Source organism: Oryctolagus cuniculus, chromosome 2 (genome assembly GCF_051225735.1).
Source record: "Oryctolagus cuniculus isolate XC-2025 breed Fujian yellow rabbit chromosome 2, ASM5122573v1, whole genome shotgun sequence".
Classification (NCBI taxonomy): Eukaryota; Metazoa; Chordata; class Mammalia; order Lagomorpha; family Leporidae; genus Oryctolagus; species Oryctolagus cuniculus.
In genome coordinates, this window is record NC_142868.1 from 197,989,525 (window position 1) to 198,264,540 (window position 275,016).

Consider the following 275,016-nt stretch of genomic DNA (forward strand, 5'->3'; position numbering starts at 1 on the left):
ACTCCCCAGATGGTCACAATGGCCAGAGCTGGGCTGATCCAAAGCCAGGAGCCAGAAGCTTCCTCCAGGTCTCCCATGAGAGTGCAGGGATCCAAGCACTTAGGTCATCTTCCACTGCTTTCCCAGGCTCATTAGCAGGGAGCTGGATCAGAAGTGGAGCAGCAGGGACTCGAACCGACGCCCATGTGGGATGCTGCACTGCAGGCAGCAGCTTTACCCGCTGTGCTACAGCAGCAGCCCTGGGTGCTCCCTTCTCCCTACCTGCCATGCAATTCCCATCTACCCCATAGAAAACGACTCTTGTTAGTTTGTAGGTTTGCATCTATATCTGTATCTGGTGTCAACACCTGTGTATCTCCCATGCACAGAGATGACAACAGTAAATGTACTCTTTGTCTTTGGGGCTTTTTAAGGACGTGTCCTAGAAATGACTCTATCACGTGTCGATATCTTCCTTAGAGCTGTGTAGCACTCTGTATGTGGATATACCACCAGTTAAACGGTTTCACATCTCTCAAGGGTCCTTGCAGCAGCTCTGTGAGGCAGGCAAGATGTGTGTTTAGTCCCCGAATATTCTAGTTTGGAGTGGTGACAAAGATGAGCAGTGACAGCGTGGGGTCTACGCTCGGTCTTCCAAGCCGGGGGTCAGAAGGCCCCTGGCAGCTGGGCAGGTCTGTGTGTCTGCTCGTCCTCCACGGTGCGGAGCGGCTCTGTGTTCCTGGGCTGCCCTGGGCAGTGGCCGCTCTGGTTCTGTGTCTCTAGGCTTAATGATAATAACAATGAGAACGCTCTGGGCTCCAAACAACGACTTTAAAACAAAATTTTGTAAAATGATACAGCAGAATCCTGGCCAATGCACACTTGTCATTTGAGGGTTAGTGGAAGACTTGGCTGTCCTTTTTATTAGGGGAATGGAAACTCACACAATCATGAACACTCTTGTGGTCACCAGATTGTCAGAATTGAGAGCCCGACCATACCACGTGCTGGAGAATCCATAAAGGGGCAGCACGCGGGGCCGGCGCCGTGGTGTAGCGGGCAAAGCCACTGCCTGCAGTGCCGGCATCCCATGTGGGTGCCAGTTCAAGTCCTGACTGCCCCACTTCCAATCCAGCTCTCTGCTATGGCCTGGGAAAGCAGCAGAGGCTGGCCCAAGTACTTGGGCCCCTGCACCCATGTGGGAGACCCGGAAGAAGCTCCTGGCTCCTGGGTTTGGATCAGCACAGCTTTGACCCTTGCAGCCAACTGGGGAGTGAACCAGCAGATGGAAGACCTTTCTCTCTCTCTCTCTGCCTCTCCTCTCTCTCTGTAACTCTGACTTCCAAATAAATAAATACATCTTTAAAAAAAAAAAAAACGAAGCAGCACTGCTTCTTCTCTGCTGTTGATGAAGGGATGCATTCAGCCAGTCACTCTGGAGAATAAGTTGATGATTGGCATCTTGCACATATAAAGCTGTGCATAGCTTTACTGTAATGGGGTCACAATTTATCTTTAAATGAGCAAATTAATAAGGAGTTTTAAGTTTCTCAGTCTTAATCTCTAGCATGATATATGTGATTATATCAATAGCTATAATGTGGTGTGGACCCCTCCCCTTAGGTAGAAAAAAAAAAAAAACAGATAAAGGCAGACATGGTAGGGCTGCAGGGGCTTCCTGGAGTGGGGAAGGGGTGCAGGGGCTTCCGGAGGACTACTGCAATGCAGCTAGCTCAACTACAGCGTGCGGCTGGGTCAGCCCCTGCGATCCGGGTGCACGCAGGTGTCACCGTGTGGCGGTTGTGAAGTGGTGCTGTAGCTCTGAGCCAATCAGAACTTGTATGACTGACTGTGCATCAGAAAACCTACAGTTGTGTGTGCCAGGGTGTAGAAGACAATGCCCTGCTTTGTTCAGAGTCCAGAACTTGGAGACCAAACTCTCCCCTGCGCCTGCCAGCAAGGATGAAGGCTGTTTTCCTGTCGGGAGCCTCGGTGTAGGGGCAGAGCTGCGGCCTCCGCTTGTGGCACCGGCATCCCATGTGGGCATCGGCTGGAGTCCCAGCCGCTCCATTTCCAATCCAGTTCCCTGGTAACGCACCTGGGAAAGCAACAGAAGGTGGCCCAAGTGCTTGGGCCCCTTCACCCATGTGGGAGACCCAGAAGAAGCTCCTGGCTCCTGGCTTCAGATCAGAACCAGCAGATGGAAAATTCTGTAGGTGTGTGTGTGTGCGTGTGTGTGTGTCTCCCTTTCTCTGTGACTCTGCCTAGCTCAGCCCTGGCTGTTGTGAGCCTTTGGGGGGTGGACCAGTAGATGGGAGATATCTCTCTATATATAGGTCTCTTTGCTTGCCTTTCAAATAAAATGAAAATATATAATAATTCTAAAAAATTATTAATTGCAATGTGCAGAATATAATTCTGTTTTTCTTTTGTGCAACAAAATAATGTGCCTTTTGGCGAAGTGTGTTTTGGAATCATGATTCACTGAGCACATAAGGAACAGGAGGACGTTCGTCAACATTTTCCTTGCGCCGGGCCAGGTGCTTCCTTGCGCATGACCTCACCCAACCCCATGGCCATTGTTGGAGGGTTCATCGTCCCCATTCTGCAGGTGGAACAATGAAGGCTCTGACTGAGCCGGACCCGAAGCAACACAGCAAGGGTGGCCAGTGCTGTTTCCGTGTTTCCGGCTGGGGTGGCTGGTTCTTTCCTGCTGTGCTTTTGAACAATCACCCGCTGACCCTCCTCGGGAGGAGACCCTGACTCTGCCCTACATCTGAATTCCTGCGGGCTGCAAAGACCCCTTTGGTGAGGAGGCGAGAGCTTCCCCGGCAGCTCGCTGCTGGCGTGGCTCTGCTGCACACGCCGCTGCCTGCTGGCCAAGCAGTCCTGAATGAGTAATGTGACGACGGTTAGAATGTCAATGAGCATGAGTTAAAAATGTTTACGTTCATCAAAATAATCCAGACGCCTCTCTCGAAAGGTTCCCGAAAGTCGCTCAAGTTTCATAACCAAGAGGGCTCTGTCACCGTCTTCCCCACGCCTGTTCTTCAGCTCCTTCCTCCACGATACACCTCCGCATTTCAAAGCGCTTTGCAAATCAGCGTCCTTTCGTCCCACAGATTATGGCCCTAATGTTTGCTACCCAAGGCTTTGTCTGCTGTCGTCCCTCCGCTCCTTCATCTTCTCTCTGCTTTGGAACGTCTTCAGCGTCACCCCGACAGGAGTGTCGCACCGGGCCCCTTCCCGGCCCAGCCGTCATTCTTCCTCGTTCTGTCTCCAGGGATCTGCCTGTGTGGACGTTCCAGACAAATGCAATCATACAATCTGGGATACGCTGCGTCTTTTTCTTTTTTAAGATGAGAGAGAGAGAGAGAGAGAGAGAGAGAGAGAGAGAGAGAGAGAGAGAAATCCTCCATTAGCTGGTCCACTCCCCAAATGGCAGCACTGACCAGGGCTAGGACAGGCAAGGGCAGGAGCCCGGTGTTTCTTCCGAGTGGGTGCGGGAGCCCAAGCACCCGGGCCGTCCTCTGCAGCTTCCCCAGGTGCATTAGCAGGGAGCTGGGGGGAAGTGGAGCAGCCGGGACTCAAACCTGTGCCGGTTTGGGATGCTGGAGTCGCGGGGGCGGCTTTACCTCCAGCAGGCCATTTCCAAATTCTCTCAGGCGTCTTCCTCACTCCCCTCTGCTGCGGACCTGCTGCCCAAACACTGGACTATGTACTGCCTCACACTTCTCTCCTCTCTTTGTTTAACCTCCAGAGTCTGTCTTCAACTTTATCTTTTAATCTTCCTACTGAGCTTTAAAAAAATTTCTTCCTATTTTTAGTTTCTAATACATCAGGTCTTTCCTGTTCTCTCACTACACTTTTTAAGAAAATTATATTCTTGTTTCATGCATTCAATATCTTTACTAAGTTATTAACATCAACGCATGTTAGCATGTGTCTCATGTCTCATTTCCTCTGAATTATTTTTATAATAAGATACTCTATTATTATTAGACAATAATCATAAAACAGGTTCATTTCAGCTCCATGGCTTCATGTTGAAACATTTCCTTCAATGTTCAGAAATCCTTAACTCACTGTTTCAGAAAGCTTTCATTTAATAAATACAAATTTCATAGGTACAGCTTTTGGATTATAGCAGTCCTTCCCCCCATACTCGCCATCCCACCTCCACTCCCCTCCCACCTTCTACTCCCTCTCCCATCCCATTCTTCATCAAGATTCACTTTTAATTATCTTTATATACAGAAGATCAACTTAGTATATACTAGATTTCAACAGTCTGCACCCACAGACACACGATATAAAGCACTGTTTGAAGATAGTTTTACTGTTAATTCTCATAGTGCAACTCACTAAGGACAGAGGTCCTACATGGGGAGCACGTGCACAGTGACTCCTGTGGTTGATTTAACAATTGACATGTTAACTCACATGTAAGAGTGGAACACGGAGCAGCTGCATAGAAGCTGTGTGTGTGCACGTGTGTAAGAGTGCACGCACGTGTGTGCCAGTATGTGTGCACACACATACATGTGTGTGCACATACATGTGTATACACGTGCATACATGTGCGTGGCATGGGCTGTGGTAGGACTGGGAAGAGATCTGTATGCCGCTGAGCCTCACCACAGGGTCACCGGGTATGGGCCATTTTTCTGTGTGAGCAAAACACCAGTACCTCCACGTTAGGGGCTGGTGGTTCAACTTCCCAGAAAACAGCCCGCAGAGCCCTGAGGGCAGTGTGGGTGGCTGGGAGGGGCTGCCGCGGAGGCAAGCAGCGGAGCAGGAAGTTTGGAAGGGGGACTAAGGGGTGGGCATTTGACCTAGCGGGAAGACAAAGGCGCCCACGCCCCACAGGAGCCCTGACCCCAGCTCCTGCTAACGCACACCCTGTGAGGCACCGGCAGTGGATCCGGTGTTTGGGCCCCTGCCACCCGACGTGGGAGACCTGGGTTGGCTTTCTGGCCGTGGCCATTGTGTGTGCATGTGGAGTGAACCGGTGGGTGGGATCTCTGTCTCTCTGCCTCTCAAATCAATCAATGAATAAGTACATAAAAGAGAAGAGGCAGGCAGGTCTCAGGTGGCCAGCCTGGACTCTGGGGTACAGGCACAGCGGCCGGCGGGAGGACCTGCCTCGGACCTGCAGCGCAGGGGTAACCCACCTCCCCTACGTGCACAGCCTCCCCTGGGGCTTTCATAGCCTGCGGGGCCGTGGGGCCACGTCCTGTCCTTGTCCCCTTCCAGCCTCACCCTCCTCCTGCCGCCGCAGGAGCCTCCACTCCAGGAGCCCCCTCCACTGTCCGTCTTCTCAGAGATCTGGGGCGTGGAAAGTCTCCTGCCTGGGCAAAGAGGGAATTTGGGTTCCCAGTCTCTACCTTCCTGTTTGTTTTGTTTCCAAATGATTTTCCCCGGGGAAAAGGAAGTAGGTGCATCTCCCACTTACCATCTGCAATGGAAGCCCTGGTTTAGTTTTGTTCTGGTGTTTTGTTTTTTTTTTTTTTTTCCCAAAGTAAAGAGACTGGCAGAAGAGAATGGGGAGGGGCTGGCGCCGTGGCACAGCGGGTAAAGCTGCTGCTGGGGATGTTGGCATCCCATATGGGTGCCGGTTCTAGTCCCGGCTGCTCCACCTCTGCTCCAGCTCCCTGCTGTGGCCTGGGAAAGCAGGGAGGATGGCCCAGGTCCTTGGGCCCTTGCACCTGCCAGAGGACGCTCCTGGCTCCTGGCTTCAGCCTGGCCCAGCCCTTGGTCATTGTGATCATCTGAGGAATGAACCAGCAGGTGGAAGATCTATTTCTCCTCTAACTTTGACTTTCAAATAAATAAATCTGAAAACAAAACAGAGAGAGAGAGCACGTGCGCGCGAGCGAGAGAGAATAGAATGGAGGTCCCGTGGAAGACGGATTCAAGGAGCTTTGTGAATTCCTGCTGTGGGTGTTTCAAGACTACTGCTGCTGGGGCTCAGAAAGACACACCCCCAGGGATGGGGCTTTGTTGTTCTGAGCACCGTGGAGAGGGGCATTGGAGGACCTCAGGAGCAGACTCCAAGTCCAGGCCTCTCTGGCCTCCGGCCCTCCTGTCTCTGTCCCTTACTCTCCCTTGAAGTAAGGCATAGATGCCAGGAACCCCCGTTCCCCAAGACTGTGGGCACTATACCCCTCCCCTGCAAATCCACTCCACGCTTCCCCCTTCTGTACGGGAACTGGCCATAAAGACGCTCCCTGCTCCGCCCTGTCTGGTAGGGGTCAGAAGACCCTCATTCCGGAAGGGGCTCTGTCTTCCTGGGAGGGGAAGGAATGCCTCACAGAGGGGCCTGGAGGGAGCGCCCTGCCAAGGTTCACTCTCCCACTCACACACACACACACTCCTGCCACGCGCACCCTGGGCCGCCAGGGCTGTGACCACCTGAGCCGCGGGCTGCTCTTGGCCATGATGGAAATGCCACTGAGTGTTCGGTTACCCTGGACAGAGCTCCAGTTCGTAACAGCAGACTTAGCCAGTGTCAGACAACCCCCTAACGATGTTTGAAACTCAGAGTGTAGACATTCGTGGAAGGCGGGGAGTGTGACCAACAGGGAAACCTCAGGAACTGGAGTCCCCGATGGCTGTCCCCATAATCAGTAAAACTTGCCAAGCAAACGAGCTGGCAAGGAGAAGGAGGTCACATCATTCAACAAAGAGCACTTGGTTCTGCAGTCTGAGTCGCTGCCTGGAGTGCAGGTGCGCCCGAATGCCAACTTTCTGAGTGTGCTTGGAATTGTTTTACTTAGACTAGTTTGAGTTCTCAAAATATTCCAGGAGGCAGCATAATGTGCCTCCAAATGCTACAGTTTAAAACCAGGGATTAGAGCCACTCAGTTTATTTAGGGGCTGGAGTTGTGGCATAGCAGGTTAAGCTGCTGCCTGTGATGCTGGCATCCCGTAGAGGCGCTGGTTCGAGTCCCAGCTGCTCCACTTCTGCTATGGCCTGGAGAAGCAGCAGAAGATGGCCCAAGGGCTTGGGAGAGAAACAGAGAGAGAGCTCCTTCCTTCGCTGATTCACACCCCAGATGGCCCCAACAGCCAGGCAGGGCCACGCCCAAGCCAGGGCCAGAAGCTGCTTCTGGGTCTCCCACGCGGGTGCAGGGGCCCAAGGCCTTGGCCATCCTCCACTGCTTTCCCAGGCCTTAGCAGAGAGCTGGATCGGAAGTGGAGCAGCTGGGACTCGAACCGGCACCCATGTGGGATGCCGGCACTGCAGGTGGCGACTTTAGCCGCTGTGCCACAGTGCTGGCCCTGAGGTTTTCCTTTTTATGTCTCTGTACATCCATCAATTATATAACATCTATTTCTTTAATAGTTGCATTAGGAATAATGAATTACCCTTGAATCCTTTGTAATCCATTGATAGAAATGAGTTTGTGGGAATTTACAACAGTTAATATTTCTGATGGCCACAGGTAGGAAAACAAATTATTATCTTCTAGTTAAATAAGAGCAAAAAGTTCTGACATTTAACCTAATTATTATATTATCCATTACATGATAAGCTCCTGAAGGTAAATATTAGAATCTTATCTCTTCGCATACTTGCAAGCGGGAAAACCAAGGTTCTCACTAGCAGATCCGAGGAGACTTCCCCGCCTCAAAGCAGAAGGGGCGCCCCTCTTTCTATCACCATCTTTTATCACTCAGAGCGGGCTTTGAGGGTCAAATCCTGAATCGCCCCTTGGACTCCCCCCGCCCGCCTCTTTTCCTAACTGGCAGAAAGGACTTGGCTGGTGAACCAGCGAGTACTGATTGCATCACAGGGCTCATGACAGAGAGAGCGTCTGTTACCTCCACCTGCAAGGGTACGCCTTCCAGAAAGAGCAGAGCTCGTGACACAAGGGGTAGACAAGCCCAAGACACACCTGACTTGGATTTGGCCACAGCACAGAAGCCTTGCGATATTAGACTTTCCGACTGCACTGCCTAGCAGAGCAAGGCTGGCCAAGGGCGGAGGGGCCAGCGGGTTCTGGGGGTGTGGGGATGGCAGTCTGGGCAGTCCCTTGCAGGACACTCAGGTCCTGGACTGGCTGCTGTGGACTGTGTCCCCAGGAGTGCCCCTTCTTAGGTGTGGCTTCATTTTCCAAGGTTTCAACCACCTAGGGCCAACTGTGGTCTGAACATTGAAATATGGAAAAATCCAGAAAAAAACAATGCAGAGGTCTTAACTTCAGTTACAATACGTGGTCAGAATCATTGTATTTCACTTTTTGTTGGTGTTAATCTCCTACTATGCCTCGTTTCCAAGCTGAACTTCATTGCAGAGATGTAGCGATTGGAAAAAACAGTATTCTAGGTCTGATGTTCCCTGCCACTTCAGGCACCCACTGGGGTCCCAGAATGGGTGCCCCCCGGATAAGGGGGGTCCTCTGTGCTCCTGGATAAAGCCCTAAACTAGAGCTCTGTGCCTCAGTTTTCCTTGGCATGACTTTATCAGCTTGTGCCCTCTTGGTAGATAATCCTGGGGAAAGAGCAGCGGTTACGCCCTGTCCTCTCTCTGCCTGGCTGTGTGGCAAGGTGTGCTGGAGCTTCAGCTGCAGCAGCTGTAACACAGATAATAACCTCCGGCTGCTTAGTAAGTTCAGTGACCACGAGATGAGGTGTGAAAAAGTCCCCACAAGTTACAAAATGCCATCAAGCTGGAAGGAATCATTACTGGTAACCTGAGTGTGTGGAAAGGGGTTTTCAATTGGGTGAAAATCTTAGGCGCCCTCTGTAGTTATGGGGTCCAGGTCTGAGAATGCACAGAGCTCCTGCCCGCTAAGCCTTCTGGACAGAGTGCGGTCCCTGGGGACAGGGCCCTGTGGTGGTCAGAATGGTCAGGCAGCCAGGAGTCAGGCGGAGAGAGCGGCTGACTTGGAGTGTGGAGCCAGCTCTTGTAAAACTCTCAGGGAGTGGCCCAACCTTGGTTTCTTTGGAACGTGAGGAGTTGAACTAGATAACCCAGAAGTCCCATGCAGTTACAAAATCCTATTGTTTTGCAAATCCACTGCAGTGACTTGGTGTCCTCGTGCCAAGCTAGATGGAGGGGTCAAGCCCAGGCGCACAGGGGCACCGAGTTTCTCCATGCAGTGTTGGGCGGGGGAACCGCTGTCCTGCCCAGAGTGGGCTCTGCACAGCTGGTGCCCCCCAGCTGCAGTGCACAGCATCCAGAGCCACCGTGAAGCTAGGAAGCACCTGTGTCTCACCCGCAGGGTGGCTGGGGCTGGATCTGTGATCCTGGCTTAGCGATCTAGACCCTCCCTGGCTTCTACAGTGATCTCCCCTACAGGGAGTCCTGAGCCCTAGTCCCCAGGGAATTGGTGGATTAACTCGAGCACCTTTGAAAACTAGATTTTGCTTTGAACCTGCTCACACACCAGAGGCGTTCAGCACGAGGAAAACCATGCTTTTGCCTTAGGTGGACGCTGGTTTGAATCCTGACGGTTCGCTCACGGGAGACTGTAGGTGATTTGTTTGATCTCTCTGCGTCTCAGTTCCTTCCCATGGCAATGGCCACACTGCAGTCTTGTTGTCCAGGGAATGCAGGAAGCCATCTGCTGCACCAGGGACTCAGTGAGCGGCCATCTGATGGGTGAAATGTAGAGCACGAATTCTGTGATTAACTGCACGACTTGCAGAAGAACGAGCCTGAAGGATTCAGAATGAAAATGAGATACTCTCAAAGTGCTTCTCCATCTAAAATCGCGAGATGCAAGGTGACAGCGCCCTTACAGTCTCCGCCTTCCTGGTGCAGCTCGTGGCTGCTACCTGGATTTCAGCATTCTTTCCTCTGGCTAATGCTACAAGGAGAGACCTACCTACCTTGCACATTATTGGATGTCTTGTAGGGCTTTTGTATATTTCAGTTTTTTGTTTTCTTTAAGCTTTCATTTCCCCACCGAGCTGTCTGAAAATGCGGACTACAACGGAGTTGACAGGCCCACTGGTGGTGCTGGAGTCGGCTTGCACCACTTCCTTATTCCCGAAAGACCATTTGAACAAACGAATTACAGGCATCGTTTGGCAGTGTCTGTCTGAATGCCAGCCAGGTAGTCTTGGTGTTGAGGTAGCTAACAGTACGCTGTTTTTAGGGAGAACTAGGGGTATAAGCAGCTTCTGGAAGCCGATCCTGAGTTCTAAGGAGTCCCTGACACCAACAGGTCAGATGGAGCTGTCTCCTGATTGTATGCTCAGCAAATGACCACCGATCTGGTCTGGGCTGGGCTGACACAGGGAAATGGTGAAGGAGAAACCGTTTGTTAAAGAGGTAAGGTGTGGTGGAAAAATTGGCAAATAAAATTGCCAATCGGTTGTAGAATCTGGAATGTGCTATCAAAAAATTGTTGGCATAAAAGGTTTCCTGATGAGCGTTAAAACAGGGGCTCCGGAGTTTCCTGTCCTGGTGGAAGGCGAGGGGGATGCACCTGGCTTTGCGCGTCAGGGGCCAGGGAGGCATCAGATGCAGAAGCTGGGAGAGCCGGGATGTGATGGACACGGGCGCTCCCTACTCCGTCTCCTCTGCTGCTATCAACCACCCCCTAAGTTTCGAAGGAAGGTAAATTGCATCAAAGACCCACGTCTTCGAGCTTCTCTTTCCTGTGCCCACCACGGTCCTGCTCAAGCAGTGTGTTAAAAATGCACCTGCAGGCCAGCGCCGCGGCTCACTAGGCTAATCCTCCGCCTAGCGGCGCCGGCACACCGGGTTCTAGTCCCGGTCGGGGCGCCGGATTCTGTCCCGGTTGCCCCTCTTCCAGGCCAGCCCTCTGCTGTGGCCAGGGAGTGCAGAGGAGGATGGCCCAGGTGCTTGGGCCCTGCACCCCATGGGAGACCAGGAAAAGCACCTGGCTCCTGGCTCCTGCCACCGGATCAGCGCGGTGCGCCGGCCGCAGCGCGCTGGCCGCGGCGGCCATTGGAGGGTGAACCAACGGCAAAGGAAGACCTTTCTCTCTGTCTCTCTCTCTCACTGTCCACTCTGCCTGTCCAAAAAAAAAAAAAAAAAAAAAAAAAAAAAGCACCTGCAGAAAAGGAGACAACGCTAAACATTTGGTGCTTCCACGGGACACGTTCCACGGGACACGTTCCACGGGACACGTTCCACGGGACACGTTCCATGGGACACGGCGGGATGGAGTCAAAGGCTCAGGCTTGGAAGGGGATCTTTGAGTCCAAGCTCCACACTTACTGGAGGCGTGAGCATGGACAAGTTACTTCCTCTTGCTGATCCTCACGTTTCTTTGAAAAATGGATGTACTAAAAACTCCCTAGAGTGCTTTTGTGAGGGTTAGACAGGATGCGAATGACGAGTGCTCAGCCCAGTTCCCAGCGCAGACGGAACATCCAGTGAATGGAGACAAGTTCTGTTACAGCAGGCCCGCCTGAGCCACCTGGAGCCTGGGGCGTGTCCCAGGGAGAGGGATCTCTTAGCAGATCAGCGCAGAAGAGACTGGGATCAGCATCCTGTGTTCCCTGCCAAGATGAGTTCGGCTCATTGTGTATCGGCAGATGCTCTTTTGTTCTCTTCGAACAAAGCCACGCTTGGGAGGCTCCGGGCGCCTGCAGCTGCTCTTCCCACCCTGGGGTCCTCTGCCCAGGCCGCTGTGGGCCCCCTCAAGCTGCTGCAGGGCTCCGCCCCTCCTGGTGGCCTGCTCTTCCTCCACCTCTGCCCTCTCCCCCCTGCTCCCCCTCCTCGGTGTACGGTGTGCTTTCTGATGGCCAGCTCGAAACGCGTCCCTGTCACTGTCGCAGTGTCTGCAGTGCTGCCACTTGTGTGGGCACCATGCGTGGGCAGATAGGTTCAGCTGAGCCTGGCGTGCTGGCAGGAGAGAGAGGGGAGCACCTGCCACGCCAAGGAAGCATCGCTGGCTGGCAGAGGTCCAGGGGGCCTGTGCACTTATAAGGAGTCACACAGGGGCAACGAGGCACAGCTCGGGCTCCTTGTACTTCCCACGAGGGCTCTCTGCTACTTACCCATGCGGCAGCCGGGCACTTGCAGCTCCCTGCAGCTTACCACATTGGTTATCCGTCCTTCTGCACAAATTGTTAGAGCTCTGATTAGAAATTGTCTGAACAGTGGCCAGTGCTGCCTGAGATGCCAGCATCCCATATGGGAGCACCAATCCTTGGCTGCTCCGCTTCCCATCCAGCTCCTTGCTAATGTGCCTGGGAGGGCAGTGGAAGATGGCCCAAGTGCTTGGGCTCCTGCACCCGCATGGGAGATCCAGATGGAGTTTCAGGCTCCTGGCTTCAACGTTCCCAAGCATTGTGGCCATTTGGGAATGAACTAGTGAGTGGAAGCTCTCCGTCTGTCTGTCTGTCTGTCTCTCTCTCTCTGCTTTTCAAATAACTAAATACAATACTTCTTTAAAGGAAAGAAAGAAAGGAGAAAGGGAGAGGAAGGGAGAGGAAAGAGTGAAGGAAGGAAAAAGGAGGGAAGGGAGGGAGGGAAGAAGGACAGTGAAAGAAAGGAGCAAAAGAAGGAAAATAAACTGCTGGAACACAGTGCGTGTCAAAAGCCCAGCGGAGACACCTGCTATCTGCCAAGGAACTTCCTCCTCCCTGTGGACTCCCTGTAGGAAGTCGGTTCTACAGAAAGCGTGGGCTCAGTGTGGTCCCCTTGGCACCTCCGTCACGAAAGGACGGCTGCCCAGAGCCTCAGCTGACTGCGCGACAGGCCACCAGAGGGACAGCAGGAGGAGGGCTGGTGCCTGCTCAGTGACTCCGCCAGGAGCGCATCGCCCAGCGAGCAGCGCATTCCGTCGGCCCCTGGAGGAGTTGCTGGGAGATGGAGTCAGAGAAAGCTTGTTGTCCAGAAGCGGAATGTTCCTCTTCCCAGACAGGGAGAACAGTGCAAGCGCTTCGCTTCTCTCTTGGGCTCCACCCCAACAAACTCAGACCCAGTTACTTGCTTTTGGCCCAAGAGTTCTGATTTTCCCTTATTTGCCCCCACCAATACTTGGTCGGCTTATTTTTGTTGTTAAATTTATGATCATCACAACTTTTGTGGTATTCTGCATCAAATTCATGGGAAAGAGGACAGAATGTGAACATGAATTCAGATACAGGATTCATTCTCCTTTTCTCCCCTCGAAAGTTAGCACACCTTCTCAGTGTCATTATTCTCAAACTCTGGGCTCAGAGTCCTGTTCAGAATTTAAGACCTGGCTGGCGCCGCGGCTCAATAGGCTAATCCTCCGCCTGTGGAGCCGGCACCCAGGGTTCTAGTCCTGGTTGGGGCGCCGGTTCTGTCCCGGTTGCCCCTCTTCCAAGCCAGCTCTCTGCTGTGGCCCGGGAGTGCAGTGGAGGATGGCCCAAGTCCTTGGGCCCTGCCCCCGCATGGGAGACCAGGAGGAAGTACCTGGCTCCTGCCATCGGATCAGCGCAGCGTGCTGGCCATAGCGGTCATTTGGGGGGTAAACCAATGAAAGGAAGACCTTTCTCTCTGTCTCTCTCTCTCTCTGTCTAACTCTGCCTGTCAAAAAAAAAAAAAAATAAAAAAGAATTTAAGACCTGGTCCTCATACTTTTTTTCCCTGGAAAGTATTCCTTAACCAGCCGACAGGTTCGTCTTTTTTAAATTATTATTATTTATTTTATTTTTAAGAACTGGGTGGGGGGGGAGAGATATCTCCCATCTGCTAGTGCATTTGCTACCACAATCTGTGGCAGTGCCAGGAGCCAGGAACTCCATCTGGGTCTCCCCTGTGGGTGGCAGGGGCTCAATTACTTGAGCCATCACCGCTGGCTCCCAGGGTCTGCATCAGTAGGAAGCTGGAATTGGGCGCAGAGCTGGGACTCGAACCCATTCACTCCAGTGTGGGATGTGGGCGTCCTAACAGCTATGTCCACCCCCACCCCCGTGCAATGTTGTTGTGGGTTACGAATCACCGCAGGACAAGCTTCATCAGGCATCACTTCTGTCCCGTGTCCCGTTTCACTCCATCGCTCAGAACCTGGACTCACGGCTCAGCTTTTCAAGCCCTTCTGTTCCCCCGTGTTGCTCCCCACCATCAGCCAACACCCCCTTCACACAGAACGCCTTAGGCAGCACTGCTGTTTTCAGCAAATATTCTCTCTTCCAAGCCCATTTCAGAAGAAAACCCTCCCGGGTTTGCTGAAGGCATATTTTGCTAGATGCGGTGGAAGACAAACTCCAACTACCACCACTCTGCTTCCTTTAATGCATAGTAACTGCAAACTTTCCAAAAGAATTCCTTACATAGTTAGGAGCAAACGGGTCTTAGGTCTGAGAGGGTTCACGAGTGAATCCAGCTTTTTCTTCCGGAGCCTCCACTTCTGTCTTAACCCCTTCCCAGCTGGTCTCTGATCAGAACTTAGCAGGATCGTGATCTGCCTTCTAGATGATAAAAAGACGGGAAGTTCTCAGCTGAAGGGTTTGACATTTCAGAGCATCTAGAGTCGCAAAATGATCCCAAGGGCTGTGGTGCCGGCTCCCCGGGGACCCTTCTCCCTGGCACCCAAGGGCACTCCGGCAGGATGCTTTATTTTCTTGTGATTGTACTTATTTCGCAGAGAGAGAGCAAGCGAGGGGGCACCAGGGAGGTGGACAGAGCTCTTCCATTTGCTAATTCACTGCACAACGCCTGCAACAGCCGGGACAGCGCCAGGCTGAAGCCAGGAGCCTGGAACTCCATCTGGGTCTCGTGCGTGGGTGGTAGGGGACCATCGCCTGCTGCCTCCTAGCCTTTTGTTTTGTTTTGTTATGAGTTTTTATGCTCAGTATTAAAACCTCAGCCCTCCTTAGATGGGAGAAATCAAGCTCCCTCTCCTATGACTGCACTTGTTCGGTTTTTCTTTGAACTGGAAGCCATGCCTCAGTTTGTCTTGCCTGATTGATCGGATGGTGCTGTGAGTTATCTGATGTATATACAAGGATTATAAGCATGTTTGCATTCTAAGTCATGTTCATATAAAGTAAATAAAGTGAATGCCCTGTTTACATTTCCAGAACTGTCCCATGTCAAAGCGCCTGGCATAGCGCCCCGCTTCTCCACTTCCCATCCGGCTTCCTGCTAATGCACGCCTGGCTGAGAGACGCAGATGACAGTCCCTGCCGCCCACAGGGGACACCCCGGGAAGTTCTGGGCTCCTGGCTTTAGCCTGGCCCAGCCCTGGCTATTGCAATCATTTGGGGAGTGACTCAACAGATGGAAAACCTGTCTCTCTGTCTCTTCCTCTCTCTCCCTCTGTCACTTTGCCTTTCAACTAACTAACTAACTAACTAAATAAATAAACCTTCAAAAGAAAATAGGCCATATAGAGGTAGGCTTTGAAGTAAAGTGAGTGTCTTAGCAGAAAGCTAAGGTGTTTGAAGGTGGTAATGGCACTGTAGTTATCATCAGGCAGAAAATCAGAATTAGCTAATAAATTTCTCTCTGACCAAGTACTCCTTTTTGATTTGCTCTGTTCTGTTTGAATCTCAAAACCAGGGCCGGGAGTATTTGCCCCAGTGGTGAAGACACCAGTTGGGTGCCATATCCTGTGTCGGCGTGTTTGGACTGGATGCCCGCCCGGGCCGACTCCAGCGTCCGGCTAAAGCAGACCCTGGGAGGCACAGTGAGGGCTCAAGGCCTTGTGCTCCTGGTTTTGGCCTGGCCCAGCCTGGTCACTGCAGGCTCTGGGGAATGAACCAGTGGGTGGGCACTCACTGTCTGTCCGCATCTCTGCTTCGCAAATAAATTTTAGAAAAAATCGGAAATCTCTAAAAGTCCTAACTCGCATGTCAAATATCGTTCCACACCCCAACCAGAGAGCCGGGCTGACTGGCGGCCTGGCCTGGCCCAGCCCTGCAGGCTCTACCGCTCAGACCCGCCCCGCCGGCCATTCCTGTGGCCTCAGCAGTGACAAGGTGGAAGTTTTCCTCACGGGTCAGCAGCAGCAAGAAAAACTCACTCCAGGTTCCTGTCCCTGGGATCGTCTAAGGTGCCGGTGGCACCCACGTGGGCAAGAGCAGGGGCCACACGTTGCTTCACTGTGCAGGCCCCGGGGACTCGCAGCCACACAGCTCAGCTCCCTCCACCCCAGGGGAGCGCCCAGAGCAAGCGCTGGGGGACTCGGCCGCGGCGCCACCCATGGTCACTTAGCACCTAGCACCGGGGCCTTTTGAGAAGGGAGTCGGGCGGCGACCTCGACCTCGCATCACAGAGCGCGCTAACCCGGCACGCCGGACCCTCCTCGGCTGCAAGCCTTCGCAGCCTGATGCTGCGCTTGCGCAGTGGGGACAGAAAAGGGTGCGTCCGTCTGTCCCGGCCAGGCTGGGGGTTGCTCGGGGCAGCCAGCGAGTGCGCCGGCCACGCTCAGCTGGTGGCACAGCTTGGCCTTCTTCAGCAGAGAGTCTTTAAAACTTTTGGACCTTGTAATAACAGCCGGCTTAAAAGGCACATTGTACAGGAAGTTTCTTCCCCGCTATCCTTATTCTGCAAACTTTTTTCTATTTAATTGTTGAAAAGCATTTTCATCTTTTCTGTTAAAAGCTAAAACATAAACGCCCAGACGGCCCGCATCGCCGACTTCTCTGTGTCCCACCTCCAGGCCTGGGCTGTGGGGGGTGTGTGTGTGTGTGTGTGTGTAGGGGAGATCACGCGCCACAACCCGGCCACACCACCCTGGGAGCAGCGTCTGCCCTAACTGAAGCACTCTTACATAGCTCCTGACTCTGTGTGTCTGGGCACAATTTAGCTTTTTTTTTTTTTTTTTTTTAAGAAAGAAAAGCTTTATTTACTTTTTATTTATTTATTTATTTATTAACTTTTATTTAATGAATATAAATTTCCAAAGTACAACTTATGGATTACAATGGCTTCCCCCCCATAACGTCCCTCCCACCCGCAACCCTCCCCTTTCCCAATCCCTCTCCCCTTCCATTCACATCTAGATTCATTTTCGATTCTCTTTATATACAGAAGATCAGTTTAGCATACATTAAGTAAAGTATTTATTTTATTTTTTTGACAGGCAGAGTGGACAGTGAGAGAGAGAGACAGAGAGAAAGGCCTTCCTTTGCCGTTGGTTCACCCTCCAATGGCCGCTGCGGCCAGCGCACCGCACTGATCCGATGGCAGGAGCCAGGTGCTTCTCCTGGTCTCCCATGGGGTGCAGGGCCCAAGCACCTGGGCCATCCTCCACTGCACTCCCTGGCCACAGCAGAGAGCTGGCCTGGAAGAGGGACAACCAGGACAGAATCCGGCGCCCCGACCGGGACTAGAACCCGGTGTGCCGGCGCCGCAAGGTGGAGGATTAGCCTAGTGAGCCGCGGCGCCGGCCGGTTTATTTACTTTTTGAAAGAGCTACAGAGGGAGATGGAGAGATCTCCCATCCACTGATTCACTCCCCAGATGGCAGGCAGCAGCAATGGCCAGGGTTGACCCAGGCCGAAGCCAGGAGCCAGAAGCTTCCTCCTGGCCTCGCACGTGGGTGCAGGGGCCCAGACACTGGGCCATCTTCCACTGCTTTTCGCAAGCCATCAGCAGGGATCTGGATCAGAAGTGGAGCAGCTGGCACAGGGACTGGAGCTTCCTATACGAGATGCCGGCGGCACAGGTGGTAACCTTGCCTGCTGCGCCACAACACTGGCCCAAACGCAATTTAGCTGTCGTAGGGAACATGAACAGAGGCGCACATCTGGTGTGCACACATCTGCAAAGCGTCACATGGATCACTCACAGCTGTGGAAACCCTGCTTCACAGGCTGCAGGGGAGCCAGCCGTTCACGCCCGAGTGCCTGCACCGTCGCCCTCAGCGAGGAGAGGCATGCGGGTCCTGTCTCCTGGTGCACTGCGGTAGAAAGTACACCCTAAGGCCGGCGCCGCGGCTCAATAGGCTAATCCTCCGCCTAGCGGCGCCGGCACACCGGGTTCTAGTCCCGGTCAGGGCGCCGGATTCTGTCCCGGTTGCCCCTCTTCCAGGCCAGCCCTCTGCTGTGGCCAGGGAGTGCAGTGGAGGATGGCCCAGGTGCTTGGGCCCTGCACCCCATGGGAGACCAGGAAAAGCACCTGGCTCCTGGCTCCTGCCATCGGATCAGCGCGGTGCGCCGGCCGCAGCGCGCTGGCCGCGGCAGCCATTGGAGGGTGAACCAACGGCAAAGGAAGACCTTTCTCTCTGTCTCTCTCTCTCACTGTCCACTCTGCCTGTCAAAAATAAAAAATAAAAAAAAAAAAGAAAGAAAGTACACCCTAGACAGGAGTCCTTCAGAGTGATTTATTTAGGGGCTGGTGCCGTGGCGCAGTAGGTTACCCCTCCGCCTGCAGCGCCGGCATCCCATATGGGCACCAGTTCCAGACCGGCTGCTCCTCTTCCCATCCAGCTCTCTGCTGTGTCCTGGGAAAGCAGTAGAAGATGGGCCAAGTGCCTGAGCCCCTGCACCCATATGGGAGGCCGGGAAGAAGCACCTGGGTCCTGGCTTCAGATTGGCACAGCTCCGGCCTTTGCAGCCATCTGGGGAGTGAACAAATGGATGGAAGACTTTTCTCTGTCTCTCCCTCTCTCTGTCTGTAACTCTGCCTCTCAAATAAATAAAATATTTAAAAGTATACATTAAAATGATTTATTTATTTGCGAGGCAGAGTTACAGAGAGAGCTCTTCCTTCGTTGGTTCACACCCCAAATGATTGCAATGGCCAGGAGCTTCATCTGGGTCTCCCACGTGGGTGCAGGAGTCCAAACACTTGGGCCATCCTCTGCTGCTTTGCCCAGCCCATTAGCAGGGATCTGGATTGGAAGTGAAGCAGCCAGGACTGGAGGCAATGTCCACGTGGGATGCTGGCGTCGCAGGCCTGACCTGCTGCACCACACCACTCACTGGCCCCTTACAAAGGATTCTTGCCCAAGGAAGACGTCCACCCGAATCTGACTGAGGCTCTAGAGCCAACCGCTGATGGGAGGAGACAAAGAAGACAGAGAAGCGTGTCAAACAATACCACAGGGACTGGAAAGTTCTATGGGATGAATGACCCGGTTTCCTTGGCAACAACGATGAATATGGAGAAAGAGAGAAATCAGCAAAGTGAAAAGATGTCACTCAGAGGCAGCACACGGGTCTTTACTCTCTTGAGTCAAACAAGCCAAGTGCCAACACGACTTTTTGGGACAATGAAGGGGATTTGAGCACTGGCTCATATCAGACGGTACTGCATCTCCATCCCTCATGTGTTTAGACGCGTACCTTTCAATGACAAAGAGAAGTGCTGCAGATGAAAGAATATAATGCCTGAAAGCTTGTCTAGCTAGGGCCAGGGGAGCGGGAGGCACAGAGGAAAGACTGACCCGTGTTCTCCGTTATTGAAGCTACCGGTGGAATGACCAGGCAATGAAGGTGATCAAAGTGACCACGACCTACCAACGACGACTGGGTGTCCTGTGCCTCCAGATGTGACGCCCTGCAGAGAATGCAGCGTTTTAACAGGCCCTGGGCCGAGAAAGATGCCCTGAGACGATGCCTAAGCACCGGTGGGTCCCCTGACAAGATCGAAATACGGATTGCAGACTGGTGGGTTAGGTGAGCGCTTTTTGTGCCAATATAATTTGAGTTTGATAACTGTATTGTGCTTATTTAAGAAAAACATCCCTAATCTTGAAAAATACATATGGCAGTATTTGGAAGTAATGGACATAATATGTATTGATTTTTAAATGATTCAGAAAAATATGTGTATAATATAAATAGTACAAATGTCAAAGCAAATGTGCTAAACTGATAAGAATAAAGGATATGGGCCAGTGCTGCGGCTCAATAGGCTAATCCTCTGCCTTGCGGCGCCTGCACACCAGGTTCTAGTCCCAGTTGGGGCGTTGGATTCTGTCCCGGTTGCCCCTCTTCCAGGCCAGCTCTCTGCTGTGGCCCGGGAGTGCAGTGGAGGATGGCCCAAGTGCTTGGGCCCTGCACCCCATGGGAGACCAGGAGAAGCACCTGGCTCCTGACTGCAGATCAGCGCGGCAGCCATTGGAGGGTGAACCAACGGCAAAAGGAAGACCTTTCTCTCTGTCTCTCTCTCTCACTGTCCACTCTGCCTGTCAAAAATAAATAAATAAATAAATAAATAAATAAAGGATATACCCATGTCCTTGTACTGTTTTTATCTGTAAAGTTATTTGAAAGTTTTGAATTATCTTTAACATTTTTTTGACTTGAGAGACAGAGACAGAGACAGAGAGAGCTCCCTCCTAGAGAGAGAAAGAGCGACAGATCCCATCTGCTGGTTCGCTCCCCACATGCCTGCAGAAGCGGAAGCCGGGAGCCAGGAGCTCAGCCCTTCCACGGAGGCGTCACTGCTCCTTCCCCGGCTGCACAGCAGCAGGAAGCTGGCAGGAGGAGCAGGAGCCAGGTGTCCACCCCCAGCACTCCGAGGTGGGAGGGGCCAAGCACCTGCCCTGGTTTATAATTACTTCCAGGCTGAATGGGTTTCCAGCATTCTAAGACCCAGGCGGGGGAGCTCCGCCCTTCTCTGAATGCTCACAGAAGTTCCTATTTGTTTTGGTTTAGGTGTGCCTGCCCAGCCTTGTGCTTGTGCTGCTGTTTCTTTGGGGTCGTCTCTGGGAGTCTGCTGGACCACTCCCTTGCTCTGTGAACTGGCAACCTAACTCACACCCTGTGCCTCTTTCTGCTCATGTTAAATTGGAGGGCAGAGATGGCTTTTCCTGCTCAAAGACCGATGGCTTGGTTATGTTGAAGTAGTTTTAGGTTGTAGACGCAGCACGCAGAGACTGTGAAGGTAGGCTATGAGGGCGTACAGAGGGTGCTTGAGAATGCCCATGGAAAGAGTGCGTTGTCTTTGAATTCCATTTCCCGTGAACTTTTTGCAGTCTCCCCATTTAACATGTGTGCCTCGTAGCTTGTCAGGCTGCAGCTGGTAGACACAAGTCAACAGCATGGGGACGAGGCAGGTGTCGCCCGAAAGTCCTAGGAAGGACGTTGCGCACAAATTCGTTCTACTTGGGACGCTTCATCTATAGTACAGATACCACGATGGCGGCTTTGGGCTGCGACCCTGAGCGGCTGAGTCCACCGGCCTGCACAGTGCGTTGTCCTCTGCAGCAGCTGAGTTGGTTTCTTATCAACCTGTCCACACCCCACTAGCTTCCCTTCTGGCTCGCGAAGTGCGCCTGGGAGATGCTGGGTTAAGGTGATTGGCGCTGTGTTGTTTGTTACACAATTCTTCACTTCTTATCTTTTTGCCACTGATGATCTTGAGCAAAGCCCAGAAAATTTCAGACTTCTTTTTGCCTCCTTCTCAGGATTAAAATTGCTGAAATATATGAGAAAGTAGTCAAATGACCAGTGCTCAGACAGCAGCTGGAAGAAGTCTGTTCAAATACATATTTTCTTACTGAAAGAATCAAATAATGAACATAAAATTTATTAAAAATAAATTCTCCTTTAAATTGATCTTTATTTAATAATATACTATCATGTTAACAATTTAAAATGTATCAGCTCTTTTTGAAAACATTGAATCCACTGATAGAGTAATAACATGTACATTAAATTCCATTTTAGGGGCCAGGGCTGTGGCATAGCAGGTAAAGTTGCCACCAGCGGCACTGACATCCCGTACGGTCACCGGTTCGAGTCCTGACTGCTCCACTTCTGATCCAGCTCTCTGCTATGGCCTGGGAAAGCAGTAGAAGATGGCCTAAATCCTTGGGCCCTTGCACCCACATGGGAGACCCAGAGGCAGCTCCTGGCTCCTGGCTTCGGATCTGTGTAGTTCCGGCTGTTGAGGCCATTTGGGAGTGAACCAGTGGATGGAAGACCCCTCTCTTTCTCTCTCTCTCTCTCTCTGCCTCTGCCTCTCTATAAATATGCCTTTCAAATAAATAAATAAATCTTTCTTAAAAATACCATTTTATAATTAGAAACAAAATTCAGATTATAAGAGCATGTGTTTGAGCCCCATGCTTGCCAACTGCCACAGCCGGAGGACTGGTTCAAGTCCCAGCTCCTCTGCTTCTGATCCTGCTCTCTGCTGGCGCTCCAGGGAAGGCAGTGGGAGATGCCCAAGTATTTGGGTCCCTGGCATTTGGAAGGAGTTCCTGGCTCTTGGCCTTCAGTCTGGACTAGATCTGACTGTTGTGGCCATTTGGGGAATGAACATGCAGATGAAAGATTCGTATTCTCTCTCTTTCTCTCTCTCCACACATAAGTTTTTTTAAAGACAATGCACAGGGCAAGTGTTTGCCACAGAAGGTTAGAGGCTGCTTGGGACTTTCACATCTGATACTGGGAATGCCCAGGTTCAAATCCCAGCTCTGCTCCTGTTTCCAGCCTCCTGCTACTGTAGACCTGGGGAGGCAGCAGCTGATGGCCCAGGTAGTTGATTGGTCCCTGACACCCACATGGGAGACTGGATTAGGTTCTCAGCTCTCTGCTTTGGTTTGACCAGTCCTGGTAGTAGTGGCCATTTGGGGAGTAAACCAGCAGATGGAAGATTTCTCTCTTTCTCTCTGTGTGTGTGTGTGTGTGTGTACGTGTGTGTTTCTGTGTCTCTGTGTCTCTTCCTCCAAAGAAAGAAAGAGAGAAAGGAAGGAAAAAGGAAAGAACCGATGCATATTTCCACAATGGTTTTGAAGACCCTTGTACTGGAATGAAGTAACAGAGGCAGGTGCTCTGAGGTTAGACACATGGTCAAGGCAGCTTTCACTTCACAGCGACTCTTGGAGACGGTGACCCCAGGGGTTTTCCACTCCCAAGGGGGCGGGGTGCTGTCTTGCTTACTCTGCTATTTCCAGTGATCAGCACAGTGCCTGACAACTCCAGGAACTTAATACATTTTGTGAATGAAAGAACCAACCAACAACAACCAAAACCTTGATAAACCTTAATTTCATGAATCTTATACACTTTTAAAAGTATTCTAGAACACCTCAGTGAGCTGTCCAGTTATACTGGTGAGTTGATTTTGTGTTGCTTGTTGTCTCCTGCGGAAGTTTTAAAAGCAAAGGTGATGTTCACTAAGTCTCTAGCACTGGGACAATTAAAGCCAACTCTGGTGCCAGGAGCCAGGAGCCTCTTCCACGTGGGTGCAGGGGCCCAAGGACTTGGACCATCTTCTACTGCTTTCCCATGCAGAGAGCTGGATCAGAAGAGGAGCAGCTGGGACTCGAACCAGCGCCCATATGGCTTTACCCACTGAGCCACAGCACCAGCCCCAGAAGGAATGTTCTTTTACGGCATAATTCCGTCACTTTGGGCCCGAGCATGTCTTGCTGTGTCGTTCGCACGTGCTTCACGTTGGCTCTAGATTGAAACACAGATGGCAGGGACCCAAGCACCTGAGCCCCCACCCGCTGCCCCCAGCTGGACTGGAAGTGGAGGAACCAAGACGGGAGCTGGCACGTGGACATGGGGTGCGAGTGTCCCAGGACGCGGCCTAAGCCATCGCACACAGCGCCGATCCCCGTGCTCTATGCGAGAAGCCCGTTTTGCAGCTCCCTTGAGCACGCACGCAGGTCTCAGCTCGCAGCGGAAGGCAAGGCTGTGGGGCCCCTGCCAGCGCAGTCTGCGGTGCGGCTGGGCGTCGGTCCTGGCTGGGCAGTGTTCAGGTGGTCCAGTGCGGGAGCAGAGTGAGAGGAAGCCTTCCATGACGGCAAAGGGCTGAAGGTTTGCGCTAGGGCTCCAGGACACCCAGGGAAACACAGCCCTGGCCCGCTCACCCACGCCCATGACCCTGGGGACGGGTGCTTTAGGGCCTTCTCTGGCAGGGTCTGGAGACGAGTTTGCGTCAGTAAGAGTTCCATAAAAATCAGAGGAAGAAGAAGAAATGGCAATTGTTAACTGCAGAAACGCAAAGTTACAGAGCGAGGGTCAGGTGATCACAGCGTACTGTGTGGCTCATCTTTGAGCAACCTGTGAGATGGCAATCATGGAGACTTGGGGTGTCTGCTCACCAAAGTGGTGCTCAGTGCTACTGGGGAGACAGGGATAGAGGACGAGAAAGGCCTGTATCCCATCGTCCGTGCTAACGTTGTCAGTGTACAGTGTTTAAGTGTGTCGTGAAAAATCGTGAAATGCCACCATATGTCTGTCTATTTTTATTCAATGTGGAGGCCAATACCAATAGAAATAATTATAAACCCTGACAGAGTTTACCATGGTAAACAGAAATCAGGATTGGGAAGTTTCTCCTTTTCATTAAAATCTTACAGTACCATTTGCTTTTTAAAACTGAACACCTATTTACTTTAACACAAATAAAAACAGGGGGTGGGCTGGTTAAGAGGTCCCACACTGGAGCCTGTGGGCTCAGCTGCCAGCTCTGGCTCCTGCCTCCAGCTTCCCGCCAGTGGGGGTGATTCGGGGGGGGGGTAGTGGGGGGGATTCGGGTAACCGGGAGACCTAGGTTGAGCTCCTGGGTCCCAGTTCCAGCCCAACTTTTTGCCAGCCTTTGCAGGCATTTGGGCAGTCAACAAGCAGATAGGAGCCGTCTGTCTGCCTCTCAAATAAATAAATGAAAATTTAAAAACTAATATCTGTAAAATTATCCCTTACATTAAAAAAAAGGAAATGAACTGAAATTCACAAGATAAAAGCAGAAGAGAAGAAATGCTTACCGTGTTTCTGGAGCCCAACTGCGTTTCTTTCTCTGCCTTGACAACTGAATTTTTGTCGTCTATTACCTTTTCTTCATAGAAGCCCTGAGCTGCAGGTCTTTGGCAAAGACTCGGCCATGCATATTACTTATGAGTCTTAATTAAGATGAGCCTCTTAAACTGAATGCTGTGTGCACGAATTTCTTGTATGCCCCCTGCCTGCTCCCAGGGCTCGCAGACTCAGGGTCTCAAAGCTGTCATAACACACTTAGACATTAAACACCGTCATAGATATTCAGAAATATAAAGGAATATTTGTGTCTTTATTTTTACTACAGATGCACAGCCAACAAGAATTAGCAATTGGTTTTTATTTTCTGTAAATAGTAAAATGGGACTAGTAATGTTGGTTGCCATAATTATTAGCATCAACTTAACATTATTGAATTTAATTAACATTTTAACACAGGCAAAGGGTTATGGATTTATTTACTTTTTAAAAAGAGTTATTTATTTGTTTGAAAGGCAGAGTTACAGAGAGGGAAAGGCAGAGGCAGAGAGAAAGAGAAAGATCTTTGATCTGCTGGTTTATTCCCCAAATAGCTGCAATGGCTGGAGCTGGGCCTATTGGAGCCAGGAGCTTCTGCTGGGTCTCCCACGCAGGTGCAGGGGGCCAAGCACTTGGGCCATCTTCCACTGCTTTCCCAGGCCATAGCAGAGAGCTGGATCCGAAGCAGAGCAGTCAGGACTCTAACCAGTGCCCATATGGGATGTCGGCGGTGGCGGTGGCGGCGGCGGCTTAACCCGCTTTGCCACGGTGCCAGCCTCAGGAATCTGGGTTTTAAATAAGCATCTTGAATGATTCTGACAGAGGAGGCCCTGGGCCCCCAGAGACACACGGGCTTGTTGATTTTGTCTTTTAATTTATTTCTCAATGACACTCAGCTCCAAAGGGAACAATTGTAAGTGCTTTCTCAGAGAGGTGTCTAGGGACCAGCGGCTGAATATATTTTACATAAAGAGGAACGGAGTAGCATTATGCACTAAGGCCAAGTTCCTGGCTCCCGTCCTGGAGTGAAGGAGGATCATTTCATTGGTTATCAGTGGGATGCTAACAAAGAGAGAGAGAGAGAGAGAGAGAGAGAGAGAGAGAGAGAGAAATGTCTGTGGATCCAGGGATGGGATTTAGAGAAATGCTATACAGGAGGATGAAACCTAATGGTGCCTGGAGTTTTCAAAATCATCAGTCACAGGAATAATTTAAAATGTGTCACACAAAATAATACTGCAAATTATAAATCACGCCTTCATTTGCTTAGCCCTTACCCATGGAATCCTTATATAGTTACTGTTTGTCTTCTTTCCTGCTGGGTAGGTTGTAAATACTCTACAGATACTGCCAACTTAAGACAAAGCCATGGAACACCAGAGAACATTCCAGCGCGGAAGACAAGGTTTGAAACCAGTTAGCGCCTTGTTTACGTCTGCCAGTGGAAGCTCCAGTCATGCTTTCAGGGGAGAGGGAGCGACTACTCAAACATTTCCCGTCCTCTTTTTACTCCCAATCTTAGCCATTTCTGGGGCTTCTTCCTGTCAATTTGGAGGGATCAATTAAGGCAACCAACTGTTAATTTACACCTCTACCTGACGTGGTAGACCTCTGATGTGACAAATCTGCAGCATAAGACCTACAGCACCCACAGGGATGAGGGAGGTGATGACAGCTAATGATTAGCAAGGGCTTCCAGTGTGACGAGCGTTAAGTACCTTACGTGTACTGTTATTACGTTATTTGAATGGCACACAAATCACTATTGTTCCCATTTTATAGATGAAAATACTGAGGCCTGCGGAGGTTAGGCAGTGTGCTGCAAATCAGGTTCAGACCGGGCAATCTGGATGCAGGGATGCGTTCCGTACCCTGCTCTCGCAGGGCCTCAGCAGCCAGGTGCACTATTCCGAATGAGGACCGGAGCGGAGCACCTTCCCTCGCTGCGTCCTCCTACCTGGTCTGCGGCCTGCCTTGGGACGCTGCCGCTCAGTCCTTACAGAAAACACAGTTTGCTTAAGCTTCCTGGGGGAGCATTTGGTACCTCCTTTGTGATGTAGTTCCCTTGAACATTTTTCATGGTTTTAATAACAACTATTTCACTGTAGACAGAACTTTAAGCCTAGCTCAGAATTTAAATACAAAAGCCCACACATCTCTCTGCACAGGGAACGTAAATCCAAAGCTAATTTGATGAAACTGACACCAGGCCTTTATCTGATTACGCGGCCCTTCCTCAGTGTGCGCCTCCGGTTTGGCCTGCAGAGTCACCTGCGCTGGAGAGCAGGCCTTCTGGTGAGAACTGGGTTAGATGCCGCAACCACAGGCCCTACGGGCACAGGTGACCTCCTTGCCTGCGCGTCACTGGTCAGGACTCCGATCTTGGCGTTGCAAGCCCAGGACCGAAACCCAGCACCTAAAAGACAACAGTCATAGAGGAAAGGTTAACACTGAAAAGAAATACCATCGAATGCGCTGCTTGTCACATCTGCCTGCAAGGAGGCGGCTTTGTTGAGTAGTTTGTCCAGGCTTCTGGGGACACCTAGTATAGAGTGTGACAGCCCAGTGTCACGGGGCTGGTGACAGCAGAGGGGAAGTGCAATTCCTCGCCCAGAGTGTTTGCAAGAGCGGGGAGCTGTCGGCGTATTTCAGGGAGGGGACCAGAACGGCAGCGACAACCCTACATATTAGGCAGAGCTGAGAAAACGGGGCCTTTCACCCAGCGCAGTGCCCTGGTTAGATACGGTAATCGGCGCTAGTGGCAATGGTGACGATGATGAAAGTTGGGGTGGATACAACTAAGATGTTTCATAATTTGGACGCAAACACTATTATGCAAGTGTATGGAGGCATCAGAGAGCTCGCACCTGTTTTTCCACGCCTGGGAACCAGGGGTCGCAAGTCGTTATCTTCCAAGAAGCAAGCGCAAAGGTGGTGTTCTCAGGAGCTTAGACTCAGAGGTGAGAAGCCAAATAATTCACAAGGAAAATGGAATATTTCCCCAAGATGTGGGCAGGATAGAGGCAAGACACTGCACAGAAATGTCTGCAGGTCGCTGAGAAACAGCGATGTTTCGAAGAAGGAATTGTGACTAGAGATCTAGTAAAGGCAGTTTTGACCATCGGGAGCAGCTGGAAGGCAACGCTTTTCCCAGGTTGATGAGTAAGAGTTTTGTTTGCATCTGTTCCCCATAACCCGAGATGGAATGTGGGTCTAGGAAGACATAGCAGGTCCCAGCACTGCTTGGGAGTCACCCAATTTTCAAGGAAGAGGGTACCAAGGAAATCATTTCGTTTTAAATCTCCTAACACATGGACAGTGGGACGGAAAGCAAGCGGTGCGCTGACGGCTAGGAGACTCCGCAGCGCCGGGGCCGGGCGTCCACCGAGCTTGCTATCTGTTCTCGTTTCCATCTACTTCGTGACTTCCTGATTGAAGCGTGCTAAGTCTTAAAGGGTGACTTTCTCAATTCCAGTTTTTGGTCTTAGGGTCGAGTTAGTGTGCAAATGCTCACGATGACTGGGGTAATCATTTAAAGGGTATGGTTCAGTGCCCGTCAGCATCAGTCATTCGGTGTATAAGGGCATTGAAAAGGCAAGAGTTGTCCGGAAGCGCGAATTTTGTGACACACACCACTTTTATGAAACAAAAGCAGCTTGGCAGATTCTACGTTTCTTCTGAGTGGTTTGTTCAAAGTTAAAAATAAGTTGAGGAGGGAAGATTTCAATACAGCAGTGCTTAATTATCACAGCCATTTTCAGAGGCGAGAGCAGTGGCGCCAGCCAACCCTGCTTCACGGCCACCTTGTCACCCGCGAACACTGCTCAGGGCTCTGTGCTTTGGCTGGAGTTAGTAACTCTCGCTAACAGGGTGGTTGCTACATGGAAATCCCTGTACTGCTAATTTTTACTTCTAATAGTAACAATCACTAGTAGCTTAATAGTAATTAATTTTCTTATTAATTTCATACGTGTAGACACAACACTCCTACCAGCATGAAGTAGGACAAGGAATTGCTATTATGCATATTTAACAATGGGAAACAAGGCACAAAGGAGTTAGGCAGGCATATTTCTAAAATTCAGATATGTGGTAGAAATGTCTGGATTAAAACTCAGGCCTTTTTATTTCCAACCACATTTCTTTCTTCTCTAGAAGTTGTTCTTTGGATTTTAACATTTTAAAAAATGACCTTATTGACTATTTTCTTGTAACATTTCATTGTTTTGTTTTCACACTTGCTTCTTCTGATTATAAACATTTATGCTTGGACACAGCAAGCACTCAGTGGTTAACAATTAAAAACGAGAGAACCGCTTCTACAGGACGGCTGCTCTCTGGCAGAACAGGGAGACGTTATACGTCATTAGTTCCCTTTAATCTCCACTGAAGACTTTCTGGTCTACTTAGCAGATGCTGGTAAGGAGGCCTCTCTCCGACTTGTGCTCTCTTCACTGTGTTGTTAACCTAAACGTGGGCCCGTTTCTTCATTAGAAACACGGAGATGTACTTTTTTTTGAAGATACAGCTAGCAAATAAAAAGAGTATCTTTGCAGAGTACAATAGCATGTTCTGATGCATGGGTCTGTATGTACGCACACATGGTGCAGTGGTTAAACAGCCACGCAGTATTTTTAACACAAGAAACTTAAGTTTCCATTTTTAGAATTCCACTGACTTTCTTGGATGGTTGATTTTCTGTGTCAACTTGCCTGCATAAGCCCGGGGTCGGTCTGTGTTTCTGGGTGGTTTCCACAAGGGATTAGCCTTTGAATGGAGTCTGATGATATGAAGGGACTCTTCTGGTCCACTGAGGGCCCAGACAGAAGCAAGGCAGGAGCTGGTTCATCTGTGTCCCTGGTCCGCCCAGGGAGGCGGTGTCCGGGGCTTCCGATCCCAGCTGTGCTGCCCAGCGGCTCGCCTGGCTCTCCGGACCGTGGCTACACATCGGCTAATACATTCTCTCTCAAGTTGGTATGCGCCAAGCATATTTGAGCTCTTCATATAACCTCAAAACCCACGGATTTGGCGCTATTACAATGCTCGTTTTCACGCAGGAGGGATCCGAGGCTTGGAAAGGTGAAACAACTCGCCCAAGAACTCACAGCTAATAAATGGCAGAGACAGCTGAAAATCTAGGTCTGACTCCAAAATCTAAGCTATTAATTGCTACTCTATTTTTGTGTCACTGACACAACCAAGTTTCCCCAAATGGTTAAAACCTTTCCCATTCTAGGTACTAAATAACGTCTCCTAGTCCTGTCCTACTAAAACAAAGATGCCGCTGAAGGCGGCGCCTCTTGGTAGAGTGCTTGTTCCTCCTGCTGCCTTGTTTGCAACACCCAGCTTTCCAGTGTTTAGGTGGTATTTCCATTTTTCCACCAGTGTGTACGTCAGCCACCTGTACTTTTCCTCTACCTGCCCCGAAGCGCAGAAAAGGGGATAAAGGTTATTTTAAACGGAACACTTTCAGAGTATTAGGATAACATTCTTCATAGGTGGCTGATCGAACAGGTTTGCTGATTCCCGCGGCCATCGGAACCGCTCTGCAGGGAGAAAGCGGGTCCTGGGTTTGGCCTTCTTCCTCCTACCCTCCGCTGGGTGTGGGTTCAGAAACCACCGGGTTGGGGTTAAACTAGCCAACGTAAGAACGCTGGGCAGGAAGGGACTATACAGATTTTTCAACCTCGGCTTTTATTCAGAGGACGTGCACTGATTCCTCGGGCCGGGCGCGTGTGTCCCCAGCCACGCAGTCTCACTACTCGAGTGGACGGTGCACCTGTTGACAGGTGCGACTTCCAGGGCCGGGTGAGGTGTGACAGGGCGAGGCCTCCTTGTCGGAGCGGCGCCCTCCGGGATGCTGCCCAGTCTCTGGGCAAACCCCGAACCCTTCCCGGGCCTCAGTTGCTTTTAACGACTGAGGGCAGCCCGCGTGTGCCCGCTGTGTAGACGGAGGCTCCACCTGCCTTCGGAGCTTCACGGAGCAGGCTGAACGCGCAGCACCTCGCCTGCGGGCAGACAGGGCCAAGCGCCAGATGCCCGAGGCGGGAGCCCCCGACGGCCTCCCTGGGCAGCAGCTCCTCGGGCCGAGCTCCGGGCGCGCCGCAGAGGTCCGCGCCCTCGAAGCCCACCGACCCCGGGCCGGAGGCGCGCGGGGGCCAGCGCGCAGGTCCGGCCGAGGTGCTCTCCGAGCCTCTGCCCGGGTGACACCTGTTCCCGCGAGCGCGCCCCACCGCGGGAGGCCCGGACCCCCGCCGCCGCTCTCAAGCTCCGGCCTCCACGCGGCCCCTCCGCGAAGCCACGCTCCCGCCGGCCGCTGGACCCGGCTCCGTGCCCAGCGTGCCCCGGCGCGCCCCCCACGGCCGCCCTTTGTGCGGCCGCCGTCCCGGGGGTGGGCGGAGGCGCAGGCATGCCCGCGCCAGCAGCGGCGGAACCAGCGGGCGGCGCGGCGGGGCGCACTCCGCCGCCCGCCCCGCCGCTCCACCGCCCCTCGCGCGGGTCCTCGGCTCGGGGGCGGGGCGAGCCGCGGCCAGCGCCCTCTGATTGGCTGCGGGCGTGGGTCGCCGCGCCGCGATTGGGCCGCGGGGCTGTCTGGCGCGCGAGCGCGCGAGGTGGGGAGGGGGCGCTGGAAGCTGCTGGAAGTCGGGGGGCGGGCGGGGCGGGGCCGGCGCGGGCGCGCGGAGGGGGCGTGGCGAGCCGGCGCCGCCCCCGGCCCCTCCCCGACCCTCCCAGCTCGGCGCTCCGACCGCGGGCGGCCCAGGGGCGGGCGCGCCGCTGCATCCCCATCCTCGGCGTCGCCCGGCTCCGCGGCGGGCGCAAGGCGAGGCCTGGCCATGGCGGCCACCAGCACCACGGGCTCCACCCTGCTGCAGCCGCTCAGCAACGCCGTGCAGCTGCCCATCGACCAGGTACCGCGGCGCCGTGCCGGCCGCGCGCCCCCCGCCCGGCGTCTGGCGGGTGGGGGCGGGGAGGGGCTCCCGAGCCCGCCGTGGTCCCCGGCGCGCGGCGCGGGTGGGCCCGGGCGCGTGGCCGGCGCGGCCCGCGGGGAGGGGACGCGCGCCGACGTGCGGGTGGACGCGCGGGTGCCGTGCACGTGGACGGGGCGCGAAGGCGGGGATGGCGGCGGCCTCCGGGGGACACCGCGCCGAGTGCGGTGCGGGGCGGCCCGGGGCCGAGGGGCCGGCCCGGGATTGGCGTCGCGGACGCGAGCAGCCCCCGCAGCCGCTCCCGGGGCCGTGCGACTCCGGCTGTTGGAAGGGCTGGAGGCTCCCGAGGCGCCGGCACGCGAGGAGCAGCGCCATTTTTGTTCGGCAGAGAAAGTTTGCTGCGAGCCTCGTGCGGCGGGGCTTCGCGCGCGCGGTGTGCGTGTGCGTGTGCGTGGCCCCGGCCCCGCGCGCGCGGTGGCGCGCTCAGGTGTGCTCGGGCCGCCCGCGTCGCCGTGCTCCCTCCCGGGGGTGGGTGCGTGGCTGTCGGTGATGTGCGGGGGCACGGGAGGCTTCCGAGCCGGGCCCTGGGAGCCGGGCCCCGCGCGGCGTTTGCGGAGGGCCGGGCCGCAGCGCAGGCCTCCCCGCGACGGGCGCGCGGCGCGTCCCGCAGCAGCTGGGCGGGCGTGTGCGCACGGCGGCCTGCCGCGTGTCGCGGGCTCGGAGGGTGACCCCGGCCCCGGGGCGGCTCCTCCGCTTTCCCTCCTGAGGGCGGGGCGCGACCTTCCGTGGGTTGAGCCCCTACCTCCTAGGCCGCTGAGCGGGGTCCGCGCGCGGATGTCCTTGCTGCGGGGGGCGGGGGCCGGGCGGCGAGGAGCCGGGGAGTCCGGAGCGGGGAGCCGGGGGCCGAGGAGTCGGGAGTGAGGAACCGGGGAGCCCAGGAGCTGGGTGCGGGGAGCCGGGGGCCGGGCAGCGAGGAGCCGGGGAGTCAGGAGCTGGGGGCGGGGAGCCGGGAGCGGGCAGCGGGGAGCCGGGAGAACAGGCAGCCGAGGAGCGGGGAGCCGGGAGAGAGGAACCGGGAGCTGAGAGCGGGGAGCGGGCAGCGGGGAGCCGAGAGCGGGCAGCCGAGGAGCGGGGAGCCGGGAGAACAGGCAGCCGAGGAGCGGGGAGCCGGGAGCGGGGAGCCGGGAGCGGGCAGCGGGGAGCCGAGAGCGGGGAACCGGGAGCTGAGAGCGGGCGAGCGGGCAGCCCCTCCGTGTCTCGGCCGCGGCGCTCGCGCCGAGGGAGGCGTCTCCTCTCTGGGCTGCTGCCCTGGGACTTAGCGCCTGAGACCTGTCGGAGGCCGAAGGCAGCCCTGGGGCGGCCGCTCTCCGACCTGGAGCGAGCTGGCGAGGCCCCGGCGGCTTCGCCTCGCGCTGTGGGAAAGGCGTGACCGCGCGTGGGCGCAGCGGCCGAGTCGCCGTGCCTTGCACTGACCCCTGGGAGTCCCGGGACCTGGGCTTGCTTTGTGACTGACGCTCGCGGGGTAGCTGCAACTCGCGTCGTGAAGCCGCAGGAGTAAAAGCCATTAGCCGATATTTTCAAACTGAACAAAAGAGGAGTTCATTTTTTTAAACCTGTAAATAATCAAGGGCAAGTGGAGAGAAGGCGTGAGAATTGGTTGTAATCAAGTAGTGTGATTCAACAGGAAGAGTGTAAAAATATAACTTGTTAGTGTGTTAATTTGGTACGTGCTAATGAGCACTGAAAACCTCCGGAATCTAAAGGCAGCTCTGGTGTCACAGGAAGAGGGTTGGGGTCGCAGCGTGGCAGGTGTCCGCAGCTGTCTGGGTTCCTGAGAGCACTGGCAGGTGTGGAGTTGAGTGCCCTGTGCAGGTTAGGGAGGTAGGGCTGAGGCCGCGGAGGGAGGGAGCCCAAGATCTTACCCTAGATTCCTGGGTGGTTCAGCCTTCAGTGAGTCCACAGTGACCTTGAGGTAGCCGTAGCGGTTATTCAGGGCCTCGCGTTTAAGTGAAGTGTGACCTCCACCGCGGAGGTTGCTGGTGCCCCAGGCCGCGCGGGTGCCTTCCCGGGTGAGGTTTCCTGGGCGGCTGGGACGCAGGGAAGGCCAGAGTGAGCGTCCAGGCAGAGCTGAGTGCCGGACGCACCACTTAGCAGGCCCCGCTACTTGCTGCGGTGGGTTTTTAAGACCCCGCAGTGCGTTCCAAAATGAAATGAGACAAGATTAATTAAATGTCCCAGATCAACTTTTAGAGTTTTTGTTTTGTCTTTAATCTCGACAGACCGTATTATCTGGTACATGGGTTTACGCGCTCTGAGTTGCCAGATAAGGTTACTGTGTGGCCTTCCTTCCATCCCTCTCCTCCTCAACTGTTTTCTTTCCCATGGAGCTCTGAGCGCTGCTGAGAGGAGGGGGTGTCCCTGCGGAGGGGGTGGCCAGGATGGCACCCTTGGCAGAGGGCCGGTTGCGGGTGAGTCACTGAATGGCCCTGGCCCGGGACGGGTCGGTGCGGAGATGCCGGGCTGAGCTGCCGGGCAGAGGAAGGCCCGAGGGAGGCTGCAGAGATTCTGAATGGTTAGGAGCAGAGAAACAGGGCGCGCGGGAGGCAGAACGCTACACCTTACACAGTCTGCAGTCAGGTAATAACCCTGATGCCTTACAGCGTATGGCTCTTTCACTTGCTTGGTATTTTTTTAAATAAAGATTTATTTATTTTATCTGAAAGGCAGAGTTACAAAGAGAGGTAGAGACAGAGATGGAGAGAGAGGTCTTCCATCCGCTGGTTCACTCCACAGAGGCCACAACGGCCCGAGCTGCGCTGATCCTGATCCGAAGCCAGGAGCCAGGAAATTCTTCCGGGTCTCCCACGTGGGTGCAGGGGCCCAAGGACTTGGGCCATCTTCCACTGCTTTCCCGGGCCACAGCAGAGAGCTGGATGGGAAGTGGAGCAGCCCATCTGGGATGCTGGCACTGCAGGCAGCAGCCTTACCCGCTGTGCCACAGTGCCGGCCCCAGACTTTGTGTTATTGAAAGGAATCCTCACAAGGCTGCGCCATGGGTTCAAGGCTGGAGGAGTGAGCCTCAGGGCTGCGTGCAGACTTCTGAGATCCCTGTCCCCTCTCTGGGCGGTTGGTTGGTTGACTTTTCTTTTGCCCCCCCCCCCCCCCCCCCCGTGAAGTGAATGATACGTTAGGGAACAGAGCAGTTTAAAGCATTATTTTTTTCATGCTCCAGGTCTGAGCTGTGATGAACCCCACTCTGTAGATGAAGAAGCAAGTGAACTTAGAGACGATGGCTTTCGGGAGGTGGCAGGAGGAGTGCAGGGGTGTGCTTAGGTGCCCTGCGTGTGCTGAGGTTAGGGCGGGAACGCCTCGCTCGCTCCCTCTCTCCCGTGTGCTTGGACAGCGACGCGAGCAGGAATGCTGACGCTCCCTGGACGTCAGGGAGGCGCCCGGGCCTGGCCGCCCCGAGGCTGGGTTCTGGGCCCTCTGAGTGGACAGTCCCTTCACATCCGTGACTCTCCTGTGTGAATGGGTGTGGGGCTGGGTTTTAAAAGTCTGTGATGCTGTGTGTGTGTTACCGGTTGCGGAAGCGTTCCTAATTTCCTTTTTGGGTAGGGTGAGTTGGAAGGAACATAAATAAAAACACAGGGGAGGAAGGCAGACCGACGCGTACTGCGACGCTGCGGGCGGCAGAGCGCCGAGCCCTCATCCCTGCTTAACCGGAGCAGCTGAGCGAGCCCGGCTACCATAGGTTTCCCTGCGCGCGCTGCTCTGGCTCGCAGAGGACTGTCGTGGGGCAGTGGGGCGGCGTGCTCAGGCTTGGAGCGGGACCGCTAGACCTGAGCGCCTTGCCGAAGCGCTGTGTTTTCCTCTAAGCCCATTTCCCTCATCTGTGGAATGAGGACAGTAATACATGGTACCTGCAGTAGGTTGGGCCAGCTTGTGGTGCAGTGGGTTAAGATGCTGCTTGCGACACTAGCGTCCCATATCGGAGCGCGGGTTCGAGTCCCGCTGTTGCACTTCTGGTCCAGCTCCCCGCTAATGCGCCTGGGAATGCGGCAGAAGACGGCCCGAGTGCTTGGGCTCCTGCACCCACGTGGAGACTGGGATAGAGTTCTGGGTCCTGGCTTTGGCCTGGTCCAGGCCCCGTGGATGCGTGACCTTTTGGGGAGTAAAATAGCTGATGGAAGATCTCTGTCTTTCCCTCGCTCCCTCTTTGTGCTCTACTTGTCAAGTAAATAAATAAACAAACAACCCTTAAAAACGGTCTGTAAAATGTCTGGCTCTTAGTAGATGTTCGCACCATCCCTTCCTCTTGGAAATGATGAGCTATTTGGAACTGACTTTTTATTTTGAGCTGTTAACATCTGTCCCCATATACCATCTTTAATCTGTAGGACTTCCTTTTTAGGATGGGAAATAGACGGCTCAGGTTCAGTCATCTGCCTACACAGCGATTAAACTCAGATTAAAATCTGGTTTTGAATTTGGAGTTGAAAGTTGTTTTTCTGCCTCCTGACTGCTGCTCAAGTGTTCCTGGTCTCCCTGCTTATGGAGCACCTGCTGCTGTGGTCACGGCACGTGCACTCCCCCTGGGGGGTCCGGCAGGGCCAGCTCTCCGGACAGAAGAGCACGTGGACTCACAGCCTCTGCCTTCCGTCGGCGTCACAGCTGGGTTCTGCCGGCTGTCAGTGAGGCCCTCAGGAGTGTGATCATTGTGTAATTTTAAGAATGACGTGAGTGAAACATGAAATCTTGCTTTAGTGGATGTGTAGGTTGTGGAGAAGGGGGCATGGGGCTGATGTGTGGGGAGAGAGAATCAGGGTTTGGGAGACCTGAACAGGCACTCGTAATGGGCCCTTATGCTCCAAGCCCATGACCAGTGCACCTGCACACAGCTTCAGTCTGCCGGTTCGCTCACCAAATGTCTGCAACAGCCTGGGCCGTCCAGGCCAAAGCCAGGAACTCGTCTGGGTCTCCCAGGCAGGTGACAGGGGCCCAAGCACCTGGGCCATGCTTCCTTGCTCTCCCGGGCACATTAATTATCAGGAAGCTGGATCTGAAGCGGGGGCTGCAGACACAGGATTCTGTCCTCACAGGCAGCAGCCTGGCTCAGCGCGCCACCACCATTGCCGTCGACTTCCGTCTCTGACACTAGTGACCAAATCCAGCGGCAGACTTTGAGAAAGGCAGTGCAGTCAGTCTTGCTTGCTCAGAACTCCTCGTAACTCCCGTGTGGCCTGCTGCAGCACTTTTTAAAGTTTGCCCCGAAATCACTTGGGATTGCCATTAAAAATACCTATTTCCAGGCTCAGCTGAGACGTCAGTGGGTGCCAGGGAATCTGCATTTTAAGGGGCTCCTACTCCCCGCTGGCAGCACCCTCAGAGGTAGAGAAAGACCCGAGCCATGTTTATAGGCTCTCCGTATTTGTAAAAGGTTATATGAATGTGATTTTTAAAAAATTTTTTTTAAAATTTTTATTTTTTGACAGGCAGAGTGGACAGTGAGAGAGAGAGACAGAGAGAAAGGTCTTCCTTTTGCCGTTGGTTCACCCCCCAACGGCCGCTGCAGCCAGCGCACCGCGCTGATCCGATGGCAGGAGCCAGGAGCCAGGTGCTTCTCCTGGTCTCCCATGGGGTGCAGGGCCCAAGCACTTGGGCCATCCTCCACTGCACTCCCTGGCCATAGCAGAGAGCTGGCCTGGAAGAGGGGCAACCGGGACAGAATCCGGCGCCCCGACCGGGACTAGAACCCGGTGTGCCGGTGCCACAAGGCGGAGGATTAGCCTAGTGAGCCGCGGCGCCGGCCTGAATGTGATGTTTTAAATGTTTGCATTTCACAAATGAATATGTCACCTCTAAAATATAATGCTGTGTAACCGTGCTACTGATTATGTAATCGCAAGATTTAGGAACAATGAAATTCAGAGTGTACTCTGCCCTAGGCAGGGCGGCCCTGAAGTGGGACCGGTTTTTGGGTGTAAGGGGTTTGCGTCCCCTTGTACGTGTAACCTGTACATACTGAACACCGTGCGCCCTGCTGGCTGCCCCGTGGGACGGAGGCCTGGGCCCCCTCGCTCCTGCCGTGCTGGGCCTTGAGCTCCGCTGGCCTCGGGCAGACAGAGTGCCGGAAGGATGCTTGTCCCACCTCACCCACATGTTGCTGCCACTGTGCGCTGGCCGAGTGTGGACGTGGTAGCTGTAGATGGGAGCCTGGCCTGCTGCCACCTGAAGTGCATGAGGTCCTCCTGTCCAGCAGCCCCGGGCCTTGGCCGAAGTGGTTTCCTCGCCTGGGATCCCCTGTGCCCTTGTGGCCTGCACGTTCGTACTTGTCCGCGCTCACCTACGCCGGTGCCTTGGTGATGCAGCTTCCCCCGCTGTGTCCCCGCCTTCCCAGTCACTGGGCTCCCTTTTTGGGCCCCTAGCCTGTGTGGCACGCTTGTGCCTAGCACACGTGCGTCGGCCTCTGCCTCTGAGCTTCCCGGGTGGGCTGTCTCCTAGGTCCCACGCAGCGCATCTGTAACAGCTGGCGCGTGGACTAGCTGAGGGCAGGGCGACAGCTGGTGAGTCCGGCTCCGCCCCTCCGTGTTCCGCACTCTCCCCAGCCTGTCCTGTCTCACACAGCAGAGGTGGCCTCTTCCACTCTGTCTTAGGAGCCTCCCTGGGGGCCTCCCTGTGGTGTAGATGGAGAGCAGGAAGCAGTGGCACAGGAGGCCTGCCCACGCTTCCCTGGGAGTTGGCCGCCCTTGTGGGCCAGGCCCTCCTGGCCCTGGCTCTGTGTACCCCTCCCACCTCACCACCTGCCAGGCTGAGCGGTCCTCCCAGACAGGCCCCACCCCTGCATCGCTGCACCCCTTCTGTTCAGGATGCTGTAGTGGCGGCACGTTTGGAGCAGGTGGACCAGTGTGGTGAGGGGCACAGACTGGCATTCTGATTGTCACCTGTCGGCTGCGTGCCTGGGTAGGTGATGGCTCTGCTCAGCCTCGGTTTCCTCGTCTGTAAGGTGAGGCGCACAGCAGGCCCCTCCCATGCTGCTGTCAGCGTTGAGGAGCTGGCGTGGCAGAGGGCAGAGCACAGCGCGCTGCGTGCTGGCCACCGTGAAGGTGCTGCCTGGGGTCAGAGGCCCCAGCCCATCCCCCAAGCTCTCCAGATTCTTTAGGGCATTGTTGGTCATCCAGGCTGCAAGTACTTGAGTGTCTAGCCCATGCCAGACTGTACTGGACGGGGCACCGCGGAGGGAGTGACCGCCGGCCTTGGAACAGCGCGGCTCCCCCTGGGGAGTCAGCCAGGAGCAGAAAGGCAGTGGCCTGGGGCCTGAGGTCTGGCGGGGCTGGGCTGGCTGCTTCCAGGGGTCTTTTCTGTGTGCCTGCCCCTTCCTTTGGCACCTGTGTCCTCTGGACTAGGAGGCAGAGCAGAGCTGAGCAGCGCCTGTGCTCCCACAGGGTTTAGGGCCGTGTGCAAGCCCAGGGTCTCTGCGGCTGCTCCGTGTGTCTCAGCAGCTGTGCAGCCAGGACAGGTCTGATGCCCTTGGTCCGCGTGGCTCGTGGGCATCTCAGCAGAGCTCCGCGAGGTAGGAAGAAGCCTCTGCGGCCGACTTTATTCAAGTGGGCTACTTAGGAGAAGGGTGCTGAAGACGTGCAAAACATTGAAGAATGTCGGGGGGGGGGTGGGACGGATGATCCAAGATGAATGAAAAGAGCAGCTGGTGGGGGACAGGGTGGGGGACGGGGAAGCTTCGCCAGCATCTGCATCCTGAACTTCAGAGGAAAGAAACCTTGGGGTCTCCTTGTCCTTATTTGTGAAGAACAGAGGGCTGCCACTTTCAGTGTCCCCTCTAGTGAGGCCCTCCGGGAGGACCCCGCCGGCACCCAGGCTCTCCAAGCAGCCCGTCCAATCCTGCGGAAGCCTGGCTTTGGGTCAGTAGCAGGTGCATGCTCAGGTAACACTCCCGGGGTAGCTCACCAGGAGCGGGTGAGCTCGCTCTGAGGAGTGAGGAGACCAGCCAGCGCCAGTCCGGCCAGCCAGAAGGCTGCTCTCTCCTGGAAGGCCCAGGCCTCTGGTGGGCTTGCCTTGCTCCTGCCCAGGCCTTGGACACAGATGTAACGTGCTTCCTGTCTTAATCCATAATCCCATAGGAACTCAGTTTGGGGTTTGGTTTGTTTTGTACCAGACTAGGTGTTTGTGGAAAGTCAGAGTTACAGATAATATATAATTTTAGGTATGTTTAAGTTGTTCAGTTCCATGTATGTTAAATAACTCACTGCTCATACAATCAAAATTCTGGCCCTTCTTTTTGAAACTAAATGATAGGTAGAACTACAGGCCTCATCAAGGCTGTGTATGGGGAGTGAAGTAAGCTTTGGGTGGTCTTGACTGTTACACAAGCCCTGTCCCGTTCTCAGCTTTCCGAGAGTGGGTGTTGGTTTGGGGCCAGAGCGCTGTGTCTGGGGGTGAGCCGTCAGGCGTGGAGTTCAGGTGACTGCCCAGTGTGCCCTGCTGTGCTGGCGTGCCTGTTCTAATCCTAGGACTGGAGCAGCTGCTGTCATACTAGCCACATTCCAAGAATAGAAGTGACGGAGGCGCTTGGTGTACGTGCAGAGCCATGAGGCTGAGGGTTGAGGGCAGAGCGGGGGCACCGTTACTGTCTGGGGAGGTAGTTAAGGGGTCCCTAGCGCAAGACGCTGATCCTGTGTCCTGCGGGTGTGGTGGTCTCTGCACACTTCCTGCGCGCTCAGGCCAGCTGTTCTCCTTTTGTTCTTGGAAAATACGTTAAAGCCACATAGTAAAGGAAAATGTTGGCCTCAGAATGTTGAGTTTCAGCCCCTGTTGGTTTCAATGGAGATTCCAAGGTACTGATCAGAACCGAAGAGGGGGCCTCTTTTTTTTTTTTTTTTAAACATTTATATATTTATTTGAAAGAGTTACAGTGAGAGAGGAGAAGCAGAGAGAGAGGTCCTCCATCCGCTGGTTCACTCCCCAATTGGCTGCAATGGCTGGAGCTGTGCTGATCTGAAGCCAGGAGCCAGGAGCTTCTTCTGGGTCTCCCACGCAGGTGCAAGGGCCCAAGGACTTGGGCCATCTCCTACTGCTTTCCCAGGCCATAGCAGAGAGCTGGATCAGAAGAGGAGCAGCTGGGACTTGAACTAGTGCCCATATGGGATGCCCGCACTACAGGTGGGGGCCTTACCCACCATGCCACAGCGCCAGCCCCATGAAGAGGGGGATTCTGATGGTTGTGGAACTGGGAGTTACAATTTGTGGTGTGAATTAGGGGGACTCATTTCTAAAGACTCATTTTTTTAAGGTGTAGAAAATACAGAGAAACATGTTCTGAGACAGTTTGGGCATAGACTTAGAGTTTATAGCACGAGACTAATCTGTGCAGTTTTTTTCAGGGATGTGGTGTAGGGCAAAAAATGACTTGATGGGATTAAAAAATTCCTCCTTGGAATATTAAAGATGAAAGCACATTGGGACCATTTCTAGAAGGCTCTTGACTGGTGTTTCGTTTTTATTGAAAGCAGGGACCTCCAGGAAGTAATGAAAATATCCAACTACTTTTCCCTAATTTGTGCCTAACTCTGGATTGGCAAATGTATAATGATGGAATTTATGGATTTTATTTTTATAAATTTACCTTTTAGTTCCATTTTTCTATGATTTTTAGTTTCCATTTTTCTATGACATTTATTTGAAAGAGTTATGGGGAGGAGAGGAGAGGGGAGGGGAGGGGAGGGGGGAGAGAGAGAGAGAGAGAGAGGTCTTTCATCTGGTGGTTCATTCCCCTAATGGCCACAACAGCCAGAGCTGTGCTGATCCAAAGCCAGGAGCGTCTTCTGGGTCTCCCACAAGGGTGCAGGGGCCCAAGCACTTGGGCCATCTTCTACTGCTTTCCCAGGCCACAGCAGAGAGCTGGACCGGAAGTGGAGTTGGGTCTCAAACCGGTGCCCACAGAGGACACTGGCACTTTAGGCGGTGGCTTCACCCACTGTGCCACAGTGCCAACCGCAATAATGGAGTTTTAGCTCTTGAGAAGTGAATGAGAAATGTGCAAGCTGGTTGCCTTGGCTGGGTTGGTCCCATGGCTTAGCAAGTACATTAGCTATCTGTGGTTTAGAGCAAGCAGCGTTAAAGGGCTGGTACAGAAAAGGAAGGCCAAATGCTTTCTGTATTCAGGAAAGAGGGACTTGATCAAAATCCACACTGTTCTCTGAAGCTGTGAACCAGTGCGGCGTAGCTGCGCGGCGTAGCTGTTGTGTAGAGAAAAACAACCTTTGCATCTTTCTGGGAGTTGTGTAATTGCAGTTTTTATCTATAATCAATGTTGGTGACTGTAGAACTTAACTTTTAAGATTTATTTATTTATTTGAAATGCAGAGTTACAGAGAGAGGAGAATTGGGAGAGACAGAGGAGAGAGAAGGAACTTCCATCCATTGGTTAACTTCCCAAATGGCCATAATGGCTGGAGCTGGGCCAGACCAAAGCCAGGAGCTTCTTCCGGGTCTCCCACGTGGGTGCAGGGGCCCAAGCACTTGGGCCATCTTCCACTGCTTTCCTGGGTGCATTAGCAGGGGGCTGGATGGGAAGTGTAGCAGCCGGGACCTGAACCAGTGCCCGTATGGGATGCTGACACTGCAGACGGTGGATTAGCCCACTGCACCACAGCGCTGGCCACAGTAAATAGTCTTTTTTTTTTTTTTTTTTTAATAAAAAGATGATAGAAGCTTCTATTTCTTACTTAATAGTTTTGTTGTGAGTGGTTCACATCTGTGGGTAGTGCTGCGCTCCCTGCTCATACCTTTGTTCTTCTTGGCCGGTGGGCGTCAGCTGCCGGAGGTTGGTTCACCTAGGGCCGTGCTCCTCCAGCTCTGGCCTGAGGATGAATCTCTGGCAGCGTCTGTTCAAACAGATTGCTGGTCTCTTGGGGTCGGGCAGCTTTGGGGTCCGGTGTGGCTTGCTGCTCCCCAAATTCCCCAGATCAGAGGCTGGAGAACTCACAGCCTAGTCTTCGGCGGACAAAGCAAGCGTCTGTAGTTGGCCCGAGGTGGCACGCGTGCAGCTGTTCCGCACACGTCACTTTTGCGAGGGCTTTGTCACATGGCACAGGTCTCCATGAGATGGCTCAGGGCAGGCTGGAGGGCAGCTGGGAGCTGTGCCCAGCCATGGCTCTGTTTAAGTGGAAGAGCCGGGCAGGCCCCAGCACGCTCCGGAGTTACCTGGGGAGAAAGGACCACAGCTCTGGGTTGGGTTGCCTGGGGCGAGGCGTTGTTTGAGCCAGACCCTTGAAGGAGGCCCCTCCCTGGACGGCAGAGCAGTGGGCAGCTTCCAGTTGAGGAAACGCTGTGCAAGGAGGGGCAGACTTGCTCGTGGGTAAATATGTACTGATTGCTGGGCTTTGCATCCTGGCAGGCGGAGCGCAGCGCTCGCGGATTAAAAACCAAACGTGTGTCTCGTTAGATTCTGGTGACTCAGCGTGGGTTCCTGATCGGCCCAGGTTCACAGTGGTTCAGCCGCGTGGTGTCACTTTCACGCTCTGTGAGTCACTCGGGCTTCTCCTCTGTCTGTGGGCACCTGGTGCCTAAGGAGCAGAGCCGTTTCTGTCCACTCTGCCGAGGTCTCTGGTGGCTGCCATCCGAGCTTGCTGCCTTGGCCAGGGCCTCTGCTTCCACGTCTGGGGAGTTCTGGCTGGGGATTTCAGCACCTCTGTGCTTGCAGACGTCTGGAACAATCCGGGCAGCACGGTTCCCTTCCAGGGAACGGAGGCATCTCACTGCTTTCCATGTGGCTGCCACACAAGCCTGCGCGAGGATGCTGGGTGTCAGGCTCCAGCGCTCCAGTGAGGAGTGGGTGGTGTGGGGTGGTGTTTCTGGGTCTCCCGGGGCCGCGTGGCCCCACATCTGAAAGTTGGCTTTCCAGGTTGTCCTCATTCAGGTTTGCGTTTACCTCTGTTGTTTACAGAAACACACTAAAAGTTAGAAAAGCTTGTTGATTAGATAATAGGCACATTCTCATAAGTCATGCCGATGAGAAAGTGATAGAAACCCTCAAGTATACCCCAGATTCCACTTTTTTTTTTTTAAGATTTATTTATTTATTTGGAAGTCAGAAGGAGAAGCAGAGAGAGAGAGAGAGAGAGAGAGGTCTTGCATCCGCTGGTTCATTCCACAATTGACTGCAATGGCTGGAGCTGCGACGATCAGGAGCTTCCTCGCGGTCTCCCACGCAGGTGCAGGGCCATCTTCTGCTTTCCCAGGCCACCGCAGAGAGCTGAATCAGAAGTGGAGCAGCCGGGACTTGCACCAGTGCCCGTATGGGATGCCGGCACTGCAGACGGCAGCTTTACCTGCTACGGCAGAGCGCCAGCCCCCAGATGCCACTTCTGTAGACCCTGTGGGCTTGTTCTACTTGAGCTGGTCGACTGTGTGTTCAGTGAGATAACACCATACAACCAAAGCGTGTATGAAATGCAGCAAAAGTGTTGTCGAGGATCCTATTTTTAGAGGATCAGCAGATCATGGTTTTGAGCACGTGTGTGATGGCTGGTGTTGCAGTGCACACCGAGTTAGGGCTGCACGTCATCCGGAGTGCGGAGGCTTCTGGTTGGTAGCTCCTGACAGTGCTCAGCAGTGTCTTCTAATCATTTCTGCAAAGACTTGTTTCCCACCATAGATTTAAAACAGCAGGAGCTACCTCTTAAAACCTTCCCACCAAGACTGCTGATTTCACATTTAATGAATGAGAACACTACATATTTTGGACACTCAGTTCATTAACATTTTCCTTCTTTGTTCCTATGCTTTATATATCTTTGTTCTGTGTGATTCATTATGGTTATTGTTTGAGTGAATGAGTTTAGGGTTTTTTTTTCCCTTGGTGAAATAGAGATGGTAGAGCTAATTGCTGTGCTTTTCATTGTTCTCACAAGACGTGCCTAGAATTCACAAATAGAGCCTTTTCATTTAAAAGAAACCAAGTAACTAAAAATCAAATACAGTTCTAGAAAGGTTACTTTGCTGAGTGTCAGCACACTACCCAGTTTTTTAAAAAAAGATTGTTTTAGGGCGGGCATTTAGACTTAGCCCCTAAGCTGCTGCACGGCACGGCCGCAGCCCGTGTCCGTGTGCTGGGGTTCCCGTTCCCTCTCTCCTTCGCTCCGGCTGACTGTCTGCGTGCACCCTGGGAAGCAGCAGTGGTGGTGCAGGTGGCTGGGCCCCTGCTGCCCGAGTGGGAGACCTGGGTTGGGTTCCAAGCTCCTGGCTCATCCTGGCCCGGCCCGGCCCTGGCAGTTGTAGTCGTTCAGGGGTGAACTAGTGGATTGGAGATGGATCTCTCTCTCTCTCTCCCTCCCTGCCCCCTCCCCCCGCCCACCTTTGCCTTTTAAATAAAAGAAAATAAAAGTTAACCTTTGCTTTTAACAAAGAGCCTATTAGTTTTTCATTATCACATTGAAGCACCTGCGGTGACTTTATAGCGGAAAGTGGTTTACTCAGCTCAGACTTCTGGACAGGATGAGGTGGCCCGATGCCTGGGCCTCTGTGAGCAGAGTGGGCCGGTGGAGGAAGCTCCGCATGGCAAACCGAAGAAGAGCGAGCATGGCTGGGTCTGTCCTCAGGCTCTCGTAACCCACCCTCTTGGGAGAGCCAGCCTCCCCCAGTGACCTGTGGACCACCACAGGCCCACCACCTCCCAGCAGCACCGCCTGGGGACGAAGCCTTTCGCACTTGTGCCCTGTGGGGGACAGTGGACATCTGAGCTGACACCCACACCGTAGCAAAGAGCGTTGCAGAATAATGCAGTCCTTCTCACTTAAAATTTGGCTCCTAAAAATCATATAAACAGACTCATTCTCTATGCTCTTATTGACTCTGTGTCCCTATTAACAGTTCATACTCATCACGTACAGTATTTGCTACTGTAATAATAAGCGTGTCTACATTTTAACTGATAGTGTGTTAACATTTAAGGGTCTTTTCATTCTAAATTAAAGGTAGAATGGAATGCTTGTTTATATTTGAAAATCAGTACTCAGATGCTAACAGTAAATGTGCATGAATGCATTATTTGTATCATCGCTGTTCTGCTGAATAGGTTATTAAACGATCCCTGATCCCCACCAACTTAGGGACGCTGCAGATGACCAGGACGTAGGCCTCAGGCCACGTGGCTTCTGAGGGCTGGAACCCGATCAAAGCAGGAAAGTAGGTTTGGGCTGAGTCACTGAGGGTGAGTAACTTCAAGGGAGGTGAGGGTAGGGACCCCAGAGTGTTCTTGCTGTGTGGGGCTGGTTCCTTTATCATATGTAAAAATGTTGACTTTTTGCACTTCTGCAGTTCCATTTGTGTTTTCGCTGATATATTATGTATCCTAACAGGGAACTGAGTTTGTGTATTTTTAATCCGACTTAGAGAATACATCTCGTATAAAATTTATAAGGTTCAAAAAAGTATAAATGTGGATGTTTTAAAGTCATCCATTAGTCTCCCACCCAGAAATGACTTTTGTTACCTCTTTTCAAGGCTGTGTGTCTGTATATATTTAAATAAAATTGGGCTCATATTGCAGTTTTTATTACCTGTTGTTTTTATCTAGGATTTTGAATCATTTGTGATTTTATTAAATTACTTTTTAAAACTTACAATGTTCTTATTTGTGTGTGTCATGGTTTAATTATTCCTCCGTTGTTTGAAGTGTTTTGCTGTCTTGATTTTGTAGTACATTTCCGTATAAATGGATTGGGTGCATAGACCTATTTGTTTCTGTTGGGAAAAATATTTTTTGGGTCTGAAACAATAGAAAATTACTGTTTTAAGAAATTAAAATTTAAAATTTTTCTTTTAAGTTACTATGATTATATTTTCTCCCTTGATATCTTTCTTATGCTTCGTACTTGTCTTGTCTCTTCGCAATTCTGCCTTTCAGAATTTGAATGCTTTGTGCAGGAAGGGTCTTGGGGTCATGGGCAGTGGGTGTGTGTCCTCCACTCTGCTGACTTCATGGTCCAGGTGGAAGTATTGAGAATTTGTCCATCCCTCTGCCTTTGGCAGATCTTGCAAGTGTTGGTGACTAGAGCGTCACCGTGTGACAGCTGCCTTTGATGTAAGAACTGGGTTTCACTCACCTGTGTCTCCTGCCTACCTTGGCAGGCATTTAATAGATGCTTGCATTGCCTGTAAGTTTATGATAATATTGTCTTTGTTTTTTTTTTTTTAAATTATTATTTATGAGACTGAGGAATCTACTCCATCTGCTGGTTTACTTCCTGGTACAATGGCTGAGGTGGAAGCTGGGAGCCAGCAACAAAGCCCAGGTCTCCCACATGGGTGGCACCGATCCAACTGCGTGAGCCTTCACCCTCTTGCCTCTGAGGGTCTGCATAAGCAGGACGCTGGCATGGGCAGCTGGAGCTTGGACTCAGACCCAGCAGTTCTGATACGGGTTGTGAGCATCTCAACTGGTACCCTAACTCTAGGCCAAGTGCCTGCCCCGATGATAGCGTTTTTATTTTTAGAAAAATGATACTAAATTAATTTTTAAGCTTCCAGACCATTTGGAATTCCATTTGAAGCTTTTTTTTTTAAAGCAAATCCAGCGGTTACTTAAAAGCACTTCTAGAATATCACCTTCATTCAAGATATTCTTAGTGTTTGCTTACAAGTTCTCATTCTGGGCTTGTTTAGTGTGGAGAGAAATTTAACACGAAAAGGAGCCACTTGTAGAGTTTCTGCACCAAAATGAACGTGTCTTTCAATTCCACTTTCCCTGGGCTTTGTGAAGGCGAAGGTGACATTCAGTGCAGATGCCGTTCCCCTGCCCAGAGCTCCCGGAAATCCCTGCCCATTTGGCCCTGGCTCCTCCCCAGCCTCGCTCCTGCAGCTCCGCCCTCCTCCCTGGGCCCTGGCTCCCTGGTATGCAGAGCACACTCCCCTGCCACCCAGACCCTTGCATGGCCGGCGCTGCAGTCTGCAGAGGGCACAGCCCTGTGCTCTCGGCCTCCTCAGCCGCCTCTGCCTCCTGGCATTTCACTCTCACCCGACAGCAGCTTGGGTGTCTGGTATTTCACGTTCATTGGTTGTTAGTGGTCATTTCGATGTAAGCGCCGTGGAAGCAGGGCCGATTTCCCTGCACTGATTATGCCTGGTGCCTGGCAGAGAGCAGGTGCTCAGTCAGAATTTGTGGAATTGATGGACTGTGAGCCTGAGGGTGTTATTCATTTTAGATGGTACTTTTAAAAATTTTATTTGAAAAGCAGTGATCTTCCATCCACTGGTTTATTCCCCAAATGCCTAAACTGTAGTGCCAAATCTCCACCCTTTTTCTTTTTAAAAAATTATTTTAGAGGAAGAAAAAGATCAATCTCTGGTTGTAGTGGCTGGTACTGGGCTGATCCGAAGCCAGAAGCTGGGAGCTTCTAGGTTTCCCATGTGGGTGCAGGGGCCCAAGCACTTGGACCATCTTCCATTGCTTTCCTAGGTGCATTAGCTGGGAGCTGGATCAGAAGTGGAGCAGCTGGGACTCCAACAGTTCCCTCAGCTGCTACACGACAGTGCCCCTCCCGTTTCATTTCTTTAAGTGATCAGCAAATGATAATAAATGACTTGTTTTAGCATTAACTTCTTTTTTTTTTTTTGACAGGCAGAGTTAGAGAGAGACAGAGAGAAAGGTCTTCATTCCACTGGGTCACCCCTCAAATGGCTGCTACAGCCAGCGCGCTGCGCCGATCTGAAGCCAGGAGCCAGGTGCTTCCTCCTGGTCTCCCACACGGGTGCAGGGGCCCAAGAACCTGGGCCATCCTGCACTGCCCTCCGGGGCCACAGCAGAGAGCTGGACTGGAAGAGGGGCAACCGGGACTAGAACCTGGAGTGCCGGTGCCACGGGCGGAGGATTAGCCTAGTGAGCCGCGGCGCTGGCCTTAGCATTAACTTCTATTTCCTTTTATTGACACCTTGGGTTTCACTTGGGAACTCAGTTTGCCTTGTGCATTTGTGCGGTGGTTTCGGATGGTGGCAGGTGTGTCTTTGTTAGGTCAGCAGTGGCAGCAGGTCACCTGACCTCTGAGATGTGGAAGCCTCAGTTCCTTGTGTAAATGCAGATAATGGTAGTGCTGAGGTTTGGGGTCTAGGTGATAGTCTTTCTTGGCGGGTTTGGACCCAGCTGAGAGGACTGTGAGAGTCAGGTGGACGTGGGTCAGACCGCCGCCCTTGCGAATAAGAGCTGGGTGTCATGGCGCGGCTCCTGTGTGCGGTCCTAGGACCTCACTCCTGGGTTAGTGTAACTCAGCCAACAGGCAGAACTGGGCGTCTGCAGGCTTCCCCAGGGACGGAGCAGGGCTTCCCGGAAGCTTCCCAGCTAGGGAGGAAAACTTTCTCTTCAGGCTGCTGTTCTCAGTGAGCTAGAAGGTGAGGGCGCCGGGCGCTGTGGCAGGAAGCGCCTGGTACCCCGGGAGTGGAGGGCGCCCCCGATCAAAGGGTCCCCAGTGTGCAGGGAGTTCACAAGACACTCCAGGTGGGGAGGTGGGGAGCGCCTGTCACCCTGGCTCCTGTGTGCGACCCAGGGGTCATACTGACGGGAGCAGTCGTTTTCCTGCTGGCTTGTTAGACTCGGTGGGCTCCTGGTGGAGGGACTGTGGAGCATCTCCCGAGTCTCCGGCACTGGGTCGTTGAGAAGAGAAATGGCAGAATGCAAAAAAGTGACTGGGAGTCAGAAAAGTCCGTTTTTAGTTCTTGTTAGAACAAGGAGGGGATGTGAAGTAGGAAGCAGGCTCATGCGCACGTGTGTAAGATTGCTGACAATAGCAGTTAAGCTACTTCCTGCCGGAGCACGGGTCCAGCTGGACAGGGGGCGTGCACCCTGACGCTTCATGCTGTCTGGTGTACTGTTTCGTGTCATTCACAGGTGGTGGTACAGAAGTCAGGCTCCTGTGAGTGGTGGACACTTGACAGATGCTACTGCTGGGATCCATTTTCTAATTAAAAGCTAGCGAAGTAGGAGAAGTTCAAAGTGAGGTCTTTCGGGGTATGTCTCATTATGAACAGTAAGTGAACTTTTTATGGAAAAATGAATGTAAGTCTGTATACTTGCATACAAAGAATTTAAGGCTAAATTCTTCTTTAAGAAAGATTTATTTATTTGAAAGAGAGAAAGAGATCTTCCATCTGCTGCAACAGCGTCGTCTGGGCCAGGCCAAAGCCAGGAGCCTGGAACTCCATTCTGGTCTCCCACGTGGGAGGCAGGGGTCCAAATACTTGGGGGCCGTTTTCTGCTGCTTTTCCAGGTGCGTTGGTTGGGAGCTGGATCGGAAGTGGGAATTGGAGCAGCTGGGGTCCAGCCAGCTCTTGGACGCGCGATGCCAGTGTTGAAGCAGCCGCGTAACCCTCTGCGCCGCAGCGCTGGCCCCGGAAGACTAGACTGAGTTCAGCGGCGCCGTGCAGAGAAAGCCGCCGCCTGCTTCTCTCCGTCAGGCTCCCTGAATGCCAAGTCCTCGGCGTCCTCGCTGCTGCAGGTCACAGTTGGAGTCCTCCCTGCGCTTGGGGACAGATGTTGGTGCGTGCCGTTTCCCACGTGCGCCTCCTGTGACTGTTCTGCACCACGAGGCGTCCGAGCGACAGGGCCAGGCTGCTGAGCCCTGATCCAGAGCACTCGCAGATGGGAACACGGGGTGTTCCTCCCGGTGGGCTGAGCCTGCCCTCAGATCTGCCTCAGCTGCTCTGGACTCTGGCAGGTCACTTCATTTCCCTCATGTTTACAGTATAGCCCTTGGTGTAGAAGGTGTTCCTGGTTATGGAGACTTACCAGGCTGACGGTGCAGACGCCGCCGTGGGAACTGCTCAGCGGCCGTTCCTGTTTATCCTTGTGGAAAGCACACGGAGAAGAAATGACTTTACCCAGTCACTCCACTCCGCTGCTGGACACATGCCAGGCACTTCTCTCTTCACTTTACCCTGTTCCTTGCTGTACACAGGACGGAGTTCTTGTTGTAGGTGAGGCAGTGATGGCACGGCTGTCCCATGTACCTGCCTGCAGTCAGGGAGCAGGTGAGTGGCAGGACTGGACTACAACAGAGAGAGAGAGAACATGAAAGAGTGCATGAGAATGTCTTCCATCAGTTGGTTCCCTTCCCAGGTGGTGGGAACAGCTGCAGCTGGTCCAGGCCAAAGCCAGGAGCCCAGCACTTGGCCATCTTGCACTGCTTTCCCAGGTGCGTTAGCAGGGAGCTGCATTGGATGGAACAGCTGGGTCTCGAACAGGAAGGAACCATCGATTTTAATGGTCATTGTTGCTTAGCCCAGTGGCTAAGTTTTGCGTGTCCCACATTGCAGTGCCTGGGTTCAAGTCCTGGTTCTGCTCCCTACTCAAACTTCTCGCTGACGTACGCTCTTGGAGGTGGCAGGTTGTGGGGAGCAACTCGGACTAGACTAAGTTACTGGAATTAAGACTTATTCTGTGCATCTGCTCTCCCACAATATGGCGCTGGGAGAGGAGTGAACAGCTTCTACGCAGCTGCCTCCAGTTCAACCAATAAACTGTAGGACCTACTCCTGATTGGAGGAGAGCAGCGTACTCGGCGTGTGGGTAGCAGAGTTGGGATTGGCGAAAGAGGACTATAAAGGAGGAGAGAGACAACATGCACCAGGAACATCTATCTGAAGGAACACCTGAGCAGCCCCCGAGAGAGCCGGCCGGCGGTGTGCCGCTCCCCCGCGGAAGTGGGGAATGTGGCAGGGGGAACCGCCCTTCCACGGAGGTGGAAGGGACGGTAGCCAACCCGGGAAGAACCAGCAGCAAACCCGGGGAGGGCCGAGCAGACAAAAGAACAGTGCAGAGTCCTGTGTCGTTCCTCCACAAAGAGGGGGAGCGACATAATGGTGCCGTGACTCGGATATGAAGCCTAGGCAGGGCTTAGTGTCGTTCCTCCACGAAGAGGGGGAGCGACAGCAGGTGACAGCTCAAGTGGTTGGGTTCCTGCCACCCGTGTGGGAGACCTGGATTGAGTTCCCAGCTTGCTTGCTTACTCTCTATAAACATACACACACACACATACATACATACATACATACCAGGGAATATAAAGAAGGACTTTGTGAGTCTTTGAGCCAGAACTTCAGATTGAAAACAGTTTTCCCTTCTGTGGGGAGCAACTTGGACTAGACTAAGTTACTGGAATTAAGACTTATTCTATGCATCTGCTCTCCCACAATATGGCGCTGGGAGAGGAGTGAACAGCTTCTACGCAGCTGCCTCCAGTTCGACCAGTAACCTGCAGGAGCTGATCCTGCTCCTGATTGGAGGAGAGCAGCGTACTCGGCGTGTGGGTAGCAGAGTTGGGATTGGTGGAAGAGGACTATAAAGGAGGAGAGAGACAACATGCACCAGGAATATCTATCTGAAGGAACACCTGTGCAGCCCCCTAGAGGGCTGGCCGGTGGTGTGCCGCTCCCCCGAGGAAGTGGGGGAAGTGGCAGGGGGCACCGCCCTTCCACGGAGGTGGAAGGGTCGGTAGCCAACCCGGGAAGAACCAGCAGCAAACCCGGGGAGGGCCGAGCAGACAGAAGAACAGCGCAGGGTCCTGTGTCGTTCCTCCACGAAGAGGGGGAGCGACATAATGGTGCCGTGACTCGGATAGGAAACCTAGGCAGGGTTTAGTGTCGTTCCTCCACAAAGAGGGGGAGCGACACCCTTCTAACAATAGGTGTGTTCTATTATTTTTCATCATACAGCGTTGCTCATGTCTAGTTCTCTTGATAGTTTGCAGATTTTCTTTCCTGAAGATTGTTAGGATCTTCTGTTTATCTTTTTGATGTTAAACTTTGCATTATTGTGTCTATGTAAATACTTGCTAAATTCCTTCAATTCCAGGGCTTGTGTTCTTTTTATTTTATTTTTTTTTATTTATTTTTATTTGAAGAGTTACAGACAGTGAGAGAGAGAGAGAGAAAGGTCTTCTTTTTCCATTGGCTCACTCCCGTAATGGCTGCTATGGCCAGTACTGCACCGATCTGAAGCCAGGATCAGGCGCTTCTCCTGGTCTCCCATGGGGTGCAGGGCCCAAGCACTTGGGCCATCCTCCACTGCACTCCCGGGCCACAGCAGAGAGCTGGTCTGGAAGAGGAGCAACTGGGACAGAACCGGTGCCCCAACAGGGACTAGAACCCGGTGTGCCGGCGCCGCAAGGCGGAGGATTAGCCTAGTGAGCCACAGCACCGGCCCGGGGCTTGTGTTCTTTAGCTCTGGGACGGAGTTCAGGTCATTTCTCTGGAAGTTTCTTCCCGCTGTTGTGTTTTGTGTTCTTTGTGGAACTGTCAGACTGGCCGTTCTACATGAATTCTGTCGCAGACGATCTCTCTTGCCACCCATGTTTTTGGGAGACCTCCCTCAAATTCACATTCACATTCCAGCCTATCGCAGCTGTGTTTTCCTAAAACGTCCTAGCAGCATTCCCGTTGCATTTGCCTTCTTAGAACCCTGTGGTTTCCTGTCCAGACTGGATTCATTTCCCTTGCCCTTGAACCTGGATGGGTTTGTGACTGCTCCAGCTGACAGTGGAATGGTGGAAGCGGTGCTACGTGATTCTGAAGTCCGATCTTTAAACGGGGTGGCTGGGGCCGGCGCTGTGGTGTAGTGATTAAAGCTGCTGCCAGCCCATGCAGGCGGTGGTTTGCATCCCAGCCGCTCCACTTCCTGTCCACCTCCCTGCTGTGGCCTGGGAAAGCAGTGGAAGATGCCCAGTCCTTGGGCCCCTGCACCCGTGTGGGAGACCCAGATGAAGCTCCTGGCCGTTGCGGCCAACTGGGAGTCAACCAGCGATGGAAGATCTTTCCCTTTCTCTCTGCAACTCTTTCAAAATAAATAATCTTAAAAAAAAAAAATACAGCTTTCATCTGTTCGTGGCTCTGTTTCTCTCTCATCCTCGGAGTGTTTGTCCTTGGAATACAGCTGCCTCGTGTGAGGAAGCCTGGGGCACAGAGAGGCCGTGTGCAGCCATCTGACCTGGGGGCCCGGCATCATTTCTGACGTGGGAGCCAGTGTGTGCTTTTGGCTAATTCCAGTCCCTTGCTGAGAGCAGATGGGGTACCAGTGAGCTGACCCTGCTGAACTTTATCCAGTTGGCAGATTTTTATTTTTATTTATTTATTTTTTTGACAGAGTGGACAGTGAGACAGAAAGGGCTTCCTTTTCTGTTGGTTCACCCTCCAATGGCAGCGAAGCCAGGAGCCAGGTGCTTCTCCTGGTCTCCCATGCGGGTGCAGGGCCCAAGGACCTGGGCCATCCTCCACTGCCTTCCCAGGCCACAGCAGAGAGCTGGACTGGAAGAGGGGCAACCAGGACAGAATCCGGTGCCCCGACCGGGACTAGAACCTGGTGTGCCGGCGCCACAGGCAGAGGATTAGCCTAATGAGCCGCAGCGCCGGCCTCTCATTGGCTTTTGATGACCTTGACAGCCTGGAGGACCTTTTTTTTTTTTTTTTTTAAGAGTTGCACAAAGAGAGCAGAGGGAGAGGTAGAGAGAGAGGTCTTCCATCTGATGGTTCACTCCCCAATTGGCCGCAACAGCCGGAGCTGCACCTGTCCGAAGCCAGGAGCTTCCTTCAGGTCTCCCACGCGGGGGCAGGGGCCCAAGGACCTGGGCCATCTTCCATTGCTTTCCCAGGCCACAGCAGAGAGCTGGATAGGAAGAGGAGCAGCCGGGGCTAGAACCCGCTTCCATATGGGATGCTGGTGCTTCAGGCCAGGGCGTTAACCCGCTGCGCCACAGCGCCAGCCCCAGTCAGGGATTTTTGCGGAATGTTCTTCAAGTGGGGTTTGTCTGATGCTTTTCTCATGATTAGTCGGGCTGGGCTGTTCGCGAGGGAGACCGGAGATGATGCGTCACCTTCCTCCTGTGTCAGAGGCAAAGGCCTTGGCTGTGACTGAGCACTGCGGGGGAGACCTCTGGTCGGGGCTGAGGTGTCTCGGGGTCTCCACCGCAGCCTCCCTTCTCACCCCACACTCCACTCTGCACTAGCCATCGGGCTAGCCCGCGCGTAGGGTAGCTGGCAGGTGTTGTGCGCAGAGCAGTTGGCTGGTGGCGAGAGCAGCTGGGGTGAGGCTGCTGCGGCCCTGGCAGGTGCCGGTCTCTCTGGGGCACGCTCTCGGAGCCGAGGGGACTTCGGGGGGCTGGAATACGCGGAGGGAAAGAGGGGTCCAGGGGACGCAGCTCCCGAGCAGCCGGGCAGACGCCGGGGCGGAACTGGGGCAGGAGGCTGTGGGGCTGTGGGGCTGCGGTGTTCCTGCCGCCACGCGAGTTCAGGTGGCGGTGGACTTCGAGGCAGAAACGCGCTCCGGATTCAGTCCTGTCTTTGAAGAGTTTGTACTTGAGACTTGTTGTGATGGGGTAGAGACGGCCGTTTGGTCGCGGTGGTGGGCGAGGTTAAGCTGCACGGACACTCGCCTTCCGCAGAGCACGTGGATAAAGTGCGGGTCTTGAGCCTCCCCGAGTCTGACTTCATCCCCGGCCAGCGCGGCTTAGAGTGGGCTTAGCTGCGTGAAAGCCGCCCGGGAGCCTGCAGCAGCCAGCGGACCAGTCCTGCCGCCTCCCTCCCAGAGGGACACAGGGCCAGCTGACTGGTCCCCGCCTGCAGGCCCGCCGCTCACCCTGCCCTCCGCCGGCTCCGAGCGGTCCGGTCCGGCTGCTGATGCGCTCGCGAGGCCGGCAGGGGACGGGCCGCCCGTGTACGTAAGGTTGCTCCACTACTGCTAGAAAATGCAGTTTTAAGTCAGCACCGGGAAATTTTACGGTTTTCTCTCCCTCCCTCCGCACAGTGCCGGGTTTCCAGTTTCTTGTGCTGCTGCGTCCCCCGTTTCCTGGGGAACGGCGTGAAAGTCAGATTCTGGGAGAGTGAACGCAGCCACGCTGCGCTGGGTGTGTGTGTGTGTGTGCGCGCGCGCGAAGGCCGATCTAGGCTCCCCGCAGGCCCCCTTCCCATCTCTCCCCGGGGAGGGGTGAGTCCCCCTGAAATCACTGCCTTGCATCTCTTCAGCGCGGTATACCCACGTCTTAAATAACCTCGGGGCAAGACCTGTGAGGTCCGCCATCTTGGTCGCCGGGCTGGGCTCAAGCTTGCCGCGCACGCGCACTTGCACACGCACGTGCGGGCAGGCGCAGGCGTGGATTGGCGTTGGCGCATGCGCAGAGCCCGAGTTCTCGGCTCTCCGCGTGTTCCGCCGCCTCGCGGGAGTGGAAGCCCGCGCGTGGGGCTGCCTGTGCCTGGCTCATTTCACTCCCGCGATGTCCTCACGTGTGCCAGGGTTTCCTTGTTTAGAGGCTGGATGGCAGCCCATCGTGTGGCGTTGTTAACGTACACGGGACCTGACAGCGCGGTCAGGGTTGGTCTCCGTGTTCAGGAGGTTCTTCAGGCGGAGATCATGACGACACGGCCTGCCGTCGTAAACGGTGAACGCTGCGTCCAGGCCGTCTTGGCGCCAGGTGGTCGCGCGCGTGGGTCCGAGAGCGCGGAGAGACTCGCGGGCGCGAAGTTTACACACAGGCCGGAGTCACTTCTGTTTCCTGGAAGAAATTGCGTGAATTCTGTGTGACATCCTCTTGGAAACGAATGGCTGGCTGCCCGCGCCTCGCCCGGGGATCGCCAGGTCGTGAGTCGCCGTGGGCGGCCGTGCAGTCCGTGGGTTCCAGGCTTCCTCGTGTGAGTGTGTGTGTGCCGGAGAAGGTCGCGGTGAAGGCGCGCTGTGCCCCGCGTGGTGCGGACGGAGCCTGCGCGGGGCCGGTTGTGTGGGCCCTGGCCTCGGCCCTGCCGCGCAGACAGGCCTCCTTCCTCCGGCAGTGCGTTAGGAGGCGAGGCGAGTTCGGAGCTGTCCGCCCGCCCGGTGCACGGCGTCCTCCCGCGGGGTTCGGAAGCCGGCGGGGCGCCTTTCCTGTCGTCTTCGCGGCTGCAGCTCCTGTGCTCGCCTGAGCGCGGCGGCGTCTCGGCCGGTCCTCACCGCCGGGTGGACAGACCCGGAGCTGGGAGCCCGGGGGTCGCCGAGGCTCTGGGGGGAGAGGCCCGGCCGAGCCTGCGTGGCTGAGGTGGGGCGGTCTCCCACGCGCTGCCAGCCTCAGCAGTGGCCTGGCGCTGGCCAGCGCAGTGAGGAGTGGTTTCCCAGAGCGGTGCAGACTCAGGCTGAAAGGGGGTGGCCGTGACCAAACTGCTGCGAGGTTGGCCGGAACCTCGAAGGCTCTATGAATGAACGTCCGGCTCTGGCTCGTGTTTACCCTCTGACATCTTAGGGATGAGCTTTGCAAACGAAGGAGAGACGTTTTTTATGAAGCCGGGTGCACTTTCTCTAAGCCTGGCCTGTAGTCTCCTCAGCGACCTTTGCTCTAAACCCGAGCTTCCCTGCGCTCTGCTGCGTTTGTGGAGGTAGAACACGCTGCGCTCTGCTGCGTTTGTGGAGGTAGAACACGCACCTGGGAACCGTAGGCTGTGCTTCAGTGTTGCCATGTGACGGAACCGTGTGGGGAATTTTCCCTGGGTTGTCTCATTAATCCTTACCTTACCCTCCCTTCAAGGCAGGGTAGGGAACCTTGCCTCTGCCAGGGGCCATTTGGATATGTATACCGTTGTTCAGGCCGTGTAAAATTATGAACTTAAAAATTAGCTTGCTGTAGATTGATGGAATTTTTGTCCTGGTCGTGGTTGCCTTGGCAAGGCTGGACCGAATGATTTCACAGGCTTTATACGGTCCATGAGCCAAGTGCTTCCCCACCACTGCTTTAAGGAATCTAAACTCTGAACTCGCATTTTGTGGAAGTGATAACAAGATTGGAGAGGTTGAAGAGTGCCCCCAAGGTCACTTAGGTCAACCATGGACTCAGATTTGAACATAAGTCCATCTGACTTCTTTAACCATTGCTGTGTGTGCTCTCTCCGGTGTTTACTTTCTTTTTATTGGGCATGAGAGACTAAGGGTTTAGTTTTCTTTTGTTTGGATCCTTAGGAAGTTTACCAGTCACACAGAGCCGGAGCTGGCCGGGAGGTGAGGTATTAGCAGTCTCCTGGAGGTGAGTCGCACAGACCCACTTCACACAGATGCCCCTGCAGTACTGTCCGTGCTCTGTCCCTCCCCGCTGCTCCTGTCCGCGCTCTGCTACTCTTGGCGGGGTGGCCCCTTCTCCCTGTCTGCCGCAGGGGAGGCTCCAGATGCAGCCAGCTCCTCCGTGCTCCCGGGAAGAGAGCTGTGTTCGGCAGCTTCGGCTGAAACGCCCCAGGGAGGGCCAGGGACTGGGACAGCGCCTCGTGCGCTGCCTGGGGCGGGGGTGCTTGTCCTCTTCCGGATGACAGGTGCTGTTTGGTGGCTGGAAGGTGTAGATAGCATTTAAAGGTGATGCACACTGTATTCTAACAGCTTTACAAGTTATGATTTATGTGCTGTGCAGCTCATTGGACGGTGCAGCCATCGTCCTGCCTCATGGAGCATTTTCATCACAAAAGGAAATCTCTCACTCATTTTTCCCAGCTCCCTCAGCCCTAAGCGACCACTGATACTTTCCATCTGCACAGATGTGCCTTTCTGGACATCTCATGAAAGTGGAATCATACAGTACGTGGGCTTCTTTCACTTAGCATATATGCCTTTTAAAATTTTTTTAAAGATTTATTTATTTATTTGAAAGAGCTACACAGAGAGAGAGGAGAGGCAGAGAGTGAGAGAGTGAGAGAGAGAGAGAGAGAGAGAGGTCTCCCATCCGATGGTTCACTCCCCAGGTGGCTGCGATAGCTGGAACTGCACCGATTCGAAGCCAGGAGCCAGGAGCTTCTTCCGGGTCTCCCACGTGGGTGCAGGGGCCCAAGGACTTGGGCCATCTTCTACTGTTTTCCCAGGCCACAGCAGAGAGCTGGATCGGAAGTGGAGCTGCCGGGTCTTGAACTGGTGCCCATATGGGATGCCAGCGCTTCAGGCCAAGGCGTTAACCTGCTGCACCACAGCGCTGGTCCCATGTCTTTTAAAATTTTAAAATTTGTTTTCATCTTGTTTGAAGACAGAGAGCCAGATAAACATTTCCCATCTACTGTATGTTTCTCAAATACCTGCAAACAACCAGAGCTGAACCAGGCCCAAACCCAAAAGCCTTGAACCCTGTCTTGATCTCCCCTGTGAGAGGCAGGGACCCACCTACTTGGGTTATCATCTTCTGCCTGCCGTGGCACTCATTTGCAGAACTGGGAGTGGACCCAGGACTTGAACCCAGGCCCTTGGATACGGAGTGCGGGCATCCTAAGCGGCAGCTTAACTGTTGTGGCAAAGCCCACCCGGGTTTCTTTGGTTATGGCTGTCTTGGTGCGTGTGAACTGGAATGTTGTCTTGTTGTTTCAATAAAAGTTCCCTTTCTTGTCGTCTTGTATTGTCCTGGAGCTCTGCCTGTGGGGTCTGCACACGTCAGCACAGCTGGCCGGGGAGCAGAGCATATGTTTGTTTTTCTACATAGAGTTTGTAAGTCTCAGAGGTTGTAAGTGCTGGAGTTGATTGGTCAGGGCTGGAGCAAGGATTTGTGTCTCTGGTTGCTGGGTGATATCAGCCCTTTGTGATATGACAGGTGACATTCACATGAGACTCATTCTCACGAGTGTCCATGGTGTTGGGTGTATTTCCCAGCAAAGGGGTCTTAGACATATGAGGGTGAGGGCACTGTTTTGAGGGTCATCTTTATTAATTTGTTCACAGACTTGACTCTCTCCTTTCCTTAGTACGACTGACCTGCACCACCCTCAGAACCCGGCCATTTCTTGGTTCGTAATTGTTGTCTGTGACCCCCTGATTATCACGATGATCTATATGAACTGCGCAAGGCTGGGCAGCACTCACTCACCTTGGAGTGGTGTAAATATTTGGTCAGCTGGCAGTCTCTGGCTGGGGCGGTCCAGATGGTCTTCCATCTGCAGCCCTCTCGCTAGCCCTGGGGCAGACAGCACTGTTGGGAGCTGGTTGTAGATTGGCGTGCATACCTCTGAGTTGAGCTTTGCTTCCCCAGCACACCTTAAGTGAGATCACTTCTTAGGTGAGAATCTTGCTGATCTCTTGCCATCGGTGTAGCACGTGTAGCACATGACATTGTAGGAGGGTCTTTCAAAAAAGTTCATGGAAAATGTGTATTGGGAATAAAATATGTGTGGATTTCAAAATATTTGCTCCAGAATAAACTCATCTTTTCATTCCATCTCCCATGAACTTCTTGAGGTGCTCAGGCATAGTTCAGAGGCCTACTTGTGGTTGGGAATTACTGTCCAGATGGTGCTTGGTGTCACGATGGCTTTGAGCAACAGCAGGGAGAGAACGTGTGCCAGTGACCGTGTGCCTTACGTTTCCAGTGACACGGCAGCCTACATAAGATCACACAGAATGGAGCTTGCACGTGTTTAACCGCACGCTTATAAAGGTGAGGGCATGCCAGGAAGAGGCGTGGGGTGCAATGAACTACACCAGTAACAGCCCCTGTTCTGCTGAAATGACATTCCAGGGAGCCTGATGACTCACTGTGAGGTCATTGACATGTGTGACAGCAAGAGGCAGAATAGTTGGAGCTTTCTGGTAGCAGTGTCTGAAAACTTTGAAACTCCAGAAAATAGAAATTAAACATGTTTACCTGGCTCTTGGCCAAAGGCAGGGCATCTCAGATCCCAAGCCAATCATTAGAAGTTAATACTTTTTATATCGACTTGGTCCTTTTTGAGACGTATGCTGTGTTAGTGGGAGGCAGTGCAATTTCACAGTCAAAGCAACATGTCTGTGAGTTGTTGTATTGAAAAATCTGATGAGCAGGAGGCAGCTGAGTTCTTCTGTCCCGGTTGCCCCTCTTCCAGGCCAGCTCTCTGCTGTGGCCCGGGAGTGCAGTGGAGGATGGCCCAAGGGCTTGGGCCCTGCACCCGCATGGGAGACCAGGAGAAGCATCTGGCTCCTGCCTTCGGATCAGCGCGGTGCGCCGGCCGCAGTGGCCATTGGAGGGTGAACCAACGGCAAAGGAAGGCCTTTCTCTCTCTCTCTCTCTCTCTCTCACTGTCCACTCTGCCTGTCAAAAAAAAAAAAAAAAAAAAAAAAAAGAAAAGAAAAAAGAAAAGAAATTGATAGGACAGTTGAAATTGGCCGCTGTCAGCAGAGAGGAGTGCCTGGGCCCCTGAGACGAGCACTGCCCAGGGGATCAGGAAAGGGTCACTTTATTTTTGGGCTCTTCCTGAGAGTCCAGCAGGAATTCAGAGAGAATTTCCCAGCAAGGATAAACAGGTAAGGAGACCTACAGGATCATGGTAGGTGGCGGTTAAGTGCTGCACGTTGGTGACACGGGGTCTGTGATAAGCAGCTGGGGGTGTGCTTTTGAGTTGCGGCCTGAGTGGTGGAGCACCTGTGTGCGGAGGGGAAGTTGGTGGTTGAGGTGGTCAGTGAGCTGCGCTTACTGAAAGTGTGGACTTTGACGTTTTGGCCTAGGAGTCCACCCATGTCACAGTGAAGACAGTGGACGTGTCCGTGGCTCCCCAAAGCCTCACCCTGCCCTGCACAGCGCTCCCCTCCTGCCCCCAGGCCCCAGGCAGCCACTGATAAAGTTTGGGTCACTCAAGACTGGTTTGCACTTTCTAGAAATTTTTATAGCTAGAGTCACACAGGTTGCACTATTCTGTTTCCTGGCATCTTAGTTATTTTGAGATTCCCCTGTGCTGTGGTGTGTCCTGGTTCGTACCTTTGTATTGCTAAGGAACACCTGCTTTGTAGCTGCTGAGATCTTCGTATGGGGTCATGGATTTAGACTCCTTCCCTCTCCCCTCAGCAGGACCTGTGATTTGCTAGGACTGTTTGCAGTGGTCTAAGGGACAAACGCTGGAAGACACACGGACTCACCTGCCTCACTTAGTGAAGGGGTTCCGTGTTCACCCCTCCTTCTGCCCAGGGCTGACTGAGCGTCTCGTAGCCACTGGCGAGGGCAGTGTGATGGTGTTGTGGGCAGGCGGGGGCCCAGCTCCTCTGTGTTCTGTGGTTTTTTGGGATGTATGTTGAGCTGTATTTGTTAATTTTCAGTCTGTGTTGTGCCTGTTTCACTGGATGCCTGTATTGGCGCTGTAACGTTTAGCAGCTGTGTATCCAATTAATCTAGTACCTCTTAATTCCACAGGGGAGTGTAAATAACTACCTTCTGGTTCATGGGAGTATAATGCAGTTGGTTAAGACTGAGATCCAATTGATACAGCTCTCGTTACCTGGTGGGTAGAAGATACCTCCTCTAATCTCTGCGAGGTCTTGATTAAATCACCTCTGCTTCTGTTCTGAGTGCTAGAAGAGCTTCCTGCTTTCGGTTTCTGTGACGATCTGAGAATACACTCGGGATTTGTCAGTTAATCAGCCTCTGGGATTCTGGCTGTTTTTAATGACATTGCTTTGGCAGGAGGACTTAGGGCTGTAGCCCTGCAGTTTTCTGTGCCGCTGTCTGGGAGGCGAGAATGTTGTGGGTAAGGTGCAGGCCTGGCCTGGTAGAGCAGGGTTCTTCCCTGGCTACACCCAGTGTGTTTGGTGTGAGATCAGGATAGGCAGTGGCCGTATAATTGAGAAGGTAGGAGAGAGCCCCCAGAGAGCCTGCCAGGTGCAGACAGCATCGGCCCCTGGGTTTTCTCTGTGCTGGTCTCTGCCCAAGTCCTGAGCCAGCAGCCGAGTGCATCTCTGTGGGGTCGCAGGGTCCTGGGCGCCCGCCTGTCCCAAGACGTAGGAGTCACTGTTACTGTTATCTGTGCTTCTGCGGTCTTGTGAGCTCAGGAGCAAGTGAGTCCACGCTGCTCATCCATCAAGTATATACAGTAAGTGCTGCCCGCCTAGTGGATAGAATACATTGCTACGCTTCTTGTGTTTATTTAAAATTACAATTATTTTAAAAGCTTTAAGCCATTAGGGAAGAGGGAAGATAGATATTAACTGCTATATTCTTTAAAATTAAAAAGATTGTTTTTCAAGACCAGAGAAACAGATGGGAGAGAGGAAGAGAGGGTGAGGGAGAAGGAGTGGAAAAGGAGAGATACAGAGGCTGAGGGACAGACAGGGAGAGTTCCTGTCTGTTGATTCATTCTCCAGATACCCAAAGTGACCAGGACTGGGCCTGGGGAACACAGTCCAGATCCTCCACGTGGTGGTAGGGACCCTGCATCCCAGGAGCAGGAAGCTGGAGCGAGGACCCGGAAACCGGAATTGAAGCAGGCACTGCGGTGTTGGTTTTTAAGTCTTTGGGTTTTGCGTTCTTGTTTATTCCCCTGCGGCTGCTCCCTAGGTGCCTTTCTGTTCAGTTGCGCAGTCTGCAGGTGAAATCCACAGTGCTCATTGTTCGTTGCGTCCGTCTTTGACAGAGACTCTAGCGCCAGCTTCGTTTCTCCCTGACGAGTCGCAGCACAGGCGTGTTCCCTGAACGAGCTGTAGACCGTGATTGGTTGAGTTCTGTCACTGGTCACCCCACTGGGACTTGGAGAGGGTCTCGTTTCTCTTGAAGCAGATGGCAGCCTCGTTGCTGGACAGAGTCAGGGTTTCGCTACAAGGATGTCGTCTGCTGCCCTGGGCCGTCTGGAAGCTCACTGCATCCTAGTGCTGGCAGGGCCGCCTCGGCCTTGGCGGGGGCTGTAGAGCCTTCTGCCGGCTTTACCGCTTCCTGTCTCTTCCCACTTCCCGTGGGTGCTGCAGCACATACACAGCGTGAGAGCATGCGGCTCCCGCACGTCCACGCTGCCCCTTCAGCCCAGCCAGTCTGCACGTCTGCTCCAATGCCAGGGTGCCTGTTCCCTTGATGCTACGGTGAGCTCTGACGGGCTGCAGCTGTACCAGTGTGGTGGGGGAAAATGTTATTTTATGCTGATTTTAGTTTCCATTTCTCACTGTATTGAGTTTGAGCATCTTTAAGTAAGGGTGAATCAGTTGTAATTCTTTTTCTGAAAACTGGCCATGCCTGTCTGCACTCTGCTTATTTTGCTGTCCTGTTATAGTTTTTTGGTCTGTAGGCACTCTGTGTGTGTGTGCACACATGCATACACGTACATGGAGCAGTTAATTTTTATTTCATGTGTCTCCTGATCATGTGAAGATTGTAGGTTGGTATGTTAAGTTGATGAATGTGATATTTTTGCGTCTGAGTCTACAGTGAATCCTTCCCTCCTCTTGTCTGTTTCTATAGTCATATATTTTGGTAAGTGACGTTGGCTCTGATGCTTACTTGCTATATAAAAAACCATCAAGTTTTGTTTTTATGGTTTTTGGTAGATTATTTCAATTAATAATTGGGAAAACTGGGAGAATTTTGGAAGCTACTTCAGTACTGAATTTTGCATTGTTGAATTCAAGTGCAGTGTTTAAAATCTACACTCATCAGTTAGGGGTCATGATTATGACTGTTAGTTGCAGGTACTGTTACATGGATTTTTAAAAAGACTTATTTATTTTTTGAAAGGGAGAGTTGGGAGGGAGGGAAGGAAGGAGAAAGAGAGAGAGAGATCTTCCATCCACTGGTTCACTTCCCAAATGGCTGAACCACCAGGGCTAAGTCAGGCTGAAGCCAGGAGCCAGGAGCTTCAGCTAGGTGTCCCACATGGGTGGCAGGGGCTCAAGTACTTGGGCCACCTTCTGCTGCTTTTCCCAGGCCAGCAATAGCCAAGACATGAACCTGTGCCCATATGTGATGCTGGCATTGCAAGCAGCAGATTTTTCTGCTGTGCCACAATACCGGCCCCCTCCCTAATACTTTTTAATGGATTTCAGCATCTCTGGAGAGATATTTTGTTTTCTTTTTTTTAATTAATTAATTAATTTTTATTTATTTATTTGACAGACAGTTATAGACAGTTACAGACAGGTAGTTATAGAGAGAGACAGAGAGAAAGGTCTTCCTTCCATTGGTTCACTCCCCAATGGCCGCTACGGCCAGCGCTGCGCTGATCCGAAGCCAGGGGCCAGATGCTTCTTCTCCTGGTCTCCCTTGCGGGTGCAGGGCCCAAGCACTTGGGCCATCCTCCACTGCCCTCCCGGGCCACAGCAGAGAGCTGGACTGGAAGAGGAGCAACCGGGACAGAATCCGGTGCCCATATGGGATGCCAGCACCGCAGGTGGAGGATGAACCAAGTGAGCCACGGTGCCGGCCAAGATATTTTGTTTTCTAAAATATATTAATATTTTAGGACTCAGAAATTGTTCTGTCAAAAGTGGAGGGGAACCTGTTTTCCTTACTTGATGGGTTTGGGCCGAGTTGACAAGGAGCTCAGAAAGTGCCCTGCAGGAGGACGTGGGAGAAGCTGGAGCAGCGCTGAGGTGCGAGGGCTGTGCGCCCTGCAGACCTTTGAGGTGTTGTCCTCTGGAGGTGATCAGGCTTCCAGAAGTCACAGGTAGGGACGGTTGGCTTAAAACATGGAGCGCTTCTCGGGTAGCGGATTATTGACTGTGCGTGAGAAATCCCATGGCTCTACTTGGAAGCCCACGCCTGGTATTGTCAGACCTGAAAAGCTTAGCAAGTGTTAGGTGTGGATGGCGAACACTGTTCTCACCGACTTAAGGACTGGTTACTTTGCTCGCCTGTGGGCCTCATCATTTCTGCATGACTTTTGCAGTTGCTGCAGATGAGCGTGGCTGGCTAATGAGGATAATTTTCCAGACTTAGCTGCACATCAGTTTTGGCTTGGGAAGTCAAACAAGCAAAAATTCAAGGTCTCAGTTCAGACTTGGGGAATAAAACACTAAGGGGTGGTGTCTGAGAGTCTAATCCGAGCTGTGTGTGCATGTGATTGCTATGTAGCTGTCCCTCACAGACGCAGCCTGCAGCGCCCGCCCGTGGAGCTGAGGGTGGGGCCCTGCGTAGTGTCTGTCTCTTCCTCCCTCCCTTCCCATAGGGGCAAGGTCTCAAAGTCTGCTCTTGACTGTGAGGGGGAACTTACCGAGATGCACTTGTCCTTAGATGTAACTTGTCACTTGTCACGTTACAACACACTGTGTACTCCCTCAGTGGAGAAGTGGATGTAGTTACAGTCGATTTTTTGGGCTGCCTTTGTAGATTTGGAGTGGTCTTGAAATTTAAGGGTTGTCTTGTTCTGTTTTTTTTTTTTTTTTTTTTTTACTGTAAGTTTATTATATAAATTATTGGCTTATTGTAGATGCTTAATTCTGATGTAGACGTAATTAACAAATTTTTGCTTGGCATGTGTGGCAGTTTAATGTATAGCTTTTTCATAAAAGGAAAGAAGAAAATTTAAAATTTTCAGAATAAAGTAGGTCGGATGTGTAAGTACTGTCTAAAAGGAGTGTAATGGGAGTCACATGCTGAATGCATGTAGAATTTCAAAGACGCGAAGAGTAACGAGACTAGGAGAGCTGGGTCAGGTGAGGAATGTTTATGATGTATTTTATTTAACCAATATATTTAAAATGTTTATGTGATCAATATGAAAATTATTAATAAGATGTTTTATATATTTTTAATTTTCCTCTATATCTTTGACGCCTGGTATGTATTTAGCATTTAAAACACAGCACAGTTGGTATAGCCACATCTGAGGGGGGTCTTCATAAAGTTCATGGGGATACTTAAAACGTAAATGTAAGAGACTAAAGTTCAGGCAAATTGTGGGAGAAAAAAGTTGATGGAAAATGTGAATTGTGAAAACTGTGTGGATTTCAAAAAATTATCATTATTTTTTTTTGACAGGCAGAGTTAGACAGTGAGAGAGAGAGAAAAAGGTCTTCCGTTGGTTCACCCCCCAAATGGCTGCTACGGCTGGTGTGCTGCGCCGATCTGAAGCCAGGGGCCAGGTACTTCCTCCTGGTCTCCCATGCGGGTGCAGGGCCCAAGCCCTTGGGCCATCCTCCACTGCCTTCCCGGGCCACAGCAGAGAGCTGGACTGGAAGAGGAGCAACCGGAACAGAACCAGCGCCCCAACTGGGACTAGAACCCGGGGTGCCGGCACTGCAGGCGGAGGATTAGCCTAGTGAGCCACGGCGCCAGCCAAAACATTATTTTTTTTAAAAAAGATTTTATTTATTTGAAAGGCAGAGAGGGAGAGAGAATATCTTGCATCCTTTGGTTCACTCCCCAGTGGCCTCAACGGCCAGGGCTAGGCAAGACCAAAGCATCATCTGGATTTCCCATGTGAGTGCAGGGGCCCAAGCACTTGGGCTATCTTCTGCTACTTTCCCAGGCACATTAGCAGGAAGCTGGATAGGAAGTGGAGCAGCCAGGACTCAAACTGGCACCTATATGAGAAGCCGGTGTTGCAGGCGGCCGCTTAACCCACTACACTGCAACATTGCCCCCCAAAACTTCTTTTTAAGGATTTATTTATTTGAAAAGCAGAGTTGCAGAGAGTAGGGAGAGACGATGGGGGTGGGGGGGATTTCCCATCCACAGGCTCAATCCCCTCATGGCCAGACCAAAGCCAGAAGCCTGGAATTCCATCTGGGTCTGCCACATGGTTGGCAGGGGCCCAAGCACTTGGGCCATCTTGCTCTGCTCTACCAGGTGCGTTAGTAGGCAGCTGGACCAGAAGTGGAGCAGCTGGGACTGGAACCAGTGCTCATTATGGGATGCTGGTGACGCAGATGGCCACTTAAACTGCTGCACTGCATCATTGACTCCAAAGATTTCTGAAACATTTTGTAGCAAAATAAGTTCACCTTTTCATTCCATTTTCCAAGAAGTTTTTGAAGTTGTCTCATAAGAGTGCTCATAGGCACAAGTGGCTGGTGGCCATCACCCTGAAAGGTTCAGATCTGTGCGGTGGTGCGGTGTGCTGTGTGATGCCCATTTAAACACCACCGGGACTCCCTCTCCACGTCCCGTGAGAGGGAGGGATGTGATGCTTCCAAGAGAACAGGCCAGTCTGGTGTGGAAATGGTGTGGATTTGTAAGTAACGTTTTTACATTTTCTTGGCCACATTTTTTTTTTTTTTTTTTGACAGGCAGAGTGGACAGTGAGAGAGAGAAAGACAGAGAGAAAGGTCTTCCTTTGCCGTTGGTTCACCCTCCAATGGCCGCCGCAGCCAGCGCGCTGCGACCGGTGCACCGCGCTGATCTGATGGCAGGAGCCACGTGCTTCTCCTGGTCTCCCATGGGGTGCAGGGCCCAAGCACTTGGGCCATCCTCCACTGCACTCCCGGGCCACAGCAGAGAGCGGGCCTGGAAGAGGGGCAACCGGGACAGAATCCGGCGCCCTGACCAGGACTAGAACCCGGTGTGCCGGCGCCGCAAGGCGGAGGATTAGCCTAGTGAGCCGCGGCGCCTGCCATCCACATTTTAATTAAAGTCCAGGCACCCTTAGTGAAAATGAGAAATGGTAAAGATCAGGTTCAACTTGGGTCCTGCGGGAAGTGCAGGAGAAAGAGCCTGGAGGCTGAGCCATCTTCCACTGCTTTCCCAGGCCACAGCAGAGAGCTGGATCAGAGGTGGAACAGCCGGGACACGAACCGGCACCCATATGGGATGCCAACACCAGGCAGTGGCTTAACCTGCTGTGCCACAGCGTCGGCCCCCCCGCCTGTCACTTTAAACCGAGACAACATGCATCTCATGTGCAGTGAGGATAACCTAGGTTTAAATGTAATAGACTTCAGCACTCAGAATTGGAAAATGTTAGCACTGAGATATTTTGTTTAAGTAGAAAATAGATAAGGTCTATAAGGTTTTGTTGTCATAAGTAGAAAATTCATAGTCTGACTTTTTTGAGTCCATGATATAAGCACACTTGAACTATTTTGTTAAAAAAATCACAAAAAAATATCTAGGTGCTGGTGCTGTAGTGTAGAAGGTTGAGCCTCTGCCTGTGGTGTTGGCATCCCATATGGGCGCCAGTTCAAGTCCTGGCTGCTCCACTTCCAATCCAGTTCCTTGGTAGCATGCCTGGGAGAGCGGTGGAAGATGGCTCAAGTACTTGGTCCCCCTGCACCCACGTGGGATACCTGGAGGAGGCTCCTGGCTTCAGCTTGGTCCATCGCTGGCCATTTTGATAATTTGGGGAGTGAACTAGCTAATGACACATTCTCTCTCTCTCTCTCTCTCTCTCTCTCTCTGTGTGTGTGTGTGTGTGTGTGTCTCTCTCCTCCTTCTCTCTGTATTTCTGGCTTTCAAATAAATAAATCTTAAAAAAAAAACTAGCCCAAGAACAGCCCAGTCACTGTTCATATTATATAGTTGCATGTGTATGCATAAAGCAAAAGCTGAGGCTACACACAGACCTTAAAAGAAATTGCCATTGGCAAAGACACCATGAACAAAAGTTGAAAGGCAGACAAGCCATGCACTGAGAAAAGCTACTCGCAGAAGGTCAGTCTCAAGTATAGAAAGAATTCTCTTAAAAAATCACCAAGAAAAAGACAACCCAGTAGAAAAATGGACAAAGGATGGAAGGAAGCTGAATGTCTAATAAACATGAAAAACGCTCAGCCTGGCTTAGTAGTCAGGGGAATGCAAATGAAATAACATTTTATATTCATTAACTTGGCGAAAATGTGAAGTCTGACAGCACCAACTGTTGTCAAGAATGCAGAGTAGGGGACTCACCCCCCTCTTGGGTGTGAAGAAACGCAGATGTGCAGCAGGGCTCTTCAGGGTTGTCTGTTCGAGGGGAACCTGCCCCGCCCAGAGCCGTATCTGGATGTGGAACAGTGGGGTCTGGACAGCGGTCAGCGAGTGAGATGGGTGCAAGTCAGCAGTAGCGTTAAGTGGAACACCGCAGGCGTGTATGAAGAGTTGGCATTCAGAGCGATGCGGTGTAAGACCACACAGCGGTGATCAGTGTGGAAACGTGCAGCCTGCTCTCTCCTGGTGGGAGGAGTGGGGGCAGTGGACTGGAAGGGAGGACGTGCACAGCAGGCTCCCTGTGTGTGCAGCACAGGAAACACCGCAGAGTCTCCGGTCCTCTGTCTTGGTCCATCCCCGCCCTCGTGGAGGTGCCCGCGCTGGTGGGTAGGTGTGTCCAGGTCTCTGTGTGGCAGCAGCCCACATCTACAGTGATCTGCCTGGTCACGCAGGATGGTTATGAGGATTTCGTGGGCCACCCTCGTCAATAAAGCACAGTGCCCTGCCCTGTGCTTGGCCCCCCTCTGAGGCTCCCTGAACACCTGCGGTTAGCAGAGGATGGGATGGACAGTGTCTGGAGACTGTGTGGCTGTCTAGCTAATCCTGAGTGACAGCTGGCTCCTACTGAGTGGGGTGTGCATACACAGTGTCTCTTTCTGTCTGTAAGGTGCACTTCTCTGTAAGATTTATTTATTTATTTGAAAGGCAGAGTTAACAGAGGCAGAGACTGAGAAAGAGGTCCTCCATCTGCTGGTTCACTCCCCCATGGCTGCAACAGCCGGAGCTGGGCTGATCCAAATCCAGGAGCCAGGAGCTTCTTCCAGGTCTCCCACGTGGGTACAGGAGCCCAAGGGCTTGGACCATAGGAATTTTAATTTTTTTATTTAGATTTATTTTATTTATTTGAAAGGCAGAGTTATAGAGAGGCAGAGACTGAGAGAGAGGTCCTCCATCTGCTGGTTCACTCCCCAGATGGCCACAACTGCCAGAGCTGCACCAATCTGAAGCTAGGAACCTCTTCTGGGTCTCCCACATGGGTGCATCCTTGGGCCATCTTCCACTGCTTTCCCAGGCCATAGCAGAGAGCTGGATAGGAAGAGGAGCAGCCGGGACTAGAACCAGCGCCCATATGGGATGCTGGCGCCTCCGTCCAGGGCTTTAACCGCTGTACCACAGGGCCGGCCCCGCAGTTTTAAATTTGTATGTAGTGAGTGATTGATAGATAAAATTTATATCCTTGAGCCATTGGTGCTTATCTTAGACTATGTGGTCTGCTGCATTCTTGCCTGGAGCGCGTTGTATCAGCTGAAGGTGCGCGTGTGGTGGGCAGCCCATGAGATGCAGGAGGTTCCTGGCGCTGCTGCTCTTCCCATCCCCACCTGACCATGCATTTGCTCCTTCTCATTTCTGGAACGTCACAGGCAGAAGGACAGCTCCAAGGAGTTTCATCCTGGCCTGGAGGTGACACACATAACCTCAGCTGACATCTACGAGGTACCTGGAGGCAGGGAGGCCGGTCAGCACCAGGGACCACCGCAGTTGTGTGTGGACTGTTACTCTACCTGGCGTCTGTTTTTAAATGGAGGAGACAGTGTCGTATAGTGGTTAGGGTCTGAGGCTCTGGATCCCGACTGCTGGACTGGAGATGAGTTGTGTCTCTAAGCCCTGTCTGTCTGGGTTTCTTCGTCTTTGAAATGGATTTGATGGTGGAGCTGAGTGAGTAGGGTGGCTGTGCAGGTTAACTTGGTTGTCACTGTGCAGTGCTTCTGTCTGGGTCCTCGCAGGAGCAGATATCGGGGCCGTTCAGTGAGCAACAGATGTGCTGGGCGCACGTGCCAGGGAGCTGGAGGGAGTGGGGGCGCTGGGGACCTCTGACCTCCAGGCTGGCCGGGCCCCTCTGGGGAGGCAGAGGCCCCGCCTGGGTAGATCTGTCAAAGGAGGACTCTCGTGGGTCCAGGACAGGCCTGCCCTGGTTCCCTCTTTCTGTGTGCACAGCCCTCTTGTGCCCAGGGACGCTTTGCTGGGGCCACGCTGTCCGTGTGGAGTTCCTTGGAAAAGATGACATTTTGATGGCGGTTCTTAGTGACGCCTGACGAGCAGTGCAGGCTGCCAGCTGCTCAGAGCGGGGCAGCGCTGGGAGGGAGAGCCACGTCTCGCTCAGTTTCATTCGTCCTTCACCGCGGTCGGTTGGGAGGGATTTTTATGGGACATGACACTGTGCAGTGTTGGTGCCTTGTGCCCGGTTTTCCCATGGATGGCTCGTGTTTCCCCGTGTCCCTGTGAGAGTTCTGTGTGCACACGAGTGGCTCTTGGTCAAGTCTTACCTCCCCCACTTCTCATGATTCTGACTTTTTTCATCTTGCCATGAGTAGCTTTGCAGTCTTTACATGGTAAACATCTGGCAATCTTTATGTCTGTGTTTTTCTCTTTGAAAAGGCTTTTAAGTTACTTAAATGCTTTTATAAGTTTATTTTGTGACGTTAGTAATTTCTTTGTTCTTAAACATAAGTTAGTTTTGGTGCTATGACTTCAAAGTGATGTAGGTTACTTCGCGACCAGCAGGCTTCCAGACCTTGCTGCTCCACAGTAACTGAGCCCAGTCACCTGGTGTTGCAAAGACTTCTTGCTCTTGCCCCTTCTCTCCTGTCTCCTGCTCTCTCTCAGTTCCTCTCTCTAGCCTCCTCCTCTGGTCTCTTGGCTCTGCTCTCCTCTTCTCTGTTCTCTCTTCTCTCCTTGCTAGCTCCTCTCCTCTGTTTCTCTCTCTTATATTCTCTTTCCCCTTCTTTCCTTCGCCGCCCCTTCACTCCGGTCTGTAGGTTGTTCCCCAATAAACCCTTTTCCTTGCTCCGGTGTCCGGTGTGCTTTGCGACTGCTAACATTGAGATATAACATTGGTGTCGTGACTCAGATAGCCTCATATTGGTAATCCAGCGTCCCCCAGTGCTCTGGGGTCCTGGATTTTTGCCGGTCGTGAAGCACATCTCCGGAACTCTTTCCAAGCCACCGAACGCTCCGCAACCTCCATCCACACATCGGCTTTCCAAATTTTGAGCTGTCCTCCTATAGGTTCTGATGAAATTTTTCCAGCCACATGTATTGTATTCAGTACTTTGGGATGACTCTGTAACCAGATGAAGCCAATAATATATTAGAGGTACCAACTGTGAGAAAGTTCTTTTTGCCTCTCAATCAGAAAACTGCCCACCCAAGATCATTAGCATCGGTCAATGCTGTGGAGTGAAGACGGCACAAGGTGCTCAGCCCCAGTTGCTGTCCCGCAGGACGGGACAACTGTAATGCTGATTCCTGACGGAAATTACCAGACAGTGTACTGGAGGAGGTGTAGGAGCTCTTTGTGTGGAAAGGCGCCAAGAGATGTCCCCTGGGTTTATAGGAAGGAGGGTAGCAGTTTCGTCTGATGGATATGAAATGAAGGCAACAGTGACCACCTCTCAAGACTTTCATAGATTATCCAGCTCTCTGCTGTGACCCGGGAGGGCAGTGGAGGATGGCCCAAGTGTTTGGGCCCCTGCACCTGCGTGGGAGACCAGGAAGAAGCAGCACCTGGCTCTTGGCTTCGGATCGCACAGCGCCGGCCATAGTGGCCATTTGAGGAGTGAACCAACGGAAGCAAGACCTTTCTCTCTGTCTCTCTCTCTCACTGTCTAACTCTATCAATAATAATAATTAAAAAAGAATAGTTACATAAAAAAAAAGAAGACTTTTCACCACCTCAAGTAAAACACACGTCTTAGAGAGCACTGTCTCTGTTCATGTAAAGCTGTGCTTCTCCACAGAAAATCTTCTCGTAGAAAGCAGAGGATGTTGTAAGTCTTGAATTAGCTAAGATTTTCCCCCCTCCTCCTTCCTCTGCGGCAGGCTGCCCTCCCGTCCACTCTCAAGTTGCTGGAGGCAGCTTCTCTGAAGCACGTTCTCTGGAATGTTCTGTCATTTGAAGGGCAGGCACTTGTCCCTCAGGCTACTTGGAGGGTGGTCCCAGGACCCCCATGGATGCCTAAGTCCCTTGTCCAGAATGGCACAGGATTGCCCACGGCCTCTGCATGCCTCCTAGAGACCTCATACAAGGTAAAAAAGCTGTGCGAATAGAGGATAGATGGTATTGTTTAGGGAGCAATGACGAGAGGTCTGTACCTGCTACTACAGACGCACTGTGGTGTGTGTGTTTATTTTGGGGAACAGTTTTGATCTGTGGTTGCTTGAATCCGCACATGTGGAACCTGCAGATTGCGAGGGTTGTGTTTTCGCCGGAGTGGTTCCGAGAGAACACACAGAAGAGAGCTAGTATAAAAAGTTGGTCTGTAAAAGGCCAAAGCAGAGAGACAGACGCTCACTGCACGCTGGGTGTTTTGCTCGTGCTTATTGGCTGTGAGAAGTGGCCGTGTGCTGATGCTTCGTGAAGTAGCGAGGCAGTGTCCGTCACAGCTGGCAGCGCGTGCGTCTGGTGCTCTGATGTGTCTCCTGAAGTTAGGGGCTGGCCCAGCAGAGTGGCGACCGTGGCGCGCTGGGCTCAGGCAGGCAGGGCTGGGCTCCGGGCACCACCTCTTTGTGTGAGCTTGCTCCCTAAGTTGGTTGAGTAGAACAGCAGCCTAGCACCTTGTTCTGAGAGACCCTTGAGGCAGCCTTGGGACCACCGGGCACATGGTCGGGGTCTACGGGCTGTAGCCAAGTCAGACCTCAGCAGAACCTCCTCTTGGACTCCGGGAGGCATAGTCCTAAGTCCTTCCTCTCCCTCTCCAGGATCCGTTTGCCTCCCTGACCCCTCCCCACCCACATCATGGTTTGGACCCTCACGACAATTATCTGGGTGTCTGGGGAGATGCCTCTATTGGGACGTCTTTCTTGTATAAGTCCTGCTGCCCCTCTCCTAAAGCTCCTCCCCTCCCCAGACTCCCCAGCCGTCTTACCCTCCTAGCCCAGTTGCAAGGTCCAAGTCCTGGGCGGGCCTTCTGGACACTTACCCCAGTCTGGGGACTTGACTGCTCCTTCCTCGGGCTCTCCAAGGGCTGTGCCCAGTACGTGATACACTGTGTTCTGGATGCGTGTCTGCCACTCACCCGGGAGCGGAGTGCACAGCTCTCCTAGCTGTGAGTGGTTAATGTGGGAATTACTCTTACGCCGTGTGGTTGCAGACTGGTCACTTAGCATCCTCGCCTGTATTGTGGCTCTGAACCGTCTCAGTAAATCTCACCAGGGTCACCAGTATGCTAGATTAGGTGCCTGGCTTGGACTCGGTGCCCTAAAACAGTTGACAGTGACCGTGGCTTCTTGAGTGCCCTGCTCAAAAGACTGCTCTCCAGCTGCTCCTGGGGCAGTGGCCTTGGTCATGGCCATTGCCAGCCTTTAGGATTCAGCCCAAGGTGCCCAGACAGACACCCACCCTCCTGCACTGCAGACTCCGGCGTGTGCACACGCATCTTGGGGCCTTCTCAAACCAAGTGTGCACGAGGCAGGATTTGTTTCTCCCTCCAAACTGCTAGCCTTCCCCATGTTTCTGGGTCATGACTGCCATCCTCATCCTACGTGGACTTACAGTCTTTCCCTCACCCCTGCATCTAGTGGCCGGTCCCCACGGCTCTGGCACTGGTCGTGGTCATCTCCCATGACCCCTGCCCACACGAGCTCATGGGCACTTACAGGCCCTGCTGCTGCCTCCTTCATGTCAGGGTGTTCCCCTTGGAATGCCCTCTCCCGCCCTGTCCAGCATGCTGATTTTGTGTCCTGGGTGGGTAAGAACCTGCAACTTTAATTTTTAAAAATGTAGACTTTCGGGCCTGTCTACCAAAGATTCTGATTTGGTGCCTGGAGGGAGACCAATTCCCATTTTATTTGTTTGAAAGTTGACAGTGTTGAAAATAGGTAGCTACAAGGATTTGGTAAAGGGCCGGCTCTGTGGCAGAGTGGGTAAAGCCGCCACCTGCAGTGCCGGGATCCCATATGGGCCCCGGTTTGCACCCCGGCTGCTCCACCTCCAATCCAGCTCCCTGCTAACGGCTTGGGAAAGCAGGGGAATGGCCCAAGTGATTAGACCCCTGCTACCCATGTGGGAGACCCAGAAGAAGCTCCTGGCTCTTGGCTTCAGCCTGGCCCAGCCCTGGCTATTGTGGCTTTGGGGAGTGAACTAGCAGATGGAAGCTCTGTCTCTCCCCTCTCTCTGTAACTCTAACTTTCAAATCAATCAATCTTTTTTTTTTTTTTTTTTTTTTTTTTTTTTTTTTTTTAAGATTCTGAAAATTTCTGTGTGCTGGTGGTGCTAGAATGCTGTTGTGCTAGCCGAGCTCTGTTACGGAAGGAGAGGTAGTGGGCAGGGTCGTTCCCAGTAGATTGGTGGGATTTGGACCCCTACATGTTCCTCCATGCTGTTCTTTTTATTTTATGTTAAATATTTATTTTATTTATGTGAAGGAGTTAGAGAGGGGATATGGGGGGAGGGGGACAGAGAGATCTTAACATCTACTGGTCCACTCCCCAAATGGCCACAGAGGCTGGGGCCAGGGCAGGCTGGAGCCAGGAGCTTCTTCCAGGTCTCTCACGTGGGTGTGGGGGTCTGATTACTTGGGCCATCTTGCACTGCTTTCCCAGGCGTATTAGCAGGGAGCTGGATCAGAAGTAGAGCAGCTAGGGCTCAAACAAGCACCCATATGGGATGCCAGCCCTGCAGGCCAAGGCTCGACCTGCTTTGCCACAGTGCCGGCCCCTCTCCGTGGTGGTCTTAAGGCACTTCATGGGGTAACTAGACCTCAGTGTGCAGGGGGTGCTCCTGCTGTCTGTGTTTGCTCCCCTCAGGTTCTAGAGTCCTCCAGGTTAGCACAGGACTTGGCATGTTTATGTTTCCCGTGCTTGCCCACTGTGGATGCTCTAGGAATTTTTGTTAATTAAAAGATACTTGAAAAAAAGAAGAAATATTTGAAGATTTTTTACTGCAAGAAGCTGCACAGGTGTAGTGGTTAATATCAGGGTTTCTGACTTCCTGATGTGTTCAGAAAATTAGTGTATTTTTTCCAAACAGGCTTTTGCTCATACTGTTTCAGGGAACAGTGGACACTGAGGCCGTGCCCAGCAGTGTCGCTCTGTTTTCTCCTCATAATGCAAGAAAGAGAACATACTGGGCTGTCTTCTGTGGAGATGTCTTTTATTTGCAGATTTTAAAGACATATTTCCTTAGCGTTCTGTGGGAAGACGCTGCCTGGGAGAAACACGCGTTCTCGCAGCGTCTCAGCCTCCCAGGGCTGCTCTCCTGCCCTTCTGGAGCACTTCCTGCCAGCCGCTGAGGGTGGGGTCCTGACCTTCCCCCTCCCGGTGCCAGGAGCCCAGCACTGGCCTGTCGCTCTGGACTAGGCTCATCCCTGGGAAGGTCTGGGTTTTTGTCCTTGATTATTGTAAGTTAGAAGATCTTAACTTTTGTAAAACTGTTTTTATTGTTAATTTTGTAAAACTGCCAGGTTGGTGTTTTTGTCCTGAGAGTTTAAATGTAACACTGAATGAAAAACCCAAGAATGTGTCACTAATGCAGACTCCTGATTTTCCGTCACAGGTCAACTTCGTAGTGTGCCAACTCTTTGCCTTGCTGGCAGCCATCTGGTTTCGAACTTACCTGCACGCAAGCAGAACCAGCTCCTTTATAAGACATGGAATCGCTACCCTTTTGGGTCTTTATCTTGCACTGTTTTGCTTTGGATGGTAAGTCTCTTGATTGTATTTACATGATGACTGTTTGGATACATTTGAGACTTGAGTGTGTAGGAAGACATAGTCAGGATCAAATTTTTTTTTTTTTTTTTTTTTTTTGACAGGCAGAGTAAGACAGTGAGAGAGAGAGACAGAGAGAAAGGTCTTCCTTTCCATTGGTTCACCCCACAAATGGCTGGTCTCCCATGCGGGTGCAGGGCCCAAGCACTTGGGCCATCCTCCACTGCCTTCCCAGGCCACAACAGAGAGCTGGACTGGAAGAGGAGCAACTTGGGACAGAATCCGGCGTCCTGACCAGGACTAGAACCCGGGGTGCCGGCGCCACAGGCGGAGGATTAGTCTAGTGAGCCGCAGCGCCAGCAGGATCAACTTTTAAAACTTTTTCTTATTTTTAAGATTTGTTTATTTATTTGAGTGACAAAGTGACAGAGAAGAAGAAAGAGAGACAAAGAGATCTTGTGTCTTCTGGTTCACTCCCCAGTGGCTGCAACAGACAAACCAGGCCTGCGCCTCCCACGTGGGTGCAGGGCCCAGCACTTGGGCCAGCGTTGCTGCTTCCCAGGCGTGCTAGCAGGGAGCTGCTTCGGAAGTGGAGCAGATAGGGACTTGGACTGGCTCCCTGATGTGGGACGCTGGCGTCACGTGAGCAGAGGCCTGACCCGCAGCTCTACAAAGCTGGCCCTCAATTTTGACTTTTACAGCAAAAAATAAAAGAATGGAGATGGACTCTTTTTAGTCTTAGAGGGAATCTTCCATTTATAATTTGTGAAAAAAGATGAAAGAGGATATAAAGGAATTTTACTCTGTCATGAATGGTTCTTCCCACCTAGCTTGCTGATCTTCTGTGCCAGGACAAGGCGTGTTTTTCTCTGTACAAGTGGCTTTCGGGGCTGGTGCCGCCCATGCTGGAACTCTGAAGTCTGCCATCAGTGAAAGGAAGCCTTTTGTTTGCTTGTTCCCTGTGGGGAAGAAAAGACTCCTGACCCTGGGGGCGGGCTGTGTGCTTCCCCAGTTAGTGCCCCCTCGGGCCATGGCTGCCCTGGGAGCTGGGAGCCTCTCCCCACTGCCGCGGGTGGCCGTGGGTGTGCTGGCGGAACAAGCCAGTGCACAGAGAGGCCTCTGTGGTTTGCTCCTGAGTTTCCTGGAATCACCTCGTGCTGCTCGCCAGCTGCTGGGGACCAAAGTCCCACCCTGGACAGTGCCTCAGGCCTCCAATTGGCAGGGAAGCTGTGGGACTCCGGCCCACCTCTCTGTGTCTCCTGGGGTGCCGTTGGCTTCTGGATTGGGACACGCCGGGGTTTCCTCAGTGAATGTCTGTCCTGGTGGGCGCTGTGTTTCCTAGAAGCTCATGAAGCCTCAGCCAGGGACAGTTCGTTCAGTCTGTGCCGTGCTGCCCGGTGCAGTGTGGGAGCAGGTCCAGGTACCATCTCTCCGTGAGACCTGACGGGGCCTTCTGGTTCCCTCCGCAGTGTCAGCTTTGTTATCAGAGTTTTCCTGGTTCCTCAGATGATGCTGTTTAATCTTCTTGGTCACGTTCCAGGGCGGGGTGTGTACTCTGTGTGTGTGTGTTTATCACGTACACAGAAGTAGAGAGTAGAATATAATGGACCCTCAGGCCTGTTGCCCAGCGTCAGCGGTATTCCAGCGTTCCTGTTTTGTTCTCTCCTGGACTGGCTTCTCTAGAGTATTTTAGGTCTGTTCCAGCCTGTGGCTCAGCCCCGGGTATTCAGTGTATGTCCATGAGGGGCTGGGGAGGCCTTTGTGGCTCAGCTTGGCCAGCTCCAGGAGGCACCTTTCTCCTTGCAGTCTGTGGGGGTGGAGATGAAGGTGATGAAGGTGCAAAGTGGAGGTGCTGCCAGGGGCGGAGACTTCTGCCCCGGGGGTCCCCCCCAACAGTGTCCTCCTGCTGAGAGGCCTCACTGGGTGCTGTGTGCCAGCCCCACAAGTGATCTGGCTGAGATTTACTCAAAATTGAATTCTTTGTTCTTTTCTTAAAGGGGAAACCCTTTGTTTTCCTTTCTTTGAGAAGAGAGATTGTTCCTGCGCTGGAGCAGTGTGAGCTCACTGTGCCAGCTGGGCTTAGCTACCGGGAGTAGATCCTCTTGGTCTGGATTTTCACGCTGTGTTTTGCGGGGAGGGGCTCAAAGGCAGTCCTGGCTGCCACGGTTTGGGACAGTCTCCTTGTGAATGACGTCTGTCATACTCTAAATACAGCTGATCATTTGACCTATTTCTGCTTGTTTTGGGTCTCAGCTATTTTATTTTTAAACTACCATCTATAGATTCCCTTGACTCAGTTCGTATTTTTATTTATTTAAATTTCTTTGATAACAGAATAAGACTTGGACCCTGGGTCAGACAGGCCTGGAGGCCCATGCGTGACTTGAAATGTGTCACTCAGCCCCCCTATGAGATGGGGCCTGTGAGTGTCTTAGGACAAAGAGCCGTGCAGTACACTGGCCACTTGCGGGGATAGGGAGAGATGCGCAGGGTCACCAGTCTGTCCAGGCTGAGCATTGTGTACCCAGAAGGCCTTGGAACCGGAAGTGTTTGAGATTTCAGGGTTTTTCAGATCTGGAAATATTTGTGGGGTTTTTTTTTTTCAGACTTATTTATTTACTTATTTATTTGAAAGGCATAGTTACACACAGAGAGAGAGAGAGAGAGAGAGGGGGGTCCTCCATCTGCCAGTTCACTTCTGAAATAGCCACAACGGCTGGAGCTGCACTGATCTGAAGCCAGGAGCTTCTTCTGGGTCTCCCACGTGGGTGCAGGGGCCCAAGGACTTGGGCCACTTTCTACTGCTTTCCCAGGCCACAGTGGAGAGCTGGATTGGAAGAGCAGCAGCTGGGACTTGAACTAGCGCCCATGTGGGATGCTGGTACTGCAGGCAGCGGCTTTACCCACTGCGCCATGGTGCTGGCCCCAGCCTGCAAATATCTGAATGGAATTCCCTGAAATCCACCATCATTGGTGTTTTGGCATTCATGGATTAGGGGTGTTCGGCCCATTCTACAGCCTGCAGCCGGGGATCCAGTAGGTCTTTCCCAGGCTCTGCTTCCGTGTGTGCAGCACCAGTACTACCTGTTTAATCCAGTGTCTTCCTCTCTAGACCAGGATCTTCAGGAACAAGCTTTGGCTAGTCAACTGTGATATTCCCAGTGTGCACAACAGTGCCTTTCAGAAGGTCAGCAAAGATTAGTTGAACAATTGAAGAACTATTTTCAGTCTTTTTAAAAACTTAGATGCCCTCTCCTCTCCTCTCCTCTCTCCTCTCCTCTCCTCCCCTTCCCTCCCCTCCCCTCCCCTCCCCTCCCCTGTCCTCTCTCCTCTCCACCTTTCTGTCTTTCTTTCTGTCTTTCTTTCTGTCTTCCTTCCTTCTTTCCCTCCCTTCTTCCCTCCTTCCTTCCTTCCTTCGCTAAAAGTAAATTTTAACAATTTATTTCAGGGCAGGAGACTAACTCCCACCCATAGGGTGTTCACCCCACAGGTGTCTGCACTGACTGGAGTTGGTCCAGGCTGGAGCCAGGAGCCTGGAGCCCCCGCAGTCTGGACTTCCCGCATGGGTGCTGGGGTGGGGGTGGGGGGCTCCAGCGCCTGAGCCATCACCTGTTGCTTCCCAGAGTGCGCATCAACAGGAAGCTGGACTCGGGACCATAGTCGGGGTTCGAACCCAGCCACTCTCAAATGCCAGAGTCCCAAGTGGTGTCTTGACAGCTAGGACAGCTTCCCGCCTCTAAAAATATATTTTATGCATGCTTTTAGTGTTATTTGAATTCAAAATAAGTAAAATATATTTTCTAAAAACAAGTTTTGGGATAAAGTGCTTTTTATCTTCAAAGTGCTGAAGCAGCGTGAAAGATCACGCTGGTGGTGTGTGGGCTTCCCTGTCCTCTGCCCAGCCCTTGAAGAGTCAGCCAGGGGATTAGTTGTGCAGGACCGCTGCGTTCCAAGGTCAGTTAGGGCACTCACCACGCTTACGAGCTTGGTCCCTCAGCCCTGGGCGAGGAGAGGCAAGGAGAGGTGTGTTGGAAGGTAGCTTCTGTCTGGAGTCTGCTCTGGAGCCGCACGCAGCAGGGGGGCGCCTGCTGTGCCAGTAGTGCAGTCAGCAGTGGCGTGGGTCAGCGTGGGTCAGCGTCGGAGCGGCTGCCGTGTGCTCGGGAGCGTTAAATGTTAATCTGAGCTCTCCAGTGCAGGCAGGTGGAGGAACATTCCTGGGTGCAGTCGCGGTGCCACGCCCGCCGGGGAGGCCAGTGCAGCCGGGAATGAGTGTGTCTGTCACCGGGCTGTGTGCCGGCCCGGAGGTCGCCGAGCTGTGTTCTCAGTGGCCAGGGGAGCAGGTGCTTTAAGGCAACAGGAGGCACTGAGCGCTGTTTGAGAAAAAGAGCCCTGAGCCCCGCATCCCTCGTGTTCCAAGGAAATTGACTCACAGAAAAGAAACTGTCGCCGAGAGTCCCCACAGCATTTTCTCTTATTTAGATGAGTGCTGTCATGTGCTTTGCTCGCAGGAACACCTAGCTGTCCCGTCAGCTTTTGGCTTTTAGTCACAGGGGCCAGGCTGCACCTGCCAAGCGTGGATTCTGACTGTGGGCTTCAGTTTGCTGCTGTTTGTACTCACAGGCAGCCATTTCAGAAAGTTTGTGCAGGAAGGGAATCACAGTTTATCCTGGTGCAGGGAAGTTTTATTATTTTTTTCATAATTATTTTCCATGGACTTTTAAAAAACTTTAAAAAATTTTTTTAAAGATTTTATTATTTATTTGAGAGGTAGAGTTACAGACAGTGAGAGGGAGAGACAGAACTAGGTCTTCCTTCCGTTGGTTCACTCTCCAGATGGCTGCAATGGCCGGAATTGCAACGATCTGAAGCCAGGAGCCAGGTGCCTCTTCTCAGTCTCCCATGTGGGTATAGGGGCCCAGGCACTTGGGCCATCCTCCACTGCTTTCCCAGGCCATAGCAGAGAGCTGGACTGGAAGAGGAGCAACCAGGACAGAACCGGCGCCCATGTGGGATGCCGGCACTGCAGGCAGAGGATTAACCTACTGCACCACGGCACTGGCCCTTTCCATGAACTTTTTAAAAAAGGTTTACTTATTTGAATGGCAGAGTTACAGAGAGAAAGCGAGAGAGAGATTGTCCATCCACTGGTTCACTCCCCAAATGGCCACAATGGCCAGCGCTGGGCCAGGCTGAAGCCAGGAACTTGAGCTTCATCCTGGTCTCCCAACTGGGTGCAGGGGCCCAAGGACTTGGGCTATTTTCCACTGCTTTCCCAGGTGCATTAGCAGGGAGTGGGTCGGAAGTGGAGCAGCTGGAACTCAAACTGGAGTCCGTATGGGATGCCGGCGTCACAGGCGTTGGCTGTACCTGCTGTGCTGCAGTGCCAGCCCCTCCATGACCTTCTTGAAGTCCACTTGTGCAGGTTTTTCTGCTTCCCTTGGCCCTCGGATGATAGCAGCACTTCAGGCCGACCTTGTTTTCTAATTGTGTGTGTGGTGTGCAGGAGGGCAGAGGAGAGGGGGCACAGTTGGACGGAGACCGACCTACTCTGCACAAAGAGTAACATAGGCTGCTTTTATGGGCCTGCCTTGGTGCCTGCTCCTTATTTATGACCCTTATGTGGAAAAATACATTCAGACTTTTTAGTAATTTTCCCATATTGACGATATCTATCATTCTACCATGATTGAGTTAAACAGTAATTTCAGTCTTGGGTTAAGATCCTTACTAAGATTTTAAGCTGCGAGGCCAGTGCTGTGGCATAGAGGGAAAGCTGCTGCCTGCAGTGCCAGCATCCATATGGGTGCCAGTTCGAGTCTCAGCTGCTCCACTTCTGATCCACTCTCTGCTGTGGCCTGAGAAGGCAGTGGAGGAGGTCCCGAGTCCCAAGTCCTTGGGCCCCTGCCCCTGCATGGGAGGCCCAGAAGAAGCTCCTGGCTCCTGGCTCCTCACTTTGGACCAGCACAGTTGTGGCTGACTGGGGAGTGAACCAGCGGATGGAAGACCTCTTTCTCTCTCTCTCTGCCTCTCCTTCTCTCTCTGTATAACTCTGACTTTCAAATAAACAAATCTTAAAAAAAAAGAGAGAGAGATTTAAGTTGTGCATGATGATCTAAAGATTCTGTTCTAAGTTGTTCATGCTACGAAAGCAAAAGAAATTTGAAAGCGAGCGTGTGTCCGTGTACACTAAGCACCCCCTCAGGGGCAGTTTGGATCAATTGTAATCCTAGGAAGTCTACTACGGTTGTGCCTGCGTTTTGTGGAATGTGTGGGTAAATTGGTTTTCTTATCCAGTGGTATGAGGATAAGAGAATAGAATACTAGAAAATACTGCACCGTGCTAGCCAGAATGTTTGCGGATATGCCACAGCAGATTGGCGAATGACCAGGTTTTACTTGAGCCATAGTGTTTTGAGAATAAATACATGTGGATGTATCCAGACTTTTGTTTTGTAAGAAATATTGTTGACAAGATACAGGCAGAGCATGGAGCTGGTATTGGAGAAGTTAGTTGGGGAAGACAGCCGATGTTCTGTTAGGACTGTTCTGAAATCCCTGGTGGCTACTCCTCGTAAAGTCATTACAAAGAAAGCTGTAGTCCTTGAGCCACACACCCCTGCTGCTTTCACGTAGCTAGGAGACCTGGAATGCTGGGGCACTGAGTGTGACTTTGGGGGTTTTATTTTTCCTGCACTCCTGGGTCCCGTGGTGCAGGGCTCCCTCACCAGGGTGTTCTCAGAATTTTAGGCTTTGAAAGTTTCATTCTTTGGTATTATTTTTATTATTTTACTTAGGAATCTTCTGGGTTCTCCAGAAGTATTTTGTAGCCTCAGTTAGGTCGCCTCTGTGTTCGGGGTGTCCCTGTCTAACGGGCTCCTTCTTCTTTCAGGTATGCCTTACATTTCCTTGTGCAAAGTGGAGTCTCCTACTGCATCATGGTCATCATAGGAGTGGAGCGCATGCACAAGTGAGTTGTCACTCGTTCACGCGGAAACAACGCGCTTCCCCTTAGCAGCAGAGTCTCGCACACCCAGCGTCATTCTAGTTCTGGTCATTCTAAGAGAGTTGTCATAAATGTTTGCTGTACGCAGAGTTTCTTAGCCTCAGTTTTTCGATGTTCAGAATTGACTGTGGTCTAGGCTGTTCAGAGCATCCCTGGCCTCTGCCCGTTAGATGCTGGTGGCACCTCCTGAGCTGGAACAGCCATCAGCATTTCCGAATCTTTTCAGGTCCCCTGGGCAGGCGAACTTCCTCCAGTTAAGAACCACTGGCTGAGTCTGCAGGGGACAGCATGGGGATACGGAGTGACAGAGTTTTGGGGGGTTGGAAGATGAGTTTAGGAGGACAGAGTGATGGGCGAAAGGTGCAGTACCATTCCTGCCTGAACGACAGGAAGGTGGGAGCAGTGTGTGGGGAGCCCGGATGTGGGGGGCAGTGTGTGGGGAGCCCGGAAGGTGGGAGCAGTGTGTGGGGAGCCCGGATGTGGGGGGCAGTGTGTGGGGAGCCCGGAAGTGGGGGGCAGTGTGTGGGGAGCCCGGAAGGTGGGAGCAGTGTGTGGGGAGCCCGGATGTGGGGGGCAGTGTGTGGGGAGCCCGGATGTGGGGGGCATGTTGTGGGGAGCCCGGAAGTGAGGGGCAGTGTGTGGGGAGCCCGGATGTGGGGGGCAGTGTGTGGGGAGCCCCAGAAGTGGGGAGCAGTGTGTGGGGAGCCCGGAAGTGGGGGGCAGTGTGTGGGGAGCCCGGAAGTGGGGGGCAGTGTGTGGGGAGCCCGGAAGTAGGGGGCAGTGTGTGGGGAGCCCGGATGTGGGGGGCAGTGTGTGGGGAGCCCGGAAGTGGGGGGCAGTGTGTGGGGAGCCCGGATGTGGGGGGCATGTTGTGGGTTGGAGCGTTTTGAGCAGGTGGCTAGGAAAGCCCCAAAGCGGGGCTTGAACAGTGGATATTTGCTGAGTAAATGAATGTCCACTCTGAGATGACCGTGAGGCGTTTAGTGGGGCCGCTGCACTGGGAGGGAAGCGTGTAATTGGAAGATTTCAAAACCATAAATCTGTCGTAATCAAGACCATGTCTGCTGGTACAGAAATCGAGGTGTCGGTCAGCTGAGTAAGAAACCGCCCGGTACAGCTGGCTGAAGTGCTGGGCGCTTCACCAGGGGACGGGCTGGCCTCTCCTCAGGGGCCAGGACAACGGGATATGCAAATGCAAGCAATGGACAAATCTTAACTCAACCTCAGGCCATGCACCAACGTTTACCCAGAGCAGAGGTGTACATGTGGGAGCAAAAGCTTTAGACTGTGGAAGGAAACGAGAGAAAGTAAGTTTGACAGCAGATTAGGCAAAGATACGACATTAAACAGACGACAACAGGAAACCGATAGCTTGGACTTCACAAAAACAAAACAGATGTCACTGTGCAGGCTAAGACCCCATTAAGAAGACGAGAAGACCAGCCACGGTGAGGGTGGAGTACGTGCACAGTGTCTAGGATGATGGGTTATGTTCAGAGGGCAGAGCGCTTTCCGCTCCTTGTCAAGAGAACAAACCCGTTGAAGAAAGGGGCAAGAGACTTACACTGGCAAAAGCAGTGTGAACGAATGTGAGTCATTAGGGAGATGCACGTGTGCACATGCACACGGAGACACAGCGAGACTCCACTCCTCGTCACACCCCCCGGAACCCCCCGGAGAGCGGCTGTGCCGGGCGGGGATGAGGGGCAGCAGGCGGGGCTGCACACACTGCTGGGGGAAGCAGGCGGGATGAGGGGCAGCAGGCGGGGCTGCACACACTGCTGGGGGAAGCAGGGGGGATGAGGGGCAGCAGGCGGGGCTGCACACACTGCCGGGGGAAGCAGGGAGGCTACTGAGGAGTAGGACGTGGCCAGCACGGAACCCAGTAGTTCCAGAGAAGGGAAACCGCTGTGCGCTGGATGGTTTCCTGTCATCAGCTGCTGAATGCCTTGTGGCACATCCATGCAGTGCCACTGAGCACGGGAAAAGAGCGGACCTGTGCCTGTCAGAAACTGCATGTGAGTGAAGGACCTGGTGTGAGACTGCAGTTCAAGGTAGTCCCATTGTAGTGCTGTCAAGGGCTGAGGGTGAGGAATGACTGACAAATAGGAATTAGAGAGCTTAAAAAACTGGGGGAAAAAAGTCTTGTTTAGCTGTAGTCCTGGAGGTCAGTGTCATGGTGGTGGCATCAGCTGGGCTCTGGTGAGGGCTTCATGGCAGAGACCAATCACCAGCCAGGGAGCCAGAGTGTGGGCCCACAGTCCCTTCTGAGCACAGCTCCAGGCGGGGGGACCCACGGGCCTTCCGGAAGAACGCTCTCCTAGCTCCACGCCACCTGCCAGCACTGCCACTCTGGGGACCGTGCTTCTCACACGTGACCGGGGGAACCGCCACGTCCCAGCCGTGACCTCTGCCCCTGGCCCGCCAGCCCGTGTCCATCTCAGAAGGCAAGGTGCATTCAGTGCACTCGAGATCGTCCCAGGGTCGTAACTCGTGGCGGCGTCACTCAGAAGTCCAGGTGCAGTCTCAGCGGAGACTTCAGATGGACTCTTAGAGCTGCGAACCTGTGAAAAATCAGAGTCCAGTTCCATACTTCCAGGATGCAGTGGTGGGACAGGCACAGGGTACAGATTCCTGTTCCAAAAGGGGGCAGAAGGCAAGGAGAAAGGAGGAAATTGGCCAGGTCAGAAACCCAGCAGGACAGACGCCAGTCTACGGCTGAGTCCAGCGTCTGTTCGCCCTGTGAGCAGGAGCCCTGCCCCCCGGCCCTGCACTGCAGGCGGGGTTGGCACGAGCCCCGCCCCTCAGCCCTGCACTGCAGGCGGGGTTGGCACGAGCCCCGCCCGTCAGCCCTGCACTGCAGGCGGGGTTGGCACGAGCCCCGCCCCTCAGCCCTGCACTGCAGGCGGGGTTGGCACGAGCCCCGCCCCTCAGCCCTGCACTGCAGGCGGGGTTGGCACGAGCCCCGCCCCTCAGCCCTGCACTGCAGGCGGGGTTGGCACGAAGCCCACAGCTTTCCCTGGCAGGTGTCGCACATTCCTGGTAGCTGAGCCTTTTCAGCCCCAACCCCGTGGCTCCACCCATCATCACCCCATTAGGTCCCGGAATAAGGGAACTTTCTGGAGTGATGGAAAATGTCTGAAATTGTTCTGTGGTGTAAATACAGTGAAGCTCATTGAATTGTACATTTAGATTAGGTGAGTGTGGCTGGTGTTTGGCCTAATGGTTAAGGCACAGTTGGGATGTCCGCATCTCAGGTCAGTGCCTGGATTTTAGTCTGACATCTGCTTCCTGCCAAAGTGCATGTACCCTGGGAGGCAACAGGTGATGGCTCCAGTGGCTGAGTCCCTGCCACGCACATGAGAGACCTGGGTTGGGTTCCTGGCTTTGGTCCTAGAAGGGTTTTGGGCATTTGGGAGGAGAACCAGAGGGTAGGAGCTCTTATCTGCCTCTGTTTCACTTTCTCTCTGTGTTTATACTTCTCAAATATTTTAAAAAATAGGTATGTTTCATGTTTTGTACATTTTACCTCCATGAAGTTGTCAGGAGGGAGAAACAGGAAGTGTAGGAGGGCAGGTGCATATTCAGCTAAAATTGAGGCACAGTTCTGCAAGTTGGCTCACAGGTTTTCCGTTTTCTCATTTAAGCAAATTCGTAGGTGTTCACATGCACCTCATCTTTCTGTGTTTATTAGCAGAACGAAATGTCGAAAGGAGTGCTGACCCTCAAGGCCAGTGCCCACGGAGGAGCAGACGTTGAAGGGAAGGTGTGACAGCTGTCTCCAGGCTGTGGGGAGCATTGGGGTGCTGGGGTGGAGTGGGTGGCGTAGGTGAGGGCGGATTTGCGGCCTGAGGAAGGGCGAGCTCAGTACTCGGCAGTGTTTGCCAGTGTGACTTAGGTAACCGTGTGTCTGTCCCTGGAGATGTCTCAGTAGTGCTTAGGGACTGTTTCCGTTTGAATGCTGGAGGCTGCCGTCCAGGTTCTCTGATGGCAGCTGCTGACCAGCCGCGGCTGGAGCTGCTGGGACCACAGAACGTGGACATTGACAAGTACCTGTTTTTTGTGTTTTGAAAATCCATCAAGAGCCCTAAATAAAACTGAGAAGTTCTTCGATTTCAGCGCCTCTGTCTTGTATTCCTCAGTGGCCATCTAGTCTTTCTTACGGACACCCAAATTCCTTCTTGGTTTTTATCCATCAGAACATGTAGACAGGGAGCAAGGAGCTGCCGAATGCCTCAGTTTGCAAGCAGGCCAGTGGGGCAGCCACGGAGCTAAAAACCGGTAGATTTGAACCCACATGCTGGGTTTTTGCTTGTTTGTTTTAAGATTTATGTTTTGGCTGGCGCCGCGGCTCACTAGGCTAATCCTCCGCCTAGCGGCGCCGGCACACCGGGTTCTAGTCCCGGTCGGGGCGCCGGATTCTGTCCCGGTTGCCCCTCTTCCAGGCCAGCTCTCTGCTGTGGCCCGGGAGTGCAGTGGAGGATGGCCCAAGTGCTTGGGCCCTGCACCCCATGGGAGACCAGGAAAAGCACCTGGCTCCTGGCTCCTGCCATCGGATCAGCGCGTTGCGCCGGCCGCGGCAGCCATTGGAGGGTGAACCAACGGCAAAAGGAAGACCTTTCTCTCTGTTTCTCTCTCTCACTGTCCACTCTGCCTGTCAAAAAAAAAAAAAAAAAAAAAAGATTTATGTTTTAATTACTTGAAAAGCAGAGTTACAAAGAGAGAAGGAGAGACAAAGAGAGAGAGAGATCTTCTCATCTGCTGGTTCACTCCCCAGATGGCTGCAGCAGCTGGAGCTGAAGCCAGAAGCCAGGAACCTGGAGCCTCTTCCAGGTCTCCCACGTGGATGCAGGGGCCCAAGCACTTGTGCCATCCGCTGCTGCTTTCCCAGGTGTGTTAGCAGGGAGCTGGATGGGAAGTGGAGCAGCCAGATCTTGAACCAGCACCCATATGGGATGCTGGCATCACAGGCGGCTTAACTTGCTGCTCCACGGGGCTGGCCCCTGAGTGTGCTGTTTTAAGTCATTTAATTTTGTTTGAAATTAACAGTGTCACACACTGTCAGAAGAGTTTAAGCTGTATCTCACTTCATGAAATGAAAAGCTGTTGCTGTTAAAGGTGTTGCAGATCTCAGCAGAGGTGGGATAAAGCGGTCTAAGTCAGCTTCTCTCACTTGGTTTTCACATTGTGCTTTGTTTCATAACCGTCTCCAGTGTTTTACGGCTGTTTCCAAAGTTGACTGTGCACCTGTGTTTTGAGATCGCTCAGGGAGGGCGGTTGGCCGTGTGTCTTCCATATTCTGAGGACGGCTATGTCTCCTTCCTGACCTTAGATGCCCTCCTGTTCCCCAGGGACGATGTGTTTTGGAAAGCTGCTGCCGAGGCCTGCTTCCAGGGACCTGTGCCGCGTGGAGGTCCCAGCGTGTCTGACACGATGGTTGCTCAGTGGTTGAGGCACAGAGACCTGGAGCTTGCACTTTTAGCACAGGTTCTGAGGTTACGCCCGGCCTCAGTCCCCCGTCCTTGAACCTCCTGTTCCTCGGCTGCCACAGGCGCCTTTCTCCTGTGCTGTCCCGGTGTTGATTTCTTCCCACTCTGTCTTGTCAGTTTCTTTTGTCTTCAGCATTCCTAACAGCCCACTGGGGGTGGGGGAGCATATTAGAGAGTGTCAGTGCTGTGTGTTGTCCTCAGAGCCTGCAGGTTCTGTGACAGCAGTCATGCCGTGCGCATCTGCATACCAGGAGATGGTGTGTTCTTGCCCAGTGCTGATCGAATGACGCGTGGTGACATGGGTTGGCTGATGCCATCCAGATAGCGTTCTAGAGCTGTTGCTCCTGAATGGCCGCAGCTGTGGCTTCCTGCGATCCGCCGAGCGCCATCTCAGGCCCACCCCCTGAGAGACCTGTCCTTACTTCTCACCAGAAGCCTCTGCTGGGCTGAGCTGCCCTCCGTGCCCGGGGAAGGGCTGTGCGTACGGAGCCGCTCCACCTGGCCACAGGGGAAGGGATCAGGAGTGCGTTTCCGGTCGAGCCAGCTGGAGTGAGGACGCCGTTTTCCCTGGAGAAGGTGGCGCAGCGGGACTGCCCTGTGGTGTTCTTGCGTGCTGAATAGGCTTTTGTGAGGACGTGGGAGCCCAAGTGCCCTTCAGTGGCTGGGTTTTGTCTTCTGACTTCTCTGTGGGAAAAATTCCTTTTGAGCTCCAAAGAACAGTTTCAGATTTTTGGAACATGGCAGAAGGGAACTGCCCCTATGTCAACACGAGCAGCAGAAATGTGGGGCAGTGGGAATGGCAGTGTGGGAAAGCCCGCTGACCTGGGGATGTTCAGCAGGAGTATTTTCTTCCTAACGTGGCACGCCGTTCTCCGTAGAGTAAATTACCTAGAGAAAAACTGGAAGACGTGGATAGACACAGTAAGGCTGTGTGTGTCTCACGGTTGCTGAACTGTGCCTGAGGTTGTTATGAGAACTACGGGATGGTGATTTTAGAGTTGCTGTCCGCTGGTTTGAACAGACAGTGTGTGCCACAGCATTTTTGCAAGCCCAAAGAACGGAGCCGTGGCCCTGCCCTCCGAGGGGTGGTTGGGCTAGGAGCATGCGACATCTGCTCGTGCGTCCAGTCTTTGTTGCACCTGTGAATAGAAAGACATGCTCGTCACCCCGCGGGGCCCATCACGGTGGGATACTGTCACAGAGAAGGCCGAGGAGCAGGGAGCGGGGAGAGAACGGCATGCGAGACGGAAAGTGCGCACTGGCTGTGCATCGTCAGGTACAGCACCCGGAACCAGGTGTTTGGTGTGAAATAGAATGATGCCCCAGGATAATTATTTTGTGATGTTAGGAAATAGTGAAAGGGTACTTCATCAGAAGCTTGCATTATTGGTGATAAACAGCAGATTAGGTTGAGAAAAGGTCAGAATCAAACTCCAGGCTGCACTGGGTGGCCTCAGGACTGGTTTTATTGTGAGCATTGGTTTGGAGTTGGATCTGTGAGGATAGTTTTAAAAGTTCCTTGAAAATGGAATTTTTGGTGCAAAAATTGTTAAAATCGACGCACACAAGGATTCTTCATAAGGTTCATGGAAAATGCATAGTATGAAAAAACTATGCATGAATTTCAAGGTGAATTTCTGTTTTTGTTTTTGTTTTTGTTTTTTTGTCAGCAGAATAAGCTTTTCTTTTAATTCCATTTTCCATGAACATTGTGAAGTCCTATCTCACACGGATTCGAATTCAAACTGCTGAATTGTCATTAGCTTCAGCATCTCCGCCAAGCGACTTCCTTTCTGGGCCTGAACTGAGCTGAACCCTGACTGCTGAGGCGCCCAAGGGCTTCATACCGTGGGGATGTCTGTCCAGGGGAACCTTGGAGGGGTGAGCTTGGCACTCACAAGAGGTGCTCAGGCCTGGGAGTGAAATGCCTGCAAAGGTTCTTAGTTCCAAAGAATTTGATGGGCTTATTTTGTGTTTTGCCTCTCAGAGGGTGTCCTGCCAGAGCTGTTGCAAGTACTCACGCTGCCACGTTAACTCCGTGGGCTGCAGCTCTCCCCAGAACATGAGCTCCTTGCGGGGGCGCTGTGCTCACTTGGTGCCCCGCTGTTGACCTTCCAGATGGTGGAAGCTCACCTGGCCAGGTGTTCTGTCCTGTCCTGTTGAATGGGTGTTTGGGGGCTCCTGCTTTTGAATCTGTTCAGTTGGGTTGGGTTGGGTGCTGGTTCCTGATTCTGTGAGATTTCCCAGCAGATGCGTGCTTCCCTGCTACTGCCCTTGAATGACCTCTGTTGGGGGTCGCTTGCAGTGGCCTGAGGGGTTCTGTGGTGCTCTGCCCACTCTATTTTTCTTCTAGGTTCACCGTGGAACAGCGGTCGTGGTGGTTGGGGAAAGTGGGGTGGAGTTGGAGACAGTTCTAGCTGATGTGGCCTCGATCTCACACGTAGTGCTGGGGTCCACCTTCACCTCTCTGTCTGCTGGCACCCCTCACAGGAAGCTGTAGTGTGGATTCCCGGCAGAAATGTCACCCGGAGCTGCCGTCGCTGGGCTGCACCAGAGGGTGCCATCTGGTGTGCGGAAGCCTCAGTAGCGTTCGTCCTCGTGCAGCTGTTAGCAGTGTGGTGCCCGACAGGACCTCTGTGGGGGATACTGACTTCTCTGAGGGTGGCCCTGCGATCCGCGGTAGACAGGCAGTGAAGAGGAAGCAAGTGCACTTGGGGCTTTTCCTTGATGGTCTCCGTGCGCTGCTTTTACGAGCCCTTTAGTGATGTGGGATAAAGGCCCTTATGGTGTTGCTGCACTATACTAAGCTAAAAGACTTCAGTTAGCAAATTGATTTGTATGTGATCTTAGCCTCATAACGACTAATGTTCCAACAGTTACCACCTACCAGCCACTGTGCTAAGCACACACATTGCTGCTGTATCCCAACCACAAACCTTGGTGGACTGCGTGGAATACTTAGGTCCAGAAACAGGGTAGCAAGTGCTGGGCCTGGGATTTGGACTCGGGGTGCCTGATTCCAGCCAGGGGCTCACCATGCTAATTACTTCAAAGCATTAGCCATTAGGATTATGAGAATGTGTCATGTAAAAAAAATCCTCACTGTTTTGAGGCGAGGTCCTGGGAGTCAGCAGGGTCCCTGGACAAGGCAGGGGTTTGTATGTGGTGGTCGTTCTTCCTGGAGCAGACGCACCGTTAGCTACGTCCTGAAGAATGCATACAGCACTCTGCAACTACGTAAGGCTTCAGAAAACCGCCGTGGCCGGAGGGTCACCTGGCGCTCAGGATGGCCGGGTCCTGCTGGGTGTGTGGACACTTGTAGCCTCATCCATCAAGTTCCAGACAGGACAGGATGTGACTCGGATGCCTGTCCGTTGGTAGGTCAGTGGCACGGCTCGTGGCGATGCTTGAACTTGAATCTGTGCTTCCAACTGTAAACCGAATCTCTGTTTCTCTGTTGAGGGGGTTTCAGTTATTCTTGAGCAAGTTGGGGAAGCAGCCCCCCGCTCTTGGGTGGGTTTTTATATGAAGTGGGAGGATCACACAGATGAGGAGGGGCCGCTGTGGCTACCACAGTCCACTGGTGACGAAGGCATGGCTGTGGGCGCTGTTCCATTGCAGTGTCCTAGCGTAGGCAGAAGTCGGCGCACATCAGCTTGGGGGGGTGGGGGCTGGGTCAGGAGTATCTGAAATGCCGGTTTGCTGGCTAACGTTCCAAACTAATCTGAAAACAAAGAGGATTTTGAAAACACTGTCCGATTAGATGATGTATCTTCCTTGTCTTGACAATAATAATAGCGTAATTAAAAGATGGCGGGTGAGTGTTGTGGCTCAGCAGGTTAAGTGGCTGCTCACCGTGCCCTGTGTGAAGAGGCTGGTCCTTGCCAGACACCGCAGGAAAGCGCAGGAGCCCTGCAGCCCTGATGAGCGGTGAGGGCCCTCAGGGCCTGTCCTAACGCCACGCCATTTGCATAAATGCCTGTGAGCGGAAGGCGCAGTGAGGAGACTGGCTCTTTCAGCTGTTAGGTAAGAAACAGAGAACTTGCTTGGAAAATTAGGGCTTACCAGATGATGACCTCTCCGTGTTGCCTGCTATGTTTTTATGAGCTGTAGATCTCTGTGCTAGAAACAGTGTGCGTCTTGGACTTGGACCTGGGACTTTTTGCAAACCCATGACTCTGTTGAGTACTTGCCCCGAGTATCCCATTAACCATTCAGTATCTGGTGTCGGAAGCACCGGATTGGACAGGTGTGGAGACAGAGGTTCCAGAAGGCGGAGTCTTTTGAACAGGTCACAAAACCAGCGGCTGGCTGGAAGTCGGAGAGATTCGTGCATGCTGTTGTGGGTTGTTGGATTCTGAGGAGGGGTGCTTTATTTAAGTTGGAGAAGCAACGAGACATTCACTCGGCAGACAGCATAAACACCCTGGTTTATTTGCTCGACAGACTGATAGGCACTGTCGATGAGAGGTGGGAGTGGCCTCTCTGTAGATCAGAACAAAGAACTGGGGGCTGGCGCTGTGGTGTAGCGGTAAAGCCGCCTGCAGTGCAGGCATCCTATGTGGGCGCTGGTTTGAGACCCGGCTGCTCCACTTCTGATCCAGCTCTCTGCTGTGGCCTGGGAAAGCAGTGGAGGATGGCCCAAGTGCTTGGACCCCTGCACCCACGTGGGAGATGTGGAAGAGGCTCCTGGCTTCCATAGCTCCGGCCGTTTCAGCCATTTGGGGAGTGAAGCAGCGGATGGACGACCTCTCTCTGTCTCTGTCTCTCTCTCTCTCTCTGCCTCTGCCTCTCTGTAAATCTGCCTTTCAAATAAATATAATTTTTTTTTAAGAACGTAGTATTAGGATGCTGTCAGGAAGATTCAGCCTCTCAGTAAGTGTCTGGGTAGTAATGATTTTAATCTCTAGAGTCTCTGCCTTTATTTAAAACGTTCCAGACTTCCATAAGTGCTTTGTGTGAGATTATTAAAATTTTGTTAGAGTTCAGTATCTTAATATCAGTGGGCTAAAAATGTAATTATCAAGTAACTCATATAAATTAAGTTGATGTAAAAAAATACTTCCTCTTGTTGCTGGCTTGCTCAGCAATCCTTCTTTAGAGTGTTATGGAAAGAAAGACAGAAGTATTAGAGCAAATTCTCTGAGAACTGGCCAGGCCCTGTGGGGCGGGGCATCCAGACAGAGCGGAACGTGGGTGTCCGCTGCTCCCGGGCACCTGAGCACCACAGAGGAGGTGGGGACTGGGCTGTCAGAGAGCCGCGTGTGTGGTGGTCCTGTGTTAGAAGACCACAGACTGCCCCACGGTGGGTTAGGCACCGTTCGCCTTTCAAAGAATTTTAAGAATCTGGTATAGAATTGATGTATCATTGGGACAGTTTCTTTCTGAGACTTGGAGGGGTTAGAGAGCTGGTATATAGCACTGTGCAAGGCTTTACCTGTGTCCCAGTTTTTCCTAGATGCCAGAGCTCTAAACTATTCAGAAGACAGACTGTAGGTACCTTTCTTAGCAGCTTAAATGCTAAAATGTTTGATACGGAATTCACATGATTACAGTGTTCCTTGATAGGCATATGTAATGCAGTAATTGATTTTATTTCCTTAGTAAACAGAAGGGAAAAGGGAGAAAATTGATCTAAAAATGGTGTATAGGGGCAGGTGTTTGGTGCATTGGTAAAGTTGTGCTGGATCCAGCTTCCTGCTAATACGTGTTCTGGGAAGAAGCAGGTAATGGTTCCAGTGTTTGGGTCCTTGGACCCATGTGGGAGGCCTGGATTGAGTCCCGGGCTCCTGGCTTTGGCTTGGCCCTGTCCTTGCTGTTGTAGCCACTTGGAGATTGAGCAGTAGATGGCAGATCTGTCTTTTCTTTGAAATTAATTAATTAAAAACTATACAAAGATGGAAGCATCTCATCCTGTGTTTCCTGCTTCTTTGAAATGTGAAGCCTTTTGCAGCCCGTCTCTGATGTTTGAGTTTCTGTTGAAACTCACTGCATTTACATTCGCATTTCATGTCAGAGTCTCTGCTTCTTTTATACCCAAGAGATTTATCTCTTCTGTTGCGTTTTTTGGCACCTTCCTAGATCCCTGTTTACTGCAGTTTTATCTTTACATGTGCTACATAAAAAACTCAGGCATGGTCTCACTGACCTGGGAGACAGCGAGGCCTCCAGGAGAGGCAGTGCTGTCCATGGGGATGGCGAGAGGCAGCCGTGTGGGGGCCTCTGCTCGCCTCCCTTGGGTGTCGGCGCTGGCCTCAGAGTCAGGGTCTAGTTGGTCTTTGGGAAACCCTGACGGCTTCAGACACATGGTGGTTTCCCTGCACTCCAGCCGCTTTGTCCCTGGTGAAAGTGTGCCTCTGTCCCCTGCTCCCTTCAAGACCGTCTGCTGGAAGTCACTTGTTCTCCTTGATGGCCAGGCCTCGGTGCCTGTGTGCAGGGGCTGGCCTGACACTGCAGTGCTGGGCACAGAGGAGCACGGGGAGTGTGTGCGGTGCCCAGTGCTGTGCTGTCTGCGCCATGCACTTGGTAAATGTCTGGCAGTGTCTGCAGCCAAGGAGGTGGAGCTGGATGCACCGGGCTGAGTGTGACTGCAAAATGGGGGTGTGAGCGGTAGTCCTCTTCCTTCGTGAGCAGGGGGCAGCGTGCCGTGGGGACTCCAGGGCTCCCCCCTCATGAGCAGGGGGCAGCATGCCGTGGGGACTCCAGGGCTCCCCCCTCGTGAGCGCGGGCAGCGTGCCATCGGGACTCCAGGGCTCCCCCCTCGTGAGCGCGGGGCAGCGTGCCGTGGGGACTCCAGGGCTCCCCCCTCGTGAGCACGGGCAGCGTGCCGTCGGGACTCCAGGGCTCTCCGCCTGTCTTGTCAGCGTGCGCTTCTCTGCCTCTTCGGCATTTCCGTGTTTGCCAACAAGTAGTGGAACTGAGAACTGCAGGTGAAACCCACTGAAAAGGAGTGCGAGCTGAAGTTTCCAGATGGCTAAGGTGACAACAGACAGCTGCAGCATGGATAGATTACTGCTAGTAGATAACTTTTCATTAACGCTGATACTTGTTAAACGCCGCCCTGTGTGGGTGTGGTGTCAGCTGCCAAAAGGCATTCCTGCTTGATGCGGCCCGGCCCGGGTTGCGGCGCTGTTACCCCAGCTGACAGCTGGGCTCACGGAGACTCAGAGAGCTGCGCAGGAGAGACCGAAAGAGGGAGAGATCTTCTATCTGCTGGTTTATTCCCCAGGTGGCTGTAATGGCCAAGGCTGGGCCAGCCCAAAGCCAGGAGCCAGGAGCTTCATCCAGGTCACCCATGTACGTAGCAGGGGCCCAAATACTTGGGCCATCCTCCACCGGTTTTCTCAGGCCTTTAGCAGGGAGCTGGATCAGAAGTGGAGCAGCTGGGACTCAAACCAGCGCCCGTGTGGGATGCTCACATTGCAAATGGCAGCTTTACCTGCTGTGTCACAACGCCAGCCCCCTGGCTGTCTTCTAATAAGTCAGACATTACAGAGATTTGTAAAGCATGTCAACAGGTGTCACTCTTCCCACCAGTCTTTTTCTTTTTGTAAAAATGTGTTTTAAATTGGCATGATCATGCTTGAATGAGCAATGATTTTAAATCTGAATTTTAAGAGTTCTCAGTTTTAATTTCTAATATGGTGATTTCCAACGACTAGCTCACTGTGGATTACACTTTCGTTTCCTCAGTAAGTTCTGATGGTGTAAAGTATCTCCCAAAGACTTTGGGTTGCGCTGCCTCGTGGCCCGTGGCCTTCCCACTGGCGTCTGCACAGAGGCTCTGCAGTGTCCTTCGTGTCCCTCGGCGCACTCCGCGTCTGTGCCGTGTGCGTCAGGATCAGTGGCTCCTGTTGCTCTGAGGCCCCGCCTCTGTGCTTCCTCCCCTGCCCCTACTGGGTCCACTCGGGACTGGGTTTTGGATGAGCTGAGAGTCTGGGAGGGCATGGAAGGGGACATGCTTCCCACTTGCCCACGTGTTCTTCCGTTGCACGTCATCTGTGTGGCTGTGGGTGTGGGCACATGCTCGGGTGGGCGCAGGGCTGTTGTACACGGCAGAGGGGCCACCGCAGACGCGTGGTTTCTCAGGGCGCTCCCGGCTTTCATGCTCTTGGCCTTTACTTTTGATGATGTTTTCCAGCTCCTTTTCTCATTCTTTTCAAAGATCGGTCTAAATCTTAGCCCCTTCTTACATTCACTCACCTGGCTTAGTCCTGTACACTTAGCAGACAGTAGGCACTCATAACTAGAAGTTTGTAAGTGGAGATGAAGTTAAATTTTAGGAGATAATCCTTAAAGATGTGTGATCAAGAGTTAAAAAATAGCAGAAAGGAAGGCAGAGGAGGTGGGAGCAGGGGGCCTGAGGCTCCCTCCTGGGCAAGATGGTCCTGCCCTGTGGGTACTGCTCTCCCGACACCCAGCCGCTGGTCGGCCAGCCGGGTCCTTGGAGTAAAGTCCTCATGTCTTCCTCCTTCCCGCCTCCACTGCCAGCCAACACCCCGTGCGTGCACCTCTCTTCCTCCGAGGACTCAGCATGTTTAAAACAGTGCCCAGCATTTTTTTTTTAAAGATTTATTTATTTATTTGAAAGAGTTACACACAGAGAGAAGGAGAGAGAGAGAGAGGTCTTCCATCTGCTGGTTCACTCCCCAGTTGGCTACAATGGCTAGCCAGGAGCTTCTTCTGAGTCTCCCACACGGGTGCAGGGGCCCAAGGACTTGGGCCATCTTCTGCTTTCCCAGGCTGTAGCAGAGAGCTGGATCTACGCCACAGCACCAGCACCCCCAGCATTTTTAAAACAGTACCCAGACGTGTGGCGATCATTGCTTCCTGGTGCCTCCAGCCTATGATTGCTCCCTGGCCCCATCTATTTCATTCGCTGTCTCTTCCCTGGACTCTCAGGTCACTCTGCTCCCTGGCCTGCTCTGTCCTGTGCTCTGCTCCTCACGTGATGCAGATGTCTGTGACCGGATGCACTCCTGTCTGCAGGCAGCCTAACAGCACCCTGTGCCTCCCGTCCTGTGCTTGCTGTACACCTGGCTCAGCCAGAGCAAACTATTGTCCCTTCTGCACGCTCTGCTGTTCACGCCTGGAGCCTTTGTGTCTGCAGAGACCTCCTGCCTGCTCACCATGCGTCCTGCTGGCCTTCAGAGCCCTGTTGACCCATGACCTCTGGGTGCAGGCCTTCCCCCTTTTCCTAACAGAGTGAGTCCCCTTCAGCGTGTACCACTGGCCACTTCACATAGCCCTTGGCACGATGGGATAACCGTGGGCCTAAGATCCAAGCTCTAGGGGTTGGCTCTGTGGTGCAGCAGGTTAACTGATAATGTGACTCCAGAATCCGACATTGGAGTGTTTGTTCAGATCCTGGCTCCTCCACTCTGACAGCTCCCTGTCGCTGTGCATCCTAAGAGCTGGCCTGCTACCCACATGAAAGACCCGGATGGAGTTCCTGACTCCTGGCTCAAGCCTGGCCCGACCCTGGCTATTGTGGTCATTTGGGTAGTGAACCAGTGGGTAGAAGATTGATTGTCTCCCCTCCCCCAGCCTCCCCATACCTTACTCTGCCTTTCCTATGAATGAATGAATAAACAAAGAAAGAAATCTCAAACAGGTCCAGGTTCCAGTGCCATAGCCTTGTCACACTGTCTGGGTTATCTAGCCTTTCTACCTTCAGTTTCCTCTTTTATCAACTATGAGTAGTAATAGGTATGTCCTAAGATTGTAGGGCAGGTTAAAAGAGATACTTCATTCCTCAGCTGTGACAAGCCATGACTGGAAGAGTTATCATAGGCCATCGTCTGGGGCCGGGTTCTTGTTTCCGGAGGTTAGGATGTGAAAATGCATGTCTCAGACTTGGATCCAGGGTGGGCAGGGCTGCAGCTGTGGAGCCTGGGGAGGCCCCTGCATGCAGTGCCCAGTGTGTGTTGGCCTGTGGTCCTGTCCGTGTTGTGTCCCCAGACCCTCACCACCCTCGGGAGATTAAAATGCATGTCCCAGGGCAGGTGTTTAGCCCAGCAGTTAGATGATGGTGAAGACACTCAGTTCCCTCCTCAGAGGACCTGGGTTTGATACCCAGCTCCAGCTTCCTGCCGTGTGCACCATGGGAGGCAGCAGGTGACGCATCAGGTAATAGGGTTCCCACCATCCATGAGGGAGACCTGAATTGAGTCCCCGGCTCTGGCCCAGCCCAGCCCTAGCCACTGCAAGCATTTGGGGATTTTCTGTAAACATTTTAAGTGTGTGTATGTGAGTGCGCCTGAGGGGCCTGTTCTCACAGGCCGCAGTGTGGGTCTCCTCCAGCTCCCCTCTCGGAGCTCTGGCGGCTCTGCTTGTGCCCTGCGTGCTGCAGTCTGCTCTCTGCTCCCGCTTCTGGGATCTTTTGCATTTGTGAGCCCGAATCTCCAGGTGAAGAACGGCAAATTGGTTTTTTTCTTTTCCTGTTTTCCACCTAAGTATTCCTTCTGAAGTATGAGAAGAAAGATTAGTGGTGTTTTGTGCAGGTGGGGTGGGACACGCAGCCCCTGAGGGCGGACAGTGAGAGGTTCCTTCTCTTCAGATTGTAGACGCCCCAAGATTGTGTATGGCAGATAGAGGAAGCTTTCTCGCTCTCTCTCTCTTTTTTTTTTTTAAAAAAGGGATTTCCAGAGTCCTGGTCTTGGTAGCAACTGGGTTAAACTGGAATTTGGGTGCATTTTTGTGGGTAATTGTTCTTAATTTCTCCAAGACTCTTATTATGTTGTCAGGTATAGTTTTTGATGTTATTAATAATGTTCTTGTGTATTTATCGAGGTAATGGGAGAGACTGAGTTGGGAACTATTACTCCAGTGTTATTTTGAACTAGAGTACAAAGGTCTCAAATCTTAATGCAGTCTGTGTTATTGTTTGTATTTTGAAAGGCAAAATAATCTTGCTTAATACATACAGCCAAACTCCAATTTTGCTTGTATATGTGAGTCAGCTTTGAGAATTTTCTTTGTAAAGAACAAGTAAGTGACTTCATTATGTTACTGAGCCAGATGAGGGAAGGAAAGTTGGATTTTTAAAAAGCTTGAACAAGATTTGGTGGTTTGGTTCATGTTAAACACAGAGCAGGAAAGACTCGAGTGGTTCATGTGTCACTGTCACTGTTTATGTCTGATACAGTGAGCATGGCTCGGCTCCTCTTCTTTCTCTCACAAATAGGGTTTCGTTCCTCCACCTAGCAGCGCCGGCACACCGGGTTCTAGTCCCGGTTGGGGCGCCAGATTCTGTCCCGGTTGCCCCTCTTCCAGGCCAGCTCTCTGCTGTGGCCAGGGAGTGCAGTGGAGGATGGCCCAGGTCCTTGGGCCCTGCACCCCATGGGAGACCAGGAAAAGCACCTGGCTCCTGGCTCCTGCCATCGGATCAGCGCGGCGCGCCGGCCGCAGCGCGCCGGCCGCGGCGGCCATTGGAGGGTGAACCAACGGCAAAAGGAAGACCTTTCTCTCTGTTTCTCTCTCTCACTGTCCACTCTGCCTGTCAAAAAATAAAAACAAAACAAAACAAAAAAAACCAAATAGGGTTTCGTAAAATAACAAGCAAAATCTGTCTTGACTTTTATTACATTGGTAATCATTGGATCTCTGCTCCGAGAGAGCACCTGGTCAGAAACGCAAGGCAGGTAGGTAACAGGCAGAGGTGTGTTGAGAGCCGAGGCGGTCTGCAGGTTTGTAGGAAGGAGTTCAGAGTGTGGCTTATGGCTGGCAGTCACCCACCCTCATTCGGGGAAGAGCCTAGTGAGATCTGTTCAGTGATGACGCGAGACCCTGGCAACCCTGCAGAATCCACTCTCAAATGAGCAGCCTGGATCTTGTGTGAAGACAGCATGGGTGTCTTATGCTGGAGGGCAGGTGTTTTCTAAGACCCTTCTGTTGGAGGAGCAGGTCCACAACACTCATTTTCACTGGCAGAGTTTCCAGCTGTTGTACTGAAGAGGTCAGCAGATATCCCCACCCCACCCCAGAAAACCGCGAAACTGGATGAACTTGAGAAAGCTATTTTTGGAATCTGGAAGCTGATAAAAGCAAATAATTTGAGACTCTTTTTATTCATGAGAAACTTCAGGCTTTTGGATAAGCATAGTGGGAATATGTGGTGTTCTTGCCTGAGGGTCACCTAGTTCCCATCTCCTGACCCAGTGATTCTGCAGAGCAAGACTGGCCGTGGGAACTGCTGACACGAAGTGGGGGTGTAAAGTCTCATGCAGCGTCTTAACACAGCTCCTCCAGCTCTCCTGTCCTGGATGGGATCTAGGAGGTTGGCAGGGAGACCTTGGAAACGAGAGCTGTAAAAAGCCTGGATAAGATCTGTACCGAATGCTGGGTGGCTGGAGCCTAGTGTCTGCACGTGGACAGGAGGAAGTTTTCCAGCGAGGCTCTGGGACCCGCCTGGGGTCCAGCAGCAGCAGCTTGGAACCCTGCTGGCTGAAGGGATGTGAGCACCAGCTCTGACCACACAGATGTGCAGACACAGGAGCGGCCTCCACAGTGAGGTTAGAGAAGAAAATCAACCCTGGGAAAGAGACAGTGGAGACCTCAGCTGCTGCGGACAAGGAGGGGAGAGCTCAGCAGATCAAGTCAGAGAGCAGAGCTGGAAGAAAAGGAGCATTAGAGTCCAGAGGTAAGTGTGTTATCCAGTCGCCTCCCATTGTGCCAGACTTAACGAGAAATAAGGAAAGACTCAGTCAGTTGGAACTCTCTAATGGATCCAGGTGTCAAAGCCGCTGTTGTGAATACACAGCAAGATAATGACGACCGCGACTGAGCAGATACGCGGAACCCATACAGAAGCAGGAAGCCCTAGAGCTGAAAAGAACCAGAATTAGAAATTCACTGCATGTGCTTCAGAGTGATTTGTGATGGCCAAAGGAAGAATCGGTCAGCTTAATGATGTGTCCAAGATACTAGCCACCATGAAGAAATGACGTAAAACAGAGCCCTGGAGACCTGAGGAGTGATGTGAAGCGTGCTAGCTGTGAGCGATGGGAGCTCTCAGAGGAGAGGGATCGAGAGAGGGAAGAGTGTTGGAAGGAATGGTGGCTGGGGGCGTCCCATGTTTGATGTCAACCTGCAGATTCAAGCTCAACAAACCTCAGATAGGATAAACACAAACAGGTCTTCACTGAGATACATCGAAGTGGGCAGAGGGTCAGCACAATGCTGATCAGAAGTGGTGGCGGCCCTAGGAAAGTAGGATGACATTCGGAATGCAGAAGGGAAGGTTTTCGACCATGAGTTTTATCCCCACCAAAACTGTCTGTCAAAAACAGTGAAAAGAAAACCTGCTAGAGGACGCCCCTCACGTGGTAACTTGGTTCTGCAGGCGGGAGTGGTAAACACGAAAGACTGTGCATACGTTCTCTGTTCTGAATTCCTGAAGGAATATGTGGCTGTGTAAAGCAGTCGTCGTAGCACTGTGTTGCTGGGATTGGGACATATGTGGACGTCATCATGTGACAGTCATAGCACGGGGGCTGAGGGGAAGACGGAGCTGTGCTGCAGCAGACTTGCTGTGCCTTATGAGAATGAAGTCAGCAATCTGAAGTGGAGTGTGATAAAATAAGGCACATAATAATCAGGAAGGAAGAATGAACAGGAATCAAATAGTACCAAATATCTGTCTGAAATGAAAGAAGGCAATAGAGGAGGAACAGAACCAACCTGAGACATAACCCAAGCAAATAGCAAAATGGCAGGTATAAATCTAACCATATAAATAAACACATTACATGTCAGTCAAAAGAGATTGATAGACTGAATAAAAAAAGATTGAACCATATGTTGCGTCCAAGGGACACTTTTTAGATTGAAAGAAATAACTTAGGTTGAAAGTGAAAGAATGGGAAATACATACACACAGAGAGAGAAAGAGAGAGGGAGGAAGAGAGAGCACTGCTATAGTGGCTACCAAAAAAAAACAAAAACAATAAAACCTGGGATGGGCCAGCACCGGGGTGTAGCGTGTTAAGCTGCTACCTGCAGCACCAGCGTTCCACAGCAGAGCGCTGGCTCCCAGCTCAGCTGCTCTGCTTCCGATCCTGCGCCCTGCTGCTGTGGCTGGGATAGCAGCAGAAGGTGCTCCAAGTCTGGGCCCCTGCACCCACAGGGGAGGCCTGGATGGAGTTCCAGGCTTCAGGCTGGTCCAGCCCCACCCAGTTGACATAGTTATTAATGAAGTGAGCCAGAGGATGCAAGATCTGTCTCTCCCTCTTTTCTCTGTCGCTCTGCCTTTCAGTAAATTAATTTTAAAAATTACCAAAACGAATAAATGAGGTTGTCAAGGCCTCAGGACATAGAGCAGTGTACAGAATGGTTAGGTTGCTCTCTAGTACAAAAATGAAAGTATAAAACAGTTTCATTCACAGTGGCATCTAAAACATGAAGGTACTTAGGAATAAACTGAGTAACAGAATGGCAGGTACGAAACCTAGCTGAGAGACGTTAAAGATGATTGAATGGAGAGGTGTTCTGTATTCATGGTTGAAGGACCTTACATTGTGGAGCTGGTGATGTTCACAAATTGATCTGATTGCATGTAGTAAAACAGAGATTCTAGGAGGATTTTTGGCTAGAGATTGGCAAAGTTTGGCTTGGGTTCTGCTGTAGCTGCACAGCTCTGTCACTGCAGAGTATAGTCAGGGGACAGACGTGCTGTGCTCCAGTAAACTTCTATTGATGTAGGAGCCCTAACAGTCACTGAACCAGACTTGACCCCAGGAAGTAGTTGACCAATCTCTGCATTAGGGTTTTTGGTTTTTTAAAAATTATATCCCCTAAACACAGCTCTGAGTGCTTTCCCTGATCTCAGCTTAAAGCCCAGGCAAGGTGAAAGGCTCATTCTTTTATCTGACTTTTAGCACCTGCAAGTTCCTGGTACTGAAAATGCAGCATTTCTCCTGACTTGAAATAATTCCTGTTAGCAAGATCGTGTGGGGCTCTTGTCTTTGCACAAGACAGACTTCAGGCATGAGACAGAGAGCAGTGGTCAGCAAGGTTGCAAGGTTTATTGGGGACAGGGCGTCCGGCAGACTGGCTGGGGCAGAATCTGGGAGAGTGCCCGGTCACTCAGGGTACATGGTTAAAAGGAGAGAAGTAACACCTGGCAGGCCAGGTGTGCGGCTCAGCAGAGAGCTGAGTGCCGAACTGCACTTGGTCCAGACTGGGGCTTATAAGGGAAAAGGGGCCCAGTTCTCCCATTTCTCTTTTCCCTCCTTGTCCTCCTCCTCCAGGACAAAGGGTTTGCCATGTGTCAATCAGGGAAACTCCCCAGGGGTGGACTGCCCAGTGCTGTCCAGCTGTGGAGCCGCCTGGCCAGGCAGAGGAGCGTCCTGGGTGCAGGGTTCCTGCCTTGGAGGAAGGCTATCAGGGCTTTGCTGCTCCATGTTGTCAGACCACGTAGCCCTTTGTGCTGAGCGGAGGGAGGGCACTCTGCTGGGGCGGGGCAGGCTGAGACACCTGGAGAACTCTCAGGGTTTGAATGCTGGGCTGCTTCTGCGGCTGTGGCAGTCCTGAGACCCCTCTCTCACACACATAGGCTAATTTCTGACTTCCCACCTGACAGTTCCCATGTATTTTAAACATAGGAGTAGATTTCTAATATCCGCCTGAGTTTTCAGTCTGTCTCTTGCGTGCCATGGTAAGAAGATTCTGAAAAAGTGCTTCATTCGCAGTGTTCCAGCTCATCCGTGGTCAGGCGACAGACAGGTTTCAGGAAGTGAGAGGCCACCGCCCGGTGTCCCTGCGTACGTGCAGAGAATGAGTAGCTTCGGCCCACAGGAGACTGCGTGCATGTCTGCCCGTGGAGTGGAAAGGTCGCTGGCAAGGCTCGTCTGAGCTGAAGATGCACGGACACCACGCAGGTGCTCTTAGCAGTCCTGCATCCGTGCGCTGTCTGTACCTGGGGTGCCCCACACTTGGCTCCTGTCTGGCCCTGGCAGCCCCTTTGCCTGCTCTGTGTCTCGTCTTTCACTGGGCTGCAGGGATGCGCATCAAGTCAGTGGAGCTGTCCCCCTTCCCTGAGCAGTGCTGGTGGTGACCAGCCTGTCCCCTCGCTGTCGCTGGAGTCCCAGGGCCCCACCCGCGCACCCACGTGGTGAGAACATGCAGTGTCGCCACACTCCTGAGAGCCAGTGAGTGTCTTACTTTACCAGTCTTCAGGAATTCCACACTCATTGTTGAATGAAAACAAAAGCCGTGTAAATGAGGTCATGCATCCATGAGAACCAAAGAACAGACTTGGGGATTGAGGGAGGGCTTTATTCTTAGAATTGTACCTGTGAAATACATGAAATCTATCTTCTCTGTATTAGTACAAATTTTAAAGAAAAAAAGGAATTAAATCCTGGGACATTCTGAACGAAACCCGTGTTTTGTTCTGAGTATGGTGAGCAGCCACACTTAGTGCTGAGCGCCCTGGCTGTGGCCAGCAGACTAGGGGTGAGGGAGGGTGGAGGGAGAGACACCAGTGGGCTCTGACCGCGAGCCTGCTAGGACGTGCTCCCCGTGGGGATTGTTCAGTCAGGGTGTGTCTTGAAGACTGGGGGTGGCTGTGAGGAATCTGTGAGGGATGAAGATAGATTTGAAGATTCAGTAGGAAAAGAGAATCATCAGTGGATGTTAAAGATGACTTGAGGTGTTTTTGGGCAGAGCAACTGGGTAAAAGCTGGTACTGTTTACCAAGACAGAGGAGACTAGGAAAGGGGTTGTGGGAGGGGTGGGGAAGATCGGGACTTCTCTTCTGGAGAATGGGAAGTTTGAGATGCTCCCTAGGCAACCAAGCAGAGGTGCCGGGTAGTTTGTTGGATTGAGTTTGGACATCAAGAGACAGGTCCAGGCTAGAGAGAGAATACCTAGGAACTGATTTGTAGAGGTGGGTGTTTGCAGTCATGGTACGGGATGAGATCCTCTTGGAAATAAGTGTAAATGGAGAAGAGAAGCTGATTGAACTCCAACCCTTTAGGATGAGAAAGAATCTATTTATAAAAACTTGTTTCCTGGAGCCAGTGCTGTGGCATAGCAGGTAAAGCCGCTGCCTGCAGTGCGGCATCCCATATGGGCACCAATTCAAGACGCGGCTGCTCCACTTCGGATCCAGCTCTCTGCTGTGGCCTGGGAAAGCAGTGGAAGATGGCCCAAGCCATTGAGCCCCTGCACCCCATGGGAGACCTGGAAGAAGCTCCTGGCTCCTGGCTTCAGCCTGGCACAGCGCTAGCCATTACAGCCATTTGAGGAGTAAACCAATGAATGGAAGATCTTTCTGTCTGTCTCTGTACTGTACCTTTCAAATAAATAAAAATAAATCTTAAAAATAAAAAGCACCTCAAAGGCTCTCCCCAGCCACCTTCCATGCAGTCCAACTTGAAAGATACAGATGTTTGTGCTTTTGTATCAGGTGTGCGTTCATTTGCAGATAATAGAGAAAAAAAACCTTCCTAAGAGTCTTGCTGGAGTCAGGTGTGCAGACCCCAGGGGCAGCTCAGCAGCTCCCCAAGGACGAGGTTTCTTCTCTCTCCTGAGCGGTCTTGGCCTGTTTCTAGGGCTGTGCAGTAGAAAAATAATGCAAGCAATAGATACATTCTTAAATGCTCTAATGGTCATAATTTAAAAACCTAAAAAGAAATGTTAATTTCAGTAATATATGTTTAGTCATTGTATTAAAGTATTTCAGATTGTTATCAATAAAAATTATTGAGGTTTTTTTCCCTAAAAAACCTTTTATTTAAGGAATAAAAACTTCATACATTTCATAATTACAACTTTAGGGCCTTGATTCTAACCACTGTACCTGCCCTCCCACCCCTCTTCCTCCTCCCTCTCCTTTTCCCATTCTTATTTTTTAGTAGGATCTATTTCCGGTTAACTTTATATACGTGTGATTAACAATGTTAAGTAAATAGTTTAAAAATAGTATTAAAAAAAAACATTTCTCAGCAGTCGAGAAAAGGGCTATTCAAAGTCTTTGCTTCTTGAAGGGTCAATTTCGCTTCTATAGATTACCTTTCAGGTGCTCTATTAGTTATCACAGGTCAGGGAGAACATATGGTATTTGTCCTTTTGGAACTTGCTTATTTCACTCAGTATTATGTTTTCAATTTTCATCCATTTTGTTGCAATCGACTAGATTCCATTTTTTTTACTACTGTGTGGTATTCCATGGTGTACATATCACATAATTTCTTTGTCTAGTCTTCAGTTGATGGGCATTTATGTTGATTCCATATCTTAGATATTGTGAATAAGTTTGCTTCAGCTATTCGGGGTGTTTCCATATGAATTTCAGCATTTTTTCTATATCTGAGAAGAATGTCCTTGGTATTTTGATTAGTATTTCATTGAATCTGTAATTGAATAGTATTTCATTGAATCTGGTGGTATGGGCATTTTGATGATACTAATTCTTCCAATCCATGAACACGGAAGATTTTTCCATATTTTTATATCTTCTATTTTTTTTTAATGTTTTGTAATTCTCATTGTGTAGAGATCTTTGACATCCTTGTTCAAATTTATTCCAAGGTGTGTGATTTTTTGGTAGCTATTGTGAATGGGATTGATCTTAGCAGTTCTTTCTCAGCTGTGGTGTTGTCTGTGTATACAAAGGCTGTGGATTTTTGTGTGTTGATTTTCTCTCCTGCCACTTTACCAAACTCTTCTATGAGTTCCAGTAGTCTCTTAGTGGAGACTCTAGTTTTTGGTTCCCCTGTATATAGAATCATGTCATCTGCAAATAGGGATAATTTTACTTCCTCCTTCCCAATTTGTATCCTTTTGATTTCTTTTTCTTACCTAAAGCTGTGGCTAAAATGTCCAGGACTGTATTGAATAGCAGTGGTGAGAGTGGGCATCCCTGTCTGGTTCCAGATCTCAGTGGGAATGCTCCCAACTTGCCCTCATCGAGTAGGACGCTGGCCGTGGGTTTGATGTAAATTGCCTTGTGTTGAGGAATGTTCCTTTTATACCTAATTTGCTTAGATTTTTCATCATGAAATGCATTCTCTGTATCTATTGAGATATTCATGTGTTTTTTGTTCTTCAGTTTGTTAGTGTGATGTACTGTGTTGATTGATTTGTGAATGTTGAACCATCTCTGCATACCAAGGATAAATTCAGTCTTGTCCAGGTGAATGATCTGACGCATTGTTGGATCTGATAGGCTAGTATTTTGTTGAGGATTTTTGTGTCTGTGTTCATCAGGGAAATTGGTCTGTAGTTCTCTTCTCTGTTGTGTCTTTTTCAGGTTTAGGAATTAAGGTGATACTGGCTTTGCTGAAAGAATTTGGGAGGATTCCCTCCCTTTCAGTTGTTTTGAATAGCTTGAGAAGAATTGGAGTTAGTTCTTTGAATGTTTGGTAGAATTCAGCAGTGAAGCCATCCAGTCCTGCGTTTTTCTTTGTTGGGAGGGTCTTTATTACTGATGCAATTTCTGTCTTGGTTATGGGTCTGTGTGGGGAGCAACTCGGACTAGACTGTTACTGGAATTAAGACTTATTCTATACATCTGCTCTCCCACAATATGGCGCTGGGAGAGGAGTAAACAGCTTCTACACAGCTGCCTCCAGTTCAACCAATAAACTGTAGGAGTTGATCCTGCTCCTGATTGGAGGAGAGCAGCGTACTCGGCGTGTGGGTAGCAGAGTTGGGATTGGTGGAAGAGGACTATAAAGGAGGAGAGAGACAACATGCACCAGGAACATCTATCTGAAGGAACACCTGTGCAGCCCCCGAGAGAGCCAGCCGGCGGTGTGCCGCTCCCCTGCGGAAGTGGGGAAAGTGGCAGGGGGCCCGCCCCTCCACGGAGGTGGAGGGACGGTAGCCAACCCGGGAAGAACCAGCAGCAAACCCGGGGAGGGCCGAGCAGACAAAAGAACAGCGCAAGGTCTTGTGTCGTTCCTCCACGAAGAGGGGGAGCGACAGGTCTGTTTAGGTTTTCTGTGTCTTCATGGCTCAATTTGGATAGGTTGAATGAGTCCAGGAATCTGTCCATTTCTTCCAGGTTTCCCAATTTGTTTTGGTATACAACTCTTTGTGGTAATTTCTGATGATTCTTTTTATTTCTGTGGTGTCTGTTGTTACATTTCCTTTTTCATCTCTGATTTTACTGATTTGGATCTAAATCCTTTTTTTTGGTAGTTGGGCCAATGGTGTGTCAATTTTGTGGGTTTTTTCCCCCCAAAAAAAACAGCTCTTCATTTTGCTGGTGTTTTGTATAGTTTTTTTGTTTGAGTTTTGTTCACAGGTGCTCTAATTTAGTGTATGTGTTGCAGAAGCGAGCACAATAGGTTCTCTAATTTTAATTATTCCTTTTTTCCTACTAGTTTTGGGTTTGGTTTGCTGTTGTTTTTCTAGGTCTTTGAGATCATTGATAATTTATTTGGTGCCTTTCCAGTTTCTTGATGTAGGTACCAATTGCTATAAACTTTTCTTCTTAACACTGCTTTTGCTGTTCCAGTAAGTTTTCAAACGTTATGTTGTCATCTTCATTCGTTTCCAGAAATTTTTTGATTTCTCTTTCAATTTCAGGAGCGTGTTGTTCAGTCTCCGTGTGTTTGCGTGTGTTCTAGAGATTCCTGAGTTGCTGATTCCCAGCTTCGTTCCGTTGTGATTAGAGAAGATGCATGGCATGATTTTGATGTTTTTGAATTTGCTGACTTGCTTTATGGTCTAGCCATGTGGTCAGTCCTAGAGAACGTTCCATGCAGTGATGAGAAGAATGTGTATTCTGCAACTGTAGGATGGGAAGTTCTCTAGATATCCTTTAGGTCCGTTTGGTCTACAGTGTCAATTAACTGTAGTTTAAAAGCTCTTTGTTTTGATGCTTAGTCTCTTCACTCTGAGATGCATTGTACAGTGTAGCACATCTCTGTTTAGCCACGTTTCAAGAGCTCAGTGAACACATGTGGCAGTCGGGGGTAAGGTGGTAAGTTTAACAGCTGACTAGCTTTTAGGGGAAAAATGTCTGCAGGAACATACAGGCAGCCCTGTGTATCTGTGTTGTATGCTGGACAGATATTATCCTTCTGCTATGCGCTTCCTCATTATTCCTAATTTTCCTGATCTCAAGGTTCATTTATTTTTCTAACTGGCTATCATAATTTTTTTCTTCTATAATTTACTCAGTTTGTCATCCATTTTACCACTTATATTCTTTATCTGTTTCTTATTGATTTGTGGAATTTCTTTATTAGGGATATTAGCCTGATTATATGTTATAAATAGTTTCTGTTACATATTTAATTTTTGTCACATAGAAATTTCTAATGTTCGGTAATGAATGTTAAGAATTCATAATTTTCATCATGCTTCTGAAGATGTCACCACTCCAGATTTTTAGGGCATTCTTGTCTCTCTTACTGTGTGGCCGGTAAAAATACTTTTTTACCTCTGACGTGTGCATAGTTTCATTGGGTTTCTGTACGTGTATGCAGTGTGGATGGGAGACCGGGATGGGAGCTAGTGTTTCCTGAGCCTCACTTCCCTCGTCTGCTTTCCCCCGATTGTGAGTGCCAGCTTTTTAACAACATTTCCCATTGCACAGTGAACTTTTTTTTAACTTTCTTCTGTTCGGTTAGCCTTTTGATCTATTTCTGAAACAAGCTGCATTACTCTGTCATCCGCTGGAGATAAAAGCAAGGCAGGTCTTCCTGGTCATGCGTTTATTTAGTTTCCTAAGACCTTGACCAGCGGCCAGCCAGCTGCCCTTGGGATTTTGGTTGGGATTGTGATGCTAGGTTTAGAAACTATGTTCAGGGCTGGCGCTGCGGCTCACTAGGCTAATCCTCCGCCTTGCAGCGCCGGCACACCGGGTTCTAGTCCCGGTTGCCCCTCTTCCAGGCCAGCTCTCTGCTGTGGCCCGGGAGTGCAGTGGAGGATGGCCCAAGTACTTAGGCCCTGCACCCCATGGGAGACCAGGAGAGGCACCTGGCTCCTGGCTTCAGATCAGCGCGGTGCACCGGCCGCAGCGCGGCAGCCACTGGAGGGTAAACCAATGGCAAAGGAAGACCTTTCTCTCTGTCTCTCTCTCTCACTGTCCACTCTGCCTGTAAAAAAACAAACAAACAAAAAAAACGAAAACTATGTTCAGGATAGAAATGACCGTCAGACTCACTTGGAGCCTCACGTGAGTGCCTGTGAACACTACATGTGTGATGCCACAGCTGCCTGTGAACACTACACATGTGATGCCACAGCTGTCCCCTGCCCCAGCATCGCCGCTTCAGTGCTGAGAAGATCCTGAAGCTTTCAACAAGCTTTGTTCGTTTTAAGGAAGCATCCTTTTTACTGAGAGTTTTATTTGTTAGGTTGAAACATTACTGAGCGTTATTAAATGTCCTTCTGTGGGCCCATTACAGTTGTTTTTTTCCTCTGGTTCATCACTGTGATGGCACATGTTACTAGTCTTCTAAATAGAATCTCACATGTGTCGAACAGAGCCTGCTTGATGGAGGTGTCTTATTCTTTTGAGCTAACATTAGCGTGCTCCTCTTTGCTAAGGGACTGTCCCAGCTGTTGCAAGGTGGCGGAGCGCCTCAAACTCAGTGACGAGACAACAGTTTGTTGTTTTCCGTGGCTCTGTGTGTAGAGGGCTCGGCTGACCCGCTTTGCTTGGGATCTTACGTGAATGCTGTTGAGTGCTGGCGTGGCAGCAGTCGTTTGAGAGGCTGGCCTCCTCACGCAGCTGGCAGTGGGGTTGGCTGCTGGTGGTGAGGTCAGCCAGTGCTGTTGACTGCAGTTTCACTGTGGCCGTGGGGTTCCCACGCACGGTGGTAAGGCTCTGAGGAGGAAAGCCTTCCAAGAGAACCAGGAGGAAGCTGCAAGACGTCTTATGGTCTGGTCTCCAAGTTTCAGGGAGCCATTTCCTGTCGGGGAACTGAGGCTTAGGTCCAGCACAGACTTGAAGGGAGGAGGTTGGATCCCAGCTCCCGGTGTAAACCGCACCGTGTGCAGCAGTGGTGGTTCGTGATGGCCGGGGGCTGTGGGCCCTTCAGCTCGCTCACGTCCTACACAAGAGTGAACTCACTCCTCCCCGAGATCCCCACAGCCTCATCCCATTAGGACAGCGAGCTCGAGCCCATCTTTCCATCCGAGTGACGTCTGGAGTGGACGGTCCTTCCCGGTCTGAGGAACTGGAGAGGCAGGACCTGCCCCTCGCACCTGCAGCATACCTTGGTGAACGGAACAGGAGAGTGAGCAGATGCTTCTGTCCTAAGAGGGCTGGAGCGCAAGGCTCCTGGCAGCCCCTTGCATCAGCCCAGCCCCGTGCCTTGGGTGTCCTCTGTGGCTGTCGCGCCTGCGCTCTCCGAGCTGCCGCCGTCTTCCACGAGAGGTAACGTTGTTGTTGAACAGTGTGCCTCCTGCCGGTGGAAAACTGGGAAATGGGGTAGCTCTTCATCTCCAGCTGAGTCTCCCTTCGTGCCCAGCTGCTGTAACTCCGTTTAAGAGCTGTGTGGGCCGCCCGTGTGTCTAATTATAATTCCCTACACCAGACAGAAACCACCCCCGCAGATCTCTTCAGGTGTCTCTTTCCTCCTTGGCCTGAAATTCAGCGTGTGCTGGGGCGGCTTTCTTGTTTCCAGAGAAAGTGCACGAGACAGAACTCGGGGATGCAGGAAGCTGTGTTCTGCCTGTGAGGCCCCGTCAGGGATGGCCCTGCAGTCTCCCGGAGGCCGTCGGGGCTGCCCTGACTTGTCTGGACCTCGGTTACCTCCAGGACGTGTGCTTGCTTTTTCTGTCTCAAAGTGGGAACACTTTTTACTTTAGCTCATCCCTCTCCACCCAGCCTTGTACCTGTCTGTCTTTTAAGAAACCAGCTGTATTTATCCCCGTTACCGTGGCAGTGCTGCTGCCACTCGGCCCAGGCTGCCTTTCCTCTCACGCTGCTGTCCTGCTGGCCCTGGGTAGTGGCCACCGCCTGCTACCCAGAGTCCTGAATTACAGAGTCGGAGAACAGGCGTTTATTGAGGAAGCAGGTGTGCTCCCTCAGGGGACTGGCCTGGGCTCTGTGCTGTGTCTGGCAGCATTTGGGTTGTTAAATGAAGCACAGGGAATACACGTGATGTCCTGGAATCCAGCGCCACCCTTTCTCACTCCTTATGTGGCCTGGCGTTTCGTCAGGGCGCCCGGCAGGTGTGTTGTTGAGCGTGCTGACGTGTGCCGGTGAATGTCGAATGAGCAGTAGGTCGATCTGGGTCAGCCCTGGCCCACTGCACAGAGAGAGCCTGCTGCAGGCATGAGATCTGTTTACTTGCAGAGCAACAGGAGCCAAGCCCGTGTTCTGCAGGCCTTGAGGTAATGCGAGTGTCCCCAAGAGGCTCAGCTGCTGCTTCTGCCTCTGTCTCATTTCCAGAGACTTCTGGGGCTGCTGCTGTGGCATAGCGGGTTAAGCCACCGCCTGCATTGCTGGCGTCTCACATGGGCTCCGGTTTGAGTCCCAGCTCACTTCCAATCCAACTCCCTGCTCAAGGCCTGGGAGAAGCAGTGAAAGGTGGCCTCAGTGCTTGGCCCCTGCATTCATGCGGGAGACCCAGATCAAGCTCCTGACTCCTGGCTATGGCCTGGCTCAGCCCTGGTTGTTGTTGATCTCTGGGCAGTGAGCCAGCAGATGGGAGATCATTCTCTTTGTAACTCTGACTTTCAAATAAAAAAGTGATTTAGGCCGGCGCTGTGGCTCCCTAGGCTAATCCTCCGCCTGCGGCGCCAGCACACCGCGTTCTAGTCCCAGTTGGGGTGCCGGATTCTGTCCCAATTGCTCCTCTTCCAGTCCAGCTCTGTGCTGTGGCCCGGGAGTGCAGTGGAGGATGGCCCAAGTGCTTGGGCCCTGCACTCCACGGGAGACCAAGAGAAGCACCTGGCTCCTGGCTTCAGATCAGCGCAGTGCGCCGGCCATAGTGGCCATTTGGGGGGGTGAACCAACGGAAAAAGGAAGACCTTTCTCTCTCTCTCTCTCTCTCTCTCTCACTCACTCTCTCACTCACTCTCACTGTCTAACTCTGCCTGTCCAAAAAAAAAAAGTGATTTATTTATTTTCAAATTTATTTATTTGAGAGGTAGAGTTATAGACAGTGAGAGGGAGAGACAGAGAGAAAGGTCTTCTGTCCATTGGTTCACTCCCCAGTTGGCTGCAACGGCTGGAGCTGCGCCAGTCCGAAGCCAGGAGCCAGGAGCTTCCTCCTGGACTCCCATGTGGGTGCAGGGGCCCAGGGACTTGGGCCATCTTCTGCTGCCTTCCCAGGCCAGAGAGCCGGATTGGAAGAGCAGCAGCCAGGACATGAACTGGCGCCCACATGGGATGCCGGCACTGCAGGCAGAGGATTAACCCACTGTGCCACGGTGCCTGATATTTATCTATTTTTTATAAAGACCCCTTCTGCTTCTGCATCCACCTGCTCCCAGGGCTCTGTTTAGGTGGTTATTACAGGAACACCTCATTTTGAGTAACAGTTCTGTACATCAAAATCTAGTGGTCTAAAAGAAATATTAATGCTATTTTGCTCATGATCTTGTGGGTCGGGAGCTCAGGAGGGGTTCCACGCATGGGCCTCTCTTCATTATGGTGTCAGCCTCTTCCGCCACACATCCAAGGGGCTCCCCTTGGCTTTTTCCTTAAATTTCTTCCCTAATTGGAGAAGATAATGAATATTCAGCCACAACTTCTGTTTGTTTTGGTTTTGTATTTTATTCATCCCTCTGGAATTGTTTTAGGGTGAGGGGAAGGCGTAGTCCTCTCTGCCACTGGAATTGTTAACTGCATCCATGCCATAACCTGCACTGCAGCCTTTGCCCTACGCAGTCGCTGGGATCTAGACTCGCCTGTTCCTGTGTGAAGCATTTCCCCTGTGCTGCGTGTTTAATTGTTGTAACTGTGTCCCACGCTTCTCAGTTACGTGAAACTCACCAAGTCTTCCTTCCCATAGCGTGTGAGTGCCCCCCAACCCCGCCAAAGATGTGTGGTTTAGATGTTGAGGACAAGCTCTTAAAGTTCTTTCAAGAATGTGCTTTAATTTCTATCTTGGCCAAATATTTTTGAGCTAAGTTTGTTCTCTGGAAAAGAGCAGTAAGTGAAGAACGACACGGCCGTCCCGGCTGTGTGGTCGTGGCCCCTTGTGAATGGGTGCGAGGGTGTCCTTCAGAAGGAGGGCGGCGACGTTGGTGACTCAGCGCGTTTCCCCCCGAACGTGGCATCCAGGAGAGCGAGGCAGGTCCCGGCAGAGTTTTCACATCTGGTCCCTAACGGCCGCTGGGGAGTGGACAGAGTAGCGCTTGATTTCTGAACCATACCAGTTTGTTAATAAATTACCTTGAAATGTACTCTAGCAAATGAAGCTTTTATTTTCACTAATCTAGTTTATTTTTGTTTTACAGATATTGTTTTGTGTTTGCTTTGGGATACCTCACAGTGTGCCAAATTACTAGAGTCTATATCTTTGATTATGGACAATATTCGGCTGATTTTTCAGGGTAAGATTCAAACCTTGCTTCAGTAGCCGTTTTTATCTTTCCTAATGTGGTGGTTGAAGGACAAGCTACAGCTGCATTTAGTAGCTCCAGTGAAAAGCTGTTACTGAACACTTTAGCTGCAAAGTCCTGTATGAATCTAGAACTTTTCTTCTTGTGCGTAGTCTTCAGTAATACTCTGTGTCACAAGAATACGCTGTGCTTGAACGTTGTCTTACATGAAATGTCAGATACACAGCATGAGCCTTTCCCCGGGCATCCTGGCACTGACACCTGGGGAGGGGCTGGCCCGCGGAGCTTGCATCCTTCCTCTCTTGTTCTCTGTTCCTTTGTCAGTCATTCGCCAGCTTCCACGTGCAGGATCTGCCCGCTGTGCTGCTGCCTAGCACCCAGGGGCCGTGCCGGGGTCCAGAGGCCCTCAGGCTGCTTTCTCTGGATTTCCTGGGGAAGAGTCTCCCACCTGGGTTTTACTTACTTCTGTGGATCTGTGCACTTCCTTAACTTCAGCATCAGTGAAAATAGCTTCTGGCGTTTGTTCCTTTAAAGGTGGTTTATTGCCTCCCTGGCCCTGGGGGGTTCTCATTGTCTTGTAACAAAACTAATTAAATGTCTATTAAAACAAAAAGTGCAGGGTAAGCCTTTGTGGACCAGGCCGCTCCCATCCTCATCAGGGACATCTGGCAGCACCTGGGGACCAGGCAGGGAAGGGGAAGAAGCTACTGTTTGCCTCCTTGTGGCGGACCCGGCACACCGCCACTAAACAGGGTGCGGAAGAGCTGCTTTTGTGTCAGTTCTGAGTCAGCGGGGCGGCACAAGTGAGCAGTAAATCCAACTTAAGGAGAAGTAAAGTGGGAAAAGGTGAATCCGTCAATCATGATATCTCAGGAACAGGTATTCCACGGTAGGAACAGAACAGAGTTGCATAAGCTCCGAAGACACACTCCCAAGAAATGAGATGTAGAAGATGAAATCTTTTTCTCCCTAATGAGATGAAAGTGGATTTTATCACACAGATTACAACAGTAGAGTTGGATGAAGGAAGATTCCATTCAGAACAAGCGACCAGGCCAAACAAAACAAATTCAGTCCACTTGAAAAATACAGACCAGTCGATCATGTTAGCAGTGAGTTCAGGGTTGAGCAGTGCACCTGGGATGTGGAAGACCTGATGCCAGCCGGCCCACTTGCGGATGGCGTTCTTGACTGTGGAGTGAGCAGACCCCGCATGTGTCCGCCCCCGCGAATGTCTGCATGAAGGTGAGGGGTAGCCCAGGTCTCGTGTCGTCGTCGTAGTTGTAGGGAAGTTGGGAACTGGTTATGCAGACCTGGGGGAGTTGTGTTGGCGAAGCTGACCCTCCTCAAGCAGCAGCCATAGCGGTCTTGTTTGTCCTGCACCCTTAGTGCTCACCTAGCACACAGCGGCACTGAGCACCGCGGAGTCAGTGATGACACTGCAGCACAGAAGGTGAAAACAGTGAGGAGCGCTGGCGGCAGGCAGTGGGCAGTGCAGGCAGAGGTGCTGTGTAGGAGAAGGCCTGGGGCCAGCGCTGTGGGGTAGCGGGTAAAGCCACCGCCTGCAGTGCCGGCATCCCATGTGGGCGCAGGTTCGAGTCTTGGCTGCTCCACTTCCGATCCAGCTCTCTGCTGTGGCCTGGGAAAGCATTGGAAGCTGGCCCAAGTGCTTGGGCTCCTGCACCTGTGTGGAAGACCCAGAAGAAGCTCCTGGCTTCTCCTTGGAACAGCTCTGGCCATTGTAGCTGGTTGGGGAGTGAACCAGGAGATGGAAGACCTCTCCCTCTCTCTCCCTCTCTCTCCCTCTCTCTCCCTCTCTCTCCCTCTCTCTCCCTCTCTCTCCCTCTCTCTCCCTCTCTCTCCCTCTCTCTCCCTCTCCTCTCTCTGTGTAACTCTGACTTTCAAGTAAATAAATAAACCTTAAAAAAAAAGGAGGCCTTCATCAGGGACCTGGTAACGAGTAGACGCAGAGTTGCGTGAGCTTGAGGGACTGGTGTGGCAGGACGAGGGTGAAGGCTCGCTCTTCGTGCAGTGGGCACAGCGGAGGGGAGAGCTGTCTTCCTCAGTTTTTGGGCAGCGGCCCTGGAGCGCAGCCCCTACTTGATGCTGGCATCAGTGCACAACGTCTGGTGTGAAGGGACTCACCTGTGCTGAGCTGCCCCAGTGCTGGCCACAGCTGGGAGCATGATGTGCTCTTGCCAGCGAGTCGACACGCAGCCTCTTTGGTGTGGGATACGTTTGCTTGCCCATGACATTGAAAGCATTCGTAGATTGTCTGGTTCCAGATAACTGTCATGTTTTCCCTGGTTGTGGTATATGAACAACATTGACATTTTGAAGTTTGATTATCTTTACAGCCCTTGTCTCTCCTGTTGAGAAACAGTGTCTTTTTCTTCTATTTGTTGAATTCTTAGTGTAGGGTTAAGCTTATGATCATGAAGTAAACGGAAAGTATGTCACTAAAAATTAAAAACTAAGAAAGGGAGGAGGAGGGAGGTGGGTATGTGGGCAGGAAGGAGGGGAGGGTGGGAAGTGTCACTGTGCCCCTGAATCTTACATATGAAATACATGAAATTTGTTCACCTTCTATAAATTTTTAAAAATGTAGGAAAAGTTCATAGAAAATGGACTAAAAACAGACACAAGCTGACTGGATGAAAGGGGCTATCCTCTCCGTAGAAGTTTCTGTCTGTGGAAAGGTTGAACAGCTGCTGGAGTTGTTAGCACCCAGAATAGCCTCAGCAAATCCATGCAAGAGGTGGAGGTTCCTGTGTTCCAGCAGTCTCCGTTGGAGAATGCGTTAGAAAAGGAATGCTGGTTTCGAGAGCAATCGAAACTACGAAACTATGAGATGCTAGGGACGCGCATGAAAGAAAGGCAGGCCGGGCTCTGGGACGCGGAGCAGCCAGGGTGAGGGGGGAGTGGGACGCGGAGCAGCCAGGGTGAGTGGGGAGTGGGACGCGGAGCAGCCAGGGTGAGGGGGGAGTGGGACGCGGAGCAGCCAGGGTGAGGGGGGAGTGGGACGCGGAGCAGCCAGGGTGAGGGGGGAGTGGGACGCGGAGCAGCCAGGGTGAGGGGGGAGCAAGCCCAGCGCTGTGAAGATGCCGATTTCCAGCGAGTCAACCTTCAGCGTGACGTCGACAGGGTGGGGTCTTGGAGGACATTGATAACCTCATTGGAGGTGGGGTCTTGGAGGACATTGATAACCTCATTGGAGGTGGGGTCTTGGAGGACATTGATAACCTCATTGGAAAACCTGCCAGAGACTGATGCTTGAGGGCTGTGAACATGATGCGGACGGGCACTGCTGCTATAAGGCAGGAGTCACGAAGTGTTGTGAGACTGAGATAGGAACGCGCCTGGAGAGCACCTTGGGTGTCCAGGTGACAGACGGCTGCAGAAAGCCTGGCTCATTCCTCAATAAATGTCCTGGGTTGGGGCCGGCACTGTGGCGTAGCAGGTAAAGCCACCACCTGTGATGCCGGCGTTCCTTATGGATGCCAGTTCTAGTCCTGGCGGCTCCCCTTCTAATCCAGCTCTCTGCTGTGGCCTGGGAAAGCAGTAGGAGGTGGCCCAAGTCCTTGGGCCCCTGCACCCACATGGGAGACCTGGAAGAAGCTCCTGGTTCCTGGCTTCGGATCAGCCCAGCTCCGGCCATGACAGCCATTTGGGAAGTGAACCAGTGGATAGAAGACCTATTCCCCTCCCACCTCTGCTGTAACTCTACCTTTCAAATAAATAAATCTTAAAATAAAAAATGCCCTGGGCCGTTTGGAAAGGAAAAAGAAGGTGGGCCCTGGCCTTGGGTGTAGATGAGGAGGTGGTAGTTGGGCGTGAGGACGGATTTTCTGGCAGAATACCCCGGTAATCCGTGCAGACTGAAATATGCTGAAGGGATCGCTTAGTGGGTCACCAAAGAAAGATACATGTGATATAGTCTTGTATTCAAATTAGTGTTGTGGGGCTAACTAGACAGTGTGGGGCTAACTAGACAGTGTCAGTGCTCAGTGGATCTGTCACTGCCATAACTCACCTGGTCCTTAGCTGAGGTGGTTGAGCACGGGCTGTGCACCCTGCTGGGTGCTCAGGGGCCGTGGGTGGCCGTTGTTCAGGCCTGAGAAGGCATGGACCACTTGGTCCCAAAGCCGCAGGTGTGGTGGTGGTTTCCCTCTCTCCTCCCTGGGAAGGCTCACTGAAGCGCAGAGTCTAAATTTGGAAACCTTTTGTGTTCTGTGCTTTGAGTCAGGAGCGCCCCTTGCTGCTCTCTACAATCCTGCACTTCCATTGTGCCCAGAGTGTGCTAGGAACTGGCCGATGCCAGTTACACAGCTGCCTGCAAGCCTGCTCCTTCCCTTTATCGCTGGCCGCCCCGTGGGAGTGTCTCCCAGCCCCTGACCTACATGTGGTTACAGGAAACATTCTCTCTGGCCAGTGCCGGTGTGGTTCAGGTTACCATGAGTAAACAGAGCCGGATCTGTTGGATCTGTTCGTGACTTGTCCGTTCCCCGCCCTGCTGGCCCCTCCCCTGAGGTTATGTGTGTCCAGAAAGCAGGGTGGTGGGAGGCTGATCCCTCACAGGCTGCACAGTTGGTGGCAGCCTGGGGAGCCCCCTGCCCAGCTGCCGTCCTCAGTGCTGGGAACTCCTCCCAGCTGTGTGTCTAGGTCCCAGGCCTTTGAGGGTTTCCCCCAGCTCTGTCAGTTTGAAGCTGTCCTTGTCTCTGTCCAAGTGCCTCTCAATACCTCACTGGGCACGTACTCTTTCTTTTTTTATTTTTATTTTTATTTATTTATTTATTTATTTATTTATTTATTTATTGGACAGGCAGAGTGGACAGTGAGAGAGAGAGACAGAGAGAAAGGTCTTCCTTTGCTGTTGGTTCACCCTCCAATGGCCGCCGCGGCCGGTGCACTGCGGCCAGCGCACCGCGCTGATCTGATGGCAGGAGCCAGGTACTTATCCTGGTCTCCCATGGGGTGCAGGGCCCAAGCACTTGGGCCATCCTCCACTGCACTCCCTGGCCTGGAAGAGGGACAACCGGGACGGAGCCCGGCGCCCCGACCGGGACTAGAACCTGGTGTGCCGGCGCCGCTAGGCGGAGGATTAGCCTACTGAGCCGCGGCGCCAGCCCACATACTGTTTCTTAGCCTCCTTTGCATGCCCCAGGACCCCCAGCACACGCCTGAAACCAGGGACAGGCTGAGCCCCGCGTGCACTGTGGTTTTTGCTGTATACACACACGTGGCAGATGCTCACTGTAGCTGTAAGGGCCCTGTCCCAGCTGTTGCAGCCATTTGGGGAGTGGTCCTCCGGATGGAAGACCTTTCTCTCTATCTCTCCCTCTCTCTGTCTGTAACTCTTGCCTCTCAAATAAATAAAATCTTTAAAAAAAAAAAAAAAAGGCTTCCGGCATGAAGGGCAGCGGTGCGGGGGGGAGGGGAGTTGTGCTGAGTCTTCAGCGTGGAAGCAATAGGATTAGGCAGTGCACACAGCCTGGAGTCCTTCAAGGTCCTTGGCTCCTTGCCAGCCCATAGCTACCTGAGAGCTGTGTCAAGCTCTTTGCTGCAATCCCCTTGAAGCTCCTGCGTCAGCCAGCTCCCAGCCAGACCTCACTACTCCCTGCAGAGGCCTCCGGCCCCAGCCTCCCGTTCCCTGTCCGCAGCTTCTGCTCCGTCCCCTCCCTGGCTGCTGTGAGAGCTCAGGGATCCACTCATCTGTCACTGAGAGTTTGACGTGTTCCCTCAGGGTCTCTGTGTGACATCTTTGTCTTCTGTCCTGTTCTGTGTTCACCGCTCCCTGGCGACAGCGGGGACCAGAGGCACAAGAACTGCCCCCCATTCAAAACCAGAGGGCAAGGGCCAGCACTGTGGCATCCCTTGTAAAGCCACCTGTGATGCCAACATCCCATGTGGGCGTCAGTTCGAATCCCAGCTGCTCCACTTCCAATCCAGCTCCTTGCTAATGTGCCTAGGAAAGCGGTGGAGAGTGGCCCAAGTGCTTGGACCCCTGCACCCATGAGGGAGACCTGGGAAGAGCTTCTAGCTCCTGGCTTTGACCTGGCCCAGTACTGACTGTTGTGACCATTTGGAGAGTAAACCAGCAGATGGAAGATCTCTGGTCTCCCTCTCTGTCTGTAACTCTGCCTTTCAAATAAATAGATAAATAAATATTTTTTTAAAAGGAACTGAAAGGCATGCATGGGGGCTGAAGATCGGCAGTAAAAGAACCAGAAAGCGAAGACCGTTGTCAATCAGCCGGCCCTAGAAAGCTGCCCGGGAGGCAGGTTCCGAAGGCTCAGACGTGGGTACGGCATGCCCGTGCTCAGAGCAGCTGAGGTTTCTTGTGACCAGAGGATCTGATGGTAGTGGAGGGCGGCAGCTGCTCGCACGCGTGGGCCAGGGTGGACAGAGGACAGAGGGAGGAAGACCTTGCGAGCAGAGTAGCTGGTCCTGGCGGCAGGCTCAGAGGTTCCCTGTGTTTAGTATCTTACTGAGCTCCTATCTCGTGCGCGTCACTAGGCACGGGGCGGCAGTGCTGGCGAGACTGTTAGGCTGCCGGCCTCCCTCAGTTGTTGAGACCCCTGCAAATGAGGAAGCAAACAGGAAGCGGGTGAAGAGGAGGATGTGGAAGCCAGAGATGGAGTTGTCCGGTGCCTCTGGTGCACGGCACTGAAGAGGGAGCCAGCACTGGCAGGGAGCTTGGTCTGCACGGGGACCTCTCTGACGCCGGGCGTGCTCGGCCTGTTGCCACCTGGCTTCCATTCCCTCAGGGAGCGGGCGCGGGCGGTGGACAGCTGCCGCCACCCTCCTGCAGCCTGCTCACTGTCCCAGGTCCTGCACCCGTCCCACCGGGAGAGTTGCCAGGGTGCGAGGGCGCGGGCTGCACTCTGAAGGGGCACACGTCCGTGATTCTGTGTGGCCCTGAACCACTTAATGTGGCACTAAGTTCAGTTCACAGCTGTTTCATCCGCTGTGGCTTTAAGAATTGTGTTTTACAGTGACCTGAGAGTTAGACTTCAGAACTGAGGGGGGCTTCGTTAGTGCTGGGCTAACCTGTGAAGGGGTAGGCAAGGTGAGGGCAGGGCCTGGGCTCCCTGAGAAACGGGCATTCCTGGGCATTTTACAGCGCTCGGCTTGCCGCGCCAGCCAGCGAGTGCCCGGGCTTGGTTGCCTGAGGAGGCGTTTCCTGGCAGCGAGGGCAGTGTGAGAAGTGACTTTGGGAGTCCCTGGTTTGAGTTGCCTCCCTGGCAGCTGCACAGCCCGACCTTCTGGTGCCTACCCCCCTCCCCACCCCAGTTCTGAGGGCCCCTGGGATGTGTGATGCCCTGAGCTGTCTGACCTGATGCTCGTGCTTGACTTGCTGGTTTGGTGAATGAGTGACTTAGGAGTAAACTACTAACGGATAAAAAATGACCCGGTGGTCTTTCCTGTCCGAGTTTCCTATTCAGTTCAGTAATTCTAAAATACAGGGAAATGGTGACATTTTCTTCCTCCTTAAAGTAGGCGTGACTGTGCTGCAGGTGGCTGCCTGAGGGTCCTGAACCCTGGAGCTCTCAGATGCGTTGGTTGCTTTTCTTCCTCCCCTGTTTCCCTCACTGTCTGTTCTCCGCCTCTCACATTTGTCATGCAAATGCCTTACTTTTCTGCTGGGTCCTGTTTCCCAGGCAACTTGCTTTTCCCCTTCACTTTCGGCCCTGAGGCCAAAGGCAGTGAGCCCTGTGGTCCCTGTCTGGCCCCAGAGAGCCCGCCCTGTGCTTCCAGCCTCTGGGCCTTGTTAGAGGATGCGTGAGAAGAAGGGGTGGGGCTGGCTCGCTGCTGCACAGGAGATGTAGTTAGGGGTTAGAGTGCTTTTTCTTTGGCTGTTTTTGTTTTTTCAAAGCAAGGCAAGGGCGCAGTATCCGCAGCATTGAGCTACTCTTTGCCAGACATCTTAGGATTTGGGGCGTGTGTCTGGTGCGGTGCTTGGGTTGCAGCTTGGAAATACGTGCATATCGGGTGCCTTGGGTTCCAGTCCTGGCTCCGTCCTCCGCTCCAGCTTCCTGCTCATGCAGGAGACAGCGCAGGGTGACTCAAGTACCTGGTTCCCCGCCGTCCGTGTGGGAGACCTGGATGGAGGCTGGAGTTCTGGCTTCAGCCTGACCCAGCCCTGCCTGGTGTGGGCTTCTGGAAGGGAGTGAACCAGCAGGTGGAAGCTCACTCTCTCTCTCTCTCTCTGTCTCCCTCTCCCTCTGCCTTTCAAACAAAGTTAATGGAGAAAGATGTTAGGCCGTGTGGTTGGTTAGCAGAGCACGCTCCCCCATGCGTCCTGAACTTGTCACCCCAGCGCCCTCTCTGGTTTGTCTCCTCACAGCCCCATGATGATCATCACCCAGAAGATCACCAGCCTGGCCTACGAAATCCACGATGGTAAGAGTTTGGAAATGGACCTTCCACCGCCACTGAGAAGCATGCGAGTCCAGCAGGCTTGTGCTTGTGAGGCACTGAGTCCGCGCTGTCGGGAAGGGAGGAGGGAGGTGGGCGGTGCTTAGCTGGGCTCGGGTGAGGGTGTGCTTGTCCCCACTGCAGTGAGGTCAGAGTGCGACAGTGTGATTGTGTCACGTTACCCACGTTAGTGGCGTTTTAACATAGAAAGGAAATGGGCAAAATGAGCCCCTTAGAGCTGGGGAGAGGGAGAGGGAAAGGCAGGTTCACTTGTCTCAAAGTCTCTGCCTGGCATAGCAGGCGCTGTGTGCAGCTCTGCTTCTGTGTAGAGGAGGCCGGGGGTGGAGGATGGGGGCACACGTGGACTCGGCCCCGCCTGCTCCTTCCCACTCCAGGTTTCTCACTTGGAAACAGAAAGTACGATACACTGGGGAGGTTTCTGGTGGATCATAATTTGTACACAGGGTCTCATGGTCCTCACAGCCTGATGCGTGGAGTGAGTGGGACTCTGCAGGCCCTAGCACTGTCGCGAAACCCGCACTGTGGAAGGCTGTCAGAAGTGTGCGTTTATCCTCGGCTGACGCTTCTGCGCCGTGGCCAGGACACGTTACTTGGGGCCTCTGGAAGCACAGTGCAGGCAGGTCCTGGGGCAGGGGTGCCACTGCACCTGTAGGTCTCGAAGCATTCGATGACAGTGTGTCTTCAGCTCAGAGAATCAGTCGTGAGGTGCTAGCCAGGCTCAGCAGTGTTTAGAGAATTCACACCCCCTAGGTTTTCAGAGCGTCTCCTCCTGCAGCTCAGTTCAGTCCAACCTGCAGGACTGTCTGCTGTGCACCTGCCTCGCCCCACAGCACCTGCCGCTCTGTGCCTGAGGACGGAGCAAACCCCACCTAGCCCAGGTCTCCTAGCAGGTCTTACAAAGGGGGCCCTCATGGTGTTGGGGACCCCAAGACCGTGCCCAGTTTGGTGATTCCCGGGGTTCAGCATGTGGTTGGTTGTACTCATGGCTAAATTCATTGCTGTGAGAAGATTCCCGACAGGATCAGACAAGGACAGAGGTGCCTGGCGAGGAGGCCACCAGGAATGCTTGCCCTGTGGAGTCCCAGAAAGTACGCTTGGTTCCCAGCAGCACCAGGGAGGTTGTCCACCAGGCAAGCTCAAGAGACAGCACCTGAGGCTCTCACTGGGGCTGCTCACGTGGGGACACTGCCCAGCACCTGCCAAGAGGCCAGGCTTCCAGGAGGAAAGCAGGGGTTGGCCCACACGAACTGGGTACAGGGGACGTCTTCGTCCATTTAGGGGACTGCTTATGGCCAAGTTCCGGACACCGCCATGGGCCAGCCTTCCAGGCAGACTGTTCTGGGCGACACAGGCTCAGGCCTCGGTGGCCTCTGCTCTGCACGGCCGTTAGGTTCTGGACCCCTGCTGGAAGAAGCAGGCAGACTTGTGCATCTGTAACTGGCCCCTGCCAGCTCAGCTGCGGGCCCAGTAGCACAGTTCCAGAAGCAGGCACTCATTCATCTTGGGAAATCCCTGGCTCGGGTTGGAGACAGCCCATCACCTCACGTGACAGCACCTCCCTGCACTTCTGGTTGTGAGTGGTGCACAGGGGGTTGCCAGGGCGTCCGTGGGTGCCAGAAGCGGTGGTAGTGTGTGTGGCTCTGAGGGTGGCCTGGTAGCTCAGCTTGTGGGAACAGAGCGTGCTTCCTCGCTGGCAGCTTCCTGGGTGTTGCGTCGCAGTGGGAGCCTTCGGCCTGGCTTGGTGCTTGGGGAGTATGAAAAGTGTCCTTGTTCCCATGGTACCCTGGGCTGTGCACTTGTGCGTGGCCTACTTCTAGCTTTGAAAAATGCAGTCTTGTTTTTCATTGATGTTCGATTGTTTTGTTGAAAGTAGCCCAGTTTTGAACTGGGAGGAAAGGCTGGGCTTGTAGGTGCACACGTGCGACACAGATTTGTCCTGTCTCCGCCCCTTGGGTGGAGTGCAGTTCTAGCAGGATTTTAGCCGCGCTGCCCAGCCCGTAGCCCCACCCTACACCAGACCCTGTAAGTGCCGCGTAAGATACCGTGAAAACCTGGTGGATGGCGGAGCCTGAAACCACCAACGCAGCTGCTTCGTGCCGCCTCCGCGTAGAAGGGAGAGGACAGAAAGGATGGAGGTTTGAAGACACAGACACTGACCCTGGTCTCCAAAGACAGCGCTCCTGCTTAGGAAAGGGTGGACATACTGGAGTGTCTGCTTAGTGGGGAGCAAGTCAGACCTGGGAGGGGCGGGTACCCCCTCCTGGACTCAGCTCCTGACGACGGTTACCACTGACCAGTCTTCTCCTTCAGTGCTTTTTTTCTTGGAGACAAAAAGGAAGCATATGCTATTGAAATCTGAAAAATACAGTTAGCACAAAAATGGAGGCGTCCTCCGCGCTCACCCCCCCGCAGCCCACCAGAACCCAACCTGCTTTTTATTAATATTTGAGCTACTGCTTCATCGTCTTATAGCATGTTTTTATTTTTCCATAATTATCAAAAGGAGTATGTAGTTATTTATTGCCCAGTCCCTAATTGGGGGTATAGTTTGTTATTTTTTGCTATTATTTATAAGGCTGTGATTTTTGCCATAAATCTTGAATAATCTTTGGTTATTTACTTGGATTAGAGCCCCTGTGCTACAGGCAGGAAAGATCCTAACAGAATTGCTGTGTTGCTTGGCAGAAAGATGTTGGGGGCTCCCCTTGGGCTTGGTGCCCTGGTTCATCTGTAGGAAGGTGGGGGCTCTGTTTGCTGGTTCTTGACCTGGTTTATCTGCAGGATGGTGGAGGCTCTGTTCACTGGTTGCCAGTGGTTTATCTGTAAGATGTTGAGGGCTCTGTTCACTGGTTGGGGCACTGGTTTATCTGCAGGATGGTGGAGGCTCTGTTCACTGGTCGGGGCACTGGTTTATCTGCAGGATGGTGGAGGCTTGATTCACTGGTAGGGGCACTGGTTTATCTGTAGGATGGTGGGGGCTCCTCTTCATAATTGGTGTATTGTTTTTTTGGATTCCATCTCTGCTGAGCTTAAGTTCTGTGAAAGAAAGGTGCTTGTTTTCCTGTGCTGCCTCCTCCGTACCCAGAACAGTCTTGGGGCATTTTAAAGTGATGCTTCTTTCTTTTCTATCTCTGTTTCACATGTAATACAGAAAACGTGTGTGCTTTACATAGTGGTGATATGCTGTATGAGTGAGAGCCCTTTAAAACTCCTGTGTACTTACACTAGGGGCAAGTGCCATCTTTCTCTTCATACGTGTCTCATACGTAATTAGGTGCTTGTTTCTTGTATTTCTTTGGCTTGTTTTTTCATGGGTTTTGTTTCTGTGGGATTTATTTACTTCAGTGTTTTTAGTTGCTTCTGTTTTGACTCCTTGGGGGATGTTAATTCTTTATCACATTTGCTGCAAATGTCTTCTCGGTGTGTTGTTTGCTTATTGATTTAGTCCCCCTTTGGTCTTTAAATCTATTTAGGGTAAATATTCAAAAGTGGGTGCAGGAAGTAGAGGTGAACCATAGCTGGTATCATCCCGCTTGCAGGGAGACGGTAAATCCATGGGTGAACGTGGTGCTTTGAGTCCGTTTTCAGTCACTGGAGTCACGAAGGAGAAATGAAGTCGGTTTCTAGCCCAAAGTACTGATGTTCCGTCCTTTAACTCGTCCAGGAACAGAAAGGCTGTGATGCCCCTCTGAAGGGGCGCAGGTGACAGATGCGTCATTCAGAGAGTGCTAGGGTGAGGGACGTCATTTCCTCTAGCACGCAGTCACATTGGTGACTTTCCTTCCCCTGTGTCTTTTTAAAAATGTTGTTTGAGAGGCAGAGGACGGGGAGACACACACACAGAGTAAGAGATCTTCCATACGCTGGTCCAGTGTCTGGGGCTGGGCCAGGCTGAAGCCGGAGTCAGGAGCACCATGTGGGTCTCCCACGTTGGGAAGCAGGGACCCAAGTACTTAGACCATCTTCGTACCCCGTTAGCGGGAGTTGGATTGAAGTGGAGCAGCTGGGACGCGCGCCGTTGTGCCCATGCTGCTGCCCCCATGGGGTTTCTAGTGGGCGTGCGGTGGTGCTTCAGGGATGACGTCTGTGCTACCATGAGAAAGAAACATTCTGCTGAACTATGAAGTGGAAAGTAGCCGAAGTGTGCCTGGGAAAATGCCGTTCTTGGGAGAAGTCTTTGTTGATAAAAGTGCCTGTTTTTGTTTCTCAGGGATGTTCCGGAAGGATGAAGAGCTGACGCCGTCACAGAGGGGTTTAGCTGTAAGGTACGTGTGCCGGCAGCATGTGCCGCCGTGGCTCACGCCGTGTCTGCCAGCGACAGCAGCACTTGCGTGGCTAAGACTTCCTGGTCCTTTCAGAGGTGCCTCCTTGTGAAAATCAAGCTGCCCTCCTCCTGTACAGCTCCTACACCAGGTCCCACTGGGCCGGGCGGGGCAGCCCTTCTCGGGCTCGCTTAGCAGAGGGCGTCTGCTAAGACTGGTTAAAGGTTTGTTTTCTTTTATTTATCCACTGTTGCACTCTCCAGATGGCTGCAACAGCTGGGACTGGGCTGGATCAAAGCCAGAGGCCCAGAACTCCATCTGGGTTCTCCCATGCAGGAGACAGGAGCCCAAGTTCTTGGACCATCTTCTGCTGCCTTCCCAGGCACATTAGCAGGCAGCTGGAGTGGAAGCAGAGCAGCTAGAACTTGAACCAGAGCTAAGACAGGGTGACAGCACAGCAAGTAGGGGCTTAACCTACTGCCCCACAGTGCCGGCCCCTATCTGCTAAGTTTGTGTGTCTGTGAGGCTCCAAGTTTCAAAGGCAGGAAGATAGTGTGTCTGCCCTGTAGCAGTTATTGTAGCCCAGCACCTTGATGGCATCAGTACATTTGCAGAGCCCGTGTCTGCCGTGGTGTGAAACAGCAAAGAACCAGTTAGAGTCCGAGACGTCCATCCGGGATATGCTGCTGCTGTGTCGATACCGTGCGCTCTGAGGGCTAATCTAAGAGATGGTTCTGTTTCAGTCTGACATAGCTAAAGACCAAGAACACGTTTTATTAAGACAGAGTTCCTACGGAGTGCATTGTTTCTAAATGTAGAACTAATAGCTGCCGATTGTAGATGGACCCACACCAGCTGTTCCCCTTGCCCGGGCAGCAGGTCTTGGGAATCTGCTGTTTTTCCCATCTGTAAAGTCACTCTATTCCAATATTCTCTGTGGTCAGTATTTGTGTATTGATAAACCTGCACTTGAACATGCGTAACTGACGAGAGGTTGCTGTGACCTGGGTGACCCATGGCCTCGGGCTGCGGGGACCCCTCATCTCTGGACACTCAGCCCTGTTTGCCCTTTTCCCCTTTGCAGCAAATCCCAAACCTGTGAGGTCTCTCTGTGCACCCGTCTCAGCAGTGGGCAGCACCCGGCCCGTCAGGTCTCTCTGTGCACCTGTCTCGGCAGTGGGCAGCACCTGGCCCATCAGGTCTCTCTGTGCACCCGTCTCAGCAGCGGGCAGCACCCTGCCCGTCAGGTCCCTCTGTACACCTGTCTCAGCAGTGGGCAGCACCCGGCCCGTCAGGTCTCTCTGTACACCTGTCTCGGCAGTGGGCAGCACCCAGCCTGTGAGGTCCCTCTGTACACCTGTCTCAGCAGTGGGCAGCACCCGGCCCGTCAGGTCTCTGTATACCTGCCTCGGCAGCGGGCAGCACCCGGCCCGTCAGGTCCCTCTGTACACCTCTCTCAGCAGTGGGCAGCACCCGGCCCGTCAAGTCCCTCTGTGTACCTGTCTTGGCAATGGGCAGCACCCGGCCCGTCAGGTCTCTGTACACCTGTCTCGGCAGTGGGCAACACCTGGCCTGTCAGGTCCCTCTGTGCACCTGTCTCAGCAGCGGGCAGCACCCGGCCCGTCAGGTCTCTATGTGCACCTCTCTCGGCAGTGGGCAGCACCTGGCCCGTCAGGTCCCTCTGTACACCTGTCTCGGCAGCGGGCAGCACCCAGCCTTGCTTACCGTGGTTCAGGTCTGGACCCTGGCACCTTCCTCGCCTGCCCCTCTCCCCGACTCCAGTTCCCTCGCCCACGGTGGCAACAGAACTTTAGTTCTGGAAAATAAAAGCAGCTCTACCTTATTCTGCAACCATGAAATCCACCAAACTGCCTGGAATTGCGACAAAACTTTCTTCCCTAGAGCCACAACTGACTGTTGGCCCTCCAGCTCAGGGCCCCTTCCTCTTCTGCACTGATCCACCTGTTTCACGGTCCACCCTCTCTCCAGCTTTCCCGGGAGCTCCCTCCTGGCTGCACCGTGGCCCTGCCCCACTCTGTAGTCAGCCCTCTGAGACCGCTGTCTGTGTTCCTGCCCTCCCAAGCCCTCCGCGGCCCCTGGACTCAGGCTTCCTGTCCCCACTGTATCTGAAGACCATTCTCTGGAAGTTGGCCTTGAGCGTGGCACGGGCACTGCCAGCTTCGTGGGCGCAGTGCTCAGCCTCTCGGCAGCATGGCCCGCCCATTGGTCTCTCGGCCCTGGAATGCCTTCGTCACCAGCCTTCTGGGACACAGCGTTCCTTTGATTTCCCCCTCCCCGCCCTGGCCTTGGCTCTTTGTCGCCTCTGTTGAGCCCTCTGCCTCTGCCTCACCGCTCTCGTCATCCGCGCGCTCGGCCTGGGGCTCGGGGCTTCCTCCAGGCGATCGCGTGAGGTGCCCTGGCTTTAATACCATCCGCAGCTTTGAAGTCTCCTGAACGCATGCCCCGCTGCAGCCCTCTCGGGAGCCCTAGCCGCCCGTGTCCGTCTGCCACCTCAGAAGAGGCTCCTGGTTTCCATCCCCCTCCGTCGTGTGTCCCCCACCTGGTTGGTGGCAGCACATCTGTCACCAGGGCTCACTGGGCAAGCAGGCGGCCTCCCGTCTTCTTACTGCAGACTCACCCCACCACCAAGTCCAGTCAGCCCTTCCTGAAGACTTGCCTCTGCTCTGCCTGCTGCTCACCAATCTCCCTCACAGGACCCGGCCCACACCCTCCTTCTGTCCTGGGTCTGTCGCTTTTCTGACAGGTCTCCCTGCCCTCTGCTCCCCTGGCAGCCAAGGTGTGTGCTCAGGTTTTAGTATTCCCCTCCCTTGGGGGTGGGGTTGAAGCTCAGGGTTAAGCTGCCACCTGCGGTGCTGACATCCTGTGTAATTGCTGGTTTCAGAGTCCCGGCTGCTCTGCTTCCAGTCCAGCTCCCTGCTAGTGCGCCTGGGAAAGCAGTGGAAGATGGCCCAAGTGCTGCGCCCCTGCTACCTGTGTGGGAAACCTGGTTGGAGTTCTGGCTCCTGGCTTAGGTGTGGCCTAGTCCTGGCTATTGCGACTTGCTGGGAGTGAACCAGCAAGTGGAAGACTGATCGCTCTCTATTCTCTCTCTTTCAAGTCTCTCAACTCTGCGTTTCAAATAAATAAATATTTTAAAAAAGAAAAAAACAGCAGGGCCAGTGCTGTGTTGTGAGGTTAAGCCTCTTCCAGCTGTGCAGGCATCCCATATCAGGGCTGGTTCGAGTCCCTGCTGCCCCTCTTCTGTAAGCTCTCTGCTGTGGCCCAGGAAGGCAGTAGAAGATGGCCCAAGTGCTTGTGCCCCTGCGCCCACGTGGGAGACCCAGAGGAAACTCCTGGCTCCTGGCTTCGGATTGGCCCAGTTCTGACCGTTGCGGCCATTTGGGGGAGTGGACCAGCAGATGGAAGACCTCTCTCTCTGTCTGTAACTCTGCCTCTCAGCCTCCCTTGGCTCCCTATGTAATTTAAAATAAAATTGCGAGCTTTTGCCTGCAGCTCATGAGCCCAGCAAGCGCCTGGGCCACTACACTCTCAGCTGTTCAGGACCGCCCAGCCCCCGCCATCAAAACCCCTCCCTGCCGTCACTTCTGGCCCTGCCCCTCCGTGTTTTCCCTCGTAGTTGGTGTTATCGCTGGACAGTCTGTAATGCAGTGGTCTCACTTGTCCCTCTTGCTGCTCCCCACAGCTGAGGTCTCTGTACACAGGATCTCGGTCTGGTTTATCGTCACTTTCCCTGTCACCTAAGTGGTGGCTGCCCGCTGTGGGCTGGCCTGTCCTGAGGAAGCATTCGTTGGATGGTGTTGGGGGGTGGTGCCACCCTCGTCTGGGGGTGGAGGCTGGGGATGCCCCCAAATGCCCTGCACCGCAGAGGACAGTCCCCCTACAACAAAGGAGTGTTGACCCCAGTTGTCAGAGATTTTGAGATTAGGAGCTCTATCCGAAGACAGAGCATCGTCGATATCAAATAAATATTGGTAGTGTCTCTCTCTCTCTATCTAACTCTGTCAACAACAATAAATAAATACATAAATAAATAAATACATAAATAAATATTGGTAGAATGAAGGAACGAACCTGTCACTTACTATCGTAGATCGAATCTCATAGGTAGACTTAAGTTCTCATTTCAGTAGTGAATGTGACAGTTATCTACTTTGGTACCTAAAATGGTGGGCTTGGCCAGAACTTACTCCAGGAGATTCATGGTTCAGAATTATCTCCTGTAGTTCACTGCTCGGGAGGCTGAGCGGCCTCTGAGCGCCTGGTGCTGTGTTCAGTCTGGAGCCGGGGGCGCCCTCTGTAACCACGGCCGCAGGTGCTCACGCTGGGCTTCCCCACTGAGGGCGTCCTGCCTCCACGCTGCTGCAGGGAAACACGCAGAAGTCACCCAGACACTTGTTCTTTCAGCTTTATTTATTTCATCTGAAAGGCAGAGTTGTGGGGGAGGGAGTGTCTTCAATTTTACTTGAGAGAGATCTTCCATCAGCTGGGTTCACTCCCTAAATGCCCACAACAGCTTGGGCTGGGCCAGGCTAAAGCCAGGCGCCAGGAGCTGCATCCAGATCCTTCCTGTCGGTGGCAGGGGCCTGAGTACCTGGGCCGTCTTCTGCTGCCTCCCAGGGTGTGGTTAGTAGGACGCTGGACCGGAAGCAGAGGAGCCAGGACTCAGCCCAAGCACTCCGATGCAGATGCGGGCGTCCAGCTAGTGGCTGAAACGCTGTGGCAGAGCTCTTGTGTGAGCCAGGGTTGGCTAGCAAGAAACTGAACTTGCTGCCCGATCACATCCACCTTTGGCTGCCAGCTTCGTGGTGAGAAGCCTAGTAGAGATCTGATTTGCTCGTAAGCATCTTCCTAGAAACTGTCTTACTAAAAGCACGCTGAGCATTGCTGTGTCCCGGGCTTTTCAGTTCTCACTGTGTGCGTACAAATGAAAACTCGAGCTTGTTTTGTGTTGGAAGCGGTCAGAGAAGCGAGGCGGGCGGTGCGTATTCCAGTCCCGCTCCCGAAGGCTTCTGTTGGTCTCACGAGCCGCGTGTCGTCTTGTTGCAGGCGCATGCCGAGCCTGCTGGAGTATCTGAGTTACAACTGTAACTTCATGGGGATCCTGGCAGGCCCGCTCTGCTCTTACAAGGACTACATCACCTTCATTGAAGGCAGATCCTACCAGATGGCACAGTCTGGAGAAGACGGCAAAGAAGAAGCGCAGTGTGAGAGGACAGAGCCGTCCCCGAACGTAAGATCCGAGGCTTCTCTGCCTTTGTAGCGCGTCGTAGTTTAAAGAGAGTAAGACTTTCACCTGTCTGTGTCCTGAAGAACCCGTTTCAGGGAAATGGGTCTTCACACAGCCCCTGGCTGCAGAATCGGGAACGCGGACGCTGGCTCCTTCCTGGGGCAGCGCCTGGTGGCTGTGGAGCCTCGCAGCCGGGCGCTCGTGCAGGCTGAGCGGCTGCGTCTCCAGGCCCGTCTACATCTGGTCTGGCCCTCCGCCACACTGAAACACTGAGTTCTCCGCTTCCTAACCGCCACCCATTGAAATCTTACTCCTCTTTAAAGGCCGGCTTCCAGTTCCACCCTTCCCACAGAGCTGGGTCTGACCGCTGTGAAGGAGCGTAGCCACGCCCACTCTGATGGCACCTGTGGTCGGCGCTTCCCCTCCCCCTGCTCTGCACCGTCCCTGCAGTCCTGGGAGCAGCAGCCACTGTTCTCCCCATCTCACAGAGGAGGAAACGGCCTCAGAGCCCAGGGTCGGGTGGGAGAGCTCAGACTCCCAGGGACTCCTGGGAACCACTGGGCTGCTGGGGGATGCTGCTTCATGGACGGGGCCTCCCTCCCTGCTGGCTGCACCTGGCAGAACTGTCGCCGGTCGGAAAGTCTGAGAGGAAGGCGGGCGCGGGGAGCGCAGGGGCCGGTCTTTCTCGCGCGGTGCTGTCCTTCCCGCTGCTCGTGGCTTGCTGGAGAACTGCCCGTTAACCCAGGCTCACTCTGGCACTGGGAGTTGGTAGCTCCTCCTTTGGCTCCTTTGCAGCCCCAGGCTGACCCTTAACCTGCAGAGGCCTCAGAGCGGAGGGAGGGCGTCAGGGTGATGTCAGGCCGCCCTCTGCAGCCATGGGCTCCACCCCACAGCCAGCCCACCGTGGCCAAAAGTATCCGGGGGAAAAGCGATTGCTACTGTACCTTAAAAAAGTGGAGGCTTTTTTTCCTTTTTATTACCTAAAAAATATAGTATAAATAGCTGATGAGCTAGCCCCTGCATTGTATTAGGCATTAAGTCTCCTGTGGGTGACGGGGCGGTCACTGCACAGCCAGCACCTTAGAAGTTTGGTTTTTGGGCCGGCGCCGTGGCTCACTTTGTTAATCCCCTACCTGTGGCGCCTGTATCCCATATGGGGGCCGGGTTCTAGTCCTGGTTGCTCCTCTTCCAGTCTAGCTCTCTGCTGTGGCCGGGAGGGTAGTGGAGGATGGCCCAAGTGCTTGGGCCCTGCACCCGCATGGGAGACCAGGAGGAAGCACCTGGCTCCTGGCTTCGGATCAGCGCAGCGCTGGCCGTAGTGGCCATTGGGGGCGGGGGGTGAACCAACAGAAGGAAGACCTTTCTCTCTGTCTCGCTCAATGTCTATAACTCTACCTGTCAAATAAAAAAAATAGAAGTTTGATCTTGAATACAACAAAGAATAAAAGATGCTAGACTCCAGGTGGTTAATCTTTGCGGGTCCCTCCCTGGAGGGAGACTCTTAACCCCTTCCCTGTGTCAGGGAGGTATACAGATCAAACAGTTTTGTGAAGCATTTCAAAAATACAAACTTCTTGAAATGTAATAGTAAGTCGAAGCCAAGAAGGAATAATTGCAGCCTATATATTCTGTCACCTCACTCTGAATTTTTGTGAGATTCACTCACTAAATGTCACTCTTGGTCTATAGACATTGTAAATCAGAGGTTACTGATGATTGTTAACAACAGCTCTTAGCGTCTCATTCCAGCATTTTAACGGTGTTCTACTTAAATTCCACCTGCCTAGAGTTTACAAGGGAACGAGACGGGCGTTTATAAAGCCCTCGGCTGGCACTGGAAGCCCTGTGTGCACCAGTGCAGTGGGTGGAGGGCAGAGAGTGAGGCTGCCCGCTGCTCTTCTGCGCAGCCCTCGTGGCTGGCTGTCCACCTTACTGAAGATGGAGGTCTGGCTCTGAGACAGGCCCAACAGCGGGGCTCCAGCAGAGGGCAGGTGCGTCTTCCCTCTCGTCAGGGCTCGTGGAAGCAGTGCCTGACTTCCGTGGCTGCCCCACGGTGCCGCAGGTGCCCGCTCCGGCTTCCCCGCATGTTGCACAGAACGTGATGACAGAGCTGCACTCCCTACCAGGGAGGCTGGGGCACGGCGTCTTCAGCCAGACTTCCCTGTGCCAGGAAGGAATTTTTCTGCCAGGCCGGAAGGAGTGAGCTCTTGGGCGATACCTGTCTCCCACATCTGTCGTGTTTTCTCTGGGGCCGTTTGGTTTTTGAGTGAAGGAGCCTTCGGTCTTCTCCCTGGGCTGTGCAACTCGGCTGCAGGTTCTCTGCAGCTGTGCAGGGGCTCGGATCCAGACCTCCCCGATTGTCCACATTTTAACCCCCAGCCCTGCTGCGGACCCGTGTCCCCGAGCCTGGATCTTCTCCACTTCAGTGTCGTCTCTGGCCTTCTGCGAGAGTGGGAGACAGATGTTCTCCTCGGGGGGGGGGGGGGGCTGCAATCATCCAGCCAGGTAGCTCCATGTGTATCTAGTGAGGTATTCTTCGATATTTCTGTGTGTGTTAATGTGTACTTGCATATGAGAAAAAGGAGTTACACACACGTGTATTACGTTTACACGCCTGCTTAGCCGTATGTGTTTTGTCATGTATGTGTGTATTCATGTGCATGTGTACACACACATCCGCCTTGCTCAGCAGAGAGGTTACGGGTGCCTGGTTGTGTCTGCCTTTGCACTACCCCTTCTCTCCCTTTTAGGCCCCTCCCTCTTCCCCCTCGCCTTCCAAGATACCTGATACCTGCCCTGGCTGATCCCGGTTAGAGATTCTGTTGGCATGTGTACCTCCTGGTATTTGAGATCACATGTGTGCTACTTCAATTTTCTTTTTTTAAACTGAGACCTAGATCCTTTGCCTGTAGTCCAGTGATCTACTTCTTTTTAGATTAATGCATGAGACTGTTTATCCAAACGTCTGGGGGCGGGTGAAAGGGAGGTGAGCCGCTGCAGCCAGGGAGGCCTGAGCACTCAGCCCCGCGCGGCGGCAGCAGCAGCCAGGAACCATGATCGTGTGAGCAGCCCAGCGTGCACCTTGACTCACCTTTGAGCCGTCCTTTTGGCACGGTTACATGGAACGCTGAAACGTGACTGCTGGTGTACAAGCTGTGAGCGGATTTGAGTGTCACCTGGCTTCTACACGGGGCGCTCCGATGCAGGCACTCCGTTGCGTCCTTCGTTAGTTCCAGCCTTTGATTGTTTCTTTCCTTTCGTGGCCTGTGTGACCTCTTCCAGCAACGCCAGAGCAGCCGAGTCGAGCTGCAGAGCGAGCCCTGCAAGGTGGTCTTTCAGCCCCGGCTCGGTGTGGCCAAACCAGGCCTCCCCTTCCCGCCAGAGCCTCTGGTGCAGATCTTCAGTCTTCTCCGAGGATAGCTCTTTCGGCTTTATCGTTCTTGAACCGAGTTGTGTTCAAGAACTTTCATATTTTTCTCTCTGTCTCTCTCTCACTGTCTAACTCTGCCTGTCCCCCCCCCCCCCAAAAAAAAAGAGAACTTTCATTTATTTATTTATTTTTCTGAAAAGTTCTGAAACCACTGGAGGTTGTGGTCTGAGGTGAGCCTGCCTGCGAGGCTGCGGCGCCGATGGGGTTGGAAGTGTGTATGGGATGAGGCCGTGAGGACTCTGAATGCCAAGCGCGGTGCAGCTTGGTCCTGAGCAGCAGAGCTGGGCTGATGTGCGTGCAGGGGCGTCGCCTGGTGGGGCGTGAGGGAAGGATTGAAAGGATGAAGTTGCCAAGCCGTGCCTCTGCCCTGCCAGGTCGCGGTCGTGCAGAAGCTTGTGGTCTGCGGGCTCTCCCTGCTGTTCCACCTGACTGTCTCCTCATCCTTGCCGGTGCAGTACAACATTGATGAGCATTTCCAGGCGGCGGCGGCGTGGCCGGCCAAGGTTGCCTACCTGTATGTCTCGCTTCTGGCTGCCAGACCCAAGTATTATTTTGCATGGACGTTAGGTAAGTAAGATGTCAACACATTTTGCTGTTTCTCTACTTGAGTGTATATGTGTTTTGTTTGTTTGTTTAAAAAAATCTATTTATTTTTAAAGAGTTACAGAGAGGGAGAGACGGGGAGAGGCAGAAAGATCCATCCTCGATCCACTGGTTGCCTCCCCAGATGACTGCAGCCGCCGGGGCTGGGCCAGGCGGAAGCCAGGAGCCGGAGCTTCCTCCGGGTCTCCCCCATGGGTGCAGGGGCCCAAGCACTTGGGCCATCCTCCACTGCTTTCCCAAGTATGTTAGCAGGGAACTGGATCAGAAGTAGGGCAACCGAGACTCGAACCAGCACCCATGTGGGATGCTGCCAGCACTGGCTACGGCTTTTACCTACTATACCACAACACCAGCCCCCGAAGTGTCTAAGTAGCCACAAGAGTGCCCTCTTGAGGATGTGTCATGAAGGACCAGTTAGAAAAATTGTGGTCATCCCTGTGGTAGAAACGAACCTTACAGCTCACGGAAGTCTGTCTTCAGAATTGGATCAGGGCCCATTTTATGTAAGACAGAAATCAGTGGATCAGCGAGAAGACGACAGGTATTTATTGGAAGGCGGCAGTGTGCTGGTTTCTGTACCAGCAAGACCAGACAGCCTGCTGAAGCACACGTGTGGCTTAGAGTGGCTGCACTACACTGCCGATCCCACCGCTGTGAGGTCTGTGACGCAGGCTGCAGGCTGCTGTATGAGCGGAGTGAGCAGGGTGAGGCCTGTGCGTTCCGGGGAGCTCATCGCTCTGCCTGCCTGCGGAGGAGCGAGCACTGGAGAACAGGTAGCGTTCATTGTGCATTTGAGACTGAATGCGATTGTAGCGCATGCGAAATGCTGGTTTTACATTCAGGAACAAGGAGCTGTGGAGACGCAGCCTTCTCCACGTGTGTAGTGGGGGCCGGGCAGGAGGGGAGGCGACTCCCCTGCCAGAGGCCTTGAGCAGGTGCTGGCCTGATGCTGGCCACGGCCGGGGGCTGAGGTGGAGAGACGCTCTCCAGGATGCTTTGTCGCACCCTCTAGTGTGCACGTCCTGTCTTCCTCAGTTGTGTCCTGTTGGTGGTGTCCAGTTGTGGTACTCTGAGAGGAAGCACATCAGCAGAGCGCGGCCAGCTCAGCCGCAGGCCTGCTCTGTTGTTGTTGCCTGTGTTTTGATCATAATGAACCAGAACCCGTGTGGTCGGTCTTCAGAGGCGGCATCATTACCTGGTTGTTTAATGGCCAGCATTAAGTAACACAGTGTCACTTTGTGTGGATTTTAAACTGTTCGAGGATGGAAATTTTTTGTTCTAGCCAAATGTAAACATCAGTAACAGACTTTGAAGAAATTTGTATACCTGCTATATTGCTTAAAATCTGACTTTAAATTGAGACTGAAAATTTACCCACCAACCTGTCATTTTTAGGATCTGGTAAGAAATGCGACCTAACTGCTCGGCCACTAGGTATAGATTGTAAGAGCTGTCTACACTCTGGGATTGGATTCTACTTGTCATTGTTGAAGATCTATTAGAGGGGGCCGGCGCCGCAGCTCACTAGGCTAATCCTCTGCCTTGCGGCGCCGGCACACCGGGGTCTAATCCCGGTCGGGATGCCAGATTCTGTCCCAGTTGCCCCTCTTCCAGGCCAGCTCTCTGCTGTGGCCCGGGAGTGCAGTGGAGGATGACCCAGGTCCTTGGGCCCTGCACCCGCATGGGAGACCAGGAGAAGCATCTGGCTCCTGGCTTCGGATCAGCGCAGTGCGCCGGCCGCAGCGGCCATTAGAGGGTGAACCAACAGCAAAGGAAGATCTTTCTCTCTGTCTCTCTCTCTCTCTCCCTCCCTCCCTCACTGTCCACTCTGCCTGTCAAAAAAAAAAGAAAAGAAAAGAAAATCTATTAGAGGGGGCCGGCGCCATGGTACACTTGGTTAATCCTCCACCTGCGGCGCCGGCATCCCATATGGGCACTGGGTTCTAGTCCCGGTTGCTCCTCTTCCAGTCCAGCTCTCTGCTGTGGCCCAGGAGGGCAGTGGAGGATGGCCCAGGTGCTTGGGCCCCTGCACCCTCTTGAGAGACCAGGAGGAAGCACCTGGCTCCTGGCTTCGGATCGGTGCAGCGCCAGCCGTAGCGACCATGTGGGGAGTGAACCAACTGAAGGAAGACCTTTTTCTCTGTCTCTCTCACTGTCTATAACTCTGCCTGTCAAATAAATTAAAAATCTATTACAGAACGAGGTCATTGACTTCATAAAGCTTTTCAGAACAAGCACAAGGTATTTGTAAGTATATAGACATTCCGCATTAATTACTTGGTATTTAGGAAGCTAAAAATTATTCTGAGGGAACTCTGATCCCCACCCTCAGTATTTGATTGGAAAAGCCGGGAAGAAGTGAGCTAATTCCTTTTCCCTGATTCCTCCCTAAGGAAGTGTAAATGTATTAGGTTATCAAGGGAGCGGTTTGCAACCGAATGCATTTAAAGAATTCTTGGCCGTGGCGTTGTGAGTCAGTCAGTGTGGTATGTGCATAGCGAGTGTGCTGACCCAGCGCACGCAGTGGGCGAGGGCCTCCTAGCAGTTAAGGCCTGAGCTCTGTGTCAGATTTTACAGCAGCAAAGAAGTGAGGGAAAGACTTCAGCAGCTCCACACACTCCCCAGGGTCGGCTTGTTGAAAAATGTTATTTAAAGCGACAGAGCTCCAATCTGCCGGTTCACCTCCCCTTCCCCCAAATGCCCACAGCAGCTGGAGTTGGACCAGGCTAAAGCCAGGCAGCCTGCACTTACTCCTGGGCCTCCAGGATCGGTGGTGGGTCCCATGTACTTGATCCATCACCTGCGCCCTCCCTGGATACACGTTAGCAGGAAGCTGGGATGGGGCGTGGAGCAGGGGCTGAGCGCCAGGCACTGCGGTGTGGGGTGGAGGGGTCCAGGCCACGGCTCAGCTCACTGCGCCAGATGCCCACCCTGCCTCTTCCTAGGCTGTCTACTGCATTGTCCAGTCGCGGTCTCTGAAGGTCCAAGAATGTTTAAGGAATCCAGTTGTTGAGACAGAAACCTCCCTTGCAGCTCATTGAGCAGCTGTTCAGCCAAGGTGGCTCGTCAGGCACTGTGGTAAAGGTCAGGAGCACGTTCTGGACAGAGCGGATTCAGGTGAACCAAGGCAGAAGAGTGAGGGTGGAAGGACTGCCTCACCTCTAGATTCCTCTCCCAGTAAAGGACAAGTACGAGACTGAGGAGAACACAGGAGCCGGGGCAGAGCTCCCGCACGCCTCCTCTCCAGCCAGCTCGGCGCACTCTGCCGTGTGCTGCCGGTGCACGCCTGGCCCGCCAGGTGCTTCTGGCGTGTGTCTTCACCTGCAGCCCCAGGGCCTCAGTGGCTTCTCCCTGCACCTGCCCTCACGTCCTGCTCCCCATCTGGGTCTCCTTGGTGGGGTTGGTGTTTCTGACCAGCAGGTGGTAACACCCCTTTTGGGGAGTACTGTGGATTGGTACAGAGATGCTCAGTGCTTTCTGTTCGTTTTGTTTACAGCGGATGCTATTAATAACGCTGCCGGCTTTGGTTTCAGAGGATATGACAGAAACGGAGCCGCGCGCTGGGACTTGATCTCCAACTTGAGAATTCAGCAGATAGAGGTTAGTAAGTGCAGGTGTCTCTCACCTTGTGACATTTAGAGCACCGTAGTGTGCCTCTCCGGGTGGCGGTGTGTTCCCCAGGAGTGGCATTGAAGAGCTTTAATAAACAGACTCATTCATTCTCTCCTGCAGCCGGTAGTTACTGGTCATCAGCCAGGGGGCCCAGCACCGTCTGCACCTCATGGAGCTTTCGTCCAGTCGGGGGGATAGAGAACTGAGAAACAGGTTCCATCAGAGAAGTTTAGGGCACGTGGGCGTCACAAGATAGGGACCCCCGGGATGAGGTGTCTGGGGGAGGGAGCCTGAGGAGAGTTAACGTCTTGAGTCCCAAATGGCGCGAGGAGGGGGCCAGGCATTCCAGCGGCGCCGCGTGCAAAGTGAGGCGGCCTGTGGCGTGTGTGGTCCCTGGTGTGGAGAGGGCTGGGAGCTGAGGCTGGAGAAGGAGCGGCAGGCCAGGCACGGCCTTCGCGAGCAGGAGGAGTGTGATGGAGCGCTGTGGGTGTGCATGTCCTCACGTAAATTTGCTTTCCAAGAGCCGCTGTGAGTAACAGAGCAGAGACCTGGGCTCCCCACCGAGACACCAGTGCCGCAGAGAGCCGAGAGCCTCAGCAGACCTGGGGACAGACTAGAATCCGCACGGAGACTAGGCCATTCGGCACGCCCGGTGTCCGTCATTCATTTATTTATCCACTCAGAGGCAGAATGAACAGGCACCCGGGCTCCTGCACAGCTCTGTGGTTTTTTTAAACTTGTACTGATTGATTGATTGATTTTTATTTGAAAGGTAGAAGGGGGGAGAGAGAGAGATCAATCGTCATCTTCTGTTTAATTTCCCAAATGCCTGCAACAGCCAGAGCCGGGCCTGGCCAGAGCCAGGAACGAGAGCTGAGTCTAGGTCTCCTGTGCAGGAACCCAGGCACTCGGCCATCACTTGCTGCCACCCAGGATACACATCAGCAGGAAGCTGGACTGGAAGTGGGGCAGGACTCACCCCAGCACTGATACGGGAAGTGAGTCTCCCACGTGGCAGCTTCAGCCACTGTGTGACAGTGCTTGCCCCAGATGTTGCTGTAAGCAGCAGGCTTCTGGTGATCGCATTCTTTTTCTTTAGGGAGAGAAAGAGAGACAGAGGTCTTCATACACTGGTTCCCTCCCCAGATGGCCACAATGGTCAGGGTTAGGCCAAGCCAAAGCCAGGAGCCAGGAGCTTCATCTGGATCTCCCATGTGGGTGGCAGGGGCCCAAGAGCTTGGACTATCTTCCACTGCTTTTTCCGGGCCATTAGCAGGAAGCTGGATTGAAGTGGAGCGGCTCGGACATGAACTGACCCCATGTGTGATGCCTGCGTCCCAGGTGGCGGCTTTACCCACTGCACTACGATGCTGATCTGGTGATACCTTTCACTGAGATAGGAAACGGGGAATTAGCACAGGCTTGAAGGGAACGGCACTGGCGTTAATTTTTGGACGTACTGAATTGACCAGCAGGCAAGATAGGTCAAGTGCTCAGCGGAGACACCAGAGCTCAGGATGGAACTTGGGGTCTCAGCGTGTAGCAGTTCAAGGCCTGAGAAAGAACAAGAGAGCAGCCACGAGAGTGAGAGAAGCAGGGCGTCCTTGGAGGGGCGCCAGCGTGAGAGGCGGGCGGGAGGGGCGGGGGACGGCCAGCGCAGTGCGTGCGGCCTGCGGGAGGGGGAACGAGCCGAGCGGCAGCAAGAGGCTGGGGAGGCCATGCAGGGGAAGGAGCCCCCAGTAGCAGTCAGCCAGCCGTCCTGTGCCACCCCTCGAGCCTGCTGGATGTGGAGGGAGCCACGGCTGGCCAGGTGACCGGCAGGATGTGTGCCCAGGGGTTTGTAGCAGGCACATTTGGGGATGCTGACTGAACAGAGCCCTGGGGGAAGGCGTCTTTGTAAACACAGCCAGGGGTACCTGCGTACAAAGCAAAGTCATGTCCTTACCAAGGGTATTAAGGAATTACCAATATACTTAGATCTTACTGTCATTCTTAGGAAGTTCCTATTTTCTGAATATAAATTCTGAAGTATTTATTGGTAAAATAAGATGTCAGGTATTTACTATGAAAAATTTTTTTTTGACAGGCAGAGTTATAGAGAGACAGGGAGAAAGGTCTTCCTTCAGTTGGTTCACCCCCCAAATGGCCGCTGTGGCCGGTGCTGTGCCGATCCAAAGCCAGGAGCCAGGTGCTTCCTCCAGGTCTCCCATGCGGGTGCAGGGCCCAATGTTTGGGCCATCTTCTACTGCTTCCCCAGGCCATAGCAGAGAGCAGGATTGGAAGTGGAGCAGCCCGGACTTCACTGGCGCCCATATGAGATGCTGGCACTGCAGGCGGTGGCTTTACCTGCTACGCCACCACGCCAGCCCTTGTGAGTGCAGAATATCACACCTGCTCGTAATGATAACTTCAGCCATAAAACTGGGAGGGGAGGGGGAATACACAGATGTGGAAGTCGGGGTGGATACGGCTGTGTTTCTAGCCCCATAAGGCGCTCTCTGGGCCTGCCGTCCCCTCCCACTCCACTCTCCCTGAGAACATAGCGCCACAGATGGGTGCTGTGTCTCAGTGCGCTTTCTGCATAAAAAGGCAGGGTTTTGCCTAAGAACCAGCTTTCACCTTCATTCAGAGGCAGTGTCAGCCTGTGGAGAGTCGTGGTGTTAAAAAGAAAAAAGGTAAAGAAGGCAGTTTTCCTAAAGGAGAGGCAGGGGTCATTGAGGCAGCGGACAGGGACGGGAACTGGCCGGTCAGTGACATCGGGGCAGGGAGGGCCTGAGAGCCCAGGGGCGGGGGGGCAGGGCAGTCGCCGAGCGGAAGGGGAGGGAGGAGAGCTGGAGACTGGAACACATTCAGTGACAGGAAAGAGCATTTGTAGAGGGAACGTGTGGAAGTCCAGTAGGACCTGGAGAGAAGGTGGCAGAATGTGTGGCACGGAGGACAGGCAGAGCTGGCCCTGGAGCAGCAAGACCTTCTCCAGTTAATAGACAGGCAGGAGGTTGGGGTTCAGGTGGTGAGCACTTGGGGTGTCGTGACTGGGAGGGAGGGAGGAGGTGGTGGTCTCAGGGCCACAGATAAGCGTGTGCGCATGGATTGTGCATGGACGAATGGGTGACTGGGAGAGCTTCTGGAGTATTCAGGTGAACCGTATAAAGTCTACCTCTTTCTGACTTAACCAAAATGACAGTTTCAGGTCATTCAGTCCAACAGCTGTTTGCAGGAGCAGAAGGAACTGTCAAGGGAAACAGACCGTTAGGCATGTCGAGGGCCATGAACTTAGGACAGGTGGAGAGCGGGTGTGGTATCTGCGCACAGCATGCAGATGTCAACCGTGGGGGAGGCTGGCAGGATGACTGGGTGAACTGAAAAGGACATGAAGACATCAAGGGTTGGCCGGCGCCGCGGCTCACTAGGCTAATCCTCCGCCTTGCGGTGCCGGCACACCGGATTCTAGTCTCGGTCGGGGCGCCAGATTCTGTCCTGGTTGCCCCTCTTCCAGGCCAGCTCTCTGCTGTGGCCCGGGAGTGCAGTGGAGGATGGCCCAAGTGCTTGGGCCCTGCACCCCATGGGAGACCAGGAGACGCACCTGGCTCCTGCCATCAGATCAGCGCGGTGCGTTGGCCGCAGCGCGCCAGCCGCGGCGGCCATTGGAGGGCGAACCAATGGCAAAAGGAAGACCTTTCTCTCTGTGTCTCTCTCTCTCTCTCTCACTGTCCACTCTGCCTGTCAAAAAAAAAAAAAAAAAAAAAAAAAAGACATCAAGGGTTTTGATAAGAGATGGTGGTTTGGGCCACGGGATCTAAAGTCGTTGAAGGCAGTGCGGGCCGGAGGAGGGGATAGCCCCTCAGGAAGAAAGTACCCGGGGCAGGGGATCAGAGAGGAGCTGGCATGAGGGCCCAGAAGGGTGGGAAGCGTGTGGGGAGTCCCACAGAGCCCTTGGGTGCCAGGATCCCAGTGGCCAGGGGACTGAGGGGCAGCCGCTGGCCTGGTCTTTGCTGTGGCCACCCCTTCAGCCAGAATGGTGGCGGAACTTGTCAAGAGAGGAAGTTAGTGAGGCGGGCGCGTGGCTCCTGGGTGAGAGCACAGGTCATTTCCGGGCGTTTGTCTCCTGTCTCCATGACCAGCTCTGTAAGTGTTGGCACACAGGAGGAAGTGGTGACCATCCGTACACCGTACACCTTACCGACGTTCCCAACAGTAAGCTCCCCCTTTGGAATGATGTTACTGTGCTAGAAAAATAGTATCCAAAGAAAACCAGTGTGCTGGCATCCTTGTGAAGTAATTTTAGCACAAAAAAAGCCATTATTTAATTTAGGGCTTCATTGTTGTCCGAAGAACATTGATTCCTTTGTTTTTCAGATGTCAACAAGTTTCAAGATGTTTCTGGATAACTGGAATATTCAGACAGCTCTTTGGCTCAAAAGGTATGTTCCTGTAAGACATTTCTAGCTGTGCTTTTCATCTAGACGTGAGGTTGAGCTGCAGTGAGTTCAGGCTCTTGATGGAGTTAACTGCGCTGAGTGACGCCGTGGCCTGGTGTTGCCCAGGAAGCATTGTCAGTGTCCTCCAGGCGAGGCGCTTGTCAGACTGTGGGCTGAGTCGCAAACGCTGCTCCCACCGTCCTAGCCCGCCCCGAAGGCCCCCGCGGTGTCTCAGGGCGCCCGGTCCTCCTCGGCAGTGCTTGCTCTCGGCGGTTGAGATTTGGTTAGAAGACCATGCCTGCACCACCACTGCACGTAGGCCCTGGGTTTCCCGAGCAGTCCAAGGTCTGAATAGTTGAGTTCAACAGACCTGCCCTCTTAGGCTCAGAGCAAAAGATGAGTTAGACAGGAAGACCCGGGCCCTGTACTCACAGAGAGGGAGAGAGAGAGAGGAGAGAGAGGAGAGCAGGAACTGTGAGCACGGGAAGAGAAGCGAGCAAAGGCCTCTCCGCAGCAGTCTGCTCCAGCTGAGGCTCCTGCCGTCAGGCAGACAGGGCAGGCACAGGCCGCGCAGGCGGAGTCGCTCCCGGGAACCCCGCAGAGACTGCAGGGCTCACTCTCGTCCTCACGGGCCCGTGTCTGGGAACCCCATAGAGACTGCAGGGCTCACCCTCGTCCTCATGGGCCTGTGTCCGGCAACCCCATAGAGACTCTGCAGGCTCACACTCGTCCTCACGGGCCTGTGTCCGGGAACCCCACAGAGACTGCAGGGCTCACCCTCGTCCTCACAGGCCCGTGTCCGGGAACCCCACAGAGACTCTGTAGGCTCACCCTCATCCTCACGGGCCCGTGTCCTGTCTGGGGTATCTCACTGCAGGCTGCCCTGGCAGGGCTGTGAACAGCCTGCCTTTGTCATGTCCTTTTGTCCTTTTTATGAAAACTGAGAAGTTGAATGTCTGTCTGTTGCCATATCCAAAAGACATTGTTATCACCTCACGGAGCCTGTGGCCTCCCAGCAGCCCGGATTCTGGGGCTGAGCTGTTACATTGTGGTGCTGCTTGTATTGTAAACTTGATGCCTTAGGAAAACCTTAGTTAGAGGAAGCACAGCAGAGCTTGTTTGCCAGGAGAATAGTGTTGTCGTCAGGTCACTGCAAAGTCTGTAGTGTTTTTAAAGAAAGTAATAGGGTAGAATTAAAATGTGTCTTTTCTTTTATAAATTATATAGATTTCCAACACTAGAAATGACCCCTGTAGTTATTATCTGTACCCACAAGAAGGAGAGAGTTGAACTTACATTCCTGCAGTTGGCGTTAGTGGATCACCGGTTAGGTTATCCCCAGGATAGAAGTGACGTCGTGTTTTCTGGTTACCATGACTGCGCGAGGTAATGAAACAGTCGTGCGGCTTCCTAACCTCGGCTCACTCACTCCTCTTGGCTCTCCGTGTTTTTCGTGGTTTCTAGGGTGTGTTATGAACGAGCCTCCTTCAGTCCGACTATCCAGACGTTCTTTCTCTCTGCCATTTGGCATGGGGTCTACCCAGGATATTACCTAACGTTTCTAACAGGGGTCTTAATGACATTAGCAGCACGAGCTGTAAGTATCACGCATTTTGTTTTTAATTCCGTGGTCGACATGCACTGTTGTGAAAGCCCGAGTAACTGTTCTAAGGCAGACCTCACTTCTTGGCCGTGGCCGGCAGCCGCCTCGCGGCAGCCAGCATGCACTGTGCCTGCCTGCCTGCCGCGGGCTCCCGCGTGCCAGGCTCCGCACCGCGTGCCTCACCGCAGAAGACACGCTGCTGCGTGCCTGGCTCCTGGGCAGCGCTCAGAGCGTTATTACCTTCTAGAGGTCGGCACTGAGTTAGGGGAAGCTGGTCGGGGGGGTAGTTCACTTCTGAAATGTGTCCTGAAGTTGGAACACCGAGTCCTTTGCAGATAAAAGCTGGGACCTGGACAGACCCGGGGGGGCGGGGGGCAGCGCAGCGGGGCTGGCCTTCAGTGGGGTCTGGGGAAAGCGATGAGGACAAGAGGGGTCGTTGGTGGAAGTCCCGCACGGCGGGCACGGCCAGCGGCGCTGCGCTATGGTTGAACAGCTCGCTGGCTTCATGTCATACTCGAGCCGATTTTTACTCCGTTCAGTTCTTCTGTAACCTTTTTCAGCTTAATATTTTATGAGATAACAATTTTAATTTACATTATAGTCAAAAGCTTAATGACTCTACTAAATGAAGAGCTCAGCAGATAGGAAGCAGAGACCATGGTCCGGCAGGACAATGGGCCGCGCGGGCTGTGGGCAGTGCTCAAGTGAAGTGTGTTCAGCTTCGCTCAGTAAAGTACCTCTAAAGATGATGCAACTCTGAGGTGCACTGGGGACGTATGGGGGAAGCTTCAAGAAGTATTAACTAAGGGCTATACTTTTTAGTAGTTGTTAGCCTAATTAGGCCTCGAGTCAGAGGCATAAGGGGTGATGTGTATGTGTATATTACAAGACGTGTAATGGTCCATGGAGTAGATAGGCAGTACACAGGCTTTTAGAGATGGGAGAAATCTCTTTTGGTTGGATTGACTAGAGATGGCCTCATTAAGAAAGTGTTTGGGCCTGGGCTTTGGAAGATGAAATTGATTTCAATCGTGAGGCACAGTGTAGGAGAAAATGACACTCTAGGCATAGGAATAGCATTAGCAGAACCAAGTTTGACAGTGCGTGGTGTGCTTGGGCCACCAAGGAAGCCTAACTGAGACAGAGGACGTGGGCAGAGACGGTGGTGATTCAAGGTCCGCAAATGAGGAGGGGAGGGGGCCGATACGAAAAGAACTTGAACACCAAACTGGGAAGGAGCCTGCCCTGTCCTGTGTGCATAGGGGAGGAGCCTGCCCTGTCCTGTGTGCATAGGGGGGGAGCCATCCCTGTCCTGTGTGCAGTAGGGGGGGAGCCTGCCCTGTCCTGTGTGCACAGGGGAGGAGCCTGCCCTGTCCTGTGTGCAGTAGGGGAGGAGCCATCCCTGTCCTGTGTGCATAGGGGAGGAGCCTGCCCCTGTCCTGTGTGCATAGGGGAGGAGCCTGCCCTGTCCTGTGTGCATAGGGGAGGAGCCTGCCCTGTCCTGTGTGCATAGGGGAGGAGCCATCCCTGTCCTGTGTGCACAGGGGAGGAGCCTGCCCTGTCCTGTGTGCACAGGGGAGGAGCCTGCCCTGTCCTGTGTGCATAGGGGGGGAGCCATCCCTGTCCTGTGTGCAGTAGGGGGGGAGCCTGCCCTGTCCTGTGTGCATAGGGGAGGAGCCTGCCCTGTCCTGTGTGCACAGGGGAGGAGCCATCCCTGTCCTGGGTGCAGTAGGGGAGGAGCCTACCCCGTCCTGTGTGCATAGGGGAGGAGCCTACCCCTGTCCTGTGTGCATAGGGGAGAAGCCTGCCCTGTCCTGTGTGCATAGGGGAGGAGCCATCCCTGTCCTGTGTGCACAGAGGAGGTGTGGGGAGCAATCCGGACTAGACTGAGTTACTGGAATTAAGACTTATTCTATGCATCTGCTCTCCCACAATATGGCGCTGGGAGAGAAGTAAACAGCTTCTGCACAGCTGCCTCCAGTTCAACTAATAAACTGTAGGACTTGCTATTGATTGGAGGAGAGCAGCGTACTCGGCGTGTGGGCAGCCGAGTTAGGATTGGCGGAGGAGGACTATAAAGGAGGAGAGAGACGGCATGCACCGGGAACATCTATGGGGAACATCTAAGGGGAATACCTGTGCAGCCCCCGAGAAGAGCCGGCCGGCGGTGTGCCGCTCCCCTGCGGAAGTGGGGAATGCGGCCAGGGGGAACTGCCCTTCCACGGAGGTGGAAGGGATAGTAGCCAACCCGGGAAGAACCAGCAGCAAACCCGGGGAGGGCCGAACAGACGAAAGAACAGCGCAGGGTTTAGTGTCGCTCCTCCACGAAGAGGGGGAGCGACAAGGAGGAGCCTACCCTGTCCTGTGTGCAGTAGGGGAGGAGCCATCCCTGTCCTGTGTGCACAGGGGAGGAGCCTGCCCTGTCCTGTGTGCAGTAGGGGAGGAGCCTGCCCTGTCCTGTGTGCACAGGGGAGGAGCCTGCCCTGTCCTGTGTGCACAGGGGAAGAGCCATCCCTGTCCTGTGTGCACAGGGGAGGAGCCTGCCCTGTCCTGTGTGCACAGGGGAGGAGCCTGCCCTGTCCTGTGTGCATAGGGGAGGAGCCTACCCTGTCCTGTGTGCAGTAGGGGAGGAGCCTGCCCTGTCCTGTGTGCACAGGGGAGGAGCCTGCCCCTGTCCTGTGTGCGTAGGTGAGGAGGCTGCCCCTGTCCTGTGTGCACAGGGGAGGAGCCTGCCCTGTCCTGTGTGCATAGGTGAGGAGCCTGCCCCTGTCCTGTGTGCAGTAGGGGAGGAGCCTGCTCTGTCCTGTGTGCACAGGGGAGGAGCCTGCCCTGTCCTGTGTGCATAGGGGAGGAGCCTGCCCTGTCCTGTGTGCATAGGGGAGGAGCCTGCCCCCGTCCTGTGTGCATAGGTGAGGAGCCTGCCCCTGTCCTGTGTGCATAGGGGAGGAGCCTGCCCCCGTCCTGTGTGCACCGGGGAGGAGCCTGCCCTGTCCTGTGTGCACAGGGGAGGAGCCATCCCTGTCCTGTGTGCACAGGGGAGGAGCCTGCCCTGTCCTGTGTGCACAGGGGAGGAGCCTGCCCTGTCCTGTGTGCAGTAGGGGAGGAGCCTGCCCTGTCCTGTGTGCATAGGGGAGGAGCCTGCCCTGTCCTGTGTGCATAGGGGAGGAGCCTGCCCTGTCCTGTGTGCATAGGGGAGAAGCCTGCCCTGTCCTGTGTGCATAGGGGAGGAGCCATCCCTGTCCTGTGTGCACAGGGGAGGAGCCTGCCCTGTCCTGTGTGCAGTAGGGGAGGAGCCTGCCCTGTCCTGTGTGCACAGGGGAGGAGCCTGCCCTGTCCTGTGTGCATAGGTGAGGAGCCTGCCCTGTCCTGTGTGCAGTAGGGGAGGAGCCTGCCCTGTCCTGTGTGCAGTAGGGGAGGAGCCTGCCCTGTCCTGTGTGCATAGGGGAGGAGCCTGCCCTGTCCTGTGTGCACAGGGGAGGAGCCTACCCTGTCCTGTGTGCAGTAGGGGAGGAGCCTGCCCTGTCCTGTGTGCACAGGGGAGGAGCCTGTCCCTGTCCTGTGTGCATAGGTGAGGAGCCTGCTCCTGTCCTGTGTGCAGTAGGGGAGGAGCCTGCCCTGTCCTGTGTGCACAGGGGAGGAGCCTGCCCTGTTCTGTGTGCAGTAGGGGAGGAGCCTGCCCTGTCCTGTGTGCATAGGGGAGGAGCCTGCCCTGTCCTGTGTGCAGTAGGGGAGGAGCCTGCCCTGTCCTGTGTGCAGTAGGGGAGGAGCCTGCCCTGTCCTGTGTGCATAGGGGAGGAGCCTGCCCTGTCCTGTGTGCAGTAGGGGAGGAGCCTGCCCTGTCCTGTGTGCAGTAGGGGAGGAGCCATCCCTGTCCTGTGTGCAGTAGGGGGGGAGCCTGCCCTGTCTTGTGTGCACAGGGGAGGAGCCTGCCCTGTCTTGTGTGCACAGGGGAGGAGCCTGCCCTGTCCTGTGTGCATAGGGGAGGAGCCTGCCCTGTCCTGTGTGCATAGGGGAGGAGCCTGCCCTGTCCTGTGTGCATAGGGGAGGAGCCTGCCCTGTCCTGTGTGCATAGGGGAGGAGCCATCCTTGTCCTGTGTGCAGTAGGGGAGGAGCCATCCCTGTCCTGTGTGCATAGGGGAGGAGCCTGCCCCTGGCCTGTCTAGGCAGGGGTGGAGTCTTGTGTTTCAGGCATGGGAAGGGAATGCTGAAGACTATAGTTGAGGAAAGTGGCGCTGGCACTGGTGGGCACAGTGGGCTAGAGAGGGCTGGCTGCTGTGGCAGTGAGCTAGGCAAGAAGCTGCAGGTGCCGGGAGGTGACTGGCCACTAGGACTGATGGTGTGTGTCTGGAGGAGCCACCGACCACGCACCGCTCTCCTCTGGAGTCAGGCGTGGTGTCCTCGTCATAGGGCCATGTTTCACTTTTACATAGACAAGCAGCAAGGGATGTCATAGGGAAGAAGATCATGTGAAGGTCGCGTAGTTCCAAACTGAAATATCTTGACTTTTGAAAGCCACAGAAGTTATTAAAAAGTACATGTTAGAAAACTTCTTTTTGGGTTTTGTGAGAAGCCATTCCAACATGTATTGTTGCTGTGTGTTTAATTAAGACTGTTTGACCACGCCCAAGGTGTGGTGGTTGTCTGTCTCTCACAGACGCAGACGCTGTCCATTTCACAGTGGTAAAGACACGGACAGTGGAGTGGACTTCGTAGGCTGTAGTTCTCCGAGTGTAGCGTAGGCGCTCTGGGCACTGTTACTTTTAGCTCTGGAGGGAAATGTTCCTTTCAGTGCGACTGGAGATCTCGGGAGGAGGTGCCCAGAGCCCCCGCAGCCTCCTCCCGAGATGGGCCAGCTGTGTGTGCCTTGCTGCTGCCCGTCTGCACCCTCCCTTTCTTGTGGGCCCTGCGTGAGTTCCCTGTAGAGCAGTGCCGTTAGAGAGGCCCACTCGCGGAGGGAGTGCCCTTCCAGCGCTGGCCGGCCAGTGGGATCCCTTTAGCGATGCTGGTGAAGACGCGGCAGACGGTCTGTGTTTCTTGGTTTCAGATGAGGAACAACCTTCGCCATCACTTCCTCGAACCTCCCCAGCTTAAGTTATTTTACGACGCTGTAACCTGGATGGTGACTCAGGTAGCGATCAGCTACACGGTGGTGCCGTTCGTGCTTCTGTCCATAAAGCCTTCCTTCTCGTTCTACAGGTGAGTCTGCCTGCGAGGACTCCACGGGGCTGACTTCGTTTTTAAAGGAAGTTCCCTGCACCGAACAGGATAGGAAAGTAGTACCCTCGCTGTCGGTGGCTTTGTGATCCTAAACCGAGCGGTCTTGAGTTTCTTTAGAGAGTGAATGACTCCTGCCAGTGAACAGCTTCTGTTTCCCTTGTTTTCCTTTCACTCTGTGTTTTATGTTTCAGGGTTCTGTGATCAAGCCTCTTGATGGACGTTGTCCTAAATCCCATGTCCTTTCTTCTCTTATTCCCTCTCCCTGCCCCACCAGACTCAGCCCTCCCACGTTAGGTTGGCCTTCTTGCGTGGGCTCTTCACCCCTGTAGCCTTTAGAGTGGCTTAGCACAGAGTATGTGGCCAAAAAATGGTTGGGTCAACTGTAACAGCAACCAGATAGGAAGCCCCGACTCGCTGAAGTTTGCATCTAGCAGGAGCGGGGCATGTTTTGCAGCGTGCGTGGGCCGTGGTTAGCTTTCCTGCCCCGACACTAGTCTTACCGCACTGGGCTTGCAGCGTGGAAGCGTGTAGGGTACATTCGCTTCGTTGCTCCGTGCTCCACTCGCGGCGTCTGTTCCCAAACGCGAGCTTTCTTTGATGAAAGCAGCCGCCCAGGAGCATAGTGCTGCTGCGTGCCTGCCCCCGAGTGTGTGTGGCCCACAGACAGTGCCTGGAGCGGAGGCCAGCCTCCCCGCACTCCCTCTGTGTACTGCGCGTTTGACTGCGTTGGAAGGATTGCTGCCCCTGTGCTGTGCATAAGTCCTTCCCTGCTCTGCTCTGTGCAGTCGTGGCCCGAGGCCCTTGCCGGGGATTCCAGCCGACCCCAGGCGTCCTAGGCCACTGGCGTATGCGCTGTTTCCAGTTACCCTGGTGTAGGCCACAGAGCCGCAGCAGCTGCCGGCGGGCGCAGCAGAGTGAGGTCGTGGAAAACACACCCAGGGGCGGGGCATGTGACGTTTTGACACCTGTGCAGTTACCAAGTTACACACACGCACAGCTGAGTAAAGTGAATTTCTCTTTTTCCCTTTCAGCTCCTGGTATTACGGCCTGCACATTGCGTGTATCTTAGTACTGTTGTTGCTGCCAGTGAAGAAAACTCAGAGAGGAAAGAGTACACATGAGAACGTTCCGCTCTCTCGATCCAAAAAGTCTGACGGAAGTGAAAATTCTTTGGGCCAGAACAGTTTCTCCACCACAAACAATATTTGCAGCCAGACTCGAGGAACGACCTCCAGACACTCGTTGCTGAAGCAGTGACCGGGAGCCTCCGCTGGCCGCGCGTTGGGGACAGACGCCTGGCGTAGCACCTGTCCCAGGAGAAAGGGGCTGGGGGATGGGACAGTGGTAGAGAGGGGATTTCCGGGTGAGCAGATGGGAGCGCAGTGCAGCAGCCCCTCCCACGCCGTCCCTGCGGCCACGCCTCCCTGGTCCTTCCCTGTCTCACGGGGGCTCTGCCTCGCACAGCGCCCCACGTGGGCCCCACCGCTGACTGTGCGTTGTGTACCCCAGGCGCTGAAGAGGTGGACGGCTAATCGGGTCGGTCTGGGTGACTGGGAGAAATTAACTTTTCCAAACGAACGTCTTGCCTTAAACCCTGTCTTTCCTGAACTCTTGTTCCTACATGGTATTTTCATGTGTAAAATTGTGAGAACACTATTTCAATATTTGGTGTTGTGCGCTGTAAAGGAATTTGAACAGGATATTTGAGATCACTGATACTTGAAAACATGCAATAACATCTCAGTATTTGAGGAGGGCTTTTCTCAAGGCAGCCCCAGCGAGAGAGCCCGCGGCCAGGCGCAGGCATGGGGCCTGCTCTGCTGGGCCGCTCATCAGCCGTGCCAGTCGGAGCACCCTCCCAGCAGGAATTGTTGAAGTTACTTAGGGTGGTCATGTGGTATTTTAAGCTGCTTTTCCTGGAAACCTAGAAGGTGACTAAGGCAGGCAGGAGTGAGGTGGTCCAGAGCTTCGGCACAGGCCGCCCGCCGTGGTGCTGTTCCGGGGCGTTACTGGGACTGTTAGCTTCACAGCTTCGTAATGCTTGGTAATGGACTTCGAGCATAAATCATATATAATTAGAGATTAAGAGAGTGATAGTGGTAGATTGTTCGGGGTTTTGAAAGAGAAATCTCCAGGTACCTTTGTTGTCTGATCAGTTTCTTACCTGACACTAATTTGTATTTGGGAAGGTTTTAGGGAAATACAAACTTAGTCATTGAATCGAACTTTTTTTTCTTTTTTGAAAATATTATAAATTTGTTTTTGAACTCTTCTCACATTAAAATGTTGCTGTTAACTCTTGTTAAAATTAGTTGTAGATTCTGTAAGTAGAAAAATGTGCTTTCGTCTGATGGGCCGTTTTGCCCGCAGTTGAGGCAGCCTTGCATTGGCAGGTGTCTCCTTCAGCCCCCGGGGTTGTGTGGCTGTAGCAGGTGCGAGCCTGGAAGCCAGTCGGTGGTCAGTCACCCACTAAGGAACAGGAGGGGCGGGGCCTCTAACTTTCACTGTTATCTGACCAATCTTTTGTGCAATTTATTTTCTTTTTGCCTTAAATTTTTTTAGTGAGATGCAAATTGTCCATGATGAGTTTATTTGCTTTTTGTCACTAATAAATTTTGCAAGTGAAGTTGAGGACAGAAAAAGCAGGCTGGCATAGGCTGTGTGGTATCTCACTTAAAGAAGGCAGCGAATGCATTCAGAACCTTTGAGGTCGTAATCAGCAAACATGTCAGCGTTTCGCTGCAGAACTTCCGAAATCAAGATGGCCTGATTCTTCTGACGGCAGAGTTCCCTGCGTGATGCGTTTGATTAACCGTCTCTGCCTCCCGGGAAAGGAGGAACAGCTAAATACATGCTGTTGTCCTGCTGAAGTTAACATGGCTGCGTAGAGAGCATGGACAAGGTTGTCCCTGGGCGGGGGTGCACCCCAGGACGTCTCCCCGCTGTAGCCAGTGCTGCCAAGAACCCTGTCCCTGTTGGAAAGGACAGGGACCGGCCCAGGCGCGTCCTCAGTGAAAACCAGGACGGTTAGTAAGAATTCGTGGCATTTGATGGCTGAGCCCGTCTGGCCACCGTTTCTTTCCGTTTCCTGAATATGTCTGTGTCAGCCGCTAAACCGAGATCAGCCACCTGTTTCTTGTTCAGTGAGCAGAAAGCGAGATTTGTTATCCGTTTTCCATTTACTTTGAAAACAATTAGTGACACATCCAGTATGATTTTCGTCTTCCTGAAACACTGGTTTTATTCTTGTGAAAAGGCTGTTGGCCAGCTCTCTGCTAGCTTCTAGAAGCGGTGACCACAGGTGACAGTCTGGACGGGGGGCCGAGGGAGGAGCGTGGCCGTCAGCTTGGCTTTTCTCCTCGGGAGGTTCCTGTGCCCGAGCTGCGTGTTCTGCATGGGGTGGGCAGGCTCGCTGGCTCGGCTTGCGGCGGGATGTGCACCTGGGACGCGTGTTGGTGCTGGTGTCCCCCGTGAGGGGTCGTGAAGTCACAGGCGCTCGCTCGGCAGCTCTCGGGGGACAGATCAGCGGAAGTACCCTTGCCCCTCGGCAAGCATGGCGTGATGCCGGCTGTCGCCGTCTGGAAGGGGCTCGGTCTGGTTTTAAGAGCATTCATTGCTCGTGGAAGGCAGGGCGCCTGAGGAAATCCACTCAGCTTCTAAAGGCAGCAGAGGACGGCCCGCTGTCGGCCGTGGTTTCTGCCCGGCGCCGCCTGCGAGGGCTCGCTCTGGGCCCTGGCTGACAGCGGCGCGCCCGGCCGGGCGGGGAGCAGGCCCGCAGAGCAGCTGCGAACCCGCGGCCGCGCGTACCCGAGCTTCCAGCCCTGACTTCCACTGGCTGTGAGGCCGCAGTCCGGGCCCCGAGGCATGGCCGCGCCGGCTCCTCCTGAAGCTCTGCCCGCGCGATCCTCTCTGCTGCCCCGGGGCTCCTTTGGCTTTCTGCGTGTTCGCTCTGCTGTGGAGGGTGGAGGAGTTCCGTGCCCGTGAATATGTTTATGAATCGCTGCTGGAGAGGGTTCACCGCCGCATAGCTCCGCACAGATCGTTCCTTCAGAGATACTAAGACAACACCTGGTGTATCTCTACCTTGCTTTAAGCTACTTTAGGCAACAATTAAAAAATTTGCCCTTGAAATAACTTAAAAATTAATTTTTTTATTTGAGGTGTAGATTATCCTTTCAGGACAAAAAGCTTCCGTCTTTGAAATGCACGCCTGGTCGATGATTCACCTGTGTGTTCAGGGCAGAGCTGGGCGTTGAAACTTTTTTGTTTCCTTGTTTCCAGTTGCTCAGTAATTAAAAGGTAATTGTTTTTAGAGTTCTGCCTTATAATTGAAAGAAAAAAAATTGAGAGAATAATGTTTCAGAACGGTGCCTGTTGAGCTGTGGCAGCCAAGGATTTGTCCGGACCTTAGGTGGGAGCCAGCGCTGCGGGGGGCGCTGCTGGGCCCCAGCTGCAGTCAGGAACCAGCGCTGTGGGGGTGCTGCTGCCCCCCGGCTGCGGGCCACTGTGAGACGCCGCCTCCCTGCCCTCCAAGGCCTGCGGGTCGCTCTGCACTGCCCGTGGATGCCGGGGTTCCGTGCGCGGCAGCCTGCACCGTGCGGTTCCTGTGCTCACGGCGCTCCGGATCTGAGTTCTGAAGATGAGACTGGGGTTTCTACAGCGTTGTCACTGTGTAGTCAAATCTACTTGTAGTCGCTCTCATTAGAGAAGAAAACTTACGATGGACTTTCCACACTGACGTTCTGTAGAAGTGCTCTGCTCCATGGTCAGGCTGCTCTTCGGGGGGCTGTTGCACAGGGGGTGCAGCCAGTTGCATTTTAATTGGCAGGCTGCGCAATCCTGACTTTATATGTTTTAGCATAATATTTATTTTAGTAGGTTTTTAACATGGTGCAAACCCCAGTGAAGAGTTGGTAAGCCCGATAGGTCCCTGCTCGAGAGAACTTCCTGAAACGGAACCTGGAGACACATTTTTACGCCAGTTTGTCTTGCCTTTAAGACAGATTCTAACTCCTTTAAGTACAACTTTTATAAAGCTCTCCCCAGACTCTGTTCTGATAAGATGGATCCACACAGAGCCACCGCCTGAGCTTACTCAGCGATACGTAGCCATCTCCCCAGCCACGCTTTATCACACTTCACTACTATAAAAAGAAACGCAAATACAATGAAAAAAAGAAAAAATTCCAGAGCCGCATAAGCAGAGTGATGTTCCGATCTCTTAGTAGCCTCGTGGGGCTGGAGAAGCGGCGGCTGCCGTCGGCTGGCGTCCCCAGTGGCTGCCCGCTGCCCCCCGGGTTAGCTGTGAGGAGCTGGTCTGCTGCATCCCTTTCTGTCCTTTTCCGTGAAAGAGCCAGCGCCCGCGTAGGGAGTCCGCGCTCACTTGGAGGTCGCGCCTCCGTCCCAGGTGCGGGAACCCGGGACCTGTGAACACGGACTTGTCCACGGACGTGCATTTCCTTTTGGCTTCTTATCATGAGGAAGAAGGGATCAGAGAAGCGCCCCAGCCCGTCCTGCCCGTCGGACACCTGTGTGACTGCGGCTCCAAGCCGGAAGGGGCGGGTGTACGGCCGCGGCCACAGCAAGGGAGGAAGCGGTGCGGTGGATGGAGCTCCTGCGCGGAGTGCCGGTGCGGGTGTGGGTGCGCGGTCCGTCCTGCCCTGGGGAGCCACACCTGACCTCTGCCTGCAGCCTTCAGAGGGAGCGGGTCCTACAGCTGGTCTTCGGGTCGGGAGGCCGAGTGCTGCTCCGTGCTTTTGTTTTATTATTCTAGAATATTTTTTTACAAGAAGTGTTATTTTTCAACAGGTCCGCAGATCCGTCCTTGCGTGGCGAGTCAGAGCGGCCCGGGGCAGGGACGCTGTGAGGCGCTCGTGTCGTACCCACTCCTTTCCAGTCGCTCCTCGGGGCTGCGCGCTGGCTTCGTGCTGGGTTTTAGAGGTGTTTTTAACTTACATGTAAGTGGGTTTTTTTTCTAATTTCTGTGTCTTTAAAACTGATTAAACGATAGTTTAAACATACACGTGTGTGTTTCCGTGCAGAACTGAACCCCGGGCCTTACCAGAGCTCACGGCGTTTTCACTGAAGGGAGTCTTCCGTGTGGGGATAAACCCAGGGTCTGGTTCAGACAGACCGGAGAGAGGCTGCCAGCGGCAGTGCAGGCACGGCGGGCGTCACGCTCAGTGCGTGGTCCCGTCCTGCCCCGGGAGGCCTGTGGCCACCCCTGTGCAGCCGGGTGGGGCTGGGGGCTGGGGGCGGGGGGCAGAGCCGGGACTGCCTGAGGGCACCCCCACGAGAACCTCGGAGCCCTGAGAATGCCACGTCGGGTTTCAGTGACCTGAAGGCCACGCTCAGCTTGGGCCATGACGCAAAGCATCCGGATCCAAACAGGAGCACCGCGGCTCCCCGGCTTTGAGAAGCTGCTCGGTGATTGCCCTGTGCTTCGGCCGAGCTGGGCCCCGGGGCAGCACTGGGTGTCCCTGTAGAGTCAGAGACAGCTCTGCCGAGCACCGGGCGACCCTGCCTCACTGCGGGGGGGGTCAAGGAAGGCTGGGTCAGACCTTCCGTCCCCTGGTTTATTCACCCATGCCCACAGCAGCTGGGGCTGGATCAGACTGGAGCCAGGAGCCAGGCGCTCCGTTCCGGTTTCCTGTGGGGGGGCCAGGGACCCAGCAGCTTGAGCCGTCACTGCTGCCTTCCAGGGTGTGTGTGAGCAGGGAGCTGGGGCCAGGAGTGACGGAGCAGGCGCTTTGGTGTCTGAAATAAGATTCAGGAGTTATTTCAAGTACGTATTCTAGGAAGTATTTTTTAAGTTTTTTTTTTTTTTTTTTTATTTGAAAGAGTTAGAGAAAGGAGAGAGAGAGGTCTTCCATCTGCTGGTTCACTCCCCAAATGGCCATAATGGCCAGAGCTGAGCTGATCTGGAGCCAGGAGCTTCTTCCAGGTCTCCCACGCAGGTGCAGGGGCCCAAGGACTTGGACCATCTTCTACTGCTTTCCCAGCCATAACAGAGAGCTGGATCGGAAGTGGAGCAACTTGGACTCAAACCAGCACCCATATGGGAAGCCGGCACTGCAGGTGGTGGCTTTACCCGCTACGCCACAGCGCAGCCCCAGGGAGTATTTCAGGCGTGTACTTTAGTACAGGGTAGAACATACCAGACGCTCACGTGTTCACCACACACCACATTTATTGCCTCGTCATGTTAGGTGAAGATATTTTTGCTTGTTCATGAAAGGAATGTTGCCGTGGGGCCAGCACACCTCCGTGCCCCAGCCTCTTACCCGCTCTCAGAAGTAACAGCGAGGCCGCCCCGAGCCTCTCTGGGCAGCTTTTTCATTTGGTTTGTTCCTTGTGAGCTTACCCTGTGGGTTATCAGTGACGGGAAGTTTCTGTAGCTTTCCTAGGCGTTTGTAACTAGACCAGCGTTGCTGGTTCCCGCTGCTCTCGGGCGGAGCCAGGTGGCTCCCACACTGCCCTTCACAGGTGCCATCTCCTCTCTCTGGAGTCTCTTACTGTGTAAGGAGGCGCTGCTTCGTGCTTGTCAGTCTGGAGCATCACCCTTCTCCCAGGGTGGACGTGAGAGTGTGTGGGTAGCAACTGAGACTAGACTAAGTTACTGGAATTAAGACTTATTCTATGCATCTGCTCTCCCACAATATGGCGCTGGGAGAGAGAGACCAAACAACCTCTATGCAGCTGCCTCATCAGTTTGATAACCTGCAGAAGCTGATCCCGCTCCTGATTGGAGGAGAGCAGCGTACTCGGCCTGTGGGTAGCAGAGTTGGGATTGGTGGAAGAGGACTATAAAGGAGGAGAGAGACAACATGCACCAGGAACATCTATCTGAAGGAACACCTGAGCAGCCCCCGAGAGAGCCGGCCAGCGGTGTGCCGCTCCTCCGTGGAAGCGGGGAAAGTGGCGGGGGGTGCCGCCCCTCCACAGAGGTGGAGGGGCCGGCAGCTAACCGGGGACGGCGTCGTTCCTCCACGAATGAGGGAACGGCAGCTAACCCGGGAAGGGCTGAGCAGACAAAAGAACAGCGCAGGGTTTAGTGTGGTTCCTCCGCGAATGGGGGAGCGACAAGAGTGACCTTCAGAAAGCAGGCCAACTGGGAGAGGCAGCTGCCCAGCGCCCAGGGACCCCGGACAGCCGACTTCCTGCATGTCCCTCGCGCTTCGTTAATGTCGGGAAGATACGATGGTGGCGGTGCTTAGGCTCAGCCCCCCACCACGATGGCGAGGGTGCCAGATGCCTCGGGAGTCTCCACTTCCTCTCCCCGCCCACACGCCTCTGTCTACACAGCTGCGCGCGCCACCTCCCTGGGGTGAGACGCGGTCTCCCCTGCCCCGCCCCCCTCCTAAGTGGACTTCACTGTCCAGCCAGGCCCCAGGCTGTCCTCTGAAATGCAGCCGGGGGTCGCCTCTGAAGTCACGTCCTTTTCTTCCCCTGCGTGTGTCCCCGAGCCTCCCTAGTGACACCTGTGTGCGGCACAGAGGCTGCAAGCTAAGCACTGCTTGCTCTTGGTCTTGCCTCCCTCGCCCAGCAGCCCCCGCCCATTGCGTGTGGAGGAGCCGGCCCCCTCTGGCTGTCACTGCTTCCCCTGGCCTGCGGCCTGTCCTGCTCACACGACCCCTCCATGCCGCCTCCCCACCTCGCCCTCCTCGCCACCCCCTGCTGCGCTGCCGGGACTCAGCTTCACCATCACTTAGAAGTGGGCAGCAAGCTGATCCGGTGTGCCAAGCACACAGGCGACGCCGGGCCTCCCACGACGGCACTTCTCCTCCCACGACGGCACTTCTCCAGCTGTAGCGCCGCAGCTGGCAGTCACCTCTCCCTTGCCCATCCCTGTCTCTCCCCAGCCTCGGGTACAGGGGCTGACAGCACTTTGTTTTCCACTCGTAGAAGTGAAGTGCTGTGACACTTGTCATTCTGCGCGTGGCTTATTACTGATCTCCAGTTCCATCCATGTACAAAATAACTTTATGGCCGGCGCCGTGGCGCAGTGGGTTAATCCTCCGCCTGCAGCACCGGCATCCCATGTGGGCACTGATTCGAGTCCCTGCTGCTGCTCTTCCGATCCAGCTCTCTGCTGTGGCCTGGGAAAGCAGTAGAAGATGGCCCAAGTGCTTGGGTCTTTGCACCCACGTGGGAGACCCGGCTCCTGGCCTCGGATCGGCCCAGCTCCGGCTGTAGCATTTGGGGAGTGAACCCACAGAAGGAAGACCTCTCTCTCTGTCTCTTCCTCTCACTGTCTGTAACTCCACCTCTCAAATAAAAAAAGAAACTTTACATCTCATTTTGCAGTCAGCGTACTTTATGCCTATTTCCTCTACATTTACTTAAAGGGACACTGGCAGGAAGAAGAGAGGAAGATGACAGATGTTGTGAATTTGCAGATGAAATGAGCCACGTGCTTGCCGGACCCCCATTCCAGCCATAAGAGCAGAATTTGCAGCCTGGGGGGCAGTAGGAGGGTGGGTGACATGTGCCTCTCTCCCTTACACTGGTGCACTGGACTTCCTGAAAGTTTGCTTTGAACGAGACCATAAACACAGAACCCGAACCAGACCACAGACCACAAACACAGAGCATTGATTCGAGCCTGCCCTGGCCTCTGGAAGGACAGCGGAGGCCGTCAGCTGCCCCCCCCCCCCGCCCGGTAGGAGGAAGCAGCCTGGCTGGCTGGCGCCTGACCTCCTGAGTCAGGTTGCCCGTGGAGAGCTGACCGTCACGCGCCCCTGACGCCTCTTTCCAGCTGTGGACGCCCGAAACTCCGTGCCAGCGGGTGATTTTGAAAACAGAAGTGAGAGCGAGCTCCCACCCGCGGGCTTGCTCCCACGTGGGGCCGGGCGGAGCTGGAAGGGCTCCGTCCAGGTCTCCCAAGTGAGGGGCAGGGCCCCGGCTACTCCATGCATCTCCTGCTGCCTCCCAGGGTGCACATCCGCAGGAAGTGGGGACTGAGCCCCCCACGGGGTGGGACACGGGCATCTTGACCCACAGCCTGACCGCTAAGCCAAGGTCCCGCCCTGAGTCGGCGTCTGAAGTCTCTAGGGGTGGGAGCGGCTAAACAGTCCTCGCCGGAAGCAGCCGCAGGGTTTAACACCGAGGTGGTGAGGAATTTCTGCGTCCAGAGTCGTGGCCCTCATTGATTCCTGTTTGCCCAGCCGGCAGTCCCCTCGCAGCCCTGTCCCACTGTGAACACCGCACCTTGTTCATAGGGGGGAACTCCTACGCTGTCCCTGGGAACTTGGGACATTCGTCAGTTGTTTAACACAAACCTCTGCCCCGCACCTGGCGCTCTTCTGAAAACCCGGCCTCTCTGAGGACAGGGCTGCTGGGTTCCTGCCCCCCGCCCTCTCACGGGGCCCACAGAGGCTGCCCTCCGTGCCTCTGCAGGCCCTTGTCACCCCCGCTGCCCGGCCACTCACTGCTGGAAGGGGTTAGCATCGGGCCATGCCCGTGTCTCCAGTGCCAAGCGGTTCTGGACGATTCCGGCCCGTGCAGACGTCCTGGCCTCTCGGGGCCCTGACCGCAGGCCTCTGATGCTCTGCCCCGCTTTTCTTTCTTTCTTTTTTTTTTCACTATCATTTTTTTTCCAAAGTTTATTTCACTTTTTTTTTTGAGAATCTTAACTAACTTTAAAGAAGCACACAAGAATGATACATCTTTTGTGGGCACCTGTTCAAGTCCCAGCTGCTCCACTTCCGACCCAGCTCTCTGCTGTGGCCTGGGAAAGCAGCAGAAGATGGCCCAAGTGCTTGGGCTCCTGAACCCTCATGGGAGACCCAGAGGAAGCTCCTGGCTTCAGATCGGTGCAGCTCTGGCTGTTGCAGCCAATTGGGGGGGGGGTGAAACAGTGAATGGAAGACCTCTGTGTCTCTGCCTCTCCTTCTCTGTGTAACTCTGACTTTCAAATAAAATAAATACATCTTTAAAAAGAACAAGTAAGGAAGTCCTTGAGAACAAGTTTTATCACTAATTAAGGAAGCACCTAAGGAAATGAGCAATGGAGTTGGACACTTAGGCATAACTAAAACTCATGCGACATAAGAGTATCCTCCACTTACTACAGGAAAACGAAATAAATCTTTGAGAACATGTGTTACTGTTAACTCTCATAATACAACTCTTTGAGGACACAGGTCCTGCATGGGAGGATGGGAGGTTAATGCACAGTGACTCCTGGTGTTTTTTTTTTTTTTTTTTTTAATCTTTGACAGGCAGAGTTAGGGAGAGACAGAGAGAAAGGTCTTCCTTCCGTTGGTTCACCCCCCAAATGGCCACTATGGCCAGCACTGTGCCAATCAGAAGCCAGGAGCCAGGTGCTTCTTCCTGGTCTCCCATGCGGGTGCAGGGCCCAAGCACTTGGGCCATCCTCCACTGCACTCCCGGGCCACAGCAGAGAGCTGGCCTGGAAGAGGAGCAACTGGGACAGAACCGGCGCCCCAGCTGGGACTAGAACCCGGTGTGCCGGCGCCGCAAGTGGAGGATTAGCCTAGTAAGCGCTGCGCTGGCCTTCTGTTGTTAATTAACACTCTCACGTCTGCGTCTGGGCCCCTTTCTGCAGGGGCTAGTCTCGCCCCCTGCCGCCCCTCCACCTCACTGCCTCTGCTCCACCTCTGCTCTGCCCCGGCCCTCTCTGCTCCGCTGGCCCGTGCCAGTGTGCATACTGCCCTGGTTGTTGACCTTGACAGCTAAGGGCAGTGCTGGTCCGGGGGCTTGGCAGGTCTCTCAGTTAAGATCTGTGTGCTGTTTTTCTTTCGAGGATGATGTGACCGGCGAGCCCCTTCTGCGTGGGTAAAGCGGGAAGCTGGATCCTCCACTTAGAGTCCTGCAGGTGTGATGAGTGAAAGATTGTTTCAGGAACCAGCTCCTGGCTCCGGCAGCAGTGCCAGGCGGCCCCGCCCCGCGTCGCTCTGCCTTCCCCGGGCTGTCGGCTCACCTCCAGCGTCTCCCCCGATTCGGTGGCTGTGTCACTGAAGACCCTCGTGCACCTGCTCCAGCCTGTGGGCGTTCCCTCTCCCTGCGGGGTTGGACCTGGGTTTTGTGGATTAAGATTCACACACTTCTAGGAGACAAATGACAATAGTAGGATACCAATACAATGGATACTTAAAGTGGAAAAAATCAACATCACAAAGGTTGATCATCTAATACCATAAGCATCATAAAATCAAAAAAGTATGCTGTTTGTATTAACTCTCTTCTCTGGTTTTATCAAGTGATCCCCGATAGATACACTATTCCCCTTTGAATCTTTTGGCTTCATATGCTTGGATTGCATGTTGAAAAGCCATTGGATTCAGTCATTTCTATAATGGGTTGTGTTAGTCTGCTTTTGGTCACTTTAACTAAAACACCCGAGGAGTTTCTCTGGACAAGAAGAGGTTTATTTCAGCTGACAGCTGGAGTTAGGGGACCTGGTGGCTCCTAGGCCGGCATCTGGCGGGGGCTGCTTGTGAGTGTGGAGGCAGATTGACGTGGTGGGCCAGGAAGCAGAGAGAGAGAACCTAGGCTGAACTTGAACTTGACACTCAGACCTTTGGTGGTTGCCAGCCTCGGAGGGCACGCCCCCAGGGACCCGCAGATCTCCCATCAGCCCCGCCTCTCAGACATCATCGTTAGGGGAGGTCCCCACCATGAACATCAGGATGTCAGAGTTGAAACAGGTGCCGGAGTTCTGGGGAGAGAAATTCCCGCTCAACCTGGACCAGGGGACCGGACGGATGGTTCAGACCGCAGCTTTATTCGGTTCCTTAAAAACGGTTGCTCCTGGGGTGGGTGAGACACGCAGCCGGCGCACAGTCCCTCGCTGGCTTCTGTCGCACAAGCCCGGGAATGCGGACCCAGCCTGTTCTGTGAGCCAGGGAAGAGCGCGTGTTCCCATCTGTAGGTTCCTGTGCATCTCTGTATATAGCAAACTTCCAAAGAAGAGTTTTCGGTTTAGAGAAGGTGAGGACTGGGCACGGGTCCTGCACACCCCAGGCCACGTCTCCCCAGCTGTGGGGGCCTCTGTTGGGGCGGACTGCTTGTGAGGACCAAGAAACTGATGCTGTGAATACAGCCGGCTCTGCCTCGGCTCTCCTGGGTCCCAACCCCCGCCGTTTTCTTCCCGGGTCCCCGGCCTGATCCCACGTTCAGTCCTTGTCGCCTAAGCTCCTCTCAACTGTGACAGCGTTTCAGCCCTTCTCGCTGTCGGCCTTGGCAGACTCGAGGAGTGCGGGTCGGGGGGTTGTACGCTGTTTCTCAAGTGCAGCTTGCCTGCTGCTTTTCTCTTGAACGATTTTTTAAAAATTTTTATTTATTTGAGAAGTAGAATTACGGACAGTGAGAGAGAAACAGAGAGAGAGGTCTTCCTTCCGTTGGTTCACTCCCCAAATGGCCGCAACGGCCGGAGCTGAGCCGATCCGAAGCCAGGAGCCAGGAGCTTCCTCCAGTTTCCCATGCGGGTGCAGGGGCCCAAGCACTTGGGCCATCTTCTACTGCTTTCCCAGGCCATAGCAGAGAGCTGGATCGGAAGTGGAGCAGCTGGGACTAGAACCGGCGCCCATATGGGATGCCGGCACTGCAGGTGGAGGATTAACCTACTGGGCTATGGTGCTGGCCCCATTGAGTGGTTTTTAACAGGAGAGATTTTCCCTTTTTTACCAGGTGTAGATTAAAATTGTTCTCAGGTTGTGTGTGTGTGTGTGCAAATTGCTGAACTCTTAGTGTAGAGTTGGCTTCTGTGTACAAAGTTCACTGAAAATTAATCTTAATGGAGATTGGGACTGGGGGGGGAGGGAGGAGGAGGAGGGGTAGGGGCGGGGCTGGGAGGGTGGGGATGGTGGGAAAATCACTAGATTCCTAAACTTGTATTCCTTTAAACAATTAATTAACTAAAAAGCCCAGAACCCTCCACTCGCAGCTTGACATGGCTGAAGCTTGAAAGACGGTGTCGTGTGCCAGCTCCTGCGCCACCTGGTACCAACCTGTCCATCTTCTGTTGCCCAGAGATGTCCCGCGCTGGGCCTCTGGGGCTCCACCTCCAGACACACCCAGAAACCTGACCCCTCCTCCTTCCCCATGGCTGTTACCCATCCGAGCCGTCCGAGCCACCATCCGCTCTCCTTGTAGTGTCATGAGGCTCCCTCAGTGGTTTCCTGCGTCCACACAGTGGTCTTTCATAGTAGGAAGAAGGAGTTTTCTACATCGGGCAAGTGGCGTCTCCTCACTCAGCACCCTTGGGGGGCTTCCCCTGCGCTGCAGTGAGATTCGGTGTCTTCCCTAAGACCCTCCTTCCAGTCACCTGCTCTCCCTCCCCCGGCCACCTGGCCTCCTGCGGGTGTTTGGCCACACCGAGCACATCCCAGTGCAGAGAATCTGTCCCTGCTGCCCTCTCACTTTCTGGAGCCCCTCCTCTTCCCCTTGGCCCTTGGCCCACTCTCCTTACCACCCTCCCCCCCCCGCCCAGAGCATTCTCCCTGTGCTGCAGACCAGCTGCACTGCTGGCGTGGTAGTTGTCTCCCCTGGCCCAGGAGGCGAGCAGGCGAGGGCTTTGTCCTCACCCGTGCGCCCCCAGGGCCCACGAGCACGCTGAGCCGTGGTGGGGACCCTGGTGCTGAGTGCATGGGTCCCCCTGCGCCCCCAGCGCCCATGAGCACGCTGAGCCGTGGTGGGGACCCTGGTGCTGAGTGCATGGGTCCCCGTGCACCCCCAGTGCCCACGAGCGCGCTGAGCCGTGGTGCGGACCCTGGTGCTGAGTGCATCGGTCCCCGTGCGCCCCCAGAGCCCACGAGCGCACTGAGCCGTGGTGGGGACCCTGGTGCTGAGTGCGTGGGTCCCCGTGCGCCCCCAGCGCCCACGAGCGCGCTGAGCCGTGGTGTGGACCCTGGTGCTGAGTGCATGGGTCCCTGTGTGCCCCCAGCGCCCACGAGCGCACTGAGCCGTGGTGCAGACCTTGGTGCTGAGTGCATCGTCCCACAGTGGTGCTCTCACTGCTCAGGAGCCGTCTGGAGGGTGAAAGGCTCCTGGCTGTGAGTGACGGAGCTGAGCTCAAGCTGAAAGCCACTACGGACGCCCCTGTCTCTCACTAAATGCATTATGGGTTTCCTATGGTTTTTTTTTATATTTATATATTTTATTTGAAAGTCAAGAGTTAGAAAATTCTTCCCTCCACTGGTTCACTCTAGATGGCTGCAACAGCCAAGGTTGGGCCAGGATGAAGATAGGAGCCCGGAGCTTCATATGGGTCTCTGATGTGGGTCCAGAGGCCCAAGCACTTGGGCCATCTTCTGCTGCTTTCCCAGGCCATAGCAGGAAGCTGGATCGGAAGTGGAGCAACTGGGACTCGAATCGGTGCCCACATGGGATTCCGGTGGCGCAGGCAGCAGCTTTAACCCATTAGGCCACAATGCCGGCCCTTCCATGAAGGGCTCCTGGGGCTCCTGTTACCCAGGGTTACCAAATTTTACACCAGCTGTACATCGCTTTGGGCTCCATGTTGAGCTGCCTTGATAATTTGGTGTTATCTGCTCTCTGTTACACTCATGTTCTCACCCACCCGCCCCCTGATTACATGACTGTGCTGGCCACTTCCGGAATATTCCTCACTCACACCCCTACTTAAGGAAAACCCTTCTGCCTGCTGAAGTCCATCAAATCCTGCAAGGAAGACACAGCTGATGCTTCCCTCTGCTAGAAAGGCTCCAAGCTTCCACCAAATGTAATTAATGTCTTCACTATGTCCAGAGCAGAGGATGGAAATGAAACAGAACAGGAAATGCAGAGAGCAGGCGACATGGCGGACTGGTTAAAATGTCCGGCTCTGGCGTAATCAGGCTCCCAGGAGAGGAGGAGAAGTCAGAATCTGGGGCACTGGTGAGAGGCATCGAGTCCCTCGAGCTCCAAGAAGGGCAAATGGTGGATGTTCAAGGGGCCAAGCAGGCTGTTCTGGAGAATATCACAGTGAATGACGGAGCTGGGGTGAGATAAACAGCGTATTGGCTCGAGTGGAGGTCAACTTGAAGTTAATTCAATAAGGAGCCACTTGGAGAGCATTAGGAACAGAGGAGAAAAGATTCAGTACTCCGCAATGAGCCAGTGGAAAAGCTGTTTTCTGGGCAGACACGCGTGGTGGGTAGAGCCGCCGCCTGGGTTGCTGACATCCCATCTGGGCACGGGTTTCTGTCCTGGCTGCTCCACCTCTGGTCCAGCTCCCTACAGTTTAGCCTGGGAAAGCAGTGGAAGATGGCCCAAGTCCTTGGGCCCCTGTACCCACGTGGGAGACCTGGAGGAAGCTCCTGGCTCCTGGCTTTGGATCAGCGCAGCTCCGGCCATTGCAGCCAATTGGGGAGTGAGCCAGTGGATGGAAGACCTCTCTCTCTCCCTCTCCTTCTCTCTCTGTGTACCTCTGACTTTCAAATAAATAAATACATTTTTTAAAAACAGTTTTCTTTGGGTTAAATATTGTTGTTAGAGAAAAATGAGGAAAAAATTTTCATCTAATGTTAAATGATATGCTGACCTAAATCTTTTAGTCTTTAGCATGAGAAAATTGATCATTTAAGGTAGGATACAATGAAGCTAAACTTTGTGACGAGGATGGGGACAGGTGAACTTTGAAAACATCCAGCACCTGATTATGTAAATTTTTATAACACAGAGAGTAACCCATAGTCTTGCAGAATTGAAAGGGTTAACAGAAATCCACCACTAGCACTGGAAGACCCATCTCTGGGCGCCTGCGACCCTGCCTCCCCTTTCGATGTCAGAGTGCTTGTATAGATGTGAACAGCAGAGTTGTGTTTCAGATCTCAGTTCTGGAAGCCGCAGAGCTCTGAGAGGTGAAATGAGGGGAGCTGTCTCCTCTCCAGACTCGTCTGTGTCTTCACGTTGTTTGTGATGAATCGGAGAGCAGGGCTCTAAAGCAGCAGAGTGTGCAGAAATCCTGAGGTTCCCGTGGAGAATCGGATACGCAAGGAGACGGAACCGCGTGGAGAGGAGAGGGCGGAGCGCTGACGCCGCTGCAGAAGATGAAGGCGGGTAAATTACAGCGGGGATGGGGGGGGGGGGATAACTGCTATTTTTCCTTCGACACAAAACCACATGACGAGGACAGAAGCCAGACTCTTAAAGTGATCTGAGTCCTCTTCCTGGAGCACAAGCCCGAGGAAAAGATGTAGGCAACTTGGAAAAACTTGGAAAGCCCCAAGGCCTGCCTGGAGGGATGACCATTGCACACAAGATGGGCAGAGGGAAAGCACTTTCGTAACGTTGTTGCAGGATAGGAGGCCAGGGTGTGGGGCAGGAATCCCAGGCATTTGGCAAGAGAGAGGCAATGCCATGAAACCGTCACAGTGGGGTGGGCGTCCTGGTGCCCACCTCCCGTACTGGTTCAAGTCCCAGCTGCTCCCTTTCTGATCCAGTATCCTCCTAAATGCACCGGGGACGCAGCTGATAACTGGTCAGGTGCCTGGACCCCGGCACCCCCCTGGGAGACCAGGATGGAGTTCCTGGCTGCTGGCTTTGGCCTGCTCCGCCCTCTACTGTTTCGGCCACGTCCATTTGGGGAGTGAACCAGCAGGTGGGAGACCTCTCTGTCTCTCTCTCTTCCTCCCTCCCTGTATCCCTCTGCCTTTCAAATAAATCTTTTTAAAAAGCTGTAATTTTCCCCGTTATTTCCAACAGGCGACTGCAGTACAGGATGCAACATCTCTGATGCGTGTCTACTTCCTGTTGACATTTTAAGGAAATCTCATAATTTTCTGGTCACTTGCAGTCATGAGAGGTTACCATTGTAGGAATTAGCTGCCAGGCATGGTCCCGGGCAGAGCTGTGGGGGCGGGGTGGACTGGGTGACCCATGTGTGCTGAGGTCTCCTGCACCCCTGCACCCCCAACCTGCTCTCACCCCCACTAAGAGGTGGCCCCCAGGAGCCAGCCTGCTTCTATTTCCGGCTCTCCAGGCACGGATTCCTGAGCAAGAGGTATGCACACTGAGGTTTGGGGGCTGAGGGGGCTGAGGTCGGGGTGGGGGATGGCACCCTTACCTGAGGCTGGGGCCCCATGTCTGTGTCTTCCCACATGGGGATGTGCATAGTTCCTCACTGAGACCCCTCACCTGCAGTGTGCTCCTACCCCACCCCCACCCCACCCCCTTCTGCCTGGATTCCCAGGTCCCCAGCACCTGGTGGCCCGGGCCCGCCCAGCCACGCCCTGAGCTGCCTGCCTGGTCTCCTGGGCCTGTGGACTAGGCTCACTAAGTGAGTGGTGCTGTGGGGGCTGCACACATAACTCCTGGGGGCGAAAGGGATCTTGCAGGGGGTGCGGTGGGGGCTGGAAAGGGGGGTTGTTGTGAGTGCAGCCCTTCTTAAACTGCAGTTCAAGGGGCTGCCGCCTGTGGTGCCGGCGTCCCCTGTGGGTGCTGGTTCAGTCCCAGCTGCTCCACTTCTGATCCAGCTCTCTGCTATGGCCTGGGAAAGCAATGGAAGATGGCCCAGTCCTTGGGCCTCTGCACCCGTGTGGAGGACCCAGAAGAAGCTCCTGGCTCCTGGCTTTGGATAAGCCCAGCTCTGGCTGTGTCAGCCATCTGGGGAGTGGGCTGGCAGATGGAAGACCTCTCTCTCTGCCTCTCTGTGGATCTGCCTTAAAAAATAAATAAAAGTGCCGTTCAGTAGGGACCGGCAGTTTCGGCTTTAACCCGGGAGTTATTTCAGTAACCGACGCACGTCGGTGAGATCACTCTGACTTCTGACCTAACCTGTGACAACGCTCCACATTTTGCCTTTGTGTCTACAGATGCAGCAAGAGCCCGTGCCTTGCTGACTCTTCAGCCTTCATTATGCTGGGGGCCCCAACCCCTGGGACACCGTCAGCCCGGGTCTCCCGGGAGCTCACCTGCTGTCCTCTGGGCCTGGTGAGGAAGAGTGGGGATGAGGCAGCCTGGAGACCACAGAAGATAAAGACGGCTAGCTGTACGAGTCAGCTGCTCCTTAGCTTCAGGAGCGGCTTGGGCAGGCAGAGTGTATTTCGGCCTCCAGTTCGCAGGGTCTTATCTAGCTCAGCACCTGCTGGTGGGGGCGGGCCTTGGTGGGTCTTCCCCCACCCACCAGCTCTTAAGGGATCACCTGTGTCGCAACACCTAGTGGCGGGGCCAGGTGGGAGCGGGCGGCAGGCAGGGCCTGGGTGTGGAGAAGCCCTCCAGGCGGGAGGCAGGTGTGGAAGTGGAAGGGACTGACCTCAGCGAGAGGCGCTTGGGCTGCCGTCACTGGCCGTGACTATCTGTCCCCTGACATTACAGTTGTGGTTATTTCTCCGGAGAAAGTCGATCAGGAAAGTAAACAGGGATTGTCAGTGAACAGTAAGCAGGGACAACGACAGTGAAAAAATATGGCGGGCACTTGTCCAGCTCCGTTTGGAAGCTTAGCAGAGCGAGCGGAGGGAGGAGGCGGGACTCGCCCAGCTGCGCCCGCGGCGTCCCTGCGCCCAAGCCCCGCCTCCGCCGGGCGCCTCTCGGCCCGCCCCAAGGGGGCGTGGCCACGCCCCGCCCCGCCCCGCCCGCTCCCACGTGATCTGTCAGTTCGCCAGGGAGGAGAAAATGGCCGCTGGGTGTGGCGAGGGAGCAGAGCAGAAAGCCGCGGCCTCCCACCCTCGCGTCCTCTGACACCGCCCGCGGCCGAGCCCGTTCCGCCCGAGCCGAGGGCCCTGTCCTCCGAGCACGCCGTGAGACGGTCAGCGGGGCGCCGGCCGGGCGGGGCGCTCGGGGCGGCCGGGCCGGCTGTGGGGTCGGGTGGGCGTTGGCCGGGCCGCGGAGCGAGGGGCGCGGGTGGCCGGGCCGCGCCCGCCGGCCGGGCGTCCCTGGGGCGGGTGCCCCCGCTTTCCCTGGGGTCCGTTGCTGCTTTGTCCTTTTCCGCGCCTGGCAGCAGATCGGCACGCCGCGGGTCCCCTACGCGCGGTGGCGTGTCGGCGTGGGAATTTTCGTTCCGTGGGGTGGTTGTGACACACTGAGAGGTGTGGGCCGGCGAAGAGCGTCCTCCCGGCGGTAGCTGCGGCGCCCTGCCCGCGCCGGGGCTCGGGGCGAGCGGCGGAGGTTTGTCCCTGCCCACGCGCGGGCCACGCGGGACCCGGCGGCGCGGTGTTCACGGAGGACGCTGCCCCGCGCCCCTTTGTTCTCTCGCTTTGCCGGCGTGGGCGCCGTTCCTTGCGTTCTTGAGGTGTCAGCGTGTGCACCCCGCCGCAGGTGCACGGGCAGGCCTTCTCGGGGAGGAGCCCGGGACGTGGGTGCGCGCCGGGCCCCGGAGTGCTTGCTCTGCACACCCCGCGTGATCCGGGTTCTGGGTGAGCGTCTCCAGTCCAGCTCTCCTGGAGCCTTCGAATTCACCCGGCTGGGCGGTGGGAAGTCTGGTTTGTTCGTGGCCACGCCGGAGTGCGGCTGCCTGCCCACCGCCTGGCCCCTCTCCCGTGTGCGGGTTGTGTCGGGGTTCCCCGATCCGACCCAGGATGCTGACTCTGTGTTCCCCGGAGACCCAGTTCTCTGGGGTCGTGTGGGGTGTGCAGCCCCCTCGTGCTGCTCTGTCCTGTCTCGGCTGTGAGTAGGGCTGTTTAGAATGCACGCACCAAGCTTCGTGTTTCCTCGGGGAAAGGAGAATTAGGGAACTGAGGGAGCGCCTCCAGCCCGGGCGCTGCCTCTGTTCCATTTCTCAGGGCACTCATTTTCCTTCTTACTTAGGGAGTCTGCTTCCCCGTGTCTGTGGCATTCTCTCTCTACTGGCTGACTCTCTCCAAACTAGGATTGTACACATGGCCCGTAAGGACCCACACAAGCTCTGGTTTCTAGGTCCTAGCCCTAGAGAGGCTCGGCCCAGCTTCTCTCTCTGATGGGTCGGTGGTCACCAGTCCTGTGCACATCCTGGTATGGCTGGTGGTGGAGAGCATGGCTGAGGACCGGCAGAGCCCTGGGGGAGGAGGCGGATGGAGTGAGCAGCCCTCCTGTCCGTCCCTCCCCCTCCTCCCCCAGCCCCCTCCGCTTCTGACCCTTGCCCTTGGAGGGCCCTGAGCTCCCCTAGAGCAGGAGTGACGTCTTAGTCAGCCTGTTGGTCATAGCCCGTAGCACACTGCCTTGCAAATTCTAGGTTACTGCTAAACTGTTGCTGTAATAGCTGTGTGGAATTGCAGGCATTTTCATATAATTATATGACAAAAATAGGTCACCTTTCCACAGTAGATTAGCTCAAAGGATGTCTCTTGGGTAGTTTAAGAAAAACAGTTTCAAATTATATATATATTTTATGTTAGCATTTTCTGCTTAATAGTAGTCTAAGGAAAGAATAAGAGGGCTAACTCTTGTGTCTTCCGCATCTGAAGGGGACGTACTTACAATCCACATAACAGCGTGGGAGAGGCAGGTCCAGGAGATTTGAAAATTTAAGGTTTTCAGTCTTTGTTCTCTTTTTCTTTCTTCTTTCTTTTTTTTTTTTTTAAGATTTATTTGAAAGGCAGAAATACAGAAAGAGAAGGAGAGAGAGAGAGAGCGAGTGAGAAATAGATGTCCATCTTGTGTCCACTGACTGGCTCGTTCCACAGATGGCTGCGATGGCCAGAGCTGGGCCAGTCTGAAGCCAGGAGCTTCTTCTGATCTCCAGGGGCCCAAGCACCAGGGCCGTCTTCCGCTGCTTTCCTCGGTACCTCATAGGGAGCTGGGCAGAAGTGGAGCAGCCGGGATCTGTTCCAGTGCCCACGTGGGATGTCGGCACTGCAGCAGAGGCTTAGCCTTCTGTGCCACAGTGCCGGCCCCAGTCTTTGATTTCTTTAGCCAGGAAAGTTGACACCTGCCGCCACTTTTCTTTGAGTGTGTGGTCCTATTTTGTGTGATGTGTGGTGACAAAAATATTTGATCCAAGTAAGGGCTTTTTCAGACATTTGCATGTGTGTTTTAAATTTTTATTTTGAGGGCTGGCGCCGCGGCTCACTAGGCTAATCCTCTGCCTAGCGGCGCCGGCACACCGGGTTCTAGTCCTGGTCGGGGCGCCGGATTCTGTCCCGGTTGCCCCTCTTCCAGGCCAGCTCTCTGCTGTGGCCAGGGAGTGCAGTGGAGGATGGCCCAAGTGCTTGGGCCCTGCACCCCATGGGAGACCAGGAAAAGCACCTGGCTCCTGGCTCCTGCCATTGGATCAGCGCGGCGGCCATTGGAGAGTGAACCAACGGCAAAGGAAGACCTTTCTCTCTGTCTCTCTCTCTCACTGTCCACTCTGCCTGTCAAAAAAAACAAAACAAAACAAACAAAAAAATTTTTATTTTGAAGTAATTTTTTATTTTATTCATTAGAGAGAGAAGGAGAGGCAGAGAAACGGAGGTCCTCCAACTGCTGGTTCACTCCCTAAATGGCCACAACAGCCAGGTCTGGGCCAGACAGATACCAGGAGCCAGGAGCTTCTTCCGAGTCTCCCACATGGGTGCAGGGGCCCAAGCCCTTGGGCATCTTCCACTGCTTTCCCAGGCCACAGCAGAGAGCTGGATCGGAAGAGGAGCAGCCGGGACTCGAACCGGCACCCATATGCGATAAAAACCTGAGTACTTGAGGTCCTGTTTGTAGGGATTTCACAGTCAGTCGGTCGTTGTGAGAAGGTACTGTCGTTTCTGAACTGTACCTGAGGGCTGGGTGTGCAGGGTGAGACTGTCCACGGCAGGGCAGTGGGGATTGGAGGGGGTGGGGAGATGTGAGAGCTGAGCCCTGGGCTGCGTCCCCGGAGGGTGACAGCTGCGCAGACGTTGCAGGGCGCGTGTCCGCGTGCGGGTGTCCGGCCTTCTGCTCCGCACCAGGTGTTTCCCTGAGCGCTGGCACTTCAGCCAGCAAACAGCTGATCCCGGTTCTTGAGCTCCATTGGTTGGGGCGGGGTGGGGAGAGCAGGCGATGAGAGGGCGTGCTGAGTGCTGTCTAGAGGAATAAAGCAAGCTGATGGAGTGGGGGTGGGGAGTGGGGGTGGGGGCGGGGGCGGTGCACGTTCCCACCTGGTCAGAGACCTGGATGAGGTAATGACAGAACCGGGCAGAAACTCAGTGAAGGTCGGAGCTGAGCTCAGGGAGGTGGAGCGGGGTAGAAAGGATCATGCCGTGACCTGTGTATGCCGGGATAAGGATTTGGGATTTTATTTTGAGTGAGAGGAAAACCGCTGGAGAGATTGAGCGTAGAGCAGCCATAAGGAAAGAGGATTTGTACAACGTTTATTTATTTATTTGAAAGGCAGAGTTATAGAGAGAGGGAGGGAGAGACAGAGATCTTTCATCCGCTGCTTCACTCCCCAAGTGTTCACAACTGCCCAAGTCAGGAGCCAGCTCTCCATCTGGATCTCCCCGCGGGTGCAGGGCCAAGGATTTGGGCACCTTCCTCCGCTTCCTGTGGCGCATACGCAGGAGCTGGATCGGGAGTGGGGTGGCCGAGACCGGAACCAGTGCTCATGTGGGATGCAGGTGGATTCTTTTTTTTTTTTTTAAATTTTATTTGACAGAGTTACAGTGAGAGAGAGAGACAGAGAGAAAGGTCTTCCTTCCGTTGGTTCACCCCCCAAATGGTTGCCATAGCCAGCACTGCGTCGATCCGAAACCAGGAGCCAGGTGCTTCCTCCTGGTCTCCCACGTGGGTGCAAGGCCCAAGCACTTGGGCCATCCTCCACTGCCTTCCTGGGACACAGCAGAGAGCTGGCCTGGAAGAGGAGCAACCAGGACTAGAACCCGGCACCCATATGGGATGCTGGCGCTGCAGGTGGAGGATTAACCAAGTGAGCCACGGTGCCGGCCCCACAGGTGGATTCTTAACTTGCGGTGTGACAAGACGTTTAGGACTTAGGGATCCCTGCCTGTGTGCGGAGGTGGATGGAGGTGAGGACCACTTAGGAGTCGTTCAGGTGGAGGTGAAAAAAGAAGATTTATTTATTTTACTTGAAAGAGTTACACAGAGAGTGGAGAAGCAGAGAGAGAGAGAGAGAGAGAGAGAGAGAGAGGGAGGTCTTCTATCCGCTGGTTCACTCCCCAGTTGGCCGCAATGGCCGGAGCTGAGTGGAGACAAAGCCAGGAGCTTCCTCTGGGTCTCCCACGCGGGTGCAGGGCTCAAGGACTTGGGCCATCCTCTGCTGCTTTCCCAGGCCATAGCAGAGAGCTGGATGGGAAGTGGAGCAGCCGGGTCTTGAACCGGCACCCAGATGGGATGCTGGCACTGCAGGCGGTGGCTTTACCTGCTGTGCCACAGCGCCGGCCCTGATGAAAGCGCTTGATTTTCATTTGAGTGCTCAGGAAGCCACTGAAACAGAAGAGGATGCAGTCTGTGCAGCAGCACCGCGCCTGGCTGCAGGCAGGGAGGCAGCTCCCTGGGGAGCGGGTGACACAGACTGAGGCCCGGCCACTGAGCCAGCCTCCGAGTGGGGTCCTGGCTCTGCCTTGACGTGTGCAGGAGATTCGCGTGCATGTAAGGTTTAGTTTCGCTTTGATCAACAAGCAATAATTACATGTATTTACGAGATGCAGCGTGAATCGTGAGGTGATGGGATCAGCTGGCCTAACCTGCCCATCACCTCACGTGCTTTCCTGGTGGTGAGAACACTTAAAATCCGCTCACTTAGCAGCTGCGCACTCTGCGTTGTTACTCCCTGTGCTCCCCTTCCTGGGCAGCTGATGCAGAACTGTCCCCTGTCTGAGGGCAACTGTGTCCTTGGCCAGCTTCCCCCTTTGCCGGCTCACCCCACAGCCCAGCCTCTGGTCGCTGTGGTCACACTTAGGCTTTCCAAGGTCCCTGGGGGGTCCCTGGTGGGGAGACTGTAGGGGAGATAGCGCAGAAGCGAGGAGCAGTTAGGAAGCCGTGACGGCGGCGCAGGAGAGAGGCCCGGAGCTAGTGATGGGCACTGAGCGCTGGTCAGATGGGAAGTGTCTAGTCCCAGGTGGAGCCAGAGGATTTGCTGATAGAGTGAATGCAGGGTATGAGAGGAAGAGAGTTCTGAGGGTTTTGGCCTCGGAGGAAAGGAGCCTGCGCTGAGAAGCAGGCTGTGGGAGCCGTGGGTGCTGAGGAGGCTGGAGCTGGTTCTGGGGCGCATCAGCCACGGCAGGGACGAGTGTGAGTCTGGGGAAGGGACGTTTTGTCAGCGGAGCCCACTGCTCTGTTTTCCGCTCCTGCTGCGGAAGTGCAGTTGCTCCGTACGCTGAGGCTTGGTGGGCTAGGCCGCGTCTGCAGCTCCAGCTGTCTGTAGGGCACTGCTTCGAGTCCCGGCTGCTCCACTTCTGATCCAGCTCCCTGCTAACGCACCTGGGGAAGCAGTGGAGGATGGCTCAAGTGCCGGGGCCCCTGCACCCACATGGGAGACCCGGATGAAGCTCCTGGCTTTTGGCTGTTGTGGCCATCTGGGGAGTGAATCAGTGGATGGAAAATCTCTCTCTCTCCCTCTCTCTGTGTAGCTCTGCCTTTCAAATAAATAAATCTTTTGAAAAAGAGAGAACAGGAATTTATTCTCATGGTTTTGGAGGCTGGAAGGCCAAGGTCAGTGTTCTCGTTGATTGGGTCTAATTTTCACTTTCAAATAAATAAATAAATGTTTTAAAAAAAGGAATGATGATATATTTACTAGTATCTTAATGATATTTCTAACCACAAGTTACATGTATTTTGTCCGATTAACAGGTTTTGAAATAAAGAGAGCAACAGCTTTCTGTGAAGATGTCGGTTCTGATATCACAGAGTGTAATAAATTATGTGGAAGAAGAGAACATTCCCGCTCTGAAAGCCCTTCTTGAGAAGTGCAAGGATGTGGATGAGAGAAACGAGGTGAGGCCGCTGCTTCGGGCAGGCGACTTGGCTGCTCCTGCGTGCAGAGCCCTGCGCTAAGGCTAACGGTGCTTTCAGCCTCTGCCTACTGGTCTATGGCTATGGTTCCGTTTCTTACAGGTAACAGGACTTCAGAAGTGGTTCTCCCTGTGCAGCAGGTTGAGCTGCCGCATGGGACACACACATCCCAACTGGAGAGCTGCTTCAAGTCTCATTGCTTTGATCCAGCTCCCTGCTAATGTGCCTGGGTAGCACCGTATGGTGGACCAAGTACTTGGGTCCCTGCTCCCCCATGTGAGAGACCAGGGTGGAGTTCCGAGCTCCCGGCTTTGGCCTGCTTCAGCCCCAGCTGTTGAAAGCATTTAGGGAGTGAACTGGTGGATGGAAGATCAGTCTTTGTGCGTCTCCCTCCCTCTGTCGTTCTGCCTTTTGAAAAATAAATAAAAAATTTAAAAAATACTTCAAATTCCATATTTTTGAGTGCACTTTATATTTTCTTTTTGTATTTTTTTGACAGGCAGAGTGGACAGTGAGAGAGAGAGACAGAGAGAAAGGTCTTCCTTTGCCGTTGGTTCACCCTCCAATGGCCACCGCGGCTGGCGCGCTGTGGCCGGCGCTGATCCGATGGCAGGAGCCAGGTGCTTCTCCTGGTCTCCCATGGGGTGCAGGGCCCAAGCACCTGGGCCATCCTCCACTGCACTCCCTGGCCACAGCAGAGAGCTGGCCTGGAAGAGGGGCAACCGGGACAGAATCCGGCGCCCCGACCGGGACTAGAACCCTGTGTGCCGGCGCCGCAAGGCAGAGGATTAGTCTAGTGAGCCACGGCGCTGGCTGCACTTTATGTTTTCATATTGAATATTTGAATATTTAATTTTTTAAAATATTTTATTTATTCTCAAATAGAGGTAGAGACAGAGTAAGGTCTTCTACCCACTGGTTCACTCCCTGAATGGCCACAATGGCCAGAACTGAGCTGATTTGAAGCCAGGAGCCTGGAGCTTCTTTCAGGTCTCCTATGCAGGTGCAGGGCCCCAAGCACTTGGGACATCTTATGCTGCTTTCCCAGGCCATAGCGGAGAGCTGGATTGGAAGTGGAACAGCTGGGACACGAACCAGTGCCCATTTGGGGTGCTGACACTGCAGGCGGAGGCTTCGCCTGCTGTGCCACAGCGCCGGCCCCTGAATTTGGTTTTATGATTGCCTTTCTTCCATGATGGAGTAGTCAATATTCAGAAAGTTTGAGTACTGAAATTTAAAGTATTTCCAGGACGCTTTAGAGAACATCTAGACCCAATGAGTAGATTAACCAGAGAAAATTAGGAATTTTTTTTTAAAGGATTTATCTTTTGTTTATTTGAAAGAGTTACACAGAGATTGAGAGAGACAGAGAGAAAGGGAGACCTTCTATCTGCTGCTTCACTTCCAAAATGGCTGTAATGGCTAGGGCTGTGCCCGGAGCCCAGAGCCTCTTTGGGGTCTCCCGTGTGGGTGTAGGGGTCTAAGCATTTGGGCCATCTTCTGCTGCTTTCCCAGGCATATTAGCAAGGAGCTAGATTGGAAGTGGAGCAGCTGGGTCTTGAACCCGCACCCGTATGGGATGCTGGCATTGCAGGCAGTGACCTTACCCACTGCGCCACAACACCGGCACCAAAGATTAGGGATTTTAAAAACTATTTTCTATAATAGAGGCTCAACTTTTCTTGGTTATACATTCCACAGTCTAAGAGACTGCATCTGTAGGAAAGAGTGTAATAGTTTACCTGTGGTGTTTAATAAAGCTTAATAACCATTAACTTAGGTGTTTCTGTTCAGTGATATGAGGAAAAGAAAGCTGATCTTACTTCATTATAAATAGCCAGGCTGAAGATTATTTGGCATGACGTTTTAGGGACTAATAGACTTTTTGTGTGAATTTTGTAAGTGATAAAGTATATATAGTTTATATTTGTTTTCTAAAATTTAAGGAAAATAACTTTCTGAGAACTGTGTGTTCAACATATTTTTATAGCCAGTGGCTAAGATGAATGAGTTATTTTTATTTTACACATATGATGTATGTTTAGCATATAGTGTATCTAGAGATAGTAGAGGTAATTGTAGGCATGTAAAATTTGGTTTGTAAATTTTCTTATTGTGGAAAAAAGTAACATAAAGTGTTTCACCTTAACTAGTTGAGGCACATAGTTCAGCAGTGTTGAATGTGCCTACGTTGTTGTGCAGCAGGTCTCCAGACGCGTTCATGTTATAAGATCAGAACCTGCACACGGTGAATAGTAACGCTTCCTCCTCACCCACTGTTTTGCGTTCTGTTTCCGTGAATTCTAGGTACCTCATGTAAGTGGCTGTAGAACACGGCGTTTCATGTAGCAGAAATGTGACACGTGACAGAATTCCGTCCCTGTTAAGGCTGAGCAGCCTTTGACCGCGTGTCACCCATACGTTGCGTACCCACCCTTGTCTGCTCCTGTGCGGGTGGGAACTGGGCTCCTTCACCTTGTGGCTGATACGCGCATGGACACGCAGATACTACGTGTTTAAACGCTGAAGTGACAGCTCACTATTATTTTATTGTTTTTATTTGACATAGGATTCCTATTTTCATTTAGTGTTAACTCTGTCATAGGACATCTTTTTTTTTAAGCTTTACTTATTTATTTGAGAGGCAGAGTTAGAGACAGAGGGAAAGATTTTTCTTCCTCTGATTCACTCCTTCAATGGCCACAACAGCTAAGGCTGAGCCAGGCTGAAGCCAGTGTACTGGAACTCCCTCTGGTTTCTTATGTGTTGCGGGGGCCCAAAGACTTGGGCCAGCTCCTGCTGCTTTCCCAGGTGCATTAGCAAGGAGCTGGATCAGAAGTGGAGCGGCCGGGACAGGAACTGGCTCTCTTATGCGATGCCAGCATTGCAACCAGTGGCTTAACCTGCTGTGCCACAATGCAGGCCCCCGTTAAAGGACATCGTGATATAAAACATCTTACAATAAATAGTATTGTGCTGGCTAATGCTTTTATATTTATGCAAATATCATGGTGCGTATATTCTATATCAGCTCATTTAATGTGTACAGCAGCTCTATTACGATTACGAATAGTCACTAATTTTTAAAAATATATAAGATGTAAAACTTAAAATGGAGATTATTCATTATTAGAGTAAATGAACTACAGAAGTTATTTTATTAGCATATATTAGCATATGTAGAATAATAAAATGTGATAACTTAAAGAGATTTTTATTTCATAGACATTTCCTTTTTAAAAAAATGAATCTTTTTTTAAAGATTTATTTTTTATTTATTCGAAAGGCAGAGTTGCAGGGAGAGGGGGAGAGAGAGAGAGGTCTTCCATCTGCTGGTTCCAGGAGCTCCATCCGGGTTTCCCATGTGGGTGCAGGGACAAGCGCTTGGGCCGTCTTCTGCTGTTTTCCTAGGTCCGTAAGCAGGGACCTGGATCGGAAGTGGAGCAGCCAGGACTCAAAGAGGCGCCATTTGGAATGCCAGTGTTGTAGGTGGAGATTTAATCCATTACACCAGAAGGCTGGCCTGTACTTTATTTCGTTTTTCAAAAGAACAGAACGTTACTCAGCTCCGCTTGGTACAAGGCAGATACCAGTTTGCTGCTTCAGAAAGGGAAAGACATTAAGACATGGCTGTTGTCGTGTTTATCACAAAAATATGACAGGGACCTTCAAAGGAGAATTTAAACATCTTTTAGTTTTATTGCAACTATTGAGAGAAGGAGGTGCACCCTCCAGAGGTGACTGCCGTCAAAGGCAATGGTCTCTAGAAAGTATGCCCAGAGCTTAGAGCTGACAGAGGCAGGCTGGGGTGGCGATGGGTGTCTGTTAATACGCAGTGTCATACACATAATGTTTAGGTAATCGCATTAACAAGTAGCAATGTGTCTGTTGCTTTTTAGAGTGAGGAGTATTGTAAAAGTTATAATCTAATTTAATGTGTAAAGGATAGGCTTTTTCACCTGGAAAATCTATTTATGGATACTACCTTATTCGCTAATGGCCCTGGTTGAATAATGTGACTACCGCCTATAATTTAGTATCCATCATTCTACTAAATTATTTGGTATGCCTTTATTTAATGTGATTTACTTCTTTGTGTAATCCAGAATTTGTGTTTAACTCTTGCATTATTTTATAATAGCACTTGTTGCATTTTGCTAATTGTTAGTTATTTGCTTGTTTTTAAAAATTTTTTTTTATTTTTATTTATTTATTTATTTATTTAAAAAGGAGGGGCAGGGAGAGAGAGATCTTCCATTTGCTACTTTACTCCCCAGATGCCCACAACTGCCAGGGAGGGGCCAGGAACTCCATCTGGGTCTCCCATGTGGGTGGTAGGGATCCCAGTACTTGACTCATCATCTGCTGCCTCCCAGAGTGTGCATTAACCGGAAGCTGGATAGGAGACTGAGGTGGAACTCTGATATGAGATACGGGCATCCGGGTGGTGGTTTAACCTGCTGTGCCATAATACCTCCCCCTCCTAATACATTTTTAAATTCTTTGTTTGATTTACTCAGCAAATACTTCATTTGTATGTGTGTGTATGTATGTATTTGAAAGAGTTACAGAGAGAGAGGAAGAGACAGAGAGAGGGATCTTCCATCTGCTGGTTCACTTCCCAGGGCTGGGCCCGGCCAAAGCCAGGAGCCAGGAGCTTCATCTGGGTCTCCCACTTGGGCCATCTTCTGCTGCTTTTCCCAGGCCATTCTCAGGGCACTGGATTGGTAGTGGAGCAGCCAGGATTTGAACTGGTGCCCATATGGGATGCCGGTGAAATAGGAAAAGGCAGTAGCTTTACCAGCTATCCCACAACGCCGGCCCCTCAGCACATATTTGAGTGCAGTTGCTGTCACCTCACACACATGGTCTCTCACATGTATGTACAAAACAGGCATTTTCCTGCCCTCATGGAGTTTAGAGTCTTTAGGGAAGGCAGGGAATAGTCCATTGTTAATCATACAAATACAAATAAAATTGCAGGGCCAGTGCTGTGGCCCAGCGGGTTAAAGCCCTGGCCTGCAGTGCCAGGGGATCAGTGAGGAGAAGGGACAGCTTGAGGGTACATGGGGTGGGAGGGGCACAGACAGGCAGGGAGGCAGTCTGCCCTGGCCCCACCATCATCCAGGGCTTCTGTTGGCCTTGGCGGGATTTGGGTCCTTTTCCAGAAAACACTGAAGGCTTTGACACAAAGGACTGATGTCAAATTGGTATTTAAAATAAATGTATTATGGATTCCCACACGCACGTTGATATACACACAGTCAGTAGGTCTCAAGTATTCGTACAGTTGAACTCAGTTTTTGTGTACATTTTTCTCAGAGCCCTTGGTGTGTCTCAGTGCCTGCAGTGTATGATTGTTTAACGCAGCGCTCTGACCTGTGTCGCGGCCAGCACTCAGAGCACTGCTCCTGCAGTGCCGCCCGCTCTGGGGGGACTTCCAGGGTGGGGCTGCCTGCGCCCTGCCCCCCACTCTCCAGCGTGTAGGAAGCACTTTGGGCTGGAAGGCTGGAATACACTGATTAATTATCAGAGGTTTACTTTGGTGTGTTGAAGTTACAAGAGAAGACATAAAAACTAGGCAGGCATTTGGCACGACAGTCGGCTGCTCGGGACACGTGCATCCCGATCCGGGTGCCTGTCCTGAATCCGCCTCTGCTTCCTGTTCCAGCTTCCCACCGTGTGCACCCTGGGAGGCAGCAGTGGGTGGGTGGGTCCCTGTCCCCCGTGTGGGGCACGCACACTGAATTCTGGGCTCCGGGCTTCAGCCTGGCCCAACCCCTGCTGTTGGGGACATTTGGAACTCAATCAGCGGATGGAAGATCTTTCTCCCTCCCACTCTGCCTTTCAAATAAAACAGTGAGAAACCTACTTGTGTGAGTGTTCTGTATGGTACCTGCATTGTATGTCTCTTATCTCCCTCTGGTCCTGCTTTAGAGAAAACACATGTATGTGATTAAAAACACATTTATGTCATATTCTGCCTGTGTTGTTAGAGAATTTGGTTGCCATAGGTATTCTGAGATTTTTATACCTTATGATAATTACTTTCCAGATCACAGTATTATGCGTGTTTACTGATTTTTTAATTAATTTTCATGCCGAAACATTAATACTATGATAAGAAAAATTGTGTGATTTTCTCTTTTAATTTATTAGAAAGCCAAACTTAAGGTTCAAAGCTGTGTCTGAACCACAGAGGTATAGTAAATACAGCCAGGATCTCTGGGAGCTCCGTGGCAGGCAGGCGTGGCGTGTGTGACTGCGGTTTCTCCGTGCGCGCGAGCATCGGCTAAGCTTCCTGCGTCTTGCGTTCCAGTGTGGCCAGACCCCGCTGATGATAGCCGCCGAGCAGGGCAACCTGGAGATAGTGAAGGAGCTGATTAAGAACGGAGCGAACTGCAATCTGGAAGACCTGGTGAATATGAAAATCATTTAACTTTGTTTCCTTGTTTTTAAGACGTGATTCAAAAGTAAAAGGTTAAAAACTATGCTTTTAGGTATAACTCACCTGTGCCTCGGGTGTTACACCTGTTTTAAAAAGAGTAATGCAGGAGGGAGATTTTTAGGTGAAGGGTCTGGACTGATTTTCATGTGTTAGTAGCACCGGCTGAACGGACAGCACAGATGTGTAAATAAATCTGCCGGCCTGCGAAATAGCCACGTACGAGGCATGTTGTTAATATCCACGTACGAGGCATGTTGTTAACATCCACGTACGAGGCGTGTTGTTAATATCCACGTGTGAGGCATGTTGTTAATATCCACGTGTGAGGCGTGTTGTTAATATCCACGTACGAGGCGTGTTGTTAAGTGACCCCCGTCAGGTAATTTACATCATACATACGATGTACCACCGTATGATAGTGGCCAGAGAGCTGTTGCCCTTTCTGGTGTCTTCTGAGGGGTGAATCAGCATTTGAGGAAGTCACATTAATTTTGGAATTGCTTTAGAGGGTCACGTGGTGACTTTTTAATGGATTGATCTTTCGAGTTCATGACATGCATGCAGGCAGCTGAATAGGATATCTGCATCCTGCATTGAAGATGTAAAGGAGACTGGTTGTCTCCCTATCACACGGCTGCTACGCTGGTTGCCCGGGGTTGCCCTGGTTGAAGGGCCTGTGAGTACACAGTAGGATCACAGGCACTTGGAGTGTGCAGTCATGGTTGCCAGCCACAGATGCGCCTGGAGGCTTCGCTGGTGATGGTTGCTACTATTTATAAAGCACACTGTGTGAGTAGACGTTGCATGGGAAGACTGAGCAAGCAGCGTGTAGCCATTTCCGCACTGTGGTAGGGATGTGGGTGGGACAGGTCTGGAGAGCCTCCGCCTTGCTCTGGGGGGGTTCAGGGTGTCCAGGTCGTGTCGGCTGGGTGTGACCGTTTGGTGTGTAAATTCGCGTTCATTTTCCTCACTTTGGAATGTTGTTTTGACTCGAAATGGTAACATGTCTGCATGTGTTTTCAAGGACAACTGGACAGCACTTATATCTGCATCTAAAGAAGGGCACGTGCACATCGTGGAGGAGCTGCTTAAATGTGGAGTGGACTTGGAGCACCGTGACATGGTACGTGTGTGCTGCATGATGTTACTGCTCACCGTGACATGGTACGCGTGTGCTGCACGATGTTACTGCTCAGCGTCAGCCGTAGCAGCGGCAGTAGGATGCGGAGTCTTGCGTTTTATGTGTGAAGTCGTGGTGATGGCTGTAGGGTTTGGGTTTGGGCACTGGACGGAGCATCAGAGAATGCTTTAAAACCCACGTGTTACGAAATAGCTCTTTTGGAAGTTCTTAGTTAAAATTTCTTAGTTCAAGTTATTTCCGAGTTTAAAATTCTGAAATATTTTTAAAAACAACTAATTAGCTTGTAATACATGAGTGTTTTAGAACTTGGGAGAAAAGTGTTTCTTTCAGGTAGGCCTTTGAGAAGGACACCACCTGGTTGTAGAATATGTGTTGTCAGCTGTTTAGAGTTATAATTTTCAGACCAATAGTTACAGATCTATTTTAAAGCGTGATTCTGTTCAGACGCCGTCTGCACACGCCAGGTTTAATAAGATGTTCGCCGTGCGGATCCCCCAGCTGTTACTCATCTCGGCGTCTGGTTGGAACGTGAAGGTGGAGAGAGCAGTCCTTTCTGCTTCAGAAAGGAGGGAGGTGGTCTGCCCCGCTCCGGGACAGCTGGGTCGCAGCGATGGCGCTTTGTGAAGTCCGGTTGGCTGGAGCTTAGGAAACTACAGCTTTCTGCGGTCTTGCACTCACTTGCAGCTTACACAAGAGTTTCACCTCTTTAACTCTGTGTCTGTTTTCAAAGCTTAGCGAAGTGAGTGAGATGCTTGTTTTTATAGGTAGGCACAGAGACCCACCTGCAGCCTTTCTATTTCCCAAACTTAAGCAGAGTACAATAAAAGTTTAGGGAGAGAAGGGAATGATGTCAGTCGCCTCGGCCAAGCGTGGGTGCAGGGCCCAGAGTCTGGGTGGAGGGCTCACGCGCCTGGTGCGCAGGCGCAAGGGACCTGCAGGATAGACCCGCACTGCTCTATCAGGGGAACGAGCGGTATTTGACGCTTGCTCTATGCCTGGCCTACAGAGGGGCTTCGAGGCCAAGCGCTTACTTGGCTCTCAGAACAGTCCCAGGGCTGAGGCTTCCTGTTGTTCTGAGTGCGTAGTTGATGAAACTGAGGCTGAAGAAGCGAGTCCTTGCCCCAGGTCCCGCCGCTCCGGTTTGGAAGCTGGTCTGCCTGTTGCAAAGGCTTTCTCTCTCATTCTGTCGTGGGTCAGCGAGCCGTCGGGTTTCATCCTGAGGATAGAGGACAAGCTTCGGCGTAGTCGTTTGTGTGCTTGACGTATTTCGAGTAGTCTGGGAATATTGGGAATTTAGAACGACATCTTATTGCTGTAGGATTCTTATTACCGTTAGGATTCTTACTACTGTTGCGTAAATAAACATTCTCGCAGGAGGAGGTGGTTCGCGGCAGTTGTGCGCTGGGAGCTGCCCCAGGTTTCACCTCCCTCTCCTGTCCCTCCTCTCTAGGGGGGATGGACCGCTCTCATGTGGGCGTGCTATAAAGGCCGGACTGAAGTTGTAGAACTGCTTCTTTCGTATGGCGCCAACCCGAGCGTCACTGGTCTGGTAAGGGTTAAAGAAAATCCACTCGTTACGTAAGTGGTGAGTGGTAAGGGAATGCTTACGGCTGATTATACTTGACTTCACAGTGGATAGAAAATTTCCACATCTGATTAGACCTGTTATTAGAATGTGGTTTCAAAACAAAATGAGATTTTTTTTCCTTAAGTTTATTTCTCATTTTTTTAATCAACAGAAAGGCACCTACTAGAGCTTAAGTGTTAGTTACAGTTCTGTCTGTAACATTTCAAAAGGAGATTTTGAAATCTTTAATCATTTTATTTTTGTGATTTTGCATCCATAATCTGAAATTCTTTAAAGAGGCATTTATCAAATACCCATGCCTTTTTTCCGTGCTTTCTGTTTTTAATCGTATATCCTTGCTGATCTTGCCTGTTGACTAGTCACATTAAGTGTACTGAGTCTATGAAAATCAATGTGTTCCTAATACATGCGTTTTTATGGTTGAGTGCATTTCAGCTGCCAGTGATCTATTGTGTGTTTTGAGGTGGAGAATGGGTGTAACAGAATTCAGAAAAACTTACTCTGTGTCACTCCTGTTGATGTCACACTTGAACGCCTGCCTAAAAGATTCTCTCCGTCCCCTCCCCTCCCTGTGCCCCTCCCGGCCTCCCTGTCTATCCCAGCAGTACAGCGTGTACCCGATCATCTGGGCAGCGGGCAGAGGCCACGCGGAGATAGTGCATCTTCTGCTGCAGAACGGCGCTAAAGTCAACTGCTCCGATAAGGTGGGTTGCGGGTGGCGGCCGACTCCAGCTGCTGTCGCGACCGCTCGCCGGGGAAGTTACGCGGGCGTGTTCATGTGATCTCAGGAGACTGCTCTGTGGCATCGTGTGTTTTTGTGTATTAATATATTTAGAATAGATTTCTGTCTCGTGGAGGGATCCCTTATGTGTATCATGTACTAAGTGTCCTGATGATCGTCTTTCGTAAGCAGAGGGGTGGATTCCTTGTCGCCACCATTTGAAGTTTTCTGTGTAATTCTTTTTCCATCTTCAGTCTACCTGCTTTCTCCGGCAGGGACGACTTTTCCAAAGTCCAGGTTTAGTCCTCTGTCTCTCGTACCAAAGACCACCCTGGTGCTGGGTGCAGATGGGCCTGGCCTCCCCTTCTCCCTCTTCTCCTGCTCGTGTGCCCACTGCCCCACGCTGCCTTCACGCCTCCTGTGCCTCTGGGCTGGGTGCCACGCCCTGCCCCCCTCGCCTGCCTCGGCTTCCATGCATCTCCGAGGCGTGGCTGATTTGCCGTCGCTTCCAGAATGTCATTCTGGTCATGTCCAGGGAGATCCTCCGCACCCCCTTTCTGCTGAGCTTACTCTCCCTGGCTCTGCAGAGCTTCGGTGGCTCTCACTGTTGGAGGACAGAGCCTGGGCTTCCCGTGGCTTTAGCCTGTCCTCCAGGCGCTCTCTTGTCCTTCCGTGCCTTAAACCCAGCGCATGCTTTTGCATGTGGCTGTTTGTCCAACATTCTGCGCGCTTCATTCCTCCCTCAGCCAAGAACATGACCGCTTCCTCTGCCTGATGAGCTCCTGTTCCGTTCCCATGGCTCACGGGGGCTCTGCATTGCTGACCCTCTACTCCTGTCCGTGCGCGCTGCAGACTCCCGTTAGAGCGCAGCACCTGCTGCCCTGCACTGAGTAATGCCAGGCCTTTCCTGCACCAGAGAGCGGGTTCCATGACGATAAAGGATCATTTCATTTTGTGCCTCCATTGTTTCCGTTGGGTGTTTTGGCACATTGTTGGGAAAATTATGTTCTTTTTAGATTAACAGCAATATAGCTATTTATAGGGTAACAGCTATCAAGATTTATTTTTTGGCCGGTGCCGCGGCTCACTAGGCTAATCCTCCACCTTGCGGCGCCGGCACACCGGGTTCTAGTCCCGGTCGGGGCGCCGGGCTCTGTCCCGGTTGCCCCTCTTCCAGGCCAGCTCTCTGCTGTGGCCAGGGAGGGCAGTGGAGGATGGCCCAAGTACTTGGGCCCTGCACCCCATGGGAGACCAGGATAAGTACCTGGCTCCTGCCATCGGATCAGTGCGGTGCGCTGGCCATGGCGGCCATTGGAGGGTCAACCAACAGCAATGGAAGACCTTTCTCTCTGTCTCTCTCTCTCTCACTGTCCACTCTGCCAGTCAAAAAAAAAAAAAAAGATTTATTTTTTGTAACTGGAATAGATTCTGAGCATAAATTTCTTTCTTTTTTGAAAAATATTTATTTATTTATTTGAAAACAGAGAGAGAGAGAGAGAGAGAGATGTGTGTCCTTCATCCACTGGTTCATTCCCCAGATGGCTGCAATGGCCAGAGCTGGGTCAATCTGAAGCCAGGAGCTTAGAGCTGCTTCTGGGTCTCCCATGTGGGTGCAGGGGCCCAAGCACTTGGGCCATCTTCACTGTTTTCCCAGGCCATAGCAGAGAGCTCGATCGGAAGTGGAGCAACTGGGATTCGAACTGGTGCCCACATGGCATGCTGGCACTGCAGATGGCTGCCTTACCTGCTATGCTACAGCGCCGACCTCAAGCATAAATTTCTTTAAGGAGAGCAGTGCCACTCAGCCTATGGGAGTGCTGATGTGATCTGTCCTTTAGTCTGACAGTGCTTGACGGGCACAGACACGCCATCGACGAGGAAGGGGTACACTGAGGATGAGAGCAGGAGTGCACTTTATGCCTCATTTTAAGGAGTTTTGCACAAAGTAATAGCTTAGTGAGGAATGTAGGGAGGCCACTCCGTGTGTTTATAATCTGGCACTGAGGAGGTCTGCATTTTGTACCGTTGGCAAATTCACTTTGACTCCGAGGTTGAGGTATGTCAAATGGATGCAGTTCCTTCTGTTGGTATTTCTGATTTGAAAATTTAATTTCACAAACTTTTATTTTCTCCTTCTGGCCTATAGGAAAATTAACGTAGCTTGGCATTCTAGTCCCTCCAGAGTCAGATGTTATGCTGCCTACTCTGTAACTCTTTTTGGCGTTTTGAGAAAATCTTCAGTATCTACTGTGTGCAGCGTCCTGTCTTGTACTTAATGTCCAAGATGCAAAAACTAAGAAGAAAAGATCTCTGTTCAGAGAAGCAAGTAGACAAGCAGGGCGCTGTGAAATGCAAAGGCCAGGGGTCAGATGGCTTAGGACTAGGCAGTGGGAGGATTCACTGATAGCTGAGCCAGACTTAATCTAGACCTTGAAGGATGGGCAGAATTTCCATCCATGGAGATTGACCTCAGCACAGGAGAACGAGAACCAAGGCCCCTTGTGATTTCACACGGTTTGTTGGGTGGTACTGAGCAGACCAATAAGGGGAGGGCTGTGCTGGGTGTGGGGAGAGGCTGTGTGGGAGGAAGCCCTGGCTGTACGTGTAGCCACACCTGAACACCTACTGCCCGGTGGTCCCTGCGAATCAGCGGGGTGGTGGAGGGGAGAGGAGGAGGCTGAGCAGGCGGCTGGCACAGAGTGGTATTTAAGAAGAATCTGTCCTTGACAGTGCCCCAAGGGATGCATTGAAGACAGAGAATTGTTTATCGTTGATAGAGAGAGAATGAGGTTTCTATGGGAACTAATTAAATTTTATTTATTTGAAAGGCAGTGAAAGAGAAAGATCTTCCATCTGCTGGTTCCCTCCTCAAAAGCCTGCAGCAGCCAGGGGTGGGCCAGGCCAAAGCCAGGAGCCTGGAGCTCCATCCAGATCTCCCATGAGGGCGGCAGGGACCCAGGGAGCTGAGCCAGCGCCCGCCGATCCCCAGCGTGCACGTTAATGGGAAGCAGGATCAGAAGTGGAGCCAGAGCTTGCATGCAGGAGCTCTGATAGGGAACGTGGGTGTCCCAGCTGTGGGCTGATCTCTGTGCTACAAAGCCTGGCCCTGGGAACTAATTGTTAATGAAGGGCCGGAGCCCCAGGGCTAAAGGCATCCTGCTGGTGAGGGAGGGGACGGACGGGACAAGGGGCTGTGCAGAGCTGGCCCTGAGGTCACAGGTGTGTGTGGACTTGGTAGCAGGGCAGCAGTGATGTGACACTGTGGACAAAGGGCTGACTATCAGGAGGGTGTCAGAGGTGGTAAAGGAATTGAAAACTCAGAGGGTCAGTCGGTTTAGAATACAGCAGAACCTTTAGAAAGAAAAAAAATGGCCTGAAAGATCTGTAGATCTGGTCAGGTAACTAAATGTTATCCACAGAGGAGGAGCCTAGAAGGACTCTAACTCTGGGAGGAGACTGCAGATCGGGGCTGTGGCAGGGAGTCCTCCTGGCTGCCTCTTCCCACGTCCCTGTCCCTGCTTTGAGGCAGTGGCTGTGGCTGCTGCTCACGCCTCGTTGTCTGCCTCCTCGATGTGCCTGCTGCTCCCGTGTGCTGTGTGGGCAGCCTTGTGACAGCGTCCGTGCTGCCCAATATAGTGCTAGTAGTCACATACGGCTGTTTAGGCTTAAATCAACTAAAACGGAAGTAAAAATGTAGGCCCTCAGTCACACCAGCCTCACTGTAAGCACTTACTACTTAAACTCGACCAGTGGCTGCTCCATTGGCCCACACAGAATTACAGAGCATTTTCTTTCTTTCTTTTTTCAAAGATTTATTTATCTATTTGAAAGGCGGAGAGGGAGAGGAAGAGGGACTGATTTTCCATCCACTGGTTCACTCCCTGAATGGCTGCAATGGTCAGTGCTGGGCCAATGTGAAGCCAGGAGCCAGGAGCTTCTTCAGGTCTCCCATGTGGGCGCAGGGGTTCAAGCACTTAGGCCATCTTCCACTGCTTTCCCAGGCGCATTAGCAGGGAGCTGGATCAGGAGTGGAGCAGCTGGGGCTCGAACCAGCACCCGTCTGGGATGCCGGCACTGCAGGCAGCAGCTTTAGCCGCTACGCCACAGCGCCCGCCCCATAGAGCATCAACACTGAGAGTCGTGATGGACAGGGCTTTGTGGAGAGTAGGAGTTCACTAAACGCTGATTGCATCGCTGGCTCCCATACTTAACGGTCACTGTGGGTGTTCACATGTCTGGTTGCCAGGTCCTCGAAGGCCCAGCTCTGCCTTCACGCATGCTGTGTGTGCCGTGGCGCTTTTAACTGCCCTTGCTGGGGAGGGGCTGTTGGCTGAGTTTCTGGGCTGAGGCTACCAAGTGCAGAGGCTGATTTGTGCGCAGACTGAGTCGGCGCGAACTTCTTGAAATGCTGGACTGTGTGGTGACGGTTGTCCTGATGGTGGGAGCTCAGTAAAGACGTGTGGTGCAGTGGTTAGTCCTTTATTCAGAGAAATAAAATGGGGCACGTGGGCTAACCTAGGCTTAAAATTGGCGTCTGTGGTTATCTGAGAATGCTGATGGTATGATTTTTTTTTTTAATAGAAAGCCACATTGAGAGCTAGCTTACCTCACTGCTGTGGTACTGACTTGTGTCCGCTGTGTGTTTTGCTAGTATGGAACCACCCCTTTGGTCTGGGCTGCACGCAAGGGCCATCTGGAATGTGTGAGACATCTGTTGGCCATGGGAGCTGATGTTGATCAGGAGGGAGCTGTGAGTATCTTTTGTGTATTTTAATGTTGGTAATAGAGAGATGTTTTGGTTTAAGAAGAGGAATATATTTCACGGTATATGCCTAGAAAAATTTCTTTCCAGTTCTTAGGTGATGTTAATTTAGGAAAGCAAGCAGTTTCCTTCTGTTATTCTAAGTCTATTATAAATGTTTTAAAATTGCAATATACTGTAAAAATGTGCTTTTAAGGATCTTTTGCTAGGGAACATACATTTTGATAGGCTAAAACTATAAGCAATAATTTTTATCTTGGTATAAATTTAATACTAGTGTGTATTTAATTATGTAGTTAAGATTAAAACTATCTACTTAGTAGTTTTAGGCTATCCTATCTGTAAATTTCTTTAAATCAGGTAGTTTTTTTTTTTTTAAGATTTACTTATTTATTTATTTGAAACACAGATACAGTGAGAGGAGAGAGACAGATCATCCATCTGCTGGTTCACTCCCACAAAGGCTGTGGCTGGGTCAGGCCAGGAGCCAGGAGCCAGGGGCTTCTTCCAGGTCTCCCACATGGGTACAGGGGCCCAAGCACTTGGGCCGCCTTCTGTGTCACATTAGCAGGGAGCTGGATCAGAAGTGTGGCACCCAGGACTTGAACCGGTGCCGGTATGAGATGCCGACACTGCAGGTGGAGGTTTAACTTATGCCACAGCATTGGCCCCAAATCAAGTAGTTTTTAATATCATTTGTGGAGAGGGTGTTTAACCTAATGGTTAAGCTGCCAGATGGTTCACCCAAGTGCCCAGGTTCAGACCCTGGCTCCAGTTTGGAACCTAGCGTCCTTCTGGCCTGCATCTGGAGAACTGCCGCGTCATGGCTTGAGTGATTGGGTCTTTGTCACTCGTATTGGAGGCCCTGGTTGCATTCCTGGCTCCTGGGCTCCACTTAGGCTGCCTTTGTGGGTATTTAGGGAATGAACCAGAGGACGGGCTTTCTCTGCTTTGTAGCTCTCTCTCTCTTTCTGCACCTCAAATAAATCAGTAAGCACATAAACATTTTAAAAAGAATAACAAAAAGAACATCACTTCTGGAAGAAAGTTGTGCCCCATTGGAATTTTTCCTTTGCTGCCTGCCTGCCTGCCTGCCTTCCTCTCAAGCTTGATTTAGTTCTTTGAAAGGCAGAGTGACAGGGAGGGAGAGAGACAGAGGGAAATCCGCTGTCGGCTGGTTTACTCCCCGGTGGCTGCCAGGGCTGGGACAGGCCAGGAACTCCATTGGGGCCCCCACGTTGGTGGCATGGCCCAAGCACTTGGGTCATCAGCAGCCTTCCCAGGCACAGTAACAGGGAGCTAGATTGGAAGTGGAGCGGTCAGGACTTGAACCAGTGCTCCAAGAAGGGATGCCTGGTTGCAAGCAGTGGCTTAACTCACTGTGCCACAGTGCTGCCCTCCAGAGTTTTTTCTTTAAAGCAGTAATGTAATTTTTTGGATATTTTAAACAGTGCCTTATTTTTCTTCTTCATTAAACAGATTAAAAAGTCAGAAATCGGCTGTTAAAACCGAGGAAGCAGCCGGCGCTGTGGCTTAACAGGCTAATCCTCCACCTAGCAGCGCCGGCACACCGGGTTCTAGTCCCTGTCAGGGCGCCGGATTCTGTCCCGGTTGCCCCTCTTCCAGGCCAGCTCTCTGCTGTGGCCAGGGAGTGCAGTGGAGGATGGCCCAGGTGCTTGGGCCCTGCACCCCATGGGAGACCAGGAGAAGCACTTGGCTCCTGCCTTCGGATCAGCGCGGTGCGCCGGTTGCAGCGAGCCGGCCACGGCAGCCACTGGAGGGTGAACCAACGGCAAAGGAAGACCTTTCTCTCTGTCTCTCTCACTGTCCACTCTGCCTGTCAAAAAAAAAAAAAAAAAAAAAAAAACCAAAAAAAACAAAAAAAAAACAAAAAAAACAAAAAAAAAACAAACAAAAAACCGAGGAAGCGTACACATTGGTTAAATCCATCTTGGTGATTAGCAGTAATGCCCTAATGAGCACGTGCCGTGCCAAGTCTGCAGGGTAGAAGGGGGAAAGCCCAACATTTGGCTTTTCCCATGAGTCCATCAGAATATAGCTAAAGGAAGCAGTGTTTATGCCCCCAAACAGTAACGCAGACTACTGTTAACTTGATTGCTGTATTGTGTGAAGTGGGTCACGGACGCTTCTGAGGAGAGGTGCCCCCAAACGTGACCACAGAGAAATGAGAAAAAACTTGCATCCTACTGGGCCAACAGTGGCACGGTAGCAGCCCCTCCTGGTCCCTGCCGATGGCTGACCCTCAGCGGGCGTCTGCTGGTGTTGCACGGTGGGCCGCCAGCGCAGGATTCGTGGGCAGCCGTGGATGTCCACCTCCCTGGCTTCTTTTCTGGCCAGCGTTGTCAGGGCCTGGGTGATGAGTACTGCTCACGCTCGTGTTACTCCACTGCGTGAGAGAATTAGGGCTCAGTTCTGGGGCTGATCTAATAACTGGAATCTTTCTAGGACATCCAAATGTAGAGCTAAATCTCAGGAAGCAGGATTTTTGTTTTGTTTTGTTTTTTGTTGTTTTTTAAGATTTATTTCATTTATTTGAAAGAGAGAGAGGTAGAGCCAGAGAGATCCGATGGTTCACTCTCCAGATGGCCGCAACGGCCAAAGCTGTGCAGATCCGAAACCAGGAGCCAGGAGCTTCCTCCAGGTCTCCCACGTGGGTGCAGGGGCCCAAGGACTTGGGCCATCTTCACTGTTTTCCCAGGCCATAGCAGAGAGCTGGATCAAAAGAGGAGCAGCTGGGACTAGAACCGGCGCCCATATGGGATGCCAGCGCTTCAGGCCAGGGCTTTAACCTGCTGCACCACAGCGCCGGCCCCTAGACTATAGTTTTTAAAAGAATTTTTTAAGATACTTTTAAACATTTGGTTTCTGGATCAGTGTAAATGAGCATATATTACACTTTCCTCGAAGTATCTTACAGCTATTTTTTGCCTTTTTTATTAATATAAAGGGAACAGATTGCATGTATTTCATACATACGGTTGTGTGAGCGTAACGATACTTCCCACCCTGTATCCTTCCCTTCTTATTGTACTTCCTTGAAATATCCTGTAACTTTGAAGTCATTGTTTTATTTCAGTTTTTCCTATAGGCTTTTTGCAAATATTTTTTTTTTATTTTAAAGATTTTATTTATTTATTTGAGAGAGAGTTGCAGAGAGAGGGGGAGAGAGAGGAAGGTCTTCCTTCCACTGGTTCACTCCCGAAATGGCTGCAATGGCCAGAGCTGATCCAAAGTTAGGAGCCAGGAGCTTCCTCCAGGTCTCCCACGTGGGTGCAGGGGCCCAAGCACTTGGGCCATCTTCCACTGCTTTCCCAGGCCACAGCAGAGAGCTGGATCAGAAGAGGAGCAGCCGGGACTAGAACCGGTGCCCACTGGGATGCCAGCGCTTCAGGCGAAAGCTTAGCCCACTGTGCCACTGCTCTAGTCCCGCAAAGAATTCATAACTTGTGTGATTTCACCTTAGTTTGTACTGATTTATGGTGTTTCTAATTTTGAGTCACCTTGTCCACTCTTATTGTAATTCAGAGCCTTAGTGGGAGCGTTTGCTGTAAATGAGTCTGATTTCAGACTATCACCTAAAGAGCTGAGTAGTCCTATGACTCAAAAGAATTAATGTTATCTTCCAAAAGTGAAACTGACTGCTGCCCACTTTCACTGTGTATCTCGTTATTCATGTTGGCATTTTATTATCAGAAGTAACTTCATAATCAGCCACATACTTACAGACACTGCATGTATGTGGCGTGAACCTTTATTTTCTAGGATTTACTAATCTCTTGGGCTTTCCTTTTTTTCTAGAATTCAATGACTGCTCTCATTGTGGCAGTGAAAGGAGGGTACACACAGTCAGTAAAAGAGATTTTGAAGAGGAATCCTAATGTCAACTTGACGGATAAGGATGGAAACACAGCTCTGATGATCGCCTCAAAGGAGGGGCACACGGAAATTGTCCAGGATCTGCTTGATGCCGGCACATACGTGAACATACCTGACCGGGTGGGTCACCTGCTCCAGACGCTTCTCCTGGTGGAATGGATGGATGGAAGATTGCCGTGGCTGCTGCTCGCCGCCACCTCTCCAGCTTCTGCCACTTGTTTTTTTTTTTTTTTTTGACAGGCAGAGTGGATAGTGAGAGAGAGAGACAGAGAGAAAGGTCTTCCTTTTTCCGTTGGTTTACCCCTCAATGGCCGCTGCGGCTGGTACGCTGTGGCCAGCGCACTGTGCTGATCCGAAGCCAGGAGCCAGGTGCTTCTCCTGGTCTCCCATGGGGTGCAGGGCCCAAGCACTTGGGCCATCCTCCACTGCACTCCCGGGCCACAGCAGAGAGCTGGCCTGGAAGAGGGGCAACCGGGACAGAATCCAGTGCCCCGACCGGGACTAGAACCCGGTGTGCCGGTGCCATAAGGCGGAGGATTAGCCTATTGAGCCACAGCGCCGGCTGCCACTTGTGTTAAGATAACAAATTCAGTGTCTACTTTGAAACTACTGGGTTAAGAGCTGATCTTTTGAAGAATGTCTTGTTTTATTTTTGTTGAATAGTTTGTTACTGGAAGTGTTACCTGTCGCATTAGCCTGTCCTTGTCCTTGCTCTCTCTCACTCTAGGTGATGTTACTCACTATTCCAGAGGTGTAGGTCCCACCTTTGCATTTGAAGATTTTCAAAATTCTGGGGTGCTGCGGTGTAGTGGGTTAAGACACCACCCATGATGCTGGAATCCCATATGGGTATCAGTTTGTGTCCTGACTGCTCCACTTCTGATCCAGCTCCCTGCTTATGGCTTGGGAAAAGCAGTGGAGGATAGCCTGAGTGGGCTCCTGCTACCAATGGGGGAGACCTGGCTGAAGCTCCGGGCTCCGGGTTTCAGTCTGGCCCAACCCCAGCTGTTATGGCCATCTAGGGAGTGAACCTGCAGATGGCCGCTCTCTCTTTTCCTCTCTGTAACTCTGGCTTTCAAGTAAATAATCAATCTTAAATTTTTTTTTTCAAGATTCTTTATTTTGCCCTGACTTCTTTGAGCTCATACTTACATATCCAGCTCTTATTTGAACTTACCACTTGATTGTCTAATGGGTTTTTTAAGTTTATGCCAGACAATGTCTTGTTTTTAAATCCTTACTTGTCCCCCACCCCCGCCTCTCCATCTCAGCGAATGGTACCACCATCCACCCTGCTGCGAAAGCTTCTGCTTCGATGGCTGTCTTTTCTTACCCACCCCGTCTAGTCCTTCAGTTCTTATTCTATTGCAGAACGTACCCTTTAAACACCCACTCTTCTTCTCCACTGTCACCCCGTCATAAACCACAAACCCTCATCATTGAAGCCGGAGCCTTGGAACTGGTTCCGCTGTTACCTCCAGTTTGTTCACTCTGTTCTATCAGTGATCTTTAAAACAGGAAATCTCACATGTACTCCTTTGCTTAACAGCACCCAAGGCTCCTACTGTAGGTAGGATAAGTATTACCCATTTATTTATTTGAAAGGCAGAGTTACAGAGAGGCAGAGGCAGAGAGAGAGAGAGAGAGAGAGAGAGAGGTCTTCCATCCGCTGGTTCACTCCCCAGATGGCCATAATGGCTGGGCTGCGCTGATCCGAAGCGAGGAGCAGGAGCTTCCTCTGGGTCTCCCACGTGGGTGCAGGGGCTCAAGTGCTATCCCAGAGAGCTGGATCAGAAGTGGAGCAGCCGGGACTCGAACCAGTGCCTGTATGGGATGCCGGCACCACAGGAGGAGGCTTTACCCACTACGCCACAGCGCCGGCCCCAGTATTACCTTTCTATAGACAGTTCATGAGAGTGTCCTTGCCTGACTCCGGCCTCATTCTGCACGGCTCTGGGCCCTGTTGCAGCAGGCTGCAGCCCCCTCCCCATCACGGAGTGGTTCCTGTTGTGGGTCCTCTGTACCAGCTGTGTGCAGTCTGTCCTGCTGTCTTCCTGTCACTCCACCTCAGCCACATGCTGCCTTCTCAGGCTCTCAGCTACCCCACCCAGGGGAGCTGCCCGTCACTTTCTGTCACGTGGCCCTGCTTTAATTTATTTGCATATTGTTTGATTTTTTTTCTTCATTATGCATTGACCTTTTCTGCCAGAGCTGGGAGGTGGCCTGCTTTTTTCCGCAGAGCCTAGAATGGTACATTGCACATTGTAAGCATTGAAATCTTTAGTATCTTTTTTAAATTTACTGGTATGCACCCATGTTAATGCCAGCTTTCTCAACTAAAATTTGTCTGCCTTGAGTTTATTTCTGCTTTATTTCTTTATTTACTTTTTTTTTTTTTTTTTTTAATTTTTGACAGGCAGAGTGGACAGTGAGAGAGAGACAGAGAGAGAAAGGTCTTCCTTTTTGCCATTGGTTCACCCTCTAATGGCCGCCGCTGCAGCCGGCGCACCGTGCTGATCCGATGGCAGGAGCCAGGATCCAGGTGCTTTTCCTGGTCTCCCATGGGGTGCAGGGCCCAAGCACCTGGGCCATCCTCCACTGCACTCCCTGGCCATAGCAGAGAGCTGGCCTGGAAGAGGGGCAACCGGGACAGAATCCGGCGCCCCAACCGGGACTAGAACCCGGTGTGCCGGCGCCGCAAGGTGGAGGATTAGCCTATTGAGCCACGGCGCCGGCTCTCTTTATTTACTTTTAAAAGATTTTTTATTTACTATTTATTTACTTAGAAGTCAGAGTTACAGAGAGAGGGAGAGACAGAGACAGAGACAGAGATAGAGACAGAGAGAGAGGGAGATCTCCGTCCGCTGGTCCATCCCCAAGATGGCTGCAATGCCAGGGGCTGCCCAGCTGGGCCTGGACGAGACTGAAGCCAGGAGCTTCTTCCAGGTCTCCCACGTGGGTGGCAGAGGTCCAAGTACTTGGGCCATCTTCTGCTGCCTTCCTAGGCCATTAGCAGGGAACTGGACTAGAACCAGTGTCCATACTGGATGCCAGCACTGCAGGTGACAGCCTTACCCACTACGCCACCATGCTGGCCCCTATTTTAATGTGGGAGTTAAGATATTCTGTTATAGTGCTAAACCTCAAGGAGAGACTGACAAATCTTCCATCTGCTGGATTACTCCCCAAATGCCTACAATAACTAGGGCTGGGTAGGGTGGAAGCCAGGGATCCATGACTCCATCTGGGTTTCCCACATGGGTGACAGGGTCTGAAGTCCTTGAGCCAACATCTGCTGCCTCCCAGGATGTGTTAGGAGGGCCCATCAGAAGCCGAGTGTCCAGGTACTTTGATGGGCCTGCATCTCGATTTGTGGCCTGGTGACTGAGCACAACTTAGGGTTCATCCAACCCCCAAGCCTGCAACAGTTTGGCAATAAATAATATTCATGCCTGTTGGCAGAATAGCCATTTCTAGTATTTGAAGTAATAGGAAGATACAGTTAAAAATAATTGTTGCGTGGTGAATGTAATTTCAGGGCAAAGAGTCGTCCTCCGAATTAGGGACTTAGCGTCTTACAGCAGGGGAGGAGTGACTCCTGTGCCACTGGCCTGGGACTGCCAAAGTGGCTGAAGTCCTTGTGGGTGCTTGCGTGGGAGCCGCGCTTCTCCCTTAACCAGATGTGGCTGTTGACCTACGCATAGCTTTAGCTTTGTGGCTCCCGTTTCTGAGCTCCAGGCCTTTGTCACATGGCACTGTGCTGAGGGATTTTCAGTGTGTGATCTGCACATCCACCTGGCTCGGTGGCAGCCACAGTGCCGTTGTGTTCCATTTACATTCGCAGTGTGAATTTACCTTCTCAGAGAAAGACTGATTCTGGGTAATCTTTCTAAACTTCTCATTCTCGGCCAGCGCCATGGCTCACTAGGCTAATCCTCCGCCTAGCGGCGCCGGCACACCGGGTTCTAGTCCCGGTTGGGGTGCCGGATTCTGTCCCGGCTGCCCCTCTTCCAGGCCAGCTCTCTGCTGTGGCCAGGGAGTGCAGTGGAGGATGGCCCAGGTGCTTGGGCCCTGCACCCCATGGGAGACCAGGAGAAGCACCTGGCTCCTGGCTCCTGCCATCGGATCAGCGCGGTGCGCCGGCCGCGGCGGCCATTGGAGGGTGAACCAACGACAAAGGAAGACCTTTCTCTCTGTCTCTCTCTCTCACTGTCCACTCTGCCTGTCAAAAAAAAAAAAAAAGACAATCTCAAGTATTGATATAATTCATTTAGAATTTTCTCTTAGATATAGGCTCTTTTTCTAAGAAGTTGGCAGCAAATTTCTATCATTTTAATAAACAAATAACCCTAGCTTCAAACAGCTTGTTTATTCAGTGGAGTTTTTTGTCTTTCTAGAGTGGGGACACCGTGTTGATCGGTGCTGTCAGAGGGGGACACGTGGAGATCGTCCGTGCGCTGCTCCAGAAATACGCCGACATCGACATCAAGGGCCAGGTGCGTGTGACAGCGCTGAAGTCGTCTGGGGCCTGTTCATTTGTGTGTTCACTCACTGTCACGTCCTTCTTCCCACTTTCCTGTGCAGGAAAACTCACAAACCCCAGCAGGCTTAGTGCATGTCCGTTATTATTCCCTTCCATTATTACAGATTTCTGTATCAGTGTTAAACTTCAATAGAAGTAAACCAGGAAGAACCTCAGGGCTTTTACTGAGGTGTACATATTCAGTTCCAAAATGAGTGATTGGTGATCCGAGCAGCGGGTGCCACTTGGGCTGGGTGTTCCCTCTTTGTTTTCCCACGCTTATCCCCGTGTTTGTCTTCTTCATCCACATGCTCCTCTTCTATTCTGCTTAATTCTCCTTTGTCGCCGGTCCGCCTGCCTTTCCTGGGAGCACCTGGTAGTGCCTGTGGCCTGTGCCCAAGGCAGTCGTGGCTGCTGGAGACACAGAGAGGAGTAGTTTTAGATAGAAGCCTTGCCAAAGTTGTAGTTTAACTAAAACTTCAGGAGCTTCAGATGAAAGAAAAATGTTATTGGCAGCCTATTGTGCACGGTCTGCAGCTCTGCTTAGTTTTTCCTTGTATTTAGCTAAAATTCTTGCGTTCAAGTCTATTTTTCAATCAGACTAACAAATAGTATGCCGAATGCTATGGAGAAGTTAGCATGGGACCGTTGCATGTAAGAGAGACATAATCTAATTCAGAAGTCAGAGCTGTTTATTTTTATCCTTTTATTGAAACATAGGCAGTGTAGCCACAGAGGGTGTATGATTGACCACCTAGAAAAGGGTTCCGATTTGCGAGTTTTGAGGTGGCAGAGAGGGCGTTAAGGAAGAAGGCTTCTGAAGGAAAGTGGAATTGGGGGTGTGACAGAGAAGTTGGATTTAGATGGCAGAGCGCAGGCAGGCTGGCTGTCTGGGCAGGGGCGGTGGAGACAGGGTGAGACACTTGGAGAGAACGGGGAAGGGAGACTGTGCTCCCTAGCCAGTGGGTGAATCAGCTTGGCGGTGCTGTGGTGGGGCTGCTGGGAGAGGGACAGGGAGGTCGGGCTAGAGAGGTCTGTGGACTGCGTCTGGGGGGCTCCTGCGGGGAAGTCGGGGCACGGGAGATGCTGCGTGGCGGTGGCGGCGGCAGGCAGTCGTTACCTTGTGGATTAAAGTCAGATTTTCATTCGAAGTCGGCTAGAGCCCTGCTCATAGCTCTGTGCCTGGCAGTCCTGTTCTCCTATGCTTTGATCAGTTGTCTTGTTCACTGGCTTTGCTTTCCAGACCCGTGGGGATCAGTGTTCCAGTAGGTAGGATGCCAAGGGATCTGGTCAAGACCATAGAGGGTGCCAAGAGGGTGGAGACTGAGAAACCTAAAGGCTACAAAATCAATAATGCCATCTGTTGGGGAGGTAAATCCTTCACTGTCCTTGGAAGCACAAGGCAGGTGTGGGTATTCTGTATTACACATGAGAATTCGCGTGTCAGGGTATTTAAGTGACTTTTCCGCGGAACTCGAGCTGTTGGTGTGATTTCTAGTCCAGTGCGTGTTTCTGAAATCTGATTGCAGAAGTGTCCATTACTGCATTAACTGTGGAATTTCTGCTTGTTAAGTCAAACAATATTAAGTGTTCCCGGGCTTCTTTCATAAAGAATTTCTCAAGAGTAAATGTGAGAGTGTGAGGATTCATTCATTACTTCCCACCGTGCCGCGTCTTGAGACGCTTTCTGGCAGAAATTCGTGGTATTTTACATTCACGTACAGCAGTTTTTAGCATGTGTCTGATGTGAACGTATTGCTAATGTTCTTTCATTCTACAGGACAACAAGACAGCTTTGTATTGGGCTGTTGAGAAGGGCAATGCCACGATGGTGCGAGACATCCTGCAGTGCAACCCTGACACGGAGATGTGTACGAAGGTACCGGCGAGGTTTCCGTCGTGGTGGCGGTGCCGAGCACCGCCCCTCGTTTTCAGTCGTCTCTGATGTGAGAGTTCTCCTGACTTCATTGCGGATAGTGTATCCTTGGCACACTGGCGTGGCCCGGGCTGGGTGTAGTGTGCTTCCCTTCGCACAGGTGGGGCTGAGTGGTTAAAGTGACTGGTGCAGGTGAGTGAGTGTGGTGTTAGTTTCATCAACTATGTTTTCTTGGGAACATTGAAGATACGGGCTGTTACTGGAGCCAGATACTTCCTGCTGCGTGTGTTTATGTGGGAGTAATAGGGCCGTTTCTCTGGTAACCCTTCCTACCTGTGTGTGCAGGACGGCGAAACACCTCTCATAAAGGCCACCAAGATGAGGAATATCGAGGTCGTGGAGCTGCTGCTGGATAAAGGGGCCAAGGTGTCCGCTGTGGACAAGGTAACGCGCCTGCGCAGCCAGAGCTCGCGCCGGACACCTGCCGGCGGACGCACCGTCCGGGCCGTCCCGACCTGGTTTTGTGCAGCGAGGTCTGGGTGGGCTTTCGTGGTGTTCCAGCATGTTCAAGGGAGTGGGCAGTCAGTATGCCGCCTGCAAAGCTGCTTCAGGGTTTCCTCCTGTCGCTGATGCCAGTCCTGGGGAGCTGCCCTTGACCCCCAAGGAGGACGGCGTCAGGGGAGAGCTCCTTGCTGACGCGCGGGAGGGAGAGCTGAGAGGGGACAGGAGACTCAGGGCAGACCGCCACTAGGGGTCGCTGCAAGTACACGGGAGTTCGCCACGCCTCCTCGCTGCATTGCTTTTAGAGAAACTTTTTTTTTTTTTTAAGATTTACTTATTTATTTGAAAGTCAGAATTACATAGAGAAAGGAGAGGCAAAGAGGGAGGCAGAGAGGGAGGGAGAGAGGGAGGGAGAGAGGGAGGGAGGGAGGTCTTCCATCCACTGGTTCACTCCTCAGTTGGCTGCAACAGCCGGAGCTGCGCTGATCTGAAGCCAGGAGCCAGGAGCTTCCTCCAGGTCTCCTACAGGATGCAGGGGCTCAAGGACTTGGGCATCCTCCACTGCTTTCCCAGGCCATAGCAGAGGGCTGGATCGGAAGTGGAGCAGCCGGGACTCAAACCGGTGCCCATATGGGGTGCTGGCGCTTCAGGCCAGGGCGTTAACCGCTGCACCACAGCTTCGGCCCTGAGAAACTTCTGTAGTGCAGTAACTCTCCATTGTTGATTGCTTCATGGAGAACTGATTCCTATTTCTGTGCTTCAAACTGATTTTCCCTCTGGAAGAAGTGAATTGATTTATGTATGAAGCAAAAGTATTCTAAATATTCCCCTCTGAAGGCATAAGATTTAAGTTTTTTTTAAATTCATGATAGGTTGAAGTTTATCTTTCTGTTATTTAAACACAAATCCTGGACTCAACGTTCTTTTTCTTCCCCTAAAAATGATTTATTTAATTAATTTATTTGAAAGGCTGAGTGACAGAGAAGGAGAGAGAGGGAGGGAGGGGGGGGGTTAACCCTTCCATCTACTTAACTGGTTCACTCCCCAGATGCCTACAGCTACCATGGCTGGGCCAGGCCGAAGCCAGGAGCCTGGAACCCCATCTGGGTCTCCCATGTGGTTGGCAGGGACCCAAGCACTTGGGCCGCCACCAGCTGTCTTCCCTGCACATTAGCAGGAAGCCGGCTTGGAAGTGGAGTAGCTGGACTGGAACCAGCACTTTGAAATGGGATGTGGGTCTTGCAATAAACAGCTTAACCCACTGCGCCACATGCCTGCTCCTGTGTTTATTTTTTGTTTTACCAAAAAAACAATATTATTTGAAACCAAAAAATCTCTCCCACTTGTCATGGCCAAATTAAATTACATTAACACTAATGTTAAAAATTAAATATTTACTAAAAATTAAGGATACAAAATCAAAACTTTTCAAAAATGAAAACTTACATTGCATTTTTTCTTGTTCTGTCATTGATTCACATCTGACAGTGGTCCCCCAGTTTTCAGTAAGGAGCCCTTGGATATTTGCCCTTCAAGGTTCCCTTCAGACTCACTGGTTGTGTGCTGTGCTGTTTATACACAGTCATTTCATGGTCATGGGTCGGTTCCCTGCAGCCTCTGTCTTAGGGTCCTTTTTTGTGCTCTGTGCATGCAGCCAGCTGACGGGTCCACATGGTTGGCACAGTTGTTCATTAAATACCTGAGGGCAGCCAGGTGCTGTCCTGCCAAAATTTGGGATGCCAGCTTGTGTAAGTCTTGAGCCTGTCTTTTCATGGGAGTTTCCTAAAAATAAGTTTAAGAATAAAGGTCAATGTTGTTTTACTAGCCACCCACTGCTCTCTGGTTGTCTTCAGCATAGTAGCAGTGTACGTTAATGTCTTCCCCCCAATTTCAGAGATTCTGTGTCTGGCGGAAATGATATTTTGCCTTCTGACAGTTTGGGAATGACAGTGGAATGGAGGTAGGGAAACACAATGAAGGCTGATTTAGATACGTTTGGTTAAGTGACTGGTAAGACATTCAGGAGGCTGTGACCAGTGGGCACTGGGAGGTGGGACCAGAGTGTGGGCAGGAAGTCGGCGTGGGGATGGGAGTTTGCTGGTTGGTGCACGGGAGTCACTGAGCTCGTCAGTAGGAGGAAAGTGGAAACTGAGGCCGAGTGTGCCCCCCTGTGGCGGTGTTCTCTTGTACTCTGTTTTCTAATCGTGCATGTTTACCCGGTCTCTTCCTGAGGCAGTGTAAGCTATTCAAGGTCAGGAACTGTTTCATCCAACGTGTTTGTATCCCCCCAAGTGCCCAGCTGAGTGCTTTACCTCGTGCAGGGAGCTCAGTGCATAGTAGTGGTGCCGTGGTAGGACATGGGAAGTGCTCAGTGATAACGGGGTCTCCGTTAGCACATGGGAAGTCCTCCTTGCAGAACTGGGTGCCGTGGTAGGACATGGGGTGTCCTCAGTGCATAACAGGGTGCTGTTAGGACATGGGAAGAGAATCCAGATGAGAGAGAGAGGAAAGGCAAGACAAGGTTGTTATGGAAACCAGAGGAAGAACATTGCAGGTCATGTTCATTTAGTCGTAGTTCAGGGTGATGAGAATAGAGAATTATTTGTTAAGTTTTGGGTCATTGGTTGTCTTCCAAAGAAGTGTTTCTGAAGTAACGAATGGGTAAACACTTTGCGGACTGAAGATCTCTATTTCACATAGTAGCTTTCATCAGCTTTAGGTAAGAATGGTAACGTGATTGGAGCTTCTAACAAGGACAGGGGTAGGCGGGTGCTCGGGTGGCATGAAAGTGAGGAGAGAGGAACAGGTGACAGTGCTCAGAGAAAGATGGGAGGAGGTCAGGGAATCCGAGGCGGAGGTGTCGGGGAGCAGCGAGGCTTGCTGTGCTGGCCCTGGGAACTGCTGAGGTCACTGGGGCGGGGGGGAGGGGGGGATCAGTGTGGCGGATGGAGCTTTCTAGACCAATGAGGAGAAAGCGTGCAATAGAATGGAAGCCCAGGGAGGCGGTCGTGTCCTTGCACAGTGGCTATCCGCATGGATGGAGAGCGAGGCAGTGGGCTCCGGGCCTGGCAGGAGTCGAGTGAAGAGAAGGGTGGCCTCAGGTCTAGGGCGGTGGGCGCCACGGTGTCTAGGAAACGCTGCGTGAGGAACTGTGGGGAGAACTGTGGGGAGGGTCGGCATGAAAGGTTTAGTGTGTGTGCCCTCACCATGGGAAGTACGAATAGTTCACGTTCTCTGTTATCCTGCAAAAAAGGAAAGTGGCTACTGGGCGTGTTTTATTTTATGTGTGAAAGTTCTGATTTCCTGCTGTCTTTGCAGAAAGGAGACACTCCCTTGCATATTGCCATTCGCGGAAGGAGTCGGAAACTGGCAGAACTTCTTTTAAGAAATCCCAAAGATGGGCGGTTGCTTTATAGGCCCAACAAAGCAGGCGAGACGCCGTACAACATTGACTGTAGCCATCAGAAAAGTATTTTAACTCAGATATTCGGAGCCAGTGAGTATTGGGTTTTGTTTCTGGCTGAACTTTTAAATAATGTCTATTTAAAAATATGAAAGAGACCAGTCACAATTGTGCAGAGAATGTAAGAGTTGAACGAAGTTTTATTTTGCTGTAGAAAAGTAGTTCTCTGTCAAATTCTTTGCATTGCGTTCTAGCATTCTACATGGAGTGCATTCGGAGCAAGTGTCAGGTGTGAGGACCTCTAAGAGTCGAGCCTGCATTTCTAAGTCTTTCTCCCAGGTTTCCTCTGTGCTCCTGAGCACGGGCTGTGTCCCCGAGTGTAGCCTGAGCATCTGTAGTGTTCTGCCTTTGTGGTTTGCCCACCTGTCTCTTCTGTGGGTCTCACTGAGGCTGAGGCAGAGGCAGAGAGAGAGAGAGAGAGAGAGGTCTTCCATCTGCTGATTCACTCCCCAAATGGCTGCAACAGCCAGAACTGGGCCTATCTGGAGCCAGGAGCCTCTTTTGGGTCTCCCAGCTGGGTGCAGGGGCCCAAGGGCTTTGACCATCTTCCACTGCTTTCCCAGGCCATAGCAGAGAGCTGGATCGGAAGTGGAGCAGCTGGGACTCAAACCAGTGCCCATATGGGATGCCGGCACTGCAGGTGGCAGCTTTTCCCACTATGCCACAGTGCCAATCCCTGTGATGTTTTGATACATGGAAGAATTTTCCACTAAAATTTTTTAAAAAAGTCCCAGAAACCAACAGGAGATAGTAAAATCTTGACATCTTCAAGTTTAACTTCTTACTTAGATCTTGGTTTTAGGTATGATTCTGTGCTGTTGTGAGTTATGTATTTTAAAGTATTTTTTTAAATTGTAATAGTAATGTTCACTAAATTTTAAGAATAAAAACATGTATGTAGCAGAAAACACAAATTCCCTGTTATCCCCACTTCCCAACTTGTAGTTGTTTGAATAACCCCCCAGACTTGTATTTACATTGATAATAGTGTTTTATACTATGTACATAGCATTGAGAAAAGAAAAATAAGGTCCTTCCCTCTTATCAAAGTTGTAAATACTGAACCTTGTCATACGTTAACTGCATAGTCCTCATAAATTCTGAAGGCACATGTCAGTTCTCTGCTGATAAATGTTTGGTTTCCGTGCTGCTGGCAGCAAGCTCTGCAGTGAGCAGCCTTGTACGCACGTGCTCTGGCTCTCACTTGTAGGGCAATTTTCTTGGCGTAGTTTTCCAGACGTGGAATTGCCCTCCGTGGGCAGGGCTGATAGACTCTCCAAAATGGTTTCAAGTGTGTCCTCCCCCGGGGGTGTCAGAGCACGGTTCCCCACAGCCTTGCTGACCTGCGCATTTCCAGACTCTTAATCTTTGTTCGTCAGATCTGCAAGAAAGGAGTTCTCATTTTAATGTATGTCTTCAGCTGTTAGAGATTGAGATCTTTTAATAGTTCATTTTTCCTGACTGCTTTGAAATGCTGCTTATGCTAATACACTGTTTGGGTTCTAAAATATTCAGATTGTGACAGTTTTATAGTATTTATTGTTTTTCTCCAAAGACGACTATTGATCAGTAGTCTTTTTTTTTTTTTTTTGACAGGCAGAATGGACAGTGAGAGAGACAGAGAGAAAGATCTTCCTTTTTGCCGTTGGTTCACCCTCCAATGGCTGCCGCGGCTGGCGCGCTGCGGCCGGCGCATTGCGCTGATCCGCAGGCAGGAGCCAGGTGCTTCTCCTGGTCTCCCATGGGGTGCAGGGCCCAAGCACTTGGGCCATCCTCCACTGCACTCCCGGGCCACAGCAGAGAGCTGGCCTGGAAGAGGGGCAACTGGGACAGAATCTGGCGCCCCGACCGGGATTAGAACCCGGTGTGCCGGCGCCACAAGGCGGAGGATTAGCCTATTGAGCCACAGCGCCGGCCCGATCAGTAGTCTTTAAAATTTATTTTTTAGCTGTTCTTACATATTCTTGGTTTTCTTTTTTTTTTTTTTTTTTTTTTGTTGTTGTTGTTGAAATGCAGAGTTACGAGGAGAGAGAGAGTGAGGGAGAGGCAGAGAGAGATCTTCCGTCTCCTGGTTTACTCCCCAAATAGCTGCAATGGCCGGAGCTGGGCCGTTCGGGATCCGGGAACTTCCTCTGGGTCCCCCACATGGGTGCAGGGGCCCACGCACCCGTGCCATCCTCCGCTGCCCTGCCAGGCCACCGGCAGGGAGCTGGATCAGAAATGGAGCAGCTGGGACTCAAACTGGTACCCATATGGGACGCTGGTGCTGCAGCTTTTTACCCACTAGGCCAAGGGCTGGATTTTGATTGGAATTACCTTAGTGTCGGGTGGATTTGGGGGAGAGTTACTGTTTTTAAGTTGTCAAACCTTTCTGCCTGAGACCATAGTGTTTCTTGTTTTCTGGTGATTACATCCTTCTGTAACATTTTGAATCTTTCTGTATATAGATATCCAGTGTATTCCTGTGTACTGCGTTACATTTGTGTTACATTTCCCTGCATGTATGATGCACATTGTTCCACATTTTGGCATCTTTTAAATTAGCACGTGATGGATAAGAAGGCTTTGCGTCACGAGTTGGCAGCATTTTCCTTAGTTGTACATCAGAAATCAATAGGTGCACACATTCCATGAAATATGGTATTTTTCTAAGAATCTGTGAGACTATTTTTACGTAGGTCTACACATTTAAGTCATTTACGTAAACAGCAGATGAGTTTGGCTTCCTCGTGTGGTGACGCGGGGTGTCGGGCTGTGCTGTTTCTGGTTCCAGGGCACCTCTCTCCTACGGAGACGGACGGCGACATGCTTGGCTACGACTTGTACAGCAGCGCGCTGGCGGACATCCTCAGCGAGCCCACCATGCAGCCGCCCATTTGCGTGGGCCTGTACGCACAGTGGGGCAGCGGGAAGTCTTTCTTACTCAAGAAACTCGAAGGTAAAGGGTGTGTTCCACAGCGTGTGCACACGCCGCGGCTTTCTCGGTTGCTTTTCTTCCTGAAGAGAAGAGAGAGCCTGAGCCCTGTGTGTGAGACGGGGGTTACCTGGTTTACTGAAATACATCTGTTAGGGTTTTACTCCCTCTAGTTGATCTTCTGCGTGGGCGTCTGAGTTCTCCTTCTAAGTCAGATGCAGCTGTATGGGAAGCGCGGCGCAGCCCCCAGAAGCCGGTTGGTTCTCCAGCCCCTTGCAAGCCTCTCCGTCTGCATGGCCCAGCCGGCAGCCGCAGGGTGCACTTGCGTTGCATTCGGCAGGACTGCTCGCTCCTGGAAGAACGTCCCACTCTTCCCGAGTTGTTCCCTCCATCGGGAGCTTCCTAGAGCAGCCCGGCATCACCCCCAAGTCCCTCCCGCAGGCTTTTTGCTTCTTAAAGTCGTCATCATTCTTGAAGGCAGATCTCAGGGTCACCTGCCAGGCTTCCCAGGCTTGGTGGGAAGAACGGCCTGTGTGGGGCTCATCTGGGCTCGTCACCGACGCTCAGGTGTGGGGGCGGCAGAGGGGTGGGGGAACTAGAGAAGGTGGTGGTGCCAGGTGGCTCAGAGACAGAGCATCACTTTAATTGTTGCGCATGGAAATATCCATGTTCGTGTCACACAAACCGCACAAGTTAAGTATCAGCCAGATCCGGCAGACTGCCCTTGGAGGGACTGGTAGCGCCACAGCTGCAAGTAGTGCTGAGCCCAGCCTTTTGCATTTGAATCTGAACTCTGGATGCTTGTGGTGCGGGTGAGAAGGAACTTTGTGCATTGCTGGGTGACGCAGGGGAGTGAATACCGCAAGGGTGGTTGACATTTATGTGTGTCAAAGAGAATGTGGGTTAAGTAGAAACATTGTTTCCAGTGACTTAGTAAGTATCCAATAAATGTGTGCATTGAAAATGTGCAAATTGTGGTTTTCCTTAGAAGTTGTGTTCCTTAAACAAAGCGGGAGTAAGGTTTTTCATGCTGCTCTCTCTTTCAGATGAAATGAAGACTTTCGCAGGGCAGCAGATTGAACCTCTGTTTCAGTTTTCATGGCTCATCGTGTTTCTTACCCTGCTGTTTTGTGGAGGACTCGGTTTGGTGTTTGCTTTCACAGTTGACCTAAATCTTGGAATAGCAGTGTCACTGAGCTTCTTGGCTCTCTTGTATATATTCTTTAGTAAGTCTCATATTTTTCTGTTTTCTTAAAAATGGGGGAAGTTGCAAGATTTATTGCTTAAAACATTATTGATACGTGTCTCTTAAACTGGTACCTGCTTTCATAATTGGATGAGAAAATTGAGCTTTTTACTATTTTATTAACTGGCCTAGAGGACATTGTCGATAGCCAGGCAATAACAGCACTAAAAGCTGGTATACTGTGTGTTAATATTGAAGCAGCACTCTGATTTAATAAACTTACCCTTTTACATGAGGAATCTTCAAAAAGTTCATGGGAAAAACTTACGAAAAAAGTGCATGAGTTTCCTCAGGTTTTTTTTTTTTTTCACCAAGATAAACTTATCTTTCAATTCAAATTTTTCATAAATTTTTTTAGAGTATCCTTGCCGATTAATTAATGGTTTATATATAAGTCTTTTTTTTTTTATAAAGATTTATTTATTTACTTGAAAGAGTTACACAGAGAGAGAAGGAGAGGCAGAGAGAGAGAGAGAGAGAGAGAGAGAGAGGTCGTCCATTTGCTGGTTCACTCGCCAGATGGCTGCAATGGCCAGAGCTGTGCCGATCTGAAGCCAGGAGCCAGGAGCTTCCTCCAGGTCTCCTGTGTGGGTGCAAGGGCCCAAGGACCTGGGGAATCTTCTACTGCTTTCCCAGGACATCACAGAGAGCTGGATCGGAACCGGAACAGCTGGGACTTGAACCAGTGCTCATATGGGATGCCAGCACTGCAGGCAGTGGCTTTACCCTCTGTGCACAATGCCGGCCCCAAGTCTTTTTTCTAAAGAAGGCTTCTCTATGCCACTAGTTGCATGCCCTTAAGCAAGCTGGCCATGACCATGATTTTTATTTTACCCAAAAGCAAAGTTGAAAAATGCAATCCCTTTTCTTCAATTGCAAGAAAAGGAGGAGCTGGTATCTTTAACAACTGCAGATAGTGATAAACCCCAAGCCCTTGGTGAATCTGAACTGAGGGTCCATTTCTGTGTAAGGTGTCGTCTTTCTGATCTCAACTCTTAGGCGTGCTTTAGTCTGTTTGCTTCTCCCATACATTTGGAATGTTAGCGGAGGCTCGTTGGGAAATTCTCTGAGGAGTACTTAGGAAATCATATGGGACCATAAGAAGTTACATAAGCTTGGCTGTCATTGCTTGATTTTTGACCGTTTGGAGAGAAGAAGCTGCCTGACTACTAATTCAATTTTTTGAACTATCAATTTCAGTTGTCATTTACTTTGGTGGACGAAGGGAAGGGGAGAGTTGGAATTGGGCCTGGGTCCTCAGTACCCGACTGGCAAGACATGTAGGCTATTTGGAGCTCCTCTTCCAGCTGATGTTTGTGAATCCACCAGAACTGCCAGAGCAGACAACGAAAGCTTTGCCTGTGAGGTGAGTTGGTCCGTGTGACAGAGGCAACTTCTTGCTTTTTTAAAGATTTATTTATTTGTTTGAAAGGCAGAGTTAGAGAGAGAGAGAGAGAGAGAGAGAGATGGAATCTTCCACCCACTGGTTCACTCCCTAGATGGCTGCAATGGCCAGAGCTGCACTGATCTGAAGCCGGGAGCTTCTTCCAAGTCTCCCACGCGGGTGCAGGGGCCCAAGCACTTGGGCGTCTTCTGCTGCTTTCCCAGGCGCATGAGCGGGGAACTGGATCGGAAGTGCAGCAGCCGGGACTCAGACTGGCTCCCATATGGGATGTTAGCACTGCAGGCGGCGGCTTTACCCACTACACCACAGCACCAGGCCCATACCTTGAACTTTTTATGTGGGGGAAAAAATAAAAGGTAGCCTGGTGAAATACATTTAGGAAACACTTCATTGTATATCTCCCTCTTGTACATTAAAGGGTCAGAGGCATCTTTCTTTACAGAGTCTGTTTAATTTTGTTCACTTGATTATATTTCAGCAGAGACTTTGACCCCCACTTACGTCACCTGTTGCCATCCTTTGGGACACATTTTGGAGGGAGAGATGATCAGAGATGAGGTCCCGGCACAAGGAGGGCGCTCAGAAGCTCCTGCTGAGTGTGTGGCCTCAGGAAGCAGCTCTGAACAGGAAACTGCTGCTGAAAATGTATTTGGGTGGCTGTCTAAAATAATTATTCGTGTCAAATAGGAAATTTATGAGAAAATAGAAATGATGAGCATTTAAGGAATAAAGGAAATGCAGAGGGCTCTAGAGGAGAGTAAGACAAAAGAAAAAGTTAGAAAATTAGAAGCAGAGTTCAACAGGAGTTAGCAAAAACTTTAAAGTGTATTAAAAGAGTTAAGAATTTTGAGGCCGGTGCTGTGATATAGCGGTAAAGCCGCTGCCTGCAGTGCCGGCATCCCATCTGGGCACCAGTTCAAGTCCCAGCTGCTCCAGTTCTGATCCAGCTCTCTGCTGTGGTCTGGGAAAGCAGTAGAGGATGGCCCAAGTCCTTGGGCCTCTGTACCTGCATGGGAGACCTCGAGGAAGCTCCTGGCTCCTGGCTTTGGATTGGTGCAGCTCTAGGTGTTGCAGCCAACTGGGGAGTGAACCAGCGGATGGAAGACCTCTCTCTCTTTTTCTCTGTCTCTGCTTCTCTCTCTGTGTAACTCTGACTTAAAAAAAAAAAAATCTTAAAAAAAAAGAATAAGAATTTTAAAAATTATAAGGTAAAATATGTGTAATTTAAAAAGAAAACAAATAGACCAAGCACGAGGTGAAATATCAAAGCCATGAATACAAGAGAGAAAGATAAAGGCGCATGCTCATCAGTATAGTTAACCCCGTCCACCTCCCGGCTTCCTCACCAACGCAGTCAGCCGACGGGGGGCTGAAAATGTTTTCAAGAGTGCAGGCGTTCTCTTGGCACCAGTCCTGGACAGGGTGGCATGGCAGGGATTTACGGAGCAGGCCCGGTGTTCTGGTGTTGCAGTAACCGAGACATGGGAGTCCACGGGAAGGTGGGCTCGGGGATGTGCAGGTGCTTCACCGCTTTGTGTGAGGAACCTGCGGGGGGCCCGGGAACCAATCCCCTGTGACGGAGGGAGGGACTGCTGTCATTAGCGTGTGATGGAGTACTGTGAAAGGGCTTTAAAAACAGAGAGTTACAAGAATAGAATAACATAATTGGGGAAATATTTTTACAGAAAGGAAGAAAGACGGTGTCATGAGGCACTGTTTTTGTTACAGCAGTGAAAGCAGCATCGGTAAAGATGACACAGTGGAGTGTGGTGTGCTCCCACCTTGTGTATTCAAAGCAGTGCTTATCTCCTGAATTGAGATGAGTTTGATACAGAGAATGGAGAAAGGAACTAACGCAGCAGTAACGATTCACATACTCAAAATACAAAACACTCAGTTATTTTGAAGAACAATTGCGGAAAGGATATTTTATAACTATTGCAGAATCCCTGGTAGAATGTGGAACCTGTACATGTAAGACATTCTAAAGCTTAAATGTTTAAATGGAATTTCTGGGCTTGAAACTTAGTTTTCTCAGGTGACACATAAAATGATGCATATTTATGGGACACCGCCTCATATTTCAATACATGTATACCTTGTGTAAAGTTCACATCGGGGTACACTTGCCTGTTTCCTTAAACACTTTATTTATTTATTTGAAAGTCAGAGTTACACAGAAAGAGGAGGGACAGAGAGACAGAGAGAGAGAGAGTGAGCTTCTATCCACTGGTTCACTCCTCAGTTTCCCACAACAGCCAGAGCTGCACTGATCCGAAGCCAGGAGCCAGGAGCTTCTTAGTCTCCCATGCGGTGCAGGGGCCCAAGCACTTGGGCATCTTCCACTCTTTCCCAGGCCACAGCAGAGAGCTGGATTGGAAGAGGAGCAGCCGGGACTTGAACCGGTGCCCATATGGGATGCCTGTGCTTCAGGCCAGGGCATTAACCCGCTGCGCCACAGCGCCGGCCCCTTACTCTCTTCTTTGTATTAAAAATGTTCAGAATCCTTTTTTCTAGCTTTGGACTTGAAATTCCTAGTGACTGTAGTGAATATTCTCTCACCATTCGGATCTCTTTGGTTGTTACTAGAGCGCTTTCTTTGTGTGGCTCCTGGCTACGTTCTGGCCGGAGATGCCACCTTAAGATCGCTGTGTCAGGACCTGTGAGATGCCGACTGTCCGTGTAAGCAGTTAGGACTGTTTCTCCTTCTGCCCTTCTCGGGCTACTTATTTAGCTCTGCTATGTGCCATTATTAAAAAAAGGTTAATTTATTTGAATGTCAGATTAACAGAGGGAGATTCTTCATTTGCTGGTTCACTCCCCAGATGGCCGCAACAGCCAGGGCTGGCCCAGGCCAAAGCCAGGAGCTTCATCCGGGTCTCCCATGTGCGGGCCGTCCTCTGCCGCTTTTCCCAGGCCCTAGACAGGGAGCTGGATCGGAGGAGGAGAAGCCGGGAGTCGAACTGGCACCCACATGGGATGCCGGTGTCACAGGCAGTGGCTTTACCCACTGTGTCATAACGCTGGCCCCAACATTCAATTTTTATTATTGTTTTTTCCTAACAAAAGTAGGTAAGGTGTTGAAAGTGCAGACGGTTGCAAGTTCTTTTTCTTCCTCGCAATGTTAGAACCGGGTTCTGCAGGCAGTAAAAAGAAGTGAAGTGTACATGCCGGGGCGCTGTCCCGTGCTGAGGTTGCTGGTCACAGCCCGAGTCTGAGCGCCGTTCTAACTGGTCCCTCGCTGCAGGTTTCTGTTCACGGATTACAACAGGCTGTCCAGTGTGGGTGGAGAGACCTCGCTGGCGGAGATGATCGCCACCCTGTCAGACGCCTGTGAGAGAGAGTTTGGCTTTTTGGCCACCAGGCTTTTTCGAGTATTCAAGACTGAAGAGACTCAGGGTAGGGTCTCCTCCCTTCTTCTCTCTCTCTCTCTGTGTGTGTGTGTGTGTGTGTGTACAGGGGTTGGGGGTGGGATGGCTGTTCAGTTTATTTTCATGAAAGTGACTTGAGCATGACTTATCAGAGCCTGGGACTGGGGTGCCAGGCTTCTTAGATACTGGGTGTGTTGGTGGTTGTTAAACCATCTGTTGTGTTGCAGGTAAAAAGAAATGGAAAAAAACGTGTTGCCTCCCGTCTTTCGTCATCTTCCTCTTCATCCTTGGCTGCATTGTTGCTGGGACCACTCTCCTGGCTGTGTTCAGGGTTGACCCGAAACACCTGACGGTGAATGCTGTCCTCATAGCAATGGCGTCTGTGGTGGGGCTGGCCTTTGTGCTCAACTGTCGGACGTGGTGGCAAGTGCTGGACTCTCTTCTGAACTCTCAAAGAAAACGCCTCCATAACGCCGCCTCCAGATTGCATAAATTGAAAAGTGAAGGTTTCATGAAAGTAAGTACGTATTGTTTGTTTGAAAGCACGTGATGTAACTGTGCCACACCCCATGCTCACCGGGGCGCTACGGAGTGTCCGCTCTAAACGTTGGCGGTACGTTAGCTTAGTTTTTATTTATTTACTCAAGACTTTTAAAAAAATATTTTTACTTGACAGGCAGATAGAGAGAGCACTCCAGTCCGCGTCCACAGTGGCTGGGGCAGCGCTCGCCAACTCAATTCCAGTCTCCTGTGTAGGTGGTAGGGACCCAAACACTTGAGCTGTCATGGCTGTCTCACAAGGCCTGCGTGGGTAGGAAGCGGGAGTCAGGACCTGGGGCGGGTATTGAACCTGGGGACTCCAGTGTGGGAGGTAAGCGTCTAATTGCCAGGCCGACTCCCTGATCCCAAGGCAAAATTTTAAAGCAATTTTAAGTTCACAGCCAAATTGGGAGGAAATTACAGAGATCTCTCATTCGCCCCTGCCCCTGCCCGGGCTTGGCCTCGCCGCCATCAGAACCCCCAGGCTTGTCCCCCACAGTGTGCATGAGGGTCCGTTCCTGGCGTTTGCGCTCTGTGCGTTTGGACAGTGCGTGCATCATTAGGTGCCACACAGAACACGCTTGCTGCCCTGAAGTCTCCGGGCTCGCTCACGCCTCCCTCCCTCCTGCAGCCCGCGGCACTGACTGCCCTCCCCGAGGCTTGGTTTTCCCGGAGGTGCCCTCTAGTGCAGTTGGCTTTCCAGATGGGCTTCGTTCACGTGCAGTGGCCATTTCAGTCCCTTGCAGTCCTGCCCTAGCTGCGGCCCTTGTTGCCCTGGTGGTAACAGTCCACTGTCTGGACGTACCACCGCCCACGTGTCCATTCACCTGTCGAAGGACGTCTTTGTTGCTTCCAAGTTTTGACAGACGTGAAGAAGGTTGAGGCAGGCGTCCGCGTGCAGGTTTTATGTGAACGTAGATGATCAGCTCCTCTGGTTAGATACCCAAGGAGTGTGATTACGGAATCCTGTGGTAAGAGTGTGCGTGCTCTTGTCAGAAGCCCCGGAGCCATCTCCCAGAGTGGCTGTGCCATTTTGTGTCTCTACCAGCAGTGAACCAGGGCTCCTGCTACCCTCCTCATCCTTGCCATCATTTGATGTAATCGATTCTTTTATTTGACAGGTAGAGTTATAGACATTGAGACAGAGAGAAAGGTCTTCCTTCCGTTGGTTCACTCCCCTAATGGTCGCTGCGGCCGGAGCTGTGCTGATCTGAAGCCAGGAGCCAGGAGCTTCTTCCAGTCTCTCATACAGATGCAGGGGCCCAAGGACTTGGGCCATCTTCCACTGCTTTCCCAGGCCATAGCAGAGAGCTAGATTGGAAGAGGAGCAGCCGGGACTAGAACTGGCGCCCATATGGGATGCCTGCGCTGCAGGTGGAGGATTAAACTGTGTCACAGCGCTGGCCCTTGATGTAACTGATTTTTTTTTTTTTTTTTGACAGGCAAGAGTAGACAGTGAGAGAGAGAGAGAGAGAGAGAGAAAGGTCTTCCTTTTGCCGTTGGTTCACCCTCCAATGGCCGCCACGGCTGGTGCGCTGCGGCCGGCGCACCGTGCTGATCCGATGGCAGGAGCCAGGTGCTTCTCCTGGTCTCCCATGGGGTGCAGGGCCCAAGTACTTGGGCCATCCTCCACTGCACTCCCTGGCCACAGCAGAGAACTGGCCTGGAAGAGGGGCAACCGGGACAGAATCCGGTATCCCGACCGGGACTAGAACCCGGTGTGCCGGCGCCGCAAGGCGGAGGATTAGCCTGCTGAGCTGTGGCGCCAGCCTGATGTAACTGATTTTACGGGTTTGGGCCATTGTAATGGGTGTATGTGTTGTTTCATTGTTTTGGTTTGCCTGTCCCTGGTGAGATGTGGCGTGCAGCATATTTTCATATGTGCATTTGCTATCTGTGTATCTTCTTTGGTCAAGTATTTGTTAAAGTCTTTAGTGGAAGACATATATAAGACATACCCAGACCTTTCCTTGCTTTAAATTTTCACTGTCTGCCTTTCTCTCTGTCTCTCTCTCTCTCACTATCCACTCTGCCTGTCAAAAAAAAAAAAAAAAAAAAAAAAAAGATAAAAAAAAAAAAGAAAAAGGCCGGTGCCGTGGCTCAATAGGCTAATCCTCCGCCTTGCGGTGCCGGCACACCGGGTTCTAGTCCCGGTCGGGATACCGGATTCTGTCCCGGTTGCCCCTCTTCCAGGCCAGCTCTCTGCTGTGGCCTGGAAGTGCAGTGGAGGATGGCCCAAGTGCTTGGGCCCTGCACTCCATGGGAGACCAGGATAAGCACCTGGCTCCTGCCATTGGATCAGCACGGTGCGCCGGCCGCAGTGCGCCAGCCGTGACGGCATTGGAGGGTGAACCAACGGCAAAGAAAGACCTTTCTCTCTGTCTCTCTCTCACTATCCACTCTGCCTGTCAAAAATTAAAAAATAAAATAAAATAAAAAAATAAAAAATAAATTTTCACTGTCTGGAATTAATGTGGCTACTCTCACTCTCTATCGATTGGCATTAGCATGGTGCATCTTTCTTCATTTACTTTTAATCTATATGTGCCTTTGTATTTAAAGTGGATTTCTTGTGACAACATACAACTGGATCCACTCTGATAGTTGCTTTATTTTAATTGGTGGGTTTAGACAGTTAACTTTCAAGGTGATTATTGATGTAGATGAATTAGTATCTGCCATATTTATTACTGTTTTCTATTTGTTTCCCTTGTTCTTTGTTCCTATTTTTGTCTTCCACTGTTTCTATGCCTTTTTTGGATTAAGCATTTTACTAGATTCCATTTTCTTATCTTTCTTAGCATTATTAATTATACTTCTTTTTCAGCTTTTTCAGTGGTAATACTGTTCCACTTTCAAGCAATACTGTTCTACTTCAGTGGTTATATGTGTACTGTAGAATAAGCAAAATAATTCTGAGTTCCTCCCCATCACTGTGTCACTGCTGACACTGGTTTCTCTCACGCTTTGACTTACATACATAAATGTGTAAAAATCAAGAAGTGGCAACTTCCATGATATTTACACGCTGAACCAGATTCCAAAGACCTCACACTTACTTTTAGTTTTATTTTAGATTTTTTTCTTGTGGAAAAACATATTTAAAATGAAAAAAAAGTCATAAGAATAGCATGTTTTATAAAATGGACTTTTATAAGATACTCAAGGGAGTGAGCAGGTTATTCCACAGGTGGCAGTTACTGCCTGTTAATATAGGTTCCGCTGGAGCCAAGTAAAGTAAGCAGATCGGATCTGTTTTAAGAAAAAAACAGCAAATTGAACCACCAGTAGCTGTAAAACAGGAACCCATTTTTACGCTGGAAGGGGCTTTGTAGAATTCTGTGGCCCCTTCCTTTGGACAAGCGCAGGTGCCGTCAGGGAGCCGGGTCAGATCGTTAGAGCTTTTGGATTTGCATTCATATCCAAGAGGCTGCGGTTTCGGCAGTCACTGCGCGGTCTGGTTTCCCGCGTGGCTGTCACAGTGTGCTTTGCAGCGTCGCGTGTGCCCGTGCAGCCACGTGGTGAGCTGTCGCCTTCGCTGCAGTTGCAGGTGGAGTCACAGCGACAGCAGAGCCGTCGGGTTTGTCTTCTCTCTGTGGGAGTTGGATGCTTCCTGTCACGTGTTTAAAGAAGTGTGCGTACCCTCTGGTCTCCTCAGTGCTTTCTGGATCTTTCCTTTGCATAGGTTCTGAAGTGGGAAGTGGAACTGATGGCCAGGATGGCGAAAACCATCGACAGCTTCACTCAGAATCAGACGCGGCTGGTGGTGATCATCGACGGGTTAGACGCCTGCGAGCAGGACAAGGTGCTGCAGATGCTGGACACGGTGCGTTCGCTGCCTGGGCGCTCAGCGCTGTCGCCCTGTGGCTGGGGAGGGCGCCTGCTTCAGAAGACACCGCGGGCGGGCGGGTGGAGGCCGTCTTCAGCTTCAGCAGCACGTGTCCCTCTTGTCATTATTCTTTTGTAAAGACAACTTTTTTTTTATGTAGAAGCATAGCAAGAGTAAATGTTTCATCACAGAAAGATGTAGGTAATTTTCGCCAAATGACAGCGTGAGAAAAGTAGCAGAACATCTCCTACTTCATGGTGTGGCTGCGGCCTCTGGACCCCGGGACACGTGGGGCGCAGCCTGTGGGCTCTGCAGAGCTTCTGGAAGACACACATGGGAGCGGCCGTCCCCAGGGTGTTCCTAGCAGTAGGGTGTGCCTGGGGCACAGGCCAGGCGCATGTGTGGCTCTCCTGTGCTGCTCTTATGCAGATGGAAGTGTCTTAAGGTGAGGTACAATGACTTACTTTCTGTGTAGGCTTTGTCACTGCCAGATGGCAACAAATTCAGGTTGAGCTGTTAATATGCGTTGTTTTCAAATTTGGAGAATATTTGGATAAAACAAATACGACATCAACAGTCTTGTCCCCAAAGGGGAGCACACATTTTGGAGCGACATCCTGCTGTTTTGGATAATTTAAATCTTATGTCACAGCTAAACGTTTCTCCTACCACAGGTCCGGGTTCTGTTTTCCAAAGGCCCATTCATTGCCATTTTTGCAAGTGACCCACACATCATCATAAAGGCGATTAACCAGAACCTCAGCAGTGTGCTTCGTGACTCGAATATCAACGGGCACGACTACATGCGCAACATCGTGCACCTGCCCGTGTTCCTGAACAGTCGTGGGCTGAGCAGCGCCAGGCGCTTCCTCGTGAGCTCGACAGCGAACGGGGACGTTCCGTGTCCGGACGCGGCAGGTGACGACCGGGCTGCCGCGGTGCCTTGGCTCTGAAGCAGCCTTGCAGTTTTCCCCGGTGGCTTTCCTTTCACCTTGGAAAGTGTTTCTGGTATTTCATGTCTGTGTGAATTTTAGTGCAAATGATGCTTTGTTGATGGGCTCTTTAAGGGCTGCAGGAAGACGCTGACCGAAGAGTCTCGCAGAACAGCCTCGGGGAGTTGACGAAGCTCGGCAGCAGGACAGCCCTCAATCGACGGGTGAGACGCTGTTGGACTTGAGCTACGGGATTTTTGCTTAAGATTTATTTTGTCATTTATTTGAAAGGCAGAGTGACAGAGAGAGGTGTGTCTTCCATCTGCTGGTTCACTCCCCAAATGACCACCACAGCCAAGGCTGTGCCAGGCGGAAGTGAGGAGTCAGGAGCTCCATCTGGGTCTCCCACGAGGGTGCAGGGCCCAGGCACATGTGCCATCCCCCACTGCCTTCTCAGGCGTGTTAGCAGGGAGCTGGATTAGAAGTGGAGCAGGCGGGACTCAAACCAGCGCTCTCTTATGGGCTGCCAGCGTCAGAAGCAGCGACTTAACTCCCTGCCCCACGATGCCCCAGTCCTTGAGCTCTATGTTTGTATGCAGTTATTCCAATAACAGTAAGGGGCTGCCGCCTCGATAGGCTCGTGGGTATTAGGGATGCACACTGTGGCGTCCCCTGCAGCGTCAGGTGGTGCAGGGACGCCTGCACCTGGGCCCTAGCTGCCTTCTGTTGTGTGGGAGTCCCTGCCCTCACCCGGCTCTCAGTCCGGCGCTGCCGCGTCCCAGCCAAGTGTGTGGGAATCTCCAGCAGTGAGATCTTGCAGCTAAATGGTTCACCCACCAGATCAGGTGTTGCTGTGCCTGTTGCCACCACAGCTGTGGGAGAGAAGTTTGTAGGGTGAGAAAGCTCCTGGCTTTGTCTTCCTGTTAGCTTTTCTCCTTCCCTGCTGCTTGTGGGACGTGTGCTCCTTGTGTGTCTCCGTGATGATTCTGTGCCCTGCCCTGCTTCCTCTGTCCTCTGGTACTTAGCTGTCTCCCGTCTTGCCTGTACGTGTCCACGTACACCCACTTGCGGGGAAGTTGTGACTGTGCTACGTAGGGACAACTAACTGGGGTTACCATTGGCATTGGCCTTCTTTTCTGGTTTGCTGTCATGGACTTTCGTATTTTATTTCTTAAAAAATGTGTCCCAGGACTGGTATTTTCACAGCAGTTACAGATGCCTCATGGCTCCTCCCTTACCCCGTATCAGCATGCCCAAGCGCGGGTCCCAGCTCTGCCGCTGACCCCAGCTTCCTGCTAGCGCCCGCCCTGGGAGGCAGCAGGTCGTGACTCAAGCACGAGTCCTGGCGTCTCCGCCACTCTTGTGGGAGACCTGGGTTGATTTCCAGGTCCTGACTTTGGCCTGGGCCAGCCTGGCCGTTGGGGGCGTTTGGGGAGTGAACACAGTGGGTGGAAGAGCTCCTCTTTGCCTTTCAAATAAATTGTTAAAAATGTGTCTCTGATGTCATTGTGACATTTATTTTATGCCTCCACCCTTTATAGATATGAATACAAGGTTAATATGATGAATGATAATGTAAAAATGTTGCTTACTAATTTGTTTTATTTGAAAGGCAGAGAGACAAAAAGAGATACATACAGAGAGATCTTTCATCTGCTGGTTCACTCCCCAAATACCTGCATCAGCTGGGGCTGGACCAGGCCCAAACCAGGGGCCCAGAACTCAGTTTGAGTCTCCCATGTGGTTGGCAGGGGCCCAGCTACTTGAGTTATGACCTGCTGCCACCCAGGGTTCATATGGGTGCTCATCAGGAGTGGAGCTGACTTGAGCCCGGGCACTCCCGTATGGAATGCGGGCATCCCAAGTGGCGTCCCGACCTCTGCCCTGGACACCTGCCCTGATGGACATGACATCGACAGCACTGCATTCCGAGGGCTGGGTGATTGGCCTTTTAATTTCTTTCCTGGGAGTCTGTCTCGGGCACCGTCCGGATGCACTCGCCCCTCCCTGGCGGCAGGACCCGAGAGCAGGAGGCTGCTTGTTTGCCTGTTCCTCCTGTTGGAGGAATTCCTGCCCGCTCAGCCCAGCCCAGCCCTGCCCTGACTGAACCAGCAGATGCAAGAGCCCGGGCTGCTGTCTCTCGTGGTCTCTCTGCCTTTCAGATCAACTTTTAAAAAAATGTCTCCTGTGGAGATGTGAGGGTAGTAACAGAACCTTGTGCCTTTGACTTAATTGTCGTACATTTTAAAATAACCTAAAAAATCAAGACGCTGACTCCAGAAAGCGGACCAGACGCATCCACTTGGTTATTCCAGGATTCCTAGACGTGCTGAGCCTCCGTGGAATTTGGATGCAGGCCGCTACCCGGCTCCGCGTACTTAGCCTTAGGGCACTGCGCCGCCTGTAACTGTGCCAGCGTGAGGCGCGTGCATCTGAAGCTACGCCGTAGCGGTGCTCCTGGATTTGCACCTGCTCCTGAAGGGTCTGCCCCGGGGACGTGGGAAACCTCCCGCCGTGCCGCCTCCTCTGTGCGGCGGCTTTGGATGGCGTGGTCGTGCGTGTTGGCGTCTCGGGCTGGGGCGCGGCTCACTGTCCCTGCTGCCCGCTCTTCCAGGACACGTACCGGAGGCGGCAGATGCAGCGCACCGTCACCCGGCAGATGTCCTTTGACCTCACCAAGCTGCTGGTCACCGAGGACTGGTTCAGCGACATTAGTCCCCAGACCATGAGAAGACTGCTGAACATTGTGTCTGTCACAGGTGACTCTTAGTTCTGACTCGCTGGGCGTTAGCAGGGCGCCTTCTGGCGCGTTAGGAACGTGCGAATCCGCACTGCTGAGCACCGCCCGTCTGCCTGTGTCTGTGCCGAGTGTGCTCCTGCAGGCATACAGGCTGACAGTCCTCGTCTAAAATGCTCCAGCCCGGAAGTGGCTCTGGGCTTGGAGATTTTTGGATTTGGGAGTATTTACAGGACTCCACCGGGCGAGCACCCCTAACTGGATGACCTGAACTCCGGGGTGCGCCGCAGTCCTCGCTTTCTGTGCGTCATGTGGGCATTCAGAACGTTCCCGATGGTGGAGCATTTCCGATTTCAGGTGCCACTGTGCCTTCCACATTGGGTGATTCTAAAACTCATTTACTTCATCTCAAGCGTGATTTTTCTTGTGTAATTTTATGCTGACTTACATACCTGAGTATGATTAACTTATAACTTAAAATGTTGAAGTTCAGGTTTTATATACTGCTACTCAATTTTAGCTTTCACATAAAATTGATTGAATTAAATCAATTGAGGGTCATTGCCCGTGACTGAATTCTGCTCTCATCACGTTGATGCTTACTAAGTAGCTCCAGAGCAGGCGTACAAATGCTTGCGAGTTAGTCTGTAAAATACATGTCTGTTTCTCTGCACATATGGATTTTTTGGTAATATTTATCAGTGTGAGCTCTTGGGAGAGTTGCACTAGATTTGTGTTTTGTGCTAGTGCTGAAATTTATGCCATCAGCTGTATTACCAGTGAGGTTGTATCTAGTATATTTGTAATATTTTTGATAATTAAATCCTTTCACAGTGATGTCTCAACCCCACTGCACTTGATTATGCCTGGAGTGGGAATAGTCCTCTTATTCCTCATTTAACAAATGTGTAGTGAGTTGTCTGCGTTATGCCACTTGTTGATTTGGGCACTGGGCACGAGATGAAGGCCCTGTTCAGGCTGATTTAACTGGGGGGGGGGGGTACATTTTATAGATAGGAAGGAATTTGAAGGTAAAGGACCGCGGTTGGAGCCCTGTGCATTGCTTGGTCTCTTTAACTCCCCATTCCCCTCTGTGCAAGAGCGTACACGACCCGCTGAGCGCTGTGTGCATAGTTGTGGTTCCAGGGAACTCGTGCAAAAGCTGGGCCAAGTCTGGAAGCCGTCTGGGGTTCAGTAGACGACTGTTGGTGAGGGTTGCGTCGAGTGGTTTCCTACTGAAAAGTGTACTTTGTTTCGTCAGCTGTCCCTGATCTGTGGTTGGTCTTAGTGGTTGCTTTGGCAAACAGCGTTTGAACAGATCTTAGGCGCGTTCAGGGCACAGGGTCTTGCTGCGGCTGCTACTTCATTTCTCACTGATGGTGGCCCAGGTGTGTTTTTAAGGAGAATGCTTGCTTCCGTTCACTCCTACTTTAAAGTGGCGCCCCCTTCTTCACGTCCGGCGCTGTGGTGGCGAGCCTGGCTGCCTGGCTTCTTGTGCCAGGCCTGGCCGGCATCCATCCTACTCAGCCCGGTGCTGGTGCCTGCTGACTCGGGGAGGCTGCCTAGCTGCGGCTGCGCACGGGCGTGGTGCTCATTTTCTGTTTGCGTGCAGCAATATGCTGGTGTCTCCGGCGAAGAGTTGGGAGGGGTCCAGGTCACTCAGCTCTGTCGTCAGTGACTAACATGCTGAATGAGTGAATTTTAAGATTATTTATTTATTGGGGAGGCAGAGTTACAGAGAGAGAGGGAGAAACAAAGAGAGAGAGGTCTCCCATCATCTGGTTCACTCCAAATGGCCACAGTGGTGGAGCTGGGCCAATCAGAAGGCAGGAACCAGGAGCTTCTTCCAGGTCTCCCATGTGGGTGCAGGAGCCCTAGTACTTGGGCCATCCTCCACTGCCTTCCCAGGCCACTATCAGGGAGCTGGATCGGAAGTGGAGCAGCTGGGACTCAAACCGGTGCCATATGGGATGCCAGCACTACAAGTGAGCCTAACCTACTATGCCACAGTGCTGGTCTTGTGTAGTGGATTTTAACACCGTAAATCAGCTGTAGCTAGATTTGAGGTATTTGCTGCCTTCCCGTAAGACACTGTTTTGAGGATCAAATCCAATCATTATGGGATGGCAGTTCATATATATGTTGTTATAATCCATGTCTCCCATTTGGTTCTAAATTTTTTTTCACGAATTGTTTTTCAGTTTAAATGTTGGCAGAAGAAATATATTGTTAGTGTTCAAGCATTTTTAAATCACACCTTCATAGTATTTTTTTTAAAGGTGTATTTATTTGAAAGGCCGAGAGCAGAGGAAGAGGGAGAGAGACAGAAGGAGAGAGGGGAGAGAGGGAGAGATCTTCCATCTGCTGTTCTCACCTCAGATGGCTTCAGTGGCTGGAGCTGGGCCAGGCGTGAAGCCAGGAGCCAGGAGCTGCATCCTGGTCTCCCAGGCCCCATCTTCTGCTGCCTTCTCCAGTGTAGTAGCAGGAAGCTAGCCTGCAAGCAGAGCAGCTGGGACTTGAACTGGTGCAGAGGCAGCTCAACCTGTGGCACCACAATGCTGGCCCCGTTCCAGCGTATTTTAATGCCTTGCTTTTGCTGCCCGTTTTTTGACACTCAGTTCTGCGTTAACCTGTTCATACTCTACAGTGTCATGATGTGTGTTAGTTCATTTCTGTCTTTTTGTTTGGTCTGTTAGCTCCACTGGATCAGGTTTCACGAGGGCTGTAGGGCTCTATCTTTCATTAGACGCGTCCTGCGGCATTCGTGTGCCATTAGTGGTGACACTCTTGTGAGTTTCCACAGCTCTCAAATGCTTGTGAGCACAGCTCACTCAGATGGAAGGTGAAGACCTTGTTACCGACCTGGTAGGTCAGATCCCACCTTCCAGGGGAAAAGAATACAGTGACGAAAACGTCATTTGCTTGTGTCAGCAGTTTTGTTAAAGGGCGTGGTCTGGGGGTACAGGAGGCGTGGGATGTGGGGCTTGTGGTTGTGTATCTGTTAGGGTGAGCATCCCCCTCCCAAACTCCAGAGTCCACATTGTGCCGAGATCTGAAACTCTACACACCACCATGAGGCCGCAAGTGGAGAGTTCCACATTGTGACACTTCGTATCCTGCACAAAATTATGAAAAACGTCATATAAAATTATCTTCAGGCTATATGTGTAAGGGGTACAGGAAACAAATGTGAATTATGTGATTACACTTGGGCCCCTTCCCCATCATGTGCAGTAAATATTTCAAGACTGAAAAAACCAGATTCTGAGCTATTCCTCTGGTCTCCAACAATTCAGACAATGGATACTCAGCTTGTATACTAGTTGTAGGCAAAGGAGTAATTCATATTTGAACCAAAACTCTCACTTATCCCAGTCTAGATACAAACTAAATTAATAATAATGAAGTGAAACTGACAATGCTTTAAATTAAAAAGCAGCAGTAACAGTTGAGAATCCAAACCAAATCAGTGATGATGCAACGAGTCAGAGTATCCATTCTGAAAGTTAGGGTTACAGCTGTCCACATGTGATGCCCAGTGCTGGAGCGCTGAATCAGGATTCTTACACAACCCCCGTAATAGCTCTGGTTTAAAAAATAGAAATAACAAAATTTAGACATAACTCGGCTAGTAGGTTGCTTAGGCCTCTCTTACTACCTAAAAGTGAAAGTGTGTGGGATTGCACAGACGCGTAATAGGCAAGAATGGACCAAGGTACTTGGATCTGTTCCAGGTCCATCGGAAGGATGTCTGCAGACAGTCCTTGAGAGGAGTGGGCCTTGTGGGTGAGTGGCTCATCTGTGCGACTGTGGGCAGTGTTGGGCTGTGTGACACGCGGTTCTGCTTCTGGCCTGGATGTGTGTGGTCAAACAAGTATATCTGACCAGTAGCAAATCCAACAAAAACAGCGCTTTAGAATTCAACAGAGTTGTTTCAGAGCTCCTAGAAGCTTTCTAGTCTAGGTCTTTGGATTTCGGAAGCCATTATCAATGCTAGATTTGAATTTATGGTATGACTTAAGATGGCAAATTTTTGAAATTTAAGGGTAAATTATTTGTGACTATACTAAATGTTTTAATATACTACTACACATCTATTAACTTTAAAATGCTTTATGCTCATACAGGGCGGTTACTGAGAGCCAACCAGATTAGCTTCAACTGGGACAGGCTTGCTAGCTGGATCAACCTGACAGAGCAGTGGCCCTACCGAACTTCGTGGCTCATATTATATTTGGAAGAAACCGAGGGTGTGCCCGATCAGACGACTCTGAAAACCATCTATGAGAGGTACCGTGAGCTCTGCAACTTCATCTTGTGTTGAGTTTATTTATCTATTTTCAAGGTTTATTATTTGTTTGTTTGAAAGGCCAGGGCTGGTCCAAGTTGCAGCCAGGAGAAGGGAACTCCACTGAGGTCTCTCACATAGTGGCAGGGATCCAAGCACTGGGCCATCTCCTGCTGACTTCTTAGGCTCGTTAGCAGGGAACTGGAGCAGAAGTGAAGCTTCCGGTTCTCCAGCCACCACTGCAGTATGGGGTGTTGGCATTGCGGTCTGTAGCTTCACTTGCTGCACCATGACACTGGCCCCAAGTTTACTTGTATTTATTCATTTGAGAGGGAGAGACAGAGAGAAGGAGAAAGAAAACATTACCCTTGGTTCACTCCCCAGATGCATACAATGGCAGGGTCTGTTTTGGGCTGGGCTAGGGCTCAATCCAAGGAGCTGGAAACTCAATCCAGGTCTTCCACATGGTGGCAATTACTTGAGCTGTCACTGTTGCCTCCCAGGGTCTGCATTAGCAGAAAGCTGCCATCAGCAGCTGCCTGTCAAACCCAGGGACCACGATGGCAGCATCCTGACCAGCAGCTTACCTGCTGGGCTAAATGTCTGCCCCTTAGTTTGACTTAAAAAGGAAGTTAGTTCATATAAATCAAACCAAATGCAGAGTAATATATAGAATGTAAATTTCTGGGTTCAACTTATTTTTATTCATTCATTCTAGTTTTGAGTAGTACTAGCACTGGTATATATCCCATAATGTCAAATTTGCAACTTTGTTTGGACATACTCTTCTTTTTCCAGGCATATAAAGTTTTAAGGATTATCAGTTTCTTGTCATACCTTCAAATACTTCACTTATTATTCTTACTAAATGATGTCCGAGGAAAAAAATAATACAAGTTAACTGTAGGAAAAGTTGTGTGAAATTGAGGATAATTGAAACTGCTGTCTTACAATGTAAATGAAATACTAAGTCTAACACTGTATGTGGTGCAGAGTTCCCATGCTAAAGCTGCAGGACTGCAAGTCCTCCTTCTCTTGGTGCATTGTCAGCAGGCGGTCTGCGTCATTTTCCACCACCATTTTCTGTGTTCGTAGTGTGTCTCACGACTGGTGTCTGTGTTGTGGAGGCTTGTTGCAGTGTTGGTCTCCAGCCCGGAGCGCGTCCCGGATCTGGGTGTTCATGCTGCAGTGACCCAGTGGTTTGCACGGGGTGTGCGGGAGTGAATGGGGCTCAGTCCACAGCCCTGTGGAGAAGCGGGATGGAATTGCACTTGGCCTTCGAGATTTTAGAAATAAGGCAAAGGGGCAGGGGCAGGGGAAGGAAGCCCGGGTCTCTAGGAAGCGGAGATGCAGGAATAAACCAGCGATTTGAAAGGCCCTCCAAAACACTCGTATTTCATTCAATCCAGCTAAAGTTGACTAAGCACTTGCTGTGTGCAGGCCCTGCTGCAGATGCTGGGGCTACAAGCAAGCGTTTGAATGTTGCCTCTCTCCCTTATTTCCTGAAGGAAACCAAGGTGGGTAGTGGTTAGAGGCGTCACTGCTTCCCCTGAGGTCTGTGTGTCCACTTCAGTTAATTTCTTCATCAGCTGCTATCCAGCACGGGTGTGTGCAGGAGCCAAGGTGTAGCTAGCTGTTCTTTGTCTGTTGTCTGTTGCAGGGGCTGGCCAGGGAGGGGGTGAAGAGAAGGACAAACCCGAAGTCATGATCCTGTCTTGAGCAACTTAACATGTTTTCAATTAACTTTTCCATTTGAAAATACTTCCAAACTTACTGAGAAGTTGCAAGAGTAAGAATAATACTAAGGGGCCGGCGCCGTGGCTCACTTGGTTAATCCTCCACCTGCAGCGCCGGCATCCCATATGGGCGCCAGGTTCTAGTCCTAGTTGCTCCTCTTCCAGTCCAGCTCTCTGCTGTGGCCTGGGAGGGCAGTGGAGGATGGCCCAAGTGCTTGGGCCCCTGCACCCGCATGGGAGACCAGGAGGAAGCACCTGGCTCCTGGCTTCAGATCGGTGTAGCTCTGGCTGTAGAGGCCATTTGGGGGGTGAACCAATGGAGGGAAGACCTTTCTCTCTGTCTCTCTCTCTCTCACTGTCTAGCTCTGTCAAAAAAAAAAAAAAAAAAATACAAAGAACATCCATATACCCTTCATCCAGATTGATCTGTTGATAACATTGCACTTCAGTCTTGTGTCCTGGGTGCTAATCCTCTCTCGATATATTTGATATATTTGTATCTACGTCTGTACACAGCTACACCTATACACACCTACGTGCAAACCTTTTTCTAAACCTTGGGGAGGTAAATTAAATACAATGTATTTATCATTCCCCTCTAAGTGCTACTGTTTGAGAAACTTATGTTCTGATTGAAGATAAAACATACACTTAAAAAAAAGAGATGGATTTATTTCTTTGAAAGAGTTACAGCAGGAGAGGGAGAGAGACAGGGATCATCCATGAGTTGGCTCACTCCACAGATGGCCACAATGGCCAGGGCTGATCCAGGCCAAAGCCAGGAACCAGGAGCCTCCTCCAGGTCTCGGGGGGCCGGGGCCCAGGCGCCTGGGCCGTCTTCTACTGCCTTTCCCAGGCCATTAGCAGGAGCTGGATTGGTCGTGGAGCAGCCAAGACACGAACTGGCAATCATTTGGATGCTGGAGTTGCAGGTGATGGCTGTACCAGCTGCACCACAACATCGGCCCCCAAAATTATTTTTTGCGAGGCAGAGAGGCTATTTAGTGTGAGGGCTATTTATGGGCAAAAGAGAATCATAGCATACAGTTTAAAGGAAATAGTGATTATTATACCTCCCTATGAAATAAGTAGTTGTGAAATATTTTTCTGGGGGAAGAGATAAATATTTTTCATCAAGAAATAAAATAACGAGTTTTTATAGACTGCTTTTCAAGTAATCTAAAGTATAATGTATTGCAGATGTAGTGAGCTGATATTAAACTTTGTTTTGCCATTAAACAAAAGCGTTGTTTTAGACTAGACCACTTGGTGGCCTTGCCATCCTTGTGTGGGTTGGATTCATCGTGGTTTTGAGGTTTTGAATACTATGTATGTCTTCTATGTCTACAAATACAAAGAGCATTTTGTAGATCGCCAAAGGAAGAGAAAAGACAGTATACTAAGAAATCTTTGGGAATTTATAAGGAAGTAACTTAAAATGACTTGGAATGAAAAACTTTAAGAAGACAAACTATCTGTCCAAGCTATTGAAAAATCAGATATTGGAATGTGTTAGAGTGATTTAAATGGCTGTTTCTACTTAACCATAGTTGGGTTCTTTGGTGCTATTGCTTGTCATTTGAATAATAAAAAGTTTTATTTACAGCTGACAAAAAGCAGCGGTATATAATTGATATTCATTTATTTTATTAAAGAAGTCTGATTTGGTCAAAACAATCAGAAAATAGTATTTTTAATGCTGGTCGTAAAATTTATTTTTTTAATCCATAAAAAGCTTCATTTATTTTTATAGCAATTTGATGACACATCTGCTTGCTTTATTCAGCTGAAAAAGAAAATGTTGGTTCTTGGTGTTTGGTAAAATTGGTTTGTTAAATTATTTTCTAAATTGTTCAACTTTTAACAAATGACATTTGATACTAACACTGGAAAGCAGTTTCAGCTAATTAAGTAGATCCCTCTATATACCATTGGAACATTAAGATGACATACTGTTCATTCAAGATTATTTTAATTGGTACAATTATTGTAATTTTCTTGCAATTATGTGTTGAGCTAAAAGCTTTTGTCTACATCATTTGTGGGTTTTTTGTTAACACACATTTAGTAAGAAGAAAAGGAGTAAAATAAAAACTGTAGATAAAGATTTTCTATCTACTTTTTATTACAGCATTTCAGACAACTATTGACATATTTTAGTATAAAACTTTATTTCTGGTATTTTAAGCATTTTGAGCAATGATAAAGGTTTAAAAGAATGCATGTAAGTTTTTGTGAAGGTGATGTTTTAAAATTGTGTTTTGACATTACTCAAACAAAATTATACTCAGGATGATATAGGCAGGATAGTTTTGTGATAAGGCTAATGACATATTTTCTTTTGCTACTCTATTTTTATTTATTTTTTATTTATTTATTTATTCTTATTTTTTGACAGGCAGAGTGGACAGAGAGAGAGACAGAGAGAAAGGTCTTCCTTTGCCGTTGGTTCACCCTCCAATGGCCACCGTGGCTGGCGCGCTGCGGCCAGTGCACCGCACTGATCCGATGGCAGGAGCCAGGTGCTTCTCCTGGTCTCCCATGGGGGGCAGGGCCCAAGCACCTGGGCCATCCTCCACTGCACTCCCTGGCCACAGCAGAGAGCTGGCCTGGAAGAGGGGCAACCGGGACAGAATCCGGCACCCCGACCGGGACTAGAACCCGGTGTGCCGGCACCATAAGGCGGAGGATTAGCCTACTGAGCCATGGCGCCAGCCCTATTTTTATTTTTTTTTTAAAAAGATCTATTTTATTTATTTGAAAGCCAGAGTCACAGAGAACTAGGGACAGAGAGAGAGAAAGAGAGGTCTTCCATCTGCTGGCCAGAGCTGAGCCGATCTGAAGCCAGGCATCAGGAGCGTCTTGCAGGCCTCCCATGTGGGTGTAGGGGCCCAAGGACTTTGGCCATCTTCTGCTGCTTTCCCAGGGCACGGTAGAGAGCCCGATAAGAAGAGGAGCAGCTGGGACTTGAACCAGCGCCCATATGGGATGTCAGCACTGCAGGCTGAGGCTTTAACCTGCTGTGGCACAGCGCCGGCCCCTCTATTTTGATTTTTTCAAAATAATTGAGTCAGTTTTGCAGGACCTAAGAATGCTAGGCATGTTTCTTTTCATTGAGGTAGCTGTTTGTGATGGACACTGCAGACATTTATTACCTTTGTAGACCTGTCTGGTATATTTTAATTGTTCAGAGAGTGGTATCTCTGTGCATTCTTGAGATTTTTCTCAATAGAACCCTTGTCTTACAGTATCCTCCCTTGTCATCACCCAGAGTGTACGTGAGCCGAGCGTTACGCCTCCTCCGTCTCCTGCCTCTCAGTGGTTGTTAGTTCACAGCTCGCCTCCCCAGCATTCGGCCTAGATTGTTTCTTTACATGTGGACTTCAGTTATGAATCTGAATAGCATGAATAATTGGGCGTTAGACATGTGAAAAAGTTGTCTCATCTCCTTTGTTGTACAGAATGCATCCTTTATATTGACAGTTTTTCTTTTAAGTCTTAAGATACTAGGGATATTTATTCCCAACATTATTTCATGTATGCTGGTTTGATGCTTTTTGTTATTTATTTATTTATTTTGAAAGACGCAGGGAGAGAGAGAGAGAGACAGACATGCAGAGAGAGAGAGAGAGAGAGAGATAGACATGCAGAGAGAGAGACAGAGACATGCAGAGAGAGAGAGAGACATGCAGAGAGAGAGAGAGACATGCAGAGAGAGAGACAGACATGCAGAGAGAGAGAGAGATCTTCCATCTGTTGGTTCACTCCCCAAATAGCCCCCAGCTGCAGGGGCTGGGTCAGGCTCATGCCAGGAGTTCAGAACTCAATCCTGGCTTTCCATGTGGGTGGGAGGGAGCCACGTGCTGGAGCCATCAGCTGCTGCCTGACAGGGTGCGCGTTAGCTGGAGGATGGAACAGGGCTGGAGCTGGATGGGATGCAGGCGTCCAGGCAGCATCTTAACCACCAGGGCAGAGCGCTCCCCTGTGTGGCTGGGTTTTCTACATAGCTTAGAATCTTGATGCGGGTCTGTGGTCCTGATGTGATAGGACTTCTCTCTAGCCTGAATGTTGCCGTCATTCAGAATTTGTCACTGTCCTGTTTATAATTATTGTTTCCATCCAAAGCACGCGTGCCCTGAATGTGGAGGCACAGTACTTTATCAGTGTCTTTAGCTTTTTGAAGAGATAACCTCATCTAGTTCTTTGTGCAAATGCAAGATAATTTTCTATGTAGGAGATGAAACGAAGTGAGTTTGTACTGAAATAATTATTAAATGGCATATAGTAAGAGCCACATTTATCAGGATAAAAATAAATAACATTAGTTTACTTGTCAAGTTTAATGTGACACATGTGCTTGTAAACCCTGGACAGATATCCCTAAAATCAAATGCAATGATGACAATTCAGTATGCATTTCTGATTCTGCATGGCTTATTGTTTTTAAAAGATTTATTTATTATTTGGGAGTCAGAGTTGCAGAGAAAGAAGGAGAGGCAGAGAGAGAGAGAGAGAGAGAGAGAGAGAGAGAGAGATCTTCTATCCGCTGGTTCACTCTCCAGTTGGTTGCAATGGCTGGAGCTGTGCTAATCTGAAGCCAGGAGCCAGGAGCTTCCTCCGGGTCTCCCATGTGGGTCAGGGGCCCAAAGACTTGGGCCATCTTCTATTGCTTTCCCAGGCCACAGCAGAGAGCGAGATTGGAAGTGGAGCAGTCAGGATTCGAACTGGCGCTTATATGGGATGCTGGCACTGCAGGTGACGGCTTTACCCGCTACGCCACAGCACCAGCCCCTGTGTTGCTTATTTTTATTCATTGTCTTAATGGAATTAATCGAAAAACCGTGATTCTGCACCAGGGAATAAGGCTGCGTACTTAGCATACTAGAGGCAGTCGTGACGGGAAAGTGACAGAGTTAGGGAGGCCAGGAGGAGTGCAGTTTCCCAGGTGGCTAAGGGGCCATGAGGCTGCTGTGGGAGGGAAGAGCCAAGGGGAGGCCTGCAGCAGGCTGAGCGAGAATGTGTAGGGAGTGTTTCCAGGGGAAGGGCATGACTGGACAGAGGCCGCGGCCAGAGCGCCCGGAGCCCACCGCGGGGCTGTGGGGTGAGGGAGAGGACGCCGTGAGGGCCGAGGCTGGCTCCCTAGGGGAGCGTCTGAGGACGTGGCCTTCCTCCTGGGTGAAGAGATGCGTGCGCAGCCCTGCCACACTTGTTTGCATGTCCCTGCTGCTCCAGCACCTATTATTTGGTTATGCAAACTTGGCCTGAGTCAGGGCACCCCGTCAGTCTGAGGGACATATTTTGAGGCATGCACGTGGGTGGGAAAATGAGGTTCATTGAGAAGTCCAGCCAACCACGTGGTTGGCTGCCCCCATCAGGACGAACTGAGTGATGAAAGTGGGTGTGTGGCGGCCCCTCTGAGTGCCGGCCTAAGGAGCCTCTGTTGTCATCTGATTAAGGGAAACTGGGCCCGCACTGTGGCCTTGTAGGCTAAGCCTCCGCCTGCAGTGCGAGTCCTGGCTGCACCACTTCTGACCCAGCTCCCTGCTGAGACCTGGGAAGGCAGTGCAGGACGCCCCACGTGCTTGGGCCCCTGCACCCACGCGGGACACTCAGATCAAGCTTCTGGCTCCTGAGTTCTGTCTGGCCCAGCCCAGGCGGATGTGGCCATTTAGGGAGTGAACCAGTGGATGGAGGGTCTCCCTCTCTCTGTCTCTCTCTCTCTAACTCTGCCTTTCAAATAAATAAATAAATCTTTTTGTTTGTTTGTTTTTAAAAGGATGACTTAGGAAATACTTATGCTTAACATCATGAGAATTTATAGAAATGATTTCCCTGTGTGTCCTTTGGTAATAGTTTCTCCCTCTCTCTTTTATTTTTTTGGTAAAGATTTTATTTATTTGGGGCTGGCGCTGTGGCACAGTGGCACAGTGGGTTAACGCCCTGGCCTGAAGCTCTGGCATCCCATATGGGCGTCGATTCGAGACCCGGCTGCTCCATTTCCGATCCAGCTCTCTGCTGTGGCCTGGGAAAGCAGTACAAGATGGCCCAAGTCCTTGAGCCCCTGCACCCACGTGGGAGACCCGGAGGAAGCTCCTGGCTCCTGGCTCTTGGCTCCGGCCGTTGCGGCCAATTGGGGAGTGAACCATCAGATGGAAGACCTTTCTCTCTGCCTCTCCTCTCTCTGTGTAACTCTGATTTTCAAATAAATAAATAACTTATTTATTTATTATTTATTTCAAATAATAAATTATTTATTTGAGAGGTAGAGTTACAGACAGTGAGAGGGAGAGACAGAGAGAAAGGTCTCCTGTCCGTTGGTTCACTCCCCAAATGGCTGCAATGGCTGGAGCTGCGCTGATCTGAAGCCAGGGGCCAGGAGCTTCCTCTCGGTCTCCCACGTGGGTGCAGGAGCCCAGGCACTTGGGCCATCTTGTACTGCTTTCCTAGGCCACAGCAGAGAGCTGGATTGGAAGAGGAGCAGCCGGGACTCGAAGTGGTGCCCGTATGGGATGCTGGCGCTGTAGGAGGCGACTTTACCTGATATGCCACAACGCCAACCCCTTGGCTGTATTTTTTTCTAGATAGATTTTCATTAGCTTTTATTTTGCTTTTAATAGGATAAAATTGATTTTAACAATATTTTCTCAGCATTTAAAGTCATAATGCCAATTCTCAGTGTTTTATGCTAATATGGAACAAAGGAAAAATTTTAAATGTTCAGAAGTTGTGTGTTTCTAACTTTAACATGAAAAACTTGACTATATTAACTAAAGCCATTTGGAAACAAACAGTAGTATCAACTTAAATAAAATGTGTTTTAGTGTGTAAAAAGTGTATAGATAATATGTAAAGAATATTATAGCCTATATTGGTTATTTTACAATATAGTAAGAGTATTAACGTGGGTTTATATTTTTAAAAACAAATCTATTAAAGGGTTCAAATTTGCCAAAAAAAAAATGCCTTTAGAAATCAGGAAGCTATTTTTTTCTGGAGCTAGATTTTTTTTTAAATAAGGATTTGCAATGTAAGAATTTCAAGTTAGTGTTTTTAAGCCTTTTCAAAATATGAGAAAAAGCTAAAGTACTATACAGCCCAAATGCTAGGTAATTAAAATGCTAAGATGATGTGAGGTCCATAAATCCTTTAGGAGAGTGACCTTTGTTAGCAATACTAAGGAAGTCCACCAGGTGGGAGTGTTTCACAAGACACACATTTGGCCATGAAGCAGGACGTAATGCTTCTGCTTTTTACTTTCCGTAACGAAAAAACAAAGAGGAAAAAGAGTTTCATGAAAATAATTTCACAGGACGGTTGTCAGCACTGAGAATCATGACTGAAAGCAAATGAATGGATATCTAAATATATGATGAAATTTAAAAAAATTAGTGATGCCTTTTTCTTCTAAAATTCTGTTAAATTAACTTTTGGGAAAAGGAAGGACATAAAAGAAGAGTTTTTATTTTTTTATATTGACCTGATTACAAATTTGTATTTAGATTTAAGCATATTAAGTCCTAAACATTGTAGAACTTGAGGTCTGTACTTCGTATGGATTAAATCTTTTGAGGTCACTTGTATTAATAATGGTTTTGCCTTCGTTTAAGACATATTGTATAGATTTGAGTTCAAGGCCTCCATTCGCTGTGCAAAGCATTTGCTGCCTTAAATGTGATAAATGGGATACTTTTTTTTTTTTTTGACAGGCAGAGTGGACAGTGAGAGAGAGAGACAGAGAGAAAGGTCTTCCTTTGCCGTTGGTTCACCCTCCAATGGCCGCCACGGCCGGCGCACTGCGGCCGGCGTACCGCGCTGATCCGATGGCAGGAGCCAGGAGCCAAGTGCTTTTCCTGGTCTCCCATGGGGTGCAGGGCCCAAGCACTTGGGCCATCCTCCACTGCACTCCCTGGCCACAGCAGAGAGCTGGCCTGGAAGAGGGGCAACCGGGACAGAATCTGGCGCCCCGACCGGGACTAGAACCCGGTGTGCCGGCGCCGCAAGGCGGAGGATTAGCCTAGTGAGCCGCGGCGCCGGCCATAAATGGGATACTTTTAATGATTTTGTAAGGGCAGTAATTACACAGACCTCTTTTTTTTTAAAGGTTATTTATTTATTTTGAAAGTCATAGTTATGGAGATAGAGAGGGAGAAAGAGAGAGAGACAGAGATATTGATCTTCCATCCATTGATTCACTCCCCAGATGGCCACAATGGCCAGTGCAGGGTCAGGCTGAAGCTGGGGCCAGGAACTTCATCCACATCCCCCACACAGGTGCGGGGGCTCAAGCACTTGGGCCATCTCCTGCTGCTTTCCCAGGCCACAGCAGAGAGCTGGATCGGAAGTGGAGCAGCCGGGACTTGAACTGGTGCCCATGTGGGTTGCTGGCACTGCAGGCAGCAGCTTTACCTGCCGTGCCATAGCGCTGCCCCCGCAGATGGCCCTTATCACTTGGCAGCAGCTCATGATACAGTGCTGGCTAGGACAGCTGTGAACATTTGATTTCACGTACTTTCATCTGAACGTTTCAAAATGCCATCACACTGTAGACTCTTAATGCTACGAACAAGCTCTGCTTTTTAATGATAATTTTTCCAAATTGAGACAGTTGTCTTCCCTGTCTCCTGAAGTCTTCTCTCATTATCCTCACTGTGGATTAATGTCGTCTGCGTGCTGGTACCTGATGATTTGCGTGGCTGTAACTGGGCAGACATCATGCTGTACTATGAGGGGTCTTCAAAAAATAGAAGATGCATATTATGAAATATTCATGGATTTCAAAGGTTTTTGCACCCAAATAAACTTAGGTTTTAATTCTATTCTCCCACAGTCTTTTTGAAGAGCCCTTGTACACTGATTTTCACTTTCACCTTCAGTGGAAACCTTTCCCCAAATGAAAATTCTACGCAGAACTCCTATAAGTAAAGCAGAATTAATATAAATAATTGATTCAAATGATAAGATTTTTAACAAATTTAGTTAGAAAAATGAACTATTCTAAATTATAATATTTGTATTAAAATAGAAGAGCTAAAATTAAAAAGTAATGATAACATGGGGCTGATGTTACGGCTCCATGAACTAAGCTGCCGCCTGCAACATTAGCATCCTATATCAGAGTGGCTGTTCAAGTCTCCGCAGCTCCGCTTCTGGTCCAGCTCCCTGCTGATGTACCGGGAAAGCAGCAAAGAATGGGCCGAGTACTTGGGCCCCTGCCATCCGTGTGGGAGACTGGATGGAGTTCTGGGCTCCTGCTGTGTTCTGCCCAGCCCTGGCTGTTGCTGCCATTTGGGTAGTGAACCAGCAGATGGAAGACCCCCCCCCCCCCGCCAACACACACTCTGGTTTTCAAATAAGTAAATAAATCTATCTTTAAAAATAAAAAGGGAGAGTTGTGATTATTGTAATCCTACATTGGTTTAAACATCTATTTGCTTCTCTATTAGTTTCAGTAATATACTATCAAGAAGATCCTAAATCATTAGTGGATAGAAATATTACCAACTTCTAAACATTTTTGGCAGTGGCGGGGTGGGCTGTTATTGATGAATCTATCCGGGAACATGGAAGATGAACTGGGAATGTCATTTCGTAGGCGACGCCCCGATCTTAGCTGTAGCTGCTCTCGCTTCTTGTGGTTGGTTGAAGTGTTGGGTGCTGCCTCTCTGGGTGCTGCAGCCTGCGCTGGGTCGCGCTGTCTCCTAACCTGTCTTCCTGCTCTGGTATGCAGGCTTCATGCGCCTGCTCGTGTGACTCTGTGGACAGAGGAGCGCTGCTCTTCATTTTGTTTTTAAATAATGAAGGGATTTACACGCGAGCATGAAGGTGGGGGAGAAGCTTGGTTTTAAAGATGCAGAGAAACTGAAGCCAAGCAGGAGGATGCACTGGCCAGGCTTGCAGGCAGATCCTCAGCTGTCAGGTGGCACCATGTGACAGGCTACACCTGAGTCAGCTGCGGGAGGATTTGGAGCCATGTCGGTGGCCCTGGTCTGAACGGCACAGGGAGCAGGGCACCAGCTTCCCGTCTGCCGTCCGTGCGCACGGTGATGCGGTGCCACCGCTGGACCGTTCTGAACCTTGGGCTTCTCGTTTCCAAGGTTGGAGTCCTACCTCGTGGGATCTGGGAGGGAGAAGGGAGATGAACTGCCCTCTCAGGTCGTGGGGTTTGTGTAAGCAGAGGGGTACGGAGCCCCAAGTGCCCCTCACCGAGAAGCTTACGTGGCTCACGGACGGGACGGCAGTGCCTTCTCGGTACTGGAGCTGAACCTCTTTGAGCTCTGCTTGTTGATCCTGTCTGATCCCTGTCGTTACCACAACTGTAACCCCAGAGCTAAGTGGGGTTTTCGCCCACCGGCTCACTTTTACACCAAACACCAAAGTTGCTTGGACACGGAGGGGCACCTCCGGTCTCCTGCAGGCCGGGGCTTTGCCGCCGTGCTGTGAGAGCTGAGAGCGTCGTCTCGTGCTGCCTGGGGAGGCGTGGGAGGCCCCGCCAGAGCCTCGCTTAGGGGATCAGCTTGGCCTCTGTGAAGTAGAGTGGAGTCCAGAGACCCCCGTGAGCGAACCCCACCTCTGAGATGGCGTCGTCAGGTCTTGTAAAGGTTGGCCTCACTGCTCTCACTGCTGTCTAGCCCAGTGGTACAGCCTCTCCCAGGTCCCTGGGGTCCTCACGTCTGCATTCAGGGAAATCTGTTAGGTGAATACTGTGTTCTTTCATCACAGAATACAGTTTGCATCTCATGCAGGTACCGTTTTCCTAGAAATCACTGCCTGTCTCAAGGCTGCGTGTGAGAGAAGGCGTCTGAGGTGTAACTGTGGTGAGTTGACACGACAGCTCCCGGGAGAGGCCCAGGTGTTAGTTATCCAGGTTTCCTGGTCGGCTGAAGGCACTGCCAAACTGAGTCATCATCATGTAGATCCAGACCCTTATGTATTCAATTAATTTAATTTATTGGACAGCAGAGCTAGAGGGAGAGACAGAGGAGGAGATCTCCTGTCTGCTGGCTCATTGGCAGGGAGCTGGATCGGAAGTGGAGCAGCCGGGACTTGAACCGGAGCTCATATGGGGTGCCTGCACTGCCGGAGACCACTTAAACCCACCTCAGTTCTCTCCCCTCCTCTCCCCTCCCCTCCCCTCCTCTCCCCTCCCCTCCTCTCCCCTCCCCTCCCCTCCCCTCCTCTCCTCTCCTCTTCCCTCCTCTCCCCTCCTTTCCCCTCCCCTCCCCTCCTCTCTTCTCCTTGCCTCTCCCCTCCCCTCCCCTGCCCCCTCCCCTCCCCTCCTCTCCCCTCTCCCCTCCCCTCCCCTCCTCTCCTCTCCTCTCCTCTCCCCTGCCCTCCCCTGCCCTCCCCTCCTCTCCTCTCCTCTCCTCTCCTCTCCTCTCCTCTCCTCTCCTCTCCTCTCCTCTCTTCCTTCCTTTCTCTCTCTCTTTCTCACCCTCTCTTTTTCTCTTTCTTTCTCTCTCTCTTTCCTTCTCTCTCTCTCTTTCTCTCTCTCTCCCCCTCCCTCCTTCCCTCCCTCCCTCCCTTCCTTCCTTTGTTTCTTTCTTATATTTCATTTATTTATTTTAGAGGTAGAGTTATAGAAAGTGAGAGGGAGAGACAGAAAGGTCTTCCTTCCATTGGTTCACTCTCCAAATGTCTGCAATGGCCAGAGCTGCGCCAGTCTGAAGCCAGGAGCCAGGAGCTTCTTCCCAGTCTCCCATGCGGGTGCAGGGGCCCCAGGACTTGGCCCATCTTCTGCTGCTTTCCCAGGCCACAGCAGAGAGCTGGATTGGAAGTGGAGCAGCCGGGACTAGAACTGGTGCCCATATAGGTTGCAGTGCTGCAGGTGGAGGATTAACCTACTGCGCCATGGTGCTGGTCCCCTCGTTTCTTTTTGAGTGCGAATGCTTTTATGTCAAGTGATTAAGTGCTTTTGAAAAATTATTACAGGGGCCGGTGCTGTGGCGTAGTGGATAAAGCTGCAGCATGCAGTGAGAGCATCCCGTATGGGCGCCGGTTTGAGACCCGGCTGCTCCACTTCCCATCCAGCTCCCTGCTAATGTGACTGGGAAGCAGTGGAGGATGGCCCAAGTGCTTGGGCCCCTGCACCCACTTGGGAGACCCAGAGAAGCTCCTGGCTCCTGGCTTCAGCGTGGCCTAATCTTGGCTGTTGTGGCCATTTGGGGAGTGAACCAGCAGGTGGAAGATAAACCAGTCTCTCTCTCTGCCTCTCCCTCTCTCTAACTGTGCCTTTCAAATAAAGAAATGTTTAGAAAAGATTATTACAAATATAACTATTTTGTTATCATAAAATTGCCCTCTATTGTTTCTATTTTTTTTTCATTTCTCTTAAAGATTTCTTTTATTTATTTAAATGAGAGTTACAGAGAGAAGTAGAGATACAGAGAGAGATCTTCCATCTGCTGATGCACTCCCCAAATGGCCGCAGTGCCAGAGCCGAGCTGATCTGAAGCCAGGAGCTTCAGCCACATCTCCCACATGGTGCAGGGGCCCAGGCACTTGGGCCATCCTCCACTGCTTTCCCAGGAGCATTAGCAACAAGCTGGATCAGAGTGGAGCAGCTGGGATTTGAACTGGCACCCATATGGGATGCAGGCACTGTAGGCTGGGGCACCTACTGTGCCACAACACCCCCCCGCCATTTCTAGTCCTAGTTTACTTTTCAGTTGTTAATCATATTTGTTATGTATGCACAAAGCAAGAAGCAAGAACAACAGAAATACATGGCCAGAGTGGTGCCAGCAGTGCTGACCTAGCGTCACATGGAGCCGAGGGAGCCGCCTCACGGGGAAGGGTGGGTGCACAGTGGTGCCCCTGCTGCCAGGGCCACGCTCCTGTGTTAGCGGTCGAGGGTCCTGGAAGCTGAACTGCAGGGAGACAAGCTGTGGGGTGATGATGGCAGCTGAGTTTGCATACTGGGCCCTTGCATCCTTCAAACTGCACACCTACATGTTTCCTCGGTTTTACAGCAAAGTAGTCTTGGGCCTGATTGCTTTGGCCAAACAGATCACCTTGGTGGTCTACACTTCTCACAGAGAGGGACTTTTGAAAAATGTAGACTAGACTCTTCTAGTGAGTAAACATAAAATTATTTAGCTCCATAAACAATTTCTGTGTCAATTTAGATAGATACTTCTGTGGCTTGTGTTTTTTTAACCCTAATTAGACCATCCTTAAACACATAAGAGCATATAAATGAAATACATTAAATACTTGGAAATGTCTTTTTTTAAAAAATATTTTTGTTGTTTAAGTGAGAGTTACAGAGAGAAGGAGAGAGAGAGAGGTCTTCCATCTGCTGGTTCACTCCCCAGTTGGCCACAACGCCAGAGCTGAGCTAGTCAGGAGCCAGGAGCTTCTTCCCGGTCTCCCACACAGGTGCAGGGGCCCAAGCACTTGGGTCATCTTCCGCTGCTTTCCCAGGCCATAGTAGAGGGCTGGATCAGAAGAGGAGCAGCCGGGATACGAACTGGGGCCCATATGAGATGCCAGCGCCCCAAGTAGAGGCTTAGCCCACTGTGCCATAGTGCCAGCCCCAGAAATGTCTTTTTTAAAACCAGAAACAACTCCACTTGACGGCTTGTCATGATTATACGTTCGGCTGCAGAGTGCACAAGTGCTTTGTGGTTTCCTGATGTGGTTACTGAACACGGAGTATGGGAAATGCAGATACACTGCTGTAGGCTTTGAAAAGTGAGCGTTAGAGAGCTGCTGACCCAGAGCTAGCGGGCGGCACTGTGGGGTAGTGGGTAAGGCTGCCTCCTGCGAGTCTGGCATCCCAGACGGGCACCGGCTCGTGTCCCTGCTCTCTGCTTCCAATCCAGCTCCCTGCTAATGGCCCGGGGAAGAGCCCCTGGCTCCTGGCTTCAGTCTGGTCCAACACTGGCTATTGTGGCCATCTGGGGAGTGAACCAGTGAAGGAAGACCTCTCTGTCCATCTGTCTCTCCCTCTCTTTGTAACTCTGACTTTCAAATAAATAAAATGACATCTTAAAAAATCTAGCAACAGGAAGGAAATAAGGTTTAAGGTGGACATAAATAAAATAGAGCATAGACTAACATAGAAGCAATGAAACTAAAGTTGTTTCTCTGGAAAGATCAACAAGACTGGAGAGTCTAACGTGGAAGTCCCGCTTGGTGTTGGAGCCAAAGCCAAAGATGCGCCACTGCCAGGCTGAGGTCTGCCTTTAAGGACTGGTAGAGGCAGAGAGGCACTTTATAATCAGTAGATTTTTCTCAAGTGCTTTTTCCAGTATGTTTGGAACCTGGGAAATTAGGATTTTAACTCAGGGAATGGATGGAACAGGAAAACCCACAGCTTTGTACAGATTAGACTCGATAAACCATTACTACTCTTCCTGCCCTTGCATTTCATGTTGGGATGGTAATACGTGAACACCTCAAATGCCCCTCTGGGGTTTGGTAGGAAGGGCCACGCTGGAGGTGCTGTGTAAACACATGCATGGAGAAGGTGCTGTGGGGCAGCCTTTGAGCTACCTGAGGGACCCACGTGGCGTGTTGGAGGTTTGGGATTGAGTTGCACCTCTGTTTCTGATGGGCGCTCTGGGGGGCAGCAGGTGGTGGCTCAAGGACTTGGGTCCCTGCCACCCCCAAGGGAGACCCAGATGGAGTTCGTGGTGCAGGCTTTGACTTGGTCCACTCCAGCTGTCATACACATTTGGGGAGTGAACCAATAGATGAAAGTGTGTACGCTTTCTCTCTCTCTCTCTCTCTCTCTCTCTCTGCATTTCCAATAAATACAAATAAATACAAAGCTTACAAAAGCACACAGGTGCAGTCGTTGATGTAGTAGACAGCTGTGACCAAAACCGAGTCGGCATTTCCAAATCCGAGTTGTTTCCATAGTAGAGGGAGAAGAGCTGGGACATCGTGGTGGTGGTGCCTGCGAACCAGGAGGTCGTGGAACAGGCTCCGGCTCCCGCAGGGATGGCCCTTTCTCTTGGTTACCTGCGCTGAAGGCAGCCATGACCTTAGCAAGCAGACTCTGCCTTCATGGAGCAGTGGGATGGGAGCTGAAATACGGAAGAGCGGACAGCCGCCCATCATCCCGATCTGGAACGAAAGCTACACCGCGTGTCCCTGTGGAAGCAGGTGTCTCCACACCACAGAGGTTGCAACTGTGATTTGTGGCATGGTCTGAAATAACTGCAACGTTTGTACTAAATATTCATAAGCTCTTAGAAGGGTAAATCATCTTTATTGAGCCAGATAGTTGTCTGTTCTGTATAACATAAAATATACTTTGTTTGCCTTCTTATGTTAAGGTCTGTATATTTTATTTGTATGGAATTCTTTTTCAAATAGTTATGTTAAAGAATTATTCTTGTTGGTGGGGAGGATCTTCCTATTTTTAAATTAGTGGTTGCGTGTTATATAAACATTAAGAATATCTCCCCCATGAGTTCTCGATGAACACACTCAGTAGGGCAGGCTAGGAATGTCATGTGGGTAATGTGGTCTTCAAGTGCTTAACTGCCCACGTTATATTGAGCTGCTTTCTTTAAAACTTTTGGTTGTAGGCAGAGATGAGACCATTATCTTAGTAATCAACTTCTTAGATTTATCTATAGCTGCCATGTTATAGTGTAGTTAAAGTTGTTAGGTATATGCAGCCTGTGAGGTGGCTACATAGGACAGACTGTAAGGTTTTCATGGTATGTATGCATATGCATGCAGGCTCAGGGAGCTGGTTTGCCCAAGGTCTAGGTGAGTGACTGGGAACAGGGCTCAGGTGCGACTTCTGGACAGGAGGCTGGCTTCCTGAGCTACACCACATATTCCTGAAACTGCCACCAGTGTCAACACCAAAAATCCAGCTCTGAAATAAATTAAAAAAAAAAAAAAAGGCAGAGTTACACAGAGAGAAGGAGAGACTGAGGGAGAGAGCCCACCGTCTGCTGGTTCTCTTCCCAGATGGCGTCAGTGGTGTCAGGCTGACCCAGGAGCCTGGGACTCCAGCCTGGGTGGCAGCGGTCCAGGTACTTGGGCATCTTCCACTGCTTTCCCAGGCGGAGTAGCAGGAAGCTGGAATGGAGTGAAGCGGCTGCGACGGGAACTGGCGCCTACATGGGTGCTGGCGTCGTAGGCAGCAGCTCACCCTGCTGTGCCACAGTGCGGCCCTAAGTAATCACGGTCTGTTCAAAATAACGTCTGTGAGTGTCCCCCCAGCAGCAGAGGTAACTAACAACAGGCGGTGGAAACAGTCCTGGGGGGTTATATGTGCTTAAAGAAAAAGTCACCTTAGAGGGAATTTTAAAAAATCTATTTTGGGGAAAAACACGGACAAATTCTTCACTAGACTGACAAAAACAGAAGACGTTAATGATTAAAATCAGAAAATGGGGACACTACTAGCAAACTTCCAGAGATAATAAATGTTACAAGAGAATACTCCACTGGTACAGAAAAGACACTTGATAACTTCCACTATCAAAGCGTTCAGAAAACCAGGGCTAGGAGGGCTTACTGAGCAGGTTACAGAGCATTTCTGGAAACCCCCACTGACGTCCTAGCCAACGGGGCACGACTTGGCATCCCTGCTCCAAGACAGGAACAGGGGAACGTGCCTGAGCTGTGCGCCGAAGGTGCCTGGCCCCAGCACAGTGGGCTCAGGGGGATGATTAGATTGAGGGGGTCGTTAGGGTGGTGTCCTTGTGAGAGGAGACCAGGGTCCCGCTGTCCTCCTCGGCCACGCGAGGGGGGACACAGTAAGGTCTGCAGTGCGAGAGGGGCCTTCACCAAAACCCGGACGTCGGTATCCCGGTCGTGGGCCTCAGCCCGCAGGGCCACGAGAAGCAGCGGCCTGTTCACTCCACCAGTTTACGGCGTTCTGTTCCTGCCGACTGAGGCTCCCACGCTGGCCACTGCTGTCCGTGCTGTACTGGAAGCTCTGGGCAGCGCAGTTAGACAAGAAAAGCAAAGGATTCAAACCGAATAGGAAGTAGTAAAGCTGTCTCTAATCCCAGATGACGTGATTATGTCTGTAGAAAATTCCAAGGAACCCACAAGAAAGCTGCTGGAGCTACTATGTTCAGCAACATTTTCAAGGTGTAATACCAACACAGAGAAAAAACTCAATTGTGTTTCTGTACAGCAGCAGTGAACAATCGGAAAGGAAATTAAGGCAGTTCTATTTACAGGAATTACCTAAAACACAAAATACCCAAGAATAAATATGGCCAAGGGGCTGCAGACACATTCACTGAAAGCTGCTAACCACTGCCAGCGAAAGATTAGAGAAGACCTGAGCAAGTGGGAAGCCATTCTGCTCATGGATAAGAAGACTGAATGTTAGGATGTAAATACTGACCAAAGTGATCTACACATCTGGTGCGGTCTCTGTCAGAATTCCACACAACACAGAAGGAGATCCTCAAATTCATATGAAATTGCAAGGTAACTCAAATAACCAAAACAGTCTTGAAAGAGAACAGCAGAAGTGGAGAGCCCACACATCCTGATTTCAAAACTTACTACAGAATGGAAGTCGTCAGAAACAGCGTGGCAGTGGCATAAGGCCAGGCATAGACTAATGGAGTGGAATTAAGAGTCTAGAAATAAACCCATATATCTCTGGCTAGTGGTGTTTTGACAAGGAATGTGAAGTCCACTTGATGGGGAAAAAACAGCTGGATGCCCCCATCCCTGATAGAGTGAGACTGGACCCCTGCCTCACACCGTGTGTGAAAAATTAAGTCAAAATGCATCGGCCTGTTTTAGTTTCTCAATATCAGGAAGGCTAATTAAAGTAAAAATTATTTCATTTTAAACAAATGAACACACTTTGTATGTAGGTTATTTGCTTACCAAGTCTGTATTGGACAGCCGTGTTGTGATGGTGTTCTGTGCTGGGGACTGGAGGAACAGTGGTGAACAGAACCGGAGTTGATCCCAGTGCCAGTGGAATTACGGTCTAGAGGGCGAGACAGACATTGAGAATATCGTTACACTAACGAATGTAGAATTCCAAGTGTGATTTGGTGTGTGTGCGCCGGGGACTTGTGATGAGGAGCGTGAGCTGGTCTCCCTGAAGGGGGGGAGGGGTTGCACTGAGTACCCAGGATGGGCAGAGAATGATGCAGACACACAAGGGAAGCCAGTAGTTAGCTCCTGGGGTACTGGGGGGGGGGGGCGGGGGGGCGGGGGGGCGGGGTGGGGCCGGGGGCTGTCTTTCCAGGGATAGTTGTGGGCATACAAATGATTTTCACTTTATCTGTTCTCACCCACTCTTGGGCTACAGTATCAGTGACTGTTTTCTGACTGTGTGTTCCTTCTGCCTCCTAGAATCCCTCAAGTGTTCTTGCATGGAGCACGTTTAATATAGGCATTCACTGGTAGAGAGTATTTGAGTCTACCAGAAGTTAAATTTATTTTATGGTTTAAAATTCTAAGGTATTTAAGAGTTTCCGTTTTAAATCTTTAAAGAACATTTATCTTGACTTTAAACCTCCGACTAAATAATAAATGCCATCAGATAAAATATAAATAAATAAATATGCTCTAAGAACTACTTCTTAAGTTATGCTATAAGAATTGCTTATATTTTAATTTAAACTAGAAATTTTTGAAATGTAAAGCCTCATTTTGAATGGAAGTAATATGAACAGTTTATGTAATTTCTGCCAGGGAATTAATATGAGCTTTCTTTAAACCCCTGTCATTTATAATCAAGGTGCTTTTAACTTAGTTGATGTTGGCATTAACAAATACTGCTAGATTCATGGTATAGAAAGAAATCTCATCGAAACTTACTGGGAGCTGCTTGATGCCTGAGGTTTTGTAGTGCTTTCTATGGGCTGTGCCGCTGCTGGTAACTTTAATTCATACTAGAAATTTAAATTCACCCCTAACCGAAAAGTAAAGTTACTTAAATTCTGTACATGCTAACCTTTGGAAAAATAGCTGAAAAATGAAGGCCCATATGATGTTGCTGGCCCCCTGCCAACAGCTTATCATTTAGATCAATCTCTCCTTGAGCCCACGAGGTGAACGCCCTGAGCTGCAAAGGTCAGCAGACACCCAGCCTGGGCGGCGGCTGGCTGTGGCTGGTGACCAGCGGCGCTGTCTGTCGCGTGGATGCTTACGCAGAGCTGCTGTTAGCATTTCCTTAGTTTGTTTCATGTGACTCGTCAGCTGTGTGTTTTATCTACATCTCTGGGCCCTCTTTTTTTTTTTTTTTTAAATATTTATTTGAAAGGCAGAGTTACAGAGAGGCAGAGGGAGGGAGAGAGAGAGGGAGAGAGAGAGAGAGAGAGAAAGAATATGAATCTTCCGTTTGCTGGTTTACTCCCAAATGGCCGCAACGGCCGGAGCTGAGCTGATCTGAAGCCAGGAGCCAGGAGCTTCCTCTGAGTCTCCCATGTGGATGCAGGGGCCCAAGGACTTGGGGCATCTGCTGCTGCCCTCCCAGGCTACAGCAGAGAGCTGGATAGGAAGTGGAGCAGCTGGGACTTGAACTGGTGGTCACCTGGGATGCTGGCACTGCAGGTGGCGGCTTTACCCACTATGCCACAACACTAGCCCATCTGGGCCCTCTTAATGTTTTGTGTTAATCCTGAAAGAGATTAGCTTTTTAGCTGTGTAAGCTCTGATACTGCTTAAAAATTTATTTATTTGAGAGGTTGAGTTGCAGATGGAGGGAGAGAAAGAGAGAGAGCGAGCTTCCACCCCTGGTTCACTCCCCAATGGCAGCAGTGGCTGGAGCTGAAGCCAGGAACCAGGAGCTGCTGGCAGATCTCCCACACGGGAGCAGGGCCCAGCACTTGGGCCGCCTTCTACCACCTGCCCTCCCAGGCCGCAGCGGAGAGCTGGATCACAGCAGGAGCAGCCAGGTCACTCACAAGTGTCAGCGGCCAAAGGCAGCGCAATCCTGGCCCTACTTGCTTTAACGCAGGAGTTTTATCTATACCACTTCTTTGGTTTCTTTTCCTTAGAAAAGATTTCTAGAATGAGAGCAAGGTGTATATTGTGTTGCTTGTATAAATGACATAATTTAAGCTACCTGCAGAATTCGTCTTTTCAAAATGGTGACATTAATGACCTTTCTTGGTTATTCCATGAAGAATATCAAAGAATATCCCAACAACTAAAGATGTGGAGCCGCTCCTTGAAATTGATGGGGATATAAGAAATTTTGAAGTGTTTTTGTCTTCGAGGACGCCGGTTCTTGTGGCACGAGATGTAAAAACCTTCTTGCCGTGCACTGTAAACCTTGACCCCAAACTACGGGAAATTATCGCAGGTGAGTATGTGTGGCCCATTTAGTTCTTCTCCTTAAAGTCCTCAGAAGGTTGCCCTTTTCTAACTCAGCATGTAAGTTTCTCCTCCATGAAAACCGGGAACTATGGACCAAGGCACCTCACAGGCAAATAAATGACTGAGGACTAGGAGTCTTGGCCTCCCCTTGGTGCTGCTCAGAAAATGCTATTTGTTGAACTCGCTGTGTTACGCTCTTGCTTCCCAGTCCCCAGACCTTGACTTTGGAGTCAAGACTTGAGGGTATCACTCCCTCGTAACGTTCTTCTTACCAGTCTTCTGTTCTTAACCGAGGACTCTCTCCATGGGAGTAACAAAATCTTTAGATTATTTTTTTTAAAAAGGTTTACTTATTTATTTTTATTTTAAAAATATTTTAATTTATTTATTTGAGAGAGTTACAGACAATGAGAGGGAGAGACAGAGAAAAAGGTCTTCCATCCGCCGGTTGAGCCCCCAAATGACCGCACCAATCTGAAGCCAGGAGCCAGGTGCTTCTTCCTAGTCTCCCATGCGGGTGCAGGGGCCCAAGGACTTGGGCCATCTTCTACTGCTTTCCCAGGCCCCAGCAGAGAGCTGGATCGGAAGTGGAGCAGCTGGGATTTGAACCGGCGCCCATATGGGATGCTGGCACTGTAGGTGGTGGCTTTACCTGCTACGCCACAGTGCCAGCCCCTGCGGCATCTCGCTGTGGTGTCGACGAGTATGAGATATTAATAGTTGGTAGGACTTTCTGAATCATCAGAATTGTTAGACTATCAGAAATAACAGACGCCTCTCAAGCCAGAAAAAACATTAGCAGTTCTGATGGCTGACGGGAAGCGTGCCGTGGCGGTGGCCATGGCTTTCCTCCAGGGCCCTTGGGACGTTGGAGTCCCCTGTCCAGTTAGCGCGGGTGGGGTGCTCCGCAGTCGGAGGCCCTGTTTCTGCGCGGTGATTGAAGCTGGAAGTAGTGCTGTGCTGACTTCCTGTGTCCTCTTTCTTTTGCCTCCTGCGACGACGTGACTGAACGGCTCAGACGTCCGCGCGGCCAGAGAGCAGATCAACATAGGAGGGCTCGCGTACCCGCCGCTCCCCCTCCACGAGGCTGCGGCGCGGGCGCCCTCGGGGTACAGCCAGCCCCCCTCCGTGTGCTCCTCCGCCTCCTTCAGCGGGCCCTTCGCGGGCGGGGTCGTGTCGCCGCAGCCCCACAGCAGCTACTTCAGCGGCATGACGGGCCCCCAGCACCCCTTCTACAACAGGGTAAGGGGCGCGTTCCCTCAGTCCCGACGCGCGGCTCGAGTTCCTGCTGCCGCTTTGAAGTCGCATTTTTGGTTTGAAATGGGAAGAATGTACTCATTCCAGATCTCAGAGTCTGCACGTTAGAGATGGTGTTTGCTTTTACTTGCTATCTTGCTAAGAAAGCGAACTCCGTGGTAAGCAGTGACCGCCCTCTTTCAGGAGTCTGTTTCTGTGTGAGTAAGTGTCCTTTAGTTCTGTCTGGTACAGGATTTTACATGGACATTTGCAGTAATGATAAACTTCAGTTCCTACAGCAGTGCAGTGCAGTATTTATGCACTTAATATGATTTGTGTCATTTAGACGTGAGATAATGAAGGGAAAACACTGCTGGTGGTAATCAGCTGTCATTACCAGTCAGCATCATGGTAGCTCCTTTTTAGAATTTTATTTCAAGTTATCTTCAGGCAGCCGTAATTGTTTGTTTAATACAAACATGACAATTTTCCTTTTTTTAAAGATTTTTTTAAAAGCAGAGTGAGAGAGAGAGATCTTCCATCTGCTGGTTCCCTCCCCAGATGGCCACAGTGACTGGGTCTGGGCCAAGCTGAAACCAGGAAGCAGGAGCTCCTCTCTGATTTCCCACATGGGTGACCAGACACTTGGGCGTCCTCTGCTGCCTCTCCAGGCGCGCTAGCAGCAAGCTGGATCGGAAGGGGAGCAGCCAGGACTCAAACCAGTGCTCTGCTGGGTCACGGTGCCAGCCCCAAACGTTCAAGTTTTCTAAATGAAAAGATGAGAGCCCTTTAGTCACCAGGGGTACTCAGGTCCTACTGGGCGTAGGCCAAGGCTAGCATTTTCTCTGGGTAAGAGGAGCGTGGATCCTAATGTTAACTTTTTGCGGCTGTGCTGAGACCCATTGCGGTTTCTCGTTTCTTTTGTCACCCTCTTCAGTCCATTCAGGGAAACACAGGGGTCGGTGTTCACAGAGCCACCTGCCTGCCTGCCTGCCTGCCTCCTCAGTGTCCTTTGAACTGGGAAGAGAGAGAAGTAGAGTGTAAATGTGGCAAAGACAAACTTCTGAGTTAAAGTGAATTTCCCGGTTCTGGAAAATGCTGACCATGTTGGCAGTAGGTGCAGCAGTCACAGAGCCCCGCTGTGACTCCATGGGGCTCCCCGAGACGGCTCTCCAAGGACGTACATCTGTGTGGTGGGCAGTGGGAAGTGCAGGCCTAAAACCTACTGTTATCCTACCCAACATGGCTCATAGATGCCAGTGGAAGTTTTGAACCAAGAAGTTTATTAAAAAACAACCACCAAATGTACCAAACTCTCTAGGCTGAGATTTACGTTCACCGATTTCATGAATGAAATGACCGTGCCTTCACAGTGCTTCGCCAGTTTAAAACTCTTCAGAATTTTCTTTGGTTTTTAGGTGTAGTGATTTTTTTTCTGTAAGTATTTGAGGTTTTGGGTCTTAAAGCAGAATCATTCTCTCAAGTTGTAAGAATGCTGGGAGCTGCTGCCTCAGTGTGGTGAAGCGTAGTAAGTTTTTAAAATTATTTTTGGTGCTTCCCTTCCCCTTTTTGTTTTCAAGATTTATCTATTCAAAAAGCAGAATGAGAGAGAGAGAGAGAGAGAGAGAGAAAGTGAGGGATTTCATAGAGAAGAAGTGAGGCGTTCCATTGCTCAGATGGAGCTGGGCCAGCCTGAAGCCAGGAGCCAGGAACTCTAGGTCAGGGGCCAGAGTATCTTAGCTCTGCCCTGCCGCCCCAGAGGCATGAGCCAGGGGCCAGACTGGCAGTGGGGTAGCCCGGGCTGAGGCTGGCGCTCTAGTATGGGATGCAGGTGTCCGGGGCTGTGGCTTAGCTTGCACAGCTTCGTGAAGCTTAATCTTTCCCTGATAGAACTGGCACCTCCTGTCTATATGAATCTGGTTACAAATAAATGCTATGGTTTGAAATGTACATAACCAATAGTTATTCACATGTTAGTAACTCTAGGACATAGGGTGTAGACCAGCTCCAGGAGCTTAGAGAACACTATGCCTGGCGTCCACACCAGCGTGTCCACACGCTCTAGACTTCTTTGGGGGGAGGAGGTTGCACATTATTTCAGCTCAGTTTTGCTGCGGAAAAGTGTTCAAGGACCTCAGTGTACTCTCCGCAAAGAGTGAGCACGTGCAGTGTAAGAGAGACTTGTGTCAGTTGTAAGGTGTGAAACTTCAGTTTCTTTGTTTGAAAACGCTTACGTTAACGAACAGCATAAGAACGTAAGTAGTGTGTGTTAAGTTGGGGTATGGAGTAGAGCATGAGGGAGGCCCTCGCTGTTCCCACCTGCATTACAGTCTGGGAGTCATGTTTGGCTTCATTTGATGAGTCTCATTATACTTTGATTTCTGCGATTGTTCATGCCCTGTTTTGTTGCGTGTTTTTCCATAGCCATTCTTTGCCCCATACCTTTACACGCCAAGGTACTGCCCTGGCGGTTCCCAACATCTCATCTCACGCTCATCAGTAAAAGCGAATTTGCCCAGAGATCAGAACAATGGCCTAGTAAGTATATAAAGGGGTAACTAACTCATGAATCTCGTGATAAACGTAGATAGTGTTCCAAGTTTGATTCTTTCCTTTCCGTAGTAAGAGTGCAACTGATTTTATAAATAGTTTTAAGCTATGACTAACATAAACTGTTTTTTATTATCTTTTCTGGTAAATATCTGTGGAAGGAAAATGATAACAGTCTCGTTGGTTACACGTTGAGTTTCCTAGAACCAGAGAGTTCTGGCTTGTAATATAATGTTTGTTACCAAAACTTTTAACACTAAACCTTTACATCTGTCAGTTTCTAATATCATTTAAAGAATGTACATGTATGGTATCTGTGTATATGTAATATGTATGTTAGCATCATGGTGCAAAAAAATACAGGATGTGTAATGGCACAGCTGAAAGAGGAGGAGGAGAATTCTCCAGGTGCACTACTGACACTAATCCACAGCAGACACATCTGTGCCTAAAACAGCTGGGACTCCTGATGATAACTTAGCTCAGCCTCACTTGAGAAAGGAGTCCCTGCTAATGTACTTGTATCGGTTAGGGGTAAAGTGTCATCTGCCCTGCTGTTGAAATCAGCCTGGTGGAGGGGAGCCTGCCAGCAGGCACCGGGGTGGTCGTTGCTGTCCCTGCTCTCCTGCCCGCCCCCCTCACCACACTCTCTGTTCTGTGTTGCTAGGAGGCTATCAAGGAGGACGCTGCCGAGGGGCTGTGTGCGCCCGCAGCCCCCTCGCGGGTAATGGAGCCTCTGGTGGTGTGGAGCCGCCTCGCCTCGCTTGGCTTGGCTGTGGTGACGCAGCTCGCTAACTCCGCTTTTGCGCTGTGGTGGGCAGCTAGCCTGGAGTAGTGGGTGCTGATGGTCCAGTTCCTGATTAACTCGACGCTAACGTTTCACGTTGCCCTCGCATTTCTTCCTGCTTTCCCTCCTTCTCAGTGACGTGAGGTGGGGTCTGTTTACATTTTCCAATAAGGGAGGGGCTTTCCAGCACCGCGGGCGTGTCCGCTTGCTGGTCGTTCCGTAGTGGTCAGCGCCGTGTGCCACTGGCGGTTCTGATGAAGCCTGTGGCTGGTTACAACTGCAGAGTGTTTTTGCAAATATCCCAAATCACCCTTGAGACTACAAGAAGACGTTAGGAGCTAGCGAGGGTGGACCGGAACAGCGCCCTCAGCGGCTCCTTCCGAAGCTGGCTGTCTGGCTGGTGCAGCCTGCGTGCCAGTCTCAGTGCGGGCCCACTTCCTGTTGTCCTGTATTTGTTCAGATAAAGTCATTCTGTAACACTCAGGGAGACGGGCGGGGAGGGGCGCCAGTCTCCTGGGCGACCTCCTGCGGTTCTCTGGGAGAGCCCTCTGGAGGAGCGGGGCCACCCGCCCTGAGACCTGGTCCGGGTGCGGCTGTGGTCCGCTGCAAGCACTTTTTCCAAGGCTGGAGGAACAGTGTTTCTTTTCCCCGCAGCCGAGCGAGCGAGCGGAGAGCTCCGCCGGTGCCTTGTGACAGCGGCCCGTTGGCCGGCAGCCCTGGGCATGGCGTCTGGGGTAGCGCAGGGAGCAGCGTGGCAGCCCTGCCCCGGGTTGGGTTAAGGCTGCAGGGGCTGTCGTTCTCTGAGTCCGTCTGTCTCAGCCTTGCCTGCACAGCCTAAGACAGCCGTATTAAGCCGACTTAATTGTGCAGCATTTCAGGCTCCTGACAGCCAGCGTGCTGTTCACTTTGAGTGCATAAGGGTTTTAGAGATGAAGCTCTCGCTTCGCATGAACAGGAGCCAGTCCGTGAGTGACCACATGGAAGCAGGCGGGCTCACCCAGGGCGTTTCTGTCCGCACCGCTGGGGGAGCTGACAGCGGTTTCCTGACCACGCCGCTCCCGTTGGCAGGAGACCTGGACAGGACGCTTCAAGATGCCGAGGCAGGAAGTCGGTGCTGTAGGCTTTGTCTAGCTGTGGGCTCGGGACAGGGTCCCTGTCAGCTCTCAGGGCCTTCGCAGTCACTGTAGTTGCCGGGAACAGGATTCACACTTCTACACGTGTTTCAGGAGTGGATTTATTATTCTGCTTGCACTTTTTAAATTTCCAGCCTATGTTTTCTTTTTCTTAAATTATACTGAGAAACTACATTCATTTCCTACTTGGAAGTCCTTGTGGCCAACTTCAACTCAACAAAACTTTTTCCAAAACAGCTACTTTTAACTAAATTGCTTGGGATATTTCCACGGAAACGATATTATAGTAATGTTACCATTTAAATCCTAGAGTACAGTTAATAGTGAAAAAATGACAAAATCATGTTTATTGCTATTGTTTAGTATGTGGTTTTTAATTTTATTTATTTTTAAAAAGATTTATTTATTTGAAAGACAGAGTTACAGAGCAAGAGGGAGAAACAGAGAGAGAGAGAGAGAATCAACCTTCCACCTGCTGGTTCACTCCTCCAATGGCTGCAGCAGCCAGGGCTGGGCCAGGCTGAAGCCAGGAGCCAGGGGCTCCATCCTGGGTCTCCCAGCTGGGTGGCAGGGACCCAAGCTTTTGGGCCATCTTCCACTGCCTTCCGACGCACATTAGCTGGATCAGAAGTGGAACAGCTGGGACTCGAACTTATGCTCATATGAGATGCTGACAGTGGCTTAACCCACTGTACCACACCACCAGCCCTTGGTTTTTTTTTTTTTTTTTTTTAAGTTGCTGTTAAAATGTAATGTTAAGCTTTTTTTTTTTTTAAGATTTATTTTATTTATTTGAAAGAGTTACAGAGAGAGGTAGAGAGAGAGGGAGAGAGAGGTCTTCCATCCGCTGGTTCACTCCCAAGATGGCCACAACAGCCAGAGCTACACCGATCTGAAGCCAGGAGCCAGGAGTCTCCTCCAGGCCGCTCATGTGGGTGCAGGGGCCCAAAGACTGGGCCATCTTCCACTGCTTTCCCAGGCCATAGCAGAGAGCTAGATTGGAAGAGGAGCAGCCAGGACTTGAACTGGCACCCATATAGGATGCCAGCGCTTCAGGCCAGGGCTTTAACCCACTGCGCCACAGCGCCAGCCCCAGTGTTAAGCTTTATCTTTCAACTTTGACCCAAGTATTATTTTTCAGGTAGTTTAAATAATGTTATGTTTTTCCAGTTAGGTTAGTAATAGCTTTCCCTTGTGTTTTGGGTGTTTTGTGGTAAACTATAATTCATTACATGCCTTTTAAAAATTTGCAAGATTCCACATATATATTTATATAAAACGTTAAAAACCCTGTTTATAAGAAGGTTGATTATATAGACTGAGAATGGCTTCCCATGGAATTCTCCAGGTGTGGGGACGCCGTAAGGCGCCTGACGCTGAGCTGGAAAGCCCTGCCCTCTGCCACTGAAGCTGTGTTGCACATTAACTTTGGTCCAGTGCTGTCAGTCGGCCGTAGACTCTAAGAACACCTCTACCAATCTAACAAGTACAAAAACATAGTAGCAATGGTTGTGTGCTTTGAAGTGAAGTTTTTAAAAAATGTATATCACTGAAATTATGTAAATTAAAGTGTACAGATTTTTTTCTTCATTACATTTATGATTTCATGAGATATAAGACTCAGGGCCTTTCTTTTAAAATTGTTTTTAGTGCAGTTATTATGTGCTGCATGCCCAGTAAAACAAAGTCCAAATTTAAAAGTGTATTTTTTTTAAAGATTTAATTTATTTCTTTGAGAGGTGGAGTTACAGACAGAGAGAGGGAGAGACAGAGAGAAAGGTCTTCCTTCCACTGGTTCACCCCCCAAATGGCCACAATGACAGGAGCTGGGCCAATCTGAAGCCAGGAGCTTCTTCCCAGTCTCCCACATGGGCCATCCCCCACTGCTTTCCCAGGCCATAGCAGAGAGCTGGATCGGAACCTCAGGCAGAGGCTTAGCCTACTTCATCACAGTGCCGGCCCCAAAAGTGTACATTTTAACATTGGCTATAGTGTGGTTAGGTATTTCATTTGCTATGATCATACAATGTACTATCAAGGAATTAATGTTCTAAATTTAATTTTAAACTTGTACGTAGTAGGAATGTCGACTTTTCATAGTGAAGTTGATTTGGTTTTCTTATGGAATGCATGGCCCATGATTATTTTAACAGGAAAGATACTGATTCTGAGAGTGCAGTTTGGTAACTGCCGAGCACGCATGCGCATGAGATCGTGTGGGGGAGTTCCTGTGGGGCTGCATTGTTCAGAGTTACGGGGAACTCAGGGAAGTGGCGATGGCTGACGTCTCGCTGCGGCTTCATTCTGTTCTATTCCTTCCTTAAAGCTGTGGGACGCTGGGAGTGACAGACAGACAGGTACAGAACCCTCAGTGAGGTCCCGTGTTCCCCGTAGACTCCCAGGGGCGCTCACTGCACCTTGCTGGGCTGTGGCGTCTGCCTGCTTCGTGCCCTGGGCTCCTTCTAACCGCCGCTGTCAGCCTTCGCATGGCGCTCATTCCTGGCTGGCAAGTCTCAGCCCATGTAATGCACCTGCCGAGGAGGATGACGTTTCAGAGGATAGTTTTTATCTACGTACAATGCAAAATTATAAGAGTTCCCTCAAGGAAGGCTTAATGTCTTGGTACCTTTTACCTGGAAAAAATCTGATTTTGCATTTTTAAGTTTATGTTGAATAGTTTAAACAAACTAACATTAACTGCATTTAGTTTTCTGAGTTAGAAAGTGTTTCTCATTAAGTCTGACTTATCAAATCACTTTGCTGAAATGATCTGTTCTTACAACAGGTAAATTTCACGTAGAAGGCATGGTAAATGTTAAAGTATTATCTTGTATTTCCTCCTTCGCCCCTTCCCTCCGGTCTGTCGATTTCACTATCAATAAACCCTTTCCCTAAAAAAAGGAAAGTATTATCTTTTAAACTATCCTGTGTATTCTCAGAGTGTCAGTTTGTTAAGAATTTACTGAATTACTGAATATGCTTCTTGCTGTTTCCTTATCACTTCTGTATTCTTTCTTTTTCTGAGATTTCCATTCAAAATCAGTATTTTGGTTATAAGATTCATTTGGTTTCAGAATGATCTCATTATACATGATAATTTTACAAAAGGCCTGAGAATTTTATCTATAAATCACATTGAATCTGTTAAAAGCTAATTAAAAATCAGAATAAAAATGTTTTTTACAAGAGGCCCGTCAGGTGACTGCCATCCGTCCCTCCTCAGGACGGGGACGGACTTACAGTTCTGACGGAGCTGGAGGAGTGTGTGGATGGAATTGTCAGCGTGTGTCTGTCCCTCCTTGCCAAGCGTTCCAGTCACTCGGATTCTATGTATATATACGTGTATATGTTTATAGAAAATTGTATATTCTACATAATCCCCAACGAGAGAGTTACTTCAGCTGATAACATGTGAAACTTTTAAAGAATCATGAAAGTAATGTGAAGCTTTTTTGCATTAAAAGGCCAGCACCTTTGGTAGCATGATTCTGTTGCTGGCTTCACAGATTCTCTATGGGAATAACATACGCTTTCCTATTTTACATTCTTCACCCTAGGTTGACAAGTTTTAATTTGGTCCATGTCTAGTATATATTCTTATCAGTACCACCAGAAATAAAGTTCTTTGGGGGATTTTTTTTTAACAACTTTTATTTTAAGAATAATTTTAGGCCTAAAGAAAGATGTAAAATATTGTAGTCCCTTGATGGTAGCATCGTCCTTAACGGTAGTGTAATTACCAAAAGCAGAAACTGAAATTCAGTTACTACTATTTTTGTTCAACAGTGTTGACTAAACTACTGACTTCACTTCGATTTCTCCGTGTTCGCCGCTGGTGTAGTTTCTGTGGTCCAGGGTTCAATCCAGTTGTCTCTTGTTGCTGCTTCTCCCCCATCTGCCCTGTCTCCCTCAGTCTCCCCCATCTGCCCTGTCTCCCCAGTCTCTCCCAGTCTCCCCCGTCTCCCCCTGTCTCCCCCAGTCTCCCCCAGTGTCTCCTAGTCTCCCCCATCTCCCCCGTCTGCCCCATTTGCCCTGTCTGCCCCAGTCTCTCCCAGTCTCCTCTGTCTCCCCCATCTCCCCCAGTGTCTCCCAGTCTCCCCCATCTCCCCCATATCCCCCCGTCTCCCCCAGTGTCTCCCAGTCTCCCCTGTCTCCCCCGGCTCCCCCAGTCTCCCCCGTCTCCCCCAGCTCCCCCAGTGTCTCCCAGTCTCCCCCATCTGCCCTGTCTCTCCCAGTCTCCCCCATCTCCCCCATATCCCCCCATCTCCCCCAGTGTTTCCCAGTCTCCCCCATCTCCCCCAGTCTCTCCCAGTCTCCCCCGTCTGCCCTGTCTCCCCCAGTCTCTCCCAGTCTCCTCCGTCTCTCCCAGGCTCCCCCAGTCTCCCCCAGTGTCTCCCAGTCTCCCCCAGCTCCCCAGTCTCCCCCAGTCTCCCCCAGCTCCCCCAGTCTCTCCCAGTCTCCCCCAGTGTCTCCCAGTCTCCCCTGTCTCCCCCAGCTCCCCCAGTCTCTCCCAGTCTCCCCCAGTGTCTCCCAGTCTCCCCTGTCTCCCCCAGCTCCCCCAGTCTCCCCCAGTCTCCCCCAGCTCCCCCAGTCTCCCCCAGTCTCTCCCAGTCTCCCCCAGTGTCTCCCAGTCTCCCCTGTCTCCCCCAGCTCCCCCAGTCTCCCCCAGCTCCCCCAGTCTCCCCCAGTCTCTCCCAGTCTCCCCCAGTGTCTCCCAGTCTCCCCTGTCTCCCCCAGCTCCCCCAGTCTCCCCCAGTCTCTCCCAGTCTTGCCTTCTCCTTCACGGCTGCCCAGATGGCTCAGCGCTCAGCAGCTGGTTCTGTAGGAGGTCCCTGGTGTGACTGTCTGATGTCTCCTCGTGGTGAGGGAGACGCTGCCATCATTAGGAAGGCCCTGCGCGGTGCACCCGCCGGGCAGGGGCTTCCTGGTGCTGAGGCCTGCCGCTGCCCGCTCTCAGCTCTGCAGGGTCCTGGGCTCCTGCGTGCGCGAGTGAATGCCTGCAGCGTCCCGCCCCCGCCGTGCTTCTCCGGGCACTGAGCTCAGCTCTGGCGCTGGGCCTGGTAGACGCCGCTGTTTTCTGAGGTTTGCCGGACAGCAAACTTTTTCTGTTCCCTTTCTACTTTCATAAATGTATTCAGTGTATAGATAGGATAAGGAAAAGTGAGGGAGATTGGTGTTTCTTTCTCATCCATTTACTTATTCAATTATGAATTTATGGACAACAGTTTTGTCTATGAGTTATAATCCAGTAATTATTTTGTTGGGCAAATGTTCCTTTATGGTTTTTTTTTTTAAAGATTTATTTGTTTATTTGAAAGAGTTACACGGAGAGATGGAGAGGCAGAGAGAGAGGTCTTCCATCTGCTGGTTCACTCCCCAATTGGCTGCAATGGCTAGAGCTGTGCCGACCTGAAGCCAGGAGCCAGGAGCTTCTTCCAGGTCTCCCACGTGGGCACAGGGGCTCAAGGACTTGAGCCATCTTCTACTGCTGTCCCAGACTATAGAAGAGCGCTGGAGCTGAGCCGATCCAAAGCCAGGAGCTTCTTCAGGGTCTCCCATGGGGTGCAGGGGCTCAAGCACTTGGGCCATCTTCTACGGCTGTCCCAGGCGCATTAACAGTCTCCTAGTTCACCCCGCAAAGGTCTGCAGCTGCTGATCCAAGTGGAGGCTGAAGCTGGGAGCTGGGACAGGCAGGGCCCCCAGTGGGTGACGAGCCAGCACCACACCATCACACTGCCTCCCAGCTTTTGCGTGAGCAGGAAGCTGGAGTCAGGAGCAGGAGCGGGGCACTGAACCAAGTTCTCCAGCATGGGACGTGGGATCCCAGCTTCTAGGCCAAATGCCTGTCCCTCTTGAGTGATTTTTAAATCCGGAAAAAAAAAAAAAAGTCCCGAATAGGCAGATGTGCAGAGATGGACAGCGGGTGAGGGGCTGCCAGGGAGCTGGGGCTGGGAGCTGGAGGGGCGGGGAGTGGCCGCTGATGAGTGCAGGGGTTGTTTTCGGGGTGAGGGAAAGGGTCTGAGGTTGGGTCTCACAACTGGGAACTGTGCTACAAATCACCGAGTCGCCCACCTCAGAAGAGACCCTGCGTGGCGTGTGAATTACAGCACAGCAAGCTGTTTTAAAAAACAACATTGTGGTTGTTAGAAGTTCATAGGCAGCATTTCCACAGTAGATTGTGGGTAGTTAGCACTTCAAATACTGGCTGTACTTAACCAGGCAGACAATGGAACTATGCATAGTGAGGTGAAAAGTGAATTATGGAAAGGGTAGTGTTTTGCTGTTAGTATTTTTGAAGCAGTCGAACCCTTGGCCGTGCACTAAGTGGTGCATTTTAAATTTACGTTTAGCCCTAAGCCAACTGTGATGAGTGTGTGTGGTGCAGTGGGTCCGCGGTTTTCTTGTGGACCTGTGTTACACCTGTAAACTTGCTAAGACTTCTCTCACTGCATTCCCACGTCAGCCGTCTGTGCAGTGTGCCCTCTTCCCATAGCTGTGTTTATCCCGAGCAGTACAACGCAGGGGCGTGCTGTGCGCATGTTCTCACTCGTGTTAAAGAATGTGTGTTATCCGTTCCCATTACAAGGGCTGTTTAACAGATGCCTAGCAGTCATTTGTGGCTGTGCTCCGGTCTGCCTTTGTCCTGACAGAGATAAGAAGAGGCAGAAGAAGATCTGTTATAAATTCATGTACCCTTGAAGGTACGATCATTTGACGACTGGTGGAGTGGCAGACAGGCCAGATGGCTGGGACGCCATCTTTGTATCAAGTTGTCTGTCTCCTCTCTGCAGTTAGAGTCACCATCACCTCTTCAAAGCAGACAGTTGGAGCAAGGGAGATCGCAGGTTTTAAGACTGGACAGGTTGGGTGCCGGTCCGGGCAGGTTGGGTGCTAGCGTGCGTGTGTTGTGACTGTGCGTGTGTTGTGACCGTGACTCCTCGTGTGGCTGTTCTCACACTCCGTGTGCATCACAGCCTCTCCACGTGGCTGTGTACTCAGCCACGGGCAGATCTTTCTTTAATACTTCACCTCATTCAGAAAATATGTTTTAGATTCTAGCCTTATTTATTATTTTGTTTTTTCTTTCTAGACGAGAACAGATGTTAATAGGGCATATTTACTTTCACATGTGTTAAAGAATAATACAGCAGTTTCATACGTGATTACTGTGCAGGTTCTACAGGGGGAGTTTTAATGCCTTGGCTATACAATGTGACCAATAGAACTGCAGAGCTACCTACTTATTTAATAGAGGCACTCAAAACGTTAGCTATAACGTGGGCAGCAGTAGTGTTCCCTCTTTGTTTTAAAATTCCTGTCTCCTGATGGCAGCGAGCTTCCCTTTGAGAGTGAACTGTCACCATCTGGAAAGTGGGTGTGGGCTGGTCTGTGGGTGTTCCTAGAGGAGTGGTTCTGCTGCGTGTCTGCTGTAACAGAGTGGCACGAGCTAGATCTGCCCTGAGGGCATTTCCGCCCTGTGGCTTACGAGTCTTTCACACGCGTGTTTCTTCAACCTGCGTAGGGGTCAGGCCCAGCCTCCGGCCCAGCGACGTCACTGAACGCGATGAACGTGGACGCCGTGTGTGAGAAGCTGAAGCAGATCGAAGGGCTGGACCAGAGCCTGCTGCCTCAGTACTGCGCCACCATCAGGAAGGTGCTGAGCGCGGCAGGGCCCCTACCCCGGGGGGGGGGGGAGCCCTACCTGGGGAAGACCCCCCTACCTCGGGAGGACCCCTACCTGGGGAGGACCCCTACCTGGGCAGGACCCCCCTACCTCGGGAGGACCTCTACCTCGGGAGGACCCCTACCTCGGGGGGGGGGGCCTACCTGGGGAAGACCCCTACCTCGGGAGGACCCCTACCTGGGGAGGACCCCTACCTCGGGAGGACCCCCCTACCTGGGGAGGACCCCTACCTGGGGAGGACCCCCCTACCTTGGGAGGCCCCCCCCACCTCGGGAGGACACCCCCACCTCGGGAGGACCCCTACCTCGGGAGGACCCCTACCTCGGGAGGACCCCTACCTCAGGAGGATCCCTACCTCGGGAAGACCCCTACCTCGGGAGGACCCCTACCTCGGGAGGACCCCCTACCTCGGGAGGACCCCCCTACCTCAGGAGGACCCCTACCTCGGGAAGACCCCTACCTGGGGAGGACCCCTACCTCGGGAAGACCCCTACCTCGGGAGGACCCCTACCTCGGGAGGACCCCTCCTACCTCGGGAGGACCCCTACCTCGGGAGGACCCCCTACCTCGGGAGGACCCCTCCTACCTCGGGAGGACCCCTACCTCGGGAGGACCCCCTACCTCGGGAAGACCCCTACCTCGGGAGGACCCCTACCTGGGGAGGACCCCTACTTGGGGAGGACCCCCTACCTCAGGAGGATCCCTACCTCGGGAGGACCCCTACCTCAGGAGGATCCCTACCTCGGGAAGACCCCTACCTTGGGAGGGCCCCTACCTCGGGAGGACCCCCCACCTCAGGAGGACCCCTACCTCGGGAGGACCCCTACCTCGGGAGGACCCCCTACCTCGGGAGGACCCCCCACCTCGGGAGGAACCCCTACCTCGGGAGAGCCCCGACAGGGCTCTGCCAAGTGGGGAAGCAGCAAAGGGAGTCGCGAGTCTGTCTGGTGTGGTGAAGTCACCCTGTCACCTGGTCCTTTGTAAGTGGGAAGAGAAAACAAAGCAGTTAGAGTACAATGTAATTTTTAACGAATGGTCCCGGGGTCAGTAAGCAAAGGAATGCCTTGATGAGGTCAGCGTCCCGAGGGACTCCACGTTGATGGAAACAGTTCCTCGCTCTCCCGAGGGACTCCACGTTGATGGAGACAGAGCGCTGCAGTGTGGGACTGGAGATTGGAGGCCGTTCTATGTTGCATCTTCTTTCATTGTGATCCTTCTGTGACTTAATTACCAAAGGAAGCTGCACTTGCTGCGTTTCCCCCAGAACCTCACTTTTGTGTCATGGGACTTAGGAGGCTGTCACATTTAACGACATACTTGGGTTTGCGAGGCCGATGCATCTGTGTCCTGTTACCGCTTCTGAGACCCTGTTCTTGCAATTCTGGCAGTGACCCTGACACGGGACAGGACCCTGGACTGCAGGGCGGGCTTGCCCTGGATGAGAGAGGTTGGCTGAGCCCAGGTTCAGTCGATTTTTCCACCAGGTGACACTTTCTGTATTACAGTGCGGCGATAAATTGGTGCATTATTAAGCCTCTGGTGCTGGCATGCTTCAAGGAATGGCATCGAAGAAATTCTTAAGAGAATTGTGAGCATACGCACCTGCCGTCTTCCCCGTTAGCAGCCTGCGTAGAGTCGTAGAGTCAGGGGTTTCGGGTAGTGTCCGGTTCCTGACAGACGGTCCCCGTGTATCCGCGTCTGCCTGTCCCGTGCACACACCCCCTCCTCCTGCAGCTCTTGGAGCCGGGGGTCCCTCCTGCCCGCGACTCGCAGACTGTTCACAGCCGCTGGTTTGCCTCCCGGGGCTGTTGCTGGGGCTCGGCACAGCCTTGTTCCTGCACCTGCTTCTTTAACTTGAAACATAGATATTCCGGAACTTTACCACAGCCAGTAAAGTTGGGTTTTATGTTTCTGAAAACGGGGTGTTATCTATTATTCATAGAGAAAAGGCTCTTTTTCTTGTTTGAGAAAAAGACACCCAGAGTGGGCGATCATTCTCTGTGGTTCGGTGGACTGGGAAGTTAGTGGGTGGACATTCTGTGTGGTGGAAGTGGTCTCCTGCAGCCGGTGGACGGGGCTCGGCGGACGGGGCTCGGCGGACGGGGCTCGGTGGGCGGGCTGCAGTGGCCAGCGCTCCTGGGAGGGCGGAGGGCTCGGTCCTCTCCTGGCCGCTTGTCTTCATATCCCTGCTGGGATTTGAAGATCAGACAGAAAAAGGCACGTCTTGTTGGAGCCGTGAGGGGGCAGGCGGTCTTGGACACAGCAGGGCGGATTGGCTGGGGGTGGTCGGAAGAGTGGCTTTACTAGAATGCCTGAGTCTTAGGAAAGAAGGGAATGGCTGACGTTCAAAGTGTGTGTTCGCTGAATTGTCACGAGAGTGCACTTCCTTACTCAGCCTTTCTGCTCTCTGACGACCTCTACGAAACTAAATATGAGTGCCTTTAAAATCACTAGAGAGAATAATTCACATTTTGTTTGTCTTTATACTTGTTGCTGTTTGTACCCAGGCAAACATAAACGGCCGTGTATTAGCTCAGTGTAACATTGAGGAACTGAAGAAGGAGATGAATATGAACTTCGGAGACTGGCACCTTTTCCGAAGCACGGTAAGAGACTTCAATGTTGTCACATAGCATTTCTGTTGTCACGTATAAGGTGGCTTAACCAGCAAGTACAGGTGTAAACTGACACTTTTTCATAGTTTGAAAACAGTTGCTAGCTGGGTTTTTCCTTTGCATCCAAGCCTGTTTCTGGAGAACGTTCGCAGCAGCGCTGGGCACCCGCTGCCTGTCTGGGCGCTGCAGCAGAACTCTGAGGGGAAGCAGCCCCAGGCCTGCCTTTCACTGGACAGCCCCCACCCACCCACCCCCCCCCGCCCCCCGCCCGAGGCCCCGCCCTTCGCTGGCGGCTGCCCTGGAAGGAACCCCCCACCCACCCCCCGGGGTCGCCCTCCATCCCTGGTGGAGGTCCTTGTGCCTGGCGCCCACCGCCCTCTGGTCACTCTGGCGTGTCGCCAGCAGGGATCCTGCCCGGTGGGCTTAGCCAGAGCCCCTGCCCCTGGTGCTTCCTGTCCCCGCCCCCGCCCCCGCCCCCTCCTGCTGCGCTCTGAGCTCCCGCGTCCAGGTTGGGGTCGGAGGGGAGCCGGGCCTGTGCTGAGGCCTCCAGGTAGTCTGCGCACTGCTGCGCGCCAGCTCCGCTCGCTCTGCTTCGACACACGCCGCTTGTGCCTTGTTCTCCAGTTAAAATTGGAAGTGATAGGATTACGAGCACGAGTAAGTTAGCGTGCAGGACTGTGTATACACAGCGCTTCCTGCCATTGCGCCTTTTAGTATGAATTAAAGACGGACATAAGCAGATGTGTGCATGCACCGGAAGTGCACCTAGGGGCGTGCGCGTGCTCACTTCATCTGCGTAACCTCACGATGTTTCTCTTTGGAAACGTTCCGAAAGAGCTTCTGCAGCGCGGCTGTCAGTGTAGACGTCATGGCTATCAGTGTAGACGTCACGATTGTTCTTCTGTTAAGGTACTGGAGATGCGGACTGCAGAGAACCAGGTGGTGCCGGAAGACCCACGGTTCCTGGGCGAGAACGCGGGCGGTGCCGGCGCCCACAGCGAGCCCGCCCGGCGCGCCTCGCACACGGAGCTGCCGCACACGGAGCTTTCCAGCCAGGCTCCCTACACGCTGAACTTCAGCTTCGAGGAGCTGAACACCCTGGGCCTGGACGAGGGGGCCCCGCGCCACGGGCATCTGAGCTGGCAGGTGGGACCCCCGGGCGCATCTCCCGTGACGGGGCACGCGGCCGCTGTGTGTCGCTGAGGACGCCTGGCTGCGGCTTCACGCCCCTGCAGAGGCGCGGGGGCACCTGCGTGTCGGGACGGAGCAGCTTGCAAGGCAGGAGAGAGGGCGTTTCTCAGGTTGCTAGGAGCCGTGACAGCAAGGCAGCAGGGCGTGGCATGGAGAGTAACAGGGACTTGGCTGTGGCAGTTAGGGGGTGCAAGGTCAACTTCCGCCTTGCTCTTTCCCGGGGAGTTGTTACGACTTGGCTGAGGGGCCAGGGCTGTGGCTCAGCAGGTTAAAGCCGCGGCCTGCAGCACCGACATCCCCTACAGGCGCCAGTGCCAGTCTCGGCTGCTTCTCTTCTGGTCCTGCTCCCTGCTGATGCACCTGGGAAGGCAGTGGAGGCGGCCCAAGTGCTTGGGCCCTGCATCCACGCGGGAGACCTGGCCGAGGCTCCTCGCTCCTGGCTTTGGTCTGGCTCCGCCCTGGGTTGTTGTGGCCATTTGGGGAGTGAACCAGTGGATGGAAGACCAGAGAGAGGACTCTGTCTCTCCTTCTCTAACTCTGCCTAACAAATAAATCTTCAAAAAAAAAAAAAAAAAAATGGGCTGAGACGTGTTTGCTGGAGAACATGGTGTACGTTCTGCTGAGCGCCATCCTTTGGCATTGCAGTGCGTACACACTCTGCCTGTGTTTTTGTGAGATTTATCTTACTTATCTGAAAGAGTGGTGGAGAGAGGGAGACGCACACACACACAGATTCCATCCCCTGGTTCACTCCCCAGATGGTTGCAGGGCTGGGCCAGGCTGATGCCAGGAGCCTAGCGATCATCTGGGTCTCCTGCCTGGGTGGCAGGGGGCCAAGGACTCTGGCCACGCACTGCCCCCTCCCAGGTACATTAGCAGGGAGCTGACTGGAACAGCAGCGCGACTCCGCCATGGATGCGGTGTAGCAAGGGGCTGAACCCGCTGCCGCACGCAGGTCCCACACGGGATCGCGGAAGAGGAGGGACAGGTTTGGAGAAGCAGGCGTAGAAGCAGAAGTGAGAGATGCATGAGGAGGAGCCGGGGAGAAGAGGGGAAGCAGCAGGCCAGGGCCCCGGAGAGCAGCGGGGGTCGGGGGGGGGGCAGCCCCGGGGCCCGGCCACTGTGGGGGTGCTGGGCTTGCTGGTGGAGACGCTCTGTGTCGTTTCCTGGAGTTGAGGAGCCTCAACTTGGGATACAATGCCTCCTGGCACGTAAGCTCAGTGTGGCCTCGCCCTCTCTGTCTCTCGGAAGCCCTCGGCCTGCCCTGTGTGGCCCCGACAGCTGCTCCCGGACTTGTCTTCCCCCAGGCCCCCCACGCCCCTCCTGAGAACTGCCGTGTTCACGGCGTTAGGGGTGGAGACTGAGACACTGCTGAGCGCTCGTTCCTGTGTTTCAGGACAAGCAAACTGCGTGTTAATGAAATAACATTTTTATGAAAAATGACTACAAAGGGGCTTGAGATAATTTGTGGGAAGATGGAATTAGAAGCACGTGCTCATTTTCCATGAATTGTTTGAATTCCCCTCATGTTTTTCCCAGTGGTGAAACTCACAGGAGCACTGTGGTTTGGCGTGTCTCTTCCACGCCTGGCTGCAGAGCTGACGACCGCGTGCGTGCCGTGTGCGTGCCGCGTGTGTGCCGCGTGCGTGCCGTGTGCGTGCCGCGTGTGTGCCGCGTGCGTGCTGCATGTGTGCTGTGTGCGTGCTGTGTGCGTGCTGTGTGCATGCCGCGTGTGTGCCGCGTGTGTGCCGCGTGCGTGCCGTGTGTGTGCCGCGTGTGTGCTGCATGTGTGCCGCGTGCGTGCCGTGTGTGTGCTGCATGCGTGCCGCGTGCGTGCCGCGTGGCCCTGGACATCCCTGGGCCCCTGGGTGGGTGGGGTCGAAAGGCAGACCCCACGCTGGCGTCCTTAGGGGGTGCTCCCAAGCTGCACGTGAGAACAGTGGTGCCAATGGGCCGGCCAGGCGGGGACGACTCAGGGACTTGGACACTGTCTTCTGGCAGAAGGAGCACGCTGCTTGCCTCTGTGTCTTCGTCTTGGCTTTTGCTCCAGCCAGGAGCCCCTTCCGGGTCTCCCATGCAGGTGCAGGGGCCCAAGGACTGGGCCATCCTCCACTGCTTTCCCAGGCCACAGCAGAGAGCTGGATTGGAAGTGGAGCAGCTGGGACTCAAACCAGCGCCCATATGGGATGCCGGCACTGCAGGCGGTGGCTTTACCTGCTATGCCACAGTGTCGGCTCCTCTTAAACTCCTTTGATACTCTTTCTTCCATTTCTCCCTTCCGTACTTTTTACTCCCCATGTGTTAGGTCTTCTGGATCTACAGCAACTTTAATCTTAAAACGTCACGTTGGAGCTTACCCTTTCGAAAACACTGCCTCTCTGTCTCCCGGGCTGACTCTGGCTGCAGCCTCTGCCGCTGTTCTCCGAGCGCTGGCTCTTGGCTGCTGCGTTCTCTGATAAACGCCTGGCTTGCCCGGTGACGTTTCTCGGTGCATTTTCTTCCTTCTGACCAAAGTCTGAGAGACACTCTCTTCACATAAATTGAGAGAGGTCCCTACACTGATGGCTTGTGCTTTGTGTTTGAGCTGTCTTACATCTCTTCTTCCAAGAGGAATTTATTCATTTTCTCAACAAACCTGATTTTTGCCTTAAATAAAAGTTAAAAATGTAAAGTTATAAAAACAAATCCTTGGCTGGTGCCGTGGCTCACTAGGCTAATCCTCTGCCTGCGGCGCCAGCACCCTGGGTTCTAGTCCAGGTCGGGGCGCCGGATTCTGTCCCGGTTGCCCCTCTTCCAGGCCAGCTCTCTGCTGTGGCCCGGGAGTGCAGTGGAGGATGGCCCAAGTGCTTGGGCCCTGCACCCCATGGGAGACCAGGAGAAGCACCTGGCTCCTGGCTTCAGATCGGCGCAGCACCAGCCGTAGCGGCCATTTGGGGGGTGAACCAACGGAAGGAAGACCTTTCTCTCTATCTGTCTCTCTCACTGTCTAACTCTGCCTGTAAAAAAAAAAAATGCTCAGGGTCTTTGTTAATGTAGCCTTTATACTTTTAAACATTAGCAATAAAATAGTTTTAAAATGGACATAAGGCTTTCTAATAGAATTACTCATGAGTTCACAGCTTTTATTAAAGTGTCATCCAGAATTCTTGTGAAAGAATTTGGTATTTAATGACTTTTGAGACTGTTTACGTGTATTTCCAAGCTGACGCTCACTGTCTTTTCCTGCTCATCTGAGTTCTGAGAGTGTTTTATCTCCCTTTCCTTCGCAGTCACAAACTCGCAGAACTCCGAGTCTTTCGAGTCTCAACTCCCAGGATTCCAGTATCGAAATTTCGAAGCTCACTGACAAGGTGCAGGCTGAGTATAGAGATGCCTACCGAGAGTACATCGCTCAGATGTCCCAGCTGGAGGGGGGCCCGGGGTCCGCCACGCTGAGCGGCAGGTCGTCCCCCCATAGCACCTACTACCTGGGGCAGAGCTCCTCGGGCGGCTCCATCCATTCTAATCTCGAGCAAGACAAGGGGAAGGAGAGCGAGCCGAAGCAGGAGGACGGGAGGAAGGCGTTCCTAATGAAGAGGGGCGACGTCCTGGACCACTCCTCCTCGGGGGTGTCCACCAGCGACGCCTCGCCCCTGGACCCCATCACGGAGGAGGACGAGAAGTCCGACCAGTCGGGCAGTAAGCTGCTCCCGGGCAGGAAGCCCTGCGAGAGGCCCAGTCTCTTCCAGACCGATCTGAAGCTCAAGGGCAGCGGGCTGCGCTACCAGAAGCTGCCGAGCGACGAAGACGAGTCGGGGCCGGAGGAGTCGGACAAGACCCCGCTGCTCCGGGACGACAAGGAGGGGGGCGTGGCGGGCAAGGCGGAGCGCGCGGCCAAGTCGCCGGAGCACGGCGCCGAGCCGATCCGCACCTTCATTAAGGCGAAGGAGTACTTGTCGGACGCCCTCCTGGACAAGAAGGACTCGTCCGACTCGGGCGTGCGGTCCAGCGAGAGCTCCCCCAGCCACTCCCTGCACAACGAGGCGGCCGACGAGGCCCAGCTGGAGAAGGCGAACCTCATCGAGCTGGAGGACGACGGCCGCGGCGCGGCTCGCGGGCTGCCGCACAGCTTGAGCGGGCTCCCAGAGCCCGCGCTGGCCCGCATGTCCATCTGCTCGGAAGACAAGAAGAGCCCTTCCGAGTGCAGCTTGCTGGCCAGCAGCCCGGAAGAGAGCTGGCCCACGTGCCAGAAGGCCTACAACCTGAACCGCACGCCCAGCACCGTGACCCTGAACAACAACAGCGCCCCGGCCAACAGAGCCAACCAGAATTTCGATGAAATGGAGGGGATGCGGGAGACCCCTCAGGTCATCTTGAGGCCGAGTTCCGGCCCCCACCCCACCGCCATGCAGAATGAAAATCTAAAGAGCATGGCGCATAAGCGCGGCCAGCGTTCCAGCTACGCGAGGCTCTCCAAGGAGTCCTCGGAGCTGCACGCGGCCGCCTCTTCTGAGAGCACAGGCTTCGGGGAGGAACGGGAGAGCATCCTCTAGGGGCGGCAGCAGTGGCGCCCCTCACCTCCCGACAGCATCGCCCTGCGCCTCCATGCGCGCAGCACTTCCCCCTGTAGTACCGTTCACCCCAGATGACGCGCGCAGGACTTTGGTGAGAGGGACCTGCGCAGAGCAGGCGTGGCAATGAGGCGTCCTAACGAGGAGCCGCCCACCTCCCTGCTCTCCCTGGACCTCCCTGACCCCCAGCCCAAGCAACGGAGATGAGACGGATCGCACGTGCTGCTCCATCCGCCCCAGAAAAGCAGTCCCCAGGCGCCCATTTTGTAGAACACGCGATTGTCATTGGTAGAAGCCAGGGCGTGGAGCAAGTGGGAGGGGTTTAACCTAGGTCAGAATTCGCGGGTTCTGCCGCAGCCCAGAACCTAGAGGCGCTCGCTCGCTCCACGGAGAACCAGCGTTGTAGGTAACAGACACGTTGCTTACCGAAGAGGTTTTACATTTCGAGTAAGGAATGGGCAGAGTGTTTTTAAAGCCGGATAAGGGAGTGAGTCAGCAGTACCGGAGGCGGGTGCCCGGGCCCCAGGAGCTGTCAGGAGGGCAGGTGGGAGCGGGGCGTAGCGTCCGCTTCCCTGGATTCTCTTCCCTGCCAGTCCCGGCCTGGCTGCCCGCGCGTTCGCCGGTACCCGGCGAGCCCCGGTGCCTCCTGCAACCTTCTCCAGGGGTGTGCGAGTCCTGGTTCCAGAGTCCAGGAGACGGGCGCTGTGCTAATAGGCGCTAATGCTTGTGGGCCTGGGCGACTGGGGTACTTCCGTCCCGAAGGTCAGGGAGCACTGGTGAATGGCAAGGACATAGGAAAAGCCCGAATGCTTGCTTCCATGCCCGCTTGTCTTCTGTCTGTCCTGGGTCAGCACGTTCACGCTGGGGGAGGAGCCTGAGGAAGGAAATGCCTTCTAAAAGGGGCTGTAAACATGAAACAAAGCAAGAGTAGCAACAAGATCAAACTGACGTAACCACGACTTCGTTTAGCATTCGTTTGTTTAGCGTTAGCAGAGTTAAGATGATGATCACATTCAGTAGCGTGAGGACTGGAAGCTTCCCGGCCGTCACGCACTGAAAATTGTTGTCGTTTTAGTGTAGCTCGTCTGCGTGGAGTGGACTCCGGCAGAGTGTGCTGAGCCCCAGGAGTGCAGGCCGTGACGTCACCGCGGCGCGGCACCTGGGGTTAGCGCTCCGTGGCCGCGGCTGTCCCGTGATGGATTTTTGTTGGTGTGCTGATTAAATTATTTGCTTGGCCAGCCACTGTGGGTGCCCTTTTGTGTTTCATTGTCTGCATGTTTGAGTGGAATTTAGCATTTTAATAATGTTTATTTTGCACGATTTTCAACAAATGTTTAATTTAAAAAGGCAGTATGTTATAGACGTACATGGAAGTGTTAGCATTTTAATATTTATAGTGTTCATTAGTTTGCGGTATTGTGTAATTCCTGACTCTCTCAAAGGCAGTATTTTGTTCCTTTTCAGATGTGTGGTTGCAGGGTAATGTCATTGGAGAGTATTCTTTATACTGTTTGTGGAATTAATACTAAAGCATTACATGTACAAACAGACTTAGGAAATAATAAAACAATGCATGCTATTCTGACTCATGGATTTTTATTTACTACAGCGATGACAGCCCTGTTGCCTTGCGTGCTGTGGGGTCGTAGGTCTGAGGCGCACGGACAGCTGTGTAGTTGGCAGACGGCTCTGAGCTACCCTGTGGCCCTTCTGAGAGAAGGTGGCTCCGGAGGCCAGGGTCCGCCTGGTGCTTTGGGGACACTTGCCGGTGCCCAGCGACACTGTGCAGTGTCTCCGGCCGCAGGCTCGGGGATCCGGGTCCTTGGAGGATATCCACTTATTACGGGGAGGTTCTGGGGAAGTCTGCTTTTCTCGTACTGACACAGAAACCGCCAAAGCAGATGGGTTACTGAGTCACACCATCATCCCTTCGAGTGTGTCAGGGATGTGTCTTGGTGTCTATTTATAATAGAGCTTACTCCCAGATACGCAGAAGCCTGCTTTGAGCTGGGAGGAGTCCAAACCCTCGGACCTTCCCCGAAGCCAGCGGCGTCTGGCGGGTCGTTCCCTTTGTCCACCGGGAGTAGTGCCATCTGGCAGCAGAGGCCGCAGGGGTGTGGGGGCCGAGCCCGCTCCACGGTGCTGGGGGTCGAAGGCTCGTCCGTCCTGCTCGGGGACGCTCGTGCATTGGGAGCGGAACCGACATCTTCCAGAGTGAAAGGCGAATTTGTCTCCATGCTGTTTCACTTGCATGTTTTATTTATATAGTGGTCAGAAACACTTTCATTGCCCAGCTAAGGAATTTGGGATACTTACTTGCTACTGTTCTTACCCTAAGTTGGGAACCTCTTAGATCATTTCATGCTGTAGTGCTGTAGTAAAATAGATTCGTAATCATTTTTGTCTTAAATACTAACCATTAGGAAATTTCTTCCCAAATGAAAAAAATTTTTTTTCTGGCTACAGTACTAAACTTAAAGGCTTTAAGACCATGTAACTTTTGGCTACACCAGGGATTCTCAGCCTGTTTGGAAGTCCTGCCGAGTTTAGGAAGCCCTGAATTCCTGGTAGCCCCTGCGTGCATGGCGGGGACTACCAGGACCAGGGGGCTGGGGGCCCCCTTCCCGTCCTCGAGGTCGGAGGGAAGCGGCGATAAGTGCGCTTCCTTGGCGGCACCTGAGCAGACGGAGCATGAGCCAGGATGCTGCTTGGCAT

At 52.1% G+C, this 275,016-nt stretch overlaps 2 protein-coding genes and 3 long non-coding RNA genes across 26 annotated transcripts; 3 read left to right on the plus strand and 2 right to left on the minus strand.

Annotated features, from left to right (window-relative positions):
* Window positions 1–24,824: 24,824 nt before the first annotated feature.
* Window positions 24,825–34,675, minus strand: LOC149128207 (uncharacterized). The gene is made up of 2 exons (XR_016230652.1): window positions 33,434–34,675; window positions 24,825–27,001 (listed from the first exon to the last, which is right to left on the minus strand). It is a non-coding gene; the product is annotated as an uncharacterized LOC149128207 (long non-coding RNA).
* Window positions 31,276–154,869, plus strand: MBOAT2 (membrane bound glycerophospholipid O-acyltransferase 2). Of its 17 annotated transcripts, XM_089327850.1 has the most exons (14): window positions 31,355–31,493; window positions 57,481–57,544; window positions 76,602–76,747; window positions 83,646–83,723; window positions 115,625–115,720; window positions 124,077–124,132; window positions 128,379–128,433; window positions 133,498–133,681; window positions 137,483–137,675; window positions 141,208–141,311; window positions 145,680–145,744; window positions 147,206–147,338; window positions 152,389–152,540; window positions 153,593–154,869. In XM_089327850.1, the coding sequence occupies exons 4-14, from the start codon at window positions 83,692–83,694 to the stop codon at window positions 153,816–153,818; spliced, it is 1,296 nt and encodes a 431-aa protein (XP_089183976.1). In that variant the 5' UTR covers window positions 31,355–31,493; window positions 57,481–57,544; window positions 76,602–76,747; window positions 83,646–83,691; the 3' UTR covers window positions 153,819–154,869. The 17 variants fall into 17 exon arrangements, 11 of the variants coding, with proteins under 11 accessions (XP_051689281.3, XP_051689283.3, XP_089183977.1 ...); XM_051833321.3 differs by lacking the exon at window positions 57,481–57,544 and having other exon boundaries at window positions 31,276–31,493; XR_016230650.1 differs by lacking the exon at window positions 147,206–147,338.
* On the plus strand, window positions 39,262–51,100 carry LOC149128208 (uncharacterized). The gene is made up of 2 exons (XR_016230653.1): window positions 39,262–48,908; window positions 49,405–51,100. It is a non-coding gene; the product is annotated as an uncharacterized LOC149128208 (long non-coding RNA).
* A 14,309-nt stretch (window positions 154,870–169,178) lies between the features above and the next one.
* LOC103345516 (uncharacterized) lies at window positions 169,179–171,958 on the minus strand. Its single transcript, XR_515381.5, has 2 exons — window positions 171,440–171,958; window positions 169,179–169,567 (listed from the first exon to the last, which is right to left on the minus strand). It is a non-coding gene; the product is annotated as an uncharacterized LOC103345516 (long non-coding RNA).
* Window positions 171,959–172,101: 143 nt separating this feature from the next.
* Window positions 172,102–273,880, plus strand: KIDINS220 (kinase D interacting substrate 220). 6 transcript variants are annotated; one of them, XM_008249999.5, is made up of 30 exons: window positions 172,102–172,272; window positions 178,203–178,346; window positions 184,684–184,782; window positions 185,837–185,935; window positions 187,404–187,502; window positions 188,144–188,245; window positions 192,914–193,012; window positions 196,844–197,041; window positions 201,319–201,417; window positions 203,224–203,322; window positions 203,665–203,763; window positions 207,139–207,316; window positions 210,057–210,221; window positions 211,244–211,423; window positions 212,644–212,809; window positions 216,096–216,247; window positions 216,447–216,736; window positions 220,445–220,585; window positions 221,263–221,506; window positions 221,656–221,744; window positions 224,135–224,279; window positions 228,385–228,547; window positions 250,363–250,541; window positions 251,574–251,797; window positions 254,216–254,329; window positions 255,009–255,065; window positions 263,784–263,915; window positions 266,453–266,551; window positions 267,470–267,706; window positions 271,021–273,880. In XM_008249999.5, the coding sequence occupies exons 2-30, from the start codon at window positions 178,239–178,241 to the stop codon at window positions 272,281–272,283; spliced, it is 5,319 nt and encodes a 1,772-aa protein (XP_008248221.3). In that variant the 5' UTR covers window positions 172,102–172,272; window positions 178,203–178,238; the 3' UTR covers window positions 272,284–273,880. The 6 variants fall into 6 exon arrangements, with proteins under 6 accessions (XP_008248221.3, XP_008248222.3, XP_008248223.3 ...); XM_008250000.5 differs by having other exon boundaries at window positions 188,147–188,245; XM_008250001.5 differs by lacking the exon at window positions 255,009–255,065.
* The last annotated feature ends 1,136 nt before the right edge of the window (window positions 273,881–275,016 follow it).

Coding starts and splice junctions, on each gene's coding strand:
- MBOAT2 (XM_051833320.3), top strand. CDS start 56,100: ATGGCTGGCTGCCCGCGCCTCGCCCGGGGATCGCCAGGTCGTGAGTCG. Junction 124,133..128,378: donor GGCCTACGAAATCCACGATG/GTAAGAGTTTGG, acceptor TTTGTTTCTCAG/GGATGTTCCGGAAGGATGAA. Junction 137,676..141,207: donor TTATTTTGCATGGACGTTAG/GTAAGTAAGATG, acceptor TTTTGTTTACAG/CGGATGCTATTAATAACGCT.
- KIDINS220 (XM_008249999.5), top strand. CDS start 178,239: ATGTCGGTTCTGATATCACAGAGTGTAATAAATTATGTGGAAGAAGAG. Junction 188,246..192,913: donor AAGTCAACTGCTCCGATAAG/GTGGGTTGCGGG, acceptor GTGTTTTGCTAG/TATGGAACCACCCCTTTGGT. Junction 263,916..266,452: donor ACTGCGCCACCATCAGGAAG/GTGCTGAGCGCG, acceptor GTTTGTACCCAG/GCAAACATAAACGGCCGTGT.